The sequence below is a fragment of the Doryrhamphus excisus genome, chromosome 12, assembly GCF_030265055.1.
Source record: "Doryrhamphus excisus isolate RoL2022-K1 chromosome 12, RoL_Dexc_1.0, whole genome shotgun sequence".
In the NCBI taxonomy this organism is placed as follows: domain Eukaryota; kingdom Metazoa; phylum Chordata; class Actinopteri; order Syngnathiformes; family Syngnathidae; genus Doryrhamphus; species Doryrhamphus excisus.
The window spans coordinates 195984-441753 of record NC_080477.1 but is presented as its reverse complement, the minus strand read 5'-3'; the positions used below and the strand labels follow the sequence as shown (position 1 = coordinate 441753).

General features: G+C 48.7%; 33 protein-coding genes, 2 long non-coding RNA genes and 1 other non-coding gene across 64 annotated transcripts; 14 read left to right on the top strand and 22 right to left on the bottom strand.

Annotated features, from left to right (window-relative positions):
- The first annotated feature begins 14848 nt into the window (after window positions 1-14848).
- hsd11b2 (hydroxysteroid (11-beta) dehydrogenase 2) lies at window positions 14849-20549 on the top strand. 2 transcript variants are annotated; one of them, XR_009132189.1, is made up of 6 exons: window positions 14849-15234; window positions 16610-16822; window positions 16899-17084; window positions 17177-17314; window positions 19270-20078; window positions 20146-20549. XR_009132189.1 is itself a non-coding variant. In XM_058088407.1 (5 exons), exons 1-5 carry the CDS (start codon window positions 14955-14957, stop codon window positions 19683-19685), a joined length of 1233 nt encoding a protein of 410 aa, XP_057944390.1. In that variant the 5' UTR covers window positions 14849-14954; the 3' UTR covers window positions 19686-20549. The 2 variants fall into 2 exon arrangements, 1 of the variants encoding a protein (XP_057944390.1); XM_058088407.1 differs by having other exon boundaries at window positions 19270-20549.
- Window positions 20550-22575: 2026 nt separating this feature from the next.
- trnaq-cug (transfer RNA glutamine (anticodon CUG)) lies at window positions 22576-22647 on the bottom strand. Its single transcript has one exon. It is a non-coding gene; the product is annotated as a tRNA-Gln (tRNA).
- plekhg4 (pleckstrin homology domain containing, family G (with RhoGef domain) member 4) lies at window positions 22596-46736 on the bottom strand. 2 transcript variants are annotated; one of them, XM_058088378.1, is made up of 22 exons: window positions 46498-46736; window positions 39051-39248; window positions 36787-38908; window positions 36472-36714; window positions 33950-34073; window positions 33775-33868; window positions 33606-33692; window positions 33396-33512; window positions 33200-33298; window positions 32789-33076; window positions 32505-32627; window positions 32245-32436; window positions 28715-29487; window positions 28390-28639; window positions 28205-28294; window positions 27889-28113; window positions 27650-27820; window positions 27408-27588; window positions 27126-27242; window positions 26773-27039; window positions 26547-26689; window positions 22599-26472 (listed from the first exon to the last, which is right to left on the bottom strand). In XM_058088378.1, the coding sequence occupies exons 1-22, from the start codon at window positions 46498-46500 to the stop codon at window positions 26434-26436; spliced, it is 5946 nt and encodes a 1981-aa protein (XP_057944361.1). In that variant the 5' UTR covers window positions 46501-46736; the 3' UTR covers window positions 22599-26433. The 2 variants fall into 2 exon arrangements, with proteins under 2 accessions (XP_057944360.1, XP_057944361.1); XM_058088377.1 differs by having other exon boundaries at window positions 22596-26472; window positions 33775-34073.
- Window positions 22827-26069, top strand: LOC131139115 (isocitrate dehydrogenase [NAD] subunit alpha, mitochondrial). Of its 3 annotated transcripts, none has more exons than XM_058088410.1 (11): window positions 22827-23132; window positions 23938-24000; window positions 24205-24288; window positions 24348-24462; window positions 24523-24710; window positions 24798-24931; window positions 25017-25119; window positions 25184-25248; window positions 25324-25408; window positions 25484-25636; window positions 25768-26069. In XM_058088410.1, the coding sequence occupies exons 1-11, from the start codon at window positions 23106-23108 to the stop codon at window positions 25849-25851; spliced, it is 1101 nt and encodes a 366-aa protein (XP_057944393.1). In that variant the 5' UTR covers window positions 22827-23105; the 3' UTR covers window positions 25852-26069. The 3 variants fall into 3 exon arrangements, with proteins under 3 accessions (XP_057944393.1, XP_057944392.1, XP_057944394.1); XM_058088409.1 differs by having other exon boundaries at window positions 23106-23179; XM_058088411.1 differs by lacking the exon at window positions 22827-23132 and adding an exon at window positions 23170-23256.
- Window positions 46737-48584: 1848 nt separating the features above from the next.
- Window positions 48585-56655, top strand: LOC131139130 (uncharacterized). Of its 2 annotated transcripts, none has more exons than XR_009132193.1 (3): window positions 48585-48691; window positions 55829-55967; window positions 56088-56655. It is a non-coding gene; the product is annotated as an uncharacterized LOC131139130 (long non-coding RNA). The 2 variants fall into 2 exon arrangements; XR_009132192.1 differs by having other exon boundaries at window positions 55829-55991.
- slc9a5 (solute carrier family 9 member A5) lies at window positions 50787-57746 on the bottom strand. 2 transcript variants are annotated; one of them, XM_058088400.1, is made up of 16 exons: window positions 57273-57746; window positions 56072-56374; window positions 55824-55987; window positions 54330-54408; window positions 54092-54269; window positions 53796-54016; window positions 53523-53725; window positions 53204-53293; window positions 52999-53069; window positions 52769-52850; window positions 52595-52686; window positions 52305-52431; window positions 52079-52228; window positions 51937-52006; window positions 51748-51867; window positions 50787-51679 (listed from the first exon to the last, which is right to left on the bottom strand). In XM_058088400.1, exons 1-16 carry the CDS (start codon window positions 57547-57549, stop codon window positions 51135-51137), a joined length of 2772 nt encoding a protein of 923 aa, XP_057944383.1. In that variant the 5' UTR covers window positions 57550-57746; the 3' UTR covers window positions 50787-51134. The 2 variants fall into 2 exon arrangements, with proteins under 2 accessions (XP_057944383.1, XP_057944382.1); XM_058088399.1 differs by having other exon boundaries at window positions 52769-52895; window positions 57273-57744.
- Window positions 57747-57863: 117 nt separating this feature from the next.
- Window positions 57864-71709, bottom strand: fhod1 (formin homology 2 domain containing 1). The gene is made up of 27 exons (XM_058088379.1): window positions 71410-71709; window positions 70220-70326; window positions 69667-69731; window positions 67584-67651; window positions 67408-67513; window positions 67234-67328; window positions 66969-67080; window positions 66607-66845; window positions 66163-66512; window positions 65925-66032; window positions 65731-65793; window positions 65590-65610; window positions 65222-65272; window positions 62380-62531; window positions 62258-62290; window positions 62050-62193; window positions 61810-61982; window positions 61057-61674; window positions 60837-60992; window positions 60561-60743; window positions 60363-60482; window positions 60125-60286; window positions 59858-60048; window positions 59581-59773; window positions 59345-59504; window positions 58982-59158; window positions 57864-58484 (listed from the first exon to the last, which is right to left on the bottom strand). The coding sequence occupies exons 1-27, from the start codon at window positions 71572-71574 to the stop codon at window positions 58411-58413; spliced, it is 4086 nt and encodes a 1361-aa protein (XP_057944362.1). The 5' UTR covers window positions 71575-71709; the 3' UTR covers window positions 57864-58410.
- A 2359-nt stretch (window positions 71710-74068) lies between these two features.
- On the bottom strand, window positions 74069-76841 carry cebpg (CCAAT enhancer binding protein gamma). The gene is made up of 2 exons (XM_058088426.1): window positions 76678-76841; window positions 74069-75977 (listed from the first exon to the last, which is right to left on the bottom strand). The coding sequence occupies exon 2, from the start codon at window positions 75910-75912 to the stop codon at window positions 75448-75450; it is 465 nt and encodes a 154-aa protein (XP_057944409.1). The 5' UTR covers window positions 75913-75977; window positions 76678-76841; the 3' UTR covers window positions 74069-75447.
- A 1578-nt stretch (window positions 76842-78419) lies between these two features.
- Window positions 78420-79502, top strand: cebpa (CCAAT enhancer binding protein alpha). Its single transcript, XM_058088416.1, has one exon. It carries the CDS (start codon window positions 78490-78492, stop codon window positions 79261-79263), a length of 774 nt encoding a protein of 257 aa, XP_057944399.1. The 5' UTR covers window positions 78420-78489; the 3' UTR covers window positions 79264-79502.
- A 15097-nt stretch (window positions 79503-94599) lies between these two features.
- On the top strand, window positions 94600-104289 carry gpatch1 (G patch domain containing 1). Of its 4 annotated transcripts, none has more exons than XM_058088390.1 (21): window positions 94603-94813; window positions 95156-95290; window positions 95481-95566; window positions 95648-95802; window positions 95866-95963; window positions 96032-96090; window positions 96169-96417; window positions 96494-96641; window positions 96732-96808; window positions 96870-97086; window positions 97195-97575; window positions 97642-97823; window positions 97926-98053; window positions 98146-98234; window positions 98685-98866; window positions 98945-99227; window positions 99307-99384; window positions 99464-99558; window positions 99625-99776; window positions 99867-99927; window positions 100053-104289. In XM_058088390.1, the coding sequence occupies exons 1-20, from the start codon at window positions 94744-94746 to the stop codon at window positions 99904-99906; spliced, it is 2904 nt and encodes a 967-aa protein (XP_057944373.1). In that variant the 5' UTR covers window positions 94603-94743; the 3' UTR covers window positions 99907-99927; window positions 100053-104289. The 4 variants fall into 4 exon arrangements, with proteins under 4 accessions (XP_057944374.1, XP_057944373.1, XP_057944372.1 ...); XM_058088389.1 differs by having other exon boundaries at window positions 99996-104289; XM_058088391.1 differs by having other exon boundaries at window positions 94600-94813; window positions 99628-99776; window positions 99867-104289.
- wdr59 (WD repeat domain 59) lies at window positions 99945-105398 on the bottom strand. Of its 2 annotated transcripts, XM_058088387.1 has the most exons (25): window positions 105220-105394; window positions 104707-104756; window positions 104506-104641; window positions 104344-104432; window positions 104192-104272; window positions 104090-104127; window positions 103809-103897; window positions 103611-103727; window positions 103456-103533; window positions 103178-103334; window positions 103029-103108; window positions 102835-102964; window positions 102643-102764; window positions 102398-102562; window positions 102226-102321; window positions 102059-102163; window positions 101829-101950; window positions 101586-101739; window positions 101347-101480; window positions 101191-101272; window positions 101013-101125; window positions 100771-100903; window positions 100554-100687; window positions 100343-100485; window positions 99945-100267 (listed from the first exon to the last, which is right to left on the bottom strand). In XM_058088387.1, exons 1-25 carry the CDS (start codon window positions 105271-105273, stop codon window positions 100032-100034), a joined length of 2838 nt encoding a protein of 945 aa, XP_057944370.1. In that variant the 5' UTR covers window positions 105274-105394; the 3' UTR covers window positions 99945-100031. The 2 variants fall into 2 exon arrangements, with proteins under 2 accessions (XP_057944370.1, XP_057944369.1); XM_058088386.1 differs by having other exon boundaries at window positions 103029-103334; window positions 105220-105398.
- A 27-nt stretch (window positions 105399-105425) lies between these two features.
- On the top strand, window positions 105426-109114 carry nob1 (NIN1 (RPN12) binding protein 1 homolog). 2 transcript variants are annotated; one of them, XM_058088406.1, is made up of 10 exons: window positions 105426-105590; window positions 106470-106602; window positions 106670-106797; window positions 106861-106932; window positions 107009-107164; window positions 107245-107394; window positions 107458-107661; window positions 107736-107833; window positions 108064-108208; window positions 108269-109114. In XM_058088406.1, the coding sequence occupies exons 1-10, from the start codon at window positions 105522-105524 to the stop codon at window positions 108533-108535; spliced, it is 1422 nt and encodes a 473-aa protein (XP_057944389.1). In that variant the 5' UTR covers window positions 105426-105521; the 3' UTR covers window positions 108536-109114. The 2 variants fall into 2 exon arrangements, with proteins under 2 accessions (XP_057944389.1, XP_057944388.1); XM_058088405.1 differs by having other exon boundaries at window positions 106664-106797.
- On the bottom strand, window positions 108775-112240 carry cog8 (component of oligomeric golgi complex 8). The gene is made up of 5 exons (XM_058088404.1): window positions 111700-112240; window positions 110869-111076; window positions 109973-110794; window positions 109722-109890; window positions 108775-109576 (listed from the first exon to the last, which is right to left on the bottom strand). The coding sequence occupies exons 1-5, from the start codon at window positions 112026-112028 to the stop codon at window positions 109308-109310; spliced, it is 1797 nt and encodes a 598-aa protein (XP_057944387.1). The 5' UTR covers window positions 112029-112240; the 3' UTR covers window positions 108775-109307.
- A 1149-nt stretch (window positions 112241-113389) lies between these two features.
- Window positions 113390-118825, top strand: katnb1 (katanin p80 (WD repeat containing) subunit B 1). 2 transcript variants are annotated; one of them, XM_058088401.1, is made up of 20 exons: window positions 113390-113531; window positions 113910-114015; window positions 114113-114243; window positions 114326-114443; window positions 115158-115258; window positions 115353-115394; window positions 115463-115546; window positions 115609-115724; window positions 115815-115886; window positions 115953-116103; window positions 116190-116371; window positions 116438-116586; window positions 116655-116705; window positions 116785-116846; window positions 116917-117141; window positions 117205-117354; window positions 117415-117491; window positions 117560-117634; window positions 117698-117814; window positions 117891-118825. In XM_058088401.1, exons 2-20 carry the CDS (start codon window positions 113976-113978, stop codon window positions 118030-118032), a joined length of 2085 nt encoding a protein of 694 aa, XP_057944384.1. In that variant the 5' UTR covers window positions 113390-113531; window positions 113910-113975; the 3' UTR covers window positions 118033-118825. The 2 variants fall into 2 exon arrangements, with proteins under 2 accessions (XP_057944384.1, XP_057944386.1); XM_058088403.1 differs by having other exon boundaries at window positions 113394-113531; window positions 113887-114015.
- A 1037-nt stretch (window positions 118826-119862) lies between these two features.
- On the top strand, window positions 119863-123187 carry LOC131139129 (uncharacterized). The gene is made up of 3 exons (XR_009132191.1): window positions 119863-120200; window positions 120608-120685; window positions 120985-123187. It is a non-coding gene; the product is annotated as an uncharacterized LOC131139129 (long non-coding RNA).
- A 2714-nt stretch (window positions 123188-125901) lies between these two features.
- On the bottom strand, window positions 125902-126851 carry LOC131139121 (C-type isolectin Sp-CL4-like). Its single transcript, XM_058088418.1, has 5 exons — window positions 126769-126851; window positions 126561-126700; window positions 126354-126485; window positions 126160-126274; window positions 125902-126089 (listed from the first exon to the last, which is right to left on the bottom strand). Exons 1-5 carry the CDS (start codon window positions 126836-126838, stop codon window positions 126016-126018), a joined length of 531 nt encoding a protein of 176 aa, XP_057944401.1. The 5' UTR covers window positions 126839-126851; the 3' UTR covers window positions 125902-126015.
- A 2104-nt stretch (window positions 126852-128955) lies between these two features.
- LOC131139118 (C-type lectin domain-containing protein 161-like) lies at window positions 128956-133244 on the bottom strand. Of its 2 annotated transcripts, XM_058088415.1 has the most exons (10): window positions 133076-133244; window positions 132914-132993; window positions 132763-132851; window positions 132546-132685; window positions 132339-132470; window positions 132160-132262; window positions 129582-129724; window positions 129376-129507; window positions 129195-129306; window positions 128956-129120 (listed from the first exon to the last, which is right to left on the bottom strand). In XM_058088415.1, the coding sequence occupies exons 3-10, from the start codon at window positions 132830-132832 to the stop codon at window positions 129053-129055; spliced, it is 900 nt and encodes a 299-aa protein (XP_057944398.1). In that variant the 5' UTR covers window positions 132833-132851; window positions 132914-132993; window positions 133076-133244; the 3' UTR covers window positions 128956-129052. The 2 variants fall into 2 exon arrangements, with proteins under 2 accessions (XP_057944398.1, XP_057944396.1); XM_058088413.1 differs by having other exon boundaries at window positions 129195-129507; window positions 132914-133244.
- Window positions 133245-135018: 1774 nt separating this feature from the next.
- Window positions 135019-135975, bottom strand: LOC131139842 (C-type isolectin Sp-CL4-like). The gene is made up of 5 exons (XM_058089768.1): window positions 135780-135975; window positions 135572-135711; window positions 135365-135496; window positions 135171-135285; window positions 135019-135100 (listed from the first exon to the last, which is right to left on the bottom strand). Exons 1-5 carry the CDS (start codon window positions 135973-135975, stop codon window positions 135027-135029), a joined length of 657 nt encoding a protein of 218 aa, XP_057945751.1. The 3' UTR covers window positions 135019-135026.
- Window positions 135976-137989: 2014 nt separating this feature from the next.
- On the bottom strand, window positions 137990-139036 carry LOC131139123 (perlucin-like protein). The gene is made up of 6 exons (XM_058088420.1): window positions 138984-139036; window positions 138833-138921; window positions 138616-138758; window positions 138410-138541; window positions 138229-138340; window positions 137990-138154 (listed from the first exon to the last, which is right to left on the bottom strand). Exons 2-6 carry the CDS (start codon window positions 138900-138902, stop codon window positions 138087-138089), a joined length of 525 nt encoding a protein of 174 aa, XP_057944403.1. The 5' UTR covers window positions 138903-138921; window positions 138984-139036; the 3' UTR covers window positions 137990-138086.
- Window positions 139037-146157: 7121 nt separating this feature from the next.
- On the bottom strand, window positions 146158-147146 carry LOC131139125 (C-type isolectin Sp-CL4-like). The gene is made up of 6 exons (XM_058088423.1): window positions 147119-147146; window positions 146977-147057; window positions 146759-146898; window positions 146563-146694; window positions 146375-146489; window positions 146158-146301 (listed from the first exon to the last, which is right to left on the bottom strand). The coding sequence occupies exons 2-6, from the start codon at window positions 147038-147040 to the stop codon at window positions 146234-146236; spliced, it is 519 nt and encodes a 172-aa protein (XP_057944406.1). The 5' UTR covers window positions 147041-147057; window positions 147119-147146; the 3' UTR covers window positions 146158-146233.
- Window positions 147147-148128: 982 nt separating this feature from the next.
- On the bottom strand, window positions 148129-149131 carry LOC131139122 (C-type isolectin Sp-CL4-like). Its single transcript, XM_058088419.1, has 6 exons — window positions 149108-149131; window positions 148957-149045; window positions 148735-148877; window positions 148536-148667; window positions 148345-148459; window positions 148129-148268 (listed from the first exon to the last, which is right to left on the bottom strand). The coding sequence occupies exons 2-6, from the start codon at window positions 149024-149026 to the stop codon at window positions 148201-148203; spliced, it is 528 nt and encodes a 175-aa protein (XP_057944402.1). The 5' UTR covers window positions 149027-149045; window positions 149108-149131; the 3' UTR covers window positions 148129-148200.
- Window positions 149132-150944: 1813 nt separating this feature from the next.
- Window positions 150945-151641, bottom strand: LOC131139841 (perlucin-like protein). The gene is made up of 4 exons (XM_058089767.1): window positions 151474-151641; window positions 151267-151398; window positions 151087-151198; window positions 150945-151012 (listed from the first exon to the last, which is right to left on the bottom strand). The coding sequence occupies exons 1-4, from the start codon at window positions 151600-151602 to the stop codon at window positions 150945-150947; spliced, it is 441 nt and encodes a 146-aa protein (XP_057945750.1). The 5' UTR covers window positions 151603-151641.
- Window positions 151642-154129: 2488 nt separating this feature from the next.
- Window positions 154130-155164, bottom strand: LOC131139124 (C-type isolectin Sp-CL4-like). Its single transcript, XM_058088421.1, has 6 exons — window positions 155118-155164; window positions 154968-155056; window positions 154754-154893; window positions 154547-154678; window positions 154339-154453; window positions 154130-154270 (listed from the first exon to the last, which is right to left on the bottom strand). The coding sequence occupies exons 2-6, from the start codon at window positions 155035-155037 to the stop codon at window positions 154203-154205; spliced, it is 525 nt and encodes a 174-aa protein (XP_057944404.1). The 5' UTR covers window positions 155038-155056; window positions 155118-155164; the 3' UTR covers window positions 154130-154202.
- Window positions 155165-156830: 1666 nt separating this feature from the next.
- On the bottom strand, window positions 156831-157671 carry LOC131139840 (C-type isolectin Sp-CL4-like). The gene is made up of 4 exons (XM_058089766.1): window positions 157414-157671; window positions 157207-157338; window positions 157016-157130; window positions 156831-156933 (listed from the first exon to the last, which is right to left on the bottom strand). Exons 1-4 carry the CDS (start codon window positions 157669-157671, stop codon window positions 156866-156868), a joined length of 573 nt encoding a protein of 190 aa, XP_057945749.1. The 3' UTR covers window positions 156831-156865.
- Window positions 157672-163203: 5532 nt separating this feature from the next.
- Window positions 163204-164572, bottom strand: gtf2a2 (general transcription factor IIA, 2). Its single transcript, XM_058088427.1, has 4 exons — window positions 164361-164572; window positions 163777-163881; window positions 163559-163685; window positions 163204-163478 (listed from the first exon to the last, which is right to left on the bottom strand). The coding sequence occupies exons 1-4, from the start codon at window positions 164430-164432 to the stop codon at window positions 163453-163455; spliced, it is 330 nt and encodes a 109-aa protein (XP_057944410.1). The 5' UTR covers window positions 164433-164572; the 3' UTR covers window positions 163204-163452.
- A 4232-nt stretch (window positions 164573-168804) lies between these two features.
- Window positions 168805-169473, top strand: LOC131139839 (forkhead box protein B1-like). The gene has a single exon (XM_058089765.1). The coding sequence runs from the start codon at window positions 168805-168807 to the stop codon at window positions 169471-169473; it is 669 nt and encodes a 222-aa protein (XP_057945748.1).
- A 4064-nt stretch (window positions 169474-173537) lies between these two features.
- Window positions 173538-179550, bottom strand: anxa2b (annexin A2b). Its single transcript, XM_058088412.1, has 13 exons — window positions 179449-179550; window positions 178797-178852; window positions 178623-178716; window positions 178446-178540; window positions 178260-178373; window positions 178086-178176; window positions 176163-176242; window positions 176028-176087; window positions 175860-175953; window positions 175639-175734; window positions 175443-175501; window positions 175249-175371; window positions 173538-173759 (listed from the first exon to the last, which is right to left on the bottom strand). Exons 2-13 carry the CDS (start codon window positions 178845-178847, stop codon window positions 173700-173702), a joined length of 1017 nt encoding a protein of 338 aa, XP_057944395.1. The 5' UTR covers window positions 178848-178852; window positions 179449-179550; the 3' UTR covers window positions 173538-173699.
- On the top strand, window positions 177785-190587 carry cngb1a (cyclic nucleotide gated channel subunit beta 1a). Of its 6 annotated transcripts, none has more exons than XM_058088380.1 (31): window positions 177802-180089; window positions 180586-180748; window positions 180861-180904; window positions 181016-181128; window positions 181200-181227; window positions 181300-181332; window positions 181407-181467; window positions 181540-181564; window positions 182706-182803; window positions 183776-183858; window positions 183948-184085; window positions 184170-184211; window positions 184287-184404; window positions 184467-184497; window positions 184861-184945; window positions 185015-185104; window positions 185168-185316; window positions 185390-185611; window positions 185684-185892; window positions 185969-186019; window positions 186111-186197; window positions 186281-186345; window positions 186549-186671; window positions 186750-186891; window positions 186959-187118; window positions 187180-187277; window positions 187338-187421; window positions 187508-187626; window positions 189435-189581; window positions 189666-189849; window positions 189908-190587. In XM_058088380.1, exons 2-31 carry the CDS (start codon window positions 180602-180604, stop codon window positions 190073-190075), a joined length of 3144 nt encoding a protein of 1047 aa, XP_057944363.1. In that variant the 5' UTR covers window positions 177802-180089; window positions 180586-180601; the 3' UTR covers window positions 190076-190587. The 6 variants fall into 6 exon arrangements, 5 of the variants coding, with proteins under 5 accessions (XP_057944367.1, XP_057944365.1, XP_057944363.1 ...); XM_058088381.1 differs by having other exon boundaries at window positions 177806-180089; window positions 184864-184945; XR_009132188.1 differs by lacking the exon at window positions 189908-190587 and having other exon boundaries at window positions 177787-180089; window positions 189446-189581; window positions 189666-189814.
- A 184-nt stretch (window positions 190588-190771) lies between these two features.
- kifc3 (kinesin family member C3) lies at window positions 190772-206514 on the top strand. 6 transcript variants are annotated; one of them, XM_058088397.1, is made up of 23 exons: window positions 190772-191022; window positions 196525-196645; window positions 197552-197697; window positions 197983-198018; window positions 199447-199567; window positions 199671-199714; window positions 199779-199844; window positions 199919-200029; window positions 200099-200308; window positions 200408-200572; window positions 202204-202351; window positions 202410-202540; window positions 202611-202722; window positions 202811-202992; window positions 203067-203171; window positions 203237-203367; window positions 203677-203800; window positions 203879-204008; window positions 204108-204337; window positions 204410-204562; window positions 204634-204763; window positions 204848-204885; window positions 205112-206513. In XM_058088397.1, the coding sequence occupies exons 2-22, from the start codon at window positions 196564-196566 to the stop codon at window positions 204877-204879; spliced, it is 2589 nt and encodes an 862-aa protein (XP_057944380.1). In that variant the 5' UTR covers window positions 190772-191022; window positions 196525-196563; the 3' UTR covers window positions 204880-204885; window positions 205112-206513. The 6 variants fall into 6 exon arrangements, with proteins under 6 accessions (XP_057944380.1, XP_057944376.1, XP_057944379.1 ...); XM_058088393.1 differs by lacking the exon at window positions 190772-191022 and adding an exon at window positions 193200-193730 and having other exon boundaries at window positions 205112-206514; XM_058088398.1 differs by lacking the exon at window positions 190772-191022 and adding an exon at window positions 194257-194471.
- Window positions 206515-208907: 2393 nt separating this feature from the next.
- Window positions 208908-211690, top strand: il17a/f1 (interleukin 17a/f1). Its single transcript, XM_058088417.1, has 3 exons — window positions 208908-209874; window positions 210074-210240; window positions 210308-211690. The coding sequence occupies exons 1-3, from the start codon at window positions 209719-209721 to the stop codon at window positions 210552-210554; spliced, it is 570 nt and encodes a 189-aa protein (XP_057944400.1). The 5' UTR covers window positions 208908-209718; the 3' UTR covers window positions 210555-211690.
- Window positions 211691-212315: 625 nt separating this feature from the next.
- Window positions 212316-216616, top strand: gpn1 (GPN-loop GTPase 1). Its single transcript, XM_058088408.1, has 13 exons — window positions 212316-212613; window positions 213098-213191; window positions 213273-213379; window positions 213499-213536; window positions 213601-213679; window positions 213807-213901; window positions 213978-214023; window positions 214354-214500; window positions 214564-214646; window positions 215163-215202; window positions 215277-215364; window positions 216235-216342; window positions 216414-216616. The coding sequence occupies exons 1-13, from the start codon at window positions 212470-212472 to the stop codon at window positions 216515-216517; spliced, it is 1173 nt and encodes a 390-aa protein (XP_057944391.1). The 5' UTR covers window positions 212316-212469; the 3' UTR covers window positions 216518-216616.
- A 931-nt stretch (window positions 216617-217547) lies between these two features.
- Window positions 217548-219754, top strand: LOC131139126 (stathmin-4-like). 2 transcript variants are annotated; one of them, XM_058088425.1, is made up of 5 exons: window positions 217548-217610; window positions 218030-218111; window positions 218805-218900; window positions 219087-219286; window positions 219350-219754. In XM_058088425.1, the coding sequence occupies exons 2-5, from the start codon at window positions 218099-218101 to the stop codon at window positions 219467-219469; spliced, it is 429 nt and encodes a 142-aa protein (XP_057944408.1). In that variant the 5' UTR covers window positions 217548-217610; window positions 218030-218098; the 3' UTR covers window positions 219470-219754. The 2 variants fall into 2 exon arrangements, with proteins under 2 accessions (XP_057944408.1, XP_057944407.1); XM_058088424.1 differs by having other exon boundaries at window positions 219087-219754.
- An 834-nt stretch (window positions 219755-220588) lies between these two features.
- minar1 (membrane integral NOTCH2 associated receptor 1) lies at window positions 220589-224167 on the bottom strand. Of its 2 annotated transcripts, XR_009132214.1 has the most exons (5): window positions 223291-224167; window positions 222007-223200; window positions 221483-221680; window positions 220981-221312; window positions 220589-220892 (listed from the first exon to the last, which is right to left on the bottom strand). XR_009132214.1 is itself a non-coding variant. In XM_058088684.1 (4 exons), the coding sequence occupies exons 1-4, from the start codon at window positions 223939-223941 to the stop codon at window positions 221121-221123; spliced, it is 2235 nt and encodes a 744-aa protein (XP_057944667.1). In that variant the 5' UTR covers window positions 223942-224167; the 3' UTR covers window positions 220590-221120. The 2 variants fall into 2 exon arrangements, 1 of the variants encoding a protein (XP_057944667.1); XM_058088684.1 differs by having other exon boundaries at window positions 220590-221312.
- Window positions 224168-224889: 722 nt separating this feature from the next.
- Window positions 224890-237119, bottom strand: adamts17 (ADAM metallopeptidase with thrombospondin type 1 motif, 17). The gene is made up of 23 exons (XM_058088683.1): window positions 236753-237119; window positions 236359-236645; window positions 236060-236219; window positions 234183-234346; window positions 233980-234063; window positions 233719-233870; window positions 233174-233217; window positions 231786-231891; window positions 231253-231393; window positions 230395-230545; window positions 230215-230316; window positions 229977-230122; window positions 229709-229878; window positions 229448-229575; window positions 229046-229166; window positions 228597-228677; window positions 227855-228012; window positions 227497-227656; window positions 227212-227347; window positions 226864-227068; window positions 226638-226790; window positions 226281-226458; window positions 224890-226204 (listed from the first exon to the last, which is right to left on the bottom strand). Exons 1-23 carry the CDS (start codon window positions 236811-236813, stop codon window positions 226059-226061), a joined length of 3234 nt encoding a protein of 1077 aa, XP_057944666.1. The 5' UTR covers window positions 236814-237119; the 3' UTR covers window positions 224890-226058.
- A 351-nt stretch (window positions 237120-237470) lies between these two features.
- On the bottom strand, window positions 237471-242078 carry cers3a (ceramide synthase 3a). 3 transcript variants are annotated; one of them, XM_058088688.1, is made up of 11 exons: window positions 241980-242078; window positions 240298-240471; window positions 240042-240159; window positions 239863-239981; window positions 239743-239800; window positions 239618-239668; window positions 239371-239463; window positions 239175-239303; window positions 238987-239093; window positions 238240-238393; window positions 237471-238143 (listed from the first exon to the last, which is right to left on the bottom strand). In XM_058088688.1, exons 1-11 carry the CDS (start codon window positions 242012-242014, stop codon window positions 237937-237939), a joined length of 1245 nt encoding a protein of 414 aa, XP_057944671.1. In that variant the 5' UTR covers window positions 242015-242078; the 3' UTR covers window positions 237471-237936. The 3 variants fall into 3 exon arrangements, with proteins under 3 accessions (XP_057944671.1, XP_057944672.1, XP_057944673.1); XM_058088689.1 differs by having other exon boundaries at window positions 237971-238143; window positions 239175-239295; XM_058088690.1 differs by having other exon boundaries at window positions 237971-238143; window positions 239371-239395.
- A 222-nt stretch (window positions 242079-242300) lies between these two features.
- Window positions 242301-244940, bottom strand: lins1 (lines homolog 1). 2 transcript variants are annotated; one of them, XM_058088686.1, is made up of 6 exons: window positions 244486-244940; window positions 244331-244420; window positions 244045-244177; window positions 243420-243965; window positions 243197-243353; window positions 242301-243132 (listed from the first exon to the last, which is right to left on the bottom strand). In XM_058088686.1, the coding sequence occupies exons 1-6, from the start codon at window positions 244816-244818 to the stop codon at window positions 242598-242600; spliced, it is 1794 nt and encodes a 597-aa protein (XP_057944669.1). In that variant the 5' UTR covers window positions 244819-244940; the 3' UTR covers window positions 242301-242597. The 2 variants fall into 2 exon arrangements, with proteins under 2 accessions (XP_057944669.1, XP_057944668.1); XM_058088685.1 differs by having other exon boundaries at window positions 244045-244420.
- Window positions 244941-245770: the final 830 nt, after the last annotated feature.

Genomic DNA, 245770 nt, shown 5'->3' with positions numbered 1-245770 from the left:
TCGAGTTCAATTCCACCCTCAGCCATCTCTGTGTGGAGTTTGCATGTTTTCTCCGGGTACTCCGGTTTCTTCCCAGATTCCATGGATTTCACGTTGCTGCACGGTGGTCGAGTGGTTAGCATGCAAGCCTCACAGCTAGGAGACTTGAGTTCAATTCCACCCTCGGCCATCTCTGTGTGGAGTTTGCATGTTTTCTTCGGGTACTCCGGTTTCCTCCCAGATTCCATGGATTTCACGTTGCTGCACGGTGGTCGAGTGGTTAGCATGCAAGCCTCACAGCTAGGAGACTCGAGTTCAATTCCACCCTCAGGCATCTCTGTGTGGAGTTTGCATGTTTTCTCCGGGTACTCCGGTTTCCTCCCAGATTCCATGGATTTCACGTTGCTGCACGGTGGTCGAGTGGTTAGCATGCAAGCCTCACAGCTAGGAGACTCGAGTTCAATTCCACCCTCAGCCATCTCTGTGTGGAGTTTGCATGTTTTCTCTGGGTACTCCGGTTTCCTCCCAGATTCCATGGATTTCACGTTGCTGCACGGTGGTCGAGTGGTTAGCATGCAAGCCTCACAGCTAGGAGACTCGAGTTCAATTCCACCCTCAGCCATCTCTGTGTGGAGTTTGCATGTTTTCTCCGGGTACTCCGGTTTCCTCCCACATTCCATGGATTTCACGTTGCTGCACGGTGGTCGAGTGGTGAGCATGCAAGCCTCACAGCTAGGAGACTCAAGTTCAATTCCACCCTCGGCCATCTCTGTGTGGAGTTTGCATGTTTTCTCCGGGTACTCCGGTTTCCTCCCACATTCCAAAAACATGCTAGGTTAATTAGCCACTCCAAATTGTCCATAGGTATGAATGTGAGTGTGAATGGTTGTTTGTCTATATGTGCCCTGTGATTGGCTGGCCACCAGTCCAGGGTGGACCCCGCCTCTCGCCCCAAGACAGCTGGGATAGGCTCCAGCAGCCCCGTGACCCCGGTGAGGAAAAGCGGTAGAAAATGAATGAATGAATTTGACGTAAGGATGCAGTCGAGGGCAAAATGACTTGTTTGTGTTATGTAAGCACTGATCTTCATTTACAACTTCAATTTGTTCCATGAAATTGTATGAATTTATTCCCAGCCGTTTATTATTGTCATTTCATAGCATGTTTCTTGTTTGCTAAAAACATTCCTGGCGAAGAAAAGCATATTGTTTGGTATGAATTTGTTTTTGCTGTTGCTTCAGAAATCCTTTTTTTTAACAATTTCACAACCAAACGACAAACAAGCGTACACAATGTTTACCAGAAGTTTGGCCAGAGAAAAAGACACAAGCGGAAATAACTGAAGAAAGCTGAGGAATGAAGGCATTCCCATTTAGAGTAGTTGAGGAACTAGCGAAGAACTCATGAGGACCTATGACTAAAAGGGACATGCATGTAGAGTCGTTACTGAGGAACTAACGAGGAGCTAATGACTAAGGCACATCCATTTAGAGTAAATTTAGATTTAATGGTTCAGGTTGCGGGTTTGATCCTCCGACCTCCCGTGATCATGTGGAAGTATCCTTGGGCAAGAAACTGAAGGTACTAATGAGGAACCAATGTCTAAGGCAGGGGTGGGCAAACTTTTTGACTCGCGGGCCGCATTAATATGACAAAATTTAGGGGGGGGGGGGGGCAGACTATATTATTATTGTATCTGTAAAATTGTCATGCAATCTGCTATTATTATTTATTATTTTATATTTATATTTAAATATTTTAAAAATAATAAAATATTATAATAATTACAATAAAATTAAAATAATAATTATTATATTATTATTATGTAAAATATGCAAATATAACAATATTATTATATATAATTGATATAATAATTAGCATTAATATAATAATTATAATAATCATTGTAGTTCTAATAATAATTATAATAATCTAATAATAATAATAATAATAATAATAATAATAATATTATTAACCTGGTGTACACTGTTGGAGGGGAGGGGTCCAATGGGATTTTTATTTTTTTTTTTCATGGGGCCCCTGCATACAATAGATATAATAATAATTATTATTATTATTATTATTATGTGCTTGTGTCTCTTTTTTCAGGAGCACTTTGTAAACAACAGACCATGTCAAAAAACGAAATTGATAAAACCATCAAAAGGTTGGCTCAGGCCATGATGCCAGGTTGTATGTTGACTTTAAATGAAATACTTTAAAAAGATTGGGCGGGCCGTATTCAAACACTTGGCGGGCCGGATGTGGCCCCCGGGCCGTAGTTTGCCCACCCCTGGTCTAAGGGCACATAGATTTAGAGTGGTTACTGAGGAACTCATGAAGAACTAATGAGAAACTAATGAGTAGTGGTTAAGGCGGATTGGGTAGGTTCTTTCCTCGTCAACTCATTTTGTGTACCTTATTGTATTATTATTATTATTACACCACTTTTTCTATAATATTTCAACTTTATGCTTCTTTTCTCATCACATTCCAATGTAATTCTCATAAAATTCAGACTTTTTCCTCGTGAAATGACATCATCTTTTTTAATATTTAGACTTTGTTGTTTATTTTTAAATTTGAGCAGATTTGTATCGTTTTATTGTTCTATTCTATTCTTTGAACGTGCCGCGGGTCTGAAACACAAACAAACCTGGTGTACACTGTTGGAGGGGAGGGGTCCAATGGGATTTTTTATTTTTTTTTCATGGGGCCCCGAATTCCTGGCAGCACCCCTGCATACAATAGATATTCCGAGAAAGCCGACTTTTGCTTTGTAACAACTTCCTGTCACAGATTGAACGCCTGATTAGGAAGAGATGCTTTTATTTTGGATTTGTTTTAGACAGCCCACACGTAAACAACCTGTCAGGAAGTTAGCGTGTTAGCGCGGCTAACGTGACAAGAGCGCATCGAGTGTGTGTATCATCTAAGTACAACACATATACACACACACACACACACACACACACTTTGTGTTGTGTCTCCAGCAACCTGCTGAAGTGTTAGAGCAGCCAGAGGACACACATCTGTAGCCACTTAGCATGTGTGTGTGTGTGTGTGTGTGTGTGTGTGTGCACTCATGTGGGGGGGTGGAGGGGGGGTGTCCCTGGCAAGTAATACACATGATGGAGTGTGAACACACACACACACACACAGAGTGTCTGTTTGCAGGTAAAGCATAATTGTGTTGTTTTGTTTTAAGTTGAAGCTCTTTCTTCCCATAATGCTTCATTGTTTCCTCTTTCTTGGGGAGCTCACGTCTCTTCCCGTCTTAAATGTGGAGAACACACAAGGATACACAAGCACACACACAAGCTTCAAACACAACTTTGATCTTCTGCCAGCCATTGTTTGGCTCCCACACCGCAGTTTGTCGCTGAGTCAGTAGATCACTTAGCTGGTGAGTTCGTGAGCTCCATCTCAGGTGGATCGCTTCTCCGAGGTCTACGGGTTTTGTCTTTGTGTCAGAACCTGCTGAGGCAGCATGGCTCGTTGTTGTCATGTGATGTAGGTCCGACGCACTCTTAGTTCATCCTGATGAATGATCATTCTGCAGGCCAGACCGGGCCAGACCAGGCCAGGCCAGACCGAGTCCTACACAAAACCTGGGTTTGTTTTGGGTGGTGCTTCACCAGCACGGGCAGGACGAGGAGGAGACGGGTTCTACTTCCCGGAACAGTGTGTCCTGGAATCATGTGTTCTGTTCTGCTCTACAGAGTAAACAATGGAAGTTTGTTCATAACTCTCTTTCCACGTTCCACTTCCACGTTCTTTACTTGGAAGTTTGTTCATAACTCTCTTTCCTCGTTCCACTTCCACGTTCTTTACTTGGAAGTTCGTTCATAACTCTCTTTCCACGTTCCACTTCCACGTTCTTTTCATGGAAGTTTGTTCATAACTCTCTTTCCACGTTCCACTTCCACGTTCTTTTCATGGAAGTTTGTTCATAACTCTCTTTCCACGTTCCACTTCCACGTTCTTTTCATGGAAGTTTGTTCATAACTCTCTTTCCACGTTCCACTTCCACGTTCTTTTCATGGAAGTTCGTTCATAACTCTCTTTCCAAGTTCCACTTCCACGTTCATTACTTGGAAGTTTGTTCATAACTCTCTTTCCACGTTCCACTTCCACGTTCTTTTCATGGAAGTTTGTTCATAACTCTCTTTCCACGTTCCACTTCCACGTTCTTTTCATGGAAGTTTGTTCATAACTCTCTTTCCACGTTCCACTTCCACGTTCTTTTCATGGAAGTTTGTTCATAACTCTCTTTCCACGTTCCACTTCCACGTTCTTTTCATGGAAGTTTGTTCATAACTCTCTTTCCACGTTCCACTTCCACGTTCTTTTCATGGAAGTTCGTTCATAACTCTCTTTCCAAGTTCCACTTCCACGTTCTTTTCATGGAAGTTTGTTCATAACTCTCTTTCCACGTTCCACTTCCACGTTCTTTACATGGAAGTTTGTTCATAACTCTCTTTCCACGTTCCACTTCCACGTTCTTTACTTGGAAGTTTGTTCATAACTCTCTTTCCACGTTCCACTTCCACGTTCTTTTCATGGAAGTTTGTTCATAACTCTCTTTCCACGTTCCACTTCCACGTTCTTTTCATGGAAGTTTGTTCATAACTCTCTTTCCACGTTCCACTTCCACGTTCTTTTCATGGAAGTTTGTTCATAACTCTCTTTCCACGTTCCACTTCCACGTTCTTTTCATGGAAGTTCGTTCATAACTCTCTTTCCAAGTTCCACTTCCACGTTCATTACTTGGAAGTTTGTTCATAACTCTCTTTCCACGTTCCACTTCCACGTTCTTTTCATGGAAGTTTGTTCATAACTCTCTTTCCACGTTCCACTTCCACGTTCTTTTCATGGAAGTTTGTTCATAACTCTCTTTCCACGTTCCACTTCCACGTTCTTTTCATGGAAGTTTGTTCATAACTCTCTTTCCACGTTCCACTTCCACGTTCTTTTCATGGAAGTTTGTTCATAACTCTCTTTCCACGTTCCACTTCCACGTTCTTTTCATGGAAGTTCGTTCATAACTCTCTTTCCACGTTCCACTTCCACGTTCTTTACTTGGAAGTTCGTTCATAACTCTCTTTCCACGTTCCACTTCCACGTTCTTTTCATGGAAGTTTGTTCATAACTCTCTTTCCACGTTCCACTTCCACGTTCTTTACTTGGAAGTTTGTTCATAACTCTCTTTCCACGTTCCACTTCCACGTTCTTTTCATGGAAGTTTGTTCATAACTCTCTTTCCACGTTCCACTTCCACGTTCTTTTCATGGAAGTTTGTTCATAACTCTCTTTCCACGTTCCACTTCCACGTTCTTTTCATGGAAGTTTGTTCATAACTCTCTTTCCACGTTCCACTTCCACGTTCTTTACTTGGAAGTTTGTTCATAACTCTCTTTCCACGTTCCACTTCCACGTTCTTTACTTGGAAGTTTGTTCATAACTCTCTTTCCACGTTCCACTTCCATGTTCTTTACTTGGAAGTTTGTTCATAACTCTCTTTCCACGTTCCACTTCCACGTTCTTTACTTCCACATCTTTAAGTTCACATGGACATCCACATGCTCTCAGTTCACACGTTAGCCCATAGATTCATCTGTCATGTGTTGATTTATGGATTCATAGACATTGTTATGGTTTAATAGACAATTAACCTTAAATAGCCTTTTATGGTTAAACATTCATTCAGTCATTTTCGGGTGATAGGTCCACCCTGGACTGGTGGCCAGCCAATCCCAGGGCACATATAGACAAACAACCATTCACACTCACATTCATACCTATGGACAATTTGGAGTGGCTAATTAACCTAGCATGTTTTTGGAATGTGGGAGGAAACCGGAGTACCTGCAGAAAAACCATGCATGCACAGGGAGAACATGCAAACTCCACACAGAAATGGCCGAGGGTGGAATTGAACCCTGGTCTCCTAGCTGTGAGGTCTGCGCGCTAACCACTGGCTACCGTGCAGCCTGGTTAAAGATAATTTATGCTATTAATCCTAAATTCCCATGGAAAGCCGACTACAGATATTGATGGTTAAACAGGCACTAAGTAAAATAGACAACAGGAAGTGGACAAATATTGACGATGACATCATCTCAACTACACGGAAAGTAAAAGAGACAAGGCACAAAGACTCGATGCAGCTTCAAGTCCTGAATGATGGACTATACGACGATTGGGAAAAGTCTTTCTGAGTCTTTCCCTTCCCTAACAATGTGTTGGAAACTTCCCAATCAGGCTTTCGGCTCCACCGCAGCGCTCAGACCGCTCTGATCAGGCTCTGATCAGGCTCTGATCAGGCTCTGATCACGCTGTGATCAGGCTCTGATCACGCTGTGATCACGCTCTGATCACGCTGTGATCACGCTCTGATCACGCTGTGATCCCGCTCTGATCCCGCTCTGATCACGCTGTGATCACGCTCTGATCCCGCTCTGATCACGCTCTGATCACGCTGTGATCACGCTCTGATCACGCTGTGATCACGCTCTGATCACGCTGTGATCACGCTCTGATCCCGCTCTGATCACGCTGTGATCACGCTCTGATCCCGCTCTGATCACGCTCTGATCACGCTGTGATCACGCTCTGATCCCGCTCTGATCACGCTGTGATCACGCTCTGATCACGCTGTGATCACGCTGTGATCACGCTCTGATCCCGCTCTGATCACGCTCTGATCACGCTGTGATCACGCTCTGATCCCGCTCTGATCACGCTGTGATCACGCTGTGATCACGCTGTGATCACGCTCTGATCCCGCTCTGATCACGCTCTGATCACGCTCTGATCCCGCTCTGATCACGCTCTGATCACGCTCTGATCCCGCTCTGATCACGCTGTGATCACGCTCTGATCCCGCTCTGATCACGCTGTGATCACGCTGTGATCACGCTGTGATCACGCTCTGATCCCGCTCTGATCACGCTCTGATCACGCTCTGATCCCGCTCTGATCCCGCTCTGATCACGCTGTGATCCCGCTCTGATCACGCTCTGATCACGCTCTGATCCCGCTGTGATCACGCTGTGATCACGCTGTGATCACGCTGTGATCACGCTCTGATCCCGCTCTGATCACGCTCTGATCACGCTCTGATCCCGCTCTGATCACGCTCTGATCACGCTCTGATCCCGCTCTGATCACGCTGTGATCACGCTCTGATCCCGCTCTGATCACGCTGTGATCACGCTGTGATCACGCTGTGATCACGCTCTGATCACGCTCTGATCACGCTCTGATCACGCTCTGATCACGCTCTGATCACGCTCTGATCACGCTGTGATCACGCTGTGATCAGGCTCTGATCTCGCTCTGATCTCGCTCTGATCACGCTCTGATCACGCTCTGATCACGCTCTGATCACCCTGTGATCACGCTCTGATCACGCTCTGATCACGCTGTGATCACGATCTGATCACGCTGTGATCACGCTCTGATCACGCTGTGATCATGCTCTGATCACGCTCTGATCACGCTCTGATCACGCTCTGATCAGGCTCTGATCACGATGACAAATGATATCCGTCCGAACACAGATGCAGGCTAGATCTCACATTTAGTTCTGCTGGACCCGAGTGCTGCTTTGTGGTCTCGTTATGGAGATTCAAAAACTGCATGGGAATCTCTAAAACTCTAAACCGGTTCCCGTCCCATCTGGACGAGAGGAATGACTTATTTGGAATTGTTAACTGGGTCTCAGACCAAATGGCTGTGTCCTGCGGGGCTCCCCAGGGGTCAATCCCGGGACCCGTGTTGTCCGATCTGCACACGTTGCCTTCAGGCCAGCTAGCGCACAGCTGCTACGCCTGATACCACGACTACTCTGAGCTACCCTGCTCGCCTTCAGACTCCTTCTCTGCAACGTAATCATGGGGTTGGAAATGTGGGGGTAATAACGGACTCGGATCGGAACGTTAACAGCCACATTAAATCAGGAACATCAGCAGCTAAAAACATTGCCAAAATGGAGGGAAGAGCGTCGAAGCCAGATGTAGCGAGACTGATCCGTGCCTTGGTCTCCAGTAACGATGTTCTCACCGGCCTCTACAAACGAGCTGTAAAACATCTGCGGTGCATCCAGAATGCTGCTGCTCGAGTCCTGACTAGACCCGCACCATTCGAGAGCCACTGACCAGCTCTGAGGCTCTCAAGGTAGGTGAACTTCACTAGCAGATCAGTCGAAGAAGGTTTGGACACCCGCCCGTGTTTGTTTATCTATCTTCAAGATGCTGACCCAATAAAAGCCTGAATTGAATCCAGAACCATTTCATGGACTAGCGGACAGGGCCGTGGAACCAGGTTTATTGCCGTGTCTCCGGGACAAAGGTCTGCTCCATAAAATCCAGTTTATGACTCACATGGCCGGTGAAGCCGTAAAGAAGATTTCTCTAAGGGTTCTGGTCTGAGATGTCCCAGCCTCATGACCTCATGACCTCATCCGTTGCTGCTGAACCAGCACGGAGATCCTCCAAGCCACCATGAAGCTTTCTGCCACAAGATGGTTCCGAGGGTGTCACGTGAGCTCCAGGACACTTCTCCTAAATCTTCTTATCAGCTTCTAAACCATTATCACCTGCTGCTTCCCTGCAGGAACGCTTCGTCCTCACGAGTGCCATGCAGCGTCCAAAACAACCACTTTATGTAACCTGCACGCCGTGCCAGCCTTCTAATCCTGCACTTCCTGTTTGGGAAAGTGAGCCAACCACAATGGCGTCTAGGACAAACAAACAAGCTGCTGACTGGAGGTTCACTTTCACGTAGGTGAACGTTTCCAGGGTTCCTGTCCTGCTCCTCCAACGACAAAACATGGATGTGGCTCGGCTGACTTGAGGAATCTTCTGGAGGTTCCAGGTCCGCTGTGAAGGATAGTCTGGTCTGGCCTTGACTGACAAAACAGTAGACTGTCCTACATAGACTCACTGGGAAAAAAACCCCAAACCAGAACCAGAACCACAGCTCAGACCACCAACGGGGTCTTTTGATCTTGCACCTGATTTCATTTACGTCCACGTCAGATGATGTTGGACAGGCTTCCGACCTCGGTGGAGATCCGTACTGGGACACAATTCAAACATGGCCGCTGACCTTCAAGTACAACAACACCAGACCTTTACGCTGACCTTCATGTATCTTCTGGAGGACATTTTTATGTACTTCAGTACAAATACAAAAATAAAATCAATTTAAAACAAAAATGCTAGGAAATAAAATAAACAAAATAAATACAATTATCATTATTTTCACAATTCAGAGTTTTCCTGTAAAGTAATAAAATAAATAAAATATAAATAAAACATAAATAAACAGATAAATACATAAAACACATTTTTAAAAATGAATAAAACATAAAATGTAGAAATAGAAAACATGAAATAAACAAACAAAATGCTAATAAATTAATTAAAACTAAATAAATAAATAAAATACACAACCTAAATACAACTAATAAATGACATAAAATGAATAGAATAAATCAAATAACCCAAAATAAATACATAAAATAAAAATAAAATCATATTTGCACTCTTCAAACTATTACCATTCTTTTTAGTTTTTTTTAGTGTCCCTAAAAGTAAAATTAATTTGCCTAATTATTAGATATGACGTTAATTCGCTTTGCCACCATGCTAATATAGCTAATATAGTTAATATAGCTAATATAGCTAATATAGCTAATATAGCTAATATAGCGAATATAGCTAATATAGCTAATATAGCTAATATAATATAGTTTAATAGTAGAGTAGAGTATCCATCAAAATAAAATCATATTTGCAACTCTTCAAAGTATTACTGTTGGACTGCAGACCTTTGGCAGCCATTTTTGGCGTTCCAAGTTTTGTTCCTTACTCCACTTAGATACATAAAATAAAAATAAAATCATATTTGCAACTCTTCAAACTATTACTGTTTTTTAAAGTTTTATAAAGTGTCCCTTGACAGTTTAAAAGTAAAATTAATTTTCCTAATTATTAGATATGACCTTAATTTGCTTTGCCACCATGCTAATATAGCGAATATAGCTAATATAGCTAATATAGCGAATATAGTTAATATAGCTAATATAGCGAATATAGTTAATATAGCGAATATAGCGAATATAGCTAATATAGCTAATATAGCTAATATAGCTAATATAGTTAATATAGCTAATATAGCTAATATAGCTAATATAGCTAATATAGCGAATATAGTTAATATAGCGAATATAGCTAATATAGCGAATATAGCTAATATAGCTAATATAGCTAGTATAGCGAATATAGCGAATATAGTTAATATAGCGAATATAGCTAATATAGCTAATATAGCTAATATAGCGAATATAGCGAATATAGTTAATATAGCGAATATAGCTAATATAGCTAATATAGCTAATATAGCTAATATAGCGAATATAGTTAATATAGCTAATATAGTTAATATAGCTAATATAGCTAATATAGCTAATATAGCGAATATAGCGAATATAGCGAATATAGTTAATATAGCGAATATAGCTAATATAGCTAATATAGCTAATATAGCGAATATAGCTAATATAGCTAATATAGCTAATATAGTTAATATAGCTAATATAGCTAATATAGCGAATATAGTTAATATAGCTAATATAGCTAATATAGCTAATATAGCAAATATAGCAAATATAGCTAATATAGCTAATATAGCTAATATAGCGAATATAGTTAATATAGCTAATATAGCTAATATAGCGAATATAGCGAATATAGTTAATATAGCGAATATAGCTAATATAGCTAATATAGCTAATATAGTTAATATAGCTAATATAGCTAATATAGCTAATATAGCTAATATAGCGAATATAGTTAATATAGCGAATATAGCTAATATAGCGAATATAGCTAATATAGCTAATATAGCTAGTATAGCGAATATAGCGAATATAGTTAATATAGCGAATATAGCTAATATAGCTAATATAGCGAATATAGCGAATATAGTTAATATAGCGAATATAGCTAATATAGCTAATATAGCTAATATAGCGAATATAGTTAATATAGCTAATATAGTTAATATAGCTAATATAGCTAATATAGCTAATATAGCGAATATAGCGAATATAGCGAATATAGTTAATATAGCGAATATAGCTAATATAGCTAATATAGCTAATATAGCGAATATAGCTAATATAGCTAATATAGCTAATATAGTTAATATAGCTAATATAGCTAATATAGCGAATATAGTTAATATAGCTAATATAGCTAATATAGCAAATATAGCAAATATAGCTAATATAGCTAATATAGCTAATATAGCGAATATAGTTAATATAGCTAATATAGCTAATATAGCGAATATAGCGAATATAGTTAATATAGCGAATATAGCTAATATAGCTAATATAGCTAATATAGCTAATATAGCTAATATAGCTAATATAGCTAATATAGCTAATATAGCTTATAGTAGAGTATCCTGACCTGCAGTGAACGGGTTAAAGTACATAGTTGTAGTTTGCAGGCTTTTATGTTTCATCTGGAACATCACATTGTTCCCAAAATGAACCAGACCGTACCATGGTGTAGGGGCCTACCATTACGCTGCGACTAACAATCATCTTTTTTCAAGCATTACATCATTGGACTTGCGAGCGTCTGCTGGTTTCATGGTGTCCTGGCACTAAGCGGTCCAGGGACAGGATTGCGGTTGGCGCCAACGGGCCCGTGACTAGCTGAGCTTAACTGTTGAGTAACCTGCCCCCCCGCCCGGCCTTGGGAACAAGCTGCCTTCATGCCTGACTGACAGGATGTCCGCTTTCAGGGGTCACGGGGTCACGGGCGCGGAAATAGGCACCCTTCTGGAGGGCGCCGGTCAAGACACGGCGTCCTCGGACGGTTGCCCGGTCAAATGTTTACCATGAAAGCGCACTTCCTGATTGTGACGTCGGCGAGGCCCCCGCGGACAATGTGCGAGTTGTTTGCTGTTCCGTGCTAATTGTTCAACGATCCAGCAGAAGCTTCCATTGTCCGTGTTCTCCTCCGCTGTGATCATGTGATGTTTTGACAGCCTCGCCGTCGTCATGCCATCCGCTCCCCAGAAGGACTTGACTTTGCTTGGCGGCCGTCGTCGTGTTCCGACCCGGCCACACACGCCGGGCGCAGCGGGTCCCGATGACATCATCCACCGAGTCTTACATTATCATCGTCATCATCATCACCGGCGGCGCTAATGAGGCGTGGCGTTGTCGTGTCAGACGCAGGATGGGACAAACAGGAAGCGTCATGTGACAACCTGAGCGTCGGGCGTGAGGACAAAGCGTCCAGAGAGGGTCTGCACGCAAGACTCTGCTGCGGTCCACTTAGCAGCCCTCCCAGGACAATGGAGCCGCTGATTGAGGTCAGTGGGCCACGGATTTCCTGGGCTCTGTGGGGGGTGGTCGCCATGGCGACCTGGCTTTCCTTACACCTGTTGACACGTTCAGCCTTGGACAAAGTTCCTGTCGGGGAGCCGTGGAAGGGAATGAAAAGACGGTCATGTGCATTCTTAACCACTAGTTGGCGATGTTACGCAACGGCAAAGTGGAATCAACCATTTTCATTTCCTGTACGGACGGTTCTATTCTAAACGGCTGATTTTCAAATGTTGCACAGTAAAAATGCAGACCGAATAAGGAAACTATGAAATTGAACCAACAACCATAATCCCTGTTGGAGATTTTCATTGGGAAAATTGTTTTAGCTACATGCTAATTGGAGCTATGTTTAGCTACATGCACTTTGTTGATTCATTCATTTTCTACCGCTTATCCTCACCAGGGTGGCGGGGGTGCTGGAACCTATCCCAGCTGTCTTGGGATGGGCCAGCCAATCCCAGGGCACATATAGACAAACAACCATTCACACTCACATTCATACCTATGGACAATTTGGAGTTGCTAATTAGCTTAGCATGTTTTTGGAATGTGGGAAGAAACCGGAGTACCCGGAGAAAACCCACGCATGCACGGGGAGAACATGCAAACTCCACACAGAGATGGCCGAGGGTGGAATTGAACCCTCGTTTCCTAGCTGTGAGGTCTACGCGCTAACCACTCGACCGCTGTGCAGCCTGGTTAAACATTATTTATGCTATTAACCCTAAATTTTTGTTTTTTTTGTTATTATTATTCATTCATTCTTTTCGGGGAGAGGCGGGGTCCACCCTGGACTGGTGGCCAGCCAATCACACAGCACATATAGACAAACAACCATTCACACTCACATTCATACCTATGGACAATTTGGAGTGGCTAATTAGCTTAGCTAGTTTTTGGAATGTGGGAGGAAACCGGAGTACCCGGAGAAAACCCACGCATGCACGAGTTGGCCGAGGGTGGAATTGAACCCTGGTCTCCTAGCTGTGAGGTCTGCGTGCTAACCACTCGACCACTGTGCAGCCCACTTTGTTGATGTGGTTTTAAAATACATCTCAATGTATAGCTGGTGTCTTTACCTCCACGGCCAACGTTATGGCGTGACATCATCCTCAGGTCACATGACTCAGCAGGTTTTGCTGGAAAGGCCCAAAATAAAGGAGTTAGTCTGCAGAACTCGGGTTCTGTGAAATGTAGAACATTCTACGAGGCTCCTGGCCCGCTGAAGGTTCTTCCTGTCGCTGCCAGCCCAGTCTTGGCCAGGATCGGCTCTCCGTTTTGGCACGCGGCGCAGCAATCAGCGCAGCTGAGAGCGGCGAGGGAAAAAGAGTCCAGCTGTTGTGGATCTCCCGTCGGCCATCTTCAGGCCTGATGGACTTCCAGACACGTTACAATGAAAGCTCATAATTAGCTTTAGCGCCTCCAACGTGCCAGACGTGTCCGTCTGAATTTACACTTCACGTACGCTAATGTGTTCCCGATTAAGCTAACGCCAAGACACAACTTATGTTAATTAGCATTTCTCAGCGCTGCCAGCGTAGCCTTTATTAGCATGCGCTAACCCCACCAGGCGTGCATTAGCTAACATCAACGCCGTCCATGACCTTCACCAGCTTCACCGTGTCCCTGAACGCAGCGTCCAACTTCAGATAAAGTGTCCCGTCCACCCCTGGGTGGGAGTGTCCCGATCTTGAACATAAACGCATGCTAACATGCTAACAATTGTTAACTAAGTAAAAGAAGAAAGGGTATTTTTTAAACATCCTATTCGATGGCGATCACGCCACTTCTGGTACCCGAGGGCGGTCGCGAAAAAAGAAAAAGCCAAAGAAAAAGCAAATACAAACCAGAAAGCAAACATTAGCCTAGCACGCCAAGGTTAGCATGTAGCGTTGGCCGTCAAGGTCAGAGGAAAACTTGGCCCGTCCCATCGCGTGCCGTCTTGTGCGGGTCAACTTCCTGCGGCGTTGCGCTTCTTTAATCTGTGCGATATCCCTCATGGGGGCGGGGTGGAGTGGGGGGGGGGGGGTCGCTTAAAGCCGATCTTCAACACGTGAGGATGAGGATGGACTTCTGGGTCGGATTAAAGGAAGCAGGTCACAAGTGTGACTATGCAGGTAATCGTGTCGGGCCACCCCCCCCCCCCCCAGGAGTCACACGGGAAGTCAGTGGGTGACCTCGTGGAAGATGGGCGGAGTCTAAGGGCGGAGTCTAAGGATGTCAGCATGGGATAGCATTGCTAGCATGAGAGGTTAGAAAGTTTGCGAGCATGCTGCCCTCTGCTGGTGTGGAGGGGCAAGTCATGTGTGTGGCGTGCGTGTGTGCGTGTGTGCGTGTGTGCGTGTGTGCGTGTGTGCGTGTGTGCGTGTGTGCGTGTGTGTGTGTAGATTAGACAACACCCCCCCTGCTCACCCTCCCCCCCCAGCTCTGCTATATAAACAGAGAGAGAGTGAGAAGTGTTCAGTCCAGCAGCAGACGCACAGTCAGCACACACACACACACACACACACACGCACACGCACACGCACACACACACCGAGGTCTTGGCGTGCTCAAGATGGACGAATTGGCTCTTCCTTCGTGGCTTTGCGTCCTGGCGGTGGCCGTGTTTACGTGTGGCGTCGTGAAGAGGATGCTGGCCTCCCACCTGAGCCCCGCCTCCAGCGTGGCGGCGTGGTTGGGGGCCACCGTGCTGATGGAGCGCACGTGGGCGACGTGCGTGCCCGCCGGGCTGCTGCTGGCGCTGCTGGGACTCGCCTACTTCCTCTACGCCGTCGCCAGGTCCCGCACGCCACTCGCCGCCCTGCCCGCCGCGGGGAAGGCCGTTGTCATCACAGGTAGTACGAGGCTACGCCCTCTGCTTTGACCTTACATGACCTTAAATGTGTGTGTGTGTGTGTGTGCGCTTCGGGGGCGCCGTCAGGGATGACCCTTCTGGAGGTCAAAGGTCCTTGTTAAGACTCTTGTCCCACTTTGCCTTATCAGTGATCAGTATGGGTGTGTGTGTGTGTGTGTGTGTGTGTGTGTGTGTGTGTGTGTGTGTGTGAGTGTGTGTGTGTGTGTGTGTGTGTGCGTGTGTGTGTGTGCGTGTTCCCGTGTCCAACAAGCTGGAAGTTGTTTTGAAGCCATCGCCATGGCAACACATCAGCTCCTTGATGTTTACCGCTTAGAATTATTAACTTTGAAGTGACCTTTGAACCTTGACTGACACACACGCTCCAGCGTGTTTATGCTGCACGATACGTGTGGTGTGGTCAGGATGCCGTAGTGCATGATGGGAAATGTAGTTGCTCAGCCATCAGGCCCTGCAGGCACACAGCACAGTGAGAAGGAGAGGAGCCGCCTGAGGACAAAGAGGAACATTCTTCCTGTGTGTGTGTGTGTGTGTGTAAAGGGGGGGGTGGGGGGGGGTGCCGTGTCTCAGGGCTCGATGACCTGGCGTCGTGCCGCCATGTTGATGAGGGTGTCACATGACTGCATGGCTCCCACGCTGCCTCACTCGGAACTCATTAGCTGGGCACAAGCAACAGGGCGGGGCCAATCTACTACTTTCCTTACAGTCATGACTTGTGTGTGTGTGTGTGTGCGTGCACGTGTGTGTGCGTGCGTGCGTGCCAAAGTCCAGCAGGGCGTGTCAGGAGGTCATCCCAGGTATCACGAGCGCCACTTGTCACATGTATGCGTGCCACAAGTATCAGGATGTGACGTCCCAGCGTGAAGAGAAAGTGCACGGCACGCGTGCACGTGCACGTGCACGCCGTGTCAGCGTTCCTTGGGGATGCGCTCCTGGTCCTGGCAGGCCTCCAAGGACGCGGTGCCAACATGACCGTCCTCTGGCCGGCTCAGCGTTCGCACAAAGAGCCAAGAGAACAGTCAGTCCTCCGGCAGATCAGGTTCTGAGTCTTCCTGGAAGTCCGGCTGCTGCTCCACTTCCCTTCTGGGAAAGTACATGGAGCGTGAAGGGGGGGGGGGGCGGGGGCGAGAGCGGGGGCCATCAGCCATCTTTGGCTCGACCCGCTTTGAACTGTAAAAAAAAAAAGTCAATCGGGGAAGAACTGGAAGTCAGAAGCAGAAGCGCCACCGTTTATATCTCAGATTTGAATCATGTCACATGACCCCGTCACATGACGCCATCACATGACGCCATCACATGACGCCATCACATGACGCCATCACATGACGCCATCACATGACGCTGTCCCCCCCCCGCAGGATGTGACTCGGGCTTCGGGAAGGCGACGGCCAAGCGTCTGGACGCCCTGGGCTTCCAGGTGTTCGCCACGGTGTTGGAGCTGTCGGGGGAAGGAGCTGCTGAGCTCCGCAGGACGTGCTCGCCACGCCTCACGCTCCTGCAGGTGGACATCACGAAGCCGCAGCAGCTCCAGCAGGCGCTGACGGACGTCCAGGCCCAGCTGGGCTTCAAAGGTACCGAACGGCGCCCCCCCATCCTTGCCTGGGTGACGCCCGCTTCCCTGACTGTGCGTGTGCGTGCGTCTCTCAGGGCTGTGGGGTCTGGTCAACAACGCCGGCGTGTGCGTCAACTTCGGTGACATCGAGTTGTCCCTGATGTCGAACTTCCGCGGGTGCATGGAGGTCAACTTCTTTGGAACGCTCAATGTCACTAAAAGCTTCCTGCCGCTGCTGCGACAGGCCAAAGGTCGCCTCGTCACCGTCTCAAGTCCAGCTGGTGGGCGAACGCCGCACGCACGCACCCACGCCACACCCACGCACGCACGCACTCAAACAAAGACGTCACTTCCTGCCATAATGTCCTGTCAGGTGACCAACCTTTTCCCTGCCTGGCGGCGTACGGAGCGTCCAAGGCGGCCCTCAACCTCCTCATCAACACGCTGAGACACGAGCTGGCACCCTGGGGCGTCCACGTGGCCACCATCCTGCCATCCTCATACAAGACAGGTACACACCATGAGGATGACCATGATGAGGATGAGTAGGAGGAAGAGGAGGATGACGGTGAAGATGAGGAGCAGGCATGTGATGAGAGTAAGAAGGATAGTGATGAGAAGAAGTGAGAAGATGAGGATTGTGGGAATGAGAATGAGGGTGAGGATAAGGTTGATGAGGAAAAGGATGGAGGAGGGTGAATGTGATGAGGATGAGGATGTGATGATGATGGTGAGGATGTGCAGGAGGATGAGGATGATGGTGGTCATGAGGAGTCAGCTTGTGATGAGGGCAAGAATGGTGATGGCGGTGAGGATGAGGATAAAGATGAAGACGACGGTGATGAGGATGAGGATGTGGTATAAAAATGGTGATGATGTGAGGATGAGGGTGATGACAGTTGTGATTAGAATGATGGTGATGAAGATGATAGGAATATGATGATAAAAATGAGGATGATGATGATGTTAAGGATGAGGATGATGGCGCTCATGAGGAGAATAATTGCGATGAAGGTGACGATGCTGAGGAGGATAACAATGATGGTGATGAGGATGAAAATGATGAGGATGATGGTGATGAGGATTGAGATGATGTAATGATGAGGAGGAGAATGAGGAAGTGATGATAATGATGTTGCTAATGAGGATTCAGGTGATGTAATGAGGATGAGGAAGGATGAAGATGATGAGGATTAAGATGATGGAATGATGATGATGATGTGATGATGGTGAGGATGAAGACAGGGATGATGATGAGATTGTGATGATGTAATGATGAGGGGAATGAGGATGTGTTGATAATGGTAGGCATGATGGTGATGAGGATTGAGATGATGTAATGATGATGAGGAATGATGAAGATGCCGGTGATGATAATGATGATGGTGATGAGGATTGAGATGATGTAATGATGATGAGGAATGATGAAGATGCCGGTGATGATAATGATGATGGTGATGAGGATTGAGATGATGTAATGATGATGAGGGATGATGAAGATGATGGTGATGAGGATTGAGATGATGTAATGATGATGAGGAATGATGAAGTTGATAATGATGATGGTGATGAGGATTGAGATGATGTAATGATGATGAGAAATGATGAAGATGATGGTGATGATGGGGATTGAGATGATGTAATGATGATGAAGATGATGGTGATGATAATGATAATGATGATGGTGATGAAGGGGATTGAGATGATGTAATGATGATGAAGATGATGGTGATGATAATGATAATGATGATGGTGATGAGGATTGAAATGATGTAATGATGATGAGAAATGATGAAGATGATGGTGATGATGGGGATTGAGATGATGTAATGATGATGAAGATGATGGTGATGATAATGATAATGATGATGGTGATGAGGATTGAAATGATGTAATGATGATGAGGAATAATGAAGATGATAATGATGAAGTGATGAGGATTGCGATGATGTAATGATGATGAAGGATGATGAAGATGATGGTGATGAGGATTGAGATGATGTAATGATGATGAGGAATGATGAAGTTGATAATGATGATGGAGATGAGGATTGAGATGATGTAATGATGATGAGAAATGATGAAGATGATGGTGATGATGGGGATTGAGATGATGTAATGATGATGAAGATGATGGTGATGATAATGATAATGATGATGGTGATGAGGATTGAAATGATGTAATGATGATGAGGAATAATGAAGATGATAATGATGAAGTGATGAGGATTGCGATGATGTAATGATGATGAGGAAAGATGAAGATGACGGTGATGATAATGATGATGTGATGAGGATTGTAATGATGTAATGATGTAATGATGTAATGATGTAATGATGTAATGATGTAATGATGTAATGATGTAAAATGATGTAATGATGTAATGATGTAAAATGATGTAATGATGAGGAATGATGAACGATGTGACGACGACGACGGTGACGGCGGTGGTCATGTGACGGCAGGTCAGTGCGGTAACCACGCCTACTGGGAGGACCAGCACCAGCGGCTGCTGCAGGCGTTGCCGCGGGCGTTGCTGGAAGACTACGGCGAGGACTACGTGAGCGAGACCAAGGAGTTGTTCCACAGCTACGCCCGGCAGGCCAACCCGGACCTCAGCCCCGTGGTGGACGCCATCGTGCAGGCGCTGCTGTCGCCGCAGCCCGAGGCGCGCTACTTGGCGGGGCCGGGCGTGGGCCTGATGTACTTCATCCACAACTACTGTCCCCACGCCATCCGCAACCGCTTCCTGCAAAGCCTCTTCGTCAAGAAGAAGGTGACGCCGCGGGCGCTGAGGAAGCGTGCGGCCTTTGACCTCGCCTCCCACGACGACAACAACAACAACAACAACAAGGAGGAGGAGGGGGTCAAGGTCAAGTAGCTGCCCGACGGCGGAATCACTCGGAAGCACCAGTCACTCGCTAGAGCTTTAGGACACGCACACGTTGCAAAGGGGAGTGGGGGCGGGGCTTAGGAAAGACGCCACCGGCCTCCAACCAAAGACGAGCGTAGGAAGGCCACAAAGACAACAGGACATCCTGGCCCAGACTAGCTCCGCCCCTGAGAGACGCCACAAGCCTTAAAGGAAGTGCGCCGGCAGGTGGAAAGGAAGGTGATGCTGTAGACACGCCCCCCGCGGCCTCGTGTCCAATGACGCCACAGCATTCTCTACATGTGACATCACCCCGCCAGAATAAAAGCAGAAGAGTTAGCCATTACTTAGGCATGCAGTAGTAGGAAGTAGTAGGAAGTAGTAAGTAGTAGGAAGTAGTAAGTAGTAGTAAGTAGTAGTAAGTAGTAGTAAGTAGTAGTAAGTAGTAGTAAGTAGTAGTAAGTAGTAGTAAGTAGTAGTAAGTAGTAGTAAGTAGTAGTAAGTAGTAGTACCACCACCACAATGAATTCCATCATATTTCATATCTCATCCTGTCAAAATGTGAAACCTTTTACTTCCTGCTGATGTTGAAATATGATTTTGTTCACCGATGAAACATCAGCAACTTTTATTTATTGTCCACACACACACACGCACACACACACACACGCACACACACACACACACACACACACACGCACACACACACACACACACACACACACACACACACACACTGCAAAGTGTCTTACGGTTTGACCCTGTTGATGCTGTCCAGCATGCTCATCAGTTCACGACAGCTGTCACTCAAATTGTCAATTTGGTATTTTCTTTGTTTATTCTTGGCTTGAATTAAAAATACTTTTTCTTCTATTTGTGACTGTGCTCATGTGTGTGGAACTATACATGCGTGTGGAACTATACATGCGTGTGGAACTATACATGTGTGTGGAACTATACATGCGTGTGGAACTATACATGCGTGTGGAACTATACATGCGTGTGGAACTATACATGCGTGTGGAACTATAGATGCATGTGGAACTATATATGCGTGTGGAACTATATATGCGTGTGGAACTATACATGCGTGTGGAACTATAGATGCGTGTGGAACTATATATGCGTGTGGAACTATAGATGCGTGTGGAACTATAGATGCGTGTGGAACTATATATGCGTGTGGAACTATAGGTGCGTGTGGAACTATAGATGCGTGTGGAACTATACATGCGTGTGGAACTATAAATGCGTGTGGAACTATACATGCGTGTGGAACTATACATGCGTGTGGAACTATAGATGCATGTGGAACTATATATGCGTGTGGAACTATAGGTGCGTGTGGAACTATACATGCGTGTGGAACTATAGATGCGTGTGGAACTATATATGCGTGTGGAACTATAGATGCGTGTGGAACTATAGATGCGTGTGGAACTATATATGCGTGTGGAACTATAGGTGCGTGTGGAACTATAGATGCGTGTGGAACTATACATGCGTGTGGAACTATAAATGCGTGTGGAACTATATATGCGTGTGGAACTATAGATGCGTGTGGAACTATAGATGCGTGTGGAACTATAGATGCGTGTGGAACTATAGATGCGTGTGGAACTATACATGCGTGTGGAACTATATATGCGTGTGGAACTATAGGTGCGTGTGGAACTATAGATGCGTGTGGAACTATACATGCATGTGGAACTATACATGCGTGTGGAACTACAGATGCGTGTGTGTGTGTAACTATAGATGCGTGTGGAACTATAGATGCGTGTGGAACTATAGATGCGTGTGGAACTATACATGCGTGTGGAACTATATATGCGTGTGGAACTATAGATGCGTGTGGAACTATAGATGCGTGTGGAACTATACATGCGTGTGGAACTATATATGCGTGTGGAACTATAGATGCGTGTGGAACTATAGATGCGTGTGGAACTATACATGCGTGTGGAACTATATATGCGTGTGGAACTATAGATGCGTGTGGAACTATAGATGCGTGTGGAACTATACATGCGTGTGGAACTATATATGCGTGTGGAACTATAGATGCGTGTGGAACTATACATGCGTGTGGAACTATATATGCGTGTGGAACTATAGATGCGTGTGGAACTATAGATGCGTGTGGAACTATAGATGCGTGTGGAACTATAGGCGCACATGAGTGGAGGGTCCCTGGAAGGTCCGTGACGACTATAAAGAGGCGATGTGTGTGTACATCTCAGTGGGGGGGGGGGGGGTGTTATGTAAGTGAGCTCATGGTTCCATTACCCCCAAAGCAGACACGCTGGTGGACTTTAAAGTCCTCGTGTGTAATGATGATCTTATGTCTTGTCGTGTCTGAGTTGGTCCAACTGGAAGTTCGATTCCTGCAATCGGTCAACTTTTCTTTGTGTAAACTCGCCCAAAAGGTTGAAGGACTTTATTAGTTTGGCATTTCAAGTTTCAAGGTTCAAGTTTTAGGGGCTACTATTAGCTAATTAATCATCCTGAGGTGCAAAACAAATTTAGGGTTAGCGTTAGGGTTGGGGTTGAGGTTGAGGTGGGGTTGGGGTTAGGGTTAGAGGGTTGGGGTTAGGTTTAGGGGGTTTGGGTTAGGGTTACGGTTAGGGTAGGGGTTGGATTTGATTTTTGAGGTTAGGGGTAGGGTTAGGGTCAGGGTTAAAAGTAGCCCCCCCATTTTGACATATTAGTCAAAGATGACGAGAGGAACTGTGTCATTTTCAGTCAGGTGTGGCAGTGACACCTAGTGGTGGGAGGTGGAACTATCAGTAATAACCGCCGTCATTTTTGTTGATACAAAAATCACTGATTATGATCATTTTGTCACTGTCAAGTTGTTCGTGCATTGAAGTAATAAAGTAAACTAATCCTAAAAGTTAGGTTCCACCGAGATTTGAACTCGGATCGCTGGATTCAGAGTCCAGAGTGCTAACCATTACACCATGGAACCACGTGAGTATGAGTATGAGTAACATTTACATGTAACATGATATCAGCGGTTGATGTTATTTCAGTTCATTGTAATTCACGTCTTTTACTGGATTATCCGTTGAATTAAATACATACAGAGGAAAACTTATGTCAACTAAAAACATTTTAGAAAAGGACATTGACAAACGCACACACGCCCAAACAACAGGTGGCGATGTCGGTCCTACACGAAGACTAATGAAAGTGAAGATGCTCTCCAGTCTTCTGAGGCAGCAGGCATAAGACTTGTCTTGCCGGTCCAGACTCAGTCATTCTGGTCCAGATTCGATACTCTCGTTGATCGTACCCAATCTTCCTGTTCCAGACCCAGTACTACTGTTCCGAAAGTCCGCCTTGTGGTTTTGTCAGCCGTCTGGACAACCGAGTGGAGCATCTTCGTGTTCTTTGACACAATCTTTGCCCCGGCACTTTTCCAGAATGGCCGGTAACGCGTGGAGGTCAATGGTAAGAAAAAGATGGCAGGAAACATTCGCCGTTGGGGACGAAGACTGGTAATTAGTACGGATGTGTCTGCGAGGGGAGACGAAGTTTGACCGAGCTCCGCTGTTGTGTTCTTATTCTTTTAAAGGCGAGCAGTGTTAGCATGTTAGCCGCTTAGCTTCCGGGGTGTATGAACTGTATGTGTGTGTACAGTTTGCATGAAAGTGTGTGTCCTTCAGCTACTCTTGCTAACGTGGCTAACTGCTAGCCCTCGGTCACGGCTTTGTTTCCCACGAATGTCTCCTCTTGGCTGTAAATCCTCTTTAAGCTCCCAATCCCTTGAGGCTGACAATCGATGATGTTAAGACTGATAAAAGTGTCACGTTTAGCGGGTGTCATTAAAGCTCCGTAGACGGGACACCGCACCAAAAAAACTGTAGAAAAACTCAAATCAAATATAGTTTGACTTGTAACGCAATCTCTACAGTTTAATTCGGCTTTATTATGTTTAAAGATTAACTCCAGTCGTAGACTGGCGTAACAATGTTGTCCAATTAATGTATTTTTGTGGTTGTAAACGTCTTCATTGGCAATTGTATTGATATATATATATAATAGATGCTAAACATCATTTGCAAATGTGTTACGTAAACACGAAATGTTTATATTTTAATGTATTTCCTACTCAATACATGATCCTATAATTGGCACTCATGCGTTATTGCTGTTGTGTATTCTTAAAGGGACAGTACACATTAAAAATCAGAGTCAAGTTAGCATGTGGCTATCATGTCAACTGGTGTTGTGACCTTCATGTTGTCTCCTACAGTTGTCCCAGGTGGTGGTCGGTGCCACAAAGCGACCCTTTTTATCGTCTTTGTCTTCCAGGGGAGTAAGTATTTCAGGGAACGTCTCTCGTGTCTTCTGTGGTAGCTGCCTAGCTTAATTTAGCTCAGCTTAGGCTAGCTTATCTTAGGCACTGGACACAGTAGAGAAACCGCTAGCCTAGCTGTGCTAACTAAACCAGCAGTTACCACCTTGTCTGAAGTAATAATTAATAATTGTGTGTGTGTGTGTGTGTGTGTGTGTGTCACAGATGCACACGGTCACGCTGATACCTGGCGATGGCATCGGACCTGAGATCTCCAGCGCAGTAATGAAGATCTTTGAGGCCGCAAAAGTAAGACTGCATTCAGGTGAGGTCAAGGTTGGTGGTAACCTTTAACCCCCGACGCCCAGGCTCCAATCCAATGGGAGGAGAGGAATGTGACGGCCATCAAAGGTCCCGGTGGCAGGTGGATGATCCCCCCCGATGCCAAAGAGTCGATGGACCGCAGCAAGATTGGACTGAAAGGTGATTTCCCCTTTCCTTAGCCTTTTAAAAGCAGTGAGAGTGACGCCTCGTCTTGTGCAGGACCTCTGAAGACGCCCATCGCCGCTGGTCACCCTTCCATGAACCTGCTGCTCAGGAAGACCTTTGACCTTTACGCCAACGTCAGGCCGTGTGTCTCCATCGAAGGCTACAAGACGCCGTACACCGACGTCAACCTGGTCACCATCCGCGAGAACACGGAGGGCGAGTACAGCGGCATCGAACACGTGGTCTGTGTTGCCAAGCCATTGATTGATGCATGCGGGCGGGATTCAATGGAGGTGGACTTTTGAGGGAAGGTTCTGGTGTCATGGCAGATTGTGGACGGTGTCGTTCAGAGCATCAAACTGATTACAGAAGACGCCAGCAGACGCATCGCCGAGTACGCCTTCGAATACGCCAGAAACAACCAAAGAAACAGCGTCACCGCCGTCCACAAGGCCAACATCATGTGAGTGACTTCCTGTTTGTGTCACGTCACCCGCTTGCTGTTTGTTGATGATGTAACTTCCCGTTTGGGCGCCGCGTGCGAGCAGGCGGATGTCCGACGGGCTCTTCCTGAGGAAATGCCGCGAGGTGGCGGAGAACTACAAAGACGTGAAGTTCACAGAGATGTACCTGGACACCGTGTGCCTCAACGTGAGTACCCAGTCGCCTGAACGGCTCGGGACGCTTGTCTTGACGTCTCGCCGCGACCTTTCAGATGGTTCAGGACCCGACGCAGTTTGACGTCCTGGTGATGCCCAACTTGTACGGAGACATCCTCAGGTCAGGGCGCATCTGGCGTGATGCTTACCTGCGGAGAGGGCGGTGCACGTGAACGTTGTCTTTTGTGTGCTTCAGCGACCTTTGTGCCGGCCTCATCGGTGGACTCGGGGTCACACCCAGCGGGAACATCGGCGCCAATGGCGTGGCCATCTTTGAATCTGTGAGTACATTCCAGCATGTCTGACTCTGACTCGTTTTTTTTGTTTTTTTTAAACAAACGTGCTTGTTCCTGCAGGTCCATGGCACGGCCCCCGACATCGCCGGTCTGGACCTCGCCAACCCCACTGCCTTGCTGCTCAGCGCCGTCATGATGCTGCGTCACATGGGCCTTCACGGGCACGGCCACAAGATACAGACGGCGTGCTTCGACACCATCAGAGACAAGAAGGTCAGAACTTCTGTGTGAGGACGCTCCACTCCGAGCGACCCGCTCCAGTGGCGGCATTTCCATCCATCGTCTGCATAGCATCCATGCTAGCCTCCAAAGACGTAACGTCCTGCCGCTCGTCTGTCTCTCAGGTGCTGACCAAGGACTTGGGAGGAAATTCCAAATGTTCAGAGTTCACGGCTGAAATCTGTCGTCGCGTTCAGGATCTGGATTGATACGGTGGCGACAACGGCAACGTGCCTGCTAACTCCACCCCCCCGCCCCCTCTGAGGGGCTCAGGGCTTCGCCGAGCTCAGACGCTCACAGCAAACATGACTGATGCTAAGGAGGAGGAGCTTAGCAGTTTTCTAACGGTCACTAACGAACTTATTTATTGTTTCCTCTGGCCATGTCATCACGCCTTGGCTCCATTAAAAGGCCTTTTCTCCCTCAATGGCTGAGTGTGTGTCGGAAAACACAAACAGGAAGAAGTCTGTTAGTTTCTAACAAACAAAGATGTCTTTTTTTTCAATTCAAGTAAGAAAAGTGCCAGCAGATGCTGCTTATGTACAACACACACACACACATATACACACGCACACGCACACACACACACACACGTGACGCTTCCCAAACATGAACCCCAACAACACAGAAGAGTCTGGCAACAGTGGTGCGTTCAGGGACTCGCTTATGTGTGTGGAAAAAGCAGATCTGTTCATATTTCACCACCAGAGGGAGACATCGGACTGGTGGTCGCCACGGCAACTGTAGTTTCTTACAAGAAGTGATTGTGGTGATCAAGCGAGTCGGGCAGGTCAAACCATGGTTGCAGGGCCGATGACGGACGCCGACCCCTGAAGACGAGTCACCGTTGGAACACTGGGCCATTGGAATAGGAACACGTGCGTGTGCATGCACTCGGACTCACGGATATGATGCGTTTGTGGGAGGAGCAAGAGGAGGAGCTTTGCTCCTCCTGTAGCGCCTCCTGGAGGTTGGAGGAAACGCAGCCGGAGTCGGAGCCGGTGGACCCTGAGAGACAACGAGAGGACGAGCCGGAACTTTCCGTGGCTGCGAGACAGAAATCTGTTATTGTTATGATGGTCTGGGGTCAATATGACGATGATGATGATGATGATGATGATGGTGCGTACTCATGGATGGCTGACTGGCGGTCTCGTGCTCCTGCTCGTCTTCCTCAATGCACGGTGTGACGAAGGCGGCGTCGCCCGCCGCAGATGACTCGCAACTGAAGGAGGACGCGATGACTTGCTCGCCCCCCGGTGGCTCGTACCGGAACACATGAAGGTTGAGGGAGCCCAGCAGGCTGGACGACGAAGGGTCAGAGGTCACTGCTGGACGCTTGAAAGGCTTGGAGTGGTCGAAGACGGACACGGCGATCGATGCTCGCGTCCTGGCGCCTGCACGGACAAACAACTGATGAAGTGAGACTGGTCCTTGGCAGGTGTCCCGAGTCCCAGAGTCCCAGAGTCCCAGAGTCCCGTACCTCGAGTCTTGGTGATGTAATGCACGGCTCGGTCGCTGATGGCGGCGGCGCTGGGCTGGATGTCCAGGAAAGGTTTGTTGCCCACCCCCATGGAGACCATCTCCTTCAGACGCACCTCTGCACACACGCTCATGTTATTATTATTATTATTATTATTATTATTATTATTATTATTATTATTATTATTATTATTATTATAAGTGTCTTTTAGAAGAACCACCACAAGGTGGCAGCAGTGACTAACATTTTGGAATATCAGCTTTTATTTTGAAATGAACAGACCTTTGTTCCTGGTGGCCTGCGTCCACAGGATTCTTGTGATGTCACCCGTCCAGGCGTGTTTGACCTTGGCAGTCGTGGCCTGCAGGATCAAGGTCTGGTTCTTGGTGGTCCTCCTGCGGAACCAGATCTCAAAGCGTAGCCCGTTGTCTCCCGCCGACTCGGTCAGGCCCAAATCTGCCGTCTGATGTACCGAAACGAGCGTTACGGACAAAGCATGACATGCAGGAACAGGAAGTGCGTACCTTGAATGACTGTTTGTAGATAAAGACGTCCAGGCCGCCCTCCATCTTCTTGGCCTTGCTCAGGAGGAGCAGTTCCTCAAACAGGAAGACGCGACGCAGGCTTTTCCTCCTCCCGCTCCACACCGTGAACTCGTCCTGGCGGATGAGCTGGCCTTGTTCCTTCAGGTTGACCTGCCGACACGCCAGCACACCATCAGGACTCCGCCCATTCCACACGCCACACTCAAAGCCACACCCACGTCGCAGTTGCAAATAGCGTCCATGGCGAGCAGGTCGTTGCCATGGCGAAGCTGGAACTTGACCATGCCGGTGGCTGACTGCAGCGAGTGAAGCTCCGCCTCCTGAGCCACGCCCACCTCCTTGATGAGGTCAGTGAGCAGCAGAGCGTATTTGCTCATCCGCTGGATGGGCTTCAACAAGTAGGAGGACAGGTCCATCTTGTCTCCCAGCTCCAGCTGTTTCCTCTGCGGGCGAACAAATGGAGCCATGTTGGGTCACATGAGGTTAAAGGTTAAAGGTCAAGCATTTCAAGCAAGTCAAGCATCTGAGCGTCACCTTGAAGAAGACAAGTCCATGGTTGGCCAGCAGGGCGTCAGACTTGGGCTTGTTTTTACTGTACAGAGCGTAGAGACTGAACTGTTCCTTCTGAGGCACACAGACACAAAGAACATGAGAAGATGGCTGCCTGATGACCATGACGTCAAAGGGCGCCACCTGGTGACTGGAGGACAAGTACGTACGTGTCTGAGGAAGCACTGGGACACCCGTAGTGGGTGTTTCCAGCAGGCCTCCAGCTCTTTGAGGAAGAACTGACTATGGAAGTCCAGAAGCTTCTCCAGGTTCCCGAAGACCACGGAGCGTTTTCCCCTCAGGTCCTGAGGCAGGTCTGCCCGGTCCATCTCGGGGAAGTAGTGCTCGATGATGTAACGTAGGGAGCGCACGTACTCGCGCTCGGTGGTCACCATCTCCTCCACGATGTGACGCAGTTTACTGCAGAGACAAACGCTTCCTCGTCAGACTGTGCTGCCGTGTTGCCATGGTAACGCCGCGTCAGCGCTGACCCACCTTCCCCCGAGTTGGGCTTCAGAGCTTCTGAGGCTCCCCGGTGTCCCAGGGTTGCGGGCCCCCCAGCCCGGCGCAGGGGTCCTGGGACAGAGGGTGCGGTCTGACGCCTCGGTGCTGCTGACCTCCAAACCGCGTATGAAGACGCCCGTGTTTCCTCTGCGTGCCGGCTCGCTGAGCGTGCGTGGGGAGGGGCAGTAGCGGGACCCCTCGGGGGCGGCGGGACAGTCGAAGCTTTGAGTCTTCCTGAGCAGCTGACGTCTGCTGGAGTAGGAGAAGGACGGGGCGGGGCAAGCGGAGGAGTTGAGGCGGAGCCTGCCGAAGGACGCCTCGCTGCCAAATAAGCGCTGAAGGAGTGGCGTCTGCTGTGGACTAACGGGGGCCGAGGAGGGACTCGGGTCCTTCTTGGGGGGACATGAGGTGGGCTCGCTCGTCGCTGTCTCCGTGGAGACGGGACGTGCATTGTCTACAGAGTCAGAGCGCCGCCGGTGCGCAGACTCTTTAAGCGCTCGCACGTCGGCCATCTTCCTGTCAAACATGGACCTGGCCTCCTGACACTTGGACCACGCGAAGCTCCACTGGCGGAGGCCTCGCTCGTCCCGCAGCTCGCCCGCCAATGCCTTCATCTCCTGGAAACGAGCCTCCGGGATGGGCGGATGCTGGCGCTGGTATTCCTCCAAGGAGCCAATCACGGCCTGGCATTGTTCCGGCAGCATGCTCTTGTCCGCGGTGATGCCGGCCAGACGATGGCGCCCCTTTATCGCCCAGCCGTACGCCTGCACAGACGCAGACGTGCCACATCTCAGCAAAGCACTAAAAATGTGTCGTCTTTGTACCGTTTTCACGTCGCGGGTTAAAAACCCGGAGGTCGGCATTGAAGGTCAGACGACAAGCAGCCGTGGCGAGGAGCCTTTGAAGTGCGTGTTAGCATGGCCGTGCGCTGACCTCCTTTTGGGAGCACGAGGGCCCTGTGTGCGTGTGTGTGTGTGTGTGTGTGCGTGTGTGTGTGTGTGTGTGTGGGAAGTGAGCGGCTGGCGATCAAGTCACATCAACAACATCATCTGTTAGAAGAGCACTCAGCCAAGACGCACACACACACACACACACACACACACACACACACACACACACGCACACACAAAGGAAGCTCCGCCAACACATGATTACATTATTATTATTATTACATTATCAGTGTTAGCCGAGCGTGTTAGCCACAATGCACATCAAGTCCTGACAGCTGATGGCAGGGGCGGACTCAACATTAGGCAAACACAGGTTCCGAGATTCCCAGGGGGCCCCGAATGTCTCATGAAAAGTGATTATTGACGATGTGAGTATCAAAGCATAAAGTATGACGTTTATACGTATCTCCATTCAATAACATTCACAGTACAACAGGAAGTGGAAACCATCTGTTTGCAAACAACTGCTGAATTAGCGCATGCTGAATACAGGAAGTGAACAAATGTATTAGCAAGTGATTTCCTACTCCTTTTTGGGCATGTGGAATTGGGTACAATTGTGTCCAAAATGAATGAAACCATAACCACGCAAACCATATTAACTCTTTGATATGTATTTTTTCCAACCACTCCCAGTTTACGTGTTTAGGCACCAAAGGCCCAAACAGGTGATGATGCAACTCCACAATAGAAGAGAGCATGTTTGGTGCAGTTTTAAGCATTTTATAAGAACTGGGCCTGCATCTCTTCCATTGGAATTTACGCTGCACAGCAACCAGGAAGTGAAAAGGCATCTCGTGGTGTTGGTGTTCACACTCCATATGCCCCCCCCCCTCCTGGTCAAGCTTGACCAAGTCGCCCATAAACATGCCACGCACCCAGTGGTGGTGTAGCATGTGAACAGCACCGACGCAAGGTGCATTCATGGACGTCGGGTCATTATATAAACACCATTTTTTTGGCAAAGACCCGGCAACACACTGAAGTGAAGAGCAGTGATGCTCAACTGGCGGATGGCAACCCAAAAAGTGGGTTGTGGGGTCTTTTTCAGTGGGACAGTTGCCAACAGTCCCTTGAAATAAAAGATATTTAAGACATTTGGGTGGAAAGAATGACATCATTTGTTATTAATTAAGTTGAGAAAGCAGCCTCAGGAGGCGCCACAGCGATTCATCGTCGCCCCCCCCTCAGCGACTCAGCTTCGCCCCCTCAGCGACTCAGCGTCGCCCCCTAGGGAGCATAGACGTACTCCAAGGCAGGTTAGCGTGGCAGTAGCACCTTTGATCAGTGCTGAAATTCAACACAAGTGAGGCGTGTCCATGTTGTATGACGAGAGGCTACATAGTTAACAACTCAGCCTGGAATTAGGAATCTTAGGAATCTTCAAGGGTACAATGAAGGGAGTGAAAACTCTTGTGTTTCTCACGATAACACAGATCATCAACAAGTCTTTATGGATCTTTCACTTAGCCGTTTTACTGCGTATTTACTTCCAGAGGGAGCAAATGGAGGCACAGGCAAACTAAATACCCATCTACCCATCCGTACACTTTCTAGCACTTAGTACCCCAGCTGAGTGTCTGTGAGAGGTGAGTGGAAAAAGGAAGTGAAAGGACAGAATTCCAGGCCAGGAGTAGGAAAGAAATGGCTTCCATGTAACGCATTGCAAGTCATGTGACATTAGCGCTGTAGAAGATGCACACTTGACATCTTTTCTAGGAAAGTTGTCCCCGGTCCTCACAAAGACACACATTTGCACCCACGTCTAAAGTTGTGCATCACCGTTTTAACACACACACACACACACGCACACACACACACACACACACACACACACACACAGGCGCACAATGAAGTGAAGAAAGTGTGTCGTACCTTGAGTGTTTGCTGGCGGTGCTGCTGTGTGATTGAACTAGCAGAGAGTGGCATCTCGACCACACACACTGACACCCCCCCCCTCCCACACCCCCCTGAAAACAACCCTCCCCCATCAGAGGGTGAAAGGCAGATGGGCGGTCCCTGGAGGAGGGGGAGGGTCACCACGGCAACAAAGACTTTGTGCGGCGAGTAAAAGAAGAAGGCGGGGAGGGAGAACTTGGCACTAGAGCGACATCTTGACGACACGCACTTCCCTCATCACTTGCACGCAAGGTTAGAGTCCCAGCAAACACCAAGTGTGTCCTGCGGGGCGTGTCTGACTGACTGTGGGCTGCAACCCTCCCAACTATGACGGAACTACGACACAAACACACCAGCGGATACGCTTCCGTCCAACAAACATGCAGCTTGGACTTGGAAGACTTGGAAGACTTGGAAGACTTGGAAGACTTGGAAGACTTGGAAGACTTGGAAAACTTGGAAAACTTGGAAAACTTGGAAGACTTGGAAGACTTGGAAGACTTGGAAGACTTGGAAGACTTGGAAAACTTGGAAGACTTGGAAGACTTGGAAGACTTGGAAGACTTGGAAAACTTGGAAGTATGACGTTCTCCAAATACACGCTTGACTCATCAACGTGTGCAAGGTGTCAAGTACACACACGTGACCAAGAAGATTGAGCAAGATGGGTACCTGGTCCAGGAAGCGGTACAGTCGGGCGGCCTTTTCAATGTTGCGGCCAGTGGCGTTGACCCGCTGGGAGAAATCCTGAAGCTCGGCCCAGAAGGAACGGACTTTGACCACGTAGACATGGAGGTCAGCAGACGAGATGTTCCCCCAACGCTCCAGACGGCTCAGTAACTCCTGGCCTTGTTTACAGTGATCCTACACAAACACACGTGGGGGTGTTGGACTTCCTTCGTCACATGACCGAGGAAGAAGAAGCAACATACGTATGCGGAGGAGTAGAAGTCTTTAAACTCCAGCTGTTTCCGGTTCAGAGCGTCCAGCGAGTCCTCTGATTGGTTCAGAACCCTGAGGCGTACCTCGCCCACTTCCTCCAACCACGACCTCACCTGAGGAACACGTGAAGGAGATCCATTTATTGGGTTATGTTCTCTAGTAGTCGCATGTGTTTGGCTAGCTCTGCTCTGCTAATAGGCCGTGACTGATTGATGCGTTTATGCTAACACTAGCGAGCAGCAGGCTAACCAGTTAGCAGCTAATTATGGGTCACCTTAGCGAAGCCCTCCTCCAGGCTCCTGAAGTCCATAATGAAGTTCAGCTCCTGAGTCCTGGCGTTGGACAAGGTCACCAGGCGGTGGAGCAGCTCGTCCACCCGCTCGTACAAACAGGACACGGCGTCCACGGCCGCCACGTAGTCCTCCGTCAGGCCCACGCCGCCCTCGTCCCTGCGTAGCAGTGACAGCGAGGCTCCGCCCTCCTGCTGCAACTGGACCAGTTGTCGGTCTTGGAGGATGCTGCCCATCATGGTCTTGTTCGTGGACAACAGCTGCTCCGCCTCCTGGGAGACACAAAGACACAAATCATTATGACGTCGTACGTGTGCGTGTCCACACGTGTGTGCGTGTCCACACGTGTGTGCGTGTCCACACGTGTGTGCGTGTGTGTGCGCGTACGCATGCACCTCAGCAGCAGCAGGGAGCGCTGTGGTCTCCATGATGTTGATGTTCTTCTGCAGCAGGTGGATGACACCTTCACACTGATCGGTCAACTGCTCCACTCTCTGATGGACAACAACGCCACACAGTCAGGTGTGAGCGTGCACGGTGTGAGCGTGCACGGTGTGAGCGTGCACGCCGTGTGTGCGTGTGTGAACTGACCGATCTGAAGTCCAGCCAGCTGCTGTGACAGAACGAGAAGGAACCTCCAAACTGTGCAGGAAGCTGATGGACGTCCACGTGCTTCTGAAGACACTTAAGGGAGTTAAACACCTCTACCTGCACACACACACACACACACACACACACACATAAATTACACAACACGTGCACTCCCTCACCTACGTGCACAACAGCGGTGTGGAATGTCACCTGAGGAGCTGCAGCTTTATCCACCTTCAGCGACGTGTCCTTGTTGGTCCACAGTAGGACATTGTGGACGCAGCCTGGGACGTCCTCCTACACACACACACACACACACACAAGCTACCACACACATCCAGGTGTGTGATCCAGGTGTGTGATGCGGGTGTGGTCCTACCTGCAATGACGTGAGGGCACAAAAGAGGGCGGGGACCGGCGCTGCCTTTCGGGCGTCCACCAGCACAATCAGACCCCAAGCTGGCACGCTGGCGCTGTCGCAGGGCGGAGGACACGATGCGGCTTGGTTACACGACGGCGTGTACGACTGTGACGAAGGCAGGAAGGGGCGGTACCTGAGGGTGGAAGTGTAGTAGCGCAGAAGGCGGAAAAGCTCCATGCTGTCACATTCCGGGTGGGACCATAAGGTGTTCCCGGCACACACCGTCAGTAGTCTGGATCCACTGCGACCTCTGCTTCCTGTGTGCCAGGGAAACTGGTGAAACTGGTGAAACTGGTGAAACTGGTGAAACTGGTGAAACTGGTGAAACTGGTGAAACTGGTCAAACTGGTGAAACTGGTGAAACTGGTCAAACTGGTGAAACTGGTGAAACTGGTCAAACTGGTCAAACTGGTGAGGTGTTTAACTCTTTACCACAAGGGGGGGCAGTTGTCTACACTCTTTACCACAAGGGGGGGCAGTTGTCTACACTCTTTACCACAAGGGGGCAGTTGTCTACACTCTTTACCACAAGGGGGGGGCAGTTGTTTACACTCTTTACCACGAGGGGGGGCAGTTGTCTACACTCTTTACCACGAGGGGGGGCAGTTGTTTACACTCTTTACCACAAGGGGGGCAGTTGTCTACACTCTTTACCACAAGGGGGGCAGTTGTCTACACTCTTTACCACAAGGGGGGGCAGTTGTCTACACTCTTTACCACGAGGGGGGGCAGTTGTTTACACTCTTTACCAAAAGGGGGGCAGTTGTCTACACTCTTTACCACAAGGGGGGGCAGTTGTCTACACTCTTTACCACGAGGGGGGGCAGTTGTTTACACTCTTTACCACAAGGGGGGCAGTTGTCTACACTCTTTACCACAAGGGGGGGCAGTTGTTTACACTCTTTACCACAAGGGGGGGGGGGGGCAGTTGTCTACACTCTTTACCACGAGGGGGGGCAGTTGTCTACACTCTTTACCACAAGGGGGGGGCAGTTGTTTACACTCTTTACCACAAGGGGGGGGGCAGCTGTCTACACTCTTTACCACGAGGGGGGGCAGCTGTTTACACTCTTTACCACGAGGGGGGGGGGCAGCTGTCTACACTCTTTACCACGAGGGGGGGCAGTTGTCTACACTCTTTACCACGAGGGGGGGCAGTTGTTTACACTCTTTACCAAAAGGGGGGCAGTTGTCTACACTCTTTACCACAAGGGGGGGCAGTTGTCTACACTCTTTACCACAAGGGGGGCAGTTGTCTACACTCTTTACCACAAGGGGGGGGGCAGTTGTCTACACTCTTTACCACGAGGGGGGGCAGTTGTCTACACTCTTTACCACAAGGGGGGGGGGGGGGGGCAGTTGTCTACACTCTTTACCACGAGGGGGGGCAGTTGTCTACACTCTTTACCACGAGGGGGGGCAGTTGTCGACACTCTTTACCACGAGGGGGGGCAGTTGTCTACACTCTTTACCACAAGGGGGGGGGGGGCAGTTGTCTACACTCTTTACCACAAGGGGGGGGGGGCAGTTGTCTACACTCTTTACCACGAGGGGGGGCAGTTGTCGACACTCTTTACCACGAGGGGGGGCAGTTGTCTACACTCTTTACCACAAGGGGGGGGGGGCAGTTGTCTACACTCTTTACCACGAGGGGGGGCAGTTGTCGACACTCTTTACCACAAGGGGGGGGGGCAGCTGTCTACACTCTTTACCACAAGGGGGGGCAGTTGTCTACACTCTTTACCACAAGGGGGGGCAGTTGTTTACACTCTTTACCACAAGGGGGGGCAGTTGTCTACACTCTTTACCACAAGGGGGGCAGTTGTCTACACTCTTTACCACAAGGGGGGGGCAGTTGTCTACACTCTTTACCACAAGGGGGGGGCAGTTGTCTACACTCTTTACCACGAGGGGGGGCAGTTGTCGACACTCTTTACCACGAGGGGGGGCAGTTGTCTACACTCTTTACCACAAGGGGGGGGGGGGCAGTTGTCTACACTCTTTACCACAAGGGGGGGGGGGCAGTTGTCGACACTCTTTACCACGAGGGGGGGCAGTTGTCTACACTCTTTACCACAAGGGGGGGGGGGCAGTTGTCTACACTCTTTACCACGAGGGGGGGCAGTTGTCGACACTCTTTACCACAAGGGGGGGGGGCAGCTGTCTACACTCTTTACCACAAGGGGGGGCAGTTGTCTACACTCTTTACCACAAGGGGGGGCAGTTGTTTACACTCTTTACCACAAGGGGGGGCAGTTGTCTACACTCTTTACCACAAGGGGGGCAGTTGTCTACACTCTTTACCACAAGGGGGGGGCAGTTGTCTACACTCTTTACCACAAGGGGGGGGCAGTTGTCTACACTCTTTACCACAAGGGGGGCAGTTGTCTACACTCTTTACCACGAGGGGGGGCAGCTGTCTACACTCTTTACCACAAGGGGGGGGCAGCTGTCTACACTCTTTACCACAAGGGGGGCAGTTGTCTACACTCTTTACCACAAGGGGGGGCAGTTGTCTACACTCTTTACCACGAGGGGGGGCAGTCGTCAGCATTATGAACATCCCCAGCATCTTCTGATGACCAACGTGAAGGCCACTCATGTGGACCTGGACATGACCCCCAGGGTAAAGTGGGGGGACACGTTGGCTCTTACCGGGCAGACAGACAAGTCCAGACTTCAACAGCAGCCTGCTGAAACCAGACCGGAAGGATCTGCAAGACAGGGAAGACCGGGAGAAGCCAACCCGGCTGGAGGACCCGGACAAGCGGGGAGGCTGAAAGGACTGGGAGGACTCTGGGGTCTGGGTGACTTGAATGGGGGCCACAGGGCCAGGTGACTGGTCCGCTGATGGTTCTTGTGGTTCTGCTGGACTGGGATCAGCAGACAGAAGGCCTTCTGTGAGAAAACACAATCTCATGTGAGTCTTCACTCACACCAGATGTTACAGATACAGATGGAGATGGGTACCATCAACTTGGTGCCACTTTCCCTCCACCTTCTCCGGCTCTTCTCTATCTTGGGGAGGTTCCTCAGGTGGTGGAGATGCTCCCGTTGTCATGGTAACCACCGCTGACTCTAACGTCAACGCATCTTCCAAACAAGAGTTCTCACGGCGTGCATGTTCTGCGAGGTCTTCGCAACAAGAGCGCTCAGGCTGTCTGATCGCAATAGGATTTTCAGAATAAGAGTCTTCGGCATGTTTGGGTTCTGTGCTGGTTGAAGAACCGTTTTCAGAATAAGAGCCCACAGCATTTGTGTGTTCAGTACAGCGTTCAGAGTCCTCATTGTGGGTCTTTGCTGGAAGCTCTTCAGAATAAGAGTCCCCCATAAGTTTTTGTTTGGTGGGCTTTTCACAAAAAGAGTGCTCTATCAACCTTTCAGAATAAGAGTTTTCAGTGTGCGTGGGTTCAGGAAGCTTTTCAGAACAAGAGGTCTCAGTGTATATTTGCTTTGTAGTCTCTTCAGAATAAGAGTCCACAAGGTGCACAGGTTCTGTAATCCTTTCAGAATAAGAGTCCAGAAGGTGCACAGGTTCTGTAGTCTCTTCAGAATAAGAGTCCACAAGGTGCACAGGTTCTGTAATCCTTTCAGAATAAGAGTCCAGAAGGTGCACAGGTTCTGTAGTCTCTTCAGAATAAGAGTTCACAAGGTGCACAGGTTCTGTAATCCTTTCAGAATAAGAGTCCAGAAGGTGCACAGGTTCTGTAATCTCTCCAGAATAAGAGTCCAGAAGGTGCATAGGTTCTGTAATCCTTTCAGAATAAGAGTCCAGAAGGTGCACAGGTTCTGTAATCTCTCCAGAATAAGAATCCAGAAGGTGCACAGGTTCTGTAATCTCTCCAGAATAAGAGTCCAGAAGGTGCACAGGTTCTGTAATCTCTTCAGAATAAGAGTCGTCAGCACGTACGGGTTGTCCAATCTCGTGTTCATCATGCTTGTCAGAGCGCAAAGGAGCTTCTTCAGTTGAGAACATTGGTCCACTCGCTCTCTGCGCCTCCTCTTGTTCTTCTCCTCCTCTGACCTCCTGGTTTCCCTCTCCATCGTGTCTACTTGCTTGATTCTGTCGTACGACCACAGGCTCCACCTCCTCTTCTATCTTCACCACCACTGCTCCTTCTTTGTCAACTTCACCGCTCTCCTGTTCCTCCTCTCTTTCTGGGACTTCCTTCTCTTCCTCCTCAGCAGCCACAAAACTTTCTTCTCTCTCTTCTTCACCAACATCGACTAACGCTGCTGCCTTAATGCCCCCCACCTCTCTGCCCTCGACACCCTGTCCTGATGGCGTGTATGGATGGCTACCTGGTGTGGGATGCTGTGACTGACAGCTAGAGGTTGCAGTCTGTGTGTGAGCGGTGTGTGTGTTTGTGGGATGACTTGTGGTCACGTGTGTGTTTGTGTCGGCCGCGTGTGTGTGATCACCGGTGGCGTGTGTGTGTGTGTCGGCCATGTGTGTGCGTGTGCTGCGCCTGGCTCGGTGCTGCAGGCTGATGGACTGGGTCAAGGAACCTTTCTGTGGGGAGAAGCGAGGCAGCGCCAGTTCTGTCAGCTCCACGTACTCGCCCTCGGACTCCTCCCCCTCACTGAAGACTGCTGATTGGTCCGTTTGCGGCTTGGCTCCATGTCCTGGGAGGTCATGTGACTGGTTGCTCAACTCCTCGCCAGCCTGGGTGGGGGCGGTGCGGGGCCTGTGGATGAACTGAGGATGGACCACGTCCTCCCAGGGGACCCTGAAGACGTCTCCCTGAGCCGACAGCAGGCAGCGCTCCAGCCTGGACATCCCTCGCTGCGCCCTGTCCATGTTGACAGAGTCCAGCCAGGCCATGCTGAAGACGGACCGCAGGCCTAGCGCCGACACTTCCTGTCGCTCCACATGATGGCCGCCGTCCGACACGCTGCACGCCAGCAGGCGGGGGCAGGAGGAGGCGGCGTGTGTTGGAGGAGACGGGAGCGCAGCAGGAGGAACTAGCAGCAAGTAGAAGTCTTCCGGGCGCTGGAGGTGCCGGTCCAGAGGACTGAGCTGAACCACGATCTTCTCATGGAGGCAGAGGGGCCAGCCCTCGTGACGAAACAACAAGCCACCGAACTGAGCCTGGGGGAGAGACAGATGAGCATCATGTAGGAATTCAAACATGAAACCACCGTACGTACATGTCACATGACTATCATAGCATCCATGTGATGATTAGTCTTCATATTTCTACGTTGTGTGTGTGTGTGTGTACATTACTCACGCAGGCGTCTTGCTGAAGCCTTTGCAGGAAGTGCTTGGCAGGGAGCAGGAAGTGGATCAGGTAGCGGAAACCGTCGCCACGGTAATAGCTCTCCACCGCACTCAGGACCTGACAGAGGACAGTGGGGGACGTGGCCTGGAAGGGCGGGAAGAGGGAGGCCAGAGCAGCCTGGATGCAGTGGTCCAAAGATCGGGAGTCCTATGAGGGCAAAGGAGGAAGGACGGGAGTCAGACATGACCTTTGACCTTTCTGACAGTGTCAACAGTGCGACTCGCTGCTGGTTCATGAGCCAAGTGAGACCCTCACAGGGGTGGTGCTTATATTCACGTGGACATCAATCAAATGTCACATGACCCGCCCGTTCCTGATCCTTGTCATTGAATGTCATTGAATGCAACACGACATCACAATCTGCCGCCTGCCGTGACATCACTTCTCCCGTTTAGGTTGTCCAACACCTCCTTGGACTCTGACAGCTCCAGCAGACCACCAGGAGTACCCGTAGCCATGGAGACAAGGGGGCGGGGATGTAATTGGATCTACTGGTGGAGAGCCAGTGGAGACCAGTTAAAAATATCAGCCTGACCCCCACACCCCCCGCCTCGACATGACATGACACACTTTTATAATGAGCTCAGTGTCTGTGTATTGTGCAGCAGGGTTGGTTTTTTTAAGAGTCACTAATTAGGAGTCAACTCATCCTGGATAAAAATGTACGACGCAGCAGATGCAACATGGAAGTCAGTGCAGGTTATTGCTGACCTGAGAACACACACTGACCGTCTACCACACGCACAGAAGGCTATCTATCTTATTGATAGTGCTGGAGCCTATCCCAGCTGTCTTGGGGCGAGAGGCGGGGTACACCCTGGACTGGTAGCCAGCCAATCACAGGGCACATATAGACAAACAACCATTCACACTCACATTCATACCTATGGACAATTTGGAGTGGCTAATTAACCTAGCATGTTTTTGGAATGTGGGAGGAAACCGGAGTACCCGGAGAAAACCCACACTTGCACGGGGACAACATGCATACTCCACACGGAGATGGCCGAGGGTGGAATTGAACTCGGGTCTCCGAGGACCACTCAGCCGCTGTGCAGTCGATACTAATCATAATGATGAAATTTTGGTCAGCATCTTGGAAAAGTTTGAGACTCAATTCTGATCCAAACATAGCTAGCCTAGATTGAGCGTCGCAATTCAGATTTTTTTGTCCGTCATGCAGCACATGCTGAGTCAGACATCTTCAGATCGTAATCAGGTCTTTTCCAAATGCAAATTATGGTAATGGTAATGGTAATGGTAATGGTTTAATTTCATTTGAACATGCATCAGATTCCAATTGAGTGCATCCCATAATCAGTTCCCAGTTCCACATGTCCAAAAGGAGTAGGAAGAAGCAAAGCTTATTAAATCCTACCCCTCCATCTGGTACTTTTACAATCACTAACTGTTACATTTGTTCACTTCCTGCTTTCCTAATATAGTTTAAATTAAATTAAATTAAATTAAATTAAATTAAATTAAATTAAATTAAATTAAATTAAATTAAATTAAATTAAATTAAATTAAATTAAATTAAATTAAATTAAATTAAATTAAATTAAATTAAATTAAATTAAATTAAATTAAATTAAATTAAGGCGGCACGGTGCCACCCTCTGGCATCTCTGTGTGGAGTTTGCATGTTCTCCCCGTGCATGCGTGGGTTTTCTCCGGGTACTCCGGTTTCCTCCCACATTCCAAAAACATGCTAGGTTAATTGGCCACTCCAAATTGTCCATAGGTATGAATGTGAGTGTGAATGGTTGTTTGTCTATATGTGCCCTGTGATTGGCTGCCGACCAGTCTAGGGTGTACCCCGCCTTACGCCCGAAGACAGCTGGGATAGGCTCCAGCACCCCCGCGACCCTCGTGAGGAAAAGCGGTAGAAAATGAATTAATTAAATTAAATTAAATTAAATTAAATTAAATTAAATTAAATTAAATTAAATTAAATTAAATTAAATTAAATTAAATTAATCATTGTGCATTGTTTGACTTCCTTACTCAATCCATTCCATAGTTTGATTCCACATACTGAAATGCTATGGCTAGCATAACGTAGTCCTAGCATAGAAGTGTTTCAGCATGTAAGTGTTTAACATCGGATATGGATCAGATAACAGCCAGTGTGACTCCAGTGTAAACAGAGATTGGCGTGCCAACATGTCAATACGTAGATGGATGACCCAAAGAACACATCAAGGTGTGCTCCACACAGCTAATTAAAATACATTCCCTGTTTAGTAAACTTTACCAGATGTACACCTGCGGCTTATGAACGGGCGTGGCTTAAACATGTGCAAATATTTTTTTCTCTTTAAATTTAGTGGGCCTGGCTGATATTCCAGTTTTTAGTCTGGAATTAACCGTAATGTTAAAGCAAACAGAGTTCAGGCATCAGAATGGTATCAACCGCTTCTGTCACTCAGCCAGTCTGAGGATTGTGGACTGGTTCCACCGTAACCTACTTAGTCCTCAAAGAAGCCCTGGACATCTATGAAGCAGCGTGCTCGTGCAGGGTGAGGGGGGTTAGGGTTAGGGGGGTTAGGGTTAGGTTGAGACGGACGAGGAGTCGGCACCCGCTTTGTGAGATGAGAAGCCTGCAAGCTAAAGCAAGTCCGGCGATGACGCATCCGGACAGCCGCCAGGAAATGACTCCAAATCAATAGAAAGTTGGAACGTGTCGAGCGTGAAGGTCAATGACTATTAACCATGGTCACGTGACGGACAATGACAGCGGTGTTAAGAGCCAAGGCTTGTGTTGTCATACTGTGTCACACAAACTGATCCCACCGGGCTGTTGTTCTGGTTCTGCTGGTTTTGGATGAATAGTCGGCGGCGGCGGCGGCGGCGGCGGAGCAACGTGATTCACCCACTCATGAAATAACCTGTTCTCTAGCTGTGACGAAGCACGTGCGATGGTCAGCTGCGTTTAAGGCTGCCACTTTCTCAGTCATGACCTTTAACCCTAGCCAAAACAGTGACAGAAGCAGCCAGCTGGTGAGTGGCGCTCATCGTCATAGCGATGAGACAGCGTGAGATCTTTTTGAGAATGTTGCAGTCCAACACAAGCTAACATGTCGCAACAACACCGAGATGAAGCTGAAGATGAAGACGAGGGCACGCAGGAACACGTTCATGTCACTGGAGTCATGTGACCGTCTCAAATGTGTCCTCTCGCGATCCACCAGACCTGTTCTTGCTGTTTACACTCATAACCAGATACTAAAGCGTCTCCAGGAGGTCATACCAGTACAAGCCCGTATGGACGTGCTGGTGATTGGTGATAGGCACAAAGTGACTCCATGGAACTTCTTCATGGTTGTCACTCCTTTGGGAGCCAGTCAGCAGCGGGGTGAGGACCACCGACGGTCCCAGGCTAAGGGTGCACACTTTACACCAGGGGTGCTCACACTTTTTCAGCACGCGAGCTACTTTTAAAATGCAAAACATCTATTTATTTTCAAATGTATTGAGGATTATTTGTACGTACAATGTATGTTGATGTACCTTACATAACCAAATGAGCCAATATTGCAAAACACACATAATTAACTATTAACATTTTTTGTAATTACCTCCACATTTCCCTTCTTTGGTACTGCGATGGTAGAATGGCATATGAGGCAAACGCACTTCGAAAAAGACATTGTGAAAAAAAAAGTCCACCTCCCATTCCGTATGGAAGTGATATGTTTTTGCCTTTTTACTTGGTCCAGCTCCTTCACTCATTTTAGTGACCATAAACTTTAGCGAGGGCTTCAAATCTAACGCAATTCGCCGACTAGCTTAGCACTTTGCATCGTTGTTTACGCATGAGCGGTGACCTAAAGGTCAAAATTCAGTTGTCATCTGACTGGTTGTCCTGTATGTCAATCAAGTAACGGGGATGGATGATAGGCTGACATCGTAAGTTCTGCTGCACTTAGAGACGTTGTTTGATTTGATTGGTCGCCCGAAGGGCAACATTCAGTTGTCATCTGAATGGCTGCCCTGTATGTCAATCAAGTGATGGCATTGATGCTGGGATGATATTTTTTTAATGTCACGCCGCGATCGACCAGCGATCGACCGGTACCACCTCCGCGATCGACCGGTAGATCGCGATCGACTTAATGAGCACCCCTGCTTTACACCATAAGTCAGTGCTTCTCAATTATTCCATGTTTTGATTTGAAATACTATTTAAAAACCCGATAAGACACGAGTGTATATTTTATCTGTACAAACCGCCGTATGAGTTGCTGGCCAGCTGGCACCGTTCAAGCCAACCTTGAAGCTCTGCCTTAAGTACATCAGGGTTTGTGCCCAAATAGGGCTCGCTTCCCCTCTTTTGGCCCGGCATGAGGTCATAGAATGGCTGGGGTACCACGGCTCCTTGCAGGTTAGTCATGATGACCAACACCATTCAGAATATTCATAAAAGACAAACCACTTAAATTGACCCCAACGTCAGAGAGGGTCAGTCTCCTCAAAGGGGGACCAAACAGAGGGTGCTGTCCCTTTGGGGGGCATGATGCACAAACTCCATTGATTTGCAGCTTTGACATACTTCAAGTACATTGAATAAATATAAATATTTGCTCTGTGTCAATTTCTGCCTTGACGCACAATGTGAACTGGGACTATTCTCTCGTTTTTTGTTCAAATTCAGACAATAACAAAAGTGGCAATTTCTATTGAACTATATTAATATGTGGTGGCCCGCCACAAATACATTTGGACCACCACAAATAGACTTCAGAAGTCCCATACTCGAGCATGGAGCGTGTCGTTTGGCGTCTAATCACCGTGTGTACTTTCTTATGGCAGTGTGTGATTAGATTAGATTAGATTAGATCACATTTACTGTCAATCTTTTTCTAATCGATACTTTAAATCAAGCTTCCGCGTTACCTTAAACGCTCACAAACATGCATCGCAGTAAGGTTAAAGCATTTATAGCAAAGGTGGGCAAATATTTTGACTCATGGGCTGCAATGAGTTAACAAAATTGTCCGGGGGACCAGAACATATATTTAACACACACACACACACCATTTTATGCTTATAATTTCCTTGAATTATTTGTCAAATTTTAACCGTAAAAGTGTTATACTACCAGCTGTATGTTCTCATGTCCCTTTTCAGGAGCACTTATATCAGATATCAGACCACATCAAACCACTATAACTATTTCATTTTACACTTTGGTTGTTTTGTTGTTTTGCCAGTTTGTATACTTAGAAAGCAACTGGTGGGCCGGGTTCAAACGCTTGGTGGGCCGCATGTGGCCCCCGGGCCGTAGTTTGCCCACCCCTGATTTATAGCATTGTCATTTACAACAGCATAGCTTTGTCGTTTATTGGGGGGTGTTTTAAGTCAAAGCAAATAATGCTTCCTCACACTTATGGGCTCCTTTTCCGGGACGAAACGACACCAAATGATATTCCTCTAAGTCGGAAAAAATGCATTAAAACAAGAGACTGGAATATGTTAGTTAATTAACGTGATCACAATAATTACGGAGCAATCCATGAACGTGCCACAGCCCTCATTAAGGATAAGGATGGAAACGAGGAGGGGCTCCATCAGCAAAACAACAAAACAGGCTACTGTGGACTGAACCATCCCAAAACAACATCAGCAAACCCGACTGTCCTCTCGCCACACAACGCAAACACGGCGTCAGTCACGGCACACGTCACGTTCAAAAACGGTGGGAAATCATACAACTCGGGCCCGTTACCCTCAACATGTCATGTGACTTCAGGGAACCAACAGAGACGATTGGCGGAGCTCAGCCGTGCATTGTGGAACAGAAAGGCCTCCGCCCCCCCCCCCCCGGGGACCTTCTTTTGAAGGCAGCACCACATCCATCCCGGGGTGGGTTCCTAAGGTCCAAAGGAGGACGCGCAAAAACCAAATCAGAAGGTCACGCCACTGTGGTCATATTTCTACTTCCTCCTTGAGCCAAAATGTCAACATCAATACATGAATCACTTTAGGACCCCCGGGGGAGCCCTTCAGGTGTGAGTGCTTTCCCAGACGGACCGGGGGAGGGGCGGTGTCAGCTTTCAGGATCATGGACAGGGTCCTGTCTTGAACGAGTCCTGGTCTTGAGGGACCGTGAAAAGCTCTACGGGTTCTGTCCCCTGACCTTTGAGCCCCCACAGAGTGTTAAACATGAGACAGATGTCTCTGCTCCTTTAAGTGGACTTTCCTTCTGGTCTCGCTCAGGTGTTTGAACGCCCCCCCAGCTCTCACCAGCGATGCCCTTACCTATAATGTGGGACTATAAAAACGGAGGACTGCGTCTGGAATACAGAAGGTCCAAAGTGACAGCTGGAAAAGAGTTCCAAGAGTGTGAGACTTGAACATGTTGGCGCCGTGGGAAGCAGGGCGGGGCGCATGGTGGCCAAACGCTTGGGAAGACAAAACGTCAACATGTTGGGACAAGAACGTGACCCTGCCGAGCTACGCCACCCGTGCCTCTTCATTTGTCAAACCAAAGTCATTCATTCATTTTCTACGCGGGGGTGCCGGAGCCTATCCCACCCTGGACTGGTGGCCAGCCAATCACAGGGCGCATATAGTCAAACAACCATTTGGAGTCACCAATTAACCTAGCATGTTTTTGGAAGGAAACCCATGCCAACTCCACACAGAGATGGCCGACGATGGGGTTGAACTCGGGTCTCCTAGCTGTGAGGTCTGCGTGCTAACCACTCGACCACCGTGCAGCCAGGAGGTTGTCATATCATCAATAATTCTCAACACATCATGTGACGTTTAGCGAGAAGGCTAGAAAAGTCCAAACCTTCCCGTGAAGCCGCAGAACATCTCATCATCTACTCATGACTGCTCACCAACACAGCGGAACTTCATGGAAGGTTCTCCTGTTTGTGGAATATGGAAATCCTGCATTGATGTTCTACATGTTCATGAACCTTCTAGCATACGGCTCCGCCCACTAACTGATAATGATGCCAATTAGCAGCATGGCCTCTGGTGTGCACATCCACACAACACCAACATGGAAGGTGGCGATGGAGCAACTGGGAGCACTGCAGCGTGACGACCAGTTTCAAGACTTAGAGTTAAGATCACCAGAAGATCCCAACAACCAAAGCGTAAACATCTCACATGGAGCATGTGTCATTTTATGGAATGTCAACATGGACGGATCTACAGCAACACGAACCATACATTGATATCTCCACACTCTTCCAGACAAATGTGGGAGGACTACACCTTGGTGGAAAACCTGCACCTCCCCCAACACGGCAAATGGTCACAGCAAACACACACACACACACACACACACACACAACTGCTCTACATGTGCTCAAAGCTACAGCAACTTAGTGACAGATGTGTGTGTGTGTGTGTGTGTGTGTGTGTGAGCCCCTACCATGGTGTAAGTAGCATGTCCTCGCTTGTTGTGTATTCCACTTATCAGTTATGTATTCCACCAAGGAGTCCAGTATTCCGGTCAGGAATTGTACGTATATTCCATTCAGGAGTCACATTGTCCGGTCAGGAATTGTGTATTTCCGTTTGAACAACAGCATGTCTTGTCATGCGTGTGTCCCGTCATGTCTGACTCTGCTGTAAATCTCCTGTATGCTCACATGGGAAGCCCCGCCCACCCCCAGCTGTCAGTCATTCTGTGGCTCAGCCCCCCTCCTCTTAGCCGCTCCCATCATGCTTTGGAAGCCAACTTTGGAAGCTGACATGTAATGCAATGCTAAATAAATGACGGAACTCGATAGTGTCTAAATATTGGATGAGCAAATATAAAATATAAACAGTTAATATAAACTTGTTTATGTTTCATGTCGATTCATTCCAGTTCACTCGCCTTTTTTACTGCTACTACACAGGAAGTTACATCGCTAGTCAACAGGAGCTGTGGGAAAACACTCCCCCTAGTGTTTTCTGACAGAAAAGTCACATGCTCAGCCCCCGCCGAAGAACAATAACTAGATGAAGACAATATCAGAGGGGTTTGATGTCATGACTTTAGTGTAACAACACCTTTAGGGCCATTTTAAGGTTTGTTTTCTCAAGCTGATACCAACTGACTTGACTTATATGTATTTTTTTTATTTGTAAAACCTGTACTTTGTGTACATGTAGCGGTAAGAACTCGAACAAAGTTTCATTTGACATGTTATGCACTTTTCAAACAGCCGCAGTGAGAGGAACAAGCCCCGGGCACCCTAGCACGTTGCGATGTTGGCATTTCAGGTGCCTGATAAGGTTTGAGCTCTGCTTTTTTTTTCCCCCTGTCGCGGAATTCTCTGAAACAGTCCCACACAATTGACGCCATGTTTGTTTACGAGTGAATTCTGGGTAAGTTTACAGCACATCACAGAAAAGAAGCGCTTGATTTTAATGTCGCCATATTTAGCAGTATGACATCCTAGTTCCTCATATCAGCTCGATAATTCTGTAGATACTTCACGGCCCCAAGCCCGCACTGTGGACACCCCTGTGCTGTGACAGGCTGCTGGGAGTCATGAGTGGGAGAAGAAAAGAGGCGCTAGCTTTCTCTTGGTCACAGCAGGGAAAAAAGAGGCCACTGGCACAGTCACAATGTACTAACACTTCAATGGCTGACATTTTGTATTATATGCTTGTCCTCACTGCGACCCCCCCTCCTCAGAACACTTCCTGTCAGAGTGAGGACTGTATTTATTCAGGACCATTCTGGTACACCGACTCACAACTTTCCAACAGCGCCTCCAGCAGGCCCACAGTGAGGACCACAGTCGGCTTCAGACAAGAAGATGACCTTTATGATGGATCTCCTCTGTTCCTCCTCAAGAGGACCTGCTTTAGTTCTGTCAGGTCAAAGTGCAGGACGCTCTAATCAAGCTGAAAGCTCGGGAGTCACAAGGTCATAACTTAAATGACAGAAGAGAACCTTCACGGGGGTGGTACATGAGGAGGACCAAAGCCTGATCCATCATTTGGAGCCTCCTGACTCTGAATCTTCATCCCATTTCTATACAAGACAAGCTCACGTATCTTCTTAATAACGACAAGACGCGTCACTGAGTCAGAGTGAAGCCTCTTCCCTCACAGACCACATCAGACCACAACATCTCAACAGTGTTGGGACATGTTGAACATTGCAGGAGTGCCTAGTTCAAGAGAAACAAGCACGCACGCACGCACACACACACACACACACACACACACACACTCACACACACACACACACACTGTGGAGGGAAGTTCTTGGCGAGGAACACGGAAAAGCAAGCAAACATTCCAATGGGAACACACCTGAAGAACATCCTGCCCTGTTCTAATGGACCTTTGACCTCTGTGAGCTAACATCCATCACCTCAGCCACTCAGTCACCCCCCCCCCCCACACACACACACACACACACGGACAAGCAGTCACCTGCACAAGCTCCGCCCCCACCGGCTAATTACTCTGCTCACATTCTTTACACGCCCCGGTGAGCATGCGCAGTATGTGTACGATGTTCACAGCATATAAAGTCCACCATGTTGATAAGGAGAAAGCATCTTCACGTCTCATTCTCACATCTGGAAAACTGCAATACAATTCCAACAATTCCAGGATCGGTGAGTTATGCTGGAACAATTCCTTCATCTCTGTGATAAGCAGCTTTGTTGAACACACACACACACACACACACACACACACACAGGCCAGACAGAATTCCTGTGGACTTTTCCGGAACAATCCTACATAAAACACGACGGACGAGTGGAACAGGGAATGCAAGCACGCGCACTGACGTCACACGGTGACAACAACTTACCCTCGGCCCTCACCGATCCACACTAAACATTCCCAGATGAATCCAAACACACACGCGCACACACTTGGGAGTCTGCGAGAAAATCCGGCATGTGTTCCCACAGAAGCTGCTTGACAAAATATCAGTCTGAACCCTCAGACGGCTCCGCCCCCTTTTCGCCCTCCCTCTTCGGTGTTTCTGAGCTGCCAGGAGCGAAGAGGACATTCTTTAGAAAGCAGAGCACATCTTTAAATAGTTCATCGGGAATAAACCTGACACTAACTCTATTGTTCATCTTCGTGGACCACACACACGCGTCCATGTTGCCGCGCCAAACCGAGTCCGAGCTTTGACTTCCTGATGTGCGTGTGTGACGTCACGGCAGTCTTGCTGATTACTGATGACTTTTCGTATAGGTTGTAAGAGGTCTTACCTTTGACCTCACACCGCCACTAATCAAGACGAATCCTGCTCGATTAGCTTAGTCTGTCCTGAAGAACCTTCAAAAACAACAGAGCTGTGTGATCTATAAACTCTAATCACGGCTTGGGTAAAGTTTTCTTTAGGGCATGTGCTAGCTTGTGCTAGCTTGTGCTAGCTTGCGTTCGCGTGCCCAAGCAGGGCAGAGTGGTGATTACCCAGCAACCCTCGCGACTGATGCGATATCTATAAAAGGCGGAGGTGGACATGCACTGTTGTGTTGTGATGAAGCACGGCTCATCTCACAAGAATGTTTCCACCTCACGGGGCCATTTGCAGCCGACCAATCAGGAGCCCCGCCGCCGCTGAACCGCTTCAGTCACACGGAGGAGACCGCCTCCTCCTGGCCTTTAGAAGAATGACAAGAAGAATGTTAGACTAATCGGCCAGCAGATGTCACAATAACACTAGCAACAATTGTTTCTGCTGATGGCCGCTTTGTCACTGGCAAGGATTGGTCACTAGGTGGCGGTGTTGTATCAACCCAATGCAGGCATGCGTCATCGTCAATATTAATGTCTGTATCACATTCTATTCAATTATCAATCGATAACACTGGACAAAATTAATAAATAGACTCGAACTTAGAACTTGTTCCCTTCAGTTTACTTATAGTTTGAATACATCCCCCTACGCTTAATAAACTCCTATAGTACATGTTTCTAAACAGCAAAGTTGATCGTGAGCCAAGCTAACTTCAACGATATGACTCACGTTAGCTCATTAGCACCTAGCATTGACCTCAGTAGCCGAATATAAACACATCTAGTTTGAGCAACAAATATCTGGAACTACCAATGTACGTGTTTACTCCAAATGTATTCCATTTCTATTCCACAAAAAAATGTCAATTTACAGCTCAACTCGCCAGAAAGGACCATTCATTAGCTAGGCTAAAGCTAACGAGCAAAGATGCTAGTGGAGCTCCAGTCAAAGCAACACATTTCAAACATTAAAACGAAGAATTTGGACAAAATGTTGAATAAAAAAATAAATAAAATATGACGAGAGCGGTGTTGCCTCGACTTACTTTCAGGAAGAGAAAATTTACAACTAAGATATTCCGTTATTAGTCCCACAAAGGGAAGTTTCAGATGATATTGACTCACTGGACTTTTTTCAGATGCTTTAGAAACAACTTGAACAATCATGATCTGTTATTCATATTTCTATAAAAATAAATAATATTAATTAAAGTAAAAATCAATAAGTCAGTTTTGTTTGCATTTCAATGCATGCTATCATGTTAATGGAATAAATGTGTGAATTCACTGTAATTATTCGTGTTGCGCTGTCATAATAAAGATGTCAGTTACCATGGCAACAGAGTGGCTTGGGTGGTTTTGGTAAGCGCTCCAATCCAGGTTAAATACGAGGTTAGCTGGCTAATCCTGATTTGTGAAACAGAACCCGTTACGCTCCCAGAATGTTAAGTAGGCTTATGATCTTATTTTGCTTTTTTGCCACTTTGATTTGCCTTTGCTAGAACTACTCGCCTGGACTTTGTAGACCAGTTGAGGTAACCTGCAAGGTCAGGCTCCATGTCGCCATCATCTCACACACAGACACATGCGTGTCTCACGCTCACGTGTTTATTTGACAGCAATACAGGAAACGCCGTAATAGTTGTGTTGATTCACTGGTCACCCTTCAATCACATGACTGACAAGTGGTCAAAGTAAAGTGATCACATGACACAAGGAGGTTTTTGGTGTACACACACACACAGAAAGATACTTCAGGGTTGTGTTTCAGTGTTCTGATTGGCTGAGGGCTCTGTGTGCTTAAAGCTGGGTGGGGCCTCTGCCATGCGTCTCATCGCTGCCAGCAGGCGGCGCTGTCACCAGGCTCCTCAGATACACGCAGGGCTTCCTCCGCCTCCCTGAGCCAGGGGCGGGGCCGGCTAAGGCGGGTGGGGGCGGCAGCGTGCCAGGAGGTCTCAGAGAAGACATGAGCGGCCTTATCTCCTGTGATGCTACATCTTCACCCTCCTCTTCTTCCTCCTCTCTGTTTTTGTCCGGAAATTGGAAAGAGGCCAGCAGGGGCGCCTTGGGGGTGGGGCCGCCCCATGTGCTGCTCGACGGAGTGTAGGAGGCGGGACGGGGAGCTCCCGGTCTGCAGAGGGCGCTGACCCGCAGATGGACGGGCTCCCCGGGGGGGGCGGGCGGCGAGGAGATGCTCTCCAGGGAGGAGATGCTCTGGTTCCAAGCCTGCTGGAGGTCCACTGGGATCACTTTAGTGGCCTCCAGGGACACGCAGGGAGGGGGCGAGGACACGCCCCCTTTCCATGGTAAATGGCTGTCTCCGCTGGTGGGCGGGGACACCGGGACTGAGGGTGGACATTTTTTGATCATAATGACGAAGAAACCAAGGCCACTTTAGTGTGTGTGTGTGTACCTGATGAAGGCCGCTGTTTGGGACTTTCAACTTTTTCAGCAATGAAAGTGATACCAATGTCCTCCTCCTTGTCAGCGTCTCCTTTCTCCTCCTCTGACTCCATAGGAACCACCACAGGATCTGTGCACATACATACAGAAGTTGAGCGTGTTGTCCTCGTGGTCCATGGCGCAGGAAAGTTGCGTTTACCTTTGTCCTGCCAGCTGATGTTTCTTCTGGGTTTGTCTCCAGCGTCCTCCTTTACGTCAGATCCTCGTCGCTGTACGTTCAAAATGTTAGTCAATAATGAGCACGAAGAGACGAGGTTTGGCGGAGAAAGCACGACCAAGACCTTCTTAAGACTGCGCTCCTTCTTGTGACGTTTGTGTCGTCCCGATTTAAACGTCTCCATGCGGCTCCTCATGTTCCTCTGGAACACCTCGCGGTCCTGACGCTCCTTCTCGCCCACCGGCATGAAGTGACGACTGTAGTGTGACTGGTACTACACACACGCACACGCCAGAGCGCCGCGCGTCAAACACGCACACACAAACATAAACGTGTCGTGTGCACGTTACCCGTCGTCTGGGTTTGTAGAGGTTCTCAGCGAGAACGTGGTGTGTCTCCATGTCCTCTTCCACTTTGGCCCCAGGAACGTTGTCAATCACCTGCAGGTCCAAACACACACCGCTGCCGTTCTCACGCCTGCAGCCACAAACATTGTTAGTTGGGCCCCGCCCCCATGCGCTGCCCCCAAATGGTGGCCCATGGGTTAGCGAGCGTCCCAGGCGTAACGTTCCAGATTGGTTGCCAAAAGAGAAGGCGTGTTAGTTGCTAGGCAACAGACCAGCAGAGCCATGTGACTCACAGGTAGTTGGTGACGTTGGTGGCCTCGGGAAAGGAAGTCCTGCTGGCCATGGAGGGCAGCGACAGTCTTGCTGAAGTCAGCAGGTTTCCACCCTTGGAGAAACACAAAGGTCAGAGGTCACAGGGTGACGACTGTGAGGTCATTAGCGGAGGCTCGTTGCCGCCTCCTTCCTACCTGGTCGATGACGCTGATGGCGTCGCGGATGTTGATCTTCTGGTACGCCTCCCACAGCTCGCTCTTCCTGTACACCGACTTCCTGAGCAGAAGCTTGCTCAGGTACTTCCTGTCAAACTGCTCCCACCTGAGCATCATCGCCATTGTTGCATCATCATGATCATGACAAGGATCGTTATCAGTCACTGTCAATACCCGTCCGTCATCAGGCGCTCGCCTTCATCACTTACTTGTCTCTCCAGTGGTGGTACCCTTGAAGTCCTGCAATGTCCTCCACCGCCGTCAGGATGTGGTCGAACGCCTGCGCACACACAGCCAGACATTTGAACTTTGACCTTTCACGTAAAGGAATACGTGACGAGGAGTGTGCTTGTGATGTAATGACTTGTAATCATTCATGATGAAAAACAGTAAAAGAAGAAGAAGAAGGTTGACCCTCTCGTGGATCTCCTCGTTGATGGTGGGCTTCCTGCTGGTGGACCGAGGAACTTTGAGCCACTCAACCAGCGGCTTGATGGTCAGACCCTAACACACACACACACACACACGATGTAAGATGACTCAGCACTCGTGAGGAAAGGTCAAGCTCTCCACAGCAACAGGATGTTGAGGCGGAATGCTGCTGGAATAAACACATTCCTGGTACTGAGACTCCATCTGCTGGTCTACTGAAGATGATGACATGTTTACGAGCGACGGCTACTCAAGTTTGCCTAAATAATCCCAAAGCCCGCTAAGCCTAATAACGACCCACCTGGAACATGACTGTGAAGAAGACCACCACGATGGTGGTCGCCACAAAGTAATCTTTGGCTTTGACTCGCTTGCCGTCCAGCAGCACCACTAAAGCGAACGCCACCGCCCCCCGCAGGCCACCGTATGACATCACCACCTGGTCGATCTTCTCCAGCGGGACCAGACGGAAGCGGTTCAGCACCCACGTCTGACCCACCACACCTGCAGAGGGAAGGTGGCCAAAGGTCACAGACGTCTCATCATGCGTCATCTTGTTGCTATGACAACAAACCCAAGGCTCTGAAGATGAATATGAAGACCAGCGTGCAGGACACCAGGCCCGTGTCCCAGGCCCACTTGGACTTGTCCACGGCGGAGATTCCGAGGAAGATGAAGATGATGGTCTCGGCAATGCTGGCCAGGGTCTTCATGGTGTACTTGACGGTGGTCCGAGACTTCTGGGAAATGTTGGCCTCCACGTACTTGTTGGCGCCGATGCCGCAAAAGGTCATTCTGGCGGGAGGAGACACCACAGCGTTCTGATTGGCCCTTCCCGTTCCCTCCCAGTGACTTCTGCGGCAGGCTTACGACAAGATGGCCGACAGCGAGAAGAGCTCGGCGGTCAGGTAGGCGAGGTAGACAAGGAGGAAGACAAAAAGCGGCTCGATGATGCGAACCTTCTTGGTGAAGCGCGTAATGAAGCCCAGGACGACGGCGAAGACCAAACCCACCACAGTCCCGCCCACGCTGACGATGAGGAAGGAGGCTACACAGGAAGGAAGGCGTCTTTTGTTGTCTTACACGTTAATGACGCTTCTTCTCTTACCCACTCCTTTGAAGTAATCTGCCGTCTGCACGTTCTCCGCTCCTACTTCCACAAAGGAAATGTAGACCTTGTACAAGACCTGGAAGACACGGATGGACGCAAGATGTTAGCTTCGGGCTGACAGACAAAGACCGCTTCATGCTTGCGTCCTCGTGCACGTGCAGGTGCCAGAGCGGGTCATGGCGGATTGATCCATTTGTTGGCGGGATTAGCTCATATTCGGAGTGCTGATGAGGATTAGGAAAGGTGCTTAATCTGCTCCAACAAGTTTAATCTTTAAACTTGCCTAACAGCCAATATCGTTTTTTTTAGGAAGAAATCGTTAGGTGGTCTTTGGATCTCATCTCTCCCGTGTGCAGGTATTGTGTCCCTGGGGGCTGCGACCTTTACTGGCAGCGTGAAAGATCAGCGTCTCTAAATCTGGACTCCACAGGGGGAGGCGGCTTGGACATTTTTCCCACGTCTCCCTGGTGAGGCCTTCGTGTCCAACTGGGAGGAGACCTGAGGGCAGACGTAGGGCGGACTGGTTGGGAAGGACTATGCTCCACCGCCGGCCTGGGAACGCCTCAGGGTGGTGTGTCTACACAGGAATAGTGAAAAGAGAATGGATGCGGCGGCCATTTTGTGAATATATAGGTGGAAAAGGCCATCATTAGTTGGATCTTCAAATGGTTCACCTGGGACTTTTCATTCATTTTCTACTGCTTATCCTCCCTGCTGGAGCCTATCCCAGCTGTCTTGGGGCGAGAGGCGGGGTCCACCCTGGACTGGTGGCCAGCCAATCACAGGGCACATATAGACAAACAACCATTCACACTCACATTCATACCTATGGACAATTTGGAGTGGCCGATTAACCTAGCATGTTTTTGGAACGTGTTAGTGTTCTTACAAAGAACACTAAACTCACCACACACCAACTTAACACCCAAAAGGTATAATTATGAAACCAGCTCAACTGAATAATTCATTCATTCATTCATTTTCTACCGCTTATTCTCATGAGGGTTGCGGGAGGTGCTGGAGCCTATCCCAGCTGTCTTGGGGCGAGAGGCGGGGTACACCCTGGACTGGTGGCCAGCCAATCACAGGGCACATATAGACAAACAACCATTCACACTCACATTCATACCTATGGACAATTTGGAGTGGCTAATTAACCTAGCATGTTTTTGGAATGTGGGAGGAAACCGGAGTACCCGGAGAAAACCCACGCATGCACGGGGAGAACATGCAAACTCCACACAGAGATGCCCGAGGGTGGGATTGAACCCTGGTCTCCCAGCTGTGAGGTCTGCACGCTAACCACTCGTCCGCCCTAAAGGGGACCTATTGTGCTTTTAACTGTGTAATTGATATGTATGAAAAGTGGTTTATAAATAAAGTTGGATTTGATTTGAATCTTTCTGCTGCAAATCGTCAACATGAAGTCTGATGGTTCTGACCCGGTCTGGCTCTGAACTGTGCGTGTGTGTGTGTGTGTGTGCGTTTCACCACAGTGACGGCGTCGTTGAGAAGTGACTCTCCGAAGACGATGATGAAGAGCATGTCGTTAACGTGAACTTCCTCAAAAACAGCCAGAACTGCCACAGGGTCCACAGCGGAGATCAAAGCGCCGAACAACAGGAAGTCCATCAGGTCGGCCTCCACACGCTCATCTGTGTGCGTATTAGTCAAATATGTTTTGCTAACGTGAACTAACCATTAGCATCATACAGCGTATACACTTTGGACTGTCTGACCTATGACCCCCAGCAGCTTGGCGGCGTGGAGGCCGAAGCCCGTGCAGAAGGCGTTCCACAGCGTTCCCACCACGGCGTACATGAGGATGGCTCCCAGGTTGTCGAAGAAGAGCCGGGCCGGCATGAAGTACCCGGCGTCGCCCACAATGGTGGGCAGCAGGAAGAGGAAGAACAGGGCGGGTTCTAGCTGGTACAGCTGCTTCTTATTGGCCAAGAGCACCAGGCCGCCCAGAACCAGACCGAGCAGGATCAGCATGCAACTCTCTGGAACCACCGTGGTGAAGCGCTGGGACAAGTGGAACACTGCCATGGCAACAACATGTTGTTTACATTAGCACTAGTCACACGCCACCCGTCAGCCCGGGTCGGGTTCTACGTTCACACACACAAGGACGGCAAAGGGACGAGTCCTCGGTGTCTGGTCTGTCGTTGCCGGTGAAGCCTGTCCACAAAATGACGACGACAACAACAACACATTGATTGTGCCGCTGCACAACGCCGCCACTGTGTCACTCGTCACCATGAACGTCCACTCGCGTGCAAAGATTTAGCAAAGACTCAGCATCCACTCAGAGGTCACTTCATTAGGTACAATGTATTCAATGACATCACTGCAGAGGTCATGTGACCTCAGTGCAGAGCAGTGAGCTTGATATAATACACTTATAATACTCATCGAGTGTTGACTTCTTTTTACGCTTATATGACAATGTAACTTGACTGTACACTCACATAAAGCATTGATAATGGCCACGGTTTGACCCTGGAACAGACCATACAGTGAGTCTGAGGTGAACTGTTCTGTATAGGAACAAAGGGGGATGAATGGGCTTCACGTCGGGACACAGCGGTGAAGGTGAACGTTCCCCGTCAGACAATGACCATGCCTTCCATGCTGACCATGAAAATGAAGACTTCATATTTCCCGCATGTGATGTTCAGCTATACTAGCTCATCAAAATATTAGGACCAGCAAGCAGCCTGTGTGTACCTAATGAAGTGGCCGAGCTGCTAAAAAATGACTCAGCAGTCTGAGTCCAGCATTGAAATGTTCCTACACATTCACTCATTAACTCATCACTGAAGACATGTTGAAGGTTAGAGGTGACTTTGGAGGCCACCTATAGAAGATAGATGATGTATTTTCGAACAATAGACAAACTTTGAGCAGTTCAAACAGCAACCGTGCGTGTGTACTCACAGATCTTGGCCACGCTGGCCACCAGGAGCCACACCGCGATGACGTAAGGAGTCTGGACGTAGGTCCACTCCCACTGGACCACCCGGTATCCCCCTTCGTGATGGTGGTCCTGCTTCTCGGCGGCGGCGGCGGGCCGGGCCACAGGTTCGACGGGCCCCGCGTACTCATCGCCGGTGCGAGGGAGTTGGAGGCGGGCGGCTCCGGGCGGCGGACCGACGGTTCCGGTGCGGTCGGCGGCGACCGAGGTCGCCAGCAAAACGAGCACGAGCGTCAGCATCTTCCCGCGCGCGGGCTCAGCCGCCTCACGTCTTTCTGCGGCTTATAAACGCGGCACGCTGACGCACGCGGACACTCCGGTGACACGAGGAGGCGGGACACTGGACACACGTGATCCTCCTCGACCACCTTCTCGTGTGGCCGTTACTGTAAGTGATGGCGTCGCACGTCATTCACAAACCGGAAGTTACCTGTTGCTACAATAAGGAGGAATATTGTTGACAGTATTGTACCGTCCACAAAACATGGCTGTGCCCTTGGCTCGGTCTCCCCCTTTGTGGCCAACATGTACATGGAAGAAAGAAGCCAGGGACATAAATAGCCAAACTCCACATTTTAAAAGTCTTCGCTCCAATTTTATTTGCATATGAAATGGCAATGGTCATTTATTTAAGGTGTTCACCCAATAAACATTTTCCAATAACATTCAACTCATTTGTTAAATTAAAAACCTGGAAAAAAAACTTTAGTGCTGAAAAGTGCAAAAATACATTAGCCAAAAAGCTAGTGCACGTGCATAACAACCCTCACAAGTGTACACACACACACACACACACACACACACACACACACACAAACACACATTACGTGAAGGGAATATCAATTTAAAGCCGACAGTGGCGCAAAAACAACCATTTTCAAATATCTAACTCTTTTTCAGCTTTTAAAATACTTCAAGTTGACAAAAATGTTCAAGTTTTGGCATCGGAACTAAAAAAAGAGAAGTTTCAGAGTTACTATAAATGGAACTTAAAAAAAGCTCAAAGATGGACGTCTCAACCACACTTGACTTTGGCACCCTTTGTCAAGGTCACCCAACGTTTCCAGTATCTCCATCGTGTCCGTATGAGCCAGCGTGAGGTCAGACAGGGGTCTTGTCCAGTCCCAGGGCCTGGACCACGTCCACGCTGAGGCCGCTCTTCAGAGTCCTCCTCACTGAAACACCAACACATGTTGGCATGGAAACCAAGCTAAACACACCAGGCAACAGGCTAAACATCTGTTAGCACACATGCTAACACGAGTAAACATGCATGTAATCAATGTCGAAATGTTTGGTTTCTAGTCATGGTGGACCGAGTCCATGTCCTGATGACACTAGACTGTCGGGGGTGTCCTCGTGCTGGCGTGCAGGACGAGAGTCTAAGATGTGGCTAATCTGATCCGCTAGACGGTTCAGTCTTGTGGCCAAAGCCAGATGGACTTGATAGCGGGTGTTGTCAAATAAAACAGCAGTACGGCGGACTCAGAACCTCCGAGAAGAATAAAGCACCAAGCTACACGCCGTGCAGCAGCCATGACGGTTCTTATCTCGCCAAGACGGATTACCGTCGTCGGTGTTTTGGACACAGCAATGCTGCTGCTGCTGCTGATGATGATGATGATGATGATGATGATGATGACCTTCATGGAAAAACCAGAAGGACACTTACTGGATTTCCTGTTCAGACGGGAGCGTTTGCGAGTTTTGGGACTGGGAACTCTGGCTGAGGGGTTCCGGGTCACCGACTTGACGAGTCGGTCCATGATTTCGTCTGTGGGGTCGTTCTGGGAGACGCTTTCGGCGTCCTGAGGCACCGACATGGGAGATGGACTCAGCCTGCCGAGACCTGCAGAGTCCAAACAAAATGTCATGTCCTCCACAAGTCATGGCTGCTCAGTTTAGTAAGACGATCTTCTAAAAGGTCTCATTTTTACATCGGAGGTGAGGCCATTTTGTCTTATCGCTAACACCTTGGTGATGTTAACACCTCATGAATATTCAAATTCATCTTTCAAAAGGGGGCGAGGCTTACTGCGGACAGCTCGGGAGCGCCTGACGCCCCGCTGCTCCTGGTTCAGGACGCTGCTGGTCAGCAGGTGAGTCATGCTCTCATGCTCCGCTTCCATGCTGGGATCCGCCTCCATGGGGGCAGGGCTGTCAGAAGGGGGCACCGCCCCAGAAAACTTCTCCGTCTGCGAGCAGAGAAAAACCATGACGTCACCAGACCGCGCCCGCCCTCCTGCTTGTGCTCGCCCAGGGGGGCTTCACCTCGGTGATCATCTTGCCACGCGTCTTGGTTCTTTCTCGGTGGGCGGCCCGTTTGCGTTTGAGCGTGAGCACCCTCTCTCGCGTGGTTCGGTACTCCAGCGAAAACTCGCTGATGATGCGGCAGAAGTCCGTCACTTTGGTGTCCCGCACCGAGGAGGACGGCTGACCCAGAAACAGCAGGAAGGAGTGGAACCTGTGGCGGAGAACCTGGTTACCGTATCACTTAGAAATGATCTGTTCCAATGTCAAACTATGACCACTAGCATGTCCTGGCTACCTGTTGATGACTCTCCTGTGGACAACCTTGAGGATGACGATCCTCTGCGTGCAGTCCTTCAGGAAGTCGGCCATCTTGTTCTTCAGCAATGTCTTTGTCTCGTGTTTGGACACCACCTTCAAGTTCTCCCACGACGCCTTGCAGCGCCTCTCCAGCTGGACCAGGTTCTCGGAGAGAAGCTCAAAGTCCACCTGAGGAGAAAAGAACCACACTAAATAACCCGACCCGACTGCGGGTTTGGGGTCACTACGCGGGACGTGGGCAGACCTTGGCAGAGCGCGTTATGGCAGGGATCTCCGAGTAGACGTCGGAGGACTGCGGGTCGTTGTCAGTGATGAGAGTGCACGTGTGATGCAGCAGAGACTGTCTGTGGACCGTGTCCTTCACCTCCACCACCTTCTCCAGGTACGACAGCTCGAACCCTTTCGCCTGCAAACACAAAGACAAGACGCACACTCAGTGGAGCTGCGAGTTCCAAGTGGTCTCGGAGTCCCAGCGTGCTCACGTTGGAGCTGTTGAGGAAGTTTCCGATGGCCAGAAGTGTGGCCAGGATTTTCTTGAAGGTCCGATTGGAGGCCAGCTGCTCCATGCCCAGCTTCAGGTCAAAGAGCGGCTCTGCGATCTCCTGCGGGGGATGACACGGATGTCACTTGAGAACACTCAAGAAGCTTCCCAATCCCGTGTGCGTGCGTGCGTGCGTGACCTTCTCCAGAGACTCGTAGTTGAGTTTGAAGGACCAAAGCTGCAGGCGGGGGGTCAAGGCACTGATGGAGGCCAGGCAGAAGAGGAACTGTTCTGCTGTCCCTAGAGGAACGTCCGGATGGGCCAGCTGGGCTTCCTGGATCTTCTGCTTCTCCTCGTCTGTGGGCGTCATGGTCAGGATCTTCTGCTCGACACACGGGAGACAAATTGGACTTTTTTGTGATCCATTTGCGGACATGGGGGGGGGGGGGGGGGGTGGTCCTGGGGCGGGGCGTACCTCAATTCCCTCCTTGCTGATGGCAAACTCGTCAAAGTTGAGGATGGCGGTCTTGATGACGTGGACGGCGGGAAGGACGGTCATACCGATGTTGATGGCGTTGCTGCGCTTTGGATCCAGGACCAGGATCTCAGACTTCTTGGTCTCGGCCGCTTTCTGCGCACAGTAGTCAAATGAGCTTCGGTTTCCATGGCAACCACTGACATCACACTGGGGTTACCTTGGCGACCGGCAGCTCTTTGGCTTTGGACTCAAACAGATGCTCCAGCCGGACAGTGTCCACTTGCACCTTGTCCAAAGATGCCCACACCGTCCCGCGGCCAAAGCGACACCGTTTGGGCCCGTCGGCCTGCTTCAGCTCCCTCCAGAACAACTTCACCGTTTTCTTCTTCCTCGGGAAGGTTGCTGCTGCTGCCGCTTGGGAGGACGGAGGCAAAGGAGGGGCGCCAGGTAGAGGAGGAGGCGGAGGCGGCGCCGAACCGCCAGGGGGAAGCGGTGGAGGAGGTGGGGGCACTGAACCACCAGGAGGAGGCGGAGGAGGAGGGGGCGGTGGAGGTGCAAGTCCACCAGGGGGCGGGGGCGGGGGAGGAGGACCACCCAACAGAAGCGGCGCAGAGGAGGAGGAGTCGTTGGTGTCCATGTCCAACACGTCAATGTCTTCCTCATCCAAGAGGTCAGAGAAGTCCAGATCTTTGATGCGCAGGGTGGCGCTGCTCGGCTGGAGCTGGTCCCAAGCATCGGCGGGCCCCCCGGCACCCAGGGGCATCATCTGGGTGGTCTCCAGGCGGTGTGCGTGGCTCTCGGCGTCGATGCTACTCTGCTGCCGCACGTAGCGATTCTACACGGACACAACATGATAGACATATTGGACCCGCCCCCATCACCAGTATGACCAGTAGGGGGGGAGACATTCGCAAACACGTGCACTGGTTCCAGAAGTCACATGACACGTTGTGATGTTCATCATTCTGACCTTCTGCTCTTCTGCCAGGCGGGCCAGAGCCACCTGGGCGGAACCTTCCAGTCCTTCAAGCTCCGCCCTACGGGAGGCACTGGGCTCGCTGGGGCTGACCGCCTCCACCGAGCGCGCTCGGAGGCTGGAGAGGCGCTCCAACACCCGGCCCCGCCCCCCAACACCGCCATCAGCTGAGGAGGAAGACTGGGATATATTTAAAGGGGTCAAAGATGCATTGGTGTGTTTGAATCATCTCACCAGGCAAGACGTCCCCACGCTCAAGACCATCGTCTGGGGCAGCGGTCGGGCTGGGCGGGGCTTGGTCCGAGGCCTTGGAGAAGAGCATGTCCAGCATGAACTTCTTGTCATTGGACAGCGTGCTGCACTGTCTCTGCACGGCACCTGCAAAGGTCAAACATCAGCTGGAGTTGGCCAACTGACGGCGCTCGTGGGCGACTGCGCTCACCTGCGCCATGCGGGGCGGGAGCGGATGTCACACCTGTGTACAAATACACACAGACGTATCGTCAAGTACTTCTCATCTTGTCACCATCTCGCCGTATTTATTGTAAAAATGTAAAGATCTACCATTAGTAGGAAGTCCTCCGTCACTGTCCTCTACCGGCTGCGGGTTCGGGGTGATGACATCATCAGACGAGGACAGCTTGGAGGGGCTCAGGTGTTTACTCCGCCTCTTCTTCTCCCACTGGGTGGCGGCCAGACTGCGCAGGAAGTTGTCTCTGTGGGGAGGCGGGGGGTGGGGCGGTTTTTAAAAGGCAGAAATCAGGCAGGCGGGTCGGCGGACCTGACGCCGCTGCCATGACGACTTCATCTGATTCATGACTCCTCCCACATCCCATGTTCGCATTCAACTTGCCGTCATCACCATGACAACAAATGACACAAAAAAAAAGTCTATTCATTGGTGGAGGTGTGCACATCACCTGATTGGTCCATTTTCAATCAACATTGTATACAAACCCAAATCAGCTCCAGCAATTAGACACCACCCGGCCATGCCCAAGGCTGCTCCTCACCACCACCAGCAGCAGCAACATGACAGAACAACACACACACACACACACACACACACACGCCAGAGGGGACAATCACCACGTTATGGAGTCCAAAGCCATGTTGTCCATTAGGTCTCACAACAACACACAAACACGCATGACACACACATGCACACCAAAGGGGGTATTACCACAAAAGTGGCTCAACAAAACCCAAGTTCCCCAAACAAATTACAACTGGTACGTCAACAGTGGTCGCCGACGTTGTGCTCAGGGCGCCTCCACATAAAAGGGGGCTTGTGATGTCATATCGTTTTACTTCCACTCAAAAGCCAAGCGATGGCGGCCATTGTATGTTACGCAAGATGAGCAAGTCATCATCATGGAGCGTTATGAGCACTTGAGTGAGGGATGACAGCTGGCAGAATAATGCCGAGCGTGGAAATGTGCAAATTAACACTGATGATCATACTCATTATACATACTAGTCTTTTCATTTCAAATCAACGCTCAACATTACATTGACATTTATCCATCTAAAACTTCAATCAATTGCATCAACAACTGGAACGTCTATATTTGTACTGCTCTAAATGACCACCAGGTGGCAGTTTTTCCCAAGTGCTTTGTTGCAGCAAATCATTTCATATAAGAAGACTAATTAAGATTAATTGCCAACTCCAAATTGTCCATGGGTACACTACCGCTCAAAAGTTTGGGATCACTTGCAAATGTCTTTGTTTTCAAAAGAAAAATACATTTTCATGCATTTCATAAACATTTTTTTCCATTTCCCAAACAATGAAAATGAATGAGATGATTTTGAAAGAAGGATGTAGATTTTTGCGTAGAGGCCTACTATCAACAACTGTCAGTCCTCTGCATCAATCTCCTGGTATGGCTGCTAATCCAAGTTCATCATTTTATAAGTCTAACAGATGATTAGAAAAGCCATCTAAAAATCTAAACTAAAACCAAAATTAAATAAATATCTAATATATAACAAGACAAATATGTGAGAGTGTAGTTTTAGACAGGTGGTCACCTGGTAGATGCACTAAATAGTAGCCGTCCAACACCAGTGTCAGTATCAACATGGAAGCGGCCACTTCAGGATCCTGGACTTCATGGCAGGACTGCCAAGAAAAAGCCGTATCTCAGACTGGCCAATAAAATTTCCCAGTGATCCCAAACCTTTGAGCGGTAGTGTATATCCCGCCCCTCGCCTCAAATGGCCAATGATGGATGGAAGAAGACGGGCTGAGTACTCATGCAAGGAGTGCTGTGACACAACATTGTCCGGGTTAACGTTTGAGTTTGCATTTTTGCTGAAAAAGCAAATGTAGCGTATCCCCCGAATTGAAAATCTATATCTCTTTTTATCAGCGAACGCTAGTGGATCAGTGTGATGTCATCACCGAATGAGTTAGACCAGGGGTCGGGAACCTTTTTGGCTAAGAGAGCCATGAAGGCCAGATATTTTAAAATGTGTATCTGTGAGAGCCATATACATTTTTTTAAACATTGAATGCAATAAAATGTGTGCATTTTTATGTAAGACCAACAGTTTTAGATATAATGGGCTCTAATTACGTAGACCAGGCACACTACCCCACGCCAATGGGGTGTGGCCAGCACACTTTCGTGAGCAGTGCAGTGTCTAATAATAAATCAAATACTTGCTGCCATTAATGCAACTTCTGCTGCTGCATGGTTTTGCACCGTACTCAGTATATTTCATTCTTTTGGCCATCTTTGCCAGAAGGCTTGGTTCTGCAGCTTTAGCTAGGTGACTATTTGACTAAAGGAGGAAAGTTTACATTTACATCTCAATGACCGAGGTAGACTACCGCATTACCCAGTAATAATCGAGTTTTGGTGTTTGACCTGGAAAATATCATTAGGAAAGATGGATATGGTTGGCCGTATTGCAGTAGAAAATAGATGGACTGATTAAAATGCATTTTTAATATTTTTAACAGTGATTTCTGTGATGGTTTACTTTAAAATGTTAGCAAAAATACATTTTTATTGTGGTAAGAAATGCTTGAGAGCCAGATACAGTCATCAAAAGAGCCCTACCTGGCTCCCGAGCCATAGGTTCCCTACCTCTGAGTTAGACAGTGGACCAGCTTTCCGATAGCCGGGACCAGGTTATGAGTTGAGCCTAAATTACCATGGTGATACCGTATACCTGCTTTAAAAGAAAGCTACCTTGGTTGAACAGGCATGCCCAGCTTTACACTCTACCAGCTTCGCAGTATACCCCCAATGACCACGTCCTTTATTGGGTCTCAGAGCAGGAACCACACACACACACACACACACACACACACACACAAGCATCAGGGCCTGGCACGATGCGCTCACCAGCTCCCAGCTCCCAGCATGCATTGCTATGCTGCTCTACTTACTCAAACTTCCTCAGAACGGGTTTGTCCGCATTTATGTTACAGTCTTCTGGGCTGCAGAGACACACACACGCACGCACGCACACACACACACACACACACACTCCTACTGGTCACTTCCTAGTCACACTCCAAAGAACGCCCATTAGTGGGTCATGAGTGGGTGTAGAAACATTGTTGAACACCGTCTCAGCAATAAGGCCCACCCCAGCCTTACAGTAGTTTGTACATCACCAGGCCAGATTCTGCAATACCACCACCAAGCGACACACAGACAAACACTTGACCGGCAGTTTGATGCCATGCACAAACAGGAATCAATGTGGGGGCCACTCAGGACAGAAAAGTGGACCGGGTTGGCGTGTACTCACCACTGGAACATGTCATCCTCGCTGGGGGGGGGCGGGAGGGAGGAGCCACAGAGAGAAAGAGGTTGAACAAGAGGAAGCAGGCCAATATGGCGGGTACCAAGTCAACCTTGCGTGTATGAAATCAGCTAAGCTGCAACCTACTTGAAGGTCATCTTGGTGGCGTTCTGATGATCCCAACATTTGTCCGCGCTGGAGGATGACGAGCTGGGGACGAAGACAAGGACAAGGACAGTATGAGCGTACAAAGTTGCCACACTCGGATTAGCGATCACGCCATCTTTCCTGCAACAGGCCCCGCCCCACGGGGTGGCTTCATGCCCGTGCATGCGACAGACCTGCAGGAGGTGGACGGGTCCTCACAAATGGAGCTGGATTTGGAGAAGAGCCTCGACCTCCTGCTCAGACCCAAAGCGGACATGTGGTGGCTGAGGAAAGAGCGACTCCTGGTGGCCGACAGACGCCACAGCAAGGAAAGAGTGACAGGACGGAGTGGGGGGGGGGGGCACCATTGTCAGAAACACAGCGAGAGAATGAAGACCACCACCAAAGGGAAGGAGTCAAGAGATAACTTACGGACTGGACGGCGTCTTCGGCTCGTGCGCCGCCATCACGGTGTCGTTCGAGTCGCCATTGGGGGGCAGAGGTGACCCTCTCAGGGACCCGGAGGGACTGGAGGCGGGGCTGCTGGGTTCCGAGGTGAACGGGGAAAGCGAGAGAGGGCTGCTGGTGGCGGTGAGGGCGGCCGGAGGAATGGGGGAAGTGCAGGGGGAGGAGCTCGCAGAAGACGCCGGGTCAGGAATGTTTTGACTGGACGAGCGACGACTACGACGACCTTCCTGTTCGCTGGCAGCCGTCTTTCGCCGCTCTTTACGCAGGTGAGGGGACGGGTCATTCACGTCGCCGTCCTCGAACCTCAACGCTGTCTGCGCACACACGTATGTAGATGTCCACGTTTTGTTCAAGAAGCGGCGTCAAGCGGCGCCGGTGATGGCGACGGCGACGGCGCGCCATTGTTACCTCGTAGATGGCAAACTGCGCTTTCAGGTCGGGCTCAGCGGCCATGTTGCTCATGTGTTTGTGGACCACGGCCTCCATGGCCAGCTGCTCCAGACAGTCGGTGACGTCGTAGAAGGAGTCCTGGTCCGGGAGCGCCACCAGCGTCTTGTTGATGAGTGTCATGGCGAAGACCAGCAGCTCGGTGTCGGCGCCGTTTCTCTCGTGCAGGACGTCCATCATGTACGACCATGGCTTCACACCTGACACGCGCGCACACACACACACACACACACAATGGAACCCTAAATAAGGACGTGTGCTCATGGATTGTGTCAAATCCCAATTCCTGATACACCTGCGTGCGTGCGTGCGTGCGTGCGTACCTCGCCGTTCGTCCACGGTGTTGACAGCATCGATGAGCAAAGGACTGTTGGATTCCGAATACTCCACGAACACGATGAGCAGCTTCAGGGACGTTTTGACCAGCAGTCGAGACTGGAGACAAGTTCATAGGTCAGGGATTGTCCACCAGGGGGCAGCAAATCTTTCACATTTATTTACAAGTAGGTTCCTGCTAGGAACTAAAGAAATGGCTGTCGTGTTTCCCAAACGCTTTTAGGAAAACACCGGAGCAGTCACATGACTGACCTGACTTCCTGTCAAGGTGTAGAGCCACTGAACCGTCTCGCTGTGGTCGATCACGCCGTTCATGCCGTCCACAAACAACATGATCTGACTGAGCGCTGAGGACGGCCACACAAACACGGAGAGGATGATGAAGGATGATGCACGGCAGGTTGCCGTGGTAACCTCGCACCTCACCTCTGAGGATGTAGTTCTGGTAGTTGTGGTCTGCCTCCGCCCCGACTTTAACGAAACACGTCAAACCTTCGGACGCCACAAACTCAGGAACCAGGTCCTTATCATCCTGCACAAGGTCACGTGGCGTCACGTAAAAGTGGGCGGCGGCGAGGCGAAGGCGTCGCTGGTATGCTTACCTGGAAGAGCTGTTTGAGCGAGAAGAGCGAGCGGCGCAGCTCAGGGCCGTGACAGTTGTAGAGCTTCTCTAAAAGACACCGGGACGTGGGAAGGTTGTTAGCACAGAAACACGACGCAAGCTAACCTCACAGAGGAGCCAAGTGACAATGATTGACAGCTTTGGCCCTCCAGCTGGAGCCTACACAGGTAAAACCTAACCTTCCCGATCTGAAACTGAGGAACTCAGTGCTGTTAGGGATTGAATAAGCAATCCAATAGGACCAATACGTCTGGTTGGGTTGGGAATGGGAATGGGAATGGTTTCATTTCATTTGAACATGCATCAGATTCCAATGGAGTGCATCCCATAATCAGTTCCCAGTTCCACATGTCCAAAAGGAGTAGGAAGAAGCAAAGCTTATTAAATCCTACCCCTCCATCTGGTACTTTTACAATCACTAACTCTTACATTTGTTGACTTCCTGCTTTCCTAATATAGTTTAAGGTTTTATTTTGAAATTATTTTTATTATTATTATTATTTAAAAATGTATTATGAATTATAAAAAAAAAAAAAAAAATTAAAATAACAAAAATTAAATTACATTTTTTATTATTATTTTAAATGTTTTTTTATTCTTTGTCCCATACGGAAGTACTCTGTGATATGATCATCCAATGCCATAATGTGTACCATAGTGCGTGTCAATATAGTGATATATATAGCACATCATGACTGGTTCAAGACTCTTCATCCTTGTATTTAGCAAACATCAACTGCTTGTATTGTTTCTTGAATTGGCTCATCGTTGTGCATTGTTTGATTTCCTTACTCAATCCATTCCATAGTTTGATTCCACATACTGAAATGCTATGGCTAGCATAACGTAGTCCTAGCATAGAAGTGTTTCAAATGTACTTCTTCCCTGAGATCATATTTCTCCTCTCTTGTAGAGAAGTATTGGATGACATTTTTAGCTCATTGCTTATTTTTAGCCTTATGCATTATTTTAGCTGTTTGAAGATGAACTATATCAGCAAGTTGAAGTATTTGTCATTTTAGTTTAAACTAATGTTATTAGTCTGCAGCCAAAATAAGGGAATTGGCGTCACTGTTCCCATCCATTGTATATTGACCTCTATTAGATTACTTTAAGCGTCTTTAAAATGTACAAAATGTATCAAAGTGGCCTCCCCCGTCGCAATTTTTCCTTCCTAGCACAACAATTGACAATCCCGAGAGTCAGAAAGAAGTATGCGGCCTCTAGAGCCTTTTCCATCCGGGCCCCAACGTGATGGAATGTGATGGAATGCTCTACCTGTTCAAATTAGAGCTGCTACCTCAGTAGAAATGTTCAAGTCCAGAATTAAGACTCATTTCTAAACTTTAGCGTTTAGTTCAAAATATTCCCTGCCTGTTTTGACTGCCGCTCTCTCTCTCTTTTGAGTTTTTCCTAGCCCTGATGGGGGTTCAGATCAGGGATGTGGTCTATTGTCTATCATCTACTGGATCTACTGTATCTACTGTATCTACTGCTTGTTAAGCCCTTTGAGGCTCTTTTGTGATTAAGGGCTATACAAATAAATTTGACTTGACGGAAAAATCCCCCCCCAGGCTTACTCATGTTGCGTCCCTTAATCCTTGCTTGCAAAAGACACACACACACCACACACACACACCACACACACACACACACACACGTCACAAGAACACCAACATGCAGCTGTGACCAAGTCATCAATGTGACACATAACTTCCACACTGGTGTGATGACACCAACACAGCTTCTTGCATGTGTGTGTGTGTGTGTGTGTGTGTGTGTGTGTGTGTCACAGCACACACACACACACACAAAGTGGAATTGGTCGTGCAGAGACAGGAAGTGGTGCAGATAAAGTTAGCCTGGTATTTCCTGTTAGTGCCAAAGGAGGGAAGAAAAAGAATAAACACGTTTGGAACTTAATGACGGCAAGAAAAGAAACCCCAGTTGTTCTACTTTAAAATAGGATTCATCAAGTCCTACATGCAAGTCCACATGGACTGGAAGCGTGTCTTTTACACACACACACACACACACACACACACACACACGCCACTATTTACCCAGGATGGCGTGGACTCGCACGGACAGTTGTGTCCTCAGGACCAAGATGGGCTTCCTCCCTTTCCTGTCAACACACACATCGTGAAGTTAGGGCGGGCGATGATGCAATATGACCCAGAATGTGAGCACTGGGATCTAGAATGTTCTTTAGCGTCTGCGTGTGCTGATCCAAGTTCTAAAAATGTCACATGACACCCGTGTGCCAGGATGAGGGCATGGAAATGTGGAAACGGGGGAAGGGGGTGCTGGAGCTGTGACAGGAAGCCGAGAAAGAAGGAACGTTTGTTTCCCAGCTAAAAAAGGAAGTCAGCACATTTTGTCTGTGACGTCATGGCATGACGCGCACACGCACGCAGTGGCGCGGAACATTCCGGAATATCATTTCATGGGACTTTTCAATGTTCTGATGGGCGTTTCTGACCCCGCTTGCTGGAAGATGCGTACGTGCGGACAAAGTGACGCAAGGACAGACAGAAAAAAAGACAAAGAAAAAGCAAACCGTTGCTAGTGGGAGGAGCTTTTCAAACATAAACGGGTCACATGACTCCTTACGCCACATCTTGGTAGAAGTTGTCCAGCTCGTCTCTCTGCTCCGACAGCGAGGCGTCCAAGTCCAAGTAGTTCCCGTGTGGGGATACCTGCAACGTGCACTCCTCCAGCTGCAACGTGCACGTGCACACACACACACACACACACAGATAGGCGTTAAAACAACATTGCACAGCTTCAATGCACACACACACACACACACGCCGCCGCCATCTACATCAGTAGTCGTCATCTGTCCATCATACTATTCCGTCGCCCTTCCCAGAATGCTTTGAGGCTCCTCCCACACACAAACCCCAAAACACACACAGGTGACAGCGGCCCAGTGGGTGGCGCCATGGTGCCAGTCATTATGTGTGACACTACTGGTCCTTCCACATTCTTCAGCACAGGTGCTTCCACACCCTTTCACAATAAAAGTCTTGGTGTTTCACCACAAAGGCGGCCATCTTGGCGGCACGCGGCCCATTCACAAACAAACCAACCGAGCGCGGGGGTTCCTCCGAGCGGACGCCGTGGTGACAATGAATGTCCTTCCTGTCTTTGGGAAGTTCTTATCAACAGTCTGCTGCTCTTCCCGGCCTCCGTCCCCTTTCCTTCTCCAAAACTACAGGGAAGTCGGGAACATTCCGAGAATGAAACAAGTCTCCTCATGAAGCGTCCTATCAGCAGCGCCCGTCCTGGCCTCAGGCAGCAGGGGTGCATGATGGGAAGGGTGGGCGTGCGGCGTGGGCCAGTCACTCCAGACGCCCCCGGGAAGCCCGAATCTCGCCGCCATGGAACGAACATGCCATGCGTTAGGACGAATGACGTCTCCTTTAACATGCACACGTCAGCAACACTGAACGTCTGCAAACGGGAAGCTAGCATGCGTGAACTAGCTTGTATGAATATCAGCACACATGCTAATTGGAAGGAGGCCATGACGTCATGAAGTGACTACTAGGTCATGCCTCACACACACAGACTCCTATTTAATATAATAACTTAGAACTTAACCGGAGGAATGCTGATAAAGACTGATAAAGTGTGTCTTTGAATGTAGCAATTAGCACAGCAACACAAAAAGAAGCCGACGAGCCGATTTAGGACTTCGGCTGAACTCTGAACTTAAACCGCCTGACGACCAGACGACTTCTTAAACGGACTTTTGAATTGGGTCACCTGTTTGTTGACGTCACTACCGGTCTCACCTTGAGCGGCGCGTCCAGCAGCTTGTGGATCGTCGGAACCACCTCACTCAGCGGCAGGTTCTCCTCCACGTCCACCGTAGGAGGTCTGCGAGGTTCGGGAAAGTTCGTACAGATGAAAGGATCCGAGTCCAGCAGGAACTGGACCCGGCAGGTCACAAAAGCCATGTCTAAGCCCAAAAAAGTGTCTCTGATGGTCAACTCGACCGGACCGGACCGGCCTTTGATGACTTAAATGACTCGCAGCTCGTCTTTCTTAGGTTTCAAGTTGTGAAGACGTCTTATATATGCGCATTAGTTTCCGCTTGAGCCCTCCAAAATAAAACCATTCGCCGTCTAACACAAGCCCAGAGTTTCCGGTGGCTTTAGACAACAATGCAGTTGCAGGATATCCGTACCTGTTACGCGCTTCAAATATGTTTAAAGGAATCTTCATGTTAATATTGCTCTTATTGAGTTTCCTTAAAAAAACAACCAAGAACCACATTGTCATTTTGCCAATGAAAATCAACCCATTTCTTTCTTTTCCTCTTTCATGTTTGACTTATTTTGAAGGCAACCGGATTGTTGACTCCGTTTCCTGCTCCCACAAGGCGCGACAGGTGAAGCGCAAGAATATGACGTCATCAAGGTGTGCGAAAGGGTTGTGTGAGATGTAATGGAAGCGCACCCCCTGGTGGCTAAAGCAGGAATGACATCCCAAGAACATTCGGACCAATCAAGGACTGGAATCAAGATGGCGATCACAACGGAAGGTGGTTGAGAACAATCAGGTAAAGGTCCTGTTGGACCTCCAGATCCAGACTGACATAGCGATGGTGGGCAAACATCAGAAGACAGGGGTGGTGCTGGATGTGGCCATCCCGAATGGTCGCAACTTCAGGAAAAAGGAACAGGAAAAGCTGAAGGAAGAAAGTCCGACAAGAGAGGGAACAGCTAAACTGGCTTGAAGGAGGTACCACGTGGCTGGATGAGAGACCTTTGACCCTAAACAGGAAACGCTGAAGAAAATGATTGAACGGAAAGGACCATATTCTTTTTGTCCAGCAGGGGGTGACATTACTCCAAAGTCTGAACTTGAACTTAAAGTCTCACACGCACACGCACACACACGCGCACAGCTCCGCAGTAGACGATGCATCTCACAAAACATTTTATGCCTTTAAAATAAAATCTTATTTTTTTAATCATGTTTATCATTGTTGTTTACTTTTAGGTCAAAGGTCGCAAGTGACAATGATGGCTGCCACCGAGGAAGCAAACACCTTGATGCCAACCTTGATGTCAGTGATGACCTTTGACCCGGGCCATCAGCCGTACTGGAAGGCGATGGCCAGTCAGGTGACGACCGTGAGCCAATCAGACGGCAGAGGCAGCTTGAGTTTGCTGACTCATCAACAAGACGACGACATTTGCCTCCATTTTTGTGCCAGCAACGAGGCAGGCAGACAGACAAGGAGGCGGACGTGTGTGTTGCTCAAAGGTCCCTAGGCGCACATTAAACAAACACGCACACACAGAAGTCTGAAGTATTGAACTTTACAGAGCAGCAGTCACATGACCAATATATCACCTCCTCGTCTCAGCGCCTCCTTCTCCTGCTGTCCTCCTGTCCATGTCGTACCCATGATCGGACCTGTTGACCTTCTGACCCTGTGACCTTGCACAAGGAGGGCAGCCCGTGTGCAAAGTCGTCAGCGTGCTATCAGAGGACAAACAAGGGCGATAGAGCACACGGGAGCACAAAGAGAAGCCCCGCCCCGTCCCCTTTGGAGCCAATCAGGAGGGTTAATATTGACACAAGCGCCTGTTGACTCCCATTAATGATTGTCAAGCTTTTATTGTGAAGGGGCTCCGGTGACACGTGACAGGAAGTTGACTGCTTCATGCTGATGTCCAAGAAGAGCTGATCAGGTCAAGACCAGGTCACATGAACGTGGTTCTGGGCTCAGGTCTGTCCAATGTGGGCCTACAGTGAGGCCAGGCGACGAGACTTTTGTCTAAGTCGGACAGTGGAACCTTGGTTAGCGTCAATTCATCTGTAACCAAAACGGATGCAAACCAAATACCAAAAACCCATACCAGGAAATATTGTAAACATATTTTTACATAGATTTTTTTTACACATTTGGCATACACAAAACAATCTGAAATGCATGTAAATACATAAAATATTATTATAAAATATATTATTTTTACCTTCATTGAAGATGTGATTCTTAACAACTGTCCCCAAAGACACGATGTGTCTGCCAGATCAACTACCGCCATCTTCCTGCTTTGATTATAGTGTTTCTCAGCGCAATACTAGAAGCTAAAATGGAGTACTATAAATGTAACTTTAAATGTTCCTTTAGCCCTTTTATTCAGCATTTAGACAATGTCAAACGAAACATACAACTGTTTTGTGTTAATATATATTTGCATAACTTCTGGTTGACATTTAGTTTCCAAGCTAATATAATGCTAAAAAGGCAAGAAGCTTTCTGATTCTGAAGGATTCTTCCAACGGAAAAACACGCTAACCGTGGTTCCGCTGTTCACTGCTTCATGTTGCCGCTGAAAATATTGAGAAGCGTAGTCACACACGTTGTCGGCCACCAGCTTTTATTTCATTTTTGTGTCTGACAAATGTCTTTAGCCATTTCATATTTGCGTGGTGAAAATGAGCACAGAATCAACATATTGCTAATGAGCAAACGGAGCAATTGAACCAGAAACGCCACTAAATGACGACCACCTTGAATGAGTCAAAAAGAGGCTTACATTTTTTTTTATTGAAAAAAAAAAAATCTTCGAGCAAGCCATAGTCGCGAGGGCGCCCACAACACAGGAAGCCCCACCCACTTTCTGGCGAGGATACAATCATTGTCATCCTTCCATTTTGGGACAATCATGGCGGCGGTGACTTCCTGTGATATACTGTATACACAACAGTAACGTCAGCCGACTATGGGCCAGCAGTGGGTCAGGGGGTGATGCCAATCATCCAGAAAGGGGGGGGTGGGGTCAGTGGACGACCCTGAGGTTGTGACCAAGACACGCAACCCTTTCCTCCAGTGAATGAATTTTTGTCGGTTGGCGTGAACTGGCAGCCATACCCTCGGGACCCCGAATGAAGAATGGGCTCAGCAATGATCTGTTATTGTTATTACATGCTAACAAACATACAGTACACAGCAACTACAAAGTCCATAGGAAAAAAAATAGCGCTCACTGATCCTTTGAACAGTTAACACGCCCCCCACTCTTATAAAGTCAGCACAATATGGACGCCAATCAGATACCCGAGTGACAAACTAAATGCAGAAATGTCCTCAATGACTGACCACACGGTGGCGCCGTGTTATCTGATAAGAAAATCCAATGCACCCAACGTTTGTTGATAGAGATCACAAAAAGTATCAGCAATCGTTAAAAAGTCACCTTTCAATTCAGTAAATAAATAAGATGAACAGGATTTGACTGTTTTGGTCCCACAACGCTAATTAGCCGGCGGCTAACTAGCTTTTAATTCATTCTGTAATCATGCTGCTGCGGGGACCGCCGTTACGCGCCAGCTAACCCAAAGTAGCTAGAAAAAAAGAAAAAAAAAAGAACATACGATGTCAGGGGAACATGCTTAGAAACGTCAATATGCTAATAAACAACATGAGCTGTGGTTTTCAACATGCTAATAAACAAATAACGTTTGAACACGTGCTAATAAACTCGGCGCAGGTGGTAAACAATGGTACGAAACATCGAGCAACAGCCATGCTAACAAACACGGGAAGTAGAAGACAAGATGGTTTCGAGTGTCAGGTGACGCCTGCGTCCAATCACACAGCGGCGTCGTTTAAAAAACAAAGTCCATCTTGCCAAGACTGGTTTGGAAAAGGTGTACAAATACTCAGGTGAGGCCCCGCCCGCCTGCTCCAGCGTCTCATCCTATTGGACGAGTCAGTGACACGTGACTGGCCATTGTCAGCATTCCATGGATGTCACGTGACTGTACGAGTCAAAAGGGGGGGAGGGCGATGCCGGTCCAATCAAAGTGTCTCATTGGGCGCCGTTGGGGGCGGGGCTAGTGTCATCCGGGGCAGAGGCGGGGGGCTGGACGTTGTCAGCCAGGTTGTGGGCGTGTTCCAAGAAGAGGTCTTTGAGCACGCTCAGTTCCTTGCTGAGCAGCTTGATCTTGGCCTCCAGACGCTCGTTCTCCTCCTTGAGCTGGTTGACGCGCTGCTGCGTGTCCATGGCCTTCTGCTTGCTGCGCATGCGACTCTTCTTCACCGCCAGGTTGTTGCGCTCGCGCCGCTGACGGTACTCCTCGCTGTCCTTGTCCGCCGACGCCTTCTTCATCTTGCTGGGCGCGGCCGCCTTGCCACCTGCGGATGACGGGTGAGCGGGGACGAGCTGGGGGACCTGCTGCAGCAACGCGGTGGCGGCGGCGTGGGCCTGACTCTGGATGACGCTCACGCCGTTGTGGTCTGATGATGTGGCTTTCGGCTGCGACGGCCGGCTCATTTGGATAGGCGCTGACCCGAGTGCCTTTTCGTATCCTAGTGCCAACAGGAAGTGGAAGATGGCGCCTGCGAGACGACGAGACATGATGTAAACAAAGGAAACGCTCGGTGCATGGAACCGTTCCACGCTGATAATATGTATATTTAGAAATATACATATATTTATGTATCTTCAAATATGTTCTTCTTGGATTTAAACTCCGCCCACTACAAGCTTTAATTAGCTTTAAGTGTTGCTAGTCAATTAGCATGTGTGCCGTGATTGGTCGGTGCGTTGCCATGCAGCCAGCCGGTAGTGCGCAAGCGTCACAGTTCCGGGCGGAAACCAGGAGCGCCGACGCTTGCCTGGTGTTGCATCATCACCACCGCCGCCACCACCATCATCATCATCATCATCGAGTGTCTTTGTGCCCAAGTGGGGGAACTCCATGTTCACTTTTAAGGTGACTTCAACAATTGGCGACTTCTAATAGAAAACAGCATAAGCATACTAACACGGCTAACAAGTCAAAAGTGATCGTGTCAAATTGCTTCGTTTTAAATTCTGCCCCCTTCGTCAAACTTTTGGTTGGTGTTAAACCGAGATTTAAAAAACTGACATTAAATCCCCCTCCTCTTTACTTGATCCACGACACTAAAACGCGAAGGAAGCTTTGTTTGTTCTGTGTTGACGCTGACGACTTAGCTAGTTAGCATTGCCGCTAGCGGCGAATTCCACGGCTAACACTGTTATTTGAACGCCCGCAACGCTTCAAAGATAACTTACCTTGACGAGGCGACACAATGGAGAAGTGGCGGTCGGAAGTGACGACGTGGAGGCAAAAGTTAGTACTTTAATTCCGTCTGTCGAAGCTCCTGGTGTTTTTGTTTGGAATATGGAGGGGAGCCGATTGCGAAATCTCTTTTGCCATGTACGGCAATTTCCTAGACGAGCCAATCAGGTGACGCGACCACAAGACGGAGCGTCACATCTACCAATCACAATTGAAGACACCACACATGACGCAATTCAGAATATGATTGACTTGTTATGGACCCAATGGGCGAGCAGTGTGTTCCTGCTGCCTCAGTGTATGTAATGAACTGACACATGCATGACCTCATCAACGCTGATAGAAAACACTGATTTATTACTTTATTACTTGAAAACAAACTGTTTAACATTTCAACCTAAGAAATAGATTCCTTTATTCGTGTGCGGGACCTTCTTATTGCTTTATTATTAACACGTATGAACATGTAACTTTACATTAATGGCAACAACTGAAGAACCTGCTGGGTCACATGACGACATGGTCTGTCATGCCGCATTATATTAATAATAATAATAAGTAGAAGAACCATAAGTAGCAACATGGACGTGAACAAGGTGTGACAAGATAAAACATGTTTGGTATTTGTTGCTAGCGTAAAGGGGCGGGGTCTGCCTGTCAGCTGACTGCACAGGTGAGTTGATAATTATCACATACTGTATATGTCAATTACTGGATGATTCTGGGACGCGTTAAGTTATTAATGCCTGCCATAATAAAATAAAGACAATTTAATTGTCAAATGTCCATGTGTGATGTTAATCAGCAGGCAACTGAGTTAGCGAGTGAATATGAATGCCAGTGAATGGATGAATAATAGAGTATGAAAGTATGAAAATCTCATCATCAAAGTCATCAGACTAAAGTACAAGTCAAGTCATAGATGTCAAAAGTCCAAGTTGAGTCTTTGGTCATACTGTATTGTCAAGTCGAGTCAAAAGTCATCACCATCACACCTCATGGTGAATGAATAGAAATGTGAGTGAGTGAATAATTAGGGTTAGCCCTAACGCTAACCCTAACCTTAACCCTAACCCTAACGCTAACCCTAACCCTATTGATAGAACTAGTCAAGTGAGTGAATGAATCCAATGAATAAAATAGCAGTGAATGAACGAACTGTGAAGGAGTGAAAGCAAATGAAAGTGAGTGAATGAATAGCATGTACTGTGAATGAACGAATGAATATGACTACCAGTGAACGAATGACTAAAACAGTCCGAGGAAGTCATGAGGCCACGTCAGTCATTTCCACAGTCATCCACAAGAGGGCGCTGCAGGCCAGCTAACTGGCTCCCATGTCAACATACGCGACCTCCGACCTGCATGTCGATATACATGACCTATGACCTCTGACATGTATGTTGCCATGCCTCGTTGTTTTTTTCCGACCACGTTTATTTATCCGTATGACGTCACTGCACGCCTTCTGCGGAGTTTGTGTTGCATGACATGTTTTTAAAGACAAAATGCAAATGTTAGCTGTGGTGTGAGCGCCAGGATGAAGACCAGAGGTCAAAGGTCGTGTCTCGACCCCCCACCCCCACCCCCAGTCGCTGCACAAGGTTCATGCAAAGGGGCGGGCCCCGACGAGCGAGTGGAACCCTGCCCCCCCCCGCTCTACCCCAACCCTCTCCGCCCGCCCGGCGCTATAAAAGAGCACTTTGACAGCTCCCCCCCTCACTCGGCGCACAGTCCCACGCGGAGCAGGTCCAGTACGGGTCCCCGGAGCTGGTCGCCATGCAGGACGCGCAGGTCTAGCCGTCATGGAGCTATCCAACCTGTACGAGGCGGCGCCGCACGGCCGGCTCCCGGCGAGCCAGCACGCCCCCTCGGCAGACCCGGGCGGGGACATCGGGGACACGGAGACGTCCATGGACCTCAGCGCCTACATCGACACTTCCGCTTTGAACGACGAATTCCTGGCCGACTTGTTCCAGAACACTTCCCGCCACGACAGGCTCCGCTTCGTGAACGGCGACTACGAGCACGCGCCCTCGCACTTGTACGCCGCGGAGACCAAGCTGGAACCCTTTTATGAGCACGCGCCTGCGCGTGTTCGCCCCGTGGCCATCAAGCAGGAGCCTCGCGACGAGGACGCGCTGCCACCCGCCTACCTGCACCACTACCCCCCCGCGCCGCCTCCGCACCTGCAGTACCAGGTGGCGCACTGCGCGCAGACCGCCGTGCACCTCCAACATCCGGGGCAGCCCACCCCGCCGCCCACCCCGGCGCCCAGCCCGCACCACCTCCCGCACGTGCAAGGCCACGCACAGCATCAGCAGCAAAGGGTGGGCGGGAAGCCCAAAAAGCACATGGACAAGAACAGTCCCGAGTACCGCCTGCGGCGCGAACGCAACAACGTCGCCGTGCGCAAGAGCCGCGACAAGGCCAAGCTCCGCAACATGGAGACCCAGCAAAAGGTTCTGGAACTGAGCAGCGACAACGAGCGGCTGCGGCGCCGCGTGGACCACCTGAGCCGTGAACTGGACGCCCTGAGGGGCATCTTCAGGCAGCACCCCCCGGACGGAAGCCGCTGAGGCGGCTGGCGGTCTGAGTGATGTTCTCGCCATCGCCGCCGTGGGCAGCAATGACCCGAAGCCGTGCCTCCGTGCTATGCAACACTCAATGCCTTCTGGTCCCGTGACCTTTCACCTCGTGCCCCCCCCCCCCGTGTTGACGTGAGCTCATGAACACGTGAATCACCCAGAAAGGACGTTTTCTACGTGTGTTGACAGTATATCACATGTGTATAAATGTATATGATATATATGAATAAAGACGCTTTTTACACGCTTGTCTCCTCACTGGCTGGCTGGACTTGGACTCGGACTCGGACTCGGGACTAGACCGACTGGATGGTGTCATCACGTCGTGGCGGGGGAGCGCCCTCTGAAAAGAGGAAGTAGACGCTGGCGTCCCAGCAGGCAGCGGGGCTGACCGTGACTCAACAGGGAGGTTATGTTCATGCAGTGACATTTGGGGCTCGCATGAGTCCATGTATCTGTTACCATGGCGACCCAAAGACGCACACGACTTGTGACAGGCGAACAAGCACCGCCTCGCTGCTCAGGCGGCACCACCGTGAGGTCGGCCATGTTCCCAATGTGACTGACCGTGTGTGTGTGTGTGTGTGTGTGTGTGTGTGTGCGCTCAAACACAAGTGAAGGTTCTGCTTGGCGGTTCCTCGTCTTCCGAGCCAAACACAACACTGGATCACATCTCAAGGAATTCTCCTCGCATCCGTCATGTCGCAGCGCCGGCGGCCAAGTTGGCGCTGATCCCACGCCGCAGTCAATCTGACAAAGTCAACACGGAGAAGTGGATGGCGTGCTCAGTAAACATTGATAAGGGCTGCCGTGCACGCTGTGTGCACCATGACTTGTGAGCCCTGTCAGGTGCAACACCCTCCCACCCCGCCCCCGCCCCCGCCCCCACCCCCGACCAACAACCCCCAACCCCCCCACGCTGACCTCCGTGATGACCTCAGAGCAAAGCAGGAAGTGCTAGTATCTAGCAGCAGTTAGCTTTAACTGATACTGTATGTTGGTCCATGGAGTTAAACATGATAGTACTAGAACTAGATACACTATAGTACCTACATAGATGTAAAGCAACTAGATGTACTAGTATAGTACCTACATAGATGTAAAGCAACTAGATACACTATAGTACCTACATAGATGTAAAGCAACTAGATACACTATAGTACCTACATAGATGTATAGCAACTAGATGCACTATAGTACCTACATAGATGTAAAGCAACTAGATGCACTATAGTACCTACATAGATGTAAAGCAACTAGATGCACTATAGTACCTACATAGATGTAAAGCAACTAGATGTACTATAGTACCTACATAGATGTAAAGCAACTAGATACACTATAGTACCTACGTAGATGTAAAGCAACTAGATGTACTATAGTACCTACATAGATGTAAAGCAACTAGATGTACTATAGTACCTACATAGATGTAAAGCAACTAGATGCACTATAGTAGTACCTACGTAGATGTAAAGCAACTAGATGTACTATAGTACCTACATAGATGTAAAGCAACTAGATGTACTATTGTACCTACATAGATGTAAAGCAACTAGATGCACTATAGTACCTACATAGATGTAAAGCAACTAGATGTACTATAGTACCTACATAGATGTAAAGCAACTAGATGTACTATAGTACCTACATAGATGTAAAGCAACTAGATGCAGTATAGTACCTACATAGATGTAAAGCAACTAGATGCAGTATAGTACCTACATAGATGTAAAGCAACTAGATGCAGTGTAGTACCTACATAGATGTAAAGCAACTAGATGCACTATAGTACCTACATAGATGTAAAGCAACTAGATGCACTATAGTACCTACATAGATGTAAAGCAACTAGATGCACTATAGTACCTACATAGATGTAAAGCAACTAGATGTACTAGTATAGTACCTACATAGATGTAAAGCAACTAGATACAGTGTAGTACCTACATAGATGTAAAGCAACTAGATGCAGTATAGTACCTACATAGATGTAAAGCAACTAGATGCAGTGTAGTACCTACATAGATGTAAAGCAACTAGATGCACTATAGTACCTACATAGATGTAAAGCAACTAGATACACTATAGTACCTACATAGATGTAAAGCAACTAGATGTACTATAGTACCTACATAGATGTAAAGCAACTAGATACACTATAGTACCTACATAGATGTAAAGCAACTAGATGCACTGTAGTACCTACATAGATGTAAAGCAACTAGATGCACTGTAGTACCTACATAGATGTAAAGCAACTAGATGCAGTATAGTACCTACATAGATGTAAAGCAACTAGATGTACTATAGTACCTACATAGATGTAAAGCAACTAGATGTACTATAGTACCTACATAGATGTAAAGCAACTAGATGTACTATAGTACCTACATAGATGTAAAGCAACTAGATGTACTATAGTACCTACATAGATGTAAAGCAACTAGATACACTATAGTACCTACATAGATGTAAAGCAACTAGATACACTATAGTACCTACATAGATGTAAAGCAACTAGATGCACTGTAGTACCTACATAGATGTAAAGCAACTAGATACACTATAGTACCTACATAGATGTAAAGCAACTAGATGCACTATAGTACCTACATAGATGTAAAGCAACTAGATGTACATAGTACCTACATAGATGTAAAGCAACTAGATGCACTGTAGTACCTACATAGATGTAAAGCAACTAGATGCACTATAGTACCTACGTAGATGTAAAGCAACTAGATGCACTATAGTACCTACATAGATGTAAAGCAACTAGATGTACTATAGTACCTACATAGATGTAAAGCAACTAGATGCACTATAGTACCTACATAGATGTAAAGCAACTAGATGCACTATAGTACCTACATAGATGTAAAGCAACTAGATGCAGTGTAGTACCTACGTAGATGTAAAGCAACTAGATGCACTGTAGTACCTACATAGATGTAAAGCAACTAGATGTACTATAGTACCTACATAGATGTATAGCAACTAGATGCACTATAGTACCTACATAGATGTAAAGCAACTAGATGCACTATAGTACCTACATAGATGTAAAGCAACTAGATGCACTATAGTACCTACATAGATGTAAAGCAACTAGATGTACTATAGTACCTACATAGATGTAAAGCAACTAGATGCAGTATAGTACCTACATAGATGTAAAGCAACTAGATGTACTATAGTACCTACATAGATGTAAAGCAACTAGATGTACTAGTATAGTACCTACATAGATGTAAAGCAACTAGATGCACTGTAGTACCTACATAGATGTAAAGCAACTAGATGTACTAGTATAGTACCTACATAGATGTAAAGCAACTAGATGCACTATAGTAGTACCTACGTAGATGTAAAGCAACTAGATGCAGTATAGTACCTACATAGATGTAAAGCAACTAGATGTACTATAGTACCTACATAGATGTAAAGCAACTAGATGTACTATAGTACCTACATAGATGTAAAGCAACTAGATGCACTATAGTAGTACCTACGTAGATGTAAAGCAACTAGATGTACTATAGTACCTACATAGATGTAAAGCAACTAGATGTACTATAGTACCTACATAGATGTAAAGCAACTAGATGCACTATAGTACCTACATAGATGTAAAGCAACTAGATGTACTATAGTACCTACATAGATGTAAAGCAACTAGATGTACTATAGTACCTACATAGATGTAAAGCAACTAGATGTACTATAGTACCTACATAGATGTAAAGCAACTAGATGCAGTATAGTACCTACATAGATGTAAAGCAACTAGATGCAGTATAGTACCTACATAGATGTAAAGCAACTAGATGCAGTGTAGTACCTACATAGATGTAAAGCAACTAGATGCACTATAGTACCTACATAGATGTAAAGCAACTAGATGTATATAGTACCTACATAGATGTAAAGCAACTAGATGCACTATAGTACCTACATAGATGTAAAGCAACTAGATGTACTATAGTACCTACATAGATGTAAAGCAACTAGATGTACTATAGTACCTACATAGATGTAAAGCAACTAGATGCAGTATAGTACCTACATAGATGTAAAGCAACTAGATGTACTATAGTACCTACATAGATGTAAAGCAACTAGATGTACTAGTATAGTACCTACATAGATGTAAAGCAACTAGATGCACTGTAGTACCTACATAGATGTAAAGCAACTAGATGTACTAGTATAGTACCTACATAGATGTAAAGCAACTAGATGCACTATAGTAGTACCTACGTAGATGTAAAGCAACTAGATGCAGTATAGTACCTACATAGATGTAAAGCAACTAGATGTACTATAGTACCTACATAGATGTAAAGCAACTAGATGTACTATAGTACCTACATAGATGTAAAGCAACTAGATGCACTATAGTAGTACCTACGTAGATGTAAAGCAACTAGATGTACTATAGTACCTACATAGATGTAAAGCAACTAGATGTACTATAGTACCTACATAGATGTAAAGCAACTAGATGCACTATAGTACCTACATAGATGTAAAGCAACTAGATGTACTATAGTACCTACATAGATGTAAAGCAACTAGATGTACTATAGTACCTACATAGATGTAAAGCAACTAGATGTACTATAGTACCTACATAGATGTAAAGCAACTAGATGCAGTATAGTACCTACATAGATGTAAAGCAACTAGATGCAGTATAGTACCTACATAGATGTAAAGCAACTAGATGCAGTGTAGTACCTACATAGATGTAAAGCAACTAGATGCACTATAGTACCTACATAGATGTAAAGCAACTAGATGTACATAGTACCTACATAGATGTAAAGCAACTAGATGCACTATAGTACCTACATAGATGTAAAGCAACTAGATGTACTATAGTACCTACATAGATGTAAAGCAACTAGATGTACTATAGTACCTACATAGATGTAAAGCAACTAGATGTACTATAGTACCTACATAGATGTAAAGCAACTAGATGTACTATAGTACCTACATAGATGTAAAGCAACTAGATGCACTATAGTACCTACATAGATGTAAAGCAACTAGATGCACTATAGTACCTACATAGATGTAAAGCAACTAGATGCACTATAGTACCTACATAGATGTAAAGCAACTAGATACACTATAGTACCTACGTAGATGTAAAGCAACTAGATGCAGTGTAGTACCTACATAGATGTAAAGCAACTAGATGCAGTATAGTACCTACATAGATGTAAAGCAACTAGATGTACTATAGTACCTACATAGATGTAAAGCAACTAGATGCAGTATAGTACCTACATAGATGTAAAGCAACTAGATACAGTGTAACTATTGAATGTGGATGCGTGAAAGTTGAGGTCATTCTCCATGCGTGTTCAACCAGGGACTACGTGTGTGAGGTGATCAGAGTTCACGTTAGTTTGTTGAGGGAGGGGGCTCACACACACACACATATGCACACACACACACACATGCACACACACACACACACACACACACAAAGTCACAGGTCAAAGTCGTGATCAGAGCTGTTTGCTCTCAATAGTGACGACATGGCAGACCAGCGGGGGACGCGGGGGTTATAGTCCAGGTCATGTGACCTGTGTGGATAGGCGGGGCCAGGATGACCTGCAGCGATCTCATTTGAAGTGAACAAATATAGAAACTCAGCCACTTGTTGCTAGGCAGAGTTGATCCAGCTCGATCACAAACGTCCCATTGGCCAATGAACTGTCTGTGCCGGCCACGCCCACTAGTAACACCTGGGAGGGGCAGTAAGGAAATGACTGCTGGGTATGAAATACAAAATCATCTTCTGCTACAAAGCTAGCCGCATGCTAAGACGAGCTTGCTAATGCTAAGCACATTTAGCTCCACGTGTTTTTTTTGTTGAGTGGTGCTGCTGCTGAAGAGTTAAACTTTAGTATGCGTGATTGATGGTCTTGTTTAAAGGCGTGGGGGGGGGGGGCGCTATTGTTGCAGCTCTTGGCGAGGACATGGCCGTGCACGCCAACAATAGCGTTGTGACTTATTGACTGTGCAGTCAGGCCAGAAGACAGGAGGGGGAGGCGGAGCCAGCCGAAGAAAACAAAAAGTTTGTCCTCCTTGAGTCTCAAAAGTGCTGCGTCATGCAAACTCTGAGTCCAACAACTCCCCCCCAGACCCCCGTCAAGCAGACCACAGCCAAGTGGAGAGCAAAGACACAAACATGGAATCCGGCCAGGCTCTTCTTCTCTCTCTGGACCGGTCTTCTCTCCGCACAACATTCCCGCCACGCCGCTGGGAATGTTTTATACAAACATGGCCGCACTCAGTTGGTGGTCCGATACGTACAGCCGCCGCTCTCATGGAGGACAACATCTACTGGACGATGAAGGCTTCGAACAAGCTCCTCGATAAGTTCCTGTCAAATGAACTAAGCTAACATCTAGCTGGTAGCCTCGTGAAGCACATGGAGTCAGGTGAAGAATTGGTGGATGAAGGCACCGCCCCCGTCTGGATTAGTGTGGGTATCCATGAGGGGGTGGGGGGGGGGGGGGGGTTCTCATGGTTGCTATAGAACAGACGACACGTGCTGTCAATCATGGCCTGATGGTGGTCCTCGGAGTGGTACGGGTATGTCAGTGCTCAGTGGGACGGACAAACAGGAAGTGCTCACCTGGAGCGGTCATCTTCTGCTGATGTTTATGCTAACATTCTTGGAGATGCAATACCTTCGTAAACGAGGTGATGGAGATGGCGCTCGTGCACAAAGTCACTTCTGGCGGGGCAGAAGAAGTGCGTCAACGAGCATGAAGCATCTTCACAAAAACGTTCATGTATGCTAAATTTGAACTAGTCATTAGCATAGCACACCTACACACCTAGCTTAACATAACATAATAACGTACAGTATGTTAGCCTAGCATCCAAGTGTCCAAAATATGAGCTCCTCACCTGGTTGGTATGACCCGGTCCATATCATCTGGTAAACAAACAGGCCCCGCCCACGCTCCTTTCACACAAAAAACACCTGGTGTTTTATTTTGAAAGGTTTTTGTCTATTGAGGCCGACATCCTGTAGTGGGGCAGTAAGAACACACATGATCTTCATCACATCTCAACCCCCCCGTTACCATGGCGACATGGAAGTCCGCTTCATCGGGTTAGTAATATTAGCTCACTCATTAGCATAGCTCGCTTCTGAATGGCAATTGGCTGGCAACTCAAAGTGGGCGGGTCCAGACCAATGATGATGTGAGAGTCCCGCCGCTCTACTCGTCATGTGACCAAAGTGGGCATGGCCAATCATCACCATGTGACAGTGTCGTCATCACAGGGTCGTTAGCGTAAATGATTTACTGTTAATGAAGCTGATGACTCGTCACTTCCTGTTGTTAAAAAAGATCAACATTGCTCTTTTGCTGACTCGCATACCCAAAGGAGGAAGTGAAAATCCATCATCATCATCATCATTGTCACCATCCAATCACTGTCATTGTTTTTACTTGCTCATGCCCCCCCCCCTGCCCCCCCCCCCCCCCCGTCACACTGCAAGACGTGTCCTCATGTTGTGCTCCACATTGTCAATCAATGAATCAATTGATTTATATAGAGTTAAATCACAACAGCAGTTATCTCATGGGGCTTTAACCCCCCCCACCCCCACCCCCCTTTCTGCTGCACTCTTTTGGAAAGTTTCAGCGGGTTACCATCATGTTTATTTTTTTTAGTAAGCGCTGGTCTTGTAAACGTGGCGCCCTCACGTCCAGCTTCTGAGCTCCACGGCACCAGCGGTGCTTCTGACAAAGTGTGTCCGACAATGAGTGCTCCTCCTCGGGCTCTACTGCACCAACGGTAGCCTACGTTTCCACTCTTTGAGTTCCAGGTCCAAAGTGTACTTCATGAGCTAGCCACTACTAGCTCCTTTGTGGTAACTCTCCAAAGGGTTTATTCATTTATTATCAACTCCTGTACCGACAAAATTAGAAAGTGGGGTTCGGCAGTAGCCCAGAAGTACTCCGGAGCGCTCAGGAGTGTGACTGTGGAGTGGGCTGTGGGTGGAATAAATAAAATCAGACCTTTTGGAAATCCAAGGAAGCAGTAACATCACTGGCAATCTAGACTCTGAGGGACTATGATTTCCATTGTCGGCCATCTTGTCTTTTCCGCTGTGAATGTTGCGTTATTTGCCGTGTGGGCGGCCAATGACTTCCTGATGCTGGCCGGCGTCTTACGTAAGGGAAAGGACTCCCAGTGCAGACTGGACGTAAGCGGCGGCTCAAAGTGGCGAGACGGCAGTGGCCGGGCGACTGAGCGGGATAAAGTCCGAGTGCGGCCGCTAAGCAGATTTATCAGCGCAGACTTTCACCTCGCCGCCGCTCCGGCACGTTACTCATCAACATGACTGGGGCAAGCCGAGCGCACGAGTGCACCCTGCAGAGTGTCGTCCCGTCACACGGGCGCGCTAACTGCGCTGAGGTCTTTCACGTGGACGCGTGATGCTGATGCTGATGCTCACCAAGGAAGTGGGACACAGGAAGTGGTTAGGGATGGTTGCGTCCCACGAGAAGAAGTCAAAGACTCAGCTGACTTTGGCTATCTTCATTCTCACCATCCTCATCATCCTCACGCAGATACAACGCTATCTTATCCACGCACACGTACACGCACGGACAGAGCAGGAAACTCCCGAGACAAGAGAACGAGGAAGAGGAAGAAGAGGAAGAACCTACTTACAACCTGTCTTACATAAACGCACACATAAAACACACATATGACATAAATAAGAAAGTGGGAGGAGCCAGCACCTGTGAAGACATAAGGTGTGTCCACCATGGAAGCAAAGCCTTTGCGCTTCGTCAGGCGTCCCCCTGCAGACACAAGTCAGGGCAAAGAGGTCCAATCGTGTGTGTGTGTGTGTGTGTGTGTGTGTGTAGTTGTGTTGACATTGTGGTTGTGACAAATCTAAACAAGGCGTCCGCAGGGCCAGACCATGCCTGAGGAATTCCTGATCCCTTGCCTGGCTTAAATGGGGCTCCCATTGTTGCGCGTTCTCCCAGGAAGCTTTGTGGGTCCAACTTGGAGACGCCCAAACATCGCCGCTCTTGCTTCACACGCCGCAAAAACCTCGTCTGCGCCGGTCTCGGTCTGCATGAGGCGCGGCGCCACACCGGGTAGCGCCACCGAGACCCCAAACGCTCCTGGACGGAGGCTAATGTGTGTGTGTGAGCGATGAGTCATGCCCCAGATTAGTGGCTTGTCTCGAGGGGGCGGAGCCACATTCAAGTTGCCATCAGCTGACGGCGGAGTCTTCCTCTTCATCCTTGATCGTATTTCGTGATCCTTCATTCATTCATTCATTTTCTACCGCTTATCCTCACGAGGGTCGCGGGGGTGCTGGAGCCTATCCCGGCTGTCTTGGGGCGAGAGGCGGGGTCCACCCTGGACTGGTGGCCAGCCAATCACAAGGCACATATAGACAAACAACCATTCACACTCACATTCATACCTATGGACAATTTGGAGTGGCTAATTAACCTAGCATGTTTTTGGAACGTGTTAGTGTTCTTACGAAGAACACTAAACTCATCACACGCCAACTTAACACTCAAAAGGTATAATTATGAAACTAGCTCAACCGAATCATTCATTCATTTTCTACCGCTTATCCTCACAAGCGTTGTGGGGGTGCTGGAGCCTATTCCAGCTGTCTTTGGGGTGAGAGGCGGGGACTGGTGGCCAGCCAATCCCAGGGCACATATAGACAAACAACCATTCACACTCACATTCATACCTATGGACAATTTGGAGTGGCCAATTAACCTAGCATGTTTTTGGAATATGTTAGTGTTGTTACAAAGAACACTAAACTCATCACACACCAACTTAACACTCAAACGGTATAATTATGAAACTAGCTCAACCGAATCATTCATTCATTTTCTACCGCTTATCCTCACGAGCGTCGTGGGGGTGCTGGAGCCTATCCCAGCTGTCTTTGGGGTGAGAGGCGGGGTCCACCCTGGACTGGTGGCCAGCCAATCACAGGGCACATATAGACAAACAACCATTCACACTCACATTCATACCTATGGACAATTTGGAGTGGCTAATTAACCTAGCATGTTTTTGGAATGTGGGAGGAAACCGGAGTACCCGGAGAAAACCCACGCATGCACGGGGAGAACATGCAAACTCCACACAGAGATGGCCGAGGGTGGAATTGAACTCGGGTTTCCTAGCTGTGAGGTCTGCGCGCTAACCACTCAATCGCCGTGCAGCGTATTTCGTGATCATGTGACATTTTTGTTTACGTATTTGTTTAATTATCATTCTATCGAATTCTATTAATTACACCTGAAGCACACCTGGAGGCCTCGCCCCCTTGACCTGGAGGGGGTGGAGCTTTCTCAAGGGGAAGACCAGTCCTGACATCACTTCCTCCTCCACAGGAAGTCAAACGGCTGACGGCCAACCGACGCTACGCCGCCGCTCACACACAATGAATGCTGTGGTGCCGGCAGCACAGATGTCTTGACAGATTAGATCACGTGACCTGACGTACGAGTGACAGGAGAAGAGGATGAAGACAACCACAGACCCCGTTCCCCATCGCCTCCCCCTCTTCACTGTTGCGTGGACGTCCACAGGAAGTGTGTGAACACTGCAGCACGACAACACACTTCCTCTTTCCAACAGAGGCGCTACTGTCACTCCACTCTGACCCCTCCCCGTGTATGTCCTCGTTTGTCCCCTCAATCGTCCTGATGTCCCCTTCACTACGTCCTCCTACGTCCTCCTAACGTCTCTACATGCTTGGAAGTCCTTCATGGTCGTGTCCCGAGTGGTAAACAACAACAGGTAGAGCGCCTCCTGCTGGATCACATGACGATGTGGGCTGTATTGGAGAGAGAAGAAAATATTGTCATTGTTGGTCCCGGTCCAAAGTGCGGACGCACACACACACACGCACACACACACACACACACACACACTTGTGAGAAAAGACATGTGGTGCTGGTGTGTGTCAGTCTCAGAGTTTAATTTGTGTAATTATCGTAAATCACTAAATCCCACCTGGGAGTGGGCTTGAGGTTTTTAGTGTGTGTGTGTGTGTGTGTGTGTGTGAGTGTGTGGAGCGAGGAGTGGGGGGGGGGTGGGGGCTGGGGGGCGGGGGGCAGGCTAGAGGCGGGAAATAAATATTCCAAAGCATCTTGTAGTGATTGTCAGCGAGTTTGCGGGAGGTTTTTAGGGTGTAACCACACATTCTTTGGGGAGGTGTGTGTGTGCATGTGTGTGTGTGTCTATGTGGGGGGGGGGGTTAAAAAAAAAACAAATTCTAAATTCCCACTCCAGTCTCAGCTGATGATGACCTGATTACGTCCTTCACGTCTTTCATTGTGCAGTTTGTCTATAAAAAAAAACAAGATGGACGACACCTGGCTTTCATCACTTCCTACTTCCTGATCCAAAGTCACATGACGCGACTTTGACGCTCCGCCAGGCGTGGCTTTGGACAGAGGTCAGACACATGTCCACATCTTGTCGCACTGACGCTGTCCGCCAGGTTTGTCAAGTGTCACAGGAGGCGGGGTCGGCCATAAGGGCGGGGCGTGGCCTCGCTGGCACTATGATGCTATTCTAAGAAGCTCGTGAAGGTTCAGAGGTTAGAGGTCAGAGGGTGAGTCACGACATCGCGGTGAGGAGAAAAGGGAAGTGAAAAAAGCTGACGGAGGAGCAGCAGCTTCTCTTCCCTTTCGAGCTCGTTAGACGCTCGCCGACCGAATACGCCTTCGTGCCGCCACCTGTGGACACGCCCACTTTTAAATGGCAAACATGAAGTGGGTTTACTGGAAGTGCTGGGACCCACACGCTGATGTCTGACCTTCCATCCTCGGCTTCAACAGCTTCCAAAAGTTAATAACTCGCTAGCAGCTAGCACACCGTGGCGGTACCTGACACCAATTTGCGGTGCTTTCCCGTTTAACTAGATTCCCGTATTTTAACTATTATGAAACACGCCTTCTCGTCCGCTTGATAAAATTCGGGTGAGATTGGTGCGTGAAACGCAAAATTGAAAATAAAAATAACATGATGAGACAATAACGTATCCCGTTCATTTGGCCCGGTGTTCCCATTATTTTACCATGCAAATATTGCCATGCACGGTGCTGACGCAGCATGCTTGTATTAGCATTATTTAGCATGTGTTATTGCCGCCTGGATTAGCTTATGTTAGCTTGGCTTTGTTTCAATTCGCACACGTTTGCACTACACTTTGTGTTTGATTCCCGCAGTCAGTAAGTAAGTGCACAGTTAACACAATTTAAGCACAGCCACTGCGTTAGCATTAGCACTAGCATTAGCATTAGCATTAGCATTAGCATTAGCATTAGCATTAGCATTAGCATTAGCGTGAGTTAGCCTGCAGTTGTGACCTGCGATTGGCTGGCGACCAGTCCAGGGTCTACCCCGCCACGCACCTCACCCAAGACAGCTGGGATAGGCTCCAGCATCTATCCATGGATAAATAGATAGCCTGCATTAGCTTGAGCTAGCCTTGCACAGATGAAGATGCAAACACTGGTAACCCTGGAAAGTGAATAACACATAACACGAGGAAGGCGTGTTTTTGCTAACTTGTTTAGATTTAAGAGAGAGGTGCAAAGGGGAGCGCTACCAGGTGGATAAAATGTCTTGATTACGCTCGTTCAAGTGTGACGTCCGCTTTGGACTTTGGACCTTTAATTCGGCCTTGGAAAGGCAACATGACAGAAGCTTGTGGCTAATGCTATTAGCATGTTGATGGCCAACAAACAAAGAGCTGCTGATGTAACGCGCTTTGTTTCCCACTGCATCCTCTTAGGTAATGGCAGGCTCCTCCCACCGCACGTCTTAACGAGCTCCGTTTGCGAACCTGCAACTTCCTGTTGGACCAACAACAAATTGACACAACTAGCGGACCGCAGAAGAAGAAGAAGAAGAAGAAGAAGAAGAAGAAACTTTTCATCACCACACACTGAAGCAACGTCCACAAGTTTGGTGGCCTATCATGTCCTTCTCTTCTGTCCACTCGGGACATCATGTGACTTTCAGTTGTCCAATCAGTGAAGCTCACTAGAAACTTGACGTCTTCACGGTGACTCGTTCCGTGTCCACCTTGTCGTTAGTATGACGGACGGTGTTCGTTAAGATTGCTGTCATCACGAGCCTGTGGATGAGAGGAAGCTGGAGAAACCACTTCCTGTTTTTCTTTATTGTGCTGAGTCATAGCCAGGTCCCCTTGAGCTACATGTACTATGTCGGTAGATGACACTTGATATGGCGCTATACACAGTATGTACACGCAGTATGTACACGCAGTATGTACACGCAGTATGTACACGCGGTCGTTTGTCCTCCAGCCTGAACTTTTGACATTTGGCGTGCCACTAACGACTGGAGGTGAAAAGTTGAATGAAAGGTCAAGAGGTCAGAGGATACATTCCTCAGCAGATCGGCTCACCTCGTCCTCGTGCACGTCGTCACACTTTGGAAGGCGGCGATAATCCCAGCGGCCATTTTAAGCCGCGCTAACGTGCGGCTAACGAGCGTGCGATTAGAAAAGCAACAGTGCCGCGTTTGTCAGCTCGACCTTTACGTTTACCTTTAGCCTCAGCATGTGACGTGCTAACACCTCCGCTAGCTAGCGCTCACCCTGTCAGATGGTCCACTTTGCACAACAACTCTCCTGGTGAGGTTGATGCTGTTGGCTCTCGCCACAGCAGAATAAAAGTTTTATTGTGAAGTAGCAGCAGGAAGTGAGTCATACCATAACTCGACTTTGACTGCCAGTCTTGACGACCAGTTAACTGGGACTCTACGCCCTCAATCTTTGACTCCAAATTGTCCATAGGTATGAATGTGAGTGTGAATGGTTGTTTGTCTATATGTGCCCTGGGATTGGCTGGCCACCAGTCCAGGGTGGACCCCGCCTCTCTCCCCAAGACAGCTGGGATAGGCTCCAGCACCCCCGCGACCCTCGTGAGGATAAGCGCTAGAAAATGAATGAATGAAAGAGTTTGTTCTTTAGTCAGTTAGTCAGCAATTTGGTTATTTTTATGCTCATTTTTTCACTCAGTTAGTTCATTTCTTAGTAATTATTTAGTCTGTTAGTCAGCTCGTTAGTTAATTAGTTAGTTAGTCATTTAGGAAATAATTTGGGTAGTTAGTTAGTCCTTTGGTCGGTGAGTTAGTCAGTCATTTATTCACTTTTTTAGTCAGTTATTTAGTCATGTTGTTAGTCCTTACGTTGGTTAACGACTTAGTCATTTAGTAAGGTAGTTAGTCAGGTAATTAGTCCTTTCGGTAGTCGGTCATTTAGTTAGTCCTTTCGGGTAGTTAGTCAGTTATTTGCGTAGGCATCTGGTTAGTTATTTAGTTGTTAGTCAGTCATTTCGATATTCAGTCAGCTAGTCAGTCAGCGATGTAGTTGGTCCTGTAGTCACTTAGTCAGTCAGTCATTTAGTCATTTTGTCAATTTGTTTGTGTTTTCTCATCTTTATGTGTTGCTAGGCAACAGTGAAAGGTGGACACATTGGACATGTTTGACACTTTCAAATTGTTCTACATGCGCACGTGTCATATGATCTAAAATGATCTTTCCCAATCATCAGCCCCCCCCCCCCCCCCCCCCCCCCCCCGAAGGGTCCATATTGGGGCTCGGCCCCCGTCCAAACCGCCCCCAACAGTCCTTCCCCCGCCCCCCCGCAGATGTGAGCTGGCAGCTCTCAGCATTGTGGGGAATGTTCTGCTCTTTTTCCCTTTCTCTCCTCTGCTGCTGAGTGTTTACTCTGGAACGATAGAAGACTTTGACCAGGAACAGACCCGGGTCATGTGACCTGAGGCTGGACCCGGGTCACGTGACTACAGAGGAGCATCCCAGAGGAAAGACGTCCTGACTTTTAAACTACTTCACTCGTCTTGTAGATGTGCACCAGCCATGCGTGCTCGTCAAATGCTCTGAGGAGAGACACAGGGAGGTCAAAGGTCAACTGTCAACAGTATGAGCCTCTTTGTGTTGGTCCTTTTTCGAGACGATTTGTCACAAAACCAAATAAAAAGAAAGATGTCAAATATTATTCAAATGTTCAGATTTTTTGGATAAATATTCGTTTTTGTTTAGAGTGGGGTGGAACAGAAATGGTGAACTTTGTTGAAGGCCAAAGCAACATTTCTCAATGCTGTGCAGACAGCGCCGCCTGGTGGTTAATTAGGGAGCTGACATCGTCTCTCTTCCCCCTTCAATACCAATAGATCGACAGATCGACGACGAGACAGAAAGTCGCACCTTTGCTTGTTTAATCGTGTACTTAAATATCCCACATGACATGGTTTAAAAGGTGAAGTTGTAAGCGCTCAACGCTAGATGTCGCTCGGTCGCCGTGTGTCGGGCGAGTCCCCTTTTGACTTTTGTCCTTCTGCGGCCGCCGTACGAGTGATAGCAACATGGCGGGTGACACAGCCAAAAGCCAGGATTTTGTGACTTATGGGACTCCCCTGGAGCCTCTGGAAGAAGGTAAATAATGTTTGCGACGTTTATTCTGTATGTTGTTGTTATTTCTGTGGCAGGGAGTCCTCAAATTGACGCCGAGTGAAAGAACAGCTTCGGGCTTTGACATGTTAGCTTAGCTGAGCGTCAAGGACCAGCACTCAGGCAGAGCTTTGCTTCGTTTCTTTTTCTGTTCACGTGAAGATAAATGTGGTACATGTGCACCTTAAAATAAGTGTGTGGTAGTTATTGATAGTGTCTGTATATAATTAGTAACTGAAAGGAGATGCATTGGTTGCTGTTAGCTTTACAAATAGCGCCCCCTAAAGTCTTAGCTGTGTTAAACTCTCACGAGCCTGTGTGTTTCAGACGAGGCCCCGAGGAAGCCACTCCCCCTCCACGAGCAGACCGTCAAGGATGAAAAGGGGCGGTACCAGAGGTTTCATGGCGCCTTCACTGGAGGATTTTCCGCTGGTTATTTCAACACTGTGGGCTCCAAAGAAGGTCAGCTCACTTCCTGTTGACGAAACTTTCAAAGAACTGACGAGGCCGATACCTGATTGACAGCCATCTTTGTCGTCATGTGATTTAGTCAACTTTTTACAAATGGTTCTGCTCTCATGTAGCGTGACGTTCGTGTGCTGACTGATTAGCATCTTTCACATGTGTGCTTCATGTGCTGGTGTGACTTCAGGGTGGACGCCGTCAACCTTTGTGTCATCACGACAACAGAAGGCGGAGAAGCATCATGCCACACCAGAAGACTTCATGGATGAGGAGGTTTGATCCCCAACTTCTTTTTAACCAGCTGGAATTCTCTTGGCAGTGCTGACGGCTTGTTGTTGCTGTTGTTGCTCTCAGGATATGGGCGAGCATGGCATCGCCCCTTCCCAAATCACGACCACACAGCCGTTCGCTTCCGGCCACAGCATGGGGGACAAGGCTAGGGCGGTGAACGCCCAGGCGGCGCTCATCCCGGGGGACACCATGTTGGAGGAACTGATCGCCCCCGCCAGGTAGCCGCCATGGACTGCCTGAGAAGGAACCAGCTGAAAATGAATTGCGCTCTTGTGTGGCAGGTCTTCGGTGGGCGTGGAGCTTCTGAAGAAGATGGGCTGGAAACCGGGTCAGGGGGTGGGACCTCGTGTGAAGAGGAGGGCTCGCCGCCAGCACACAGGTAATGTTTGGACAAGCTGGACGTTTGACAAGACAAAAAAACAAGCTTATTGCCTCTGGTGCCAACAGACGCCACCGCCAGAGTGTACGGCTGCGCTCCGCCCCCCGCCGGCTCAGAGGGTTCAGAGGTGGGTGGTCTGCTGGAGGCCGGAGGTCGGAGGCCGCAGGCCGGACCTGTCAATTCTGATTGGCACTTTGTCCAACAGGAGGAGGATGATGATGAAGAGTTTGCTCCCGACAATGTGACCTTCGCCCCCAAAGATGTGAGCGCGGTGGACTTCACTCCGAGGACCGGGCTTCAGGGTCTGGGCTACAGCGGTTTGGACCCGGCCCTGGCACTGCAAGCCGGGGGAGCCAACGAACACATCGACTTGTTCAAGCCGCACTCGGACTTGAGGAGTCGACTCTTTGGAGAAGCGCTGAGCATCTCGCGGCGAGGGGGCGTGGCCGGTCAGGTGAGAGGTGTGGTCTGCCTTTTTTCGAGCAGGACGCTCCTCATTTTAAATGCGGCTTGTGGACTTTGACTCACAGGCTTTTGGTGTGGGAGCGCTGGAGGATGAGGATGAAGATGTGTACCACAGAGACTCCATGTCCAAGTATGACACGGTGCTGGAGGGGGAGGAGCCTGGAGACGGCCTCTATGGATGGACGGCACCTCAGCACAAGGCCAGAAAGCCAAGTTAGAAACTTTGCACGATGTTAAAGTACATGCCGGGCCACAAAGGAAGAAGAACAAGAGCAGCATACTATGGTTACGTTGTGTTTACAGACCACAAGGAAGCGTCCTACATTGGTAAAATCTTGGAAGGCTTCACGCTGGCACAGAATCCAGAAGAAGACAAAACTGTGAGTGACATCTTTTAACGTCCAAGCGTGGACGGATTAACCCTTCTCTGTCTGTCTGCAGATCTTCCGTCCTCCGGTGCTGCCTGCCAACTATCGTCCTGTGCATCATTTCCGTCCCCATGTGGAGGTTTCACACGTGACCGGGATCAGCGCGGCACTGGCCGAAGCTCTGAGGACATCCAGGGGTCACATGGTCCAGGAGGAGCCTCCACAAGGAGGACGCCATCGGCTGGTTTCCAGCCAGAGGGGGACGCTGCTCGGAGAAGACTCCTTGAAAGGTAGGAAAAGAGTGGAATCACAGCCAGCTTGTCAAATATGGTTTGGCTTCAGTGAAATCTGATTCTGGATTATGGTTCTCCAGTGACGACCCTCCTCTTCCTGTCCAGGTCCCACTTCCGTCATGGAGCTGCTGAGACCAGAAGACCGAGAGCGACTGCTCCGCCTCCGCACCTCATCCGGGGCCGCCCCAGCAGCCGCCCCAGCAGCCGCCCCAGCAGCCGCCCCAGCAGCCGCCCCAGCAGCCGCCCCAGCAACCGCCCCCGCACCGACAACCGCCCCGGCCCACAATGCCGTGCGGCCAGCAGCCCCCACGCCCCGAAGCGGCAGCGGCGGCATGGCCTCATCCTCCAGTTTGCAGCAGCAGCAGCAGGCCATGGCGGCGTGGAAAGGACACACCTCCTCGCAAACGTTCAAGCCCTTTGAGAAGAACTCCAGCAAGCAAGCTCGCTACGACTCGTACCTGAGTCGCCTCCAGCTGGGAGACAAAGGTGGCGTTTCACCTTCAGGCTCCTCCCGTCTGAAAAAGGTCACGTGATGCTTTGGTGTGTTTCCAGATGCCCTGAACCAAAGTTTAGATCCGGCCATGACGGAGTGGGAGCGCAGCCGGGAAGGGGAGGAGTTTGTACGAGCCTCTATCCTGTACCGGCCCACTTCCTCCGTGCTGTCGAGTCGCTTCACTCGGGCCAAAAATCAGGATGATGACGAAGACCACGTGGAAGTGGATCGTGACCAGGAGGTACGACCGCTGATTGGTGACATGCTTTGTCTACCCGGGATGTGGAGTGATGCGTGCGTGTGCGTGTGTGTGTGTGCGTGTGTGTGTGTGTGTGCTCGTCAGGGCGCCCTGGACGACAAACAAGCGGCTGTCAAGATGAAAATGTTTGGACAACTCACCAGAGAAACCTTTGAGTGGCATCCTGACAGAATTTTATGCAGGAGATTCAACGTGCCTGACCCCTACCCTGGGTATGCACCCCCCCCCCCCCCCCCATACCCCCCACAGAGTAGCTCTTTGACTGGACCATTTCATGCCGCATGTCATGTGACCGTCCCTGCAGGTCATCCATCGTCGGTCTACCCAAAGTCAAGCGAGACAAGTTTTCTGTCTTCAACTTCCTGACGGTGACGGAGAGCAGTGAACGCACAGGTCAGCGGCCATTTGACTTTGATGCCAGTAATCATGTGACATACTTCCTGGTCCCCGTCAGTAGTCATGTGACTTCATTCCTGGTAAAAGCCCATTGTCACGTGATGTGCTTTCCTGTCCATGTTGACATTTAACGTAGTTCCTGGTCCATCAGTAGTCATGTGACATACTTCCTGGTCCATGTCTGGTTTTTTGCCCATAGTCATGTGATGTGTGGGCCTACATCCTGGCCCATGGTAGTAGTCATGTGACATACTTCCTGGTCCATGTCTGTTTTTTTGTCCATAGTCATGTGATGTGTGGGCCTACATCCTGGCCCATGGTAGTAGTCATGTGACATACTTCCTGGTCCATGTCTGGTTTTTTGCCCATAGTCATGTGATGTGTGGGCCTACATCCTGGCCCATGGTTGTAGTCATGTGACATAGTTCCTTGTCCATGTTTGTTCAGCCCCGGCAAAGGCTCTGCAGACCCACAAGAAGTCCAGATGGGACCAGGAGGGGGATAAGAGCGACCCACTCGGCCACCTCATCAGTGAGGCCAGAGAGGAGACAAGCGAGACCAAAGTGGAGGAAGCAACAGAAGCGTCGTCCAGTCGAAGTCCTGAGCCGACACCCAAAGACAGAAAGGAGGTACGTGGTCGTTCATGTGAGGGCCTTCTCGTCTTTGGAGCAGGAAGTCAGCGCAAAATCTCCTGTGACCTCCCACAGGACGGGGATGAGGATGAGGAGGACGACGACGAGGATGATGATGATGACGAGGAGGAGGAGGAGGTGGAGGAGGAGAGCCGCCCCCCCATGGACCTCTTCAAGGCCATCTTTGCCAGCTCCTCAGACGATAAGTCCTCCTCTTCGTCGGATGAAGACGGTGAGGAGGAGGAGGAACCCAAAGAGGAAGAAGTTAAGTCGGAACCGACGAACCTCTTCAACATATCGACGAGCGGCGTGGCAAACACTGTGACGACGTCGGCGTCAGATTCCGTGCAACAGACGGGTAACTTCCTGTTGGTCTGAGCAGGAAAACATCCACTGTCCGTCACTCATCACATGTTTGACACTGGAAATATTTTTAGTGGCGGCTTCTTCTCACATGCCACCAGAAGAAGCACTGGAGTTTGGTCCCAAGCTACCGCCCCCATGGTTTGGTCCTGGTGAGTCCCACAGGCCCCGCCCCCTTTCACGGGTTTCATCTCATTGGCTGATTGATGGTCTTCTTTCCCCCCCACGCAGCCACAGGACGCGTCACCCCGCCCCGCGAGTGTGAGAAGAGCAAAGACAGGAAACATAAGAACAAGAAGCAACACAAACACAAGAAAGACAAGAAGGTAGAACTGAAAGGTTTGTTGTCGTTGGACAGACCATGGGACCACTGACATGACCTTGTTCCCCAGAAGAAGAAAGCCAAGAAGCACAAACACAAAGTGAAGCAACAGGAGAAGAAGAAGAAGAAGAAGAAAGAGGAGACGTCCTCCAGCAGCTCAGAGCAAAGTGATGGTGATGATGATGACGGCGACATGGTGTCCACAGAGGAGCTCCTGAAAAGGTCAGAGGTCGCGGCTCTTAAGATTTTTCATTGATTTCAAGGACCCTGCCAGTAAGCCACGCCTTCTTATCTTCCTCATTATACCTGCAGGCTGAAGAGCGCCACATCATCATCACTGGCAGCCATGTGACCTGAACTCCTCGGGAAAAAAGTGAACTGATTTCTGTCATTTGAAGAAAATGTATTTTTGATTGTTTGACAGCTGTCAATAAACAACAGCATTGACAACGATGGTCATCAACAACGCGCGGCTCATCAGAAGACGCTCTGCTGCAGGCAGCGGCATCCGCAGCCCGCCGGGCACTCGTCCTGGCGGCGAAACCAGTCCATCATGTGACCCGTGTGCCCGCCGTGACCGCAGCTGAGACAGAAGTGGGAGGAGCCCCGCACGGCCACGTGACACACGGCGCACTGGAAGGTGAGCCGCTTGCACACGGCGCACTGCGTCCCCCTCGCCTGACTGCGGCAGTGGCAGCAGAACACGCCGAACTCTGCCGGCACGAAGGGGAGACACACGAGTTGGGACAGGAAGTCGATGGGACAAGCCGGCAGGGCCAGCGACGTACCGACTCCTTGGTGGGGTTCCGGCGGACAGGAAGCAAACTTGAGAACATCAGCTCGTTTGTCTCGGAGGCCCCAGCGGTACAAGATTTCACCGTAACACTTCTTGAAGTCGTCGAACTGCAGCGTGTTGGTGGGATCCAGAAGTCTGCGGGTGACAGGAAGTGACATCACGCTGCCGTCTTGACACATCCCATGTGGAAGCGGGGCGGTCACCTCTTGTTCATGTCGTGCTGCTCGCTCTCTCGATCGCGTGGGTCAGCGTAACCATGGTTGCTAGAGCGACCGTCTTCGGGGGACGACTCGCTCCAGGAGTTGGCGTGCTCCGACGGCTCAGACGTGAAGCTGGGCTGAGCAAAAGTCACATGACATCACTTCCTGTACAAGATTGTCTCGCTAGCCAGGATAGTGCTTAGGGCGCGTCACTACTTACGTAGCGTGAGTGAGGGGGCGGGACCGCGGGGGAGCGAGACTGCGGTGGACCGTGTGGCGAGTGACCGTCTGTGAAGACGCTGCACAGCATGGCGAGCGTCTGAACGTCACTCATGTGACTGTAGTGGTCCACGCTGAGGTGAAACCCCCCGCAGCACGTTAAACCTCCATGCCGTAGTTGCCGCCATGTCACGCTCCGCGTCACACATTCTTACATAACATGGAGCTTTGAAAACGACTCACAGAGTGTCCAGCAGGCGGCGACCGAACGGATGGCTTGCCCAAGGAGCGTCCGTGTCCGGGTCTGAGTCCGGACTCAGGTCAACACTTGTTGCTGCCGATGCCAAAGCCCACACCTGTGCATGCACACATGTTGACGTTCATTCGCCTTCATTCACCAGTTGCCATGGTGACAGCCTACCTTGGCTACATCTCGACGTCCGGCTGCCAACGCGGCTGCTCCGTTCTTCTGACACGTGTCCTGGATGTCCCGCATGTTCAGACTACGGCGAGGACGAGACAGACGTGGCGTCAGACCAGGCGGAAGGGAGTAGAATGGAATGAGGCGTTCACTGACATATAATTCTCTCCCAGGACTTTGTGGACAGGAAGCAGGCAGGAGATTTCCTGGATGATCACCTTTCCTGCCAACTTGATGGAGCGACTGCTGTAGTCTGCCCCGTCCCTCTTGGTCTTAAAGCGGCGAGATTTCTAGAGGACACGGCATAACTTGGTTATGCTAACTTGGTTATGCTAACTTGGTTCATGCAACGGTGTGTGTGTGTGTGTGCGTGTGTGTGTGCGTGCGTGCGTCACCCTCTCTTTGTAGTAGAAGGACGAGATGGACACGGTGTCTTTGTCCGAGCGAGTTGGACTGCTGCTGTATAGACGCAGAGCGCCCTGAGACTCTGAGCGGATCTTCATGGGGGTCAACACGCCGCTGTGATAGGCCGACAACGCTGACAGGGACCTGACGCACACACAAACGCACACACAAACGCACACCTGTATTTGCTTAGCACAACAACTGCAACCAGGACAAGGATCGGTGACGGTTACCTCGGGGTGGGCTCGGTGGCGGGGGCTGAGCGGTGCATGGTGATTGGTCGTGTGAAGTAAACCAGACAACCGGTGCCACAAAACCGAGCCCCTGACGTGCGGGGGAAGGGAATGTTGGCGTCCTGCAAAACGTGTGTGTGTGTGTGTGTGTGTGTGTCAGTGGCAGCAAGAGCATCTCCAGCGGTATCAACGGTTCCTGGTACCAAGAGGAGGCGCTTTGATTCACGTACTTGGTAGGATCCGTAAGTGTTGGTGACTCGAGGAAACGGCTGCAGCGCTGGAGCGACAGGATTGGACAGGATGAAGGGGCCTGAGGACGGACTGTCGTCCTGCGTCTGAGGAAGGACATCAAGGTATCTTTTAGGGACTGAAGACGCACCCACGGGGACAATCTCACCATGTCTGACTCAAGGCAGGACACGAGCTGTCGGACGCAAGGTTCCAGACAGTTCTGATTCCTTTTGACCTTCTGCAGGGACACGTCTGTGAGGATCTGAGAGGCAGGGAGATAGGTGAGATGTGTCCGAGTGACGACTCGGTGCATTCAGGGGCATCTGCTCGTGTCGTACTTTGTGGATCTTGCTCTTCATGGCGGTGGAGATGGTCGTCGGGGAGACAAACTGGAAGGTAGGGGCGCAGTTGTTGGGATATTGTCCTGGGAATTTCATCAGCAGTCGAACCTGATGACTCCCAAAATGAGCCGAGACGACACAGCTGCAGTTCATTGCGTCCATCTGCCCCCCCCCCCCAAAAAAAATATAACATTGGTACTTCACATTGTTTCATCTCATGTCATCGTCTGTCCACGGCTCACCTCCACATTGACGTTCCTGATCTGCAGGTTGACCAGAGAGAATTCCTGCTGTAGCGTCTGAGGGAGACTTGAGGACGCAGCCGAGTCCTGGCGAGCGCCTGAGCCCACCCCGCCATCTTGATCTGCATTTGGAGCAGGGACAGTGAGGTACAGAGGTAGAGTTGGACGCGGGTGCACAGACATGCGTGTCACCATGCAGGTGATGTCCAGCGGGAATTCTGGTGTGTTGTCCGTCGGGGTCATTGGCCGTCAGCGACTTGTCCGTGTCCATGTTGAGAGACATTCCCTCCATCAAGTCATCCGCCAAGTCGCTGACACATAGCTGCATGACAAGGAGAAGTCACAACATACGTGTCACACGCGTGACCAGTATCCCCGGAGGTCACCTTCTGTAGCTGAGGGTCCACCCGCCAGATCCTCAGAGTCTGATCTCTGGACCATGTGACCAGCTGGTAGTCTTTGGTACCTGAGACACAGGACACGGACAATGAAGGGCACTGACCCAGTCGCAAGAAGAGCTGGGACCTCCACTGACCTTCCTTCTGGGGCCTCCATTGGAACTCAAGAACCACGTCGTCGTGTCCCACAAAGGCATGGACTGGACTGTTGAGGTCTAGCGTGGACCACAGAAGAAGACTGTTCTCACGCCTCAGCTGAGGGACCATCACCGTGACCAGGCCATTGGAGAAGGGCTGCACACACATGCACGCACACACGCACACACACACGCACACACACACGCACACACACACACACACACACACAGTGAATCACAGCTTGTTGATAGTTGTTGATTGACAGCCAAGTTCTCACCGTATAGCGAGCCTTCCAGACTGGCACCTGGCACGAAAGGATGTTCAGGTACTTCCTGGGCTGCCTGTAATCCCAAAACTACACACGCACACCTTCCACGTGATGACTAGGAATGCTGGGAATGTGGTGGCTTCAGTTTCTGCCACGGCTCTCACCCTCACTGAGTTGTCTTGGCTGCTTGTGGCCAGGATGAACTCGTTGTCCGGGTGCCAGTCCAGACCGTGGATCTTGGACAAGTGGGCCGCCACGTACTCTGCGGCCGTGTTGGGTTTCTGCTCGGAGACAACCACACACCGTGACCGCACACAAGGTCACGTATGAGTGAACATCCACTGCTCCACTGCGTTTCTCACCCTTCTATCCCAGATCCGAACGTCTCCATCGTGACTGGACGCCAGCAGGTTCTGGTTCCTACGGTTCCATTTCACCTGAGATGCACCCGCTGAAACATGACACACAAGAACATCGTCCGCTTTACACACCATGTCACGCCAGTCAACGTCAAGTCATCATTTTGGTGATGATTCCATGGAAGTCCAGTTTCTTGATTGGGTTCCCAGACGTTCTACCAACTGAAGTCCGTCCATGCAAATCTACTAAATAGTTGAGTGCTCGTGTTGTCGTATGTTCTCACCAACAGCAGACAGAGCCACAGCGGGCTTCCGAGTATCTCTGTGGAGAAGAACATCATCCATGTCAGAAGCTCTCCAGACCTCAGCGTGTCCTTCTCACCTACCTGGTGTCCCAGATGTACATGTATGTGTCCACGGAGCTGGTGACCAGGAACTCCGCTTCAAAGCACGACCAGTCCAGATCGCTGCGACACACACACACACACAGTGAGTCCACGTGGACGCCGACTGGCGGACATCTTGATGACGTCATTACCTGATGACTCTCGTGTGTCCCTGCAGGGACGTGTGGACATCGCCGGCCCCGCCATCCTTCCACGAGTACAAGTCCACACGCTGGTTGCTCTGGAAATCACACCCAGTGAGAACAGTCAGACAGGAAGTAAGCCCACATGAGGGTGTGCGGTGCAAAACTGACCGAGGCGGCGAAGATGTGTGAGTGGGACTTGTGAGGGTTCCACTGAACCGTGCCCACGTCCCACTTACTGTGGCGAGCCATCTTCCTCGCCAGCTCGCACGGCGCCTCCAAGTTGACCATGTACAGGAAACGCCGCCTGATGGGGAGGTGAGGGAGGACTGGATGTAACCTTTGAACTCAGAACGGCCTGTTAACGCTTACCCAGACAGCACGGCGTGGGAGCCCACACAGTCCACGGACATGGTGGTCGCCTGGCAACACAAACAATATGCTCAGCAGCGGCCACATCCTTGAGGTCAGTAACCACGGTAACGCAGGAATCATCATTGTCACGGTGTGTGTCAAAATTACGTTTGTTCCTGTCACGTGACCCTCTTGTCAAGGGAGAAAGAAATTGAAACAAGTTTTTTTTAAACTCGTAGGCTAGCCGTTATTTGCGTGTGTGTTTTCTATATTTGGGTCATTTATGCGTTTGGACATCGATACATTGAAGCGCCCCTGTCGGCCACCGTACAAAAGTAATACAGTCTGTGATTACTCATTCTGAACTTAGTTGTTTACTACTACATTCCTAAGCCTCACATTTCCTTCTTGATGCGCCCCTGGACCAAAGAATCGGAAGAAGTATTTAAAGTTGACTTGTGCGGCCATCAGCTGCCCCCCAAGCGAGCTGGGGGTTTTATAACAAAGGAAGAATATTTACAAACGACACACCTGCGCGTCGCGAAACTCCAACACCACATTCTCGCTGCTCCAGCGCGCCGCCATCTTGTTTCTGCTGCCTGGACGTCAACAAAGAATCACATGACACATGCCAGCCGATGACGTCACCCGCACCCCCAATTACTAACTTTCTACATTGACTGTTATACTTTGCTATCGATACTTTTCTTTTACCGCGTGCGCTATATTTAGTAGTTACCAGTGTGTGATATATTTCAATTGTAAATGAGGGAAACACGTGGCAATAAAGGTCTTCTCTGATTGGTCGGTGATGAGTGCGTCATAAATCCAAGATGGCGCAACCCCTGGTGGAACATGTTGTGGCAGACGCAGGAGCTTTTTTGAAGAAAGCACCTCTCCAGGTGACATGTACATTTTGTTTAACTGCGAAAATACTCATTGTAAAGACACCCGATCAGGTGTTGGCTGTTTACGAAGCACTGGGAGCCGGATGTGACATAGTTTGTGACGACGGCCTACACGTCGAGCTGCTCTTGTTTCCACACAACAGTAACTTGAATTAATGAGTTATTTTGTTACAGTAGGTTAGTTAGTAGTTAGTAATCAAACGCCTTTTACTGCAGTTTCAAAATGAAACTCGTTTTCACAATAGGCTTTTACTCTCTTTTAAAGGGAGCGCTGTATTAATGATTGTCTGCGTGCATATTTCTACTAGTATCTACTAGTATCTACTAGTATCTACTAGTTTCTACTAGTTTCTCTTTTAAAGGGAGCGCTGTATTAATGATTGTCTGCGTGCATATTTCTACTAGTATCTACTAGTTTCTACTAGTTTCTACTAGTTTCTACTAGTATCTACTAGTTTCTACTAGTTTCTACTAGTTTCTCTTTTAAAGGGAGCGCTGTATTGATTGTCTGCGTGCATATTTCTACTAGTTTCTACTAGTATCTACTAGTTTCTACTAGTATCTACTAGTTTCTACTAGTTTCTCTTTTAAAGGGAGCGCTGTATTAATGATTGTCTGCGTGCATATTTCTACTAGTATCTACTAGTATCTACGAGTTTCTACTAGTATCTACTAGTATCTACTAGTATCTACTAGTATCTACTAGTTTCTACTAGTATCTACTAGTTTCTCTTTTAAAGGGAGCGCTGTATTAATGATTGTCTGCGTGCATATTTCTACTAGTTTCTACTAGTATCTACTAGTATCTACTAGTATCTACTAGTATCTACTAGTATCTGATGATGATGATGATGATGATGATGATGATGACAGGACATCGGGAAGAACATCTACACCCTGAAAGCCGTAGTGGACGAGATCCGAGACAAAGCCACCAGGAGAAGTTTGGCCTTCCTTCCCTACCAGCTCACATTCCGAGAGCCGCGTCCGGAAGTGGTCAGACTGGGTGAGGTCACGTGAGGAGGGGGCGGGGCTTCGTGCTCGACTTTGACATTGTCGTTTCTTAGTCACAGAGTTTTCCAAGAAGACGGGAGACTATCCCAGCCTGTCGTCCACGGACATCAAAGTGCTGGCTCTGACCTGGCAGCTGGAACAGGAACACGTTGGAACGCAGAACCTCAGAACCGAACCACAAGTCCAGGTCTGTGCGCCGCCCCCTGCACCAACCCCATGCACTCCCAACCCAACCTTCTTCTCCAATCAGGTCCGTGTCAGCAGCACGCAACGCCACCCGGAGACACCGGTCAACGTGGCAGGATTCCACTTCCCCTCCAAGGTCAGAGGTCATCTCCTGAGGGCATCTCTTCTTACTTTCTCCCACACAAACGTGGTCGTTTCTGTGTGATCTGCAGAAGTCCAAACACGCATCTTCCAGAGACGCTGACACGCCATGTGACTCGTCCAAGGACGCATCATGTGACTCGCTGGCTCCCTCAGAGGAGTTTAACTCCTTCCAGTTCTGGAGAGAACCTCTCCCAAACATCGAAGCCGACCTGCTGGCTTTACTGGTGAGGTTTTTACACAAATGGCTGTGGTGTCTCTTCATTAGGAACAGGAAGCGTCTCACTCTCGCTGCATCCTCACTCAGAGCCCACCGCAGCTCGCGGAAGCAGACGACAAACAGGAAGTCCCAAACACGCCATGGTGCGTGTCCACCTGCCAGCAGGATGACAACTTCAACAGCTTCCTCTTCTGGAGGGAAACGCTGCCCCCTGTTGACGACCTCCTGGACTTACTGGTGGGTGGACACCAGCTCCTTGGGTCTCCGGGATGAAACTAACGACATGTTGTGATGTCATAGAAGGAAGATGGCGACCAGGAAGCTGACGCAAGTTCAGAGGAGGACAAAGAAAACGAGCCCGCAGAGGAGGATGAGGATGAGGATGACGACGGAGGGGGTTGGATCACACCCAGCAACATCGGCCAGGTGAAGATGGACTCCTCCGATTGGACGACAGCCACCGAGGTCAAAGTGGGATGCCTGACCACGGACTTTGCCGTGCAGGTGAGTGGCGGGACTGCGGCCAGCGAAGGCACCAACCAGCTCAACAAGTTTGACTGCTGGGCTTGTCTTTGTAGAACGTTCTCATCCAGATGGGCCTTCATGTTGTGTCCGTCAACGGAATGTTGATCAGACAGACCAGGAATTACATCCTGCGATGTCACGCCTGCTTCCAGTGAGTACCCGAGTGCGACCAGGCTTTGTGCTCTACACCTGGTGGCCACTAGAGGCGCTGTGGGGTTACTTTGGTTTGAATTGGAGGCACGGTGGCAGTTTTTCTGTGAAATATATATATTTATATATTTATTTATCCCATCATCCACAGTCCTTATGTGAGACTTGAACACACGTCTTTGTTGTATGATTTAGTGTTTAATGTCGTAATTGCCTTTGTGCACACGTCAGGACCACCAGCAATATGAGCAAAGAGTTTTGTCCCAAGTGCGGAAACAAAACGCTGAAGAAGATCGCTGTGACGGTCAGCGAGGACGGCAGCCTGCACATGCACTTCTCCAAAAACCCTAAAGTGCTCAACCCCCGCGGGCTCAGGGTGAGTGCACGCACACACACACACTTAAGGTAGCATGCTAACAGCACTTTGTGGTGGCAGCACTCGTTGCCGTTGCCTCAGGGGGGCAAACACAGCAACAATCCCCGCCTGACGGAGGACCAGCGCTTCCCTCAGCAGCGTTTGTCGCGGAAGGCGCGCCAGAAGACCAACGTGTTTGACGAGGACTACGGCGCCGGATCCTCGCCCTTTTCCGTGAACGACGTCTACAGTCGAGCCGCCAACCTGCACATTCGAGACGCTCAGTGCGGGGGAGGCCGACGCCGTGTCAACCCCAACTGTGCCCGCAGGAAGTTTGTCAAGAAGTAACTACTTGCCACCCCCCCCCCCAAAAAAAAGTCATAACTATGGAGGAGGAATAAAGAAGTCATTCATGATTTATTGAAGACTTGACTGTCATCCCTCCTTTATCACAGTTAATTGGTTCCACACCCGACCATGATAAGTGAATTAAGTATATAATATATTTGGAGCATTGAAACCTGTTAAATATACCTTCTAAATCTAACATTCTTAGAGCCTTAGAGTCTACACATAACACCCCTATAATCACCTTTATACCTGTATTGCTATAAATATGTTCCGCTGTTGGACAGGAAGTGATGTCTGGAGTTCAGCGAGTTGACTTTTACTTTGTTGTAGGTCACGGCGACAATAGTAGCACGTTGGAATTATTGTGAGAGAATTCAAACCTGCAATAAATGCCTGTTGTTCCGGTGCTTGGGTCTTGCCCAACATTAATAATTCATAATGACCAGTGTAGAATACCACGTGTTAGCAGCAGACATCTACATTGTAGATTTAGCCATTTGAAAATGCTACATTTATGCAAAGTACACACAAAATATATAACAGACTGTATTTCATTATGAAACTGCATGTTTTATTCATATATTTTTGAAAAACCGTGAAGCTGCAAACCTGTACTGTATTTATGAATATATACGTTGATTTAAGCCTGTCAGTGGCCACAGTTAGCAATAGCAATAAGGTCTTCTCTGATTGGTCGGTGATGAGTTAGCAATAGCAATGACCACTCGGTGGCAGCGATGAGTCCATCCGGCTCCTTCAACGCTCACATTTACGGTTTCCATGACAACGCATCCCCGCCTTCCTTCAAGCCTTCCTCTGACGTCTGCTCGGTCACTTCAGTGCTCGTCTCCGGCTCCGTCTCTCCAGCCACGGGATCCGGGTCGCTTGCCGGTTCTGGCGGCAGAGAGTCCGACGTGACGGCGCTCGGCTCCGTGGCCGAGTCTTCCTTCGGCAACACGAATCCCAGCGGCTCCACCAGCTCCTTCACGTCCACTCGGCCCAAGCGCTCCAACGCGTGCAGCTGGGAGGCCGGAACGCCTGGACGCAAAAAAACACACGCTAACCAACGAGGTCGAGAACATGCTTCTGGAAAACTCTCCAGCTTTACGCCGTCCAACATCTTGACATATTTCTACTCCGTTAGCAGTAGTCAGCTAGCATGGTGTGCTGTGCGCATGCTAACCGAGGACGAGCGCCATCTGCTGGGGTGGAAAGAGCGTCTGCAGGCAGCGGTTGATGAACGGTAAAAGGTCATGGGCGTACACGTGGCACATGTGCACGAAGAGCTCGCGTTCGCGTTCGCTGAAGGCCGACTCCTCGGCACGATGGAACGCCACCAGCTGCTGCGTCACCTGACAGAGGGAGAGATGTGGTTGGTTCTTGTGGTAATTTGCCGCCCCCGCCCCCTCCCCCACCCCCTCGCTGCCAGCCTACCGTGTGAAGGGCATCCTGCAGGTGGGCGGAGACATGACGGGCGAGGCCTAGAGGACAGCAGAGGCGGAGCTCGTTGAAGGAAGTCAGGACGTTGTTCAGGAAGTGGGCCAGAGGGTGGAAGTCCAGGAGGCTCATGGGGGGCTGCAGGGTTTCGGGCTGGGCCCCGGAGCCGACAGGGGGGGCCATCCCGCCCAGCACAGACGGCAGTGCCACCAGAGTGTAAGCGTTCATGTCCTCCCGGAACTCCTCCACCGCTTCCCACGTTGCTTTCTGGAACGCCGCGGCTGCCACCTTCTGGAACATGGCCGCCAGCTGCCCCCGGAAGTCCGCCCCCACCCGGCTAAAGGACAGGCCGAAATACATGCACTGTCCCAGGAGGGAGTCGAGGCGCCCCCCGACTCCGCGCTGCAGGTCCCGCTCCAGAGTCTCCAAGAAGTCGGACACCTTCTGGAGCACCCAGCCGTGGAAGATGGCCGCCTCGTTGACGGCTGCCCGGCCCGGGGGAGCGTCGTCATCGTCGTCGTCGGAGAAGATGGCGCGGTACTGCGTGACGATATCGAAGAGGTGCACCCTGCACGCCTCCACGCTCTTGCTTGCGTGCGTGTAGGGATCGTCTTCGGGAATGGCGTCCAGCACCGAGCGCAGCCAGGCGTCGCGAGCCTGCAGGAACTTGACGCGAAGCTCCGCCTCCGTGAAGACGTCCATGCGCCGCAGGTAGCCCACCACTCGGAGGCACGTGGGAAGCTGCGCGTTGCTCCGCAGCTGCTGCAGCAGCCCCAGCAGCATCAGCTGGGCTGACTGCCGCACTTCCCGCACCATTCCCTGCAGCCACACACCACGGAACGTTTCAGCATGGAATTGTCAGAAGATCGAGGTGGGAACGAGGACCATGTCACCTGGATGACGGGCAGGTCCGAGTGCTTCTTCTCCAGCCTCTTGACGTAGGCGGCCAGCTCCAGAGCCTCCTCGTAGTAAGCGTTCCGAACACACGTGTCCATGAGCTGCGGGATCTCGAGGATCTCCAAGATCTCAGTGTGTCGGTTCAACGTCAGGCTGTTCATGCGGCGACTGGCTGCCATCTGCTCCGCCTCCTTCACGAACACCCTGCAGACACATCCTTGTGACGTCACTTTCACACCGGGGAGCAGGATGGAAACAACAAACATGGCCGACCAGCACTCATCCACCGGTTCCACCGAGAGCGAGAAGGCGACGAGAAGGCGACGAGAAGGCGACGAGAAGGCGACGAGAGCGAGAGGGCGACGAGAGCGAGGAGGCGACGAGAGCGACGAGAGCGACGAGAGCGAGGAGGCGACGAGAGCGAGGAGGCGACGAGAGCGAGGAGGCGACGAGAGCGAGGAGGCGACGAGAGCGAGGAGGCGACGAGAGCGAGGAGGCGACGAGAGCGACGAGAGCGACGAGAGCGACGAGAGCGACGAGAGCGAGGAGGCGACGAGAGCGAGAAGGCGACGAGAGCGAGAAGGCGACGAGAGCGAGGAGGCGACGAGAGCGACGAGAGCGAGGAGGCGACGAGAGCGAGAAGGCGACGAGAGCGAGAAGGCGACGAGAGCGAGGAGGCGACGAGAGCGAGAAGGCGACGAGAGCGAGAAGGCGACGAGAGCGAGAAGGCGACGAGAGCGAGGAGGCGACGAGAGCGAGGAGGCGACGAGAGCGAGGAGGCGACGAGAGCGAGAAGGCGACGAGAGCGAGAAGGCGAGAGGCGGCACCTGCATCTCTGCCCCAAGCCGGGCAGCTTGTCCAGCAGGCGGGACACGCTGGCCTCGACGCGGCCGAAGTCTCGGTAGATGTGCTCCGTGCAGTCGGCGGTCCTGATGAAGGTCTGGTAGTTGGAGAAAGCCAATTCCCGCGTCTGCTGCAGGATGTGAGCTCGCTCCTCGGCCAGCCGCTCCTCTTCTCGGCTCAGCTTGTCCACGCCGAAGGAGCTGAGCTCTGACAGGTAGGCCGCCAAGTCCGGCTTGTCCCTCCAGCTGTCCGGGAAGGAATCCTGGAAGATGGACGCTAAAATGCTCTCGTCTTCCACGTCGACGGTCGTCATCCTGGACGGCTTCTGGCTACGGCGGGATTTATCCGCAGGCCCCGTTTGTGAACGGTCGGGGAGACAACCAGGGAGAAAGAAATAAAAAAAAAACAACTAAACTGGCACAAATGTCGTTAGAACGCCAACTCTTTTCGTCGTCGTCATCTTCTTCCGCCTCTTCTTCCGCTTCTTCTTCTTCTTGTTTTTCTTCGCTCACTCGATGCCGACCAGCTCTAAGAAGTATTCTTTATCGCCGCTTAGTGGCTAGTACAGGAACAACACCACCAACAACAAGCGTTTCTATTTACTTTTTTTGTTAATATATATTTTGTTACAAACTTCAATTGTACTAAACAGTACAAGCAGAATTACAGGAACATAAAAGTGCAATTCTACAGAACAATATCAACATAAATAAGAAAATAAATAACAAAGAAAGGAATGTGCGAGGGATATTGCTTGAAAATAAGAACAAGAAAATGAAAACAATAGAAAACATGTCACTGAGTTGTTTTTAGAACGTTCTCCAATGTATGACAGGTTTTCACTGCTTTTCTGTTTTTGATTATCAGCTTCAGTGATTCATATAATATTGTAGCGTTGTGTGTGTGTGTGTGTGTTGCATCCCCGGCTGCTGTTTCGTGCATGGACGCTGGGGGCAGCCTGGTTCAGCTTGCGGTTTGGAGCAGGCTTTTGGGACCAAATAGAGGTAGAACAAGAGTGTCAGGAAGTGTGTGCGGTGCGCTCGAAAAACAGTCGAGTCTAATTCTGCTTATACTGTTTTGTACAATTGACGTTTGTAATAAAATATTAACAAAATACAAATAAATAAAAAAACAGTTGAGTCTGCCTACAGCCCAGCGAGTTGTCTTCTTGCTACCTTGGGAATAAAACCATAAAACGAATACAAGCCTCCTGACTGACGTCACGCGGCCGGTATTACAATATTTTCAGTTCAAAAGAAAACCCGTGAATATTTGGCTTACATAACATCACTCTGTATTTGTGAATATGGAATTTCCCTAATAAACAAAGACATTTCACAGCATTCTGCACATCTTTATGAAGGTTACATTGTAGAAACAAGACCATATCCATTTTGGTTTCTATTTAGACTTATTTTGTATTTTTATTCCGCAAAAGCATTTGAGATTTTAGAAGAAAATAATTTTTAAAGGCGGGGTCAGTGTCAAAAAGCTATTTTTTGTGGGGAATTTAAAATTTGAGGTTGAATGGCAGCGACAGAAAGAGATGAATAGTAATGACAGCAGAACATTTTAGTAGTACAATTGTACTAAAACAATAATAAAAAATAAAACAATAATCAATTAATAACTCCTTGTGAATAAAAGTTGGAGTGTGATGTTTCCGTTCCCGTTGTGACGTCACCGGAAGTGTCCAGTTGCTAAGCTGCGGGTCTGCAGCAGCCAACAACTTTTTATTTGTAAAGAAGTCGGCGTCGGGCGTTTCGCTAGTCAACTTTGACCGCGCCTTTGCTTCACCTGGACCGCAGCGGAACAGGTGAATACTTTAAAACGTCGCCGACCGCCACATCCTTCTTTTAGCTACTTTGCCAGCTGGCCTCAGTGAGAAGGCTAACTAGCTAGCTAGCTAGCAGGTTGCAGTTGAAACGAGTTGAACCTCCTCTGTACAGCCTAGCTGTATGAATTAGCTTTAACTCTTAGCTCCAAGCTTCTTGTTTTCTGTGTCTTTAGAGGAAAAACAAAATCGACGCCGATCCTTAGTCGACATTGTCATTTCTACTTTGTGTTCGGTTTGATGATTGTTGTCTTTTAATTGAACTTGACTGAAGTATGCATTTGAAGTGGACGTGAGACCAGGGCGTGTTGTTGTTGACATGCACGATTTGCTTCAGTGGGAGATGACTCGTCTTTTCAGGTGGACCTGGCTGATGTCTGGCGTTCCAGTGAGATCCAGTCATTAGTCTGAGCCGGCGAGACCGTCATGGCTGCTGCAAGCGCCACTAAGATCTCATGGCGACTACGTGAGTGTCACTTCCGGTTTGTGATGACAAGATGAAGTTCCTGTTGATGACACCTTCAGCTGATTGTGTGTGTGTGTGTGTGTGTGTGTGCGCGCAGAGGAGTTTGAGGCTCACACCAGTCGAGTCTCCTGTGTGTCTTTGGGAAAAAGTTCTGGTCGTCTGCTGGCCAGCGGTGGTGAAGACTGCAGAGTCAACATCTGGTCTGTGAGCAAGGCCAACTGCATCATGGTACTTCATCACTCGCGCTCTCTAACGCCGCCGACTGTCCACAACATCACATCTTCAAGAGTGCGTGTGTGTGCGTGTTCAGAGTCTGAGCGGTCACAAGAAGCCAGTGGAGTGTCTTCACTTCAACATGTCGGAGGAGCTGCTGGCCACGGGTTCTCAGTCTGGAGCCATACGAGTGTGGGACCTGGAGGCCGCCAAGAGTGAGTCTCGCCGCCATCAGGCTGCCTTTTAAGGGCACCGGGGTTCTGGTGACCAAACGGTACTCGTCAACATCACACTTCATGGTCTTGAACATGCTCTACCCGGGGCGTCCAAACTTTTTCTCTTGTTACAATGTGACTTTTTTCACACAATAGATTTCCCCCCCAACTTTCTTCCCTAAATATGTTTACTTTATTCTTGTAACTTGGTGTTTTCCGCTACTTATTTTTTCCAATGTTGTGTTTGTTTTTTATATTTGCGACATTAAAAAAGTTTCTGTAATATTGTAAGTTTTAAAGGATTTTTGCTCATCGTACTATGATGTTATTCTTGTAAAATTACGACTTTTTCTCGTTCGATTACCACTACTTTCTTTCAAATTTTGACTCGGTTACAACTTTGTTGTTTTGTTCCTTTTTCATATTACAACTAATATTTCAACTTTATGCTACTAAAATGCTCATAAGATCATCATGTTATTCTCAGAAAATATTTATAATATTTTAAATTAATATTTATCTAAATATATCTGATCTAAATATTACATTAATATTTAGAAAAACTTTTTTCTAAATATTTTTACTTTATTTTTTGTAAAATTATTTTTTCAATTTCCTGGTTTTTTCAGTTTTTTCCCTTGAGCCATTAAAAAACTGCCACAAATGGCCCCTGGGCTGCACGTTTGACCCCCCCCCCCCCCCCTTTCTGTGCAGTGTTGCGCACCCTGACGGGGCACAAAGCTAACATCACCAGTTTGGGCTTTCATCCTTTTGGAGACTTTTTGGCCTCCGGCTCCACGGACACAAACATTAAGGTGTGTGTGTGCACGTGTGCGTGCGTGCGTGCGTGTGTGTGTGTGTACTGATTTGACCATGTGATATTCCACGCCATGCGACGGCCGCTGTCAGCTGTGGGACGTGCGGCGGAAAGGCCACCTCTACAGTTACAAGGTAAGAAGCGCTCTGCCACGTCCTGTCGTTCTCGGGGCGCCCCGTGACCGCCGTGTGACGTCCGGCAGGGTCACACTCAGGCCGTCAGAAGTCTGGCCTTCAGCCCCGACGGGAAGTGGCTGGCGTCGGCGGGTGACGACCGCACCGTCAAGGTAGGTCCCGGAAAGTGGCGGGGGCTGAGTTGAAGACGGGAACTTGACGTGTTGTGCCACAGCTATGGGACCTAATGCAAGCCAAGACCATCAGCGAGTTCGCCGCACACGAAGGCGCCGTCAACGCCATCCAGTTTCATCCCAATGAGTACCTCTTGGCGTCCGGCAGCTCCGACAGGTACCACCATTTTGCGTTCTTGATGGAAAGACCATGAATTTGAACGCACCATCCCTTGTGTGTGTGTGTGTGTGTGTGTGTGTGTTGCAGGTCGGTGAAGCTGTGGGACCTGGAGAAGTTTTCCATGGTGGCTTCGCTGGAGGGAGACGCCAGTCCGGTCAGGTGAGTCCTGGTGAGAATGTCGAATGAGAGGATGAGGGTCCTGATTTCCTATTTGTGGCGCCACAGGTGTATCCTCTTCAGTCCAGACGGAAGCTGCCTGTTCAGCGGCTCCACGGACTCGCTACGCGTCTACGGCTGGGAGCCTGATCGCTGCTTGGACTCGGTGGCAGTGGGGTGGGGCCGAGTGTGCGACCTGGCCGTCTGCAACGAGCAGCTTGTGCGTAGTTCCGCCCCCTGCCCCCGCAAAGCCCGACTTTGATAGATTGGATGGTAGACGCGTCACGCCGTCTCTTCTGCCGCCAGATCGGCGCGTCTCACCAGCTGAGCAGTGTGGCATCCTACGTGGTCGACCTGAAGCGCGTCAAGACGAGTGCCGCCGCTGCGCTTCCGGGAATCGTCCAGAGCCAGGAGCCGTCGGCCGAGCCCAAAGGAGGCGTGCTACGCCGCAGCTACGAGCGACCCGCGACCGCCTGCCGCTCTCAAGGGTGCGACGGGGGGTGTGGCGGGGGACTTTTGCCGATTCGGCGTTCTAATGTTTGCAACGTCATCAGGGTGAAGTGCAGCTCAGACGCTGATAGGCGGAGTCCCGAGGGCGAGAGGCGAAGCCCCAGCGAGGATGAGGCGGACGAGAAAGTTTCCTCGGCTGAAATCCACAACGCCGAAGACTACCAGGAAATCTTCCAGCCTAAGAACGCCATCTGTAGGTGAAAGGTCACCCCCCTTTTCCGTCAAAGGTCAAATACCCACACTGAACGCTTCTGTCCCCAGCTCGGACGCCGCCCAAGATGCTGGAGCCTTTCCCCGCCCCCCCAGAGGACGGTGGGTCCAGCGTCCGTGATGTTGTCTGATGACATCATCTTCAATTTTGACGTTGCGGCTCTTCTTTTCCCCTTTTTAGAATTGTCTTCATTGTTCGGACAACATGTCCCCAACGCGTCTGTAATTCCCGACCAGATGCAGGTCTGTGAAGGCATCATCATTATCACCATCAAATGTGTTTGTGATGATTGTGTGTGTGTGTGTGTGATAGGTGTCTCCATTAGCCTCGTCCACACCCATCCAGAGGGTGGAGCCAACAGTGGTCACCTGCGCCAAACAACCCGCCCCCCCCACCACAGGCCAAGTGTTCCCCACCCCCCCCGTCAGCGAGCCCCTGCCGCCACCGCTTCCTCAGACGGCCGTCAAACTGCATCCTAAAATCTTCCCGGTCGCCAGGAACGAGCCGATCGGCCTCAACGTGGCCGACTTCCTTCCTGTGAGTGGCGTCTTTATTGACCGTTATGGTGCGTTTGCGTCTACAGCATCTCATTCTCCACAGTCGGCGCCTGACAAGAGGGCGGCGGTTCTGAGCGACGACGAGGCGCTGAGTCAGATCCGCAAAGGTCACGACACCATGTGCGTGATGCTCAGCAGCCGTCACAAGAACCTGGACACCGTGCGAGCCGTGTGGGCCCGCGAGGGCATCAAGGTAACGCCGCTCAAGCGCTTCCTGTACGCTGGTGACCGCTTCCTCTGTTTGTCTGCACAGTGCGCCCTGGACGCCGCCGTCTCCATAAACGACCTTTCCATCGTCGTGGACGTCCTCAACATCGTCAACATGCAGCCGTCAGTGTCATACGTACGTGGCCGCACATGCGCACCCCCTGTAGTCAACGTGCGCTTGTTGTGTTCAGGTCGCTATGGAAACTGGATGTGTGCATGACCAGTCTTCCTCAGATTGACAAACTGCTGCAGAGTAAATACGAGAGGTGAGTCAAGCGAAGGACGGAGGTTTAGCGTTGTTGCTGACGCGAGTGTCGCTTGTTGCTCAGCTACATTCAGTGCGGCTGTACGTCACTCAAGATCATCATGAAATATTTCTGGCCGCTCATCTCCGACACGCTCGGAGCGGCGCCGTCGGTCGGTGTGGACATCACACGTGAGGAGCGGTGAGCCACACCCTGCTGTGCACTCAGTCACCCTGATGATGACGATGATGATGCTGTGACCCATGTGACCCTGCAGACACCACAAGTGCAGGATGTGCTGCAAGCAGCTGAAGAACGTCAACAACGTTGTGAAGAACAAGGCGTCGCAGGTCGGTCGCCACGGTTGCGCCTTCAGAGAGTTGCAGCTGCTGATGGCACCGCTGGACGACGCGCTTTGACAACGAGGACTTTGAAGAGCTTTGCATCCTTTCAATAAAGTTACAAGCATTTGGAGACCAGGGGTCTTTCTTCCAGCCTGGAGACCACGTTTCTCCTTGGACTCAAGCCCTCACCCGGGATGAAAGTGAGAACATGGAGTGTTCTTTGCCTCACCCACGAGCTCAGACTCCTGCATCCGTGAGGCGCTGGTGTCCCCTGCCTGGACAAGGTGCTGTTCTTCGCCGAATTTGATTGAATCGCTTTCGGATTACATGAATTACATGAACCCTGACTCCATATTTCCCGGGTCTTCACCACCACATCAGGGTGTTGATTCAAGGAAAAGGTTGGAAGAAACGCTGGGAACACGATGAGTACTCCTACCATTACCAGAAATGATGATCTCAGTACTACTACTATTGATCACTACAAATGCAACATAGTACACAAACGCTACACTGAGCGCTGAATCATCTGTTCACGTGCTGCCATGTTGGATGTGGCAAGAGCGAGCGGAGCGAGTGCGTGCCTTGCTGTCCAACCTACCTCGGTGTTCCCAGTGTCAGCGAGTGACGCGTGGCTGGGTCTGTACTAATGTCCATGCAGTCACTTTAGATTTTATCATACTTGACATTTGTCAGATCAAAACACGTAGATGTTCCGACTTAATCACTGAGTGGTTCTATTGGTGCCGTGTTTTGCTTCATTAATAATTTTACTGTTGCGGCCGACAGTTCTCATACGCAGAAGAAATCCGTGTGGACACTTTAGCGACATTGTGGAGGGATGTTCATTAAAAGTGAAGGACAGGAAGAGTTTCTTGTGTGATGCATTTATTTGGCATTTAAAGCACCACGCACCCAGCGCCACACAGGCGTCAAGGAGCGGTGCTGAAAGCTGAATACGAGCCTCCACAACGCAACCCGACCCCTGACCAGCTCGGACACGCTCGGACACGCTCGGACACGCTCCTCCGTCACCTAGCACACATGGATGTGGAAAGTGTGGCCCAGGAGCCATCTGCGGAATGTGACTCATTTCGGAAATAGAAGCAAATCCAAAGGAAAAGTCTGTACTTGAAAATATACATGAAAATAATGATTGTCAAGTCATCCCTTGAAAGATGGAACGGAACCATATTCAGACACACAAGTGTGTGTCCTGTATTGACCTGAAAAGGGTCTTTCCTGGCATCTTTGCCTTTGACATGCATACCACTTATTTCCTTTCTGATACGGTACTGAGTAAAAGTCAGGATTGTATCAGCGATACCGATCCAATACTTTGCAAGTACACTTTCTTTGTTTCTTTCGGCTTTTTCGTGATTATGGAGTCGCCACAGTGGATCTTTTACACTCTTAAAAATGCTGGGTTAAAAACAACCCAATCTGGGTTGTTTCCCAACCCAACGCTGGTTAAATATAGGACCAACCTCGCGTTGGGTTATTTTAACCCAACAAGTTGGGTTGGTTCTCTTAACCCAACAATTGGGTTGTACATTGGGTTGTTCAAATGACCCAACGCTGGGTTCATATTTACTACACGGCTGGGTTATTTCAACCCAGCAAGTTGGGTTGCCAATATACCATATATATTTATATATATATATATATATATATTTTTTTATTGTATGCTAAGAAACCAACAAATTAGGTCTGTTAAAATGGAAAAAGTAGTGAATTGCATATGATAGCATAAAGAATACAATACATGTAATTAATGTATTAAATAAACCAATTATTTATATAAGTCATTGATTTAGCTCCTTTTATCTTCGGTCAACGTTTCCGTTTCAGACCTCAAACGATTCGATTATCGAAAGTGGCGATATTGTGATTTTAGGATTGATTTCAGCGCACGAGGAGCTGGTATCGGCAGTATGGATATTTAGTATCGATCCGCACGTCACTAGCTGTCACGTGATAGCTGATCGCCGTCATCGTTCTCACAGCGTACCGAAAACAACCAATCAGAAAGCACAAAATGTCGAGTGGCGGTAAAGCCTGCACTCACGGGACAACGTTGCGGTTGCTTGAGTCGCCGTGAGAGAATGTTAAGACAACGTTCTTCTTTGGTTTGGTTCTAACTAGCCAATGTTTTTTCTTTGTGTTAGCTGCGAGTAAGCCTCAACTTGGCGACGACGAGCTAGCAAGCCGTTTTTGGCCGACAAGAAGCGACGACGTTCAAGGTACATGCTAGCTAGCAGAAATGCTAGCTCACGTTTTTAAAAGTGTCATTTCACAACTCTGCTCTCTTGTTGACTTTGTAATAATTATGTCTTTTTCTCACTACTTGTGTGTGAAAGTTGTTTAATTGACAAACAGAGTGTTAAGTAGGGCGGTAGGTCTGTATTTGTTTTAGTCTGTTATTTTACACACATAAAGTTGAAGTAACTCATGTTAATATGTGCCTAATTAAATTCAGGTTTTACTCAAATGGTACAAAAATATCACACAAAGGCCTGCCTGCTCTCCTACTTTTCATTGAGTTATTGAACCGTTCCATTCATTGTGTGTGTCAGGTCAGTTCAATACAGATACATGTATCGTTGCACCCCTTGTTTACACTGAATGGCTGTGCTTTCCATCACTACAGGTTGTGCCTCAGCTGCCATTATTCCAAGTGAATCCCGCCCCTTCTGCTACATAGCCAAGATGGCCGCTCGTTTGGGTGGTAAGTGTCCAGCGCTGCACACTCACCACTTTGTCCATTGTGACCGCGGTGTTAGTACAGAAATCCGCAAATGGGACGCAGCCGTCAAGCTAAGATAAGAAATGCTCGTGAAAAAGCAGTGGTTCTGATGTTGGATGCACGTGAAACAAACAAAACCAAAAGCGTGACCAAATGATCTGATTCTTGAAGTTTATTGCAATGCCTGTAAAATCGTGTTTGTCGGGAGACAAACACGATTTTGCTGCTCACGTTGACTCGTGGGGAAGCCAACAATCACATTGCGATCTGGCACGCCGCAGAAGCCATCGCACTACACGAGATGTCGTTCCATGGACCCCAGGCTGGACAAAGACAGGGGACGACATTCAGCGTCATGCTGAGACAGACGTTAAGATGGAGATGTGTCGTCCAACTTACTGCCAGAGTTCATCCACACGCAGTTCTCGTCGTTGTTATATTTGTCGGGCTGACCCACACGCCATGGACTATACTCCACTGGTCCACTTCCATCAGCCCAGTGGAAACCACCACCATCCTGAAAGAAAGACAGCAATTTGGAGTTCTTCACCCACTCATCATGATCAGTGTGCTGGCTGCTTACTACTCCTCTCAGAGCACCGATCCAGTAGTGGAGTCGAAATGGGAAGAGCTGTAACATCATACACAGCAGCTTCTTGTGCTCGTCCTCATTTTGCACTTTGACCAAATTACCTTGGAAAATTCGACACGTTTGCTGAGAGGTGGACAATGAAGAAGTTTAGAACCAGAAGACGTTTAATGCTGCTGCTTTTGTTTGCTGATGTTTCACCTGCGCGTTGGCCCAGTCCTTTTCCATGGTTAATAATTTGACACAGCTGTTTTCATTCAGGCGGTACACTCCACACACTTCACTTTCACATTCTTCCAGCTCCATGTTGGTACACATAGTATTCAACATATTGATGTCATCTGTCACACACAAACACTGTCAGTTCTTGTCTGCCGCGCGTCGGAATCAGTATTGCAGATGTTTTGCTTATTACAAGATTGAGCAAAGGCCGACACGACCATCAGCGCCCCCATCAGGAGGACGGATGTCACAGCAGAAGGCATGGCTCGGGATGACTCGGACCTGGGAACAGCACAACGCTCATTTTTCTGCATCAACCTCTGCCATCTTACTCTTCTACTCACCGCAGATGTGTCGATTTCAGTCTGCCTCCGCCGTCTTCAGCCTTCCACCGAGATCCCGGCTCTTAAATACTTTTCATGCCGCCTGCAGGTCAACCGTTACATTTGAAGATTGATGGCAGCGCCTTTGTTTTCTTTGGTAAATTTGATCAGGCAAATGCCGTTAACGTCTGATTTAGACACGGACTTGGTTGTCAGTTTGAGGCCGGAAAAATAACGTTGCTTACCTGCAGCCATCTGGTGTGTCCTATTGCATTGCTTATTCAATCCATAGTTGGCACTGAATGTCTGCGCTCTGTCACAGTGGTTAAGATTTTGCCCATGCAGACTGCATATAGAGCTGAAAACAAGATGAAAAGCTGCGAGTGAAAAATAAGCAACACAAGGACGTCTGCCAACCACAGACAGGCTGTGTCTCAAATGGAATACTTGCCAGTACAACTTATTCATATACTGTGTACACTGCGTACTTGGTTCCTGAGGGTGTAATTGTGTAGTGCTGTCATTGCACACTTAACAGAAATGGCAATTCTTCTTCTCTCCTTTTTAACTGAGTGGCAACCACTTCCGTTACACCAGGGGTCTCAAACTCATGGCAGCCGTATTTTGTGGCCCTCTACTTGACGTCGAAGTTTAATGTAGCCCACACACTCTAGAGCAGGGGTTCTTTACCTTTTTGACGACGAGGCCCGATTTTTTTTTCAGTGCCCATTAAATATGCACACTGTATAGATTTAATTGATCTCATTCATTTGTTTTCACTAATAAATCAAATCCACTCCCAGTTTAACAAGCTAAAACCTGAATAAAGTTTAATGACATGACATGATCAAATCTGATCATCAGATTGTCAAAACGTAACTTTTGATAATAATTCATGGAATAACTCAAGCAAGAAAAAATGCGAAGGCTTAAGTCCGGCTTATTAATAAAAAAGACCAACATTTACATTTTACTTTTAAAAGGGTAAGAAGGAAAAGTTGGTTACACTGGCACCACTTTTGTCTTGATTTTTTCATTTGAAAAACTTCTCCATTGCTACATGTAGTTGAATGTCTTCTTCTGATCTTCCGTGAGCATGTTAAACAACGGACTGACACATTACCGCCACCATCTGGTGTGTACCCATGCAAAGTATTCAACAAACAACATCGTTATTATGAAAATTCCAGCAAGAGAATCTGCCTCTGAAAGGATCCGTGAACATCCAATCAGGTTTAAGAACAAACAAGGGTGTGGATTGCCACACTGGTCTTTTGCTAAAAGAATAAACCAGTCCAAATGCATTCATTGCATTTGCGGCTAATGCACTGCATTTTTGTACTCGCTGTCTTGTGTGTCCATGACGACACAGTAAATATTGCTTTCAATAAAATAACACTTTGAGGTTAGTACAATTTGAAAACAATGAAAAAAGACGGTTGTCTGTCCTGGCTCTATAGCAACAGTTTTGCTCTTCGGCCCCTAATAAGGACTTGCTCACGTTGTGTAAAATACAGCGGCCGGGTTGGCTGCATGCATTTGTCAGCAGAAGTAGCAGCGCAAGTCAGAGAACCGGACTTGACAAAGTTGTTACACTTTACATGGGCTTAACTAGTTAGTGTCAACATTTTGCGTTTGTGCTCCTTTTCCACTTTCTTTGGGAGTTTGCTCCTTTTATTTCTGCAGTGAGCCATGTTCCACAGATGGCGGCTGTGTCCCACTTTGGACACCCAGCAAGGGCAGACGTTGCCAGACGATCGAGTGTGATGAGGCTCTGCCTTCTTGCTTTCTGTTGGGTTGGGTTGCCTTGTGGAGGGCTGTATGCAGATTTCAGACTCTCATTGCAAGGCGGTACGGAGATGGCGCTCCTCATTTTCACCCCATTATACAATAACATTATACCATTATACATATTGTAATACAATTCTTGAACACATTTTGTATTAACTTATTTCAAAAGTTATTACCAATTGTGGATGCTGCACTGTTTGTTGTATTCAGTAGTAAACCACCAAAAATATCACAATATTAAACAGCTTAATTAGAATTCATTTTAGGAAACGAGTGCCATGTTTCATTGGTCAAACATAAACCAAATCTGACTGTATTGATTAAAATAAAACCTACACTAATTAAATGACTCACATGGAAGTGTTTGAAGACAGACACACATACAGTAGATGCAATATGGATTATTATGCAACTATTAACATGATGAAAAACACTAATATAGACAATATCATCAGTGACCAAATGCGTGTTGCTTTTGTTCTTCATAAATGTTATGATTGTTGCGATGGGCTTATAGGCAGTCGCTGGAACCCGATGCAGAGAGGACAACAAGTAAGGTGTAGAGACCAAGTTTAATATAAAAGGTGTACTAGAGGAAAAAAAAACATTGTGTACAGCACAAAACCAAAATAGAAATCATATAGGGCGGGCAAAGCCACACAAAAAGGGAAACAAAAAAAAAAGCCAAGCAGGGAGGAAAAGCGATACTAGACAAGTCACAGAAAGAGCGTCTGGAAAAGCCACACAGAAGTACAGAAGTACTTACAAGAATGCTAGGAGCGCAAGCAACCACAAAGAAGCCACACACGAGAATGCACAACACCAGATGGTTGCACAGGGTGTGATTGAAGTCCATGAAACAATCTGGCAATGGGTGAGTCTTGAAGATGGCTCTGGGACGGGTGGCTCCGCCCGGGCAGGATCAGCAGTGCGACGCAAGAGAAAGCAGACAGGTGGCAGCAGAGCAGAGCATATGACAATGAGGCAAATAGAAATATTCAATCATGAAATAAACAAATGATTAAATGTCATGATCTCTTGATGGGAAAAGGCAAAAAGGCTTTCTCTTTGAACGCGGTGGGATTTGTGGAGCCGCATAAGCAAGGCCTCTTCTTCAAAGATCCTGAGGGTTATGGAACAAAGAAAGTGAAGCGCTAGACACCAAAAAATGTCAACCATCCTGAGGGTGAGGGTTAGGGTTAGGGTTAGGGAGGATCCGATTGGCTGTCACTCAAGACACAGGATGATCCTCGGCCCCAATGGCGATTGTTACTGAGGCCGAGTGCAGCCCAATAACCATCAGACGGCATCTATGAGAGAAGGGTTTAAAAACAATCTTCAAAGGCCTCATCTCCTTCAGTGTTTGGATTTTGAGCACGAAACACGGGCTATTAAAAGGTGGGAAAAAAGTTGATTCACTAATGAGAAAAAATGTAACCTTGACGGTCCTGATTGCTTCTAACGTTACTGGCATGAAGGAGATCCCACCTGAAATGTTTTCCACACGGCACAGTGGCGAGGGCGCCATCATGATCCTTCAGTGGACCGATAGAGCTTCATGTTATGTAGTTGTGTCTTGTGAAACGCCCCTGACATTAAAGCAGCGAAGATATACTCATCGAGCCTGAGTCATGCACGCAACCGCACTAGCATGCTAAACAAGGCTAACCCAGTTAGCTTCCATTTACTCTCCGAGATGCCGCCAACCTTCGCCGGTGTTTATCAGCGGAATGCGGTTTAGCGTTTATAGTGAGAACAGTCCGCCGAGTTCATACTTCTCCACACCAACGTTCCATCTCCTCACGATGACAGCATTTCATTCATCTTATGTAACAAAGTCCGCCGCGCAACTCTCCTTGTTTACCATTATCATTTATACCGCGGTAAGTCTCTTTCTTATCATTGGAAGCTCTATACCGAAATAACGCACACATATGAAGATTACACCATGATATCATCTAACCACTTCTGGCGACTTGTAGGACAGCCAATTGCTACTTTTGTACTGAAACGTTGGCAGCAGTGGTCTACTATGGGTTTGTAATATGCTCGTACTGGCACATTGTGGCAGTTTTGAGTGCAACATCCAGCTACTTACCATATCCACTCACACTGCTAAATGGCCAGAAATGTGCAAGTTGAGACACAGCTGCTAAGCTAAGCTACCAAATTCTTGTGAAAAAGCGGTGGGATTGAATTTGACAATCAGGGACTTGAGGTGGATGCACGTGAAGCAAAGGAAACCAGACGCATGAGCAAACTGATGCTAGAAGTTTATTGCAAAGACTGTAAAAGCGTGTTTGTGCTCACGAGTAGACAAACCGAGCTGCTTCTGTTGACTCTTGGAGAATCAAACAGTCACACTCGGACCTGACACGCCACAGAACTTAGCTTGGAATTGGGAACTGACACGCCAGAGAACGCATGTCATCACATAGGCCGTCGTTCCATCCACCCCAGGCTGGACACAGACAGGAGACAACATTCAGTATCGTGCTCGTGTATCGTGAGAGATGTTGAGTTCAACTTACAGTTGTAGTTCATCCACACACAGTTGTCTCTCTTGTTATAGTTGTCGGGCTGATCCTCACCCCATGGACTAAACTCCACTGGTGTATCTTCACCAGCCCAGTAGAAATTACCATCCTGAAACAAAGACAACCATTTTGATCTCTTCATCCGCCCCTTCTTCGTCACCATCATCATAAGTGTAATGGCTGCTTACTTTTCCTCGTACGGCACCGACCCAGTAGCGGTATTGCCCCGGGAATAGCCGCAACATCATACACATCAGCTTGGTGTGCTCTTCCTCATTTTTCACTTTCACCACATGACCGTTCCAAAGTTGACAATCCGCCTAATAAGTGAGACAATCCGAAGTTTAGAACCAGAAGATGGTTCGGGCTGCTGTTCTTCTTTGCTGGTGTTTCACCTGTGCGCCGGCAAAAGTTCTTTGCAGGCTTAATACTTTGACACAGCTGTTGTCATTCAGACGGTAGACCCCACACGCCTCACCATTACATGCTTCCAGCGTCACGGTGGCGCATTTTTCTCTCAACTTCTCATCGGTGTCTGTGACACACAAACGCTGTCAGTCTTTGTCTCGCCACAGTCGCTATTGCTGACATTTTGCTTATTACAAATTTGAGCCAAGATCGACGTGACCGTCAGCGCCCCCATCAGGAGGACAGTTGTCATAGCAGAAGGCATGGCTCAGGGTGACTGACCTGGGAACAGCGCAACATTGGTTTTACCGCATCAACCTCTGCCATCTTTCCTTCTACTCACCGGAGATGTGTCCTTTTCAATCTGCCTCCACCGTCTTCAGCCTCACCTCAAGATCTCTGCTCTTAAATACGTTTGATGATGCCTGCAGGCCATCGTTGCATATGAAGATTAGTCACGTAAACATAGCGGCATCTTTTTTTTTCTTTGTTAAATTTGATCAGGCAAATGCTGTTTATGTATGATTTGTCTACTTCATACAAACAATGACTCATTTTGAAGCCAACTATAACAATATAATGACAATTTGATTTCATAGTATTGATATTATTTGGACATTTAACTTGAAGTATTACATTTATTTCAGTAACGGCACTGTTAATGCATTTGATAGACAATAATCAAAATCATCACTGACTGCCATTAATTCAGCTAATCACCAATGTTCTGTGTATTTGCAACAGTCATCAATCTACAACCCTTTTATCACGCATACCTGTCTTTGTTTTTGGGGAACTTGAAAGATGACAAAATCTTTTGGACCGTCTGTTTGAACAATTAAAGGCGACGCAGTGTGCCCAGGGCATATTTTCAATGTCATTGATTCTGGATTCTGGATTCTGTCCCCTATCACAGAGGCCAGACCCGCCCAGGGCATAATACGGAAATACATAAATCGGCAAATCTTGGGTTGTATAATCTCCTGGGAGGTCAGCTCCACCTTCAGCATTAGCATGCAGACTAAACAAAGACTGAACAAACACTTTATCTCTTTTAAATGTTGAAGAGCGGAAAGAGACAAATGAGGAGGATTTGTGTACCAAAGGAGTTTTAGCTTGAGTAAATTCAATGTGATTAGAATGTTCACATTTAGCACTCTTTGTTTTGGCAAAGCTCTTCAACCTCGATGATGCAATATCAGTAGACGACTTGTGGCTTGTCCCCCGAATGGCTTGTCCCTCACTCCTTGCATTTTGGTGGTGTGCTTACGGTCATTTGGAAGACACATTTGCGACAAAGCCTCAACTTCCTGGCTGATGGCTCGAGATGTTTACCTCAGTATTTCCACATAATGTTTTTTCTGTCCGGGTAGGAACCCATGATGCTAGGCAGAGTTGTGTGGAGCAAAAACAAAGTCTATTGAAAATCTCTATTGAAGGTTTCAGTGGCAAAAATCAAACAGAAACTGTTAAGGCTGGGTTATACTTTGTGCACAAACGAGCCACACGGAAATCCGCTCGAGAGACCGTGTTTGTCTTTATAGGCTGTGCGGCGTCTGCTCCCAAATTGCAGCCGGCAGTGCATTGAAAACACATCTACCACGGGACTAAACGAGAGCGGAAGACGTCGACTTCCAACGTAGCGACACTTGCCTGTTTTGAAGAAGAGGAATTGGGTTTTATTTGCCGCTGCGACAGAAAAGGAAGAGAAGGAGGCCCACCCGTGCCTTGAATAGGAGGAGTGCTGCAATTGCAGCTCGCCATTCTTCCCACCACAGGGAGTTGTACACTGGCAGGAGAATGTTCCGAGAAAGTTGAAGAATCCAATTAACGAGTGGACCAAAGTGCAAGAATGAGCGATGTGATGACGGCGTTGTCAGGGAAGTCACAAACAAGCCAGATGAGCCAGATGTCATTTTAACCGAGCAACAAGTTTTATGTTAGGATTTTTCAGTGTTAGCATTTTTCACTGATCAGTGTCAGTATGAAACCCATTATGACAATGACTGTTCTGTTATGTCTATTTCATACATATTCTTTTTTAGGACTGTTATACAAAGTAGTTACGGCAACAAGTAAATTGACTCCTATTTTACCACATTTTTACATTACCTTATTTTCTTATGTGTTCAAGCAGTCGCATTGGAAGACTTGAAGTGAACAAATGTATTGCAATTGATGTAAAACCGATGGTGGTAGGATTAAATATGCCTTGCTTTTTCCTACTGCTTTTGGACACACGTGGAACTATGAATAGTAATATGTGATGTATTCCAATGTAACTTGTATGCATGTTCAAATAAATCCCACCGTTACCATATCAGGGATAGACATGGATGGACGTTAAACAAATGAAACCAGAAGCAGGAACAAATTCTCTGATGCTTGAAGTTTATTACAATGCCTGTAAAAGCATGTTTCTGCTCTCGACGAGACAAAGTGAGTGGCTGCTCTTGTTGACTCTTGGAGGAACAAACAATCACATTGGTATCTGACATGCCACAGATTGTCTCATTCGACAATTGCCTTTGTCCCACGGACCCCAGGCTGGACAGAGACAGGAGTCAACATTCAGTGTCATGCTGAAACAGACGTCCAGAGAGATGTTCCATCAAACTTACTGTCAGAGTTCATCCACACACAGTCCGGTTCCCTTCCATAGCTGGGTGGAGTTGAATGCCATGGAGCAAATGTCACATTTCCATTGCCATCAACCCACCGGAATTCACTACCCTGGAACAAAGACAACCATTGTGATCTCTTCATGCACTTATCATCATCATCAGTGTGTTGGATTCTTACCTGTCGTCGTACAGAACTGATCCAGTACCTGAGCGGCTTTGGGTACAGCCGGTACATCATACACAGCAGCTTCTTGTGCTCCTCCTCATTTTCCACTTTGACCACTTTACCCTTGATAAATTTGCACAATCTCTGATAGGAGGATAACGAAGATGTTTTTAGGACCAAAAGACATTTATTGCTGCTTCTGTTTGCTGGTGTTTCACCTTTGCCGCTTCGAAATTCTCTTGCATGGATGATAATTTGACACAGCTGTTTTCATTGAGGCGGTACACCCCACACATAGTATCACTGGGACATTCTTCCAGCTCCATGTTGGCACACAATTCAACCATTTGAGCGTCGTCGTCTGTGACACACAAACACTGTCAGTTATTGTCTGCTGCTCATCAGAGTCAGTATTGCTGACGTTTTGCTTATTACAAGATTGAGCAAAAGCTGACGCGACCAACAGCGCCCCCATCAGGAGGACAGTTGGTACAGCAGAAGGCATGACTCAGGATGACGCTGACCTGGGAACAGCACAATGTTCATTTTTTCTCCCTCAACCTCTGCCATCTTTCTCCTCTACTCACCGGAGATGTGTTCAGATGTGTTCGCCGTCTTCGGCCTCACCTCAAGATCCCACCTCTTAAATACTTTCAATGACGCCTGCAGGCTGTTTTATATGAAGATTGGTCCCATCAATATGGCAGTACCTTTTTTGTTAAGTTTGATCAGGCAAATACTGTTGATGTCTGAGCTGCCTACTTAATTCAAACAAGGACTCGGATCTCGGTTTGAAACCAGGGAAAATAACATATCCTCCCTGCGGCCATCTGTGGTCTTTTTCAACATTTGTTGAAAGACTGATATCACTGTCTAGACAGCATTATTATTGCACTGGTGTACCTTAGGTATCCCTCAATGAAAGGCCACTCCAAAATTAGCAGTTGGACAGCAATTGTACAGGGGAGGTCCAAAAACTAGTCAGTATCTGGTGTGGCCTAAAGGACTGACTCCCAACCACACTGGGCCTATACCTTAGCTTGCTGCTCAGCAGCCCTACACTCTGTGCTCTGGACAGCAACACAGATGCCAGAATATTGTTTGTTGATTTTAGCTCAGCATTCGATACTGACACCCCATCGGTGTTGGCCATCAAACCTAGGACCTGGGTATACTGTAACCAATGCCCTCTGTCACGGGATAATGGTGTTTCTGACCAACAGGCCACAGCATGTTGTGTCAGGACACATCTGCTCCTCCACCATTGTACTCGACACCGCGTAGCACAGGGATGTGCGCCGAGTCCATTCATATACTGTACTTCCTCTTCACCCACGACTGCAGACCTGTGCATGTATCTAATTGTGTCATCAAGTTTGCTGAAGAATGTGCCAAAATCAGCGTACAAGAACCACCAACAACAGAAAACTCCAGTTTCTTGTATGTGGACGTTGACCAGAGTACCCGGAGAACGTGCAAACGCGTGAGATGAGAATCAAACCCAGGTCTTCCCGATCTCCTGACTGTGTGGCCTGCATGCTAACCACTCACTCGTCATGCGGTCCCAAATTCACCCTTTCCCCAAAAACTAATTACCTGCCGCTACTATCGCCACATTTCTCGACCCATTCAGATTGTTCCGAAGTCAAAATTCTCAACTCATTCTGGACACATAGTATAAACATTTAGCACTGTCTTGCTAGGTGTTAGCATGCTAACGTTAACATGTCAACATTGATAGCATGTTAATGTTAGCATAGTAGCTGGATACTGGGCAGTGTGGGGAAAGTTTCCTGGATTCCCATTGTTTGGGTATGAGGGTATGAGGTATGAATTCATTATTGATGGAAAACAAACTATAATTCATTGAAACATTTTTAGGTTTTTTAGGTTCATGTGTTTTACATATTGTGCATATTGAGTTAATGTTGCTGATCAAGGTGGGTTTATTGATTTTATTTTTATTAGTCAAAAACCTGCATGGTACCTCGGTTTGATTCCCCTTGTGGAGTTTGCATGTTTTCCCCACACGTGCATGCCTGGCTTTTCTCCGGGTACTCCGGTTTCTTCCCACGTTGCATGCATGCATGCTAGGTTAATCAGCCACTCCAAATTGTCCATAGTGAGCTCATGAGCTACCAGTAGCTTTTACCAGTAGCTTTTACCAGTAGCTCCTACCAGTAGCTCCTAACCACTATTCAAGTAGCTCGCCAAAGTTTTTTTTTTTAAAATTATTATTTTCAACTCCCATACCGACAAAATCGGGTTCGGCAGTGGTCCGGTAGTTTTGTGAGTGTGACCAATCACAGCGGTGTGGGCGTGCCTGGAGGTGGGCCGTGGGTGGGATAAATTTAAACAGACCGTTTTGGAAATCCAAGGAACGACATCTGGAATAGGTGCAGATTCTGGAAGAGCCTCTCGCTCAAGTGCATTAGAGCCACAATAAGCCCATTTGAAATGAATCGCATGACGAAAAACAGACCAATAAGTGATGACCGACAATAGGCCGATCAGTTCTTGAGAGGATGCGTATTAAACCAATAGAACCACAGGCAGGAAGACCTTGATGAAGTTTATTGGAATCGCTGTAAAAGCTTGATTGTTCTCACAAGTAGACCAACAGAGTGGCTGCTCCTGTTGATTCTTGAAGAAGCAAACAATCATATGCTAACCTCGCAGACCACAGCACCCGTTCCAGCACACTGGACCATGCTCCACGTGCCCCAGGCAGCTGGACATAGACGGAAGACAACATTTAGTGTCACGCTGAGACAGATGTCCAGATGTTGAACTCACCGTCAGTGTTCATCTGCACACATGCCTCTCCTTCAGAGTAGTTCGGCTGAGCCCACGGAGTATATGTCAATACTCCACTTGTCCAGTAGAATTGGTTACGTTCCTGAAACAAAGACAACCATTGTGTTCTCTTCAAACACTGATCGTTGTCATCATCGGTGTGTTGGCTGCTTACTTACTCTTAGAGCGCCAACCCAGTAGCGGAGTCGCTGTGGGGACGCCTCCTTCGTCATACACAGCAGCTTTTTGTGCTCCTCCTCATTCAGCACTGCTGCCACATCACCGCGTACGCGCCAACCTTTACACTCCGTCTGATAGGTGGAGAATGAAGAAGTTTACAAAGAGAAGGCGTTCATTGCTGCTGAATGTGTTTGCTGATGTGTCACCCTGGCGGCGTTGAAGTCCTTTTCCGTGGTAAATACTTGGACACATCTTTTTTCACTCAGCTGGTAAGCCCCAGGGATCCTTAGACGACATGGTTGCAGCTCGATGCTGGCACACATGGTTGTCGCCTCTTCATCTGTGTCTGTGACACACAAACACCGTCAGTTTTTGTCGGCCGCTCCCAAGAATCAGGCATATCGCTGGCATTTCGCTTATTACAAGATTGAGCAGAGGCAGAAGCGACCATTAGCGCCCCCATCATGAGGAGAATTGCCACAGCAGAAGGCATGGCTCAGGATGACTGTGACCTGGGAAAAGTGCAACGTTAATTTTCCTGCATCAACATCTGCCGTCTTTCTCCTCTACTCACCGGAGATGTGTCGTTATCAATCTGTCTCCACCGTCTGCCGCCTTACAGCGAGATCTCGGCTCTACTTTAACACTTGACGCCTGCAGGCCAACGTTTGCAAATTAGTCACATTAACAAGGCGTCACTGTTTTGTTCTTTGTTAAATTTGATCAGGCAAAATACCTGTCTGATTTCAGAGGTCACATTATCATAGACATAGACTTTCTTTATTGTCATTGCACAATAACACAGCAGTGAAATTGCCAACGAAATGTCGTTGCCTGGCTCCCGTGTAATAATAAATAATAACTAGACTAGATGCCCGAGCCACCTCAACTGACTCCTCTCGATGAGAAGCGGCTCTACTCTGAGCCCCTCCTGGATGACTCAGCTTTAAAGGAGCTTTAAATTGAGAGCTTTGCCTTACGGCTCAGCTCTCTTTTCACCACCCGCATTACTGCCGCGGCCTCACGCTCCCACCTTCCCTCACTCGTGAACAAGACCCCGAGAGACTTAAACTCCTCCACCTGGGCAAGGACCTCATTCCCAACCCGGAGGGAGCACTCCACCCTTTTCCGACTGAGAACCATAGCCTCTGATTTGGAGGTACTGAGTCTCATCCCAGAAGCTTCACACTCATGCAAACCGTTCCAGTAAACGCTGAAGGTCATAGCCCGAAGAGGCCATAAGAACCACATCATCTGCAAATAGCAGAGATGAGATTCCAAGGCCCCCGAACCGGACTCCCTCAACACCTTGGCTGCGCTTAGAAATTCTGTCCAAAAAAAATTGTGAACAGAATCCGTGACAAAGGGCAGCCTTGGTGGAGGCCAACGTTCACCAGAAACAGGCTGTACTTACTGCTGGCAATGCGAGCCAGACTCTTGCCCCGTTTGTACAAAGACCGGATGGCACGTAGTAGGAAAGGATGCCACGAGGGACACGGTCGAATGCCTTTTCCAAGTGTACAAAGCACATGTAAACTGGTTGGGCAAACTCCCATGCACCCTCCAGCACCCTTGTGAGGGTGTAGAGCTAGTCCAATGTTCCGCGCCCAGGACGAAAACTGCATTGGACCTCTTGTAGCAAAGGTTCAACCAACAGTCGTACCCTTCTCTCCAGCACCCTGGAATAGACTTTCCTAGGGAGGCTGAGGGGTGTGACACCCCTATATGGAACACACCCTCCGGTCACCCTTCTTAAAGACGGGGACCACCACCCAGGTCTGCCAATTCAAAGGTACTGTTCCCGACTTCCACGCAATGTTGAAGAGACATGTCAGCCAAGACAGTCCCTCAACATCCAGAGCCTTGAGGAATTCTGGGCTGGACTCGTCCACCTCCGGAGCTTTGCCACTGAGGAGCGTTTTGACCACCCCAGATACCTCAGCCACGGTGATGGCACTGTCCACGTATGTGTCCTCGGACTCTGCTTCCTCTATGGAAGGTATGTCAGTGGGATTGAGAAAGTATCCCTTCCACCGTCCAACTACATCCCCAGTCGAGGTCAGCAGGCCCCCGTCCCCACTGTAAACAGTGTGGACCGGGCACTGCTTCCCTTTTTTGAGGCGCCGGGCGGTTTGCCAGAACCTTTTCGAGGCCGACCGAAAGTCGTGCTCCATGGCCTTACCGAATTCCTCCCACACTCGAGTTTTTGCCTCGACAAGCGCCAAAGCTGCGTGCCGTTTGACCTGACTGTCTTGTCAGCTTCTTCAGGAGTCCCACAAGCCATCCATGCTCGATAGGACTCCTTCAGCTGACCTCTGGTGTCCACCATCCGGTTCGGGGCCTGCCGCCATGACTGGCACCGTTCCTCCTTTTTGTTGTCATCATAAGGGTCTTCTCAATCACACATGTAGCCCCAGACAACATAGCTACTCGGATCACTTGGGCACTCAAACCCCTCCAGCATGATGAGGTGGTGATTCACGGAGGGGTATTTAAGATATTCTATTGAAGGTACATTTTATATCATTTTATATGGTCATATGGATGCATGTGAAGCAAACTGATGCTAGAAGTTTATTGCAAAGACTGTAAAAGCGTGTTTGTGCTCACGAGTAGACAAACAGAGCTGCTTCTGTTGACTCTTGGAGAATCAAACAGCCACACTCGGACCTGACACGCCACAGAACTTAGCTTGGAATTGGGAACTGACACGCCAGAGAACGCATGTCATCACATAGGCCGTCGTTCCATCCACCCCAGGCTGGACACAGACAGGAGACAACATTCAGTATCGTGCTCGTGTATCGTGAGAGATGTTGAGTTCAACTTACAGTTGTAGTTCATCCACACACAGTTGTCTCTCTTGTTATAGTTGTCGGGCTGATCCTCACCCCATGGACTAAACTCCACTGGTGTATCTTCACCAGCCCAGTAGAAATTACCATCCTGAAACAAAGACAACCATTTTGATCTCTTCATCCGCCCCTTCTTCGTCACCATCATCATAAGTGTAATGGCTGCTTACTTTTCCTCGTACGGCACCGACCCAGTAGCGGTATTGCCCCGGGAATAGCCGCAACATCATACACATCAGCTTGGTGTGCTCTTCCTCATTTTTCACTTTCACCACATGACCGTTCCAAAGTTGACAATCCGCCTAATAAGTGAGACAATCCGAAGTTTAGAACCAGAAGATGGTTCGGGCTGCTGTTCTTCTTTGCTGGTGTTTCACCTGTGCGCCGGCAAAAGTTCTTTGCAGGCTTAATACTTTGACACAGCTGTTGTCATTCAGACGGTAGACCCCACACGCCTCACCATTACATGCTTCCAGCGTCACGGTGGCGCATTTTTCTCTCAACTTCTCATCGGTGTCTGTGACACACAAACGCTGTCAGTCTTTGTCTCGCCACAGTCGCTATTGCTGACATTTTGCTTATTACAAATTTGAGCCAAGATCGATGTGGCTTGATTGGCGACGCAGCGTTCCCAGGGCATATTTTCAATGTAATGTGTCTGGATTCTGTCCCCCATCACAGAGGCCAGACCCGCCCAGGGCATAATACGGAAACCAATGCCAAGTCGGCTCTTGGGTTGTATAATCTCCTGGGAGGTCAGCTCCACCTTCAGCATTAGCATGCAGACTAAACAAAGACTGAACAAACACTTTATCTCTTTTAAATGTTGAAGAGCGGAAAGAGACAAATGAGGAGGATTTGTGTACCAAAGGAGTTTTAGCTTGAGTAAATTCAATGTGATTAGAATGTTCACATTTAGCACTCTTTGTTTTGGCAAAGCTCTTCAACCTCGATGATGCAATGGCAGTCGACAGTTCGTGTGAATGCTGATACACTGAAGCAAAACTGAAATGGTATAAAAATCTGAATTCCGAACGAATATAGGAGCCATTTGAAAGCTGAAGCGCAACTGAAGTGCTGTGAAAATGCTAAAACGTAGAATGAAAGTAAGAGTAGTTTTAAGCTGAACTCCAGAGCGGGCCATCTCAGGAACCAGGCACTTTACCATCTGAGCTATATAACTTTTTCAAAAGTACCAAAATGGGGGTAGTAGTATGTACTTAGCTGTTATGTCTTCTATTCGTCTGTCACCATGGGAACATTTGTTCCAAAGGCTGGTCGTCTCTTCTGATGAATTCAGTAATTGTTCTGGTTATTTGCTTAGCATTCTGCTGTCAGTCACATACGGGCGATTGTTGTCCAGTGTTTTGGCTACATTGGCTGCCGTTTGACTGATGATCACACTCCCTGAAGTGTTTGTTCCTCAAATGGCGTATTAAATGAAGGATTTTTAAAGTGCTACCCCCGCAAGATATTTGTTACTTGTTGCAGACATACGGCAGACTTGTTTGATTTGTTTTGGCACACCTGCGCAGTGTCAATCCAAGTGGGAGGAGGATTCCACCCAAGACATTAGGGAAAGGGAATACACTGCCCACAGGGATTGGCACGGGCTGTGGGCTGTAATAGTACCAGCCACAGCGGATGGGCTATTGTGACTGGCAATGAAACGCTTTTTAATGGAAATGAGTCGACACACAATGGATGGGTGCATCCCTAGCTGACATACGTACAGTACATGTCCTTAGTATTTGGTTGTGTTGCCTTCAAGCTCTATGACTTGGGTGTTTTGGGGTGTCCTTCCACAAACTCATCACCATCGTTGCTTGGAATTCTAGCCCTTTTTCCCCTGATAGAACTGGTGTAGCGGAGTCAGGTTTATAGGCTTGCTATCTTGCTCAACACGCCTTCACTAATTTTCTATGAGACTGAGATCAGGACTTTGTAATGGCTACTCTGAAATATTGACTTAGTGGTGCGGCTAGGGTCATTATCCACTTGGAAGACACATTTGCAACAAAGCTTCAGCTTCCTGGCGGACGGCTTGAGATCTGACGTCAGTATTTTCACATGTTTTTTCTGTTAGGTTTGGTGCGAGTATGAACCCAAGATGCGAGGCAGAGCTGTGTGCAGCAAAAACAAAGTCTTTATTGAAGGTCTCAGTGGCACAAATCAAAGTCCCACATTAAACCCACATTATAGTGTGGAGGCGAGGGAAAAGCACAACCAAAATTAAGTGCAAAAAGGAAAAATGTAGCAAAATGCTGGCAAAAGAAAACAACAACTCAGGGCGATGCAAAAAGGCTTGCGTGTAAGACATAGCGGGATGCTAGCACAAAATGGGCAGTCGACTGAAGGAGACACAAAAGTTGCCAGAGCAAAACAGAAACTGTTAAGGCTGGGTTATACTTTGTGCACAAACGAGCCACACAGAAATCGGCTCGAGAGACCGTGTTTGTCTTTATAGGCTGTGCGGCGTCTGCTCCCAAATTGCAGCCGGCAGTGCATTGAAAACACATCTACCACGGGACTAAACGAGAGCGGAAGACGTCGACTTCCAACGTAGCGACACTTGCCTGTTTTGAAGAAGAGGAATTGGGTTTTATTTGCCGCTGCGACAGAAAAGGAAGAGAAGGAGGCCCACCCGTGCCTTGAATAGGAGGAGTGCTACAATATGTGATGTATTCCAATGTAACTTGTATGCATGTTCAAATAAATCCCACCGTTACCATATCAGGGATAGACATGGATGGACGTTAAACAAATGAAACCAGAAGCAGGAACAAATTCTCTGATGCTTGAAGTTTATTACAATGCCTGTAAAAGCATGTTTCTGCTCTCGACGAGACAAAGTGAGTGGCTGCTCTTGTTGACTCTTGGAGGAACAAACAATCACATTGGTATCTGACATGCCACAGATTGTCTCATTCGACAATTGCCTTTGTCCCACGGACCCCAGGCTGGACAGAGACAGGAGTCAACATTCAGTGTCATGCTGAAACAGACGTCCAGAGAGATGTTCCATCAAACTTACTGTCAGAGTTCATCCACACACAGTCCGGTTCCCTTCCATAGCTGGGTGGAGTTGAATGCCATGGAGCAAATGTCACATTTCCATTGCCATCAACCCACCGGAATTCACTACCCTGGAACAAAGACAACCATTGTGATCTCTTCATGCACTCATCATCATCATCAGTGTGTTGGATTCTTACCTGTCGTCGTACAGAACTGATCCAGTAGCTGAGCGGCTTTGGGTACAGCCGGTACATCATACACAGCAGCTTCTTGTGCTCCTCCTCATTTTCCACTTTGACCACTTTACCCTTGATAAATTTGCACAATCTCTGATAGGAGGATAACGAAGATGTTTTTAGGACCAAAAGACATTTATTGCTGCTTCTGTTTGCTGGTGTTTCACCTCTGCCGCTTCGAAATTCTCTTGCATGGATGATAATTTGACACAGCTGTTTTCATTGAGGCGGTACACCCCACACATAGTATCACTGGGACATTCTTCCAGCTCCATGTTGGCACACAATTCAACCATTTGAGCGTCGTCGTCTGTGACACACAAACACTGTCAGTTATTGTCTGCTGCTCATCAGAGTCAGTATTGCTGACGTTTTGCTTATTACAAGATTGAGCAAAAGCTGACGCGACCAACAGCGCCCCCATCAGGAGGACAGTTGGTACAGCAGAAGGCATGACTCAGGATGACGCTGACCTGGGAACAGCACAATGTTCATTTTTCTCCATCAACCTCTGCCATCTTTCTCCTCTACTCACCGGAGATGTGTTCAGATGTGTTCGCCGTCTTCGGCCTCACCTCAAGATCCCACCTCTTAAATACTTTCAATGACGCCTGCAGGCTGTTTTATATGAAGATTGGTCCCGTCAATATGGCAGTACCTTTTTTGTTAAGTTTGATCAGGCAAATACTGTTGATGTCTGAGCTGCCTACTTAATTCAAACAAGGACTCGGATCTCGGTTTGAAACCAGGGAAAATAACATATCCTCCCTGCGGCCATCTGTGGTCTTTTTCAGCATTGACTCTGATGACATCACTGTCTAGACTAGGGGTGTATAACATTCAGCCACCGGGCCAGATCAGACCCACAGATGGGTTTATTCTGGCCTGCGAGACGATTTTAGATCAACAACGGTCATCGACATGCAGAGCTGAAAGGATATAAACTTTGTCGCCACAATGTGAGTCGTCATGCCAACAAATATGAGAACTTTCATTAACGGTTGAATGAACTGTTGGTGCATCTGAAGAAACCGCAGTCTGTTAGCTAGCAGGGTTAGCTTGTGTGGTGGTGTGTGCGCCCGATGTCGTACTTTACGGCTTTTATGTAAGGAACGTTTTACAGTGCCCGGTGGCGACGTGGAAGTTCTGAGTGAAAAAAATACGAGGAACACATAGGTCACTTGTACACACTTTCTTACGCATCACAATTTTATAGGCAAATGATGCTATTTAGGGGCTGCACGGTGGTGAAGTGGTTAGCACGCAGACCTCACAGCTAGGGGACCCGAGTTCAATCCCACCCTCGGCCATCTCTGTGTGGAGTTTGCATGTTCTCCCCGTGCATGCGTGGCTTTTCTCCGGGTACTCCGGTTTCCTCCCACATTCCAAAAACATGCTAGGTTAATTAGCCACTCCAAATTGTCCATAGGTATGAATGTGAGTGTGAATGGTTGTTTGTCTATATGTGCCCTGGGATTGGCTGGCTCAACCGAAAACAGCTGGGATAGGCTCCAGCACCCCTCGCGACCCTCGTCAGGATAAGCGGTGGAAAATGAATCAATGAATGAATGATACTATTTTTAAGCTGTACCGCTTAAACCTGGTGCAGGTAAAATATGTATTTTTTTGAGCAGAAAGAGAGACCCATCACCTGACAGGCTCACCGGCAACTGGAATGCGCAATGCACCAAGGCCAGACAGTCGCCAAAGGCTGAACTAAATAATCAAATCCAAATGTGTTGGAACAGAAGGTAAAGCCACATGCAACCTGAACGGAACAGAACAGGAAGTCATTAGAAAATAAGCACACAGACTGATGCATGAAAAGGGAACATAATCCACCTGTCACTCACGCAAGCAAACACAACCTTCATGTCTCTCAAGCTCCTTCGGGTCTTTGATGACTATGACCTTGGCCTCGTCAGGCCAACCCTTGGATGAAGTCTTTGCATTACCGATGTCTTTTCATATCATAAAACACATTTCTGGTTGTTTCTTTCGCCTCTTTCCTGATTACAGAGTCGCCACAGCCGATCTTTTGATCCACATCTCAGATGCCCTTCCTGACGGATACCAATGATGCTTACTTACGAGGGGAGATTCGAACTGTGGGCATTTGCCACCAAGTCCTGAACGTTAACCACTACCCCACAGCAGCTCCATATCATAAAAACAAATGAGCAAATAACATTCAATGTTACTTTTTCTGGCGTCGTTGGAGATTTTTCTGGTATTTGTAAACTTGGAAGCCAAAGTGTGCTGCAGTGTGGATCCACGCGTCCTTGAGGCATGATGCCACCGGGGTGGATCTCGTGCAGTTTTACAGAGCGGCATCTCTGACGAAACAATGTTTGTTAATCTTCATGAAAGGACGACTCATTGCACCCAAGCCTCTCATCACGGTGTCGGAACATGTGATGTGTGCCGAATCATCAAGTAGTCCTAACCACAAGATAAAAAGTGCGGATGCAGTAATTACACCGTCGAGACTTTGAGAGACGCTAGCAAGATAAAATATTACAATTCTTTTTATTTTGATGAAGGGATGGACAATTTAAATTGAACACAATAAGACCCACCCACATACGTGCGGGTCCAGCCAAAATGGCTTCTTATTGGAGGGCAGCGGGGACTGCTGGGGGGCTGGGGGTGTTGGTGGCGTGCCACGCCAATGTCCTGGGGTTTTGCTGGGATGCCTGATGTTCCCACTCTTCTTTTGTTCTTTTGTCTTATGTAAGATTCTGTGATTATATGTAGAAAAAATCACTTATTGAATTGGTAACTGCTGTGGCGTGGAGAAGGGGTAGGATTTAATAAGCTTTGCTTCCTCCTGCTCCTTTTCAGACACGTGTAGCAATGAGGTGTTGTGTATGTATGTGTATGTATGCTGTGTGTGTGTATATATATATATATATATATATATATATATATATATGTGTGTGTATAAACATGTAAGTATACATAGATATTGTATAAGTGTATATGTGAGATACATTAATGCAGGGGTGGGCAAACTTTTTGACTCGCGGGCCGCATTCATATAACAATATCAATGGGGGGGGGGCAGATTATATATTTTACACGTAACAGTCCACCTGGTATTATTGTATCTGGAAAATTGTCATGCAATCTGCTATTATTATTTATTATTTTATATTTATATTTAAATATTTTAAAAATAATAAAATATTATAATAATAATTTTTAATTAAAAAAAAAATTTTTTTTATTTTTTTATAATAATAATAATTATTGAATTATTATGTCAAATATGCAAATATAACAATATTATTATATATAATTAATATAATAATTATATAATATAATAATTTTTATTTTTTTATTTTATTAATATAATAAATATAATAATCATAATAGTTATAATAATAATATAATAATTATTTTAATTTTTATTATTATTATGTGCTTGTGTCTCTTTTTTCAGGAGCACTTTGTAAACAACAGACCATGTCAAACAACGAAATTGATACAACCATCAAAAGGTTGGCTCAGGCCATGATGCCAGGTTGTATGTTGAGTTTAAATGAAATACTTTGGAAAGATTGGGCGGGCCGGATTCAAACACTTGGCGGGCCGGATGTGGCCCCCGGGCCGTAGTTTGCCCACCCCTGCATTAATGGAACATAGTATGCATGTCTGAAATAAATGAAGAAGAATGACATTTGTTTGTCGTTCTAACTGTAAGGAAAGTGCGTTTTGTCTTTCTTATGAGGTTTGGCTTTCTAAAAAACAATAAAAAACATTGTTGAAAATAAAATATTTGTCAGTTGCTGCTGACATTTAAAAATGTCCTTTAAATCATATACTTTATTTCATCTTTTGTCCTTTTGTGCTTTTGGTATGAGCTGAGGATTTGAGCATAGCTAAATGTTTGTTATAAAGAAGATTGATAGTTATATTTTACTTATTCTATATTTATTTTAAAGAATAGACAATTCTTTTATGTTTCCAGTAGATTTTTTACACTAATACATTTCACACGCATATTTGACTTTGTGGAAAAAATATCAGGATGTGTATAATGTATGTCGATATTCAACATAAATATATGGGGATTTGAGTTTAGTTTTCAGTTTTCATCAGACCCATTATCAGGCCGATAACTATCGGTACCAATAATTATGGGACATCCCTAGTATGTTTTTATGCCGCGGTGGTCCTATACAATAACTGTGCAGTAAACGTGGATTTATCAACAAGTACACCGCTGTAAATAGTAAATATAACTTCTTGATTGGTATTATCTTGATTGTGTACTTCCAATCCTAGTATGTGCTTTGCTGCTGTAAACCTGGAATGTCTAATATATCAAATAATATATTAGATTATCTTTCAATATTTTGGGGGGAAATGAGCACTGTGAGACCTCCGTTGACTGGAACACTATTCGTTCATATTCATTGTCATCAAAAGCTCCTGCCATAACACAGTGCTTCTCAATTATTTTTGTGCACGATTTAGATTTTTTGACGATGATTTTTTCGTGCACCAGTATTTGAAATACTAGAGAAAGTGATTTACGGTATTTATTCATTTTTCTGTACTGTACCGACTGAGCTCCATGAAACCAGGGAAATGCAACAAAATGGAGAACATATATTATACACAAGTACATTCAAGAGTCAAATAGTTACAAATTTGTACATGTTGGTTGGTCTGCATTGAAATCAAAGCCTGTCGCACCTCCCCTGCCATTTGGGGGGTGGCGGGGGGGGGGGGGGGGGGGTGGCGCCCGGCGCCCCACTATTAGTGAAGTCTTACTGCCATCTAGTGGCCATCATGAGGTGCAGCAGCGGTACAGGTGAGAGAGCACATACACAGATGATGGAAAAGCGGTATTTCATGTCCACGCATGTTTATGTTTCTGTCTGCTGACAGGACTTTCCACCAATGATATGGCTTTGTCTTGTCTTGGTCTTTGGAAACAATTGGCGTGCAACTTTTGTACTTTTGTCCGTCAAGATTGTTCAGAAGTTGAACCGAGTACAAATACTCCCGTGCTGGAGCCGCTGGATCCACATATTCGGGCCTGGCCGGATGTACAACGAAGGTGGATCTCTTTTAGAGCGGTTATATCACCATGGTAACTCGGGGCCACACTGTCGGTGTGTCACGTCACCGTTTGTTGACAACCCGGTGGACATTGGAGCAGCACTACTACACTGTCGTGTTGCTTTGCTGCCACCCTGCGGCTGGGTGTGGCAGTGCACCCACCGGCCGGCTGAGGCCGCTATAACACCTGAGCCTTTCCAGCACACACCTGCCGCCAGATGGTGTTTGCCATTAGCTCCCTAGCCTGAGGTTCAGCCTCGTATTGGGAGTATTCCGTTGATAGCGTTGGTTACCCGCAGTGATGATCTTTGGTTTTCAGCAGCATCTTCTTTTTAAAAGAAGATTAAAGACGCACCTTTTTAATCAGGCTTTTAACTCATATTGTTAAGCTTTTATTATGTTTTCATCCTTTTAGTCCTATTTTATGTTCTTATTCTTCACCTTTTAACTCCAGTGTTTTGTTTTGATCTTGTTAATTCTATTTTATGCTCTTAATCTTCAGTTTTTAACTCCAGTGTTATGTTTTATCTTTTAGTCCTATTTTATGGTCTTAGTCTTTAGCTTCTAACTCCAGTGTTTCCTCAGGGGGGTCCTCCACACTGGGGGCTGTTCGGGTATGCTGAGGGGGTGCCATCCTTGGGTCCCTTCGACACGGCCGGCTGGGGGGTTCCTCCCTTTAATGTGGGGGTCCGCCCGTCTAACGGAGTCGGAGGGCCCGGGTGCTGGTCCTCCGATGGCACGGCCTGCAGCTCCTCCCAGTGTGGACGGCCCCAAAGGTGGCGTTTCCTTGTTCCTCAGTACCGTGCCATGTCTCCCTACTGTGGGTGATTGTGTGCTTGCGTGTGTGTGTGTGTGTGTGGGTGGATGGGTGTGTGTGTGTGTGTGTGTGGGTGGATGGGTGTGTGTGTGTGTGTGTGGGTCTAGTATGGAGGCTGGGAAGGAGGGGCTTTCTTTTTTCTTCATTGTTTTCCTTTTTAATTGTGGTAATTGTTTTCATTCTGGAAAGCACTTTGTGTTGCATCGCCTTGCAGGAAAAGTGCTCTACAAATAAAGTTGATTTGATTTGATTTGATCTTCTGTTTCTTTTTTCCTGACTAGTTTTTTCTCCTGCTTGTCTTTTTCAGCAGCGTTTTCACGCTACTGGTGCAGGAGTACTTCAGTTTCATTGTACTTTGTATTTTGTTGACCTTTTTGCTGTTCTGGTGTGCTTTTTGTATGAAACTTGGCAAACTCTGTTGTGTCTTTTCTGCATGGTGGCTTCCAAACTCAACTGAAGTGACAAAACAATCCGGCCGCTATGGACCCCGCACATGTTGCTCCTTAGTGTTTGATCAACAGCCCAGCACTTATTCTTTGGACTCTGCCAAGATTGTTTTTATGAAGAGGTTTCCCAACCCACTAGCGCACCTCGCACTCCTATTTTTGTCAGGAAAAGATCACCAAAAGCGCTGCTGAAAAAGTCATGCAGGAGAAAAAAAACAAACTAAAAGCTCTGCCGTGAAAAAAATAATCTCTTCTACGTATGAGGGGTGTTATAACATTAGTGCTAACAGTACAAAGTACACAGAAGTGTTAGCATTAGTTGTGAATTGTAGATGACTCGGGAGAAACCACGGGCAGCGTTTTAGTGCCGCTGATGTCACATCACAAAAACAATTGACAACTTTTACTACCTAATACTAAGTCTAATACTTGAGATGGATGCACGGTAATGGTAATGGTAATGGTAATGGTAATGGTTTCATTTCATTTGAACATGCATCAGATTCCAATTGAGTGCATCCCATAATCAGTTCCCAGTTCCACATGTCCAAAAGGAGTAGGAAGAAGCAAAGCTTATTAAATCCTACCCCTCCATCTGGTACTTTTACAATCACTAACTCTTACATTTGTTCACTTCCTGCTTTCCTAATATAGTTTGTTTTTTTGTTTTTTTTTTAAATTATAAAATGTATTATACATTATTATAAAAATATTAATATTTAAAAATAAAAAAAATAATTTTTTTGTCCCATACGGAAGTACTCTGTGATATGATCATCCAATGCCATAATGTGTACCATAGTGCGTGTCAATATAGTGATATATATAGCACATCATGACTGGTTCAAGACTCTTCATCCTTGGATTTAGCAAACATCAACTGCTTGTATTGTTTCTTGAATTGGCTCATCGTTGTGCATTGTTTGATTCCCTTACTCAATCCATTCCATAGTTTGATTCCACATACTGAAATGCTATGGCTAGCATAACGTAGTCCTAGCATAGAAGTGTTTCAAATGTACTTCTTCCCTGAGATCATATTTCTCCTCTCTTGTAGAGAAGTATTGGATGACATTTTTAGCTCATTGCTTATTTTTAGCCTTATGCATTATTTTAGCTGTTTGAAGATGAACTATATCAGCAAGTTGAAGTATTTGTCATTTTTAGAAATAAGAAGTTAGTATGTTCTCTGTAGGCGGCATTATGAATTATCCTGACTGGCCTTTTTTGCAGTACATTTAGCCAGTGAAGATTGCTTTTATAGTTATTAGCCCATATTTCCACACAATAAGTAAGATACGGTAGAACCAGAGAGCAGTAAATAAACGAACCAAGGAGTACAAAATGTTTGATGCTTGGAGTTTATTGCAGTGGCTGTAAGTGTGTGTTTGTTCTCATCGGTAGACAAACTGAGCGGCCGCTCCCGTTGACTCTCGGAGAAGCAAACAATCACATTGCGATCTGACACGCCACAGAACTGCTAGCATAACACGGGCCGTCGTTCCAGGGGCCCCAGGCTGCACAAAGACAGACACGGCATTCAGCGTCCTGCTGAGGCGGACGTCCGGCGACATGTTTGGTTGAACTTACTGCCAGAGTTCATCCACACGCAGTCCTCTTCGCGGTGACGGTTGTCGGGCTGAAATTCACGCCATGGAGCAAACATCACGGGTCCGCTTCCATCCACCCAGTAGAAAGCACCATCCTGAAACAGAAGCTCGTTGTGATCCGGTCGTCTGCTCATCATCGTCATCATCATCAGTCTACTGGCTGCTTACCCTTCCTCTTACAGCGCCGATCCAGTAGTGGAGTCGCCACGGGAACACCCGCATCATCATACACAGCAGCTTCTTGTGCTCCTCCTCATTTCGCACTTTGACCACTTGGCCTTGTAGACCATCACACTCCATCTGATTGGCGGACAATCAAGACGTTTACATCGAGGAGGTGTTTGTCGCTACCCATGTGTTTCACCTGCGCGCCTTGGAAATCCCTTTCCATGGTTAATATCTTGACGCAGCTTCGTTCATTGAGGCGGTAAAAGCCACACTCCCCATCGCCGCATTGCTCCAGCTGGATGTCGGCACACATCCTCCTCACGCCCTCCGTGTCATCTGCCACACACAAACACCGTCACTCTTTGGCTGCCGCTCGCCGCTCGCCACTCGCCATTGCTGACATTGTTCTTTTACAAGCAAAGGCCGGCGCCCCCATCAGCGCCCCCATCAGGAGGACCGTTGTCACAGCAGAAGGCATGGCTCAGGGTGACTGACCTGGGAACAGCGCAAGGTTCAATTGTCTCCGTCAACATCTGCCATCTTTCCTTCTACTCACCGGAGATGTGTCCTTTTCAATCTAGCGCCTCCGTCTTCAGCCTCACCTGGACATCTCGGCTCTTAAGTAGTTTCCACGCCGCCTGTGGGCCAACCGTTACCTTTGAAGATTGGTCACATTAACATGGCAGCACCTTTCTCTTCTTTGTTCAAATACCTGTTAGCATGTGGGTTGTCTACCTGCTGGAGACAAGTTGTCACGAGCCAGGACAAATAACGTTGCTTACCTGCGGCCATCCGGTGCGTGCTATTGCATTGCTTATCCAATCAGTAAACAGCACTCAATGCGGATGCTCGGCATCAAACTGGGAAGGTTGGCTTACATTTAGAGGTGAAAACAACATGAGAACCAGAGAGCGAGCTATGCATCAATATCAGCACGAGGAAGTCTGGCAACCGCTGACGAGCTGCCTCAGTTTTTGTCCAACACAGGAAGCTACAGGTGGCGACCGCATTCACAACGTGCATGCTAACGTAGCAGGAATGATGGCTCACTGCTACAAAGGTGGCGTTTGGCCACGCTGCTATACGGTCTGAATAATGGTGCCTCGTGTTGCTGCTTCACCAACAGAATGAGGACAGTGGTTAATTCAATTCAGATGTCAATCAAATAGTAAACAAGATTGTACCCTAGCAAGGACAAAGGCCGCTGCTGCCAGCCCTGCCCTCCAGGGGTCCCTTGTTTACCTTTCAGGGAGTTGGCAGCCCAATTGGGGTACGTTTGATTCATCGTGTGGTTGGAACTGAGACGATGTTTAGGAACGCTGGAATACACATTGTTGCACCCCTCGGACACGCAACGCCTGCTCAGCTGCCATTATGTCACGTTAATCCCTCCCCCAGCGCTACGTGGCCAAGATGGCCACTCTTGAGGTTGGCAAGCGTCCAGCACCGCACGCCCCATTTGGCCATGGTGATGCTAAGCTAACAAATGCTCATGAAGGAGCGGTGGTTCTGATGCTGGATGCACGTGAAACAGAGACAAATGATCTGATGCTTGACGTTTATTGCGGTTTATTGGCTGCTTGTGCTCACGAGGAGCCAAAACTGGGCGGCTGCTCTCGGTCGCCATCGGACAATCAATCACATCGCCATCTGGCACGCCACAGAAGCCATCGCACTACACGGGATGTCGTTCCATGGACCCCAGCCTGGACAAAGACAGGAGACCACGTTCAGCGTCATGCTGAGACGGACGTTAAGATGGAGATGTGTCGTCCAACTTACTGCCAGAGTTCATCCACACGCAGTTCTCGCCGTTGTTATAGTTGTCGGGTTGACCGCTACGCCATGGAGCAAACGTCACGGCTCCACTCCCATCAGCCCAGGAGAAGCCACCATCCTGAAACAAAGGCAACCACTTTGATCTCCTCATCCGCTCGTCATCATCATCGCCATCATCCGTGTTGGCCGCTTACGTCTCCTCTCACAGCGCTGACCCAGTAGTGGAGTCGCCGCCGGTACAGCCGGTACATCATACACAGCAGCTTGTTGTGCTCCTCCTCGTTTTGCACCTTCACCACATCTCCACGGTAAATTTGGCACAACATCTGATGGGTGGACAACAAAGACGTTGAGAACGTTCATTGCTGCAGATTCTGTTAGCTGATGTTTTACCTCCGCGTTGGCGAAATCCTTCTCTATGGTCAGTACTTTGACACAGCTGTTTTCGTTGAGGCGGTACACCCCGCACATGGTATCACTGGAGCACTCCTCCAGCTCCATGTTGGCGCACATCGTATTCACCCCATCCAGGTCGTCTGGACACACAAACGCCGTCACAAACACGTTTGGTCTGACGCTCACCAGAGTCAGTATTGCTGACGCTTTGCTGATTACAAGATTGAGCAAAGGCCGACGCGACCATCAGCGCCCCCATCAGGAGGACGGATGTCACAGCAGAAGGCATGGCTCGGGATGACTCGGACCTGGGAACAGCACAACGCTCATTTTTCTGCATCAACCTCTGCCATCTTACTCTTCTACTCACCGGAGATGTCGATTTCAGTCTGGCTCCGCCGTCTTCAGCCTCGGCTCAAGTCCTCAGCTCTTAAGTACTTTGAGTGGCGCCTGCAGGCCAACCGTTACATTTGATCATTGGTCACATTAGCATGGCAGCTCCTTTTTTCATCTTTGTTAAATTTGATCAGGCAAATAACGTTAACGTCTCATCTGTCAACCTGGGAGAGTCAAGGACTCAGGACTCCGTTTGAGGCCAGGGAAAGAACGTAGCTTACCTGCGGACATCTGGTGTGGCCTATCACATTGCTTATTCAATCCATATATAGCACTGGAGACCTGGGTTCGATTCCACCCTCGGCCATCTGGAGCTTGGAGCTTGCATGTTCTCCCCGTGCATGCGTGGCTTTTCTCCGGGTACTCCGGTTTCCTCCCACATTCCAAAAACATGCTAGGTTAATTGGCTAACTCCAAATTGATTCGGTTGAGCTGGTTTCATAATTATACCTTTTGAGTGTTAAGTTGGTGTGTGATGAGTTTAGTGTTCTTTGTAAGAACACATTCCAAAAACATGCTAGGTTAATTGGCCACTCCAAATTGTCCGTAGGTATGAATGTGAGTGTGAATGGTTGTTTGTCTATATGTGCCCTGTGATTGGCTGGCCACCAGTCCAGGGTGGACCCCGCCTCTCTATCTTGCCCCAAGACAGCTGGGATAGGCTCCAGCACCCCCGCCACCCTCGTGAGGATAAGCAGTAGAAAATGGATGGATGGATGTCTCCACTCAGCTTCAAATTGGTTAGCATAGCATAGCATAGCATAGCATAGCATAGGTCTTAAAAAAACAAAAACAGAACAAAGAGAGGACAAAAATCATATCAAATATATAAAAATTGTGTTTTCAACACAAAATGAGTGCAATAATAAAACCACTGACATTAATATGAATTAAAGACCAAAAGCTGTGGTTGTGTTAACGATCAACCATCGTTTGGATAGACTGAAACTGACTCAGTGTGCCAATGTGCTGACTCAGCTCGCCGCTGTGTCTACCGGAGTAAGGCAAGCCGGACTGGATCAGGACCAGAACTGCAACGGATTCAGTGTGAGCCCGGTATTATGCAATTACCCGGGTGGAAGGAAAAGTAGTTTATCATTTAGACAACAGCTCAATCGTTGAGTTTCCACCGTGTTCCTGTTACTGCTGACCTCCAATGACTACAGTATTTGAAGTATTATAAGTACTGCTACTTGGACTTGAGAGCCAATATTTGGGCATAAAGATCTAGTATCAGAGGTGTTGATAATACTTTATTGATCTGCACATCAGGAGCTGCCACTCTGCCTCAATTTATGAGCTGGCAAGCTGGAGTTAGCATTAGCTTCTGGTCTTCTGGTAAGGACGAATTTGCACAAATTGAGATGCGGCTACGAAGCTACGCTAACTATTGCTTGTGAAAAATGAGTGGTTTTGATGTTGGATGCGCCATCTCTGTGTGGGGTTTGCATGTTCTCCCCGTGCATGCGTGGCTTTTCTCCGGGTACTCCGGTTTCCTCCCACATTCCAAAAACATGCTAGGTTAATTAGCCACTCCAAATTGTCCATAGGTATGAATGTGAGTGTGAATGGTTGTTTGTCTATATGTGCCCTGGGATTGGCTGGCCACCAGTCCAGGGTGGACCCCGCCTCTCTATCTTGCCCCAAGACAGCTGGGATAGGCTCCAGCACGGCCGCCACCCTGGTGAGGATAAGCGGTAGAAAATGAATGAATGGACGCACGTTAAAGAAATGAAACCACAAGCAGGAAGAAAGGATGAGATGGAGTTTATTGGCGGTAAAGACATGTTGGTGCTCCAGGAGGCCAACAATCACATCGTCATCTGACACACCACAGAATTCATGGTACTACACGCGCCGTCGTTCCAAGCCACCCAAGCTGGACCAAGACAGGAGATGACGGTCAGGGTTTGAATCAACCGGCCGGCCGGCCAAACGTGTCGTCCAACTTACTGCCAGAGTTCATCCACACGCAGATCTCTCGGTTGAAGTTGTTGGGCTGACCTTCTCTCCATGGGGCAAACTCCACTGGTCCACTTCCATCAAACCAGTGGAAACCATCATCCTGAAGCAAAGGCAACCATTTTCATCCCTTCATCCACTCATCATCATCATCCGTGTTTGGCCGCTTACGTCTCCTCTCACAGCGCTGATCCAGTAGTGGAGTCGAAATGGGAAGAGCTGTAACATCATACACAGCAGCTTCTTGTGCTCCTCCTCATTTTGCACTTTGACCAAAGCTCCGTTGAAAATTCGACACGTTTGCTGAGAGGTGGACAATGAAGACGTTTAGAACCAGAAGACGTTTAATGCTGCTGCTGTTGTTTGCTGATGTTTCACCTGCGCGTTGGTGAAGTCCCTTTCCATGGTTAATAATTTGACACAGCTGTTTTCATTCAGGCGGTACACTCCACACACTTCACTTTCACATTCTTCCAGCTCCATGTTGGTACACATAGTATTCAACATGTCCGTGTCATCTGTCACACACAAACACTGTCAGTTCTCGTCTGCCGCGCGTCACAGTCACCATTGCTGACGTTCTTCTTATTACAAAGTTGAGCAAAAGCCGACGTGACCGTCAGCGCCCCCATCAGGAGGACGGATGTCACAGCAGAAGGCATGGCTCGGGATGACTCGGACCTGGGAACAGCACAACGCTCATTTTTCTGCATCAACCTCTGCCATCTTTCTCCTCTACTCACCGCAGATGCGTGGTTTTTCAGGCGGCTTCACCGTCTTCAGCCTCAGCTCAAGTCTTGGGTTCTTAAAGACTTTGGATGGTGCCTGCAGGCCAACCGTTGCATTTTCACGTTGGTCACATTCCAATTCTTTGGTAAATTTGATCATGCAAATAGCGCTAACGTCTGTTAGCGTCTGATTTGTCTGCCTGGTGACAATGATTCAGTTCTAAATAACGTAGCTGACCCTCGACCATCAGGTGTGCTGCAGGTAGGTTTCATTTAGAGGTGAAAACAACATGAAAACCAGAGCAATGGCTACGGGCGAAAACAAGCAATTGTGAATCCGTGAGAAGAAGAATCGGGATTCAGCGCCAGGAACTCTGTCAACCACGGCCAAGCCGTTGGCCGGTCTCAGTTGGTATACCATGAGTGTACCCGTACAGTATCACATACTACAGTATTCGTTGGCCCTGTACCCTAGAAAGCACCCATGAATGATACGGGAAAAGGCCCAAATGATACCGTGTCAAAGCCCGGGGCAGTGATACTGATCAAATCTAGAGTTTAACCATGTCCAGTATCAGCCCCCGTAGCTGTCCACTCAGAGCGCGCTGCTCTGGTATCGTGCCCGTGAAACAACCAATCAGAGAACAGCACACCAGTGCTTAGTGCCTGGTGCTTCTCCAGTCACCAAAAAACCCAAACGTGATTCATGGAACTTTAATTGTCACACATTGATAAGATAAGACTGTTAATAAAATATTTGTGTTGAAATGTTTTTGCAATTGTTGTGTTTACACTTTTAGATATAATACATGTAATAAAATGAACGTTTTCTGGAAACAAAATGCTATATTGATGAAATAGTACGTGATAACAAGATCATCACATGGTTTGTCTGGTATCAGGCCAGGTATCAGGCCCGGTATCAGGCCAGGTATCAGGCCCGCGCGTGCCCCGACATTTGGGGGCATGATACCTGGCCTGATACCAGACAAACCATGTGATAACCTATAAGTACGCACCTTTCCTGTGGGCGTGTCCTGCCGTCCCATATCCATTCCTGTCATTTCACAATTACCTGGAATATTTTCCCTGCTCTTATCTTCTCCTTTTTTCTCCTGTTTTCCAGCCTACCATCATAGACGTACTTGGACCAGAGGTTCTTCACCTTGTTGCAAGCATCCACAATCCACCTGCATTTGCTGGAGTAACTCGGCTGGCGCTGCCTCGGCGTTCGCCATCTGCCATCCATCGCTCTCACGGCGTTAACGGCCGGTTTACACCAAAGTCCAGCTTTGGCTAATCCTCCTGGAAGAATGGCGCGCTCCGAATTCCTTGGCTTCACTTGGTTCTTCCCAGCAGCCGACAGATGGGCGCAACGGTGGTTTCAGCCCGAAGGCGTGGCGGATGATCAGCATACATACTGTACGTATTACACATTGTTCTCTGATTGGCTCATGGCTGCCAGCGTACGTATTACATCCTGGCGTCAGCAGGAAATGGTCTTGGACAGTCAATCAAGCCAAAGAAGCACAACAACATTTTGTATGGTATGGATGGATGGATGTACGTATGTAGGTATGTACGTATGTAGGTATGTACGTATGGTATGTATGTAGGTATGGTATGGATGGATGTATGTACGTATGTAGGTATGTAGGTATGGTATGTATGTAGGTATGGTATGGATGGATGTATGTACATATGTAGGTATGTACGTATGTAGGTATGTACGTATGGTATGTATGTAGGTATGGTATGGATGGATGTATGTACAGTGTATGGATGTACGTATGTAGGTATGGTATGTATGTAGGTATGGTATGGATGTATGTATGTACGTATGTAGGTATGTACGTATGGTATGTATGTAGGTATGGTATGGATGTATGTATGTACAGTGTATGGATGTACGTATGTAGGTATGTACATATGGTATGTATGTAGGTATGGTATGGATGTATGTATGTACAGTGTATGGATGTACGTATGTAGGTATGTACATATGGTATGTATGTAGGTATGGATGTATGTATGTACAGTGTATGTAAACATCTGCTTTCCATCACTGGCGGTGATTTCAGGTTGGTCCTTCCCCTTCCGCTGCTTCGCCAAGATGGCGACGAGTGAGGGTGGGAAGTCCAGGTCCTGACAGTACCCATCATGCCCTCAAACTGCTGAGCGTAGCCACAGAAATGCTGCTACGCTAGGCTAACAACGTTTGGGATAAAGCAGGTGGTTGGATGTTGACAATCACGGACTAAGATGGACGCTCGTTCAACGAGTCAAACCAGAAGCAGGAACAATTAGTTTGAAGCTTTAAGTTTATTGTGGTGTCTGCACAACGTTGTGCTCTCAAGTAGACCATCATCACGCCAACCATCACATCATGACCTGACACGCCACAGAATTCTTCTCGTAGCACGGGCCGTCGTTCCACAAACCCCAGACTGGACAAAGAGGGGACAACAATGGGTGTGAAGCTGGGACGCATCTCCAGCGACATCATCACACTTACTGCCAGAGTTGATCCACACGCACTTCTCTTCAGGGCTGAAGCTGTCTGGCTGGCCTGGACCCCAGGTGCCGTACACCACGGGGCCACTTCCGTCCACCCAGTAGAAGTCACCATCCTGGAAGAGTTCGGGCAACCAAGGTGAGCCTTCATCCGCTCGTCACCACCATCATCATCATCATCATCATCATCATCCATGTGGGCTGCTTACTTCTCCTCTGAGAGCTCCCACCCAGTAGTGGAGGCGCTGCGGGAACACCTTCAGCATCATACACAGCAGCCTGTCCTGCTCCTGCTGACTCAGCACCGTCACCAAATTACCGTTGGCAAGCTCACACTCCCTCTGATAGGCCGACATTGAAGAGCGTTAAAAGAGGAAGGCGTCCATGGCCGCCCATCGTGTTTGCCGACGTTTCACCTGCGCGTTTGGGAAAGTCCTTTGCATGGTTAACACTTTGACACAGCTGTATTCGTTCAGGCGGTAAAAGCCACACGACTCGTTGCCACACGCTTGCAGCTGGACGTCCGCACACATCGCTCTCACCCCCGCATGGTCGTCTGCGACACACAAGCACCGTCACTTCCTGTCTGACGCTCCTCCGGCTGAGCATTGCTGACGTTTGGCTTATTACACGTTTGAGCAAAGGCCGGCGCCACCATCAGCGCCCCCATCAGGAGGACCGTCGTCACAGCGGAAGGCATGGCTCCAGATGGATCTGACCTGGGAACAGCACAACGCTCGTTTGTCTCCGTCAACATCTGCCATCTTCTCTTCTACTCACCGGAGATGCGTCGTCTTGGATCTGCTCCTCCGTCTTCAAGATCTCAGCTCTTAAACACTTTGAGTGGCGCCTGCAGGCCCGTCGTGACGGTTGAAGGTTCATCACTTCATGGCAGGTGAACCTTCGTCTCTTTGATCACTTTGTTCAGGCAAATACCGTTAACGTCTGAATTGTCAGCTGGGTGGAGCCAAGGACTCGCTTCTCCGTTTGATGCCAGGGAAAATAACGGCGCTTACCGGGCCAACTGGTGTATCCTGTTGCATTGCTTATTCAATCCATAAATCATAAATCAACAACTCTATCGCTCCGCTTGGTGTCAAACTGATGAGGATGGGTTTGTCCTGTGCAGACGCCACTTCCAGGTGAAAACCACATGAAAACCACATGAAAACCACAACGCCAGTCCTGGGAACAACAAGCTGCTGGGAATCTGTGACGACAAGATTCAGGATTCAGGACGAGGAACTTTGTCAACTAATGACAACACTTTGGCTGTCTCAGTTGGAATACCGCATTGTAAGGCGCACCTTCAATCAATGACATATTTTAAACCTTTTTCCATATATAAGGCGCACCGCATTATAAGGCGCACCTTCAATGAATGACATATTTTCAAACTTTTTCCATTTATAAGGCGCACCTTCAATGAATGACATATTTTAAAACTTTTTCCATTTATAAGGCGCACCTTCGATGAATGACATATTTTAAAAGTTTTTCCATATATAAGGCGCACCTTCAATGAATGACATATTTTAAAAGTTTTTCCATTTATAAGGCGCACCTTCAATGAATGACATATTTTAAAAGTTTTTCCATTTATAAGGCGCACCTTCAATGAATGACATATTTTAAAAGTTTTTCCATATATAAGGCGCACCTTCAATAAATGACATATTTTAAAAGTTTTTCCATATATAAGGCGCACCTTCAATGAATGACATTTTCAAACTTTTTCCATATATAAGGTGCACTGCATTATAAGGCGCACCTTCAATGAATTACATATTTTAAAACTTTTTCCATTTATAAGGCGCACCTTCAATGAATGACATATTGTACTGTTAATGTACTGTTAATTTCCTGTTAATGTACTGTTAATTTCCTGTTAATGTACTGTTAATGTACTGTTAATTTCCTGTTAATTTCCTGATAATGTACTGTTAATTTCCTGTTAATGTACTGTTAATGTACTGTTTATGTACTGTTTATGTACTGTTTATGTACTGTTAATGTACTGTTAATGTACTGTTAATACACGCTGGGTGTCCATAGAAATAGCTTGCATTCATAAAAGTATTCTAAATGCTATTTTATGTGATGGTATTAGACGTTCCAACTCCAAAGTGAAATACCCTTCAGGGATTGTCAGTTGGGTTACGTTATGGTCGTCTTCATCGTGTGCATCCAACGGTCCAACCGACACGTGGATCCTTGCGGCGCCGATAGCCTCCATGTCACTACAGGTTGCTCCTCGGCCCCTTCCGCTGCGGAGCCAAGATGGTGGCGCCACGTCTTGAGGCTGGCTCGTGTCCGGCACTGCACACCATGCACACTCACCACTTTGGCCGTTGTGAGCGCAGCATCAAACTGTGTGAACACAACAATCTGCAGACGGAGACGCGGCCGTGAAGCTAAGCTAACGAATGCTTGAGAAAGCGCGGCGGTTTAGATGTTGGATGTAAACAAATGAAACCAGAAGCCGATGCTTTTCTTTATTTAACGCCTGCTCACGTGGAGGCCAACCATCACATCGCCATCTGGCACGCCACAGAAGCCATGGCGTCACACGAGATGTCGTTCCACGGACCCCAGGCTGGACAAAGACAGGAGATGACACTCGGCGTCATGCTGACGTTAAGACAGACGCCAAGATGGAGATGTTTGCTCCAACTTACTGCCAAAGTTCATCATCACGCAATGCTCGTCGTTGTTGGATCTGTCGGGTTGACCTTCGCTCCACGGAGCAAACCTCACTGGTCCGCTGCCGTCAGACCAGTGGAAACCATCATCCTGGTGCAAAGTGATCTTCATGTACATCATCATCATCATCATCATCATCATCATCATCAGTGTGCTGGCTGCTTACCGCTCCTCTTTCAGCACCGATCCAGTAGTGGAGTCGCCGTGGGAAGAGCCGTAACATCATACACAGCAGCTTCCTGTGCTCCTCCTCGTTTTGCACTTTGACCACATCTCCTCCCAAAGCTTGACACACCATCTGAGAGGCGGACGGTGAAGACGTTTACAACCAGAAGACGTTCATTGCCGCTGCTTTTGTTAGCCGATGTTTCACCTCCGCGTTGGCGAAATCCTTTTCCATGGTTAATACTTTGACACAGCTGATGTCATTCAGACGGAAAATCCCGTCCACGTCACTTTCACATTCCTCCAGCTCCATGTTGGAACACATGGTCCTCAACTCCTCCTTGTCGTATTCCGTCTGATGCTCCCCAGAGTCAGCACTGAGGCTCTCGTTATTTCCAAGCTGAGCAAAGGCCGAGTCGACCGTCAGCGCCCCCATCAGGAGGACAATCGTCACAGCAGAAGGCATGGCTCAGGGGGGGTGGATCTGACCTGGGAACAGCACAACATTGGTTTTACCCCAACAACCTCTGCCATCTTTCCTTCTACTCACCGGAGATGTGTCCTTTTCAATCTGCCTCCACCGTCTTCAGCCTCACCTCAACATCTCCGCTCTTAAGTACTTTGAGTGACGCCTGCAGGCCATCCGTCGGATTACCACAACAACACCTTTTAGCATCTTAGCACCTTTGGTCTTCTTTGTTCACTTTGATCAGGTAAATACGGTTACCATCTGATTTGTCTAAGGACTTAGTTCTACACCCAAGCCAGCAAAACCAGATGCCGAATGACTAGATGGACCCGCACCTTCCGGATGGACGTAATGGCCGCCCTGATCTAGCCTGGACAGGATGCCCATTCCGACAACCTTTCACTCTACGTAGTTTGGCCTTCAATCAAACCTCATTTTAAGGCGGGGCGCTCAACTGCATGTTGCCAAACGGCCCTTCAAAAGCGGAATTGTCCCGTCATCCCGTATTACCGCCACATTGAAAAACTGTCAAATGTGGACTCAGTTGACTTGTGGCAGACTAAGCTAATGCTAGTCGGATGCTAGCGTGCGTGATGGCTTACCTTTACATCATTGCTCTCATTGTTTACTCTTCATCTTTGTTTACACGTTTTGCCCGAATTAGCATCTCGTTTTCCATCTTTGACTTATTTGGCTTTAAAACGAACAAGCGACAAGCGGTGGTCGCGTTTATGAGGTACGTGCTAGCTTACTTCTTTCAAGCGTCGTTATTTTCATTTGGCTTGCTTGTTATCATCACAATTAGGGATGAACAATATGGGGGGGGGGCAAAAAACGATATTGTCCAACGCTCAATTGCTGATACCGATATGTGTAACATGACATACGTGTCACGCATATTTGTTGCTTTTCATGATTGGGGGAAAATTTGTTTACAAAACGCTAGTTTTGTGTCTTAACATAAACACGGAGTGTATCTTTCAACATACTTCAAGTATGTTTAAAACCGTTCATTTGAGTCATTTGAGACAAACGAGCGCATGGTTTGTGTGGGGATCCGCTTTGTCAATAAAGTCCAATTGAAATGCCGCAGGTTTGATACCCGCAGGTTTGATACCCGCAGGTTTGATAGACTTTTTACTGGTTTATTTTGAGTGCGACACCCAGGTGCTGACCTCCTGTGCTTCTTGGTGTGAACACTAATGCACTCAAACTGCTAAGTCTGCTAAGCTAGGCTAACGAATGCTTGATGTTGACAGTCCGGGACCGGGGACGGGTGCACCTTAAACAAATGAAACCAGAAGCAGGAAGAAGTTGTGCTGCGGGACGTTTATTGCAATTCCTGGAACAAACTGAGCGACGTTGACTCGTTGACTCTCGGAGAATCCAACAATCACACGAGGACCTGACACAGCACAGAACTTTTCGCATAGCACGGGCCGTCGTTCCACGGACCCCAGCCTGGACAAAGACGGGAGACGACACTCAGCCTCATGCCGAGACAGACGTCCGTCCGTCCGTCCGGCGAGATGTTTGGTTGAACTTACTGCCAGAGTTCACCCACACGCAGTTCTCCTCGCCACGATGGTTGTCGGGCTGGCCTAAACGCCAAGGACCGTACACCACGGGTCCGCTTCCGTCCACCCAGTAGAAATCCCCGTCCTGAAACAGAGAACATCACCCATCTCCGATCTTCATCCACCATCACCATCACCATCACCTTCACGGCCGCTTGGCTGCTTACTTCTCCTCGTACGGCACCGATCCAGAAGTGGAGTCGCCGCGGGAACACCCGTAACATCATACACAGCAGCTTGTCGTGATCCTCCTTATTTTGCACTTTGACCAAATTCCCGTTGACAAGTTCACACCCCACCTGGCGGGCGGACAACCCAGACGTTGGCGACAAGCAGGCGCCCGTTTGGGCGGATTGTGTTTGCTGATGTTCACCTGCGCGCTGTGGAAATCCCTCTCCAAAGTTAAGACTTTGACGCAGCTGAACGCATTCAGGCGGTAAAACCCGCACGGCTCATTCCCGCACGCTTCCAGCTCCACGTTGGCGCACATGGCTCTCACCTCGGTGGAGTTGTCTGGACACACAAACGCCGTCACTTTTTGTCTGGGAGTCGGCGTTGCTGACATTGTTCTTTACAAGCAAAGGCCGACGCCGCCATCAGCGCCCCCATCAGGAGGACCGTCGTCACAGCAGAAGGCATGGCTCGGGGTGGATCTGACCTGGGAACAGCACAACGCTCGTTTGTCTCCGTCAACATCTGCCATCTTCTCGTCTACTCACCGGAGATGCGTCGATTTAATCTGGCTCGTCCGTCTTCAGCCTCAGCTGGAGGTCTGGGCTCTTAAGTACTTTGAGTGACGCCTGCAGGCCAACCGTTACCTTTGAAGGTTGGTCACATGACCTTGGCAGCTCATCTTGTTTCTTTGGTAAATTTGATCAGACAAATACCGTTAACGTCTGACTTAGAGGCGGAGCCAAGGACTCGCAGGCTCTTTTTAAAACCGCATATTTCCCCCTGCCCACTTGGATCCACACCAAAGCACAGTGACGCTGCTAACGCTGCTAACGCTGCTAGCGCTGCTAACGCTGCTAACGACAATGACGACAATAACGACGGTGGCGTCAGATGAGTCCTGGATCAGCCCTTCTTACTAAATCCATAAAGATGTCTCTGCTCTAATTGCTTTGGTCTGGTCTTGCCTGGTCAGACTGCATTTGGAAGTGAAACAACATAAACCAGGTTCAGCACCAAAACCAGGACCAGGACCAGCACCATTTGATCAGTCAAGCGTTGTTGGCGTTCCATTTGTTTACTTCATCCAAACAATGACTCCGTGTGAAGCCAGGGAAAATAACCAATCTTCGCTGAGGGCCAACTCCGGTCTTTAGTCAAGGACTGACCCCACTGATTTGGAAAACCTGGTCCTTGTTCACACGCGCCCACAATGTTTAGTCTAAATGCAATCAGGAAGTACGAAAACCAGTCCGTATCTGCTATGACCTCCGTTTGCCTTCATACTGGACAGAGTGATCCGTCATCATCATCATCATCATCATCATCAGCCGGAAGTACGACCGGCCTCCATGGGGTCTCCCCGTGGTCCTGAGGTGGCTGCGGACACCAGTCTTGACCTGCATGTTTTGGAGCAGGTTGGGATTGGAACCTTCGCACGCCTGTCTGTCCGTAGTGGCCGCTTGGTCTTAGCGGCATGGCGGGTTTCCAACTGGTGCGCGGCTGCTTCTTTATGCACGGCTGCGCTCCATAAGCGCCCGTCCAGGGCGACGTTCTCCCAGTCTCCAGAGGCCGTCTGGACTTCCTTCACATGGGGGCACAGAGTCATGTGACTGGCCCCTCCAAGTTGTTGGCGGGAAAGCGGTCCACGTCTTCCCGGGTCTTGTTGTCTACTTTTGGTGCTTGATGGAGGGCCTGGCTCTCGAAGGGTTAACTTTGGATGCTCCCACAAAGACATTCCCAACATTGTAGTCTCCACCGGCGCCGTCATAGGCCACTTGGCATTTGGACCTTGGGTTGGTTAAACGGGACCGGTTAGCCTTTTTCCACGTTGTCACCTATGAATGGACTTGGAATGTCGTAGTCTCATGGAGACCATGTCAGCGTTTCAGGTAAGGTTTGCACGTTCGGAATTGAACCCAGGGTGATTAGAATGTTGGCATTCAACACTCTTTGTTTTGGCAAAGCTCTTCAAATGAAACTTTGTCAACACTACTACTGCACCGTAGTACTACCAGTATATCGTAGTAGTTGCAGGACCGTGACTAAATGGTTTTGCAACTAAAGTTTGAGTACTTCCTCATCTGGCCACGCGGTCTACGCCACGGAGACCAGATGAAGGGATGCGTCCCGTATTCAATTCAATTCAACATTTTATTTGTAAGCGTTTTCAGATTACTGCAAAATGCTTTACAGTGGAAAATAAGTCAAGTCGATGTGGCCCATCCCAGGCGCACCCGGTGCGCACCAGTTAATCATGTGCTAATTAGAGGAGGCCATTCCAATGCAAGCTGTAGTGGCGTGCATCCTTTTGCTTCCTGTACGCTGCCCCCCCCCCCACCCCCCCCTCCTGTGGGTCAGCAACTTGTGTCCGTGATGGCGTTGGGAAATCTGACGCTTCCCATTGGCTCACGCCGCCAGCTGTCCCCGTATACTGGGGCCATCAGCGTTTGGTGCTCGGAGTGTTTGTGAGGCGCGCCTCCGTTGGGGTCTCCAGACCGGAGCTTCTGCTTATTGCGGGACCAAGCTGCACCTCCCGCCTTGACTGGGCACCTCAGATCCACGCCACCAATCACTGGTCACGGTTGGCAAACTCCTCCCACAACTTGTGTATGCCTGGCATTGTACATGCTAGCTGGAAATACTGCGCTTTGATTGGTTTACCGTGCGTGTCGTGTTTGCTTGGATTGGAATCTCGTTTGTGTTCATCCTTGATGGAAAAATGCAGTTCTCACAATATGTCATCACATATATATATCATATATATATCATATGTATATATATATCATATGTATATATATATCATATATCATCCGGTTGTATGAAATGTTATCAGAGAGGTTCGGGCTGCAACTTTAGCCCGTTAGCATGTTTAAACATGCAAAGAAGCAGATGAGCAAGGGAATCGAACATGATTGGAGCTTTGTTTTGGCAGAGCTCTTTGCTCGGGTGTGTGGTTTGCCTGTTTTAGTCGCTGCGCCTGCAGGGCAACCTGTTAGCATCTTAGCTAAGGAACTTGTGTGTGTTGATGGTGGAAGGTTTACCGCCAAGTGAGGAGATGCTAATCATAATCCTAATAATAATAATCCGCTCTAACGCTCCCATCTTTGTCATCGTTCTCCGTTTGATGATGTTGCCTCGCCTGACATGAATCAATATTTGTTCCAAATCATCTGGTGAGATCTTTATTTGGCGTGTTTTCTTGCCACGGGTGTCAGCTCCTTTCCAGGGGATAAACGTTCATTCCTTAGCCTGGACTAGCTGGACCAGTTAGCATGTTTACCAAACACTAAGGTCACGTGATGAACGCCATCAACCATCTTCTGAACAGCTGAAGATGAAGTCCTTGGTCTGTCAGGAAGTGGAGCCCCTGCAGCAGATATGAATGCAGATGAATATGAAACAGCATCTCCAGCCCGTCGTCATGCGGGAGGTCAGCACGACAGGAACAGGAAGGCCAGTCTTTTCATCGGCGTGAGGTTTTCCACAGACCTGGAACTTGACCTGGACCTGGACTTGGTGTAGGACAATGCTGGCCTGCACTGGCATTCGGGACACGGGGGCTCATGCGGTCCGGTCCTGGGGTCACCGGCGATGTTGAGAAGGGCTGTGCCGTCACATTGTGAGGCTCCTCCCTTTGTGGGAGGAGCCAGCTTGTGTAAGGAGTTTTAGTCTGTGGGAGGAGTTACTCTGTGGAAAAGGAGTCAATGGGTCTTTGTGGGAGGAGTCAGTCTGTGTGGAAGGAATGAATTAGAAATGAATGAACGCTGTGTGGGAGGAGTTTGTGTATGATGTCATCCAGGAAGTCTGACCTTCATTTTGTCTATTTTTATTTCAGTTTTAGCAAAATGAACAGAAACGTAAAAAAACAAATAAAATAAACTGCTGCAAGCCGACGTGCACTCACACGCACGCACACGTGCACTCACACGCACGCACACGTGCACTCACACGCACGCACGCACACACTCACTGCAGCGGAGCATGAATAAGTTATCCTCATATGTACATTTCCTGGCGGTGGGCGTGGTCACTCGGCTGCGTTTGAGCCCGAATCTGAGGAAGAGAAAAAAAGGGTTTGATGGAGACAAGGAGCGCCAGGGACACGGCGCCGTGCACCGACGGCGTGCACTTACTCTTGCCGTCGCACGCCACGATCTTGACCTTGTCCACCTCAACGAGATCGGTGACCTCTCTGAACTTCACATCATTCAGCACGAACGTCCAGACGTTGTCGCAGAAGCGATACGTGTTCAAAGATCCCTGAGAGACCAACAAACACACACAGCCGTCAGCACCCGGGCTGGGATTGACCGCTCGCGGCTCGGCGGCCCAGATAAGGATCAGGGCTCACCTTGAAGTTGACTCTGTTACGGACTCTGTTGGCCAGCGCGGTGTTGATGGCTTTGTCGAACTGGAGCAGGACTTGCAGGGCCAGCTGAGGGGTGATCTGCTGGGTCTTGACACGCACAGGTAGGTTACCTTACTGCTTCAAACTGTTGATTTTGGTTAATACTTGGGTTGTTTATATGGTTTATATTTCTATATTGTGTATTTTGTACTGCTTAACTGTTTCTGTACTCTTGCTGCTGTGCAATGCAAATTTCCCCACTGAGGGACGAAGAAAGGCTCATCTTAATCTTAATCTTCATGCACCAGCCTCTCTACTGCCTACTAGCTTACCTCATCATAGAAATAGAAATATAAATATTAGTCAACGTATTCTCCATAATCACGCTGCCTGGAAGCTGAACGTTGACGATGGAGGATGGTGAGGCGCCGAAATGACCTTTGACAATATTGGAAGCATTTCCTGATAACATTGTTAAGCGCAGCCTGTCAAAAGTGTCAATTTGCTGTAAAGCACCCAACTAGAGAGCTACCCCGCCGATGTTTGACTACACTCATGGAAGCTAACTCGCATTAGCGGTGAGTCACCTGAATGAGCTCATCCAGGCTCTCCTGTAGGCTGTTTCCCAGGGTGGTGTTCCTGTACAGCTGGTACGCCATGTCGGAAGCTGCGGGAGCCACAAAAAACCAAATAAATAAACGCCAACGTTATGCTAACGACGCTAAGCAGCCAATTCGTTTCCCTGCACACCAAAAGCTAGCAAACAAATAGGCGGAGCCTAGCTGTTTTTCTTCTTCTAGCTTCGCTCGTCGCAATCGCGAGCGCCGCCTGGTGGGCGGGAGTGTGTAATGCTCGCCGTGACGTCACAGCACCACAGCAGTTTGACGTTGAAATGCCGCTTCTCTTGAGCAATGCCCGCCTTCATGAAACGCTAAAAGCGCTTTGGCCTGAATTTGACATCAAAATAGCAACATGAAAATATATAGCAGGTTGATGTAGTACTTTTGTTATGTTCGTTGTACTTGTGCAGTTAACACAATGTCCACCAGGTGCCAGCAAACAGCAACCAATCAAACCGTTTCGACTTGGCTGTTAAAAAATATTATTGTACTGAACATATATCATTAAATCAATAAAGCCTTAACCAAGCGTACTGATTTTGTAAACTACAAGAGGCCGAGTATTCATTTTGTCAACTTTGAGAGACCACAGTCTTCAGTATGCCAAGTATGCATGTCTTTTTGAACCACAGCTGCAGTCAAGCCAGCGGAATAATAATACAAGTAGCTAAAAACATAAATGATCTTTTTTTTAAAAAGCAGTAGAAACGGAGCATCCCTTGATGGAGAATTTAAATTCACTTCTGCTGCTCGTGTTCAGACAACCTTGCTGAGCTGGCAGGAGCGTCGCCACCCTCGCTCAAGATGAGCTGATTATTCCCTCTGTGTGCAGCGGGAAGCCAGAGAGATTCCAGGTCATCCCGTGTGATACAACTCAATTCAATTTGTTGGGACTGGGATTTATGGGATGCGGCGCTCGCCAGGAGGACGGATAGAAGATCGCTGCGGCTCAATTAAAGACAGCAGCAATGCCAAGCTTCCAGTAATGAGGTTTTATGTGGCGCTTGTTAGCTAGCTAATGAACTTTTCAAACTGGCAGCACCACGCTCGCTTTGTTTGTTGTTGGTTCGTGTGTAAACAAAAGCAAAGACTTAAAGCTCGTCAATGTTTGGCAAATAACAATTATCATTATCAGTCATGGCAACCATCTAAAAATTCAACGTCTGTCGATGTCATGAGTGACACATGGAAACTAGTTAAGGAACTCACCTGACTAATGTTTCGTGATGCTAACACTTTGAATGAACTAGTCTTCACTGAAGCTAACTTCCTCACCTAACTCATACGACTGCTGACAACCTAGTTAACTAGTCAAACACGTTTATCTCCTTTGTTTTCAGTTAAGCTAACCTATTTGACTAGCTCAATTGAAACTATTGAACTAACTAGTCTCCTGTGGCATCGACTCAACTAACTCGTCTTATCGATGCTAACCCAATGAGCTAACTAGACTCCAGTGAAACTAACCTCAATTATGCTAACCTACGGAATCATTTTTAGGTATTCATCAAGTCTTCATTTCATCCTATTTCAATAACTAGTTTTCAATAAGTTGCATTCAATTAACTAGTCTTCATTGACAAGCTAACCCACCGAATTAACTCATCCTCAACGAAGCTAAGCCGTTGAACTAAGCTAACCTATTGAATGTACTAGTTGTCAATAAAGCTAACCTACTGAACTAAGCTAACCTATTGAATGTACTAGTTGTCAATAAAGCTAACCTACTGAACTAAGCTAACCTATTGAATGTACTAGTTGTCAATAAAGCTAACCTACTGAACTAAGTAAGCTAACCTATTGAATGTACTAGTTGTCAATAAAGCTAACCTACTGAACTAAGCTAACCTATCGAATGTACTAGTTGTCAATAAAGCTAACCTACTGAACTAAGCTAACCTATCGAATGTACTGGTTGTCAATAAAGCTAACCTACTGAACTAAGCTAACCTATCGAATGTACTAGTTGTCAATAAAGCTAACCTACTGAACTAAGCTAACCTATCGAATGTACTAGTTGTCAATAAAGCTAACCTACTGAACTAAGCTAACCTATTGAATGTACTAGTTGTCAATAAAGCTAACCTACTGAACTAAGTAAGCTAACCTTTTGAATGTACTAGTTGTCAATAAAGCTAACCTACTGAACTAAGTACGCTAACCTTTTGAATGTACTAGTTGTCAATAAAGCTAACCTACTGAACTAAGCTAACCTATTGAATGTACTAGTTGTCAATAAAGCTAACCTACTGAACTAAGCTAACCTATTGAATGTACTAGTTGTCAATAAAGCTAACCTACTGAACTAAGCTAACCTATTGAATGTACTAGTTGTCAATAAAGCTAACTTACTGAACTAAGCTAACCTATCGAATGTACTAGTTGTCAATAAAGCTAACCTACTGAACTAAGCTAACCTATTGAATGTACTGGTTGTCAATAAAGCTAACCTACTGAACTAAGCTAACCTATCGAATGTACTAGTTGTCAATAAAGCTAACCTACTGAACTAAGCTAACCTATCGAATGTACTAGTTGTCAATAAAGCTAACCTACTGAACTAAGCTAACCTATTGAATGTACTAGTTGTCAATAAAGCTAACCTACTGAACTAAGTAAGCTAACCTTTTGAATGTACTAGTTGTCAATAAAGCTAACCTACTGAACTAAGTACGCTAACCTTTTGAATGTACTAGTTGTCAATAAAGCTAACCTACTGAACTAAGCTAACCTATTGAATGTACTAGTTGTCAATAAAGCTAACCTACTGAACTAAGCTAACCTATTGAATGTACTAGTTGTCAATAAAGCTAACCTACTGAACTAAGCTAACCTATTGAATGTACTAGTTGTCAATAAAGCTAACTTACTGAACTAAGCTAACCTATCGAATGTACTAGTTGTCAATAAAGCTAACCTACTGAACTAAGCTAACCTATTGAATGTACTAGTTGTCAATAAAGCTAACCTACTGAACTAAGCTAACCTATTGAATGTACTGGTTGTCAATAAAGCTAACCTACTGAACTAAGCTAACCTATCGAATGTACTAGTTGTCAATAAAGCTAACCTACTGAACTAAGCTAACCTATCGAATGTACTAGTTGTCAATAAAGCTAACCTACTGAGCTAAGCTAACCTATTGAATGTACTAGTTGTCAATAAAGCTAACCTACTGAACTAAGTAAGCTAACCTATTGAATGTACTAGTTGTCAATAAAGCTAACCTACTGAACTAAGCTAACCTATCGAATGTACTAGTTGTCAATAAAGCTAATCTACTGAACTAAGCTAATGTATTGAATTACTTGAACTAACTCATTTTCAATGAAGTTAGCATAATGAACTAAGTTAACCAATTGAATTGACTAGTTGTCAGTTAAGCTAACCTACCGAACTAACGTTTTTCTTCAACGAAGTTAGCATAATGAAGTAAGCTAACGTATTGAATGGATTTGTTTCCAGTGAAGCTGACCTACAGAAGCAGCCAGACTTCAAAGACGCTACCCCGCGTACCTTTGGGCCATGGGAGGAAGTAGTAGGGAGAAAAGCCTCACAGAAAGTTCCAGAAGCTTTTTGTTGTGTCAAAGATCATTAATGTTGCCAAAGATCGTTAATGCAAGCGTTTTGATGGTCAAGTGGTCACATGATTGCCAGCCCTCGTTAGTGTCAGTAACGGTGAAAGTGGCTTCTTTAATGATGCCGCAATTAGCCGGTCAGTGATGCGAATGACATTATTATTATTTAGGTCGTTATGCTAATTAGGCACGTCAAACATTGCATTCATCTGTCTTACTTTTGGAAAGTCTCCAGTCTGGTTTTTACAACCTAACGTTTTAATGACCAAGAGACCAGTAAGAACCAAACACGGCCAGGCGGTCTGCTGGCAAACAGGAAATGCTAACAAGGCTGATTAGAAGAACGAAGATGGAACGGTCAAAGATCTCCTTAAATGAAAATCAAGAAAGTTTTGGAGACGATGAAGTCCAAATCCTCTGCAAACACATTCACATCCTCTGTGGGATTAGAGCACACGCCTCTGGAATCAATCAGTTGTTGTCGGTCCCTGAATGCACCGTGTCCTCTTTGAACAAAGACGTCATTCGACACGCAATATATACTACATTGTATACACATATGCAGTATATACGTATATAAGTACTATATAACCTGAGGATGAGACCCAATGATGAGTGATTGACAGGCAACACGTGCACCGTTCTCCTCTTCGTCTAACCCCGCCCCTCCTTCCACGGGCCTATGAGTAGCCAAGTCGACCCGCCCCCCTCCCTTGGCACCCTCCCAACTCGATGACTTCCAGAGGCGCGCCACTCGTGGCACAGTCTTCCCGCCAAGAGAGCCCGGGGTGAGCACGTCGGGCAGGGGGCTCCAGAGGGGGGCGTCGGCCGTCATGCCCCGACCGTGCAGGAGCGCGTACGGCGAGCACAAGCCCCCCTACTCGTACATCAGCCTGACGGCCATGGCCATCCAAAGCAGCCCGGAGAAGATGCTCCCGCTGAGCGCCATCTACAAGTTCATCATGGACCACTTCCCCTTCTACCGCAGCAACACCAGGCGGTGGCAGAACTCCTTGCGTCACAACCTGTCCTTCAACGACTGCTTCGTCAAGATGCCTCGCAGGGCAGAGCAGCCCGGCAAGGGCGGCCTGTGGGCGCTGCACCCCCTCTGCGGGGACATGTTCCACAACGGCAGCTTCCTGCGCCGCCGGAAGCGCTTCAAAGCGGCCCAGCCCGTCGTAGCCGTGCGCGCGCAGCCGCCCTTCAAGCACCCCTTCGCCATCGAGAGCCTCATCCGGACACCTGAGCCCGGGCGCGCCCCCGCACCCCCGCCGCCACCGCTCCCTGACTGGCCACCCCGCGTGCCCGCCACCCCTGCGACGCCCGCGAGCTTTCTCCTTCCACGGTCTCACTCCGGTCACGTGCTTCCCGCCGTCCCGGTGCCCGTTAAAGCGACGCACGGGCTGCTGCATGTCCCCGCTTTCCTGGGGGGCGGTCCCCCGCAGCCCCCTTTCAGCCGAGGCGGCCCCCCTCTGTGCACGCTGCAGGTGGACGTGCACTAAACGACTTCTTCGCTGGACAACAGGTTGACCTCTGACCTTGCTCACTTCCACATGAACTTCAACCTCACGCTGCCGCTTTGCTAACGCTAACGTTTGCATCCACGGAGTCATGATGGGACTTCAATTGTAATTCAGCCATCGACTTCTTTGTCCGCTCATTGGTTCTTCACGTCCTTGTGCGTTCATTTGTTCCTTCGCAGCTCCTTTGATGGGACGGACGGTGAATTCAACGCACGCCGTCGTGTTGATGTCGTTGATTTGATTCGTTTGTGGTGGTTTGCCAAATAAAGCTGAAACAACGCCGTTTGATGTCTCGTTATCAATTTGGTGGGGAATGAACATTTCATTGACAGAGATCAGCGCACACCCTGCTTGTTACCGTGACGACAGGACAATAGATGAAAGTAACACGATGATCGGCAAGTTAGCGTTGACTCGCGCCATCATCATTTACGTCACGTTTGACCCGACAAACAGCTTAATAATAATAATTATAATAAGAGTTAATGGTGAAATAAATCCTGCCTGCAGGCGACCTTCACACTTCACAACATCATAAAGCAACACACACACACACTCACACACACACACACACACACACACACACTCACACACACGCACACACACACACACACTTCACCAACCAACATCTTTTTTTTCACTGTGATAGAACAAACATTTCAGTCTAGTTCAAAGACTTGTGTCACTTTTTTATTTAAGAATCCAACAGGACCGTGGTGTCCCACAAGGATCGGTGCTTGGTCCTCTTCTGTTCAATATTTACATGCTGCCGCTCGGCAACATCATCGGCAAAGCTTTCACTGTTATGCCCACGACACTCAGCTGTCGCTGAACACATTGGGGTCATCATCCTCATTGTCACTAGACCGCCATGAGATGTGTTCAGGGACACTCCAACATCAGCCATGTGTGTGTGGTCCGAATAAACATAAAAACAGTACGTCGATATTCTTACCTCACCTTCGATATTCTTACCACTCGCTAACGTGGAAGCGCATTTTGCTGCAATTAAGCATGCTCGAAAATCCCAGAAAATACATCTACACTCAAACTTGGTGATGTCGTGTCTTTGAACGCAACCCCTCAATGCTGGAAATAACGAACACAATAACTTTACTTTGCGAGGTTTGTCGTAATATGACGCAATCGTGACCTGTCATTTATCTTTCTGTTCATCAAATACAATAAAAATAGGCATATTTCACACATATTTGCAAATGATCATTAATTAATTTCAACGCTGTGATTAATTACAATTTGTAATTATTTCACAGCCCAATTTTCCATAATATCAACTTATTAGCTTTATTTTGTGTGGTTTGTTATAATATTACGACTAAAAACAAACCAAAACATATTTATATTTTAAGTCAATGCAAGAAAACTAACTTTATTTTTCCCATAATATGGCAACTTTTTTCATAACCTCATTTTTTTTCTTCATTTTACACCTTTTTTTAAACATCTATTTTTCTTAGGCTTTGTTCGCTTACAACTTTTTTTACCTTCAAATTTGGTTTATTTGAAACATCTGCAGATTTTTTTCCACTTTTGCTGTTTTTTTTTTTCTTGTAAGAATGTGCCACAGCCACGGTGCATAAATGGCCCCTGGGACGCACTTTGGACACCCCTGCAAGTGATTCTAGGGTGATGTGTGCGGCTTTCCCCGCCTCCTCTGTGTCAACCAATGAGCTTCTTGTTTACTTCTGACTTGTGTGATCCACGAGCTCAACTTAGGGACTCTTGGTGACGAGTCTTTGTCTCCAAGTGTCGTCCTTTGTTGTCTTTGGATTTTAATGAACAATTTGATTTCATTAAGCGCGCGCACACACACACACACACACACACACATACACACACACACATACACACACATACACACACACACACACACACACACACATACACACACACACACACACACACACATACACACACACACACACACACACACACACTGGGCATAATGGCTGTGCACAGCAAAGCACATATTAGCATTAGCGATAGCATGGAAGCGTGGAGCATTAGTCGGTGACTCCAATTATTGTGAGGAGGCGGCGGTCATAAAGGGAAGTGGGCGGTGACCTCCGTTTGACTTATCATTGAGTGATGAACATGTTAGCCTGACATCACTGCTAGCTAAGCAAATAGAGTCACACTCAAGCACGCGGTCAGCATTTGCTTTTCTCTTCTTGTTTCACTTGAACTTTTGTCACCGCAAAGCTGATGATCGACCTCATCTTCATCCACGCACTGCAACGTCCACGCCGTCCACGCCGTCCACGCCGTCCACGCCGTCATGGCGGTGACCTGACTACCATCGAGACCAACCTAACTGGGAATTCATCATTTATCCACCTCAACAGTCCTCCTCTTCATAGTACTAACAGTCCTAGTCGTAACAGTCTTTGTCCTAACAGTCCTAGTCCTAAAAGTCTTTGTCCTAACAGTCCTAGTCCTAAAAGTCTTTGTCCTAACAGTCCTAGTCCTAAAAGTCTTTGTCCTAACAGTCCTAGTCCTAAAAGTCTTTGTCCTAACAGTCCTAGTCCTAAAAGTCTTTGTCCTAACAGTCCTAGTCGTAACAGTCTTTGTCCTAACAGTCCTAGTCCTAAAAGTCTTTGTCCTAACAGTCTTAGTCGTAACAGTCTTTGTCCTAACAGTCCTAGTCCTAAAAGTCTTTGTCCTAACAGTCTTAGTCGTAACAGTCTTTGTCCTAACAGTCCTAGTCGTAACAGTCTTTGTCCTAACAGTCCTCATCTTTACACTCATCTTCCCAACAGTCCGTAACAGTCCATGTGTACCAGTCTTTGTCCTAACAGTCTAACAGTCTTTGCCCTAGCGGTTCTAGCCCTAAGAGTCCTCCTTCCAACACTCGTCTTCCTAACAGACCTTGTCCTCACAGTCCTCGCCCTAATGGTCTTCATCCTAAGAGTCCCCATCCCAACAGTCCTTGTCCTAGTAGTCTTTGTTGCAACTGTCCTCACAATAACAACGGACCTATGATCCTAACAGTTCTACGAGTCCTTGTCCTAACAGTCTCATGGTCCTCAGTCCCAGTCCTTATAGTTCTAGCAGGTTTGAGTCCTCACAATAACAACGGACCTATGATCCTAACAGTCCCTGTTCTACAAGTCCTCAGTCCCAGTCCTTATAGTTCTAGCAGGTCTCATACTAACAGTGTGAATGTTAATAAAATAAAGTTTTCTTGTTAGAGTTTGTGTTGTTTGTGTGAAATGTTAATAAAATAAAGTTTTCTTGTTAGAGTTCGTGTTGTTTGTGTAAATGTTAATAAAATAAAGTTTTCTTGTTAGAGTTCGTGTTGTTTGTGTGAATGTTAATGAAATAAAGTTTTCTTGTTAGAGTTTGTGTTGTTTGTGTGAAATGTTAATAAAATAAAGTTTTCTTGTTAGAGTTCGTGTTGTTTGTGTGAATGTTAATGAAATAAAGTTTTCTTGTTAGAGTTTGTGTTGTTTGTGTGAATGTTAATGAAATAAAGTTTTCTTGTTAGAGTTTGTGTTGTTTGTGTGAAATGTTAATAAAATAAAGTTTTCTCGTTAGCGTTCATGTTGTTTGCGTGACACGTCAAATAAATGGAGGCAAACGATGAAAACGCTCTAAACGTCTCCAAGCTGGCGGATGAAAGCCCAAGGTGTCGTTTCTTCGTTTCTTCGTTTCTTCGCTGTTTGCCGAGCAGAAGAAAGGTTTCTAGGAAGCGTGGCACCAAAAACAAGCAGGCCGCCCGACTCCGCCATCACAGCCCCACGCCGCGGGCCTCCAACTCGTCAGCGAGGAGCCGCGATTGTCAGACGTGAATGCGACGCCTCATTTGCATATTCTTTGTGCCGCACGACGACGAGCGGCGGAAACCAAACTTCTGATGACGTCGGAACAGGAAGCCTGGTTTGTTTGTCGAGACTTCCCGCCAGCGCTTTGCCGCTTTCACAAATGTTCGTTTGAGACCCGCCTCTGTCAACAACACGCACACGCGCACGCGCACACACACACACACGACAAAGCAAAGTCAAAGTTTTGTGAGCGTCTCTGCTGCCCTCTGGTGGTCACGTGTTGCTATCGAGCAAAAGGCAGGAGAGGATTGAACTTTTATTGCTTCAAGCTGCTCACAAAGCGCGACGCATTGTGGGAAATGACGTCGTGGTGGCGCACAGAGGCATTGTGGGTAACGTCTTGATAGGCAGCCCCTGATGTCAGTCGTCGCCTCCACACAGCGAGAGCAGAGCCGTCTGGTAGTCTCCCTTGGTGTGGTCCTGGAAGCACAGGGTCACCGTGAGGATGACCAATGATGAAGGTCATAATGATGAGCGTGATAGCCATGAGAATGAGAGCCAGACTGAGGATGACGAGGACCAGGACGCGGCTGAGGTCGGTGATGGGATGAGGAAAAGCACGACAAGGATGGTGAGGCAGATGAGAATGAAAAGGAAAACGAGAACGAGGATGATGAGGATCAACGAGAATGAGGATGCAGATGAGAATGATGATGGGATGAGAAAAGGAGAATATAGTATATAGGTATAAGGATGATGATTAGGATGACAATGATGACTAAAATAAGAGTGAGGATGAGGATAAGGATGAGGGTGAGGGTGATGGTCTGATGAAGATGATGAGGGTTGGTATGAGTGCAAAGGGATGAGGAGAATGAGTATAAGAATGATGAGGAGGACAGCGATGAGGGTGATAGGGATGAGAAAGAGTAAGAATGAGGATGATACGTTCGCAAAGGAGAAGGAAGAGAATGATGAGGATCGGAAGAATGAGAATGAGGATGTGATGAGAAGGACGATGAGTATGAGCAGGATGGGATGAGGACAATGAGTATGTGTATGAGGATGATGACAAGGGCACGGGTGACCATGAGCGAGAACAAGGATGCAGATGAGAATGATGATATGAGGACGATGAATATGAGGATGGGATGAGGAGAATGATTTGGATAATAATTAGGATGATTGATAGTGATGAGAATGAGACTAAACTGAGAGCGAAGATAAGAACGTGGATGAGGATGATAGTGATTCGAATGAGAATGCGAATGAGAACGATGATGGGCTGAGGAGGATACAATGATGAGAATGAGGAGGAGGATGAGAATAAGACAAGAATGAGATTGAGTGGGATAAGGATGCAGATGATGATGGTGTGATGAGGAGCATGAGGAGGAAAATGGACGAGGAGAATGAGTATAAGGATGACGAGGATGACAAGGGTGAGGATGATAGGGATGAAAATGAGGATGTGAATGAGGATGATGATGCGGTGAGGAAGAAGGGCATGAGGAGGGTGAGTATAGCAATGAGGATGAGAATGAGATCGAGTAGGGTAAGGATGCAGATGATGATGATGATGATGATGTGATGAGGAGAATGAGTATAAGGATGACGAGGATGACAAGGGTGAGGATGATAGGGATGAAAATGAGGATGTGAATGAGGATGATGATGCAGTGAGGAAGAAGGGCATGAGGAGGGTGAGTATAGCAATGATGAGAATGAGGATGAGAATGAGAATGAGACACGACTGAGATTGAGTGGGGTAAGGATGCAGATGACGATGATGATGGTGTGACGAGGAGCATGGAGTGAGGAGTGTGAGGATGGGAATGAGGATGGGAATGAGGATGGGAATGAGGATGGGAATGAGGATGGCAGGGATGAGGATGATTGGTACGAGAATGAGAATGAGAATGAGACTAGAATGACGAGAAGGACGAGAGCGAGAGGCGGCCGCACGTACGGCGATGGTCCGGTACAGAGAGCGTCCATATTGCTTCTTGAACTGGCTTCTGATCTTCATCAGGTCCACTTGACAACGAGACACCAGGATGCGAGTCAGCACCTTCTCCTTGGCACTTTTACCCTGAGGTCACACAAAGGTCACACGCTGAGGCTACGCCAACATGGCGGCACGGGCGTGGCGTCTCGCGTTACCTTCATGGCCTCGTTGAGTCTGGTGGCGAAGTACAGCTGCTTGTTCTCCAAACACTCCACTGTCAACACAGTTCACCTTTGACCCTCGCTGCTCCGTCCGTGGGCCTCACATGCTAACCGCTAGCTACGCTATACCACAACACTGCTAACAGATGCAAACAATGCTATGCTAACGTGCTAAGAAATGATGGAGTACCGAGTGTCAGGAAAGACTTTTCCAGGTCGCCTTTGACTTCCTTCCTGATGCTCTCCTTCAAGTCGTACGGACTGTAGCGCTTGTAGCGCTCAAACACTGGAACGCACGCACACGCACACGTACGCACACACGCACACGCACGCACACGCACGCACACGCACACGCACATTGGCACATTGTTCATGATCATAGCGTGTGGTGATTGATGGCCTGTCAGTCACCTCTCTGCAGGTGGGGGACGCTCCTCTGGGTCATGATGGAAATCCAGGTGGACACGTCAGTTCCTTTGCGCTTCACGCCAGCTTCGTAGAGACTCTGAATATCAGCCAAAGGTTATGATGGAGAGTCCATGGATTGATTGATGGATTAACATTCGCCAACAAACCCACTTTGGCGTCGTCGTCAATCTTCTCATAATCCACCACGTTGGACGGATCGTCTCGTCTGGTCTGAGGGCCAAAGGTTTTGTCAGATCAGATGTTTCACACTATCATTATCGTCAGTGAAGGTAAACCGTGAGGAACCTGAACGAGAGCCAGCAGCAGCTTAGCCAAGTCTCCCGACGTGTCTCCTGCCACGTCTTTGTCCAGCTCCTTCTTAAACACTGTCGCCATAGCAACACATTCGTGAGGCAGGTTTCAACATGGCGCGCCGTCACTGACAGGCTAGCTGATGCTAACTAATGCTGGCTGCTTAAATCAATGCTAGTTGATGCTAAGTGATGGTAGTTGCTTCTATAAATGCTAGTTGATGCTAATCGATGGTAGTTGCTTCTATAAATGCTAGCTGATGCTAACTAATGCTAGCTGCTTAAATCAATGCTAGTTGATGCTAATTGATGGTAGTTGCTTCTATAAATGCTAGCTGATGCTAATCGATGGTAGTTGCTTCTATAAATGCTAGCTGATGCTAATCGATGGTAGTTGCTTCTATAAATGCTAGCTGATGCTAAGTGACATTCATCGATGTTAGCAGCATCTATCAATGCTAGGTGATGCTAACTAATGCTAGCTGCTTAAATCAATGCTAGTTGATGCTAATTGATGGTAGTTGCTTCTATAAATGCTAGCTGATGCTAATCGATGGTAGTTGCTTCTATAAATGCTAGCTGATGCTAATCGATGGTAGTTGCTTCTATAAATGCTAGCTGATGCTAATCGATGGTAGTTGCTTCTATAAATGCTAGCTGATGCTAATCGATGGTAGTTGCTTCTATAAATGCTAGCTGATGCTAAGTGACATTCATCGATGTTAGCAGCATCTATCAATGCTAGGTGATGCTAACTAATGCTAGCTGCTTAAATCAATGCTAGTTGATGCTAATTGATGGTAGTTGCTTCTATAAATGCTAGCTGATGCTAATCGATGGTAGTTGCTTCTATAAATGCTAGCTGATGCTAACTAATGCTAGCTGCTTAAATTAATGCTAGTTGATGCTAATCGATGGCAGTTGCTTCTATAAATGCTAGCTGATGCTAATCGATGGTAGTTGCTTCTATAAATGCTAGCTGATGCTAATCGATGGTAGTTGCTTCTATAAATGCTAGCTGATGCTAAGTGACATTCATCGATGTTAGCAGCATCTATCAATGCTAGGTGATGCTAACTAATGCTAGCTGCTTAAATCAATGCTAGTTGATGCTAATTGATGGTAGTTGCTTCTATAAATGCTAGCTGATGCTAATCGATGGTAGTTGCTTCTATAAATGCTAGCTGATGCTAACTAATGCTAGCTGCTTAAATTAATGCTAGTTGATGCTAATTGATGGTAGTTGCTTCTATAAATGCTAGTTGATGCTAATCGATGGTAGTTGCTTCTATAAATGCTAGCTGATGCTAATCGATGATAGTTGCTTCTATAAATGCTAGCTGATGCTAAGTGACATTCATCGATGTTAGCAGCATCTATCAATGCTAGCTGATGCTAACTAATGCTAGCTGCTTAAATTAATGCTAGTTGATGCTAATTGATGGTAGTTGCTTCTATAAATGCTAGTTGATGCTAATCGATGGTAGTTGCTTCTATAAATGCTAGCTGATGCTAATCGATGATAGTTGCTTCTATAAATGCTAGCTGATGCTAAGTGACATTCATCGATGTTAGCAGCATCTATCAATGCTAGCTGATGCTAACTAATGCTAGCTGCTTAAATTAATGCTAGTTGATGCTAATTGATGGTAGTTGCTTCTATAAATGCTAGTTGATGCTAATCGATGGTAGTTGCTTCTATAAATGCTAGCTGATGCTAATCGATGATAGTTGCTTCTATAAATGCTAGCTGATGCTAAGTGACATTCATCGATGTTAGCAGCATCTATCAATGCTAGCTGATGCTAAATGATGCTAGTTGCTTGTATAAATGCTAGCTAATGCTCAGGTGATCGATGCTAGCATGTCCACTGATGTAAACAAACGTCTGTGTTGTATTTTGTATTTCGCTACACACTTTCTCGGTAAACTTTTTTGATGTGGGCGAGTTCCTCGTTGTTTCTGGAGCAGACAATCTCGATGAGAGTCTCCTCGTCGGTTCCCAGACCCTGCATGAGAAGAAGGAGTCTCAGTGTTTGGTGTTTCTCCTTTTCTGTCTGATGGTCCCACGGTCAGTAACGGCCAGGTCCACCTTCATGGAGGCTTTGAGCTCGAAGGCGTCGTACTGGGTGGGGCTCTTCATCAGGCCCAGCATCAGTGCCTCCAAAGATCCAGACAGCGCCCCCTTCAGGGCCACCACGAGGTCCTGCAAATCACGATGACAACGATGATGATGTCACATGTACGACGGCAGAACCACGCTGGAGACGTCTAGAACCTTCTTGGCGAGGCGCTCGTACTCAAAGGCGATCTCTCGCCGCTGCTCATACGTTCTCCTGGTCAGGATGTCAACGATGGTTTGCTCGTCCACTCCTGTGGACAAGATGGCATCGTCTTTGTGGACGCACCGACAGGGCAGCTATTTCTGCAACATTCCGGCACCTTCTCATCCCACCTTTGACTCTGAGGGCCGCATCCAAGCGTGCGGCATCTTGGGCCGGGTCAAAGTCCCTGAGCGGAACCACGGTGGGAAAGGTGGGCTCAGCTTCCTGCAGAGACGCGGGAGAACGTTCCAGAAAGCACGTGACACGCTTGTGGGAACGCGGTCCTGCGTGACGTCGTCACTCACCCCGCCGTGCGCCAGCGTCAGCTGACCCAGAAACTCAGACACCAGCGCCATGTGACCTGCGGGCGGGACGCGATCACGTGACCGATGGTGTATCTGATCAACACCTGCTAGCGTAGCTCTTCGTGTAGCATAATGTCCCACTCTCAATGGCCCTGTGATTGACAGGTCATCTGGGATAGGCTCCGCCCCATCACCAGACATTCCAGAAAATGTCATGCAAAGTAGTCTTCAGGTGGGTGTGTTTGCTTTATGGAGCTGGACATGCCAACGGTGGGTGTGGCAGCAGATAAGACTCGCGGCCTTCACAATAAAAGCACCGCCATGAGACAGATGAGCGGACCTTGGAGCCACCATGAGACGGTCCTAGCAGGCTTTCATCAAACGACAGAAAGACCGCTACAGTATTGGCCCCGATCTGGTAGCATCTAGCTGTTAGCATCTAGCTGTTAGCATCTAGCTGTTAGCATCACGCCTAGTTCTTAGCTTTCAGCGCTTAGCTCTTAGTGGCCAGCTCTTTGCATCGCTCCGTTGTCATTTAGCCGCCATGTTGACTGGAAACACCAAGCTTCAGTTTGGCTTAGGCTCCGCCCCCTCAGCCGTTACAGAAAAGTTTCCCTCAAGTGATGATCATGCTGAGAAGACGTGCTCTTACCTTCACGCACACAGGAACTTCAAGGAGAGCGAAGTTGTGTGTGTGTGCCCTTTAAATACTAGCGCACGCACACACACACACACCCACACACACACACACACACACACACACACACACACCTATGTGAGTCAGCCCCCAGTACTTTGACACCTGGACGCTTATTGGCGACCCCCCCCCCTCCCGCTCCCCCCCCGAGTGTCACTTCAGGCAGCCAATCAGCTGCTGAGCTGGCGCGGCGTTGCCATGCCAACACAACCTTTGTTTTTCAGGCTCATCAAAATAGTTTTGCTGTAATCTGGTGACCTTTGACCCGCAGCCTCTCCCGCTTCAGTCTGCGATGTGCGGCTAATTATTAGCTCTGGGCTGGTCTCCACCCGGGGGGGCTGATGACATCATCACCATGTCACTTCCTGTTTCAGTTTGGTGGATGCTCACCACCCTCCTGTAGCCGCTAATCCCCTGCGATCCATATCTAAGCCCTCTCAGGTCTACGTGCACTTCCAAAGTCCAGGAAGTCCTTCAGGGGTCAGCTAGACCTCCAAGGCCTCCAGCTAGACTTGGAAAGTCCAGGTCGTGTGGTAAGATTCGAGCTCGGGACGCCTCCCAGGAGGATGCTGGGTCAGGACCACTGAGCGACTCAGGTAGGACCAGACTCACATTCTTAGTCCAAAACTGGATAGTGGTCTTGTTTTTGAGTCCGTATGTGATCATGCCTTCCAAAAATAGCACATCTGTAAACACGTTGTCCACGTTAGCATTATAGTCACGTACATCATACTCAAGTACTACAACAATAGTAGTAATACACAGACAAAACGGTGAGCTACCACATGAAGATATGCTTCTTATAACTCGGCAGACTGCAATAGGTGAAGAGGATTAAGGTGCTGAGGTAAGATTAAGATGAAGATGAAGGTCCCTAATTGGATGTGACGTGATCTAAATACCATTCAATGTGTACAAGTACACGCTAAATACTCACTGCTTCTACAATTGAACTGCGTTTCATTTACATGTTGAAAGATGACATAGAAAACATGGAAGGCCCGCCTCCTTGACCCCCATTGGATGTTGACAGACCAAGACCCCGCCCCCCCCCCCAATGATGCAGTTTAGTTTGTACTTGTTGACTTTCAGAGTAAAAGTCGTCACTATGATCAACTGGATGCTCAAAATCGCTCCTCGGCCCCCCGAGCCGCACCCTCGGAGGACCCAGGAGCAGGAATGGGGCACTGCCCCGCCCCCTGCTGCTGCCCCGCCCCCTGCTGCTGCCCCGCCCCCTGCTGCTGGCCCCATAACGGTAATTGTTGTGTTTGTACGCGTGGTGGCTGTTGTGTGTGCGTCAGAGAGACCCTGCAGGACCAGGAAGAACCCTCCCAAAGACGGACAAATGTTGACCTTTGTTTTCTCAGGAGAGGACGGTGAACGTCCAGGAAGTGGAGTCCTCGGGCAGCAGGTGAGCTGATGATTAACTTTATCGAAAGGTCAGGACAAATGATGACTGAACTGGATTTCAGTTAGCAAAGAGTGTCGCACGCTAAGCTAACTGCGCCACATCCTGTGACAGGGTGATGTCATGGATCAAAGACAGCATGGAGAAGGTCGTTCCTCAACCCGAAGCGCATGCCGCTTCCAAGATGGCCACCCTGGAACAGACGGAAGGCGCTCCTTCCGCTAAACGTAAAACTTAACTCCATTTAACTCGAAGTGCTGTGTTACTATATTTATCTTTTCTTGGGCCCGCCCCTTAGCCGAAGCACCGCCCACTGACGTCCAACAGTAAGTTTTCAATGACGTCTCACATCATAGCATCAACGCAAAATAAATTCACGTAACGACGTCATATGACAGGACCTCCCCGCAAGAGACAGAGACGCCGCCAAAGTACGTGAAGCGTACGTGTCGCCGATTGATGATGTCATCATTCACACTAAGCATCCTTGCTCTCCTCCTGACAGGATGATGGGATGGATTGTGGGCGGCCTGGGTCGCATGTTGCCACAGCCGCCACTCAAGCAGGTCGCGACAGTACCGGTATCATATTTCCACGTTGTGACATCATCTCACGTTAAATCCTCTTTGCTCACGCAGGACGCAGATGGCGGCGGCCATCACAGTGAGTGAAACGTGCTTGTTGTCTTTACGATGCCACACATTGAAGAAACATCTAATCCTCTAGCTGGGGGTTAGCAGGCACGGCTAGTAGCTAGCTGATGAACATCCGTTCATTCATTTTCTACCGCTTAGCCTCGCCAGGGTGGCGGGGGTGCTGGAGCCTATCCCAGCTGTCTTGGGGCGAGAGGCGGGGTACACCCTGGACTGGTGGCCAGCCAATCACAGGGCACATATAGACAAACAACCATTCACACTCACATTCATACCTATGGACAATTTGGAGTGGCTAATTAACCTAGCATGTTTTTGGAATGTGGGAGGAAACCGGAGTACCCGGAGAAAACCCACGCATGCACGGGGAGAACATGCAAACTCCACACAGAGATGGCCGAGGGTGGAATTGAACCCTGGTCTCCTAGCTGTGAGGTCTGCACGCTAACCACTCTACCACCGTGCAGCCCGCTGATGAACATATTCGACTATTTAGCGGCTAACAGGCACGCCTAGCAAGGAGCCGGCGAGCGTAGGATTAATTGAGCTTATCAGATGTTTGTCTTGATTGACAGGTGTCGCTGTCGTTGGGCTGTAACCGGGCTGCTCTTCTCCTTCTGTTTCAGGGGGAAGCCCAGCAGAACCCCTTAAATAAAAGGAGAAGGCGGCCCAGGACAGGGACTGGCGTGACAACAACATCTTAACTTAACCAGAAATAAAGTAACTGACACAAATTGTGTTTGTGTCTGTTTTTTCATTTGAATTAATTACTAATTATTCATTGGAATTAATTACTAATTATTAATTGGAATTAATTACTAATTATTAATTGGAATTAATTACTAATTATTAATTGGAATTAATTACTAATTATTCATTGGAATTAATTACTAATTATTAATTGGAATTAATTACTAATTATTAATTGGAATTAATTACTAATTATTAATTGGAATTAATTACCCAGAATCCCCAAATATCCAAAATCCTAAACAAATTGACCGTTTGTGGGATGTCAGGAGCCAAAAGTCAAACCAACGTAGGGCTGTCATGTTAGAGTCCATACAGGAGAATACAGGAAGTCCATGTTGATGAGCATAACCCGCATACCCCCCCCCCCCCCCCCCCCCCCCCCATCTTGCCACTTGCAGCCATTCAGGAGAAGAGCGAGCTGGTATTACTGGACCTGGAAGAGCAGGCGGAGAAGGAAACCGACATGGAGAACCAGAAGTCCTTGGACGTGAAAGAGGTCTGGAGAGACGTGTTGGACATGTTGGTCCGTCGGAAACGGTGGACCCTGAACGCAACCTAACTGCTAACTGCTAACATTCGTCCGTTTGTTCATTCATTCTATCCTTCTTTCATCCATTCATTCCTTTGTTCATTCATCCTATCCTTCTTTCATCCATTCATTCCTTTGTTCATTCATTCTATCCTTCTTTCATCCATTCATTCTATCCTTCTTTCATCCATTCATTCTATCCTTCTTTCATCCATTCATTCTATCCTTCTTTCATCCATTCATTCCTTTGTTCATTCATTCTATCCTTCTTTCATCCATTCATTCTATCTTATTCCTTTGTTCATTCATTCTATCCTTCTTTCATCCATTCATTCCTTTGTTCATTCATTCTATCCTTCTTCCATCCATTCATTCTATCTTATTCTTTTGTTCATTCATTCTATCCTTCTTTCATCCATTCCTTTGTTCATTCATTCTATCCTTCTTTCATCCATTCATTCCTTTGTTCATTCATTCTATCCTTCTTTCATCCATTCATTCTATCTTATTCCTTTGTTCATTCATTCTATCCTTCTTTCATCCATTCATTCCTTTGTTCATTCATTCTATCCTTCTTTCATCCATTCATTCTATCTTATTCTTTTGTTCATTCATTCTATCCTTCTTTCATCCATTCATTCCTTTGTTCATTCATTCTATCCTTCTTTCATCCATTCATTCGTTTGTTCATTCATTCTATCCTTCTTTCATCCATTCATTCCTTTGTTCATTCATCCTATCCTTCTTTCATCCATTCATTCCTTTGTTCATTCATTCTATCCTTCTTTCATCCATTCATTTGTTGGTTTGTTGACCAAGTAGACCAAAGCAGAACAACCAAACGTGAGCCAGTACACTTAGACTAGCTAGTAGACTTAGGCTAGACCAGACTAACAAACAGCCTGGATAACAAGTGGACTGAGAGTCCTGGTCTTGCAGGTCGGAGATGAGCATTTGATTCCGTTGATGGAGGAGATCAAGAAGGAAGCAGGCCAGGTGATCCTGGCGCACATGGAGGGAAGGTCGGTCCTGGTTTGCGTTCTAGTCTTGTAGCTCTGGTCCAGTTTGACCACATACATTGGTCAAACTGGACCCCCCCCCCCCCCCCCAGACTGCAGCAGCAGCGTCTGGAAGCGGCTCGTATGGCGGAGGAGATGGCGAGGAGGGCGGCACGGGAGGCGGTCCGACAGCTGGAGGTGGAGCACTCGGCCAAGATTGTCATCGAGTCGCTGCCGGAGTCCATTGAGCAGTGAGTCGGGATGGGTCCTCCTGAACGGGCGCAGGAGCATCGTATGATCATCAACGCTGACTTTGGGACTCGTCCTGTCCACAGACTTCCAAACATCCTGGAGGAGGAAAATGAGGATGAGCCAGAGTGAGTAGACGAGCTGACAAGGTCATGTGACCTGGATCAAGGATTGAAGCCGTAACATCCACGTTCCTACACGAGGCTCCACAGGTGGCCTGAAGGTGGCGCTCTCAGCTCAGTCCAGCCCCAGGAAGCCACTTTGGCGACTGACGGGAAAGAGGGCGGTGTCCACAGAGGAGCGCACACGTCGTCCAATCAGGTGGGCGATCTAAGACGATCCCGATTGGCTCAGGAATCAAACCACAGCGTCTTTTGTTGCAGGTCCCAACTGGAGTAGACGTTGCAAATGAAGGTGACAACCTTAGTTAAATGAGTCACATGGTACGCTGTAGTGCAGTGTTGCCATGGCGACATACGCTTCCTGCTTTTGCCCCTCTTAAGTTGCCCCTCTTAAGTTGCCCCTCTTAAGTTGCCCCTCTTAAGTTGCCCCTCTTAAATTGCCCCTCTTAAATTGCCCCTCTTAAGTTGCCCCTCTTAAGTTGCCCCTCTTAAGTTGCCCCTCTTAAGTTACCCCTCTTAAGTTGCCCCTCTTAAGTTGCCCCTCTTAAGTTGCCTCCAAGTCACATGATCTGACGCCACTAATGCTCAGTCGCCAACTAGCTCCCATCATGCACCACTGCACGCTGCCACAGTTGCTCACACGGATCTGATCCAGCAGTTCTGCTCCTGCAAGTTGGAAAATGTTTAACGCTTCCCGAGATCATCACGCCGCCCAGCGATGCCCCCCCACCGAAGCACAGGTGACAATTCCCAGCTGGAAGAGCTGGAAGAGCATTGGGGCGGCTTTCAAACGTCCTGTGTTTCTTCAGAGAGACTCTTGGCGGCTCAGAGGACGAGGACGAGCGGGGGAAGGGCGGACTCAAGTCCTGGTCCAGTCAAGGCGACCTGCTGACGGCCGAGTGAGTGGGATCTATTTCTTTCTGCATTCCCGTACATCCGTATTTATTTGCCATTTGTTCCAGTGCGCGTCCGCCCTCAGCAGCCAGCGTCGGCAGCGTGGTGGTCCAGGACCGCCTGAGTGAGCTGGTGCGGCTCTTCAAAGGTCGCACGGAACGGCAAAAAGACCGCCTGGTTGACCCGGATGAGTCGGAGCAGGAAAGCCCCACAGCCTGTAGGTCTGGAACAAGGAAAGCTGCCGTCGCACCGGAATGACGATCCCTGTAACCTTGTCATCCTCCCGCCAGCTCCTAGTAAAGCTCCTCCTCCTCCTCCTCCACCTCCTCCACCGCCTCCACCTGCAGAGGACAAGATGGCTTCCCTTGCCACAGGCACAGAGGAAGAAGATGCGGGGTTCCAGTTTGAACTTCTAGGATATCCTGTCAAAATTCCCAAACTTCCCCCTGTGCCAAAGTGGCTTCAAGGCATGGCGGCGTTCCGCTTCCCTTCGAGCATCGACCCTTTCACCGGTAGCACGGATTCCTTTTAACAGCAGATGTTTGACTAGCCATCCCAGGACAACTTCCTGTCTCCGTTTTCAGATCTGATCTACGTGGTGTGGCTGTTCTTCGTGGTGGCGGCGTGGAACTGGAACGTGTGGTTAATCCCAGTCCGCTGGGCCTTTCCCTACCAGAGCGCAGAGAACATCCACCTATGGCTTCTGGCGGACTACATCTGCGACCTCATCTACGTCACGGACATCCTGGTCTTCCAGCCCCGCCTACAGTTTGTCCGCGGGGGTGACATCGTGGTCAGTGACTCTGAAGGACAACTTGTCTACTTCCTGCTACGTCTTCTCAACCCTCATCTGGAATCTTCTGTTTCAGTGCGACAAAAAAGCCATGAGAGAAAACTACATGACCACGGAGCGCTTTAAGGTGGGACCACCCTAGGACCACTCTAGACCCACCCTGACAGCAGCCAGAAGAGTTCTAGAATCCATCTAGCTCCAGTCTCCATGTTGTCCAGATGGATGTCATCAGTCTGTTTCCCATGGAGGTCTTCTACTACTTCACGGGGGTCAACTCTCTGCTCAGATTCCCTCGTCTGCTCAAGGTTTCTTTCCACCTTTTCTTGTCTTTGATTGGAGCCCAGACCTGGGTCAGGTCACTGACCCAAGTGAGGTGTTTGGTTCTCAGTACCAGGTGTTCTTCGAATTCAACGACAGAATGGAGGCGGTGATGAAGAAGGCGTACATCTACAGGTTAGATCAAGTGGTCCGGTAAACCATAACCTTTACCTTCAAGTCGTCAAACCAACAAGCAGGACGTAGCTGGACAGGAAGTAGCGAGACGGGCGCAATGCCTGAACTTGTTTCCATCATGCTAGGCTAACATTATTAGCAAGGTCATCTGTGTAGCAACTCCCCGCGTTAGCATCAGCTGGATTAGAAGTCTCCCCCATCAGGGTGATCCGGACCTCCACCTACCTGCTGTACTCGCTGCACATCAACGCGTGTCTCTTCTACTGGGGGTCCGACTACGAAGGCCTGGGCTCCACCAAGTGGGTCTATGACGGGAAAGGGAACGCGTAAGAAAACATCACGACACATGCGGCTAGGTTTAGCTGTTAGCATGTACATATAGCATCACATCCACGTGTGTCCAGGTACATCCGCTGTTACTACTTCGCCGTCAAGACCTTAATCACCATCGGAGGCCTGCCGGACCCGACCACCGTCTTCGAGATCTGCTTCCAGCTCATCAACTACTTTGTTGGCGTCTTCGCTTTTTCCATCATGATCGGACAAGTGGGTCAAACAGAAACCCCCTGGTGTCCTCGGTGGGAGCAGACTTGGACTGTTGGATGTGTTCTAGATGAGGGACGTGGTCGGAGCTGCCACGGCCGGGGAGAACTACTACCGAGCCTGCATGGACAGCACCATCAAGTACATGAACTCCTACAACATCCCCCAGGAGGTCCAGAACCGCATCAAGACCTGGTACGACTACACCTGGCAGAGCCAAGGAATGCTGGGTAAGAAAGAGCCGGACGGCAAACGTGGAATGTACGTGCCTCACGTTGCGTGTGCGTGTAGACGAGCAGGAGCTGCTGGTGCAGCTTCCCGCCAAAATGAGACTGGACATCGCTGTGGATGTCAATTACGCAATCGTCAGCAAGGTGGCGCTGTTCCAGGTAACACGCACGCACGCACACACAGGAAGTGGCGTGCTTCTTCAATGTGGTGTCCTTCAGGGTTGTGACCGTCAGATGGTGTTTGACATGCTGACACGACTGAAGTCGGTGGTCTACCTACCAGGAGACTTCGTGTGCAAGAAGGCAAGCGTGCACGTCTTCACATCTCCAATAAGACTGACCTTGGATGACAACTTCATGCGTGGGCTGTATGTGCTGCTGCCCCGCAGGGGGAGATCGGCAGGGAGATGTACATCATCAAACAGGGGGAGGTCCAAGTGGTGGGTGGTCCAGACCTTCAGACGGTTTTTGTGACCATCAGAGCTGGATCTGTCTTTGGAGAGATCAGGTTCATCAACAGCACATCAACACTGAACTACACAAAAACAACACAAAGTACAGTGTGGCCGCATAAATAGGAAGAACCGAGGATGACAGGAAGTACGGGTGCATGCCAACAGGAAGTACAGTAGAAAAGCCACTTCCCCCTGGCCATCAGACTGCTCAATGCCAAATAAGCCCCTCTAACAACTTTTCATTATTATTATTATTCATTCTAAATTATTTGTACAAATGACTCTTTACACTGTACACTGTTGTTCATATTTGATGTCATCTATTTATTCTCCACATTATTATTATTATTTATTATTATACGGGAGCCAGGCAACAACATTTTGTTAGCAATTTCATTGCTGTGTTATTGTGCAATGAAGGAAATCCATCCAACCATCCATCCAACCATCCATCCATCCATCCATCCAACCATCCATTCACCCATCCATCCATCCATCCAACCATCCATCCACCCATCCACCCATCCACCCATCCACCCATCCATCCATCCAACCATCCATCCAACCATCCATCCATCCATCCATCCAACCATCCATTCACCCATCCATCCATCCATCCAACCATCCATTCACCCATCCATCCATCCATCCAACCATCCAGCCATCCATCCAACCATCCATCCATCCATCCATCCATCCAACCATCCACCCATCCATCCAACCATCCAGCCATCCATCCATCCATCCATCCATCCAACCATCCAGCCATCCATCCAACCATCCATCCATCCATCCAACCATCCACCCATCCATCCAACCATCCAGCCATCCATCCATCCATCCAACCATCCAGCCATCCATCCAACCATCCATCCACCCATCCATCCAACCATCCATCCATCCATCCATCCATCCATCCAACCGTCCACCCGTCCATCCAACCATCCATCCGTCATCCAGCCATCCATCCATCCATCCATCCATCCATCCAACCATCCATCCATCCACCCATCCACCCATCCAACCATCCATCCAACCATCCATCCAACCATCCACCCATCCAACCATCCATCCGTCATCCAGCCATCCATCCATCCAACCATCCAGCCATCCATCCAACCATCCATCCACCCATCCATCCATCCAACCACCCATCCATCCATCCAACCATCCATCCATCCATCCATCCATCCATCCACCCATCCATCCATCCGTCATCCATCCACCCATCCATCCATCCATCCAACCATCCATCCATCCATCCAACCATCCATCCATCCATCCATCCATCCATCCAACCATCCATCCATCCATCCATCCATCCAACCATCCATCCAACCATCCATCCATCCATCCACCCATCCAACCATCCATCCATCCACCCATCCATCCAACCATCCATCCATCCAACCATCCATCCAACCATCCATCCATCCATCCACCCATCCAACCATCCATCCATCCATCCATCCGTCATCCAGCCATCCATCCATCCATCCACCCATCCATCCATCCATCCGTCATCCAGCCATCCATCCATCCATCCACCCATCCATCCGTCATCCATCCATCCAACCATCCATCCATCCATCCACCCATCCATCCATCCATCCATCCATCCATCCAGCCATCCATCCATCCATCCATCCACCCATCCATCCAACCATCCATCCATCCACCCATCCATCCATCCATCCATCCATCCATCCAGCCATCCATCCATCAACAGGAAATACTGGTGCAATCAAAATACTGGTCAACCAGAAGTCCAATAGTATGCCAACATGAAGTAGAATAAAATGACACCAGGAAGTACAGGAGAATGACCACGACTAATTTGTTTGGAACCTTGATTGGTTAGTTTGTTGGCAGGGGGCGGAGGAAACAGACGCACTGCCAACGTGAAGGCGCACGGATTCGCCAACCTATTCATTCTGGATAAAAAGGACCTCGCTGAGATCCTGGTCCACTATCCAGAATCCCAGAAACTTCTTCGCAGGAAGGCCAAGTAAGTGTCGGTGCGATGAAATGACGGCGTCCAGCAGGTGAGCTTCATCAGCCGTTTCTTGTGTCTTCTGGCGGCCATGATCAGGACCATGCTGACCAAGGACAAGAAGCCTGATGAAAAGGAACAAGGCAAAGATGAGGCCGAGGTCATCCCGGCCCGACCCGACACGCCCAAAATGTTCAAGGCGGCGTTGAAGGTGACGCAGCAGGCGGGAATGGAGGGAACCTTCGCCAAGCTGAAGAAGAGCTACAAGGATTCTGATGGCGAGGTAGGCCATGATGGACATCAGGGACCACACACACGTTCACACACTTCCATGCTTGCAGGGTCCGCCTGCATCCTCGCCAATGCATCAGCACCTGGCGGAGACCGCTGACACCTCGCTGGTCATTACAATGACATCACAAAGGGAAGGGGAGGAGCTTCTCTCAGTGGAGGGTCAGGAAGTGGATGGGGAGAAGACGGTGGAGGAGGGCGGAGTGCACAGGAAGTAAAAGCCTTCCCAGAATTCCTTTCAAATTCCTCCAGACAAGATCAGTGGCTGTGACCACATAATTACTCTTAAAGGGAAAAAAACGTTTGTTCAACTTTAAAGTTGCTAAAAGCTACAAAATGGACGTGTGGCTCACGTTCACGTTTCATTACCCAGCTTTGATACCAGGATCATTCATCCTCGGAGAAGCGGAGAGGCTCGGCTTCAGAGGTTAAACATACCTTAGCCACACTGCCAGTTATGCTAGCAGAATGCTAATAAACATTAGCTATTTCAGTATGTGCTGATAAAGATACAATGTTAGCCAAGTTAGAAAAAGGCTCAAGAAATGTAAGATAGTACAAAAGAAACTGACAAATTGGATTGGCACGTTAGCAGTGAATGCTAATGCTTTTCCAAGACATTGAAACATGCTTGACCAGGGATGAATAAAACTAACATTTTGGTAGTCTTGTTGGTTAACAATGACCCCCCCCCCCCCCCCCCCCCATTAAACGTATCTTCCTTCAGAAACACGTTCACTGTGACTGCTTATTGTGTTTACTATTGAATGTGTTTACAATATCCCTGCTTCCATTATTAGATTATTGACCCCGCCCAGGTGAAGCCATAGTCTTCCTCTGTAAGTGTGTCAATGTCCTTGAATTGGAATGCTAGTGTCTATCATCTTTACACATAAAATAGATTGTACATCCATGTTTCACATTCACGCGAGAGCACATTCATTTGCATTCCACATGCTCGGATGGTGTTTTTTCCCACATGTCAGCAGTCCCTGAAAGCAGCAGCAGCGGCCAGCCACCGGAAAAGCAACAATGGCGCCAACTTTTCTCCACTGACTGTCGTCACAAGGCGTCAACGTCAACGTTTCCACAGTGACGACGAGGAGGAAGGAGCAAGGCAAGTGGGAACAGAGGACCGCACACAAGCCGTCGCTTGCGACCGAAGGTACGACAACAAAAGTTTGTCCTCCGCAAACGTTGCCGGCTCGCATCGTCGTCTAACGCGCTGCGCTTTCATAGCTTAGTCGTAGTCTTTTGTTTGTCGTTGAATAAGTTGCTGTGTCACGTCACGTCGTGTCGGACGTCGTCAGTCTAGAAGTTTCCACCATCGTTCGCCCTTTTGTTTGTCATTCTAGAGGTTTCGCGTCACAAAGGCGAGCGTGACCTCACCTGGCTGCACGTGCTTGTGTCGCCATGGCGACGGGGCAAGTGGGGGGGCCTGAAAACTGTCTGATTGACAGGTGGCGCTCATGCCAACGTTACGTCACGTGATTGCAAATAAGCTTTGCTCTTGCTGTGGGGAACCGTGGTTACCCCCGCGTGCTTCTATTCCATCTCTAATTAATAACATCTTATAATAATTATTAATAACATCTCCAATTAACATGAAAGCTAATTAAATGCTCATAAATTGGCCCTGACGCTCGCTGTGTAATTACATTGCTCACCACAGGGAGGCGCCTTGCCACGTCTTGTTTGTGGAAACTTGACCGTCCAGTGACGTCAGTGCATGTCTAAGTCGTGCGGAAAGTCACTTCAGTTGAATTCAGATTGATTGAAACTGTCAGCAGTCGTCAGACTGACAGACTGAGACTGAGAGCGGCTACTGACGCCATGTTCACTGTGGGCACATCTGGAAGACATGTGGTTTGTGTGTGGGTCAGGGTGTGTCGCCCATACATAGAAATAGACGGTGTGTATGTATGTTGTCAAGAGTGCGCGTTTTGTGGCGTATTGTGCACTTTTTAGATGATAAGAATGAAGTGACGTCATTGTTCAGCATCTTTGTTTATAATTCTATTGTGTGTACAGTCATTTTTTTTAATCGTGAGAATTGACACACCGGCTGCAGAATGACAGTTGGCCAGCAGGTGGAGCTGTTTCCTTAGTGCCGGCCAATACATCCTGCTATGGAATCACAGCAGTGCCAAAATTAAAAGGGAATACGTGTGGTGATATAAAGAACTAATTCATTCATTTTCTACCGCTTATCCCCACGAGGGTCGAATAAATATTAAAAATATACAACTGTAGTGAAATAATTTTCCATTTTGTCATTGTTTTCCTGTTTTGTCTGTCTGTTCCATTTGCTTCATTGCATTGCATGTACTAGCTGGCTCAAGATGGTGGATCATTGGTGGGCCAGGGTGACTGGTCCATAATCCATCACAGGATTCCTATTTGTAGTGTCTATGTAGTAATATTTCCATGCAGCTATTTTGTCACCTTCGATAGTCTGTTTTTTTCACATGCTATTGACACAAATATGTATATTGGTGTTTTTCACACGTTATTGTAGTCATTTTCATCATTTTTAACATCAGTTTTTGACTGATGAAAACATTTCATCGTTGTTTGTTTATACCGTATTTGTTTTTATTTTGTGACAAGTGACACACAGGCTGCAGAGTGACAGTTGTCCAGCAGGTGGAGCTGTTTACCTGGTGCCTGCCTAGTCAATGCATGCTAGCAGCCAGTAATGAACTTTGAACTTGATCATATGCTAAATAATGGACACGTGACCATGTTCCACACACCACACTTGTTTTTAATTCATGAAAACATGTCAGTTGTGGTCAGGGAACATTCCAGACCACCGATGGAAGTGGTCCGGGGTTGCCATGGCAACGACATGCCTTCATTGCTGTCAGAGATGTTGTTGGGAAAGAAAAGGACTTTCCTCAAGGAGAAGCATGTTCATGTCAAACTTTTTGTAACGTCTTCAGTGAACGCTGACAAAGCTTCAATTGATTGCCCCGCCCCCTCATTCCAGCCCTCAAAGTGATCAGTGGCCTGGAAAGACTTCTGTTGATGCGGCGCACGGGTCAGCTCTGTGTCCCACAAATTGGGATTGTGTCCGTGGGGCATGCCGCATCTCACTACCTCCACTCCTGTCACATGGTCGACTTGGACTTGTAGCATTTGCATTAGCTAGCTAAGAAATGTTGGGTATGAACGCAATAAGGACTGTTTATTATTGTTATTAGCAATATGCTCTCTGCAGATTGCCTGTTGAATGAAGAGACCATTTTAGCATGGCATTATCTGTCATCATCGTGTTACATCATCATCCTGAGCAACAGATGGCCACGGGGGGGAGGGGGGGGGCAGCGGTGTGGTCTGAGCTCGAGGACGTGTCCGTGTGTGAGCGTGATGAAGGTGAAGCATTAATTCACCAGTGCAGCGTCCACCTCGTCCAATCAGCAGCCCGCAAATCTAACCAGGAAACAAACGTGAGGACGTCCTTCGTCCATTTGGACTTTGGACTTTGGACTACAAGAAACAACTTTTTTTTTCTCACAATTTCACCTTTAAAAAAAAAAAGTTTCATTGGGAAGACAGTGTCGTCACCTCCCCCCACTACGGGACAGCATCCAGAGTTGGAAGGAGTACTGGTCTTGGTGGATCCAGTGATGCTGATCTAAATTAGGACTGCAGTGGGGGGGCGGGGTCATGTACGTACTGTGCCCCTTGGTGGTCCTGGCGCTGCACAGCTTCTTCAAGAGCTACTGCCAAAAGGACGGGAGCCCCAACTGTGGTGGGGTCACAGGGCGGGCCCCCGGCCATGGACTCTTCGTTGTGGGGGGGCTGCCTCAAAGCAAAGGAGCGAGGATGAAGGGCAGGCGAGGTGGCGCCCGCAGGAAGCGAGTCCAGGTGAGCGCACGTTTCTTGGTACGGTCCTGTTACCGTGACGACCCCCAAGATGGTGTGATGTCATCGGAAAGGAATGTTAACAATTCTGGTCACATGGTCGGCCTGCTGTCTGCTTGCGTCAGCACACTGGGTCGGATGAGAGATGTTGCGTCATCTCACTTTCATATGTCACGCTGCCGACAGTGGAACACTTTGGGACAAAAAGCAGCGTGATGACGACACTTCTGATGTTTTGTTGTCAAATATTGTCAAATAGCTCCGTGATGGTGTCAATCAAAAGTCAGTGTGGTCTGCTTCTCTTGTGTGGCGTGCAGCACAAAATCTATATTTATAGATTATAATCTGTGTAATCTGCATGATGCCAAGGATGCCCGGTGGGATACAATGTGGTTGTCTGCGACCGCATTCCAACTCCCGTAGTGGTCATTGTGGCGACGTTGGGGGAGGGGCCGCTCCTCCTGCTTCACTGGATGCTGAAATATTTATCTGTATGGGGGGGTGAGATAAGGGGCGGAGCTAAAGGTGTAATGCTGTCGCTGCTGTTGCTGGGGAAACGAAGTGTGTGTGTGTGTGTGTGTGTGTGTGTGTGTGTGTGTGCGCCTGTCAGTGTGTGTGCATGTGTGCTAAGGGGGTCGGTGGGTGGCGTTGACACACATCCTGCTGCTGGGTGTCACTGGGAGGCTGCAGTGACGAGGAGGAGGATGAAGATGATGATGATGGAGGGATGATGGCTCCACCGAGGTAAGAAAAATTGGAACAAAGATGGAGGCGGCACCCCCCCCCCCCCCCACACACACACACACGGTCAGACATGTTGTACGAGGCGTGTCAGCTTGCATCAAATCATGTTTGCATGACAATGAAGCTTTTGCCTTCGCCCTTATTCTTGCATCATAATTCTGTATAATTGCACATTTATGCAAATGAGCTCAAACGCTTCACTCATGATATACTTTACCTTCAGGTTCTTCTTCCGGGTTCCTTTGACCGTTTTGTTCTTGTAAAACTGTTGCTAATGCCGTTAGCATGTCGATAGAATGGGCGAGCTGGCTAAGGGGGTTAGCATGTCGATAGAATGGGCGAGCTGGCTAAGGGGGTTAGCATGTCGATAGAATGGGCGAGCTGGCTAAGGGGGTTAGCATGTCGATAGAATGGGCGAGCTGGCTAAGGAGGTTAGCATGTTGATATAATGGGCGAGCTGGCTAAGGGGGTTAGCATGTTGATATAATGGGCTTGCTGGCTAGAATGGGCGAGCTAGCTAAGAAGGTTAGCATGTTGATTAAATGGGCTTGCTGGCTAAAGTTGTTAGCATGTTGATTAAATGGGCACGCTAGCTAAGGAGGTTAGCATGTTGATTTAAATGGGCTTGCTGGCTAGAATGGGCGAGTTGGCTAAGGCTGTTAGCATGTTGATTAAATGGGCTTGCTGGCTAGAATGGGCGAGCTAGCTAAGGAGGTTAGCATGTTGATTAAATGGGCTTGCTGGCTAAAGTTGTTAGCATGTTGATTTAAATGGGCTTGCTGGCTAGAATGGGCGAGTTGGCTAAGGCTGTTAGCATGTTGCTAGAATGGGCGAGTTGGCTAAGGCTGTTAGCATGTTGCTAGAATGGGCGAGTTGGCTAAGGCTGTTAGCATGTTGCTAGCAGGGCTGACTGCAGACCTGCCAATGTGTACGTATTTTGACACTGAATTAATCATGCATGTTTTGTTGCCTTCCAAGTACGAATTTTGCTGCGTTCAGTTTGCGTCTGAAGGCCTGTTGGCCTAGCACTCATGAGTTGAGACTGAATGACGTAGTGTGCATGAACGCATCATCACATCGATAGACAATGCAGGGACCTGGTAATACTGCTCCAAAGAAGACAGACATAGAGTTGTTCATTGTTCTATGAACACATCAGTTGGATGATTCCATTGTAGAGTCTCACGGGGAGATGTATACTATTTGGGACAATACTTCATACGTGTATGAATATAAAATTGACTTGCCCAGTCCAGGGTGTACCCAGCTTCGTGCTCCAGGTCAGCTGGCATCAGTACTGTACTTGCTGAAAAGTACAAATTCCCTAGAGGGACCCCAGTCCAGACCAAGTTAGCATCTAGGTCAGGTTTACGTGTTTAGTTTTAGTTTTGCAGTAGAATGCTGAATTTGTCCTACGTGACAACGGTTCTCTTGTGTGTTGGCTACTTTTACCGTCGTTGCTGGACCGACGCTAAGCAGCAGTGGCCAGTGAGCTTTAAAGCCACGGCGTCAGGTCACATGACACGCCGGGCCATCTGCCGGCCGCCAAGATGATCAGATTACTTTCATTGAGTCCTTCCCGACAGTCGGCATGCTGGGCTGGGTGGGAATGCTCATCAACAAGAGCTGGGCGGACCACGAGCGGCGGGTCCACTCGCCCCCCCGCACACGTTGGCAGGTGAGCATCCAGACTGGTGGTACTGGATAGATGCTGGTTCAGAGGCAGGACCAGTGGGAATGGGGCGGAGGAATGCCAGTGTCTTGGTGATTCCTTTTGTTGTGAGGTGCTTCCAAGCCGCTCTTGACTCAACAGAAAACTTTCACTTTCATTTTCAAATGCAATGTTACTCATTGGAGCGCAGACCTCCGCACAGAACCGGCCACCCTTGGGTGTCTGATGGCGTGTTCCACTCCAGCCGCGTAGGTGGCGCTAATGCTCATTACTCTTTGTTTCTGCCGGGTCATTAGCATTAGCATGTTGCTGATTGAGGATGTTTCTGGTTGACTCCTAACCAAGGAACTTAGTACCTGGTCTGTGGTCTCGTCTATGCAGCCGGTCCAGAAATCATCCCAGCTGCTCAGTCCCACGGTCATGTTTGGACCAAGAAAGACGTGGGACCTCGGCCACACCCCCTGTTTGCAGGAGCTCTGGAAGAACGACTTCTCTTTGGACGGTGAGTGTGTGTGTGTGTGTGTGTGTGTGTGTGTGTTTTGTGAACCTGTCGTTGAGGCAAGCAGGTGAGCGCATGTTGGATGTTTATGCTAATTCTAGTCATATTTCTGCTGTATGTAGCATCTCATTTAAATCTTTGTGTGCTCTTGAAGTGACTTGGTAGCTCGTGATGTCATGAAAGATCCTCTGTGTGAGAGGATGCTTCACTCTTGTGTTGAGACGTGTGGGGCAGTGAGAATGTGATAAGGTGAAGGATTATTCCTAAATGGAGCCAATCAAATGCTTTTTCTTCTTTAAAGTGACAGAATCATTGATGGAACCCCAACACACACTCTGTGTGTGTGTGTGTGTGTGTGTGTGTGTGCGTGTGTGTGTGCGTGTGTGTGTGTGTGTGTGTGTGTGTGTGTGTGTGTGTGTGTGTGTATGTTTGCTCAGCCGACCTGACTGCGGCTGTGTTGACATGTAAGCCAGTTGGTGTAGTCGGCGGTTGACACGGCGTACCTGTACCATGAGGTCTTGCCGGTCCAACTCGGGTGCTGTCATACGTTAGCAAGGTGAACATCTCCTGTTGGTGGCTTCTTAGTTCGCCACGTCTTCTGCTTCGAGGTCATCCGCTTTGTTTGAGGCGGCCAATTGAAAAACAATGGCAGCGTTTCAGGAGGGAATTGAATTTTGCAAAGCGGAGGAGTGTGTGCACATACGTGACGCCACGCCACCTAAGCTGCGACCCGCTTTCCGCTGAAAGGAATTTCACTTCTTGCTGCCTTCGAAGCTGATTAGAGGGAGCCAATCAGCTGCCAGATTATCTTAGCGCTGTCGTGGAACAAAAGCATCCTTCACATATTTGAAGGCGTAGCCGTTAGCGGCCTGAATGTGACTGGACGCCAAACCGCCCGTGTGTCTGCAGCGAGTTCGTTGGACTTCCTGATGAGTGATGGTGAGGAGGACGCCTCCTTCCTGTCTCTGCCCAGCCCCGCCTTCTCACAGCGCTCCCTTCTGACCGCAGAGCTGAACGACTCCAGCGCACCCAGGCAGCAGCAGCTGCTCATCCAGGTGAGGACACGCCCACTCGCCGTGACATCATCACACGCCTCAGAGACTCCTCCTCTTCAGGCCTGATCACTGCCTGATTCTGGTTTTACTGGAGACGTGCGCACACACACACACACACACACACACGCACACACACACACACACACACGCACACGCACACGCACACACACACACACACACCGCTGCAGTCCCGGCCTGTCAGTCTTGGACTACCATGGTCCTGGTCCATCATCCTGGTTTTTATTTTCAATTGTGTTCTACACTTTCATGCTGGACCATCTTCAGAGAGTCACGTGGTCCTGCTGGTGGAATCTGACTAACGTAACAAGCTTCTTCTTCTATCTTGGTTCAATCGCTTGGTTGTTGTCCTGCAGACTAGTAGTCCACATTGGCTCTTTTCTAGTCAGGATGTTAGTATTAAGGTCAGTAGTTGGTAGACTAGTAGTCCACATTTTCTAGTCAGGATGTTAGTATTAAGGTCAGTAGTTGGTAGACTAGTAGTCCACATTTTCTAGTCAGGATGTTAGTATTAAGGTCAGTAGTTGGTAGACTAGTAGTCCACATTTTCTAGTCAGGATGTTAGTATTAAGGTCAGTAGTTGGTAGACTAGTAGTCCACATTTTCTAGTCAGGATGTTAGTATTAAGGTCAGTAGTTGGTAGACTAGTAGTCCACATTTTCTAGTCAGGATGTTAGTATTAAGGTCAGTAGTTGGTAGACTAGTAGTCCACATTTTCTAGTCAGGATGTTAGTATTAAGGTCAGTAGTTGGTAGACTAGTAGTCCACATTTTCTAGTCAGGATGTTAGTATTAAGGTCAGTAGTTGGTAGACTAGTAGTCCACATTTTCTAGTCAGGATGTTAGTATTAAGGTCAGTAGTTGGTAGACTAGTAGTCCACATTTTCTAGTCAGGATGTTAGTATTAAGGTCAGTAGTTGTCAATGACCAGCAGAGGGTGCTGTCACGTCCAGCCACCTATTGTAAATATGTAGTATATATGTATGTAGTATATATGTAAATATGTAGTGTATATATGTAAATATGTAGTATATATGTAAATATGTAGTGTAAATATGTAGTGTGTATATGTATATATGTAAATATGTAGTGTAAATATGTAGTGTGTATATATGTAAATATGTAGTGTAAATATGTAGTGTGTATATGTAAATATGTAGTGTATATATGTAAATATGTAGTATATATGTAAATATGTAGTGTGTATATATGTAAATATGTAGTGTAAATATGTAGTGTATATATGTAAATATGTAGTGTATATATGTAAATATGTAGTATATATGTAAATATGTAGTGTGTATATATGTAAATATGTAGTGTAAATATGTAGTGTATATATGTAAATATGTAGTATATATGTAAATATGTAGTGTGTATATGTAAATATGTAGTGTATATATGTAAATATGTAGTATATATGTAAATATGTAGTGTAAATATGTAGTGTGTATATGTAAATATGTAGTGTATATATGTAAATATGTAGTGTGTATATATGTAAATATGTAGAGTACCATAACTCCTAAAGTACATGGCTTTCATGTATTAACGTGTTCCTCTAAACGAGCATGGCTGCCATTTAATTTCCACGTCACTATAGTATCTTTATTTACACTATACTTATACTATCCGCTGGTTCAACATGATAGGAAAAAAGGCGGGTAGTGTTCCTGTGGAACCCCAATTCTCCACGAGGTTTCCCACTTCCTGTTTGTGTTTGCGTGTTCAGACACTTCAGGACAAAGTGTGCGACCTTCGGGCTCGGCTGGACTCCGAAGCACTGCAGCACGCCGTGCTGGGGCGGCCAAGCGGTCTGGCGGCGCCACAGGAGGACCGTGCGGCGCTAAGCGGTGAGTTCATGCCGCAACTGGACAACACGGGTGGGGTTCTCCAACTTTATTGACGTCATCCTGGGAACACAGCAACAATGGTTGTAACGTGTGTGTCGGTCAGGTGGTGTGGACAAAGAGCAGCTGGTCACTCGGCTGTCCTCTCAGGTACATCAGATGATTAGACGACCTGTAGGAGATGAAGTGTGTGAGATATGGAGTTGGTTTGCAGGTTGAGGATCTGGAGAAGAAGCTTCTGAACCAAACGCAGGAGGTGGAGAGACTTCGCTCAGAACTGGTCAGAGTGAAAGCGAATATGGGACCTCATTCCAGAGGAACATGAGATGATCATGCACGCGTTCCCGCTCGCAGGGGGCGACGGACCTGGAGAAACAGCTGGAGCTTCTGGAGGTGGAGAACCGGCGTCTGAAGCGCGAGCTGACCTCCCGCAGGAGCAGCGAAGCAGCAGGCAGCTGCAGTCAGGTACCGCACACGGAACTGAGGCGGAGGTGCCCCGAGACGAGGTCTGATGACCGTGGGCGTGTCCCGCAGGATGCCGAGGCTCTGCGGAGGGAGGTGTCTCGCCATGAGAACCAGGCCCGTCAGAGAGAGCGCCACCTTGCTGAGCTGGAGAGAGAACTGCTGGAGAAAACTGCCAAGGTGGACGTCTTACAGCGGCAGGTGGACCAGTCTAGGACGCCACCAGTGGAGCCGGCAGGCCCTGGGACGTCTGTGGACCAGTTTCCCAATGAGGCGGTGCAGGTCAGTGAACACCAGGTGGTGCTATTGCCGTCCAGCAGGTAACGACCGCAGCACGGCAGACTCCGTGTGTGACGCCTGTCTAACTCCTGGGGTCCTCAGGGCGTCGCTCACTCAGAAAAGGCGGAGCCTGATGAGTCCATGGCGACGCTGCAGCTGAAGAACGTGTTGCTACAGGAGCAGCTGTGTGTGCAGCGCCACCTGCTGCGAGAACTGGAGACGCAGCTACACGACTCGCAGAGGACCTGCGCTCAACTGAGGACGCAGGTAACGTTGTTGTTGTGTGTGTGCGTGTGCGTGTGCCTGCCTGTGTGTGTGTGTGCGTGTGTGTGCGTGCGTGCTGGCCCATCATGACTGCAACGTCTGGAGCATCTTGGATTCTTTTATTGTTTATTTGCTTGTTTATCAATGACTTCATGTCATCATTTGCGAGGCAGGGAAAAGCCATGGGATGCTGGGGATGTCAATGTTTGTATGGCGCGTGTCACGTGACCCGGCGGGATTCTTAACGCTGTCATTTCTGCAGCTCTTCTCCGACCTTGGCCTTCTGACGCCACACAAGTCGGAGCGCAGGCCCAAGGTTGGCTCCGCCCCCTCCCCTGTGACTCCGCTCAGGATTAGAAAAGACTTTCCATGATAGTTGAAGTAACTGATTGGGCAGCCTTGAAACTGTCTCCCCTCCCAGTGCGTGGCCACTTGTGATGTCATCAATACCAACCGTAGAAGTTGGTGGTGGTTTTAGCTCAGCTTAGTTAGCAAAGCGTGTGCTGTTAGCTAACACTGACCTGCTGTGTTTAATCCCTGCCTACACAACTGTTGGGATTTTATTGGGATTTTATTGGGATTTTATTGGGATTTTATTGGGATTTTATTGGGATTTGTGTCCTTGAGCTCAGAGGTTCTCAAACGGTCTCAGCGTGGGACCCACATCTTGGTCAGTTTTGACATTTGTCATTTTTATACTGAAGTAATTTGATATCTTGTACATTTTTATTGATTTGGCTTTTTCTTCTAATCCTTATGTGGAACACATCTTTCCCTTTTCTGTGCATTTTAGCGCGACAAAACGAGTCAGAGCTAGCTAACAATGGACATCACGGAAATCCGCATTTGATGCTAAAGCCCTCACAAAAACACCAGCAATGTTCCATTTCCATAAGTGACTTCTATATTAACCACGCTACATGGATGAAGCTAACATGACAAGCTATTCTATGTGGTGGACTAACACCACACCTTGCTAGCCGTTTGTCGGCGCCACTCACAGATGGAGGAGTGGCTCTCAATTTCGCTACTTGTTTGTTGTCCGCGGTTTTTACCTGAGGACTGGGGCACAGCCATCCCAAGGAGAGCGGACATTGGAAGTGTTGTTGCTGGATCTATGCTGCTGTTGTTGACGAGGTAGCGGAAGCTAAATGCTAAATGTTGATATCATCAAAATACATGTTACATGTTTTTATCAATTGTTCCCGCATGATCACAGCACGGTAGTTTTTGTTTTAAGAGGGCTTTGTCGTGGGAAGAGGTGTCCCAATCAAGTGCATTGTTAGCTAGCTTATATGAAACCGTTTCTAGCGTTGCAATGCACACAAAAGGGAAAGAAATGTGTTCCTGTTCCATATAAGGATGGTGAATGATGGCCAACATAAAACCAAAACGTGCAGTTCCCCTTGAATGCTTTTTGGAGGACTTTATTGTGGTCTTTTGTCAAGCGAATTCGGAGAACTTGGTAACCGCACGCATGCAAATGATACCTAAAGTCAGACATGACATATTTTCATGGAACCAGAACCACGATCCACTTCTGGGTCCCAACCCACCAGTTGAGAACCACCGCTTTAGCTGCAGCGGTCATGTGACACGGCAATAAGGTCAGCGCGGTCATGTGGCGTGTGCAGATTGCGGTCTACGAGGGCGAGATGGAGCGTGCTCAGAAGCAGCTGGATGCAGAGCTGCTGCACCTGAAAGAGGAGAAGAACCGCGTGATCGAGGAGGCCTTCATCAGGGCCGAGAGCCAAATGAAGGCCGTGCACGAGAACCTGGCAGGTGAGAGAGCGTGCAGACTGATGTGTCACATGACCTTCTGACCGCGTGTTGCCCTCAGGCGTGCGCATGAAGCTGGTGGGTCTTCACCCCGCCTTGAGGACGCTGACGTGTGACTACAACACGCTGAAGAAGCAAGTGCACCACTTCCCCGTCATGCTGGACCAAGCCATCGCCGACGCCAAGCACGAGGTGCCATTTCCTCTCATTTGCGTCCTCTGACGGTCAGGTGACCTCATGTGACCTCTGGGTGCCGTGTCAGATCTGTCAGGTCATCGGTGAAGTGAGCAGCACCAACCAGAACCTTCTGGAAAAATACAAGCGGGAGATGAACCTGAGGAAGAAGTGCCACAACGAGCTGGTCCGACTCAAAGGTGTGGTGGAAACCTCACCTTTGACCTCTGTCCTCCAACTCCCCCGTGACCCCTCCGTGACCCCTCCGTGACCCCTCCGTCCTCGCAGGCAACATCCGAGTGCTGTGCCGCGTTCGACCCGTCAGTCAGCAGGAAACGGACTCGGCCCACACCAGAACCATGTTGACCTTTGACCCGGACGACGACGCCATCCTCTACCTCACCAACAAGGGCAAAGTCATGACCTTTGACCTGGACAAGGTCTTCCGGCCTCAGGCCACGCAGGAAGAGGTGTGGCCAAGGACCCGTGGCAGGAAGTGTACATGTCGCCCGGAACTCGTGTGACGGCCGGCGTTTCTTTGCAGGTGTTTCAGGAAGTCCAGTCTCTGGTCACTTCCTGTATCGACGGCTTCAACGTTTGCATCTTTGCATACGGACAGACGGGATCAGGAAAGACCTACACCATGGAGGTAAGGACCGCCGCGTCACCGTCAGTGGCCCTCTTGGACTCCGCCCACTCTGTCTCTGCCGCCAGGGTGTTCCCGAAGACCCCGGTCTCAACCAGCGAGCGCTCCGCCTCCTCTTCTCCCAAGTGACGGACAAACGTCCCGACTGGGAATACGAGATCAGCGTCAGCATGGTGGAGATTTACAACGAGACTCTGAGGTCAGAAAAGTGCCTGCAGGGGGTGTGGCCTTGGTGGCGAGGTTTGGGCTGGGGGTGTGGCCTCGGTGGCGAGGTTTGGGCTGGGGGTGTGGCCTCGGTGGCGAGGTTTGGGCTGGGGGTGTGGCCTCGGTGGCGAGGTTTGGGCTGGGGGTGTGGCCTCGGGGGTCAGGTTTGGGCTGGGGGTGTGGCCTCGGCGGCCATGTTCGGGCTGGGGGTGTGGCCTCGGCGGCCATGTTCGGGCTGGGGGTGTGGCCTCGGCGGCCATGTTGGGGCTGGGGGTCATGGTCTGCTCCTGCTGTGTTGGGTCAGGGATCTTCTGGGCCAGAACATCTCTGAAAAACTGGACATCAAGATGAACCCTGACGGCAGCGGACAGCTTTACGTTCCCGGACTGACGCGAGTCCCGGTCCAAAGTCCAGAGGACATCAACAAGGTGAAGTGACGCACTTCCTGACCCTTTCAGTGTAAAAGCTGAGCATGTTGAGTCGGTGACGTTTACTTTGTGCGTCAGGTTCTGGAGGCGGGTGCAGTCTGCCGCGCGACGGCGTGCACCAACCTGAACGAGCACAGTTCTCGTTCTCACGCGCTGCTCATCGTCAACGTCAACGGACTCAACGCCACCACAGGAGGTTGCACGCAAGGTGACGAGATGCTGAATGTGCCGGCCTCTGGCCCGCTGGACCTACTGACCTACTGGACCTACTGACCTGCGACCTGGGGGGGTGCGTGTTGGGGTGCAGGGAAACTGAACCTGGTGGACCTGGCCGGCTCGGAGCGGATCAGGAAGTCTGGCGCGGAGGGCGGGCGCCTGCGAGAGGCTCAGTGCATCAACAAGTCCCTGTCGGCGCTCGGCGACGTCATCAACGCCCTGCGAGCCAAACACGCCCACGTCCCGTTCCGAAACTCCCGGCTGACCTACCTCCTCCAGGACAGTCTGGGCGGGGACAGCAAGACGCTGATGATGGTGCAGGTGAGCCGCCGCGCCCACGCGGGACAGCCTGCCTCCGCCGCGCACCTTCAACTTCCTGTGTGGTGCTTTCAGGTGTCCCCTCTTCTGGGAAACCTCAGCGAGTCGCTCTGCTCGCTCAAGTTCGCTCAGCGCGTTCGCAGCGTGGAGCTGAACGCCACGGGCGCCGTCTGCCGGAGGCTGGACAACTCGTCGGCTTCCTCCTCGCCCACCCACGACTGCGCCGAGGTTACAACGCCCGCCTGCTGCCTTTGTGGGACTCCAACCCTTTTCTAACTTGACCTCTGAACTTTGGCCAGCTGGACTCGCCCCCCGCCACCCCGGGGCCCCTCCCAATCTCCCGTGCGAGCAGCGCTGGGTCCTCGCTCTCTTCGGCCTCCAGAACTTCCAGCAGCTCCCGCCGGAAATCCCAGTCGCAGCTTTCCACCGGTACGCGCACGTGCACACGTGCACACACACACACACAGTTCACACATCTGTTCTTATTCTGTCACCTGATTGGTTGGTTTCCAGACTCATTTAGAGCCAATGGTGGGGGCCAGTAGGGGCAGGTAAGTGGGGTGAAGGGGGAGGGGGGGATTGCTGATTGGTGGAAGTGCTCTGCATGGCAAAGTGCCCCGCCCCTCTCCCTCCCTCCCACACTGATTGTGCAAACTGGGCCCACTGAGCACCCCCCCCCCCCACCTCCACCCCCACCCCCTCGGCATGGCGGCGATGTGTCTTGTTCCAAAAGGTGTGCGTGGGTGGGTCACGTGACGTGTCACATGTCTTCTGCAGGACGGTTGAAGATGGCAGCATGAGGCGTGGACGTCGCCATGGGAGGAGCCTCGGTTACCATGGTGATGAGCTGACAACAGTGTTTGTTTTATTGCACTTTAAGGTGATTTTAATGTTAATATTATGATGGACATTTTTCATCCAATCAGGATGCAGACGCTTAACCAGACCTAATTTGGTCTTTCTGAACACGCGTGTGCGTGTGCGTGTGCGTGCGCGTGCGTGTGCGTGTGCGTGTGAGACACATTGTGTCATGTGACTGATGATCCACTTTTAATTGCTTTGCTTTTTCTATTCCATTTTTAATAAACCTGGAAAAACAAACTCCTGGGGGATGGCTATGTTCAACATTAGCTTAGCATCGCCTGCCAAACGTCAACATGACACGTATGTAGTATGTACACATGCGTGTTCATGGATTTGTATCCTGTCCACGTCCCTCGCCGTATCGGGTTGGATTTCGCTCCCTCGCTATATTGCCGTGTTTCCAAATGGAACTAATGATGGCGGTTTGGCGGTTTGGCGGTTTAGCGGTTTGGCTGCGGCCTTTTATTAGTCAAGTATTGAAGACACGTTCGATGGAGTATTGCAGTCATGAGGCATCTGTCATGTGACAGGAAGTGCTAACTTATGGCCTTTTTGTTCATCCTTCTCACTCAGTTTGAAACACTTTATTTACTTTATTCTTAACTTAAACTTAGCTCGCTAGCCAGCTGTTTTAGCGGCATTTTGTCCCTGGAATGATCCCGTAGCCAGGGATGTGATGTAAACTAGGAAATAAAGCTTAATAGTGACTATAGGGGTGTTAGTTCATGTCTACAGGGCTCTAATAAGGTTAAAACCCACATTTAAAATCATCAAATTTTAAGACCGACTTCTACTTTGGTTCAAAACCCCATCAGTGAATTTCCTCCAATTAACCGTGATGAGCAAGGATTAGTGTACACGCATATACAGTATTACATGTACATACAGTATGATTGTATACGTGATACATGTGATAAGCAAGGATTAGTGTACACGCATATACAGTATTACATGTACATACAGTATTACATGTACATACAGTATGATTGTATACGTGATACATGGAGGCGCCACATTAAAAATAGCTCCTTTCTCTCTGACATGTTGACCTTGAATGGACGGCGCCATGTTGGAAATGTATTTGCTGCCATCTTGAAACTTTTAGCGACACAAACGAACGGAGGCGGACGGCCGCCCTTCAAAAGATCGTAGGGTTCTAGGGTTTTCCCTTTGGGCGTGGTGACCCCAGGGCCTTCTCTCAGTTCACGTTGCCCCCGTTTACCATCCCAACATCTTGACTTCAGTTCTCTTCTCAGCGTTGTTGTCTTTAGGTCTTCAGGAAAGACGCTGCCGTCTCTTGATTGGTCGTCAGAATGGACCCTTCCATGTTTAAGACCATTGTATGGTTTACCCCCCCCCCCCCCCCCCCCCCCCCTGGGCTACACCAATTGTGGCATAAATGTGATGTGTAAGACGAGCCGGAACTGGGGGCCCGTGGTTGTCTCTTTGATGGCGTTATGACAGGAAGTGATGCGTCTGACCTGGTTTAGTGTGGGGTTGTGATTTAGCATCATCATCACATATTTTTCCACCCACGCCGACAACGTGATGGTTATCACTGAGCCACTTCCTGAGCGGACAAATCAGCAACTTGGTAAGCAAGAAACCTCAAACCTCTCAGATCCTCGGCTGATATTGGCCACCATCTTCCTCGTTCTACTTCCTAGTTCTACTTCCTGGCTCTACTTCCTGGCTCTACTTCCTAGCGCTACTTCCTGGCTCTACTTCCTAGTTCTACTTCCTGGCTCTACTTCCTAGCGCTACTTCCTGGCTCTACTTCCTGGCTCTACTTCCTGGCTCTACTTCCTAGCGCTACTTCCTAGCGCTACTTCCTGGCTCTACTTCCTGGCTCTACTTCCTAGCGCTACTTCCTGGCTCTACTTCCTAGCGCTACTTCCTGGCTCTACTTCCTAGCGCTACTTCCTGGCTCTACTTCCTAGCGCTACTTCCTGGCTCTACTTCCTGGCGCTACTTCCTGGCGCTACTTCCTGGCTCTACTTCCTGGCTCTACTTCCAAGCGCTACTTCCTGGCTCTACTTCCTGGCTCTACTTCCTGGCTCTACTTCCTGGCTCTACTTCCTAGCGCTACTTCCTAGTTCTACTTCCTGGCTCTACTTCCTGGCTCTACTTCCTGGCTCTACTTCCTAGCGCTACTTCCTAGCTCTACTTCCTGGCTCTACTTCCTAGCGCTACTTCCTGGCGCTACTTCCTGGCTCTACTTCCTAGCTCTACTTCCTGGCGCTACTTCCTAGCGCTACTTCCTAGCGCTACTTCCTGGCTCTACTTCCTGGCTCTACTTCCTGGCTCTACTTCCTGGCTCTACTTCCTGGCTCTACTTCCTAGCGCTACTTCCTAGCGCTACTTCCTGGCTCTACTTCCTGGCTCTACTTCCTAGCGCTACTTCCTAGTTCTACTTCCTAGTGCTGCTTCCTGGCTCTACTTCCTGGCTCTGCTTCCTGGCTCTGCTTCCTGGTACCTTTTAGTATTTCAACTCCTCCTCATGACTACTTTTCTTTCTGCACATCGGGGGGGGGGGGCATACTGTGTATTTTGTTAGTGGACCTACCAGTACTTCATAGTGATACTTCACTTTTTGTTATTCATGGACCAAAAATATTAACAAATACATTTTATAGTAGAGAATAATTATAGTTTGACATGCAGAAAACCATGAAATCTTTAGAAATGACGACTGGATGGAACTTGATGTTCAAATTCAGTCGTGCCCCCCCCCCCCCCCCCCCAACTTTCTTGGCCCCATGGTGGGATATTTTGCACTCGTACCTGATGATAAAAACACGCTCCTAAAGACCGACTAGCTTGACTAGCAAGATGTTTGGCCATTAGCTTGACTAGCAACATGTTTGGCCATTAGCTTGACTAGCAACATGTTTGGCCATTAGCTTGACTAGCAACATGTTTGGCCACTAGCTTGACTAGCAACATGTTTGGCCACTAGCTTGACTAGCAACATGTTTGGCCATTAGCTTGACTAGCAACATGTTTGGCCATTAGCTTGACTAGCAACATGTTTGGCCATTAGCTTGACTAGCAACATGTTTGGCCATTAGCTTGACTAGCAACATGTTTGGCCATTAGCTTGACTAGCAACATGTTTGGCCACTAGCTTGACTAGCAACATGTTTGGCCACTAGCTTGACTAGCAACATGTTTGGCCACTAGCTTGACTAGCAACATGTTTGGCCATTAGCTTGACTAGCAACATGTTTGGCCACTAGCTTGACTAGCAACATGTTTGGCCACTAGCTTGACTAGCAACATGTTTGGCCACTAGCTTGACTAGCAACATGTTTGGCCACTAGCTTGACTAGCAACATGTTTGGCCACTAGCTTGACTAGCAACATGTTTGGCCACTAGCTTGACTAGCAACATGTTTGGGCACTAGCTTGACTAGCAACATGTTTGGGCACTAGCTTGACTAGCAACATGTTTGGCCACTAGCTTGACTAGCAACATGTTTGGCCACTAGCTTGACTAGCAACATGTTTGGCCACTAGCTTGACTAGCAACATGTTTGGCCACTAGCTTGACTAGCAACATGTTTGGCCACTAGCTTGACTAGCAACATGTTTGGCCACTAGCTTGACTAGCAACATGTTTGGCCACTAGCTTGACTAGCAACATGTTTGGCCACTAGCTTGACTAGCAACATGTTTGGCCACTAGCTTGACTAGCAACATGTTTGGCCACTAGCTTGACTAGCAACATGTTTGGCCACTAGCTTGACTAGCAACATGTTTGGCCACTAGCTTGACTAGCAACATGTTTGGCCACTAGCTTGACTAGCAACATGTTTGGCCATTAGCTTGACTAGCAACATGTTTGGCCATGATTTTGGCAAATCGGCCAAGGCCGTCCTTTTGCTTCTCTTAGCTTCTTCGGTTTCTAAATGCAGTGGAACCTCGGCTAGCGTCCGCCAAAGTTAGCATGTTAGTCAAATTTCGGCCACAATTTGGCGTCGGTTTGCGTGCATCCTCCATTTGCATACTGTACAATATGGCGCCTAATGTCATGTTATTAATACACTGGCGAGTCCGCATGTTTGTTTTTTATGGTCCTTCCTCGTTAGCCTCCTATTAGCTAGCAAGCCATGATGAGACGTCAGCAGCCAACAAAGACCGGAGGAGAACCCGCCATGGCTGCATCTAAAGGTCATCTAAAGGTCATTGCCAGACCTAGGCTTCATGGGCTGACCCCGCGGGTGAAGGTGCGCCCACTACAGGGGAGAGAGAGAAAGACTGGCATGGTGACGTCAGAAGAGGAAGCCTAAAAGGTCAATGAAAAGGTCAATGAAACGCTTTCATCCGTGCCAGTGAAGACCAGATCAGTCGGTGCCTGGCTCAACAGCACCCGAACAGGAAGCGCCGCCGCCTTTGATGAAGAACCGCCACGGTGAACATGACGAGAAAACCCCCTGGGTGACCTAGAATCATCACATCTAAGAAAGTGGAGCTTTGTCGTGCTGACGGCCGCTGTGGTTAAACGAGGAGGATCAAACATGACATCAGCAGCAGCGAGCAGGATAAAGGACCCTGAGGGATGCCATCGCTTGTCAATCACACAACTTGAAGCTGAGAGCACCTCCGAAGTGCGACTGCGAAGATCGAAAGAAGCGAGTAGGATGCTTTGGTTGCTAAACGCCGCCATCGCGATGGTAAGACCTCAAGCGGCAACGACGGCTAGCTCACGTCTTTAAACATGTCTTTTCCTGATGTTCTCGTCGTCTTTGAACATCTCAGGGGTGTCCGAACTTTTTCCACCGCTGCCGTGACGGTTTTGTCCATGGAAAGAATTCTAGTGTAATGTGTGATATCACCCGTGGGATGGTCCCGTCAGTCATGTGATGTCTCCAGGTGATGTTGATGTCGGCGACGGCGACGGCGACCCCAGCAAAGACAGCCAGGAGGTCCTCCGGTCCAGCCATAGAAACGGTCCCCGTGCAGCTCAACCCCAACGTCTTGGTTCCTTCCCGACCGTTCCGGCCGCTGCACAACGACTCCATATCGCCGTGGACTTACAAGTAGGGGTGTTCACACGCTGGTTGCCACGGTAACCAAGCACTCAGTTGATTGTCTCGTCTCCTCAAGCGACTCCCACGACGTCTCGGTGTTCCCACCCGTGTCCGAGGCCCGCTGCCTTCTGCGAGGCTGCCTGGACTCCGATGGCGTGGAGGACCTGACGCTCAAGTCGGCCCCCATCCTGCACCAGGTTCTGCTCCTGCACCGCCTCAAGTCCGGGGGCAAGGAGCCGGGGTACCACTACCGCTTGGAGCCCCGCCTCATCGCTGTGGGGTGTACTTGCGTGCGCGACCCTGTCCGACGGCAAGGACAGTGATTGACATGTACCCCCCCCCCCCCCCACACCATTCACGCCCCCCCTCCAAGTAGGTCAGGGTCATTTAATTTATTTCACGTCTGTAGAGCCACATCATCATCATCATCAGCTAATTAGCCTCCTCTTATTTATGCTATTCCACTACTTCCTGTCTGTGGGCTCGTCTCATTAAACACATCTGGAGCATGGAATGGAATGGAATGGCCTTTATTGTCCTTTATTGGCCTGTATTGTCCTGTATTGGCCTGTATTGGCCTTTATTGGCCTGTATTGGCCTGTATTGGCCTTTATTGTCGTTATACAAGATGGACAACGACATTGGAGCATGACTGTGCAGAATGGTTTGCTGACTCGGTGAAAAGTGGGTCCATCTTGACTCTCGGTTCCATTTTTGGTTGAGCCGCAACATCCAATTCCTCTCTAATTTCTAATTCGTTCATGGTTTTCTGGTTTGAAAATGTAAATATCCTCCGACTCCAACTTGGTTAAATTTCCTTAGTCGTCCACGAAAGCAGACATTTTAAAACCGACACTCACTCATCATCTTTTGTTCTCATTACAATATGATACAATATTTGGACTTTATTAGCATTACATTGTCAACTTTCTTCTTGTACATTTTATTTTGGTAATCATGACTTTATTCTCTTAAGTTCCTGCGTAACCAAAAATGACAACTTTATTCATTGCTTTGCTTTTCATAATATTACAAAGAAAAATAACAGCTTTCATTTTTAATTTTCCCGTACAATTAGGACTTTTTGACTTCACTCTTTCAAAATGACTGAGTTTGCCATTTTTGATGTTTTTCTACTTAAATTTAATTTATAAAAATGCCCCCTAAATAATTTGATATATTTTATTGATTTTTTTTTACAAAAAAAATCTGACAAATTTCATATAATAGGGCAAATGCAGGCTAATAAGCAAGCCAATAAGCAGGCTAATACTAGCCTATGACTACTACTAGTAGTAGTAGTCGTAGAATAAGTAGTAGAAGATTAGTACAAGTAATATTACTAGAATAAAGTCGTAAACTTATGAGAAATATTACTAGAATAAAGTCGTAAACTTATGAGAAATATTACTACAATAAAGTCATAAACATAGGAGAAAAAACCCCATAAATTTATGAGAAAAAAGTTGTAATATTACTAGAATAAAGTCGCAAACTTACAATAAAAAAGTTGTAACATTACTAGAATAAAGTCATAAATGTAGGAGAAAAAAATCCACAAATTTATGAGAAAAAAAGTTTTAATATTACTAGAATAAAGTCACAAACTTACCAGAAAAAAGTTGTAATATTACTAGAATAAAGTTGGAAATGTAGGAGAAAAATCTGTAAATTTATGAAAACAAATTGTTTTTATATTACTAAAAGTTGTAAACGTATGACAAAACATTAGTAATTTTACAATAAAAAAGTTGTAATATTACTGGAATAAAGTCGTAAACTTATGAGAAAAATGTTAAACCTATGAGAAAAAAGTAGTAAGTTTACTAGAATAAAGTCGTCAGCGTAGGAGAAAAAAATTGTAAACTTACGAGAAAAAAAGTTTGAATATTACCAAAATAAACATGGGAGAAAAAAATATGTGAACGTACGAGAAAAAAGTTATATTAAAAGTAATATTACGAGAACAAACGTCAAACGTCATTCTGGAAGGACGCCGGGGTAAACATGAGACCACGTGACACAGCCCGGAAGTATGAGGAAGGCGTGGCCATCCGAATTCACAAAGCTGGTTCCGGGTTGGGGGAGGAGCCTCCGAGCGTCCGGAGACCGGGTAGCCTAACTAACTGTAGTTTGTATCGACTTCCTTCTCGGGAGGTGGCGCTAATGTACACGAGGGTGAGCCGAAGAAGAAGCCATCGGCAGTAATAGAAGAAGAAGAAGAAGAGAAAGAGAAAGATGGCGGAGGCGCAGCCGAGCGTTGCTCCGTGCGGGGACATGATGGCGGCCCCTCGGGAGGACGAGAAGGCTGCACGTGAGAAGAAAGCAGTGTGTTTGATCGTTCTCGGCATGGCCGGATCCGGAAAGACAACCTTTGTTCAGGTCATCCATTCCACGTGTTTGTCGTTGTTTACCACCAAGAGCAAACCGCCCAACACGATGAAAGTTCCGTGGAAAGAGCTAAAATAAAAAATAAAAATGTATTTTCACAAGCTTGTCCAAGGTTGAATTGAGGTCTTAATGGCGGCACCGGCCTCTTTCATGCTTTGGAGCGTCGTGTTCCAAGTAGACGGGACGATGTGCTGAAGGTCCATAGAGAACCTTTGGGACTTGGATGGTGTTCCGGTTTCATGTGGTCCTGGTAGACCGGACCCAAACGTACATAGATCCCACCCTTGTTGAGGTCAGCCCACAGTAACATTTCTTGCATTTCCACTTTATTTACTTATTTATTTCTTTCTGACGTTTTCTAAATGCTCAGAATGACGCAAGTTCCGGTCCGCACGTTCGTGAAATACGAAGGGTGTTCCTAATTGATTGTCCAGAGCGTGTGCTTGTCTGACAGCCGCCATGTTGACTCCAACAGAGGTTGACGGCTCATCTTTACGCTGTCAAAAGTCCTCCGTACCTCATCAACCTGGACCCCGCCGTCCACGAGATCCCCTTCCCTCCAAACATCGGTAAGGTGCGGCAAGAGGCGCCGACGTCACGCGTGTACGAGATGCACCGTTGACCTCTGACCTGGACGTTTGTCTCGCCAGACATCCGAGACACGGTGAACTACAAGGAGGTGATGAAGCAGTACGGCCTGGGGCCCAATGGCGGCATCGTGACCTCGCTCAACCTGTTTGCTACTCGCTTTGATCAGGTGAGTGATGATGGATGACCTCTGACCTCTGACCTGTAGAGGGTTGCTGTATGAAAGGATAGAGATCATACATGTATACATGTATTCACATATGTAGAATACACGTGTGTGTTCTTTAGGTGATGCGGTTCCTGGAGAAGAAGCAGCACGATCACCGGTCAGTAGATGTTTGGGCGTATGAAAATAACGTAAATATTGACCGCCCCGTGTCGCCTCGGCAGGTACGTGCTCATCGACACCCCGGGTCAGATCGAAGTCTTCACGTGGTCGGCGTCTGGAACCATTATCACGGAAGCTCTGGTGCGTGGCTAGCCTGACTGGGTGGTGCTGGGTGTTGTGCTAACGCGTAGCACGGCGTGCTAACGCGTAGCACGGCGTGCTAACGCGTAGCACGGCGTGCTAACGCGTAGCATGGCGTCTATCTCAGGCGTCGTCCTTCCCCTGCGTGGTGGTCTACGTCATGGACACGTCCCGCAGCGTCAATCCCGTCACCTTCATGTCCAACATGTTGTACGCTTGCAGGTACGAGCAGGTGCACGTTGCCTTCTGTTGCCGTGGCGATGTGCGCTTGTGACCTTTCTTGTTGGTATTCTTTCAGTATCCTGTACAAGACCAAGCTGCCTTTTATTGTAGCCATGAACAAGGTGAGTAACGTTTCCATGGAAACGGGCAAACGAGGACGTGGGTGGGCCGGCAGAGGAACATTTGATTGGTCGGACGCTTGACATGCTTGTTTCAGCGCCTCTCTGTGCGTGTGGGCGGGTAGAGACTATAGGGGTGTTATTTCATGCCTAGAGGTCTCTAAGAATGGGAAACCACATTTAGTGTCTTCAGCAGGTTTTCTATATTCTTAACTACAATAATATCCAACTTATCAATAAGGAGTCACTTAAGTATGGTAGTTTAGTGGGGTCCGTGTGTGTGTGTGTGTGTGTGTGTGTGTGTGTGTGTGTGTGTGTGTGTACTTTGTGCAGACTGACATCATCGAGCACAGCTTTGCGGTGGAGTGGATGCAGGACTTTGAGGTTTTCCAGGACGCTCTAAACCAGGAGACGTCGTATGTGAGCAACCTAACCCGGTCCATGAGCCTGGTCCTGGATGAGTTCTACTCCAACCTGAGGGTAAGGCGGACAACAACCCAGACCCGTGAAGGCCAACGTCTCATGGCCATCTTGCTTCCGCAGGTAGTGGGCGTGTCCTCGGTGACAGGAAACGGATTGGACGAGTTCCTGGTGAAGGTGCGGGATGCTGCTGAGGAGTACGACAGGTGAGGACAGGCCGTAGTCTGATTCTTGGTCCTTTATTTTCTTCTGATGATTTATTCCTGTAGTCCTGCTTTCATTTGTACAGCAGGGGGCGTTAGTGTTCATGTTTGGGTGGTTCACCACAGCCATACCAGAAGCAGTGGCTCCTCCGTTTTGGTGCCACAAGGTTAGACCAATACCAAGGCAATTTGTTCCCATCAGGAAATAATGCAAATCCAGTTCAGACAAAACATGTGGATTTCTCTTGGAGATGAATTATCTCTCCATCTATCTCTATCAACTCTCTATCATCCATCCATCCATCCATCCATCCATCCATCCATCCTAATTGTAGGTTTCCGTGTATAAAACAATGGCAAATGACCGTTGGCTGGAGGTTTAGCAACTTTAGCCCCATGGCAGGTTATTTGGCAGTCTCAATACCCAAACTGTATTTGTGTGGAACGCTAAGGTACGTGGTTATCTCCCCCCCCCCCCCCCCCCCCCCCCCCCTTCTGAAACATCTTTTGGTTCCTCAGGGATTATCGACCAGAATATGAAAGACTTCGCAGACAACTGGTGAGTTGCTGGACGGTGGTCTTCCCTCATCAATCCCCCCTCAAGCTTACCTGGTGATGACCTTTGCCCTAAAGATGGACGCTCAGAGTCAGAAGCAGCAAGAGCAGCTGGAGAGACTGCGGAAGGATCTCGGTGCCGTGGACATGTCGACGTCCGTTTCAGGTCACTTCATCTTTCTTCATATTTGACCAAGACGCCGGTTTTTTATGGGGGGACTTTTGGGGGGATTGCGATGCCAATCCCAGATCATGGTGATCAATGATCATGGTGATCAATGATCATGGTGATCAATGATCATGGTGATCAATGATCATGTTGATCACTGATCATGTTGATCAATGATCATGTTGATCACTGATCATGTTGATCAATGATCATGTTGATCAATGATCATGTTGATCATTGATCATGTTGATCAATGATCATGTTGATCATTGATCATGGTGATCATTGATCATGGTGATCAATGATCATGGTGATCAATGATCATGGTGATCAATGATCATGGTGATCAATGATCATGGTGATCAATGATCATGGTGATCATGGTGATCATGGTGATCATTGATCATGGTGATCAATGATCATGGTGATCAATGATCATGTTGATCATTGATCATGTTGATCAATGATCATGTTGATCATTGATCATGGTGATCATTGATCATGGTGATCAATGATCATGGTGATCAATGATCATGGTGATCAATGATCATGGTGATCAATGATCATGGTGATCAATGATCATGGTGATCATGGTGATCATGGTGATCATTGATCATGGTGATCAATGATCATGGTGATCAATGATCATGGTGATCAATGATCATGGTGATCATGGTGATCATGGTGATCATGGTGATCATGTTGATCATGTTGATCAATGATCATGTTGATCAATGATCATGGTGATCATGTTGATCAATGATCATGGTGATCATGGTGATCATGGTGATCAATGATCGTGTTGATCAATGATCGTGTTGTGATCGGTGATCATGTTGTGATCGATGATCATGTTGTGATCCACAGAAAAAGTCGAGGTGGCCGGACCCAGTGACCTCATTATGACCCGCGGCGCCCGTGACTCCGACGACGACAACGGCATGGACAGTGACACGGACGACATTGACCACAGCCGTGAGCTTCAGTGACGTCTGATGAGCATCCAGTGAAGGCTGAAGATAACGCCTTTTGGTTTTTGTCTTCAGAAGCGGAGGAGAGCAAAGAGAAGAACGCCTTTGGGAACTTCCTGCAGGAGCGGAGGGAGGTGGTTCAGGTCCGAAACCGCAAGTGTGGGTTGCCAGAAAGCTGAACGAGTCGCATCAGTGGGACTCAAACCAGTTAGTGTTTCCTGATGGGCAAGCTGGTGACTTTTATAAAGCCAAGTGAGCCTGCAAATAAAGCCAATATTCTTTCCTATGTTATTTGTCGTATTTGCTCACGGGGGGGGGAGGGGGGGGTCATCTTGCACAAGGTTCCTTTTCCACAAACAATAATGCCTTTTAAATTATTTCATTATCTTCCATTTGTTCCACAGTCTTGTTGTCAAAGTAACACAATAAATGTGTTGTTGGCCGCCCCAGTTTGATTCCAGTATGGACCAATCACGCTTCCATACTAATTACTCATACATTGGCATTAATACATCACATCAATAATACATTTATATGCTGTAGGCCCCGTGAGTCACTAATCAGTCCTAAATTGTCTCTATATTCATACATGAAGTCATAACCTCCTAGAGTCATCAGTGTGATTCGCCATCGCCATCGCTTCCATTCTCATCCAATAGGAAGGCCACACGCCAACCACAGTCTTTTTTTTTTTTTAGAGCAGACTTTATTTCATTGTATGATTTATGATTGTTTTGAAGGCTTTCTGCTGTGGTGATGTAACACGTTCACGCACCCTGAGGCAAAACGACAGTCAGCTGCCACAGACTCAACGTCTCGTTGAAGAGAAACAACAAAGCTGTATAGTCCGCCCTGATTGGCTGATCATGACATCACCAGTGAAGAGTGAGGGTTCCTTTCCCCTGCTCTCTGACACACACACACACACACACACACACACACGTTAGTCTGTAGAAGACGCTGCAGCGCATCATGACAGATTCTGTAAACCAGATGAATAAAGTCATAACAAGAACGAATGTTAATAATAAGACAATGTTATAATTACTTTCATTAATGATAAAAAAATGATCGGTGTGATAAGTGGCTTCTTTTCCTTCACGAGGAACACCCACAGCGCCCCCCTGGCCCCCTTTAGCGTGACCAATAAGAACCCACCGCCTCCTCGGCCAATCAGAAAGCTCCAAAGTGATGTCATGCAGCAGCTGCCGTGTGGTGCTGATGCTGCGGAGGATGCTGCACATCTTCAGCGTGAACAGCAACATCAAACTGGTGAGTGATTATCTTTTATTTCTCTTATATTTCTCTACTTTGTCTTTGCTTCCTTTTTCTTCTTTCTTGGTCTTCAAATTGGGCGGCAAAAAGCACAAAGACAAAAATGACATCATAGCTCAGAAACACAAGGAATAATAACGATGATGTCACAGACAGCAGACACAAGATAAGAAGTAGTTTTTCATGAAAAATACGTAATACGTTTAAATGTTCTTCCTTGGACACCAAAGGCTCGTTAGGAAGCTGATCCAGCAGATGAAGCCCTTCAAGCTAATTAGCTGACTTCCATTGCATGTTATGTTATGGTCATGTTATGTTATGGTCATGTTATGTTATGTTATGGTAATATTATGTTATGTTATGTTATGTTCTCGCCACATGTGACTAATTGATTGACATTCTGACCCTCTGTTTAGACTGTCGGGAACACTATTCCCTGATTGCCGTCTGGCTGACTTCACAAAGTCTTCCCCAGCAGCAAGGCCATGACGTCAGCAGGTGCTTTTCTTCTCACTCACGACTTTGACTTCTTGTTGGCACTTACTATTTTTATTCTTATTATCATAAGCACTGTTTTATTGTCGTTGTCGTTGACAGCATTATTACAAATTAACAACCGTATTTGAACTCTATAAATACAAATTGCATTCAAATATGTTTATCTTATTAATATATAAATATATTATGTGAATGATAGTGTAAATATCAATGGTTATATCAGTATAACGTTAATAGTGTTATTCATTTTGGTATTAACATATTATACATACATTTAAATATGAATATCAGTTCCGTTAATTTATTATCAATACTTATAATTAATTAATACTTTATCATTATTATTGTTATATTACATGTAATGTTAATATTACTGTGTATATTACATTTTAATATTATTATTACTATTTTATTAGTTTTGTTGTTAATATTGTTGCTATTAATGGTATGATTTATACATACATATATTAATAGTAACAATCACATTTATATTTATATCAAGATGTAAAAATGCAATATATTATTTTATTACTATCAATAACGATGTTCACAATTAATATTTGATTGATATCAATGTTATTAATATCTGTATGATATGTAATATTACTGTAATATTATTATTGACTATATTATGACTTTAACAGTATTTTGTAATGAATATTGAAGTATTTACTGTATGGTTTGTCTCTTCAGCCCATCGAGAGAAGCTGCGAGAGCTCCCCCTGGTGTCCTTCTTGTGCTCCTGCATCTTCCAGAAGCCACGCGACGCCATGTCTGCCAAAAAGGAAGGTCGGTTGACGGCTCCTCGGTCACGTGATCACATTTGGCCTCTCGGGTACTTGTTGTGTCCGATGGGCGGGGAAAGTTGAACATGAGTTCAAAAGTCCAAATAATCGGGCTAGAGGTTAAGACGTTATTTCCTCGCGTGACGTGACGTGACGTGACGTTAAGATGTTTCGTCTGACGTCTCGACAGGTGTGGTGGACTTAAACCTGGGCGACATCCGCCACATGGAGGTCATGGAGCTGAACAAGCGTGCGAGCGGCCACGCCTTCCAGGTCATCCTGAAGCCGCCCACCTTGAACGGCGAGCCGAAGGCGACCACGCCCCCTCGTCACAAAGCCTCTCTGGAAGAGATCCAACAGAAACTCGAGGCCGCCCACGAGAGGAGAAAGGTCAGAGCCGAACGGACGTCCGTGACGGTTGACACGACGCTGACGTCACGTTTTACCTTCCAGTGTCAGGAGGCGGAGCTTCTGAAGCACCTGGCAGAGAGACGACAGCACGAGCGCGACGTCGCTCACAAAGCTCTCAGCCGAGAACGTCGCCCGGACACGAAGCAGCAGGAGGTGAGGTGATGGCTGACGTCCGGGTGAAGTCTCGTCAGCATCCGGGTGAAGTCTCGTCAGCATCCGGGTGAAGGATTTCATCGGCTCGTCTCTTTCGACGTCCGGTCTCGAATGTGACTTCGAAAGGAGCACGAGGCTCTGAGAGCGCGGCAGAGCTGCTGCAGATCACGTGACATTGATCAACTTTGTTTCCATGGCTACGGTTTTTCTGCGCGCGTCGACGCTGTTGGGACATGAAAACACGCAAGAGACAGCAAAGATTTTCCCTTTTGTGTGGAAATAAAGACGTCAAGATGCCATCAAAGTGTTTGTTGTCGATGTTCTGTCTGTCTGTGTTCGCTTCGCTACAAGCGCAATGGAACAGGTAAGCTAGCTGTCAATCAGGTGAAATAAATCATGGGGGCGGGGTTTCCTGGACTGGAACCAATCACAGACAGCTCTGTGCTTCGCGTTGGTGTCCAGCCTCCCAAACTACCAAAGCACGTGGGAGACGTGTACAATATGGCGCGACGTAGCGCGCGTGGCACATTCATACATACTTATTCTACTCGAGTGTCGCATTTCATATTATGAATATATATATCTATGTATATGTGTATATTATATTCAATATGAGCTACACCGTCAGGTTGAAATACTGTATGGACCAGACGAGACTTATCACTCCCTGAATTGGGTCAAAGTATTTGAAGGCATCACAGCAGGTCCAGAAGTAGGACAGAAGGATCCGGTGCCGTGGTGCTGCACATGGGCCCAGTAATAATTGATGAGCGTACATGTGGCGTCTCTGGAGGACGCCGTGGGCCATAAATTCTGCTTCAAGTCAGCGGTTTTAGTCCATGGCAGCACACAAGCTAATGCTAGCAGCTAGCCGACTGTCCTACTGCAAATGGGTCAGACCATCTCGTCTGGTTCCCGCTGGTTTTGCAACCTGAGCCAAACAGCCCGAGCCGTCTCCTGTGGGCGGAGCCAGATGGCCACCCAAAACAAAAACAAGCGTGGTCAAAAGTCCCACCATGCATCTGGGGCGGCCACGGGACGCGCGTGTCCATGAGAAGCTACTGAGACGTGACGGCGCTGACATTTAGCGGCTCAATGGAGAAGTCCATCAAGAGTCGTAAACCACATGACGTCTGGAAAGGTCGTGAAGGCCACATCTGGAAAAGCAATGACCTTTACCATTTCCTTCCTTGACCTTCTAGAACTCGCCACGGACCCATCCTGACACGGACCATGTCAGCACCTGCGGGACACGACCCAAAGACACCACAGGAAGTTTATTGTGGAACATTCCGTCAGGAAGTCCAGTCATTCTTATTAGAGAACATTCCAGAAGGTAAATATGACATTCAGCATCACGAGAACCTCAGCAGAACCTGGACCGCTCAATCCGTCTCAAGTCCCTTCAGATCCAGAACGGACTATGGGTGTTCTGTGGAGACACTGGAGGTGACGGACACATTCGGCTAGCGAGCGGACAAGGAACATTGCGGACTCTGAGCAGACCACGTGATACATACATTCATGTGGTTTGTTGTGGTCCAAAGTCCAGTCCGGTCCGGTCTGGACTCATGACAGGGTCCAGAAGCTACAACTAATTGTCTTTGATTGACAGCTGTGCTACTTCCTGTTTCTGCCCCGGGTGGTTGATCCCGCCACGCTACGTCTTCATGGCGCAGATGGGGACCACGATGACGAGGATGACGCTGAAGGTGGCGGCGATCAGGGCGCCGATCTTACACGCCTTGGCTCTGCGGAACTCCGCCTCCCGCTGCTTGAGCAGCGAGTCGTAGCCCGGCGTGTACACGTCCTCCATCCAGAACTCCAGCTTGTTCGGGTTCAGCGACTCCGCCTGCGCCAAGCACACAGACACCATCTTTGTTCCGCATCCTGCTAGGGCCTTTCACAATAAAAGCACCGCATGATGAGCTCACCGACGGTTGGGTCACAATAACGAAGGCCGTTGGACAGCTGTCAATCAACAGAAGGCGTGGCCCGCTGAGCGGGCGTCATGTGACGTACCTGCAGGTCCAACGTGTTTCCTGAGTTGCGTTTGTATTCGTCGGCGGTCCAGGACGGCCCGCTGAGCCTCGGCCCGGAATACAGGGGACTTCCTTTGGCGTGGGCTGGGACCGCCGGCCTCAGGTGATGTTCGGTCAGGTAGGACTCCCTGGCCGCCTTGGGGGGGCGGAGCATCCCGGGGAAGTCGTATTGGTCCACCTGCAGACAGGAAGCGGCGTGTGACGTCATGTTGGCGGCGTGGCGAGGACATGTGAGCGTGAACAGAAGCCATGGATTTAGCAGACGTAAAAATAGAAGCTCATGTTGGACCTCCAGATGGCGGCGCCTTCTTCTTGGAGTCTTCCTGCCGCTCTTCCTGCCGCTCTTCCAGCCGCTCTTCCAGCCGCTCTTCCAGCCGCTCTTCCAGCCGCTCTTCCAGCCGCTCTTCCACAATCACACACCCCGCCCGCCATCCACATTCCCGCACACATCCTGTTTACTTCTGCTTCCTGTCCCTGACCTGAGTGTCACATGACCACACGTACCTCTTTGGCCCGGCAGCCTCGCTCCTTGTCCACGGTGTCGGGATGGCAGGAGTACGACAGCGTTCGCCAGTCTCGCGGCGACACATCGACGACCTTCGACTCGCCGTCGTCGTCCAGCGAGTGCGATGACCTCCTGGTGAAGGCGTTCTTCCTCAGGGCCGTCGCCCTCAGGCCCGGGCTGTCGTTGAGGGTGTGGCAGCGGAAGACGTGCGGTGAGGCGTCAGGGGGGGAGGAGGCGGGGCTGGGGTCGGGCTCCTGGATCTTCTGGTCCAGCTTGTTGAGTTTGGACAGAACCTGCGAGATCTCGCCGCGCACGCCCGACAGCGACTCCAGCTTCCGCTCGATCTCGCCGATCCTCGCCACGAGCTTGCACACGCTGGACTTGAGCTCGTCGTCCGTGTTGTCCAGCGAGCGCAGGAGGCGGTCCAGCTGCGACTTCGCCAGTTTGACCGTGTTTGGTTCGGGCGAGCTGTCGCCCTCCGACTTCAGCGAGGCGGCGCTGTCGTAGCACGACGACTGGACCACGCCCAGCGAGTCGCACACGCTCATCTCATCCAGGAAGCGGAAGATGTCGCTGATGTCGTCGCCGACAATCTCGGATTCTTCGTCCGAGTGCTTGAAGGCGCGTGGCGCCTTCTTCTGACCACCGTGTTCCGTTTGAGTCCCGATGCACGCCGAGCCGTCCGTGCCGCGAAACGCCGGACCGTTGACTTGCTTGTCCCGCCTCCTCTTGGCCGACTCCACCCTGTCCATCACGGCGCCGTCCTTCGTCTTCACGGCGTCGTTGGGATACGCCAGCGGTCGCTTGGGGCTCTGGAAGCGCGTGTCGTCGGCCCCGACCACGCTGGCGTTGCGATGGAAGTTTGCTTTGCTTGCATACGACCTCTCCAGGTCATGAGGCCCCTCCTCCACGTTGAGGCTCAAGCTCTTCACAGGCCACGCCCCCTGCTTCCTGCCCTGACCACTGTGCTTCTTGCCACTCACGCACTCAGACACGGTGGTGGGCCCGAAGTACGTGGACGCCTGAAGGTCATCCAGACTCTCGTGTTTGACGCGCCGCCTCTCCGGCAGGGCCGGGCTGAGGGTGGGCGGGCAGTACGGCTTCCTGTAGGCCACCTCGAAGCTGCGATTGAAGAAGGGGGCGGGCGTGTGGCGGAATGGCTCCGCCCCCTCGCCATCCTTGGCCGCGATAACCTGGAGGAGAGAAGTCATCGTTAAAGTCGCAAAGCCAGCACTTTGACACTTTGGGCGGGACCCCGACGGCCCGACGCGTCGTGAACGCACCTGCGGGCCAAAGGAGGCCATTTTGTGGAAGTCCTCTTTGAAGATGTTCCTCTTCTGCAGGCAGGTGCGTGCCATCGGGGGGCCGTCCTGCATGCGGCGGCAGGGTGGGGAGGGGGAGTACTGGGGCAGGTGGTGCAGTTTGTCCAGAGAGGACGCTCGGCCCCCGCCCTGCCACCCGCCCTGCCTCCCGCCCACCCCCAACAGGAAGTTGGGCTCCGAGGCGGGAAGGAAGGTCCGGCGCGTTTCCGGGCCGGGGGGATTATTGACAAGGGCCGGCGGGGGCTCTCCAAGGGGGGCGTAGTGATGACGCACGCGCCTGGCCTCGGCGTGCTCGTGCCTCTGGACTCTGTGCGCGGCCACGCCCCCGTGCGCGTGGATCAGGTGGAGCATGGCGACGATGTCCGCCGCGAGCACGCGCCTCTTGGACTGCTCGTCTCCGGCGGGGCCGCGCATTTTGTCCCGGAAGAGCGTGGCGGGAAAGTCCGGGTCCAGACTGGCCGCGCGGTAAAGGTGCGCGCGCAGTTTGGCAAGGTGCACCAGGTCCATGCGCGTGCACAGCGACTTGCACAGCTCCTGGTCGGACATGTTGGCGTGCTGAACGTCCAGGTCCTCCAGGATCCGCCTCAGGAACTGTTCTGGGCCGGCCTCCATTGTGGATGCTCAGCAGAACCGAAGAACCGAGCCGAGAGAGGAGGGAGGAAGACTTCACCGCACTCTTGCCTCCATGCGCGTTCACGTGTGCCGCGCGTGTCCGCCTCCGAGCTCGTATCTGACTCGGAACCGGCTAGGAGAAGAACCCCCAGGAGGACCACATGCTGTGGCTCTCCCGGCTCCGATGAGGCTCGACTGGACCCGCCGGTCCGCAGCTGTCCGCCAGGCGCCGAGTGTCGCCGTGCCGAGACGACGCTGGCCACATCCGGTCGGGGCTGTCACAATAAGAGCGATGTCAGCGTATCCCTCCGAAGCGTAATGAAAACTTTCGTTCGCTTCCGTTTTTCATTTGCCGTCTCCTTGGTAAACTTTCACGTCAGTCGGCACGCGAGAGCTTACAGAGACGGAAATGTGTCTGCTGGCGGGATCTTTGGTCCGCACATCGCTCACACAGCCGCACGGCTGTGCTCTTATTGTGAAGGACTGCGCTACGTCCCGTCAGCTCGCCGCACGGGACAGCAGCTTGTTCTTTGTTGGTTGTTGTTGTGGTGGTGACGTCACTACCGCTGGACATCATGACCTCTGACCCCGGACTGCATCGACGGCTGATGACGTCACCGGACACGTGACTATACGGGTCTGTGCCTCACCTGGCGGCCCGGAAGCCTTGAAGCCAGGCAAAGTGAACCCAGGAGGACGGGCGTGATCACGTGACTACCCCATCACGTGACCCGTCAGACTCGTCAACACAGAGCGGGCGTGTAAACAGAACCGTCTTTACTGGATCAGCACCATGAAGTACACACGAACAAGTACAGTACAAACACGCTAACATGAGATAGCACCTTTGAAACACACACACGCACACGTTTACATCACTGCGGTGACGTCACAGTGAATGACGCCTAAAAGTGACCCGCCCCTCACACCCCCACCCCCACCCCCACCCCATCGAAGTGAAATGACCTTTAGTAAAGGCCATGCTGCCTTTTCATTGGATGTGCCAAAGAGAGAAGCAAGATGGCCGCTGTACTAGGAAGCACGCCTGGTGTGACGTGACGTGCAGCTTCATTCTGGCACACTTCCTGTTTTGAAAAGGAACAAAGTGCATACTCGCCAGACAGCATGTGCCCACCGGGTGGCGTTCCCACCAGCTTCCTGTCCAGCTGGCTACGTTTAACAGCTTGGGTTGGCTAATGCTACGTTCACACCGACGCCGAATGTCGCGCTCTGAATCGCCGACAAATTCGGCGTCATTTTTCCAAAAATCTCACCATCTCCTCAGATATGTTTATGCTCTGATAAGCTCTGTTACGCAATGGAAAATGTCGAGATCCCGACTGCATCCCGCCTCTGTCCAGAGAATAATAAAGATGCAGCAGATCCATTGACCTTTGAACCAAGCTCTGTTAAGCTTTCCTACGCTTTGAGAAAAACTTTGATAAGCTTTGTGACGCTTGGATAAGCTTTAATACGCTCTAATACGCTTGGATACGCTCCAATACGCTCCAATACGCTCCAACACGCTCCAATACGCTCTAACACGCTCCAATACGCTCCAATACGCTCCAATACGCTCCAATACGCTCTCCCCGCTTTACGCAATTCGTGACAGATTGCCTCACATTTTTAAACAGTTAAAACATTTTTGGCGCCCTTGCCGAATGTCCCGAATTGCTCAAACCTTTCTTACGCTGTATTACGGTCTTTACGCTTTCATTAAGCTTTGTTACGCTTTGCCACCGCTTTGCTCGCCGATTTAATCCGCCATCGATTCGGCGTCGGTGTGAACGTAGCATAAGTGCTAACACGTCACCATGGCGACCGGGGCATGCCCTCGTGCTGCACTCAGACGGTAGAGGAGCGGGTCCAGCTAATTTCACTGGTGACATAAATGTTAGCGCTAGCATACAGTACAACAACGATAATGAACGCTTCTTTCAAACGTGTGCAACGGCGCCACCTGCTTTGGCTTTTTTTGGTGTCCAGCAAAACATCTACTGGACATTTTCAAGTCTTCATCAAAGCCGGGAAGCGTTGGCGCTCACTTCCTGTTTGCCGTAGTGAATACAGAGGAAGAGAGGTGTGGCCCGTGATGGGGGAGGGCGGAGCTCGGGTCAGGAGGAGGTCTTGTTGGCGTAAAAGTCTCTGCAGGTCTGGCAGCAGCGTTGGTACCAGCGCATGTCTTGGCACAGGTTCTTCTCGCGGATCACGCGGCAGTAAACCGTCCACTGGTCGCCCGTGCACTTGTAGGTGAGGGCAGCTGGGGGGCGGGGCAGAGAAACAGGAAGTCAGCGTCACAGCTCCCATGACGAGTTCTTCCTCCACTTCGGACTCACCCAGGCGGGGGGAGGTGATGGTGTTGACGTTGATCTTCTGCTTGCAGGCTCCCTGGTCACACGGTCGGTAGGTGGGCGGCCTCAGCGGCACGGGGCATTCGTTACCATGGCGACCCGTCACTTTGTGCATACACTGGACCACCCGGGACTGCAGGCCCCTCCCACAGCTGGACGAGCACTGGTTGGCGAGGTGAAGACTTATTTCCAACTAACAACGCTACTGCTGGTGATGTCCTGGTTGAGTAGCAGCAGCACCCCCTGCTGGCTGCACTTATGACTACACTCACAAAGGTCAGCCCAAGGACGGACTGATGACCGATTCCTGTTGGTTTCAAAGTCAAAGTGAAGTCGTCCTACCTTGGACCAGTCGCCAGTCTTCCACTCGTAGCACTTGGAGTGGTCCTCACAGGCCTCCTCCTGGGTGGGCTGGGACAGGGGGTCGCAGCGGCCCCTCGGGTTGGTACACGTCACGGTGCGTGTGCGTACGCCCGGTCCGCATCCTGACGAGCACTGAAGGAAGTGACGGAGCACGTGAACACGGGACGGACAGGCGCCAGCTGTCGATCGCACGAGGGACGCCCACCTGAGACCACTCGGACGCCTCCCACACGCTGAGGCAGAGGCGGCCCTCGCAGCCCTGCAGGAGGGGCGGACGCCCCCCTTGGCAGTGGACCTCGGCGGTCCGGGTCAGAGAACCGTTCTGCTGCTGGTGCACACAAAGAACCTCACGGTGCTGGATGCCCGTACCACACGTGACGGAGCAGGACCCCCACTCACCCGCCACCCACCTGAAGAGAGACTCTTTGACGTTTGGTGCCAATTTGGAGATGGAGGATTTTGCCTAAAAACGTGCTGCAGTTGTGCGTGCGTGTGTGTTTGTGTGTGTGTGTGCGCGTGTGTGTGTGTGTGTGCGTGTGTGTGTGCGCGTCACCTGTACTGGCAGGGCTGAGAGTTGCAGGTTCTGACTTGAGGCGGAGGTCGGTTCTCAGGCTGACAGTAGGAATCATTGACCACCTCCATGGACTTGTTAGCCATCCTCATGCAGGACACCACCGTCCTCCTCTCCCCTAAACACACGCAGCACAACACAACGACCACCAGAGGGCCCCATCAGGGGGTCATGACAACAGCACCATCCCACCCAGTGCTGCAGTAAAGTTCTGAAGAGGGTGTGGACTGGTTAAAAAGGGGGGAGGGGGGGGGGGTTTGGGGTCACCTCCTCCACAGTGCACTGTACAGGCGTTCCAGCTGCTGTGTGTCCAGATGTAAAGATGTTCTGGTTCCTTGTTGTCCTCACTGCTCTTATCCTGTGATGTGTTCAGGGACACTGTGTACTCATAGTGAATTCCATAACTGTGGTCATGGAAGAGCAGCACCTGCCTCACACACACACACACACACACACACCCCCAATTAGGAAGTAGGAAAGGAGCCGTGAAGAAGCGTGATGAGTGGACGTGAACAAAGCATCACGTGTTGACGCGTGTCACGAGACATACATGAAGACTTACTAATGCATGAACAAGAAGGCATGAGAAGCAGACAGGTCACGTGACCAGGCACATGTTGCTTACCATGAGGTGGAGGGGGGTGTTGGTGGGTCCCTTGGCGGACATCTTCTCCCACAATCCCCTCCTGACGTAGCGCACGGTGGTCCCGGCCAGCTCAAACTCTCCTGGGAGTTCAATCTTCCAGTCGCTGTTGATGGACTTCTTGCTGGCGTCCCTCAGGGCTGAAATCAACACCACGCGCATCAATATTCAGCAATAAACGGCAAACGCAGACCTCCTTGAACGCACCATCGGGTATACTATACTGCATGAAGGTACGTTTTGATGATGTGGAGCGCTAATGTGCTAATGTGCTAATATGCTAATATGCTAATGTGCTCCTACCGGTGGATGGTGGGTGTGTATTCAGTTTGGGCTTTTAACTTGATGTTGCTCCTGTTAATTTGAGTACTTCCGTACGGGACAAAAAAATGAAAAATTAATAAAATAATTTAAAAAATGTAATTAATTAAAAAGAAACTAAAACTATATTAGGAAAGCAGGAAGTGAACAAATGTAAGAGTTAGTGATTGTAAAAGTACCAGATGGAGGGGTAGGATTTAATAAGCTTTGCTTCTTCCTACTCCTTTTGGACATGTGGAACTGGGAACTGATTATGGGATGCACTCAATTGGAATCTGATGCATGTTCTAATGAAATTAAACCATTACCATTAACGGTCACACACAAGTGTAAAAAGAAGTGAAGTGCTTGTGTAACAGCTCTAAGAACGATAAAGTTTCATACAAGAAGACAAAAGAATTACCCAGAAAGCTGTGGGAAGGTTTGTCCTCCACAACTTTGATCCTTCGTGCTCCAGCAGGTATAATCACCGCCTCCACGTAGCCTGACACGCACGCACATGCACACGCACACGCACGCACACACACACACACACACACACACATTAAGTTTAATAAGTAACATTCTTCATTGTGTCTAATTATTCATTTTTCACTGTCAAATGATAGGAATTTTTGTCATTATGACATGAGGATATGAAAAGTTAATAAAAATGAAATGAGGATATGAAAAGTTAATAAAAATGAAATGAGGATATGAAATCTTTATCATGAAAAAGGAAGTGAGCACATGCATTAAAGACAACTTATTAAGAGTTCATTAAATGTGGAAAGATTATGAACATGACTTCATTGCCAAGTACACACACGCACACACACACACACACACACACACACGACGTGCACAACACACCCATTCCTTGTGTATGGTTGAAGTCTCCTCTCACGATGGTGCACGAGCGTCCATCGCCGTTACAAACGCCGCAGCGGTCCTCTTTGGCCAAAGACCCGATGATGCCGTCACAGCCGATTTTCTACCGCAAGACAACTCTTACTTAGTTACGTACATCTGGTACTTCCTGTCACCACAGACTTCCAACTCTCACTAGCTAGTTCCAATGGAGGCGTTGGATGGCGTTGGCTACGGCGATGACCTTCCCACTAAAGATGGCAATATGGGACCCCCCCCCCCCCTTCTCATTTCTGTCTTTTGCATGCTTGTCACGCTGAAACGTTTCAAATCATCAAAGAAATTGAAATGTTGGTCAACTGATTGACACCAGGTGTGATGTTCCTCACACCATCTTCTTCTTACCTGACACCTGCCATTGACACACAGGTCGGCCTCGTAGGGTCCGCACGCCGTCCCGTCCATCACTCTGTCGCTCATCAGAATGGGAACATCCCGGCCCACTGGACTGCAGAACAACATGCACGGCTTCTCTGCACGCACACACACACACACACATGCACATGCACACGCACAAACACACACACACACACACACACACACACACACGTAAACTCAACTGCAGGACGTCACGGGGCTTGGCGTCCACGTGAGTGTGCATGTCACCATCGTTGATGATGGCCGTCAGCATGGCGCTCTTCTTTTTGCTAGCATGGCGGTCATACGACAAACACTGCAGGTCTCTGAAGCTCGGTGCCCCCTTGGGGCAGGGAGGACCCTCACAGGCTTTGTGCTCCACGCTGGCCTTCTGACACGGCTGACCTCCTGGACCCGGCCTGCACACACGCACACACACACACACACATCGGCTTGACCAATGAAAGCCCAGCAGTGCTTCACGTATGACACACGTGCACACAAAGGCGGGACATACGGAGGGTTGTCACACTTCCTCTGTCTGAAGCGGACTCCGGTAGCACAGGTCCGACTGCACATGCTCCACTGGCTCCATGGACTCCAGTCGCCATCCACGTGCTGAGGGATGGGGGTCTTACTCACACACTCCCCCGCCCTGCACCACTGACACACACACACACATGCGCGCACACACACACACACACGGTCATCAGGCCGCTCGTCACCATAGACGCTCCCCAGGGTGCACAGGACACCTTGTCAGGTCCACACTCAGTTCCGTCCAAGGGAGGGTCCAGTTTAGTCTTACAGGACGTGTCCCCCTCCACCAGACACCACAGGCCAGCGCACATCAGATGCTGGAAAACAAGTCACGTGTCGCCATGACGACCACCGGACCACATGAGGCGAAGAGGCGAGGACAGGGCGAGCGGTACCTCCATGTCGGAGCAGAAGGTGGCGTTGGTTCCAAAGAGGATCTGGCACTGTTCGTCCACACTGTAGTGCATCCCGGGAAGCTTGGGGGGCAGGCGGACCTGGTAGCGCCCCCTGGGGTCCGTGTGCAGCAGACATGCGCTAGATTTGGACCTGATGACATCACATGCTATTGATCAACATGGACCGGAACATGGACCTGGTCATGTGATGTGGTACCAGTGGAACCGGCACACTTATTGATTATTATGGGACTTCCCACAGTACAACGGCGGTAGTACACCAATCCATGCAAGGTACTTTCTGCAGTTTAGTCCAAGTGTTGCTGCTGTGACTGCAGAGGAGCGCCTGCATTCATAGCTCAATGCGCTAAAGACAATAGTGTTAATATGTCAATTAATTAACACCGTGTTGATAAGCCAATGAGTTAGTGGTAATATGAAAACATGCTAATATGCTAATATGCTAATATGCTAATGACTTCTACAGTGTCAGCGAGTTAGCGTTTGTACTGTATAAACTAGTTGCAGCGTTAATATGTAAATGAGATAGACGGCATGATCGATAGCACGTTAGCATAATAGCGTGTTAGCATAATAGCGCGTTAATATGTCAATTAAGTTAGTTATGTATGTTTCAGACAGCAGTGTTTCTATGTAAATGAGTTAGACGGCTGCATCGATATGTAAATGAGTATTGCTAATATGCAAATGAGTTAGCAAAAGCTGCATCAGTATGTAAATGAGTGACGACAGCAGCGTTCACGTCTGAGTCAGAGACTGTGTGTTAATATGCAAATGAGTCTGAGACGACCATGTCAACATGCAAATGAGCTACGCTAACGCTAATGCTAACGTCACCTGAGGAAGGTCTCCAGGTCATCGCGGCTGCAGGACGACCACGAGAGGTCGCTGGGGTTCCTCCCCTTCACCCATTCGCCAGACATGATGTAGGCGTGGCCGGTGCAAGGGGCGTGGTCATCATCGTGGCTCATCCCCATGCTGGAGAGCATGCGCCATTAGTGAGGGGCGGAGCCACAGCGAAGGCACGCACTCAACCGCACACACGCATTCTAAACTAAAAACAACTAACGATGGATGTCAAACGATGTCAGAGTGAGCCCTGAGCCCAACATAAGTCATGTGACCTGTCAGCACGTAACGCTTGGTTGCCATTTTGCTGGCTGCCAGATAATGATGTCATCATTGTTGGAGCTTAATGATGATGTCATTACTCTGGCTTCTTACACACGCCTGACGTGTGTTTAGCAAATGTAGCTCTTATGTAACACACACACACGCACGCACACACACACACACACACGCACACACACACACGCACACACACACACACGCGCACACACACACAGAAAACAATCCAAAGGCGGACTGACTTGTGTCCCAGCTCGTGAGCGATGGTGAAGGCCAGGTTGAGTCCGTTGTCCTCGGCCAACACACACTTCCTCTTGGCGCTGCAAGCTCCGCCCAGGTAGGCGATACCTGCCACACACGTTCAGGTGAGTCAGGTGATGGCACACGTTAGAAGACAACATTAGGAGGCTTGCTGGAGATGAACGTTGTAGATGATGCCGATGAGGTCATCATGTCTCCAAGGCGAAACAAGTCTTGTTTTTGGATCACAACACAACACGTGGTGTTGGGGGGGGGGGGGGGGGGTCTCACACATGCTTTCACACTTTACTGTTATGCACACAGAGTGTATGTGCTGTCATTGTGCTGCGGGATTAACACGTTACACGCACACAACTGACATGACATCATCCACACTTTGTGTGTGTGTGTGTGTGCGTGCGTGCGTGCGTGTGTGTGTGCGTGCGTGCGTGTGTGCGCGTGTGTGTGTGTGTGTGTGTGCGTGTGCTACATAGCTGCTGCCTTTGTCCAAAGGATTCTGTCTGTCCAAGTAGTTTAGCGCTGCTGTAAGCTAGAGCTAATGACCCAGCTAGCGTGAAGGCGTGTCCAGTCCAGGTCCATGATGGCATCCCGCTGCCCGCCTTAGACGTTTATGCTTATGGAGTCCGAGGACAAAGTCGCCCACTGAGGTGAAAATCAGAGTAGAAATGAGTCTTGCAATTTGCTTCCTGGTGTTCCAAAAAGGGGAACGTCCTCCACTTTTACTGGGCTTCGTTCAAAGACGACTCGTGAGGAATTGATTTTTTTTCCAAAGAAAAAAAATCCAGTAGCGGCGACTTGTTTGTCTTGCTGTTTGTTGACATGTTGGGAATCTTTTTGGATGTTTAAATACGGCAGCTGGGAAAAAACGCTCATTCTGTGAGGACCTTTCCCATCTCCCAGCACGTCCTAAAAGGGAATGTTGCGTGTTCCAAAAGAGCGGAGGAGCCATCAAGTCCTTCACAACCTTTGAGACAAATAAGCGCCAAACGTGCTAAAAAGCAGGACAGCAGAGGCCAAATGTTGTCCAGCTGTCCCAGCCCGAGTGCGGCTCCGTTCCCGCTAATTGGTGCCATGTCCCGTCAGACATTCCTGGTCTTTCTTACGCACGGCGCATGGAGGAATGTACACATCCTAAAATCCTGCATGGACAAACACAGACCTTTGTGGATCATTTGGGCCAACACACACATTCCACACTTGTCCACGCCAGGCGGTTCTGAAAGCCAAAGCCAGAATATCCCGGCCAAGAAGTCCGGTTGGAAGGTTCTGGAATGTTCTTCCCTGTCTCTCCTCAGACACAACAACCACCAAGAATCAATAAATGACCTCTGATCGAGGTGATGGGGATGATGACAGGAAATGGACGTACCCACAGTGTCGCACGGCTCCTCCTTGTGGACGCAGAAGTCTGTCCTGAAACACAACACCAACACCAGATGAAAGCTGACCTGTTATTGCTGCCTTTGAGCAAAACAAGATTCTCACACACAACTAAGAAAATAATAGTTAGTTGGAGCGCCCGGCTTCGTTTTACGGTCGTTAAATGTGACGAGAAACACTTTCTAAAGCTTTCATGGTGGCCACAGTTTAACCCTGGAACAGACATGATTATCCAAGTGTCAACAAACATGGAGGTCGGGGCCGCAGGACGGAGCTCCCAACAGCGAATATTCATGAGTGACCATGTGACCAACGAGGTGGTGTTGTGTGAAGCTGGCGAGAACATCAGAGGAGGAAGAGGAGTTCTCACTGACGTGTGACAACAGTCATCCTGCTGCACACGCGCACACACACACACACACACACACACACACACACACACACACACACACACACACACACACACACACACACACACACACACACACACACACACACACACCATCTGCATGTGAACGTGCCGGGACAACCCACCTGGTGACCAGCACTGCCGTGTCCACAGGGGGGACGTCATCAGCCGGAAGGTGGTTGGTTCCCAGGTAGCGTGGACCTCCAAACTCCTGATGCTGCCAGTGGCAGAAGCTCTCCAGGGAACGCTCTCCATGGTGGCCCACCTTCAGCTTCTCCTGGGGAGGGGGGGGGGCACAGACGGCTCATTAGGAAGGAAGCTTCTGATGGTTATTCCACATTTACTTTTAAACACCATCTGCTCAGAAGGTCAGAGGTGAGACTCACGGGGCGGCTGTGAAGCAGAACGAGCTTGGTGACCCGGATGTTGATCCTGACACCCAGACTCTGGTGCTGGAACATGTTGTACACCTGACCACAGCGCAGATACAGCTCATGTGGGCGTCACGGTCGCGTCGGGTCACCGGCTGCCACCGGCTGCCACCCTCACCCACCGGCTGCCACCCTCACCCACCGGCTGCCACCCTCACCATGTTCATGACGGTCAACAGGAACCTCTGGGCGGCCTCGGCGCCGTGGTAGCGGACCATGTCGGCGTCGGCCACCACCAGCGTCTCTACGGTGTACGCTTCCTGCAGCCTGATGATGTTCCTCTTCCCACGACCTTCCTGGCCACCCTTTGACCTCCTCTTCCCTGCAAAACCACACATGACCTCCTCAGCTGTGGCCGTGCATCAAGCAGAGCGCATGCCAAGATGGCCGACAGCGACCGACGCTCATCAAATGTGGCCACTGCATTAGGAGCGCCGGGCTGTCAGGTGCGTGACGAATATGCTAATGAGGTGTCCAATATCCTCCGCCGTGTTCCTAAAGAGCTCAGTTGTTCCAGAAGCCTCTTAGCGGCGTGACCCACTTCCCTCCGAGTCTGACGACGCCGTTCCTACTCAGGAAGTCAAGCTCGCAGCACGCCGGCCAACACTAACAGCCCAAAGAAAAGACAACAAAAGACACTTTCTCTTCCTCTCTGCTACTTGCCGATACTCCTGCTCGCCTCCTATGCTAGCAAAAGGCCCGCCTACTTCCCAACAGCTCCGCCCACCTTTCCCGATAAAAAAAATAAATGAACATGCAGCATCTAAACTGGATTATTTGTTGCTAACTTATGCTACGGACGTCAAAGCCTCGCTTGCTATGGCGTAGTTTCGATGCTAAACGGCTAGCATAAACGAATCAAAGGTGAGTAAGAAGTTCCACTCCAAAGCAGGAGGGGGCAGCATGCTAACTGTGGATCGCGCGGCATGCTAACTGTGGATCGCGCGGCATGCTAACTGTGGATCGCGCGGCATGCTAACTGTGGATCGCGCGGCATGCTAACTGTGGATCGCGCGGCATGCTAACTGTGGATCATGCAGCACATCGCTCTTTACGTTTGCTTAACCGCCAGACAAATGTAGACTCCTTTAGAATGAGCCGACGCTCACGTACTGTCTCTTTAAGTCCATCTGAGCATCAGCTCAGGAGGTTAAAGGTCAAAACAAAAATCCTGTTCACTTTTGAACACAGCCACAGAGGAACACAACCTACACACACACACACACACACACACACACGCTAATGCTTTCCACATGTTCACAAGTGGGTCAGATGCTGAGATGTGTGTGTGTGTGTGTGTGTGTGGTTATGTAACTTGGAAGGGGTCAAGCTGCTCCACTTAATGAGCGTGCACACAGACACACACAGACACACACAGACACACACACGCTGTGTGTCTGTGTGTGTCTGTGTGTCTTCTCTATTAAGATCACACAGCACTTTGACATGTTTAAGAAAGTAAACGCTAACATCTGCTGCAACAGCGCCGACGTAAACGTGCACACTTGCCAGCGCACGAGACCACCAGACCACCTCCAGGGGTCACTGTCATTAGCCAAAGTTGAGATTGCATCATCATGTTGCCGCATATCCACAATTATCATCACTGGGGAGTTATTACAGTCCACTTGCATCGGGATGAAAAAGCGTCTGGAGTGGAAGACAGGATGATGTTCCGATCCAAGTCAGACGTGGACCGCTTGCCTTTGGCGGCGAGCTAACGAGCTAGCTAAAAGAGCCACTGAGACGTCTGTGAATGGCTTGCAAATGGTGGAATAACATGGAGAATAAAGTGTACAGGAAGTAGGTGTCATTTAGTGGCGATGCTGGTCCAGGCGGACCACATGACTCCCAAACATCAACACCGGTACGACGCAGCGTCATGGACCACGTACCGGTGCAATGAGCCTGCCAGACCACAAGTTGGCGACATAAACGTTTTCCATCTTTTGCAATCCTGACAACATGCGACGGAAGTGCTATGATCTTCTTCTTGCACCGCCTGTACATCACGTGACCTCACGCCGTCACTCACCCGGGGCTGTGCCGCAGCGTTCGGACCTCTGAGCATCCTGGGCCGAGCGGCGCCGTCGCATCAGCTGGTGTTTGAGACCCGAGAAAGACTCCGATGGACCCTTACGGACCCCCAGAGGACGGATGAAGAGAACGTCCTCCCCCATGTGGATCAGACCTGTCTGAAACACACACGCACAAGGAGGGTCATTGAATGCATCGGCGTGCTATGCTGTGTGATGCCTTGAGGAACACTCAGGAAATGTTGAGACACTCAACATGAGGAACCGAGACCGGCGGAAGAGGAAGATAAAGGTTTACCAGGCCTCCACAGGTGCTGAGTGACACCAGAGATTCAGGGTGGTCTTGCACGGAACCGGAGTAAAGGCAGAGCTGGTCCCGGTCCAGTCGGCTGAGCGCCGGACTCCGCCCCCCTCGCCTGTCCTCCACCAGCAGGGGGGCCGACACCAGGCCGCCGTCCCGGGTCACGTTCAGCCGGAGTTCCCTTCCGAACGCTGGCAGCGACACCATCAGGTGGTCCGGGTCAGCAGGTTGGTGGAGGGGCAGCAGCATCGGAACCACCTCATCCGCGTCCACGTCAGACTGGGCTAGGAATGAAAGACACGTCTATCACGCCGCTAAACGTGGACGTGAACGCGCACTCGGCGGTTCTGAAGAACTTTGATCGGAACACGAACGTTTGTTCGGTTCTTACCGGCGACTTCGACGAGGAGCAGCGCGAGGAGCAGAAGGCGCACGACATGGCGATTCTGCATGACGAACCTAGGAACCGGACCAAGGCCGGAACCGAGACCGGGACCGGGACTGGGACCAGGACGAGGAGCTTTGGTGGGGAATCACCGCCACACTTTTCCAAAACTTTTCTAAAGTGGCTCGAGCTGCTGAAGACACGCCCACGTGGGCCAGCTCCACCTCTTCCGGCTTCTGATTGGTCCACTGCAACATTGACCAGTGGAGAATTCCGCCTCTCATTAGACGGCGTAGCTGTCAATCACCGGGTGGGGGTGAAACCTTACACGTGGTCTCAAGTGGAGCTAAAAGTGGCTTTAAATCTGAAGAACTAACAATTGATTTTTTTTTAGTACATTTAAACAATTTAATATTTCAAATCTTTGTTTACTAGCTCATGTGTCTGACTGCAAACATACTATATTTTATTTACATACTGTATTTTATTTACATACTGTTTTTATTGTACATTGCCCAAGTAAGCTACTTTATTTTTAATGCTTGTGCTACTCTACTTTTAATTTTTTTACATTTGATTTATAACAGTATTATTTTCTTGTCATATTACTGCAGTGTTCAATAAGTATCAATAAAGTTGGGATTGGAAATAAATCTTAGACCATTATCATCAATTATTATGGTATTCGTTTTGATTATATTGTAATAGGCAAATCATAGAAAAAAATGATGGTCGTTTAGAGCATTGCTAAGCAGATAATTAGTGGAAAATACCATCATTATGATTGATCGGGTGTTTAAGTATTTAAAACAAAGGACGCACTAAAAGCCTAAAAACTGGTTTTGTTGTTATGATAAACTGATGAAAGTTTATTACAACTTTTGTCTCTGTGGATACTTCACTGAAGATGCGGTTGGCAAAGAGGAAGGAAGTAGCGGAGAAAGTGGAACACAGAACAGACAGAAGTAGCGATGGCCTCGACATTTGTGTTTCATGTTTGGAAACATTTGAACTCACGTGAAGGAAGGAGAAGATGAACGGTCACGGACATGGAAAAGTATAAAACTAATAATAATTTAGCTTATTTCTCATAAAAAAGTCTAATATTGAAACTTCTGGTGTCCTGTCAAGCAGGAACCGTGACGGTCCGCCGACATTTCCCGCCATGCTGCGTGAGAGTAACACAAACATCAAACCGCCTTCGAGGAGTCTTCTCGTTGTGTGGCGTCGCCACCAGAGGAAGCGCCAGTGCACCGTCTTTGAGCGCAGACGTTTTCGTGGGGGGTCAAACAGCCCAGGCAGCCATTGTTGTTTTTTGCAGCGACTTCATCGTCTGACAAGCTGCTGTCGTCCTCCTCCTCCTCCTCCTCATGGTCGCTCCTCTCGTCTCTGGTCAGCTGACATGGAAACACACAAGCCCCCCAGGTTTGTGAAATACAAGATGTGAGGGGCCGTCATCATCATCACCACGCCCAACGACCGCACGGACTTACGGTGCCGAAGATGAACTTCCTGACCATGGCGAGGATGAGGAGGGCCCAGAAGAGGTGCAGGCCGAGGAGCAGGAGGAGCATGGCGTTGAAGAAGTAGTAGCCAAAGTAGGCGGGGTAATGGTGGAGGGGGTACACCCATGTGCAGTGGATCAGCCTGAGACACGCAGGAAGTCCCTCAGGTTGAAATAATACACAATAACAACAACAAGGCTACTGTTGTGGTCGTAGCACACAGCTAACTAAAAGTCACTGTTGAAGCCCTTGACATCACTTCCTGTCCGCCATCGATTCTGCTCCCCTACAAGGTATACCGTCTTAAATGGCTTATTTCCTGTTGCACCGGGTAATAGGAGCATACAGGTCACTATAGGGGTATTATTTCTTGTCTAGAGGGCTCTAATAATGTTAAACGTACTTAGAGGATTGTCAGCGGGGTTTCTATGCCACAACTATGAAAATATTGCATTCTTAAAAAGGAGGAATCCTACATTGCGGACCTTCAGTTGACGCCGTCAAATCTGGAACCAATGAACCGTGATAAATGAAGGATTACAGTACTGTCATTGCGCAACATTCTTTTCATTCATTGTGATGGAGCCATGGAGCCATAGAGCCACGGCCTCCGTCTTTGCTGCCAGGAAGATAATATTTGGCAATCCACGCGCTTTGGTGACACCTAGTGGCCGAACCGGAACTGCAACGCGTTCAACCTCAAAACATCAGCACCACACACACACACACACTGACCAGAAGGGGAAGATGATGAGCCGAGTTACGATGAAGACAAGAGCAAAAAGAAGAAAAAGAAGTTTGCAGCTTTTCTCCATTTTGGCGTAGTTCAAGAGTTTGGCCGACTGAAAGCAGACAAGAAGAAGCGAGTGGTCACGTGGACGCGTGTTCAACAACAGCAGCATGAAACAGGAAGCGTGACTGACCTCCAGCAAGACATCGGCGGCGTCGTGGACCAGCAGGACCAGCGTGCCCACGCGGATGAAGTTGACGCACCAGGAGAACGACAGGAGCACCAGGGTGACGGCGTGGTGGACCATCTGCTCCCTGAAGTCCTGAACAAGGCAAGCTGCCATCATCATCATCTTCATCCTCATCCTCTGACAGGAAGTCAGCGCTCACCTTCCTCTTGACATCGGAGCAGACGCTGAAGAGCAGGGAGACGTAGAAGCTCATCTCCAGGATGTAGTACCAGTACTGAGAGTCCAGCAGGGACTGCGTACACACACACGTGCACACGTGCACGCACGCACACGCACACACGCGCACGGACGCACACACACACGCTATATGACGGGTTGGTCCTGATTGACATGACATGTGGTGGCTAAGCTAAGCTGACGTGTGGCTAACGCTAACGAAGACCCACCTGCTTAGGAAAAGCGGTCCACACGGCCCTGGTGTCATAGAACCATTCCTTCTGCAGGACACAAACGTGGATGAGATGAAGTGTCAGAGCTCCGCCCACACCAGGTCACATGGGTTCTAACTCACATCGTAAAGCGCCAGCAGCCCTCCGATGGACGAGGCCAGGTAGAAGACAAAGCGCCAACTGGCGGCGCAAACAACGTGTGACTACACGCCGGTCGTCATGGAAACAGCCAACAAACAAACCTGGCCTCGGTGAACTTCTTCAGAACTCCGGGTCGGTCCTGACCGCGTCTCCTTCGGAACCAGCGCTCCACTTGTCTCACAGAGAGACCGCTTTTCTTGGACAGCCCGTCCAGGTCGGCCTGCGGGGGGGGGGGGGGGGGGTGTTAAAGATGGCAGCGACAAGAACGCCACTGGCTTACCTGAGTGGGCTTCCTGCTGCGCGTGTTGTAGTAAAGTTTGAGGACGCCGTTGTCGTCCGCTTTGAGGTTGACTCTCGACTTGACGCCCGCACGGACCGCCAGCGGCGTGGCGACCCACCTAGCATGTAAGCAGATGCATGCTGGTTAGCATGTCTAGCGCTGGCATCACATCGGTGGACTTCCTGCATGGCGTTTTTCATAGCAACACAGCCAGGAAGGGACCAGAACCAAGGTGGCGGCGGCGGCGGCGGCGTACCTCTCAAAGATGTATCTGACAAACAGGAAGGCAAATGCGTAGGGGATGACGACGCAAAGGTGCGAGGCTTTGGCGTAGACACGCCCCTCTTTGTCCTCCAGGTGGCTCCAGGTCAGGTTTCCTGGCAGCCATATCCGGTCCCACCAGAACCACTGGTACAGAACGTCCAACATCCTGGGGGACGGGAATGGGAGGCGCGTTAGGGATCAGTTCATTGAATGGGATGACCCTTGACCTCTCAGCTGAAGCTCAACTTGTGCCGTCGCGGCCTAGCAGTCCACACGCTGCTCTGTCAAGCCCCGCCCCTTCAGAAGCCCCGCCCCTTCAGAAGGCTGCCAATATCCCGTGCAACGACAGCAAAGTACACGGCACACTCATTAGCTAAGTACACAGTGTTCAGTGTACTTATTTAAGTGGAAGTACTGAAGTACACAAACTGAAACCCAAGCACAAAACAATGACGTCATCCGCCCTCTAGTGGTGGTCCATGGATGTGCAGAAGGTCACCAAAGGTCTCATCCTCCTTGAGCCGAACATCTAAATGATCAACACACCAGGAGCGTGCACGTGAGCGCCTGCACGGAGACTTGCTGACGGTAAACATCCTTCGCCGACGTGCACGTTTAAACATCTCGAGGGTTCGCCTTCACGGCACCAACGCCTCGCAGGAGTCACAACGTTGGTCCAAAAGCAGCAAAAGTAAAAGTCCGACTTGGGACCTCTTACCCCCCCCACCCCCCCGAGCGAAGGTTGAAAGGTCACTCAGGCTGAGAAGAAGAAAGGTCACAGGAGACACTCACCTTTTTTTTTTTTTCAGTGTGAGGTTGACGCTCACAGTCTTTGTTTGCGTTGCTCTTCCACACCCACACCTGCACGCACACACACACACGCACGCACGCACACACACACACGCACACACACACACACACACACACGCACGCACGCACACACACACACACACACACACACACACACACACACACGCACGCACGCACGCACGCACGCACACAGCTCCCTCCAGGAAGTGCCCATTTCAGCCCCGTGGGTACACAAAGTGCCTGTTTGCATTGTTGCTGATAAAGTTTCTGTCACACAACAAAGCCTGCCTGAACATAAAGCGTCCCTGAACGCGTCGTCACCGCGATAAGCCTTGTTTTGATGTCAACATCTTGGAGAAAGGAGAGATATGACAAAGTCATGAGGACGTGGACGTACTGAGAAGTAGCGATGAAGTAGTGAGAAGTAGCAATGAAGTAATGAGAAGTAGCGATGAAGTAGTGAGAAGTAGCAATGAAGTAGCTTGGACAAAGACCTGGTCAGCATCAAACCAAGAGGACGTGGAAGAGACACCAGGAGTGAAAAGGCAGAGCAGTAAAAAGCCAAATGGTTGTACTTCTAAGAGAACGCAGTAGAAGCCAAAAGGTTGTACTTCTAAGAGAACGCAGTAGAAGCCAAAAGGTTGTACTTCTAAGAGAACGCAGTAGAAGCCAAAAGGTTGTACTTCTAAGAGAACGCAGTAAAAGCCAAAAGGTTGTACTTCTAAGAGAACGCAGTAGAAGCCAAAAGGTTGTACTTCTAAGAGAACGCAGTAGAAGCCAAAAGGTTGTACTTCTAAGAGAACGCAGTAGAAGCCAAAAGGTTGTACTTCTAAGAACGCAGTAGAAGCCAAAAGGTGATCCTACCTGAGCCGACGTTCCCTCCAGGTGGACGTGGACATGCACCAGCTTGGGGTGGGGATCCAAGGAGAGCAAACACTCGCAGGTTGACAATGTCAACTGAAACCAACGGCGACATCCAAAGACACGCCCCCCCCCCCCCCCACACACACACACAAACATGGACGCTCCCTTTCTTTCATCCTACCTCCCTCCTTCCCTTGCAGACACGAGGAAGGCAGGCTGAGGCCTATGGGACACAGGATTATCTTACAGCGGGGGGGGGGGGGGGGGGGGGGGGGGGGGGGGGTCCAAAATACAGAAGAAAAGCATGAAGCAAATGGGCGGCCATTTTATTTGATATTCTTCACCTTGTGTTGGCTTCATTGTGTTCCATTCAGGAAGTCAAACTATGCTGGAATTTGTGTCCTTTGGTCCACAAACCCGAGGTAGGCTGGAGCCTATCCCAGATGCCTTCTGGTGAGAGTTGGTATACTCTGCATTGGCTGCTTAGACCAACAACAGAGCAGCAGGGGAGCCCAAAAAGGGAAGAAAGCACCAAAGTCAGGACTCAAACGGCCCCCGGGACGCTTTGGACATCCTTCCTCCATCAGTGTGAAAACGTGATGCATGCTGGGGGTTCCGTTACCTGCTCTGTCCTTCACACTTTTCCACGTGTGTTAGAAGTTTGATGAGCGACTCGGCGTTGTACGGAAACATTTTCTTTGCCTGCAGGTTGGACACCAGGAGGCGGAGCTTGGACAGGCAGGCGACGGCTTGTACCAAAGTTTGACACGCTGCCATGTTAGTTTGCGTCTTTCCACCCGAGGCGGTCCAACCACGTGACCCCTCAACAGTATCTGGATCGGACTCATCAGAAGAGTCGTAGTCCACGAGGCTCCGCCCAGATCTGGTGCCCACCTGACCAGAGTCTAACTCGGTCGTGGTCTCGCCCACTCGGCAACACGCGGCGGTGAAGCCCTGCCAGTCTGTGCTCAGGTACTTGAGGTAGCGTACCAGGTACTCCAGGAAGCAGGTTTCCATGGAGATGAGGAAATCCAGGAGGACGCGGTGGTCAAAGGCCACGCTCTGGAGGACAAACAGGAAGTGACAGTGAGGGTTGCAGCCAGAGGCGCAGGCGGCCTCCCCGGGATCAGAGCCGTCCGACGGGGAATTCTCCCTGCAAAGGAAGACAGACCGTGATAGGACGTCCGACAGGAAGCGGCGCCTCGCATGAGCCGTACCTGATGTGGAGGAAAATGGCCAACAGAGCTTTGGCGGCCTCCATCATGTCGTCGTCCTGCTCGCTAAAGAGGAGCGTCAGCAAGTGGCAGGTGTGGCCCACCTGCGTCTTCCTCAGGAAGGACCACAGAGACCGCAGATACCCACAAGCCTCGGCGCCTCAAATAGAAGACGCCTTTGAAATGGTTGTGGCGACTGGTGACATTCACTTCCTGCGGACCTTACCTGCCGAGGTGACGCGCACGTTTCGCTCCACGCACGTGATAACGAGCAGGCTGACAGCTCGCAGCATCACACCGTCACCACCCTGCCGTCCCCCGCCGATGTCGCTCGTCCCTCCGAAGAAAGACGCAGACGCCACTGGGATGCTCAGCAACCAGTCGGCTGCCACGCCATCCAGCACCGTGCGAGCGAGCGAGGTGACGTCAGAGGCCAGTGCAGGTGGGGGAACAGGAAGTCGGGCCCCCACCAGCCAGTCCTCGCCGGCCTTGCGCAGCGCGGCCCGTTTGAGCAGCAGCGCCGCTCGTTTACTAACAAAATACTGCGGCGAACGGCTGACGACGGCCATCAGGGTGGCGGCGTGCACGTGGGTCAGCTTCTGGCTGCTAGCGCACGCGCACGTCTCACTGGATGCCGTCAGCAGCTCCAGAAGGTCCAACAGCAGGCAGAACGTGTCCACGTCAGAGTGCTGCCACACGTCCGCGGGAAGGAACCTGGAGACCAACGCACTGATGCTGGCGTCAAACGCCATCAGAACCACCTTAACAACGTCTGATGGCGCCAAGGCGGAGGTCAAACTGAGGTTAAAGACGCCAACATATTTGCATATTTTTTCCAACTGAGATTCGACCTTGACGGTTGTCCTTCAGAAGCATCTTGAGCACGTAGCTCAGCGACCACACGCAGGCGTCCAGAGTCGGGCGGGCGGCTGAGCTGAGAAATGCCCGCTCGCAAGCCTGCCGCCATGCTGGACTGACCACACCCTGAAATGACGTCACATCAAATTGATAGCTTTGACCTGTTAGCGCTTTTACGTTTGGGGGGAAAATCCACTCAAGAATCAGCTGACAGTTCAAATGCAAAAATTCAAAAAGGTTATGGCAACAAAACCGGAAGTAAACATACTGGATACTCACAGACATGCGCAGATGGTAGAGAACCCACGAGGCGGCGCTCTTTGCCGCCAAATGACTGATGAATTTGTCTTTGCAGCCAAAGTTAGCTACCTGCGACACGGTAAGGTTAGCATTAGCATTAGCATTAGCATTAGCTCAGCCGCGGGGATACTCACCAGTAGAGACATGGCGTCCATGTCCTCAAACAAAACTTGAAGCGCGAGCTGGTAGAAAGACGCCATGTCCGGCTGGAGAGCCGTCGACATGGCGATGGAGATCGTCCTCCCGATCACAGTCAGGCCGATGCAGCTCAGCTCCGTGTCGTTTCCATGGCGGTCGTCCTCTTCCTGCGCGCGCACCCCGCGGAATATCACACGTGCGAGCTCCTCGGCACTGTGTCCTGGAAGCGTTGCGTTCACGGTGCACTTGTAGATCTCGGAAAGACTGTCCCGAAGGCCCGAAGCCGTGCGGCACACGCCGCTGGCGGCCGCCATCTTGGTATTTGTCATGTGATCAGCGTCACGTGACGGTTGCGGAAGAACTACAGAATAGAAAAGAAAAAATAGATAGGAACGTTTCCCGCTTCCTGCGTGTCCGCAGTTTTTATTGAACTGTTCCAGCCTGACGTCCACACGCCCTCGGCGGTCTGGAGGCAAGAGTGCGGGGCTGGTTTGTTTAAAACGCCTTCCGTTGGAGAAATCCTATAACGGCTGTGGAGCGCCCCCGCGTGGACAACAAGTACACTACAGGATTTTGGTGAAACAGTGACGTGGTGGGGATGTCATCAAATGTTTCCGCACCTTATTTCTTCTTATTAAAAGCTGCGCACTTGGCTTTGCAAAGTAGTGCTGCTGCGGAGTGAAAAGTGCGACGGCTGACACCGACGCCATCTTGGGCCGGCCTCCGAATTAACGTTTAAAACACTCATGGATGACCTGGAATAAGTATCACAACCAAACTTTTTATTCCATGTCCTTCATTATGTGTGATGTTGACGTTGCAGACTCCAAGATTCCTGAGGAATAATTACTATTTTGATTGACTGCACCTTAAAGCTAATGTCAAAGTGCACCGTGGGTTTGCACTCTTTTCAAGAAAAGGTCTTTAACCTTATTATTTTGTCCTATTAATCTTTCTTTTTTATGGTTCTATCTCTTTTTTCTCTTAATGTGCGATGACACGCGACATGAATCCAATAATCTACACCTTCTGGAATAATTTGTCTCTGCTAGACCCCTTCAGGATCCTTCATCCAGATCCAGGTACTGCATTTACTTGGGTCCAAAGGGACATGACAAGGAAGTCAAGGATTGACCTTTGGCTGATTTCAGACTCCTTGCATGATGTCCTGCACCCCTGCGCCAAGGCAGCAGCACCTCTGGCTGATCATGCTGGGATTTACTAGTACTGCCTCAATCCAAACACATTCGAGGTAATACTGGATACTGCAAACTAAACTGT

Bases quoted from the DNA above. Each gene is read 5' to 3' on its own strand.
- LOC131139839 (XM_058089765.1), top strand. From the start codon at position 168,805: ATGCCCCGACCGTGCAGGAGCGCGTACGGCGAGCACAAGCCCCCCTAC.
- LOC131139842 (XM_058089768.1), bottom strand. From the start codon at position 135,975: ATGCTAATGCTGAAGGTGGAGCTGACCTCCCAGGAGATTATACAACCC. The intron at 135,712-135,779 runs GTAATAAGCAAA...TGTGTGTCACAG, and splicing joins ATCGATCTTGGCTCAAATTT to ACACCGATGAGAAGTTGAGA. The intron at 135,497-135,571 runs GTGAAACACCAG...CTCACTTATTAG, and splicing joins GAACTTTTGCCGGCGCACAG to GCGGATTGTCAACTTTGGAA.
- LOC131139124 (XM_058088421.1), bottom strand. From the start codon at position 155,037: ATGCCTTCCGCTGTGACGACGGTCCTCCTGATGGGGGCGCTGATGGTG. The intron at 154,894-154,967 runs GTAATAAGCCAA...TGTGTGTCGCAG, and splicing joins GCCGGCCTTTGCTCAAACGT to ACGACCATGCGGGGGTGAGA. The intron at 154,679-154,753 runs GTGAAACGTCGG...TCGGCCTATCAG, and splicing joins GGACTTTCCCAAACGCGCAG to AGGGAGTGTGAGCTTGCCAA.
- slc9a5 (XM_058088399.1), bottom strand. From the start codon at position 57,549: ATGCTGACGCTCGTGCTCGTTTTGCTGGCGACCTCGGTCGCCGCCGAC. The intron at 55,988-56,071 runs GTCAGACAGTCC...ATACGCACACAG, and splicing joins CAAGCTGCTGGGGGTCATAG to ATGAGCGTGTGGAGGCCGAC. The intron at 52,007-52,078 runs GTCTTGGTCGTG...TTGAACGTACAG, and splicing joins AGGAGCGCAGTCTTAAGAAG to CGACGAGGATCTGACGTAAA.
- LOC131139841 (XM_058089767.1), bottom strand. From the start codon at position 151,602: ATGTTGAATACTATGTGTACCAACATGGAGCTGGAAGAATGTGAAAGT. The intron at 151,399-151,473 runs GTGAAACATCAG...TCCACCTCTCAG, and splicing joins GGGACTTCACCAACGCGCAG to CAAACGTGTCGAATTTTCAA. The intron at 151,199-151,266 runs GTAAGCGGCCAA...CCTTTGCTTCAG, and splicing joins TCAGCGCTGTGAGAGGAGAC to GATGATGGTTTCCACTGGTT.
- minar1 (XM_058088684.1), bottom strand. From the start codon at position 223,941: ATGGAGGCCGGCCCAGAACAGTTCCTGAGGCGGATCCTGGAGGACCTG. The intron at 223,201-223,290 runs GTGCGTTCACGA...TCTCTCCTCCAG, and splicing joins TGGCCTCCTTTGGCCCGCAG to GTTATCGCGGCCAAGGATGG. The intron at 221,313-221,482 runs GTACGTCACATG...TGCTTGGCGCAG, and splicing joins GAAACACGTTGGACCTGCAG to GCGGAGTCGCTGAACCCGAA.
- gtf2a2 (XM_058088427.1), bottom strand. From the start codon at position 164,432: ATGGCGTACCAGCTGTACAGGAACACCACCCTGGGAAACAGCCTACAG. The intron at 163,686-163,776 runs GTGAGCCCTGAT...TTGGTCTCTCAG, and splicing joins GTAACAGAGTCAACTTCAAG to GGATCTTTGAACACGTATCG. The intron at 163,479-163,558 runs GTAAGTGCACGC...TCTCTTCCTCAG, and splicing joins CGTGGCGTGCGACGGCAAGA to ATTCGGGCTCAAACGCAGCC.
- hsd11b2 (XM_058088407.1), top strand. From the start codon at position 14,955: ATGGACGAATTGGCTCTTCCTTCGTGGCTTTGCGTCCTGGCGGTGGCC. The intron at 15,235-16,609 runs GTAGTACGAGGC...CCCCCCCCGCAG, and splicing joins GAAGGCCGTTGTCATCACAG to GATGTGACTCGGGCTTCGGG. The intron at 17,085-17,176 runs GTGGGCGAACGC...ATGTCCTGTCAG, and splicing joins CACCGTCTCAAGTCCAGCTG to GTGACCAACCTTTTCCCTGC.
- LOC131139115 (XM_058088409.1), top strand. From the start codon at position 23,144: ATGGCAGGAAACATTCGCCGTTGGGGACGAAGACTG. The intron at 24,001-24,204 runs GTAAGTATTTCA...TGTGTGTCACAG, and splicing joins CGTCTTTGTCTTCCAGGGGA to ATGCACACGGTCACGCTGAT. The intron at 24,711-24,797 runs GTCTGTGTTGCC...GTGTCATGGCAG, and splicing joins ACAGCGGCATCGAACACGTG to ATTGTGGACGGTGTCGTTCA.
- gpatch1 (XM_058088390.1), top strand. From the start codon at position 94,744: ATGGCGGGTGACACAGCCAAAAGCCAGGATTTTGTGACTTATGGGACT. The intron at 95,291-95,480 runs GTCAGCTCACTT...GTGTGACTTCAG, and splicing joins CACTGTGGGCTCCAAAGAAG to GGTGGACGCCGTCAACCTTT. The intron at 99,385-99,463 runs GTGAGTCCCACA...CCCCCCACGCAG, and splicing joins GCCCCCATGGTTTGGTCCTG to CCACAGGACGCGTCACCCCG.
- plekhg4 (XM_058088377.1), bottom strand. The intron at 36,715-36,786 runs GTACCCATCTCC...GTTTTCTCACAG, and splicing joins AAAGTGGCACCAAGTTGATG to AAGGCCTTCTGTCTGCTGAT. The intron at 27,040-27,125 runs GTACGGGACTCT...TTGTCCGTGCAG, and splicing joins TTACATCACCAAGACTCGAG to GCGCCAGGACGCGAGCATCG.
- nob1 (XM_058088405.1), top strand. From the start codon at position 105,522: ATGGCGCAACCCCTGGTGGAACATGTTGTGGCAGACGCAGGAGCTTTT. The intron at 105,591-106,469 runs GTGACATGTACA...TGATGATGACAG, and splicing joins TGAAGAAAGCACCTCTCCAG to GACATCGGGAAGAACATCTA. The intron at 106,603-106,663 runs GTGAGGTCACGT...GTCGTTTCTTAG, and splicing joins TCCGGAAGTGGTCAGACTGG to TCACAGAGTTTTCCAAGAAG.
- cebpa (XM_058088416.1), top strand. From the start codon at position 78,490: ATGGAGCTATCCAACCTGTACGAGGCGGCGCCGCACGGCCGGCTCCCG.
- LOC131139126 (XM_058088424.1), top strand. The intron at 218,901-219,086 runs GTCGGTTGACGG...ACGTCTCGACAG, and splicing joins CATGTCTGCCAAAAAGGAAG to GTGTGGTGGACTTAAACCTG.
- LOC131139118 (XM_058088413.1), bottom strand. From the start codon at position 132,832: ATGCCTTCTGCTGTGGCAATTCTCCTCATGATGGGGGCGCTAATGGTC. The intron at 132,471-132,545 runs GTGACACATCAG...TCCACCTATCAG, and splicing joins AGGACTTCAACGCCGCCAGG to ACGGAGTGTAAAGGTTGGCG. The intron at 129,508-129,581 runs GTGAAACACCAG...TCCTCCTATCAG, and splicing joins AGAATTTCGAAGCGGCAAAG to AGATTGTGCAAATTTATCAA.
- cers3a (XM_058088688.1), bottom strand. From the start codon at position 242,014: ATGTCCACGTCCACCTGGAGGGAACGTCGGCTCAG. The intron at 240,160-240,297 runs GTACGCCGCCGC...CTTACATGCTAG, and splicing joins GTCAGATACATCTTTGAGAG to GTGGGTCGCCACGCCGCTGG. The intron at 239,464-239,617 runs GTGGGTCTTCGT...GTGTGTACGCAG, and splicing joins GGACCGCTTTTCCTAAGCAG to TCCCTGCTGGACTCTCAGTA.
- anxa2b (XM_058088412.1), bottom strand. From the start codon at position 178,847: ATGGCGCTGGTGTCTGAGTTTCTGGGTCAGCTGACGCTGGCGCACGGC. The intron at 178,717-178,796 runs GTGAGTGACGAC...GCGTCTCTGCAG, and splicing joins TGACGCTGGCGCACGGCGGG to GAAGCTGAGCCCACCTTTCC. The intron at 176,088-176,162 runs GTTCCTCACGGT...TTTGGCCCTCAG, and splicing joins TGCTGCTGGCTCTCGTTCAG to ACCAGACGAGACGATCCGTC.
- gpn1 (XM_058088408.1), top strand. From the start codon at position 212,470: ATGGCGGAGGCGCAGCCGAGCGTTGCTCCGTGCGGGGACATGATGGCG. The intron at 213,537-213,600 runs GTCAGTAGATGT...TCGCCTCGGCAG, and splicing joins AAGAAGCAGCACGATCACCG to GTACGTGCTCATCGACACCC. The intron at 213,680-213,806 runs GTGCGTGGCTAG...CGTCTATCTCAG, and splicing joins CCATTATCACGGAAGCTCTG to GCGTCGTCCTTCCCCTGCGT.
- cog8 (XM_058088404.1), bottom strand. From the start codon at position 112,028: ATGACGACCGTCGACGTGGAAGACGAGAGCATTTTAGCGTCCATCTTC. The intron at 111,077-111,699 runs GTGCCGCCTCTC...ATGTGTCTGCAG, and splicing joins GGCTTGGGGCAGAGATGCAG to GGTGTTCGTGAAGGAGGCGG. The intron at 109,577-109,721 runs GTTAGCATGCGC...TTTTGCGTCCAG, and splicing joins GCAGATGGCGCTCGTCCTCG to GCGTTCCGGCCTCCCAGCTG.
- cebpg (XM_058088426.1), bottom strand. From the start codon at position 75,912: ATGAGCCGGCCGTCGCAGCCGAAAGCCACATCATCAGACCACAACGGC.
- katnb1 (XM_058088401.1), top strand. From the start codon at position 113,976: ATGGCTGCTGCAAGCGCCACTAAGATCTCATGGCGACTAC. The intron at 116,372-116,437 runs GTGCGACGGGGG...CAACGTCATCAG, and splicing joins ACCGCCTGCCGCTCTCAAGG to GGTGAAGTGCAGCTCAGACG. The intron at 116,706-116,784 runs GTGGGTCCAGCG...TCCCCTTTTTAG, and splicing joins CCCCGCCCCCCCAGAGGACG to AATTGTCTTCATTGTTCGGA.
- LOC131139125 (XM_058088423.1), bottom strand. From the start codon at position 147,040: ATGCCTTCTGCTGTGACAACGGTCCTCCTGATGGGGGCGCTGATGGGG. The intron at 146,490-146,562 runs GTAAGCAGCCAG...CTTCTGTTTCAG, and splicing joins TCGGCGCTGTAAGAGGAAGG to GATGGTGCTTTCTACTGGGT. The intron at 146,302-146,374 runs GTAAGTTCAACC...GTCTTTGTGCAG, and splicing joins CGTGTGGATGAACTCTGGCA to CCTGGGGCCCCTGGAACGAC.
- lins1 (XM_058088685.1), bottom strand. From the start codon at position 244,818: ATGACAAATACCAAGATGGCGGCCGCCAGCGGCGTGTGCCGCACGGCT. The intron at 243,966-244,044 runs GTCGAATCTCAG...TGGCGCCATCAG, and splicing joins TCTGAAGGACAACCGTCAAG to ACGTTGTTAAGGTGGTTCTG. The intron at 243,133-243,196 runs GTACGGCTCATG...CTTCCTTTGCAG, and splicing joins GCCATTTTCCTCCACATCAG to GGAGAATTCCCCGTCGGACG.
- wdr59 (XM_058088386.1), bottom strand. From the start codon at position 105,273: ATGGCGGCGCGCTGGAGCAGCGAGAATGTGGTGTTGGAGTTTCGCGAC. The intron at 104,273-104,343 runs GTAATGACGTCA...TGTGTGTCGCAG, and splicing joins GGACACACGAGAGTCATCAG to CGATCTGGACTGGTCGTGCT. The intron at 102,322-102,397 runs GTACGACACGAG...CCTGCCTCTCAG, and splicing joins TGAAGAGCAAGATCCACAAA to ATCCTCACAGACGTGTCCCT.
- LOC131139840 (XM_058089766.1), bottom strand. From the start codon at position 157,671: ATGCCTTCTGCTGTGACGATTGTCCTCCTGATGGGGGCGCTGACGGTC. The intron at 157,339-157,413 runs GTGAAACATCGG...TCCGCCTCTCAG, and splicing joins AGGATTTCGCCAACGCGGAG to ATGGTGTGTCAAGCTTTGGG. The intron at 156,934-157,015 runs GTAAGTTGGAGC...GTCTTTGTCCAG, and splicing joins CGTGATGATGAACTTTGGCA to CCTGGGGTCCGTGGAACGAC.
- LOC131139123 (XM_058088420.1), bottom strand. From the start codon at position 138,902: ATGCCTTCTGCTGTACCAACTGTCCTCCTGATGGGGGCGCTGTTGGTC. The intron at 138,542-138,615 runs GTGAAACACCAG...TCCTCCTATCAG, and splicing joins AGAATTTCGAAGCGGCAGAG to AGATTGTGCAAATTTATCAA. The intron at 138,341-138,409 runs GTAAGAATCCAA...TCTTTGTTCCAG, and splicing joins TCAGTTCTGTACGACGACAG to GGTAGTGAATTCCGGTGGGT.
- adamts17 (XM_058088683.1), bottom strand. From the start codon at position 236,813: ATGCAGAATCGCCATGTCGTGCGCCTTCTGCTCCTCGCGCTGCTCCTC. The intron at 236,220-236,358 runs GTAAACCTTTAT...TGTGTGTTTCAG, and splicing joins TCAGCACCTGTGGAGGCCTG to ACAGGTCTGATCCACATGGG. The intron at 227,069-227,211 runs GTGACGCGCACA...GTCTCTCTTCAG, and splicing joins TCTCAGCCCTGCCAGTACAG to GTGGGTGGCGGGTGAGTGGG.
- LOC131139121 (XM_058088418.1), bottom strand. From the start codon at position 126,838: ATGCCTTCTGCTATGACAACTGTCCTCCTGATGGGGGCGCTGACGGTC. The intron at 126,701-126,768 runs GTAATAAGCAAA...TGTGTGTCACAG, and splicing joins GTCGATCTTGGCTCAAATTT to ACACCGATGAGAAGTTGAGA. The intron at 126,275-126,353 runs GTAAGCAGCCAT...TCTTTGTTTCAG, and splicing joins TCGGTGCCGTACGAGGAAAA to GATGGTAATTTCTACTGGGC.
- LOC131139122 (XM_058088419.1), bottom strand. From the start codon at position 149,026: ATGCCTTCTGCTGTGACATCCGTCCTCCTGATGGGGGCGCTGATGGTC. The intron at 148,668-148,734 runs GTAAAACATCAG...TCCACCCATCAG, and splicing joins AGGATTTCGCCAACGCGGAG to ATGTTGTGCCAAATTTACCG. The intron at 148,460-148,535 runs GTAAGCGGCCAA...CCTTTGTTTCAG, and splicing joins TCAGCGCTGTGAGAGGAGAC to GATGGTGGCTTCTCCTGGGC.
- kifc3 (XM_058088393.1), top strand. From the start codon at position 193,530: ATGTACGTACTGTGCCCCTTGGTGGTCCTGGCGCTGCACAGCTTCTTC. The intron at 199,568-199,670 runs GTGAGTTCATGC...TGTGTCGGTCAG, and splicing joins GGACCGTGCGGCGCTAAGCG to GTGGTGTGGACAAAGAGCAG. The intron at 199,715-199,778 runs GTACATCAGATG...GTTGGTTTGCAG, and splicing joins TCACTCGGCTGTCCTCTCAG to GTTGAGGATCTGGAGAAGAA.
- cngb1a (XM_058088380.1), top strand. From the start codon at position 180,602: ATGATCAACTGGATGCTCAAAATCGCTCCTCGGCCCCCCGAGCCGCAC. The intron at 182,804-183,775 runs GTCTGGAGAGAC...CTGGTCTTGCAG, and splicing joins AGTCCTTGGACGTGAAAGAG to GTCGGAGATGAGCATTTGAT. The intron at 184,946-185,014 runs GTGACAATTCCC...GTGTTTCTTCAG, and splicing joins GCCCCCCCACCGAAGCACAG to AGAGACTCTTGGCGGCTCAG.
- fhod1 (XM_058088379.1), bottom strand. From the start codon at position 71,574: ATGGCTTTTGTGACCTGCCGGGTCCAGTTCCTGCTGGACTCGGATCCT. The intron at 65,794-65,924 runs GTCTGTCGCATG...CTTCGTCCCCAG, and splicing joins GACCCGTCCACCTCCTGCAG to CTCGTCATCCTCCAGCGCGG. The intron at 60,483-60,560 runs GTCACGCACGCA...CATCCCCCGCAG, and splicing joins ACTACGAGTCTCTGGAGAAG to GAGATCGCAGAGCCGCTCTT.
- il17a/f1 (XM_058088417.1), top strand. From the start codon at position 209,719: ATGACATCAGCAGCAGCGAGCAGGATAAAGGACCCTGAGGGATGCCAT. The intron at 209,875-210,073 runs GTAAGACCTCAA...TGATGTCTCCAG, and splicing joins TAAACGCCGCCATCGCGATG to GTGATGTTGATGTCGGCGAC. The intron at 210,241-210,307 runs GTAGGGGTGTTC...CGTCTCCTCAAG, and splicing joins ATATCGCCGTGGACTTACAA to CGACTCCCACGACGTCTCGG.